The sequence below is a fragment of the Schistocerca nitens genome, chromosome 6, assembly GCF_023898315.1.
Source record: "Schistocerca nitens isolate TAMUIC-IGC-003100 chromosome 6, iqSchNite1.1, whole genome shotgun sequence".
Lineage (NCBI taxonomy): Eukaryota > Metazoa > Arthropoda > Insecta > Orthoptera > Acrididae > Schistocerca > Schistocerca nitens.
In genome coordinates this window covers 127,806,209-128,094,566 of record NC_064619.1, presented here as the reverse complement: position 1 = coordinate 128,094,566, position 288,358 = coordinate 127,806,209, and positions in this window count along the sequence as shown.

The window sequence follows — 288,358 nt, the reverse complement described above, 5'->3', positions numbered from 1 at the left end:
TCAATTGTTCCCTTATGCTCTCCCTGAAACTCTGTAAAACCTCTGGTTCTTTCAGTTTATCGAGGTCCCATCTCCTTAAATTCCCACCTTTTTGCAGTTTCTTCAGTTTCAATCTGCAGATCATAACCAATAGATTGTGGTTAGAATACACATCTGCCCCTGGAAATATCTTACAATTTAAAACCTGGTTCCTAAATCTCTGTCTTACCATTATATAATCTATCTGATACCTTTTAGTATCTCCAGGATTCTTCCAGGTATACAACCTTCTTTTTTGATTCTTGAACCAAGTGTTAGCTACGATTAAGTTATGCTCTGTGCAAAATTCTACAAGGCGGCATCCTCTTTCATTTCTTCCTCCGAATCCATATTCACCTACTATGTTTCCTTCTCTCCCTTTTCCTACTGACGAATTCCAGTCACCCATGACTATTAAATTTTCGTCTCCCTTCATAGATTATTTTATTGTTTAGGTGATCCCCAATCGTGATCCACAGTTCTGACGTTAAGTTTCTCGCTGTTCCCATTTGAGCTACTTCTGATAACTTTCGTGTTTCTTCGATTTACTCATAAGACTGTTTCTTTAATTCAGCAGATACTATAATTCTTCTTCCCTTTCATCCGGGATAGCAAAGTCATCAGCGAATCTTATCATTGGTATCCTTTCATCTTGAATTTTAATTCCACTCTTAAATCCTTCTTTTATTTCCGTCATTCCTCCTTCGATGTATAGATTGAACAGTAGCGGCGGAAGACTACATCCCTGTCTTACACCCTTTTTAATCCGAGTACTTCGTCCTTGGTCTTCCAGTGTTATTACTTCCTCTTGGTTCTTGTACAAACTCTATCTTAGCCATCTTTCCCTATAGGTTACCCCCATTTTTCTCAGGGTTTCGAACATGTTGCACCATTTTGCGTTTGCCGAAATTTTTTACGCGTCTAGAAATCCCATTAACATGTCTTGATTTTTCTTCAGTCTTGTTTCCATTATCAACCGCAACGCCAGCACTGCCTCTCTGATACCTTTACCTTTCCTAAAGCCAAACTGATCGTCATCTAACTAATTCTCAATTTCCTTTTCCCTTCTTCCGTATATTACTCTTGTCAGTAGCTTGGATGCTTGAGCTGTTACCAGATTGTGCTATAATTCTCGTACTTGTCGACTCTTGCTATCCTCGGAATTGTGTGGATGATGTTTTCCCGAAAGTGGCTTCCTAGTGTACCAGAATGAAAATGTACAGGAAAACAAAAAAAAAATTGAAGTTGTGACATGCAGAAAATTAGCGATCAATTGCACTTTTAAATTACACTTAAGCGTGAATTTTTCCATTATCACTTCCTTGTGACATATTCACTGCCTGACAAGAAAGTGACGCTCACAGAAAGGGAGGAGAAAACGAAATGAAACTTCATAGGTTGAAAGGGTGTGTGATGTTATTTCAGTAATCACTAAATCGGGTCAAATTTATAAAGAACTAGGCAGTATGAGTCCACTTACCGTTTATGGCGTTGCATCCCTTCTGAAATGAATGCATACATTCTTCCGGTTGTGCAGGGTGTCATAAGGCCGCTGTATTATCTTCTGAGGCCAGTAGCCCCATAACTGTTATAACCAGTTCTTGTTCTCCTTGACACTGTCTCTGGAACGTAGTTGAGAACAGAGCTGGTCCCACCAAGTTGCGTTGGTGACAGATATGGGGATCATGCTGACCACGTGAGTACCTTAATATCATGAAGACACTCCACAGAGACACATTCCATGTGTAGACGGGCACTATCGTGTTGAAAAATGCCACCACGATACTATTGCAAGAGAGGTAACACATGACAATGCTGGTGACCATGATGTACCGCTCTGCCGTCAAATTCTCTCAATAACTATCGGTCGTGACCTGAAGTCAGATCCGATAGTTCCCCACACCATAAGCCCAGGAATAACACCGCTGTGCCTCAATAAAACATTTGATGAATGTGACCTCCCTGTAACCCGCCACCATACGCGTCGAAGATGATCATTGTGGGTAGTCCAGAAGCGTTGTCCATCACTGAGCACAATGCGATGCCAATCATCAGCAATCCATGTTCCCCCTCGCGGCGCCGCACCAAATGCAGCCGTTTCTGTTGCGATGTTAACGGAAGCCCAGGCATGGGACGATAACTCCCAGTCCGACTGCTGATAGTCTGCAATCAACGGTGCGGGATGACACAGAATGTGGCAGGGAGTCGATTGCTTGTTTCAAATGGCAGTCGGAGATGCGAAGGGGCTACGACGTGCTTCGTGCACAACACTCCGCTCCTGCCTTGTGTTGGTCAGAGGTGGTCGATCTGGACCTCGATGACGTTTATACCACCGTCACCTTTCCACGAAGTTCAGCGTCGAGCATCCGTCACATCCAAATGCTGAACAACTCTGGATATTCCACTGTTCGACCAATCGGCCAAATGTATACTAACAATGAGAATGCTTTCAAACTCTGCCGTGTGCTGATAACGCTGTCTCGCACGAGAACATGGCATCTCCGTGTCCTTTATAGTGATCACTCATCCTACGACGCTCTTCACTCCCCTTGTATACTAGACCAGGCCAGGTCGCAACATCAAAGCACTCTGGTGACAGTCGTACCTGTCACACAGGAGTCAAAATCATATCAGTTACATACCTACATATAGTTTGTACGTGTACGAAGTTACATTAACACCCCACTTTGTTTTCCTGGTGCTCCACTTTCTTTTTCAGGCTTGGTGTTTTCTGCTATAAGAAACGACGTTCGATTTGATCCAACACTTCCGGTTTCCACACAAAATATGCGTTTATATTCTGTGGAGCTTACTAACTCCATTACATGGCTTACTAACTTCAGTACAGATTCTGAAATAATATAAAGATATGAAACAATATATTATAAAACGCAGATTATTAAAAAAACTACTGTGTGAGCACAGATAACATTACGTCGTCTCTTATCATCGTCATTCATAGAGTTTTAAGTGTGATGACCAACCGATGTTTTAACTCGTATAATAGATGTACATTTCTGTGCTAATATTTAAAATTTCTCATCAGGTAGTCACACCTAGTGATTACATGGCTGGCGACCACGGGGCCCTGAGCTGAGTCCTGGCGTTGCTTCCACTTACTTATGCCTGGCTCCCCACTTTTATCTTTCCTATCTGGCCACCCTCGGCCAGCTCTTGTTCTTTTCCGACCCTGACACTATTAGGTTTCGAGGGCTAGGGATCTTTCATTTTCCAACCTCTACTTCTCGTGCAGCGTCTGACCCAGAGCGGGTGACTGCGAAAGGCGCCTGTATCCCATGTTAGGGGCGGACTCCAAAACTTCGGAAGGCAACGGAATACCACCGCAGATTATCTTCCCTGCATAATACAGTCTCCATTTTATGCACAAAAATGGCTTCCTCTCACGTTAAATCAGTGACCGGAGGTAAAATAGTCCCCCATTCAATCTCTGGGGGGAGGGGGGGGGGACAACTTGAAAGGAGGCAAAAAATCAAAACGAGAATTGGTACCTGGAATGTTAAAACTCTGCTACAAGCAGGAAAACTAGAAAACCTTAAAAGAGAGATGGAAAAGAATCATATGGACCTCGTAGGAGTTGCTGAGGTAAGATGGAATGAACTTGGAGAGTTGCAGACAGACGAATATGTGTTGTACTACTCAGGAGGAGAAGTGAAAGGAATGAATGGAGTAGGAACGATTATGACAAAGGAATTGGCTAAATGTGTGAAATATGTAGACTATGCAAATGACCGCGTTATTGGTGTAAGGCTGAAAGGAGCACAAAAAGATTTACTGATTGTCCAGGTGTATATGCCTACTTCAGAATCTGATGACCAAATTGTAGAGGAAACGTACAATGTAATAGAGAGAATAATGGACGAAAATAAAAAAATGCTGCAAAATAATAATGGAACACTGGAACGCCATTGTGAGAAAAGGGAAAGAGGGAAACATTGTAGGCAGTCATGGTCTTGGAAAGAGAAATGACAGAGGTGAATTGTTAATTGACTTCTGCAGGGAAAGGCAGCTGATAGCGGCAAACACATGGTTCAAGAACCATAAGAGGAGGCTCTACACTTGGAAATCACCAGGGGATAAATATAGAAACCAAATCGATTTTATACTGGTAGAAGAAAGATACATAAATGGAATGAAGAAGGTGCACACATTACCAGGTGCAGATACTAATAGTGACCACAACTTACTTACGGCAGAAATAGAAATAAGAATGAAAAAACTGAAGAAGGTGACCATGGTGAAGAAGTGGGATATAGAGAAGATAAGATCCAACAAAGAACAAATTACAGAAATGCTGTCTCTGGAGTTTCTAAACACATTAAGAGACAAAGAACCACCTGATAATGCCAACGAGTACTGGAATATGCTGAAAGAAGGAATCATTAAAGCAGGTCAGCAAAATATAGGATATCTAAAAGGGAAAATGTCAAAAAAACCACGTGTCACACAAGAAATGATTTACAAGATGGAGGGGAGAAGAAAATTGAAAAACAAGAGCACTGAAGCTGTAAGAAAGATATACCGAAGGTTAAATAATGAACTGCGAAGAGAAACAGAGCAGGCTAGGAAAAAATGGCTAAAAGAGGAATGTGATGAAATGGAAGAACTGGATAGGAAGGGAAGATACGACTTACTGTACAACAGAGTAAAGACTATGACATGGGAACAAAACAGAGCAGGAAGTGCTACTATAGAAATTTTGAATAAAGACGGAGACGTAGTGTACAAAGAACGTGACGATATCCTCCAGAGATGGGAAGAATATCTAAAAGAGCTATATGACACAAATAGCAAACCAGAAGCTCTGGAACTTGAATCACACAACAGTGTGAGTGATGACGAGAAAGGACCAACCATCGTAATGGAAGAATTAAAGTCTGCCATAGCTGCAATGAAAAATGGCAACGCGGTAGGTACAGATACGATACCGGGAGAAATATTAAAATGCTTGAACCAAGACGGAATAAGAGAAATATTGAGATTATGTAATAAAATATATGATAGTGGTGAATGGCCTGACACAGTAATGATTCCATTGCCGAAAAAACAAGGAACCAAGAAATGCAGCGAGCACAGGATAATCAGCCGCATTTCACATGCAGCCAAAGTGATGTTAAGAATAATTAATAAAAGACTTGAAAAAGTAATGGAGGAGAATCTTGGCGAGGAGCAGTTTGGCTTTAGACGGAATACGGGCACCAGAGATGCAATAGGGCTCCTACGAATCTTGGGAGATATGTTTATTGAAAAAGCACTCCGTCATCAGGTCACAAGCGGCCCAGTGGTGGTGGGTAGTGTTTAACGTCCCGTCGACAACGAGGTCATTAGAGACGGAGCGCAAGCTCGGGTTAGGGAAGGATTGGGAAGGAAATCGGCCGTGCCCTTTCAAAGGAAACATCCCGGCATTTGCCTGAAACGATTTAGGGAAATCACGGAAAACCTAAATCAGGATGGCTGGAGACGGGATTGAACCGTCGTCCTCCCGAATGCGAGTCCAGTGTGCTAACCAGTGCGCCACCTCGCTCGGTACAAGCGGCCCATCGGGACCATCTGACCTCCGTGTCATCCTCAGATTAGGATGCAGATAGGAGAGGCATGTGGTCAGCACACCGCTCTCTCGGTCGTTACGATGGTTTTCTGGGACAGGAGCCGCTACTGTTCGGTCGAGTAGCTCCTCAGTTGCCATCACGAGGCTGAGTGCACCCCGAAAAACGGCAACAGCGCATGGCGGCCCGGATGGACATCCACCCGATTGCCGGCCACGCCCAACAGCTCTTAACTTCGGTGATCTGACCGGAACCTGTGTATCCTTTATTGAAAAAGGAAGAGACCTATATAAGTGATTCATCGATCTAGAAAAGGCATTTGACAATGTGGTTTGGGACAGCCTGGCGACTATAATGAGGGAAAAGAGAGTGGACTGGAAAACCAGAAGATTTGTAAACTAATTATATCTTGATCAAAAAGTTTTAATTAAAGTGAGAGGGGAAAGTACAAACTGGATCGGACTAGGAAAAGGAGTAAGACAAAGATGCTGTCTATCACCTACTTTTTTCAACCTCTACTTGGAAAATATGATTGACCAATGCTCATTAGATGACAAAGGCGTAGAAATTGGAGGAAGAAGAGTAGGGTGTTTGAGGTTTGCTGATGACATGGTCCTTCTAGCCACAGGGGAAAAAGAATTACAGGATTTGGTGAACACCACTGAAACTAACGGAAAAAAATATGGCACTAGGAGGAAATAAGGAAATACAAATTATGCTGAATGGAGAAGTACTAGAACAGGTGGCCGGCCGAAGTGGCCGTGCGGTTAAAGGCGCTGCAGTCTGGAACCGCAAGACCGCTACGGTCGCAGGTTCGAATCCTGCCTCGGGCATGGATGTTTGTGATGTCCTTAGGTTAGTTAGGTTTAATTAGTTCTAAGTTCTAGGGGACTAATAACCTCAGCAGTTGAGTCCCATAGTGCTCAGAGCCATTTGAACCATTTTGAACTAGAACAGGTGCAAAATTTTAAGTATCTTGGAAGCAGGGTAGACACCGACTGGCAGTGCACCACAGAAATTAAAACAAGGATAGCAATGGCAAAAGAGGCGTTTTTTTAAGAAAAGGAGAATTTTCTGCAGCGGTCTGGACAGAGAACTCAGGAAGAGACTCATAAAATGTCTTGTATGGAGTGTTCTTCTATATGGCGCTGAAACATGGACTATGAGGAAGAAAGACAGAGAAAGGCTGGAGGCTTTTGAGATCTGGACATGGCGGAGGATGGAAAGAATAAGTTGGATGGACAGAGTAAAAAATGAAGAGGTACTGAGAAGAGTGGGAGAGAAAAGACAGTTACTAGATGTAATAAACAGAAGAAAAAGAAATTGGATTGGGCATATGTTAAGAAAGAATGATGGACTGATAAAAACAGTTTTAGAAGGTTATGTAGAAGGAAAAAGGAAGCGAGGAAGGAAGAGATTCCAGATACTGGATGACATGAAGGACGGTACAACATACAGCAGCCTTAAGAAGGGAGCAATGGATCGCAGAAAATGGAGAGGCAAAGGACCTGCTAATATAGCAGATAACTGATGATGATGATTTAAAAAAAATGTTCAAATGTGTGTGAAATCTTATGGGACTTAACTGCTAAGGTCATCAGTCCCTAAGCTTACACACTACTTAACGTCAATTATCCTAAGGACAAACACACACACCCATGCCCGAGGGAGGACTCGAACCTCCGCCGGGACCAGCCGCACAGATGATTTGAAATTAGAGACCCTTCCACGATAGGGACTTTTGTCAGTTTGCCTAAGTATAAGGGTGGCAACAACACTTTCTGAGAACACAATCTGATGAGTAATCTGAGCTGTGACAAATCTGTCACTCACCAATGCTTCATTCTCCCACACTGCCCCACTCACAACGGGAGAAAAACTCTTCTCCTTAGCGTGAACTCTGTCCCAGTAATGTCTGAATAATCTCGATATCTGTGCAATAACAGTTTGTCATCGTATTATAGTATGTTTCTTCCGGGTCAAACGAAGGGGACACAGAAATACACTCAAATTATTTTGCAAGAATTAGTAATGCAGTCTCTGTTGATTAGCATCACGTTCAGTAGCGTATCAGTGCATTAACTTGTCTTGGATCTGCAATAAGTTATGCAATAAAAGTTAGAGAATAATGGTAATGGCTTAATCTGGCAAAGTGTCTCTGAAAAGTGAGTTTTTGCTGCCTGAAACGTTCGACTTCTCGCATTCGGGAGGAACCCACGTCTGGCCATTCTGATTTAGGTTTTCCGTCATTTCCCTAAATCACTTCAGACAAATACCGGAACGGTTCCTTTGAAAGGCCACGACCGGTATCATTGTGCATCCTTCCCTAATACGAGCTTGTGCTCCATCTCTAATGACCTCGTTGTGGACGGGACGTTAAACACTGGCCTCATGGTCAGGTTTGACTTCTGGCCTGGAGCCAAGAACTTCAGCAGAATTTTTAGGTTAGCAGCAATGAACAAACACAAGTTAAACAAAGAATTGTGAAGCTAATAACCCGATCATCTCTTTTATATATGTCCATGACATAAGGAAATGGCAGTTATGTAACGTAGTGTTTATCAAATTTTCTGCTGATTCTGAAAATTTTACAAGTATGGCGACCAGGACATAAACACACTTTGAAACTGAAGTTTGGCTGTCAGTTTCACGACTCTTAATGCTCTAGTAATAGAAGCTCCTATCAGCAATACTACTCGTGGTTCTACTCATATATTTTTGCACAAACTAAACCAAATTTCAGCTCAACTTTGTTTCACGTGGAATAAAACCTTGTATTGAAGCAATTGATACTTGTGCATAACTGTTTTCCACAGACATATCTACAAAAACACAAATGCATGCATCTTATACCTTATTTTCCGATGCCGATGATGCTTTTTACAGATTTCTCTTTCTTTCCTTTGCGCCCCAAACAAGTAGCAAAATCAAAAATTGATGGCAAAGATTATGGCCTCAGTTTGTTTCCGACATTAAAGCACTCAGGCAAATGATGGTAATCACGCAGTTTTGTGTGGTCCTTTGCCTGAAAAGTTCTTCCTTTTCAAGGCAAGTAGCCAAACACTCGTACGTAATTAAACAGTGGGAAAACCGTTAGCAGCATTGATATTATATAAAAATAAATTACACAATTCATAACATAAACAAAAAAAAGACCGTGCAACAAATATTCCATATACCTCGATGCAACAAAATGCTGAATGAGATTTCACAATTAGGAAAAAAGTTCGATGAAAGTACTACAATAAAGAAAAATTAATGCTTATTTCACTTAGCAACGGGCAAGGAGTACTTAATCGGAAGCTCGGGGTATTTTAATCAATTTTGGGAGCTGGACGAACGAGAACATTTTATGTAAGATGGTTGGTTGGTTTGGGGAAGGAGGCCAGACAGCGAGGTCATCGGTCTCATCGGAATAGGGAAGGATGGAGAACGAAGTCGGCCGTGCCCTTTCAGAGGAACCATTCCGGCATTTGCCTGGAGTGATTTAGGGAAATCACGGAAAACCTAAATCAGGATGGCCGGACGCGGGATTGAACCGTCGTCCTTCCGAATGCGAGTCCAGTGTCTAACCACTGCGCCACCTCGCTCGGTTTTTATTTAAGAGTTCCTAATTTCCGTAGGTATTTTTCCGAGACAGCAATATGATGACCGTTTTCATTACATTCATAACAATCATTCACAAATACTCTGGAATATAAGACCATTCGAAAATGGGCAGTAACAAAGCTTCTCATTACGTTTAGTCTATATTTAGATGATTTGATCACAAAAAATATGTTGTCAATTTCATTTGCTTTAATTTCTGGAACCACCTTATCTGAGTACCGAAATATTAGTTCCTTTCACTTTTTTTTTTCTGCGCAACCAAACGATGCACAAGATTTCAGTCATAATCACTGATTACTATAGTATAGAAAAGATAATTTTTATTCCATAAGCCGTCTGCTCGTCAGCTAATCAAGATATTGCCTTCAGTATAATCTACGAGTATCATCAAACGCTGAGGTGTGGTGGATGTAACGGATTGAAAGGATGTTACCACGGAAGCAGGAGAAGAAGCCGATGTTCGCCATCTTAACTAGCCCAAAATATTAGGTTCACCGTGTTCATACGTCCATGGTTCAACGCTTGATACTTCTCCGTGACGTTACTCTGACGTGCCCGTGCTCAGTTTCGACAGTTTGGGTGCTTTCATTGTGTGGAGACATAGTTGTTTCATCAGAAATGCCAGCTTGCGTTGTTTACGGATGTACTAATCGATCCGATCGTAATCTGAAGTTTAAAGCTGATTCTTAAGTCGAGCAATTGAACCAATATTTTCTTTTGTATACATGAATTATAGTTTCACTGTTTACTCTTATTGCAATGGTTTTATTTCCGCCATTTGACTTTAGATTTGCGATGCTTCACTCAGTGTCCGTTCTTTCTCTACTTTCCTGTGTTTTTCATTGCCTTCCAAGTCGCAAACGCTCCGGCATCCGAGCCACATTGTATCAATGGTCTCGTTCCCGCACAACACACGGCTGCGTAACCGTGATGATTGTCGGGCAGCATCTGATGCCCTAAATTCCGCCCGCCGATGATTATTATTCGTCGTTTATATTTCCTGTCCCTTTAAAAAAGATTCTGGCTAGAACAGACGGAGACAGTGGACATGTGTGCGTGAGTTTTGTGTGTATGGTTTTATGAATGTGTATGTGTGCTGTGCTTCCTTTCTGAAGAATACTTTGGCTGAAAATTTATGTGAGCACTCTTTTCGTCGTGTCTGTCTCGTGCTCGGCGCGTGACTATCAGTCTATTAGTTTCACAGTGTACTTATTCTCTCATGAAGTTTATTGTAAATAATCCACTACACTTCAACAGGAACCATGATGTACACAATTGCAATACCAGAAGAGAAAAATGACATTCATCACGCTACATTAAGGTTGTCTGTAGCACAAACAGGCGTTCACAGTGCTCCAACCACAACTGAAGACGAGAAATTTGTTAACATCGAGTATTGATTTAAGTGTCAGGAAATCGTTTCTGAAAGTATTTGTATGGAGTGTAGCCATGTAGGGAAGTGGACCATGGACGATAAATAGTCTGGACAATAAGAGAATAGAAGCTTTCGAAATGTGGTGCTACAGAAGAATGCTGAAGATTAGATGGGTAGATCACATAACTAATGAGGAGGTACTGAATAGAATTGGGGAGAAGAGGAGTTTGTGGCATAACTTGACTAGAAGAAGGGATCGGTTGGTAGGACATGTTCTGAGGCATCAAGGGATCACCAATTTAGTTCTGGAGGGCAGCGTGGAGGGTAAAAATCGTAGAGGGAGACCAAGAGATGAATACACTAAAGAGATTCAGAAGGATGTAGACTGCAGCAGGTACTGGGAGATGAAGAAGCTTGCACAGGATAGAGTAGCATGGAGAGCTGCATCAAACCAGTCTCAGGACTGAAGACCACAACAACAACAACAACAACCCTTAATATAAAATGCCTGGCACACAGCGAAGTAAAATTTGAAACTAAACTGAAAACGTTTCTGTTTGATGACTCCTCCTATTCGTCAGAAGACTATCTATTACCGTAATGTGCAGAAATTACTGACACCTATCTGTCTTTAATTAAAACCATCAAAACTATTAAATTAACAAACATGGAGCTATATTTACAAAAAAAATGAAGTCGATAGATAATGACTCGTTCCATATCATTACGATTTATCGTGTAAATTATTCATGGGATATTAAACTAAGTAACTAACTACTGGTATATCAAAAAGCATGGTAAAGTCTTATATACTTTGAAAACCTCAAAATGATATTCAAAAGTAAAATCAAGCAGACGTACATTACAATTGTGCTACGTTTGGTTATTTCTGAAAAACAGAGTTACCGGCGAGAAATATTCCGGGTGAAGAAGCAAATAGGCTGCTGTTGGAAAGGTAGGCCTACATCTCACACAGGTTAGACCATCATTACTAAAAAGTTACTGACATATATGTTAAAGCAAAATATCGATTTTTGAGGGGGCCTAAGCGTTTGAGACCATTTCCTTAATCACATTTATGGCATTCCACTGTGCTGGAATATGTTTAAAAACTTATGTCGTTTTTCTTACCTGTAAGTTCCTATTATTGGTCACACTCTGAAAGCCACATCATAGGTAAGACGTCAAAGTGAGAGGTTGGGTATTTCTATGCTGTTCCGTTTCTTTGACATTTCAGTAACCACTCACTTTGTTGACATGCATCAGATATATAGTATGCCTTGCTTCTTTCCTCATTGCACACGTTTACAGGCTACTAAAGAACACGTAGGTAATTTTTTTTGCAAATGTGAACATTAAAAATATTGTACACACTAGTTGAAAGCTGAAAATGTAACGAACGAGAACCAGCAAACAAGCATTCGTATCTGAGTACCAGTTATATTTGTTATCGATGCAAATACAGCAAAAATGGAATTAAATGGATTACGAAAGCATGCTTTTTGGATCACTTTCTTCTGTTTCTGATTATCCGAAATATAGCAGCAGACAAGAAGTTACGTTAACGAGGCCAATTGTTTCGTATTACTAGAGCAAGTACGCATTCAAGAACAGAAGAACGTTCGAAATTGCCCCTTCCTGGCTCTATGTTATTCATGTAACAGTTGTGCGCTCACATGACCGAAATAATGAACAAGAAGCAATCGTAAACAGCAGTCTGTTAACGTTTTGGGCTACTTAAAATGGCAGCAGGCCCCGCCCACTCTGGCTTCAAAACAACGCACACCGTAAGTCCGTAGTGCCACCTCCCTTCTTTTTTTACCTCCGTGGATGTTATATTTTACGTGAATATTATCTTTGATTTCCTACCCCCATGAACCATGGACCTTGCCGTTGGTGGGGAGGCTTTCGTGCCTCAGCGATACAGATGGCCGTACCGTAGGTGCAACCACAACGGAGGGGTATCTGTTGAGAGGCCAGACAAACGTGTGGTTCCTGAAGAGGGGCAGCAGCCTTTCAGTAGTTGCAGGGGCAACAGTCTGGATGATTGACTGATCTGGCCTTGCAACACTAACCAAAACGACCTTGCTGTGCTGGTACTGCGAACGGCTGAAAGCAAGGGGAAACTACAGCCGTAATTTTTCCCGAGGGTATGCAGCTTAAATGTATGATTAAATGATGATGGCGTCCTCTTGGGTAAAATATTCCGGAGGTAAAATAGTCCCCCATTCGGATCTCCGGGCGGGGACTACTCAAGAGGACGTCGTTATCAGGAGAAAGAAAACTGGCGTTTTACGAAACGGAGCGTGGAATGTCAGATCCCTTAATCGGGCAGGTAGGTTAGAAAATTTAAAAAGGGAAATGGATAGGTTGAAGTTAGATATAGTGGGAATTAGTGAAGTTCGGTGGCAGGAGGAACAAGACTTTTGGTCAGGTGAATGCAGGGTTATAAGTACAAAATCAAATAGTGGTAATGCAGGAGAAGGTTTAATAATGAATAAAAAAATAGGAGTGCGGCCAAGCTACTACCAACAGCATAGTGAACGCATTATTGTGGCCAAGATAGACACGAAGCCCATACCTACTACAGTAGTACAAGTTTATATGCCAACTAGTTCTGCAGATGATGAAGAAATTGATGAAATGTATGATGAGATAAAAGAAATTATTCAGGCAGTGAAGGGAGACGAAAATTTAATAGTCATGGGTGACTGGAATTCGGTAGTAGGAAAAGGGAGAGAAGGAAACATAGTGGGTGAATGTGGATTGGGGGAGAGAAATGAAAGAGGAAGCCGTCTGGTAGAATTTTGCACAGAGCATAACTTAATCATAGCTAACACTTGGTTCAATAATCATGAAAGAAGGTTGTATACGTGGAAGAATCCTGGAGATACTAGAAGGTATCAGATAGATTATATAATGGTAAGACAGAGATTTAGGAATCAGGTTTTAAATTGTAAGACATTTCCAGGGGCAGATGTGGACTCTGACCACAATCTATTGGTCATGAACTGTAATTTAAAACTGAAGAAACTGCAAAAAGGTGGGAATTTAAGGAGATGGGACCTGGATAAACTGACTAAACCAGAGGTTTTACAGAGTTTCAGGGAGAGCATAAGGGAACAGTTGACAGGAATGACGGAAAGAAATACAGTAGAAGAAGAATGGGTAGCTCTGAGGGATGAAATAGTGAAGGCAGCAGAGGATCAAGTGGGTAAAAAGACGTAACAGAAGAAATATTGAATTTAATTGATGAAAGGAGAAAATATAAAAACGCAGTAAATGAAGCAGGCAAAAGGGAATACAAACGTCTCAAAAATGAGATCGACAGGAAGTGCAAAATGGCTAAGCAGGGATGGCTAGAGGACAAATGTAAGGATGTAGAGGCTTATCTCAGTAGGGGTAAGATAGATACTGCCTACAGGAAAATTAAAGAGACCTTTGGAGAAAAGAGAGCCACTTGTATGAATATCAAGAGCTCAGATGGAAACCCAGTTCTAAGGAAAGAAGGGAAAGCAGAGAGGTGGAGGGAGTATATAGAGGGTCTATACAACGGCGATGTACTTGAGGACAATATTATAGAAATGGAAGAGGATGTAGATGAAGATGAAATGGGAGACATGATACTGCGTGAAGAGTTTGACAGAGCACTGAAAGACATGTGACCAAACAAGGCCCCGGGAGTAAACAACATTCCATTGGAACTACTGGCAGCCTTGGGAGAGCCAGTCCTGACAAAACTCTATCATCTGGTGAGCAAGATGTGTGAGACAGGCGAAATACCCTCAGACTTCAAAAAGACTATAATAATTCCAATCCCAAAGAAAGCTGGTGTTGACAGATGTAAAAATAACCGACCTATCAGTTTAATAAGTCACGGCTGCAAAATACTGACGCGAATTCTTTACAGACGAATGGAAAAACTGGTAGAAGCCGACCTCGGGGAAGATCAGTTTGGATTCCGTAGAAATGTTGGAACACATGAGGCAATACTGACCTTACGACTCATCTTAGAAGAAAGATTAAGGAAAGGCAAACCTACGTTTCTAGCATTTGTAGACTTAGAGAAAGCTTTTGACAATGTTGACTGGAATACTCTCTTTCAAATTCTAAAGGTGGCAGGGGTAAAATACTTGGAATGAAAGGCCATTTACAATGTGTACAGACCAAAGGGCAGTTATAAGAGTCGAGGGACATGAAAGGGAAGCAGCGGTTGGGAAGGGAGTGAGACATGGTTGTAGCCTGTCCCCGATGTTATTTAATCTGTATATTGAGCAAGCAGTAAAGGAAACAAAAGAAAAATTCGGAGTAGGTATTAAAGTCCATGGAAAAGAAATAAAAACGTTGAGGTTCGCCGATGACATTGTAATTCTGTCAGAGACAGCAAAGGACTTGGAAGAGCAGTTGAACGGAATGGAGAGTGTCTTGAAAGGAGGATATAAGATGAACATCAACAAAAGCAAAACGGGGATAATGGAATGTAGTCGAATTAAGTCGGGTGATTCTGAGGGAATTAGATTAGGAAATGAGGCACTTAAAGTAGTAAAGGAGTTTTGCTATTTGGGGAGCAAATTAACTGACGATGGTCGAAGTAGAGAAGATATAAAATGTAGACTGGCAATGGCAAGGAAAGCGTTTATGAAGAAGAGAAATTTGTTAACATCGAGTATAGATTTAAGTGTCAGGAAGTCGTTTCTGAAAGTATTTGTATGGAGTGTAGCCATGTATTGAAGTGAAACATGGACGATAAATAGTTTGGACATGAAGAGAATAGAAGCTTTCGAAATGTGGTGCTACAGAAGAATACTGAAAATTAGATGGGTAGATCACACAACTAAGGACGAGGTATTGAACAGAATTGGGGAGAAGAGGAGTTTGTGGCACAACTTGAGTAGAAGAAGGGACCGGTAGGTAGGACATGTTCTGAGGCATCAAGGGATCACAAATTTAGCATTGGAGGGCAGCGTGGAGGGTAAAAATTGTAGAGGGAGACCAAGAGATGAGTACACTAAGCAGATTCAGAAGGTTGTAGGTTGCAGTAGGTATTGGGAGACGAAGAAGCTTGCACAGGATAGAGTAGCATGAAGAGCTGCATCAAACCAGTCTCAGGACTGAAGACAACAACAACATCTTTGATTCATGTTTTTATTTATGTACAATTCGTTATGTTATCCTTGATTCATGTTTGTATCTATGTACAGTTCGCCACGTTTACCTGTGTCAGTGAAGTTGACAGTTCACAATGAGGTTGTTACCATGAATAAAGCGGCGTGTGTTCCGTATTACTCGGTGGTATTTCTAACATGCTTGTCATGAAACAATTTTCGTATAATTAATAAGGGAGTTTTCTCCTAGCCTGGTAGCAGTCAAACGTACCATTAGTATGTTACATATTTATATTTCTGGAATCTTTATTGTGAACCCTCCCAAACATTTCTGTTGGAGCTGTTTTATGACACCTTCTTGCAAAATATGCACGCTCCCACAATGATTCGTTACAGCCAAGGAGGAAAAACATGATGTTTATCTAGTGAACCAGACACCAAAGTACACACAGTATTGCTATTATGAGCCATCTGAGAGCAAAAGCAGGCTGGCGAAGAGAAGGTTGTAAAGATATCATCGGACCCCACGGCTACTGAAGCACATACAGCGAGGGAAAATGGCTAATGGACTTTTGTATGCAGAATAAGCCGAGCGTACGTAACGTGCCTTGAGAGGAAGGACAGTCACAAAATAACAGGCTACAGTTGGAATGGTAAGTAGAGAGCAATGATAGACTTCGTGAGAAGCAGCCTAGAAAATTGTTTGCATACGTTCAAGGCTCTGGAGTTACTGTTAGCGAACCAATATCAACGGTGTTCGCTATCTTCGAAATTACAGCTCTGTGTTACACGCAGCAAATGTAAACGGAAGAGATGTAGTTACTGCCGGCCGCGGTGGCCGAGCGGTTCTGTGCGCTTAAGTCCGGAACCGCGCGACTGCTACGGTCGCAGGTTCGAATCCTGCCATGGGCTTGCATGTGTGTGATGTCCTCAAGTTAGGTAGGTTTAAGTGGTTCTAAGTTCTAGGGGACTGATGATCTCAGATGTTAAGTCCCATAGTGCTCAGCGCCATTTGAACCATTAGATGAAGTTACTACAGTAAAATTATCAAGAGAAATAAACTACAATGTCGAAGGAGGTTCATCAAAATGTTAACTGAAATACATTATCTGACAAAAAAAAAAAAAAAAGAAAGTGAAACATACGGAAGACATGGTCATATGTCTATGTAACTTCGTACGTACGCACACCATCGGCAGGTGTGTAAACGATTCGAACTGCAATTCTGTATGACATTTACCCCCCCCCTCCCCCTCCCCCTCCCCCTCCCCCTCCCCCAATGAGCCATAGACCTTGCCATTGGTGGGGAGGCTTCCGTGCCTCAGCGATACAGATGGCCGTATCGTAGGTGCAACCACAACGGAGGGGTATCTGTTGACAGGCCAGACAAACGTGTGGTTCCTGAAGAGGAGCAGGTGAATACAGGGTTATAAATACAAAATCAAATAGGGGTAATGCAGGAGTAGGTTTAATAATGAATAAAAAATAGGAGTGCGGGTGAGCTACTACAAACAGCATAGTAAGCGCATTATTGTGGCCAAGATAGACACGAAGCCCATCCCTACTAAAGTAGTACAAGTTCATATGCCAACTAGCTCTGCAGATAATGAAGAAATTGATGAAATAAATGATGAGATAAAAGAAATTATTCAGGTAGTGATGGGAGACGAAAATATAATAGTCATGGGGGACTGGAATTCGACAGTAGGAAAAGGGAGAGAAGGAAACATAAGAGGTGAATATGGATTGAGGGTAAGAAATGAAAGAGGAAGCCGTCTGGTAGAATTTTGCGCAGAGCATAACTTAATCATAGCTAACACTTGGTTCAAGAATCATGAAAGAAGGTTGTATACATGGAAGAATCTTGGAGATGCTAGAAGGTATCGGTTATATTATATAATGGTAAAACAGAGATTTAGGAACCACGTTTTAAATTGTAAGGCATTTCCAGGGACAGATGTGGACTCTGACCACAATCCATTGGTTATGAACTGTAATATAAAACTGAAGAAACTGCAAAAATGTGGGAATTTAAGGAGATGGGACCTGGATAAACTGACTAAACCAGAGGTTGTACAGAGTTTCAGGGAGACCATAAGGGAACAATTGACAGGAATGGGGGAAAGAAATACAGTAGAAGAAAAATGGGTAGCTTTGAGGGATGAAATAGTGAAGGCAGCAGAGGATCAAGTAGGTAAAAACACCAGGGTTAGTAGAAATCCTTGGGCAACAGAAGATATATTGAATTTAACTGATGAAAGAAGAAAATATAAAAATGCAGTAAATGAAGCAGGCAAAAAGGAATATCAAACGTCTCAAAAATAAGATCGACAGGAAGTGCAAAATGGCTAAGCAGGGATGGCTAGAGGATAAATGTAAGGATGTAGAGGCTTATCTCACCAGGGGCCAGATAGATACCTCCTACAGAAAAATTAAAGAGACCTTTGGAGAAAAGAAAACACTTGTATGAATATCAAGAGCTCAGATGGAAAGCCAGTTCTAAGCAAAGAAGGGAAAGCAGAAAGGTGGAAGAAGTATATAGAGGGTGTATACAAGGGCGATGATCTTGAGGACAATATTAATGGGAGAGGATGTAGATGAAGATGAAATGGGAGATACGATTTGTAGACTTAGAGAAAGCTTTTGACATTGTTGACTGGAATACTCTCTTTCACATTCTAAAGGTGGCAGGGGTAAAATACCGGAAGCGAAAGGCTATTTACAATTTGTACAGAAACCAGATGGCAGTTATAAGAGTCGAGGGGGCACGAATGGGAAGCAGTGGTTGGGAAGGGAGTGAGACAGGGTTTTAGCCTCTCCCCGATGTTATTCAATCTGTATATTGAGCAAGCAGTAAAAGAAACAAAAGAAAAATTCGGAGTAGGTATTAAAATCCATGAAGAATAAATAAAAACTTTGAGGTTCGCTGATGACATTGTAATTCTGTCAGAGACAGCAAAAGACTTGGAAGAGCAGTTGAGCGAAATGGACAGTGTCTTGAAAGGAGGATATAAGATGAACATCAACAAAAGCAAAACGAGGATAATGGAATGTAGTCGAATTAAGTCGGGTGATGCTGAGGGAATTAGATTAGGAAATGAGACACTTAAAGTAGTAAAGGAGTTTTGCTATTTGGGGAGCAAAATAACTGATGATGGTCGAAGTAGAGAGGATATAAAATGTAGACTGGCAATGGCAAGGAAAGCGTTCCTGAAGAAGACAAATTGGTTAACATCGAGTATAGATTTAAGTGTCAGGAAGTCGTTTCTGAAAGTATTTGTATGGAGTGTAGCCATGTATGGAAGTGTAAGATGGACGATAATTAGTTTGGACAAGAAGAGAATAGAAGCTTTCGAAATGTGATGCTACAGAAGAATGCTGAAGATTAGATGGGTAGAACTAATGAGGAGGTATTGAATAGAATTGGGGAGAAGTGGAGTTTGTGGCACAACTTGACTAGAAGAAGGGACCGGTTGGTAGGACATGTTCTGAGGCATTAGGGGATCACAAATTTAGCATTGGAGGGCTGCGTGGAGGGTAAAAATCGTAGAGGAAGACCAAGAGATGAATACACTATGCAGATTCAGAAGGATGTAGGTTGCAGTAAGTACTGGGAGATGAAGAAGCTTGCACAGGATAGAGTAGCATGGAGAGCTGCTTCAAAGCAGTTTCAGGACTGAAGACCACAACAACAACAACATGACATTTACAACGACAACCAGACTGCATCAGTGTTGGTCGTGTTACTGTTGTTCCAGAGGGTATACGAAGGCACGAGGAGCGTCAGATGTGGAGTGAGAGTCATGCAGGCCCCCGTTTTGGAACCACTGGTGGCAGGCGGTACAACCAGCGCAGAACAGTATGGCTTCCACCGAAACTACCCGCGGAGTTGCAACTCATTCATCTGGCGGAAAATGTTACCAGAAATTTCAATGTATCTAGTGCTACCGCAGCGGTCTTCTTAGATATTGAAGGGGCCTATGTCAAAGTATGGAGGGAACAACTAATTCGGAAACTGGCTGGACTGACGTCGATACCCAATTGTTATGTGAAACTTGTAACTAGTTTTCTGACAGACAGAAAGATGATTGTTACAGACCGGCGCAGGCGGGGCTGCATCAAGGATCCGTTTTATACCCACTGCTATTTAATCTCTATGTCAATTACATGTCAACTGTCGCAGAGGTACAAACTGCGCAATTTGCCGAAGATACGCCTTTTCTCATCAACGGCAGACATATTCACGCCAACATTCGACGCCTTCAGTGTTAACTAGATGCCACAACCGCTTGGTGTAAGACCAACAACGTGCAAATAAATCCATCCAAGACGACAAACAGCCATCTTGGAAGGAGAGACGCATTGGTCGTATTTTTTTGTTTTATTAACCGCAAAATCGATTTTCGGTCACTAAAATCGATTTTGCGGTTAATAAAACAAAAAAATACGACCAATTCTGTCTCTCCTTCCAAGTATATTCATTATCTGGTCGTGGTGCACAGGACACTCCACGGAGTCGCCAATCAATAAACAGCCATCAGTTTCAGCAAGAAACGCCCCTCGATGCCTACCGCCTTGAGACTGCATGGACGGGACATCTCCTGGGGGCAACGGTGACTTATCTAGGGGTCACTTTGGACAAACACTTCTTTTTCCACAAACATGTTGACCTTCTCAGGAATAAAGTGTCTGGTACGGCCAAGAAACTCCTCCCTTTTTTCAAGAGTACTGGCCTCAGTACCACAGGAAAGCTTCGATTATACGCTATACTCGCGTAGTTGACTTGCACGCTGCCCTCCATATGGATACAGTATTAGAAGCAGCTCGCAAACGAACGACGACCTTGCACAACAAAGTAGACATTTTCATAACTCGGTATACTACAGAGAACTCTGCGAAGGGCAATACCCCTCCCATGGCATCGGTATAAAGTAGCACGTTCCTTGGTACTGTGACATGCTAACCCATTCGACCAACTGGAGGTATCTTACGGACCGATATTCAGGCCATAACAAGTTGACCCCAAACGTTTACTCATAATAAAGTGAACCCAAGCACCTAATTAACTTCCACCATGAAGTCTGGATCGTCGTCGACGATGGCACTTCGATTTATAGCGTTCCAGAAAAATAAAAATTAAAAAAAAAGATGTTGAGTGATTACTGTGAATGACACGGAGACAATGCATGTGGGACAGTTCTATGAGCACTTGGCTCAGTTTGAAGGGGGCCTCGCTGTGGGTCTCCATTTGGCCAGCTGATCGAATCGAAGTTTCAGGTAAGGCTGGCAGTGATAAGGGAAGGGAACACTTGTCGCGGTGATCTGTGACGTCAACTCACTCCCGTTGTCAGTACCCAGGATACCAGGGAGCAGTCACAACAGATGCGGGCCACCTTGCCTCAGGAGAGCATACAACTGGTTCATGGCACCCTTCCCAAACGAATGAGTGGGAGACGGTCCGTAGTCGATGGTAGACGGTATTCCCACCAGCCCGCGATGTATCGCTCGCCGCGAGATGGCGATCGTGTTGCACCGAAGCTTGTGGCCAGGTCCTCTTCAAATGAGTGGTAGTGATGTTTAGTCCCAATGGGGCACTGTTAAATGGGGCGTTCCCCAAGGATCGGTGCTGGGGCCACTGCTGTTTCTTATTTATATAAATGATATGCCTTCTAGTATTACAGGTGATTCAAAAATATTTCTGTTTGCTGATGACACCAGCTTGGTAGTGAAGGATCTTGTGTGTAATATTGAAACATTATCAAATAATGTAGTTCATGAAATAAGTTCGTGGATTGTGGAAAATAATTTGATGCTAAAGCACAGTAAGACTCAGTTTTTACAGTTTCTAACTCACAATTCAAGAAGAACTGATATTTTGATCAGACAGAATGGGCATATTATAATCGAGACGGAACATTTCAATTTCCTAGGCGTTCGGATAGATAGTAAGCTGTTGTGGAAAGCCCATTTTCAGGATCTTGTTCAGAAACTAAATGCTGCTTTATTTACCATTAGAACAGTATCTGAAATAAGTGACAGTTCAACACGAAAAGTAGTCTACTTCGCATATTTTCATACGCTTATGGTATTATTTTTTGGGGTAATTCTTCTGATTCAAAAAGGGTATTTTTGGCTCAAAAACGGCCTGTTCGAGCTATATGTGGTGTAAGTTCGAGAACCTCTTGTCGACCCCTATTCTATAGTGTGGGAATTCTGACATTGCCCTCACAGTATATATTTTCCTTAATGTCGTTTGTTGTTAGCAATATTAGCTTATTACCAAGAGTTAGCAGCTTTCACTCAGTTAATACTAGGCAGAAATCAAATCTCCATGTGGAATGCACTTCCTTGACTCTTGTGCAGAAAGGAGTGCACTATTCTGCTGCATCCATTTTCAATAAGCTACCACAAGAACTCAAAAATCTTAGCAGTAGCTTTTAAGTCTAAACTGAAGAGTTTCCTCATGGCTCACTCCTTCTATTCTGTCGAGAAGCTGCTGGAAGAGCTGAAAAATTAAGCAAATTCCAGTGTTACATTGTTAATTTTCTTTATTCAAACTTACAAATTATCGCCTGAATACGTTTCTTGTATTTCATTTTATCTGTTTCTACTATCGTGTTATAATTTTATGTATTGTCTCGTTCCATGACCATGGAGACTTCTCCTTAATTTGGTCCCATAGAACAATAAATAAATAAATAAATAAATAAATTAAATAAATGAGCAAAAAATAAGCAAAGTTTGCAAACTTTTTTGAGACAACGAAAAGACATACAAAGGATCTGTTTGGGGATTATGATCGCTCATGATGTGAACTTTGTTTGAGATTTTCAATACAAAAAAGTGGCGCCCATAACTATGGTCTGATCAAGGACCTGCGAGTCTGAGTACGCAGACTGCGTGAGGCGTAGCCCCCTCAGAAGTTACCTAAAATCAAAAATTAATATCAGCTAATACTACAAAACACTTATGGGAGCTTACACATAACCACAATGAAGTAATCTTAAATTTAACGATATGGTGCTACATCAAATTTTGAGTTAGATATTTGGGTGTTTGTTTTACTCTTTACGACTTCACAAAAAATAGTTAATATTAACAAATTTCATACACCATAGGTATAACCAACCAAGAAAAGTGTATACTTTTCGGGGACCAGAGCTAGAAGTTAATAGGTTGAACCGTTTCTATTTTATGCTGCACGCTGTTTTGAAAAATCGTTTTTCGAGGAAAACCTGTTTTAAAATAATGTTCAAATGTGTGTGAAATCTTATGGGACTTAACTGCTAAGGTCATCAGTCCCTAAGCTTACACACTACTTAACCTAAATTATCCTAAGGACAAACGCACGCACCCATGCCCGAGGGAGGACTCGAACCTCCGCCGGGACCAGCCTCACAGTCCATGACTGACATGTTTAAGGGGCTCCGGAACGCCCTATACTTGCAATGTTAAAATAACGCTTATAAATTACATCTTTCCTCACAAAGTATTTGAGGTAGGAAGTTGAACATTTTACAGTTTATTTATTGGAATATGGGCTACAACTTAACACAGGGAGTTTACAAAATTTTAGTTCAGTTATTAAACACGATTTTTTTTTCAATTGTAATGAAAATTCACAACATTTTTTTGCAATTTTTTATTTACATATTGAAAAATATACAGTTCTTTGGAAAAAGGCTGTGTTAAATTATGCAGAAGGTACTGTGTAACATTTACTGAAAGTTTGAAACAAATATGTTTGGAAGATCCTTAGAAAACATGTAATTAGTATGAGAAAATAAAAGTTTTGGGAATCGAGCGACAAAGATTGGATTAACTTTTTAGTGCATTCCAGGTCCATAGGATGGATTATCTTCATCCTCTGCAAACGTCTCCTCCTGCTTCCTCTTGTTCCTCCTCCTGTTTACTCTTGCTTGTATTTCTAGACTCTTTACAGCCCTGTCTGCAGCCCGAAGGCGTTCCTTGTCTAAAGCAAGCATCGCTCGTACCATGTTAGAACCTATCTTCATTCCCCTATTTCTAAATACCTTGCACCTTACAATGTTGCCATCATTGAAAGTCGCAACAGCATCATACACACCAAAGTGAAGTGTTTCTATTCCAACAAATGCAGTCTTGGGGATTCTCGACCATATAACACTATTTACACTTTCATTGGGGTTTTGAGTTTTTCCGTGAATACACTTTTTCAACAGTTCAGGTGCTGCTAGGTCTCTGAAAATAGGTTTTATCACCTCCATTATTGCATGAGGCAGACTATGCTTATGAGTGTACACTTCACCAGTTAGCAATCCTTTGTTATATTTACACCAACTGTCTACTTCTTTGGGACACAAGCTATGTTGGGGATTTCCATCGTCTTTATTGTTTACAGTAATAACAGATACCTTTGGCTTTCCAACATTTCTCCTTTTCTTAAAAGCCTTCAGAGGATTTCTAATAACTTTACTTTTACTCATTATTATACTTCAACAAAACAGAGACTCAAGAAACAGAATTAATTACGAATATTTTTGAGATAACGACAGAGTAAATAAACATGGAACAATCGACAATCACACCAGCGATATATATTGAACCATCACAGGTTAGCCACAACACATACTTTATGTCACATCACTAAAATGTACCTGATGAACACGGACGTTAATAATAACACCATTTGACAGCAGTTTAACAGTGCCACAGTGGGTCACGCCCATGTAGAACACATTTCAAAAAAAATTTAAAAATAGTTGTAGTCTTCGGAATTGAATAAATTATATATCTATTAAAAGGTAATAGTCTGCAGATTCAGAAAACGCAAAAAAGTAAAAATTGAACTTTTCATGATTTTGAGCCTTTCCGGAGCCCCTTAAAGCTTAGGGAAAACATTTATATGTATTATTAGTTCAATTTGCACAAAGATTACATGTTATTATATTTTTTTGATGTCGCTGAACACAAATCTGAAGTTAGATTTTCAAAATTCAAATTGTCTAATCCAATATGGCGGACCAAAAATTATGTTTTGACCAATTTTGACCAAAATTTGACTGAAAAAGTTGTTTTCGTTACTTACGTTTCGTCTGCAACTCCAGGACCGTATACGGCTATCAACCTTTCCTCTAACTCTAATTGTTCCTGGAGAAACGGTTCAAATGGCTCTAAGCACTATGGTACTTAACATCTGAGGTCATCAGTCCCCTACACTTAGAACTAATTAGACCTAACTAACCTAAGGACATGACACACACCCATGCCCGAGGCAGGACTCGAACCTGCGACCGCAGCAGCAGCGCGGTTCCGGACTGAAGCGCCTAGAACCGCTCGGCCACAGCGGCCGGCTGTTCCTGGAGCGCAATTTCCTCGTTCTTCTTGGTGAGAACAGCCGATCTGGCTGAGCTGCATACGCTGTGTCCGGCAGCCTGTATATGTTGCCCGTCAGCTTTTCGGGCGAATATGCTTGCATGCATACTGCAATATAAATTATTTTGTGAACTTGCGTCACGTCACGACAAGTTTTCTACCTGAGCCGTGTGTCTCGTCCCAAGTTTCTGGACACATATACATTTCAAGAAATTCAATAAAAATCGAATTTTTGACGATTTTGAATGGGAACCTGGCCGTAGGGGAGGGAAGCGCGGACCGCTAGAGACAGCTGTGAGCGGGCAAGGGGACGTTATGGTTTACCACCGAACGGATGGCAGTGCTTCGCCGAAGCCGAGTTCACGGCGGGAGCGAGGTACTTTGGGTACGCAGCAGTGGAAGCCGAGCAATGCTGTGACGTATTATTAAGCCGGCGTGTAGGAGCTTAGATGGAGGTACGGTGGTCGGCGTGAAGGAAGTTCCCCATTGCAGCGGGTCAAGTAGGTCGTTGTAACAGTACTGGATGGCGGCATTTGGTGGCACGTTAAAAGAATAGAATTCCTTTGCTTAGGCATGACAGGGGGAGCAACTGCAAGTCAGTAAAACTTCGTGCATTGTTCGTGCTTTATTTGTTAGTGTGTTTGCCCTGCTCCTCACAGCACTGAGCTTTATTAGCCTTAATCTAGTATGTCAACGACCTGGTTGCTTTTCAAGAAGGTAGTTTTATTTTCATATGTGTGGAAAAGTTCCTTTTAAAGCTTTTGCGTGATTTCCATTTTATTGAGTTATCTTGAGCAGGCTGAGTTTAACGAATATACACTCTTTTTTAATTTGCAATTATTACCCCACTAGCTTATCACAGCGACCGTTCACTAACCGTTAGCTATTGGACGGTTGATGCTAGAGTCTGTGTTGCCTTCTCATCTGTGGCGCCATTAACTGACGGCGTGTATATTTTATTTAAAGCTGGGTTTTAAAATTCTCTTATTTATGGAAATATTTTATTAATTATAGTTACTGCCATGGTGTTGTACAATTCCGAGTCGGCGAGGGTTGTGTGCTTGTGAAATTATTATGTGTCTGTTACATGTGTGTCCGTTTCTTGTTTTAGAAGTTTTCTGTACCAACCTGTAATCAGTGTGTTCGTGATACTGCAGGCGGCCGCTGTTGGCATAGTGTGGGACCTGGAAGCGTGTTATGCCCGTTTGCACCAGCCTTTGTAATTAACAACGTTTTTTGGTCAGAGATATTTATTTGATTCAAAATATTGCAACAAAATGTTGTGAATTTAAAATTGTTGTCTTCGGGTTATGTTCCTATGCACTTCCGAGTTTGAACGAACGTAATTTTGTCCTTTCTATTTTTAATTACGAAAGAAAGAGTCAGTTCAAGTGCATGCATCTTTGTATTCGACATCTGGAATGAACTTGGCTTAAAACAGTCAAGGGTTAAGGAAACGGCATTTCGCTTGTTTCCGACAAGTGCAAGAGCTTGAACATCGATATTTTTTGTTACACTGAAAGAAGATAAAGCGACCTCAAATTTTAGATTTTATACTTCATTTGACGGCACTGTCGAGTCTGTGTTTTAACAGACGACTCCATGATGGCATCGCGAAATGGGTTTCTAATACGCCAAAATGAATGATTTCCGAAAAACAAAGAATTTATAGTACGAAACGTAGCAGATCAGAGATTTATTGCAATATGAATAATTTTTGGGGGCGAAATACTTCCGTTTTTACTCTCTGCTACCGTATTTTTAATTTCTTTATTCATCCTTAGGGAAACTAATATACTGAGCTCACATACTCATTCATAGGCACTAGCACTACAGGTTCATATTGTGAATGCTTTAAAATAAGCACAGTTATTTTTTAGGGAAACTAGTACACTAAGGGCACATACTCATTCATAGGTACCAGTACTATAGGTTCACAATGTGACTGCTTTAAAATAAGCACAGTTGTTGGGAAGTCAGCGCGAGTTTTCCTGCATCACCTCTCCTGGGCTCGTGACCATATTGGTTGCACCCTAGACGAAATTCAGACCGCAATCTGGTGGGTGAGTCCCGATTCCAGTTGGTAGGAAGTGATGGTAGAGTCCGACTGTGGCGCAGAGCCCACGAAGTCATTGATCCAAGTTGTCAACAAGATATTGTGCAAGCTGGAGGTGGTGTCATAATGGTGGGCTGTTATTTCATGTAATCGACTAGGTTCTCTGGTCTAACTGAACCGATTGACTTAGAGACCATCTGAAGCCGTTCATGGACTTCACGTTCCCAAACAAAGATGCAGTTTTTATGGATGACAATGAGCCATGTCACCAGGCCTTAGTTGTTCGTGATTTGTTTGAAGAACATTCTGGACAATTCGACAGAATGATTTGGCCATCCAGATCGCCCATGAATCCCATCTAACGTTTATGAGACATACTGTAGAGATCAGTTCGTGCGCAAAATCCTCCACCGCTAACACTTTCGCGATTATGGACGGCTGTAGAGACAGCATGGCTCAATATTGTTGCAGGGGATTTCAGATGACTTGTTCAGTTCATGCCACATAGAGCTGCTGAACTATCCGGACAAAAGGATATTCGAAGCGATATTAGGAAGAATCCCATGACTTTTCTCTCCTCAGTGTACGTACAGATACTCAGTCCATTGAGATTTGTTAATGGAAATTCTTAATGTAAGCACTTTCTGGTTAACAAATGCCGGTATGGCTCCTCTGAAAAGGCACGGTCGAATTCCTTCCCCATTCTTCCTTAATCCAACGGGACCGATGACCTCGCTGCTCGGTCCCCACTTCCAAATTAACCAATCTGGCGCTTGCAAGAAAGGTCAAATTTCAATCCTGATTTCATTAGGGGGTCTTAGGTAAGTGTATATGGTTGGAGGATGTTGGCAATTTAATTATAGTGGTGTGATGGATACCTAATCATACAGTTTGATCTGCTAATAATATACATTTATTAATTCACTATTAACACATAGAAAAATCATATTTTTTAGACACTGACTTTATAACATTAAACGAATAGCAGATTATTCAGAAAGACAAACTAGGGCCGCCAGGAACGTGTTGTTGGCCAATACTGGTTGAATTAGTATTCATTCACTGTCACAATTACCGATTTAATTAAACCGTTGTTTCTTCAATAGATATTGAAGAAAAAGCAAGAACGTGAACTGATACACAACATCACCATGTAAATAAGAAGAAGGAAATAATCATATCAGCATGATCTGTAAGAAATTATTCACGATTTGAAAGGCGATACATGAATAGTGCTTGAAGTATTACCCCGAATTTAACACGACAGGAAAAGACAGAAGTAGCCAAACGGTTACATGAAGCAGATGCTAAAGTGACAGATTAGCGGGAGCTCAAGGATAGAAATGGAACCCTCTCTCTTCAAACACATGAAATCCCTGTCCTCCGTCGACCACACCGGCCTCTGCAATGAGTCTGCGTGACGTCGCCGTACGCTGTGCTGCTACGACCACTAGTGCTGGGTGGGTATTTTGGCTGTGGCCGCGGGATGCAGTCACCTTCCGAGACGCGATCGCGGAAAATTTGTCTAAGTCTCGAGAGCTGCTAAATCAGACTCCAGCGACTTGGCATGAGGCCGAAGTCCATATCTGCTTATCACAGTCGCGGCGATTCTGAGAGTAGCACCTAGAGTCTCTCCTCAGAAAAACCCTTCACCTCCCTTCAAATCTCGTTGGCTCCACTCGGAGCACTTTATCCGACCAATCACCCAAAAGGCCTAACTGCCCCTCCAACAGGGGAACTGGACTCTAGCCCGCTTTCTCCCACTAACGATTTAGATACCAGAAAGTCAATAAGAAACGTGCTTCCGCACCCGGTAAAGGCCCGAAACTATGTTTTCACGACAAGACGAGTATTCTGAGATTTTTAGAATTTTTTGTACTTTCCAGCTCTTCTTCCCATGGACAACTGAAATGAAAATCTTTTCATGCGCAACTGTAGCAGTATATCAGAAAAGGACGAAACGGTGGTTTCAGTAGGAGGTCGCCCAGCCCCTTTGTGGCGAGTTAGGAACTTAAAAGAGGCCATTATGCCACTGAGGCAGAACCAGCTTTCATCAGAAAACATAACAGACCTCCACCCTCCCCTCCAATAAGCTGTCGCCTTAGACCACTGGAGTAACAAATAGTGATGGTTTCGGAACAACGAAATGCACTCTACAGGGCTGCTGGATCGGAAGTGTCCTTGAAGTAACCGATTTGTTACAGTTCGTTTTGTCACTGTGGTGCCAACTGCTGCTGCAGCTGCAGTACGATACACCACAGCCACACGCCGAACACAATAGTCTTCCCTCTCGGTAGTGCCACGTGGCCGTCCAGAGCCCTGTCTTCTTGCGACCGTACACCTCCGTGACCACCGCTGCCAGCAATCATGTTCAGTGGCTGCAATCCTGGCAAGTCTCTCTACAATGTCGCAGAAGGAACATCCAGCTTCTGGTAACCCTATTACACGACCTCGTCCAAACTCAGTGAGGTGTTAATAATCGCGTCTTTCTAGCCGTAAAGGCATTTCTGATTAACAACAGCTCTTCACGTCCAATTTCAAAGATAACTAGCGCTCACAACCATTACAGCGCGTATTTGCAGCAAACATGATTTGCATCCTCATAGTGGCGCTGCTAGCGCCATTCTTACCGGACTGGCACGAAAACTGAATAGACGTCATCTTTCAGACGTAGAAACACGTATACCCACTTTCGTTTGTCGCACAACTCCTTCTTGGTATCGCGATTTTTGTCCTTCAGTGTATGTCGTCGCGAACTGTGTGTGCTGCTATTAACTTAAGACCTTTTCTTTGATAACGTAACAAGCAAACAGACTTCGGTCTGTAGCAGTTTGACTTCGTCGAAAATCAGAGACAGTTTCTCAGGCACCTCATAAAATGGTTCTCTCTATACAGAACAGATGTATTAACATTTCTGTTGATGGCAAATTATTTGGGCCCAGTGATATTGGAAACCACACCCTCATTCAAGTTCAAAACTCTTGAACCACCCACAGATTGGTGCCTGATAAACTATAAGTATGATTACATGTGGTACGCATTAATATCTTTATTTCCAGATACTGTCTCAGTTAACTAACATTTATTTGATACAGATTCAAGAACGAATATTTCATTGAAACCTATAACACTTATTAAATATTTCGTTAAAACACGTTTTTAGACGGCCGGAGTGGCCTAGAGGTTCTAGGCGCTACAGTCTGGAACCGCGCGACCGCTACGGTCGCAGGTTCGAATCCTGCCTCGGGCATGGATGTGTGTGATGTCCTTAGGTTAGTTATGTTTAAGTAGTTCTAAGTTCTACGGGACTGATGACCTCAGAAGTTAAGTCCCATAGTGCTCAGAGCCATTTGAACCATGTTTTTAATGTATTAATTTGAGTTTACTGTAATGCTATTTTGTTTCAGTAACTTGAGAAGAACACAGAATGTAGCTGATTTTACTTCTTTCTCTTGCACTTTCGAATCACAGTTAATATTTACGATTTTAAATTAAATGAATTTTCTTTCTTCAGAATTTTGATGTACCTAGGGGTGTGATTGATCGTACCTTTGTTAAATACATTTAAGAACATTTTTGTAAGCTGGTAAATGATATTACTTATTGAGTTGATACATGTAGTTATATCGGCTGACAAACACATTATTCCAATTCTTGAAAATTTTAAAAATCAGTTTAGTGTTTAATTTTGTAAATCATTTCGAATAACTTAAATACGAGCGCTCAGGGGGCAGTCTGTCAGCAGCAAGAAAGCGCGACGTAGTCGTCAGGCAGAATCCTAGATTGTTGGTATGTTGGCAGTACTGTAATTCATTGGTCAGCCATCTTCAGCTGTGATGTCTATTTCTTTCTCGCTGTCTGCAGTGTCCAGTATAAGTATGAGGGTTGCCCAGAAAGCAATGCACCGCATTTTTTTTTTTTTCAACAATCATTTGCCTGCCGAAGTGGCCGTGCGGTTAAAGGCGCTGCAGTCTGGAACCGCAAGACCACTACGGTCGCAGGTTCGAATCCTGCCTCGGGCATGGATGTTTGTGATGTCCTTAGGTTAGTTAGGTTTAACTAGTTCTAAGTTCTAGGGGACTAATGACCTCAGCAGTTGAGTCCCATAGTGCTCAGAGCCATTTGAACCATTTGAGCCACAATCATTTGTTGAGCATAATGAGAACTACACACACGAAAGAATGGTGTTTTATTTGCACACCCTATTTTTCCACGTAATCTCCATCCCGTTCTACGACCTTGCTCCAGCGAGAAACAGGGTTGTGTATCCCCTGTCGGTACTAATCCTTGCCCTTGTGACGGAGCCAGTGCTTTATTGTGTGAATCACCGCCTCATCATCCTCAGAATGTCTTCCACGAATGGCATCGTAATGCATCTGTCCTCGCGAATGACAACATCAACTCGCTGCAACATGTCAGCCGTGGGTGGTCTCCCCGACCGCTGCAAATCGTGGAGCTCCGCCGAACCGCCTTCTTGTGACCTCACCCTCCGTGCCCAGTGACTGACTGTACCCTATTGACAGCAGATGCTCCATAGACTTTGCACAAGCGTTTGTGAATATTCCCCACAGTTTCTTTCTCTGCAGTGAGAAATCCAAACACGGCACGTTGCTAGTATCGTACATGACCTACGGACGCCATTTTGAAACTGTCCTGCAGCTACGCTATATGTCGGAAGTGACAGAGACTTGGCGCGCTCATCACCAGACTTCAAATAATAGGTACGTAACGTTTCGCATTCGTAGCATTGTTTTCGGCTGAGAAAAAAAAGTGATGCATTACTTTCTGGACAACCCTCGTAAATAAGAACGTTGACAATGAATGTTCGAGGTGCCAGTTGTCAGTTACAGCTGTGTGGATTATAAACAGGAGCACTGAAAGGTCACCTAATCCTTTCTCGTCTAAGTCTGGTGGGACGAGAGCATAAGTGTTACACCATGTACGATGCTGTATACTGGCACCCTTGACTTCAGTCAGCGGCAGACGGACGATCAGCATCGCGATGCCACAGAGATGTTTCATCTGGGTTCAAAATGGTTCAAATGGCTCTAAGCACAATGGGACTTAACATCCGAGGTCATCAGTCCCCTACTATTAGAACTACTTAAACCTGACTAACCTAAGGACATCACACACATCCATACCCGAGGCAGGATTCGAACCTGCGACCGCAGCAGTAGCGCGGTTCCGGACAGAAGCGCCTAGAAATGCTCAGCCACAGTGGCCACCTTCATCTGGGGATAAACAGATTTCCACTTTTCCGATGACCATATGGTTACCAATATAGGTGTGAGAATAGTGTCACATGGAAATTCACGTTTCATGCTACGGTATTCCCTGCATAATTCTGCTATGAATGGTGCGCGCATTCGTTTCATATTTATTTATTTATGTAGTTTACGCCCACGTTGGAGCACTAAAACATTATGCATCAAAGTCTACAATGAATAAGTTTAGAGATTAGCAGTCAACAGTTTCTTCCTGTCCCAAAACTTCTTCACTCGGAGTGATCTGGTTGGTCGATCTTCTGCAGGTACGACACAATTCTTCAGTTGTGATGTTCTGAATGTTGGTGTACTTATTTATTCTTCAGAAGCAGCTCCTCTTCATTATGTTCAGTTTGCTCTTTGGTAATGTTCAGTTCATTCATACTTCTTTAACCCAGTTGTTTCTTGTCTTACTGCTCCAAAAGAGGCCAAAAAGTTGTTTCAGGAGTCTATTTTCGGTAATTGAGAAATATGGCCAAAAATGCAATACTTCTTTTTCGTATCATAGCAACAGTGTATTCACTTCCTTGGAAAATCCCCGAACTGGGTGAAAGTCTCCACTGACCATTAACTTTGTGTTTTTATTGATAATCGTTCGGAGTGTCCTTCCATCAATTTTCTGCAATTTATCAGTTGTTCCTTGAGTGTTTAGTTTAAATAGTGTTTGACTTGAACATGTTGCCTTCGATTTAACGGTGGAGGAATAATGCCGAAGTTTAGGGTTTATTGAAAGAGACTGTTTTTTTGTAAATTGGCGACGTAGTTCTCCGTGCTCGTTGTAGTATTAATGTTCTACTATCTCTTGATGCTCTTTCATTGGCTTTCCATATTGGCTCACAAAGATATGTAAACTTTTTTACCACCTAAATTTTTTAGGCATTATGGAGTGTAATTTGGAATATGTCAATTGGCATGGTGGATATCATTTCTGTTTTCTCAAAAGGAGTTTGCAACCCAATCTTTGACACTAATCGTTCTAGTTCTTCTACGTGTGCTCTGTCTCATCAATATTCTCGTTAGCAACGGCAAATCATATGGAAATGCAAAACAGTTAAGTTGAATCATTCGTTTCATATGCATTTAAAAAGAAATTACGGGGAAGAAACCGATCCTTGCAATGACTTCTTGGGAAATGAGATGTACTGCATCATTATCAACATTCTTCACTCCAGCTTCCTTCCCAGCATCAGGCCCTTTCATTTGTTGTGGTCTCTTCGAGAAGTCCTCTTGCCATCTTTCATTGGTCGACTTAGACATCTTACACCTTTAAGTGGTAGTGTAGTATGGATTTTGGGATCCCCTTTGAACTCATTCGTTGTAGATGTTTCCTCTAGTCGTTTTGAATACAATGTGTGATGGGTTCCATTTTAAGTTCGTGCAACACATCTTCATTCCTTTTTTGTTCCCATTTGTTTTAACCAGCCGTTCGTCTCAAGAATTTAATTTCACAGGCTGTTAGTCTTTTCGCATCTTTTGCGTTTATTGTCAAGGTTTCGCTGCCATATCACAGCACAGGTCTTGCTAAGGTCTCATAAAGGCGTATTCTGGTGTTCTTTTGGACTGTGTATGGTTTCATTACATTCATTTACATCTACATCTACGTGATTACTCTGCTACTCACAATAAAGCGCCTTTCAGAGGGTTCAGTGAACCACCTTCAAGCTGTCTCTCTACTGCTCCACTCTCGAACGGAGCGTAGGAAAAACCAGCACTTAAATTTTTCTGTGCGAGCCCGGATTTGTCTTATTTTATCGTGACGATCATTTCTCCCTCTGTAGGTGGGGGCCAACAGAATGGTTTCGAAATCGAAGAGAAAACTGGTGATTGAAATTTCATGAGAGGATCCCGTCGCAACGAAAAACGCATTTGTTTTAATGATTGCCACTCCAGTTCACGTGTCATGTCTGTGACACTATCTCCCCTATTTCGCGATAATACAAAACGAGCCACCCTTCTTTCTACTTTTTCGATGTAATCCGTCAGTCCCACCTTATGCGGATCCCACACCACACAATAATATTCCTGAATAGGGCGGACAAGCGTGGTGTAAGCAGACCCTTTAGTAGAACTGTTGCACCTTCTAAGTGTTCTGCCAATGAATCTTAGTCTTTGGTTTGCTCTACCCACAATATTATCTATGTGATCGTTCCAATTTAGGGTATTTGTAATTGTAATCCCAAAGTATTTAGTTGAATTTACAGCCTTCAGATTTGTGTGACTTGTCGCGTAATCGAAATTTCGCTGATTTCTTTTAGTACTCATGTGAATAACTTCGCACTTTTCCTTATTCAGGGTCAATTGCCACTTTTCGCACCATACAGATATCTTATCTAAATAATTTTGATCATCTGGTGACTTTACAAAACGGTAAATGACAGCATCATCTGCAAACAATCTAAGACGGCTACTCAGATTGTGTCCTATGTCGTTAATATAGATCAGGAACAATAGAGGGCCTATAACACTTCCTTGGGGAACGCCGGATATTACTTCTGTTTTACTCGATGACCTTCCGTCTATTACTACGAACTGTGGCCTTTCTGACAGGAAATCACGAATCCAGTCGCACAACTGAGGCGATACTCCGTAGGCACGCAGTTTGGTTAGAAGACGCTTGTGAGGAACGGTGTCGAAAGCCTTCTGAAAATCTAAAAATATGGAATCAATTTGACATCCCCTGTCGATAGCACGTATTACTTCATAAGTATAAAGAGCTAGTTGTGTTTCACAAGAACGATATTTTCTGAAACCGTGCTGACTCTGTGTCAATAAGTCGTTTTCTTCGAGGTACTTAATAATGTTCGAATACAGTGTATGTTCCAAAACCCTACTGCAAATCGACGTTAGTGATATAAGCCTGTAATTCAGCGGATTACTGCTACTTCCATTTTTGGGTATTGGTGCGACTTGAGCAATTTTCCAGTGTTTAGGTACGGATCTTTCTGTGAGCGAGTGGCTGTATATAATTGATAAACATGGAGCTATTTTATCAGCATACTCTGAGAGGAACCTGACTGGTATACAATCTGCACCGGAGGCCTTGCCTTTATTAAGTGATTTAAGCTGCTTCGTTACGCAGACGATATCTACTTCTATGTTTCTCATCTTGGCAGTTGTTCTTTATTGGAATTCAGGAATATTTACTTTTTCTTATTAAAGGCTGACAGTGGATTTGTGTACCTGATGAATTTTCAGCTAAGCTTTATTATTTTGTAAGTTTGTTTAATACTTTTTAATTATACATTTAAGACCAATCGTTTCTCTTAAATAGTTCCCTGTAAGATGGACTGTAAGAGGCTCTGATATTTGAGACCATTGATTCTGGAATTACTTCAACCATTTAGGTAAAGGAATGGCATATACTTTCACATTCTCTTTTATATTACTAATTAGCTTTTTCGTAATTTCGAATTCCTGTGGCTGGGGTCTTTAAATATCGTGTTATTAGTGGGCCACAAACTCGTCTTTACTCTGTCCGTGTTTTCTACGTGTTTCTCTTTTAGCGATTGCTCTCTTGCTATACAGCTCTAAAAGACAGTAATCCTTTTTTCAGTTCAAAATACGTAAGCAGAAAAAGCAAACAGAGGTTTGCGCACACAGAGTATCACTGAAAGACCACTTTCGTTAGCAAAAACCAACGGTTCCATTTAAATGTATGTGTGTGTGTGACACGTGAAAGGGAAAGCCCACGGAACGAAAGTTTCTAAAAATACCTTACACGCGTTGTGTCCAATCAGCTGCAGCGGAACGCAGCTACACTCGCGTTCGGACCTTAGCTCGCATCTAGATATCCTGAAATTCTATGCTCTGTTAGTTCCCTGCGGGCCGTGACTGGACCACTTTCACTCACACGATCCTTCCCAGCGCGGATCTCTGAGTAAATGTGGGCGAATCTGGCTGAGGGTACGCAACGGCGGGCTCTGCCTTCCTCATTTTTGCGAGAGTTCCCAAAAGCTGACAATACTATTACATTTTTTTATCGCTAAAGTCACATCAAAGTTGGTCCGTTCTTGACAGACGTTGACATTCCGAGGTAGCAAACGACGGAAGTGTTTCCACTCGGACATCTAATGGCCACATCCTAGATAGAACATCGGTATTAATCACGTGTTCACTATCTACCAGTCAAAAGTTTCGAACAACATTCACATTGCCAGATTTCTCCAATAACACTCCAGTGCAGAGAAAACTACGTGAAATAACTACATCTACCGCAAGTCTCATGGTTGTATGGCTAAACGAAATTCTTGAGCCACAGAAAATGCATAAGGCAAAGTAATTAATAAATAAAGGCAGGGAAAATTCGAACTACGTCAGACAAGAATTATCATAAAACAAGAAGGTGTCCGTATACACTGTCAACTCAAATTATCAAACTTGCATAGATCGCTGATTGTTAAATTATAGACGGTGTTACATCAGTAAGTAGAAAATGGTTACGGTTGCCTTGAAACTGCCTGTGCGGAGAATAAGAGAGAAAGGGGTGAAGAGAGGGATATATGTTGGTATAGGCGTGGCTTCAGAGAGGAGTGGATGCGTGACGGGAATTTGCTGGTCAGGTTTATTAAGCGTATAGAATTCCGGAGACGCTCTAGAACTTTTGCTAGTGGTGAGAATTTCTTCATCTGGACAACAGACGTTGGAGGATACTTACTGTCATCAAAACCACATCGTAATAGTGTGACAGACTCAATGGTGGTGTGCAGTCTTGCATTGTCCTTTATAAAATGACAGTAGGTCTTTTCGTTCGTTATTACTTCTTTGAAAGAAAAGGTTGCAATATACAGGGTCATTCACGAAGATATGCAAATATTTTAATATGTTATTCTACAAGTAAAACTAAAGAAAAAAGTTCGTATAAAGATAGGTCCAAAAATGTATAATTACGGCTAATAAAAGATTTTGCCTGAAATTTAGCAACTTCACTAATATGAAGTCATCGCAAAACTGTACGATGTTAAAGCAAAGCACGATTTATTTTGTTGTTATTAATCTGGTGAATCAAATAAAACATGTCCCAGACGTGTATCTGCAGTAGTTTTCCAGAACATCCTGAGAAGCAAAGATTATTATACAAGTAAGTTTGTTTATTTTCCATTAAGAATGCAGAAACGTTTATGTCATTATTGGCAACCTTTAGTGAGTTGTTTCAGTCGTCGTGGAGGCATTTTTGAACATCTACTGCGAATGTCTTGTGGGATTGTATGTACACTGTACAACTTCCTTAACACTGAATTTTGTTTCTTTCGGTTTAACATGAATTCACGTCTGCTATGGTATTAATAAAAGCAGATTATCTGACACATTCATACAGTTTCATTCAACGTTATTACCAACAAATTTAAATTGAATTTATAAAACAAATTGAGCTAAGTAGTTAATAAATTAAAAATTTTACGAAATTACATCTTTGCTTTTCTGGACGTTCTACAAAACTATTGCAGATACACGTTTGGGACATGTTTTATTAGAGTCACCAGATCAGTAATAACAAAATTAATGAAAATCGTACTTTAGTTTAACCTCGTTCAGTTTTGCGATGGCTTCGTATTAGCGAAGTTGTTGAAGTTCAGGTAAAATCTTTTATTAGCTGTAACTCTGTAATCAAACATTTGCGGACCTATGTTTATATGAATTTTTTCTTTAGTTTTACTTGTAGAATATCGTATTAAAATATTTGCATATCTTCGTGAATCAACCCTCTATTGTTCTCATATCTATCAGAAATTAAGGGCTGGTAGAAAAGGTCGATCTAATAATTCGTGTTGCACTAAGTCCACACCACACTCCTGTTTTTACATCATGCAGAGGCTCTTGACAGAACTGATGTTAGTGTTCAGGACTCCATCACCGATTTATGTCCACGTTCACATACCCTAATGAATGCAACCACGCTTCGCTGACCTCATTTAATTTGATGTAGCCACGTAGACAAAACAGCAGTGATCCTAACCCCTTATTTTCCACACCAAAAATAAGTTCATTGTGCAGTATCTCTCCCTGTCAGTCTAGCAAAGCGCACCAGTACCCTTGAACAGCAGTAGGGGTCCCATTACTAGATCTCTCTTAACCACAGTTTGCTTCCCGAATTAATGACCCAAGTATTTTGTGTCTTTTGGTCTCCAGTGCATCACGTTGGTAGATTAAGTGTGGTGCGGTTTCATCCACCATACCACGTACTCTGCACTGAGGGGTTCCTTTCTCTATGCCCTTCGTCTGCAGGCGTTTCCTGAAGTCCCCATGGCCAGCCATTAGACTTGCCACGAGTTTAATCTGCTTCCTGTTCATCGCCAGGATTTCAGAACTTCTCTGAAAACGTGGTTTCAGAATCATTTGTTTGCCACATTTTTTTTTTCGATTTTAGTATAATATTCTACGTGTTCCCTCCTGACTGTGCCACGTAATTTAGATTTTACAATCGCCTTAGAGATAGTTAAGACGTTCCGGCCCAACAAATGCAGTCGTCCCCCCTCCCTTGGTCATTACCACTGATTCATGAGTGACCAGGGGCCCAGAGCAGGTTTACCTTGTTGCTTTCCCGTAGCCTCAAGCATCCTGCAACGATCTTTGATTTCGTTGCAGAGTCTGATAGAAATTTCAGAACTGCTTGCCTCTGTGAATAAATATAGTACTACGATGCTTCTACCCCCAATGTAAAGTCTCCTCTGCCTGTTCTCTGACAGCGAATATCTGCGCCTGGAATACAGTAATCAGCTTTCCTAGAGAGAGTTTACTCTCTAATCGAGGCTGGACCCTAGATATCCCAGCTTCAGCACCTTCGTCTATTTCTGACCCGTCAGTAAACCAGACTATATCACCTGAACGGTATTGTTGTTCTTTCTTCCACTGCTCCCAACCTCCTATGGTTACATAAGTTCATTGAAGCAACCGAAAGCTACTGTACGGTCAGTCGGCATTTCTCCGACCAAACCACGCTTCATCAGAATAACGAAAACTTATCAGGATCAGCCTCTCCATCATGCACAGACTGCAGTGGCCGGTTACAGTATCTCACCACTCTGCCGATGGACCACTTCTATTTTGTAATATTTCAGTCTGAGTTTAAGCAGGGCTGTGTGAAAAGATTCTGGTGACATACGAGTATGAAGTACTAAATGGAGCAACAATTGTTTGTTTCTTTTTTTGTGGTGGATGCACTTCTTTCCATGGCCGTACCTAACTCCACTTGTTACGCTAAACCCTACACGCTACTTGTCAAAGTCCGAGACACGGGACGATGTGTACACGGCGTTACCCTGCTTCCTCGGGATTGGTTCCCGCGCAACGCCGCTTACAGCGCTTGCGGTGTAATTGAGACACCCTGGACATATTACCTACTGAAATAATGGCCATAGTCTCATATACATAACCGAGTCCGCAACGTTGCTTTTGCTTCCGGTAATTTCTCCCCCAATGACAACAACATATTGAGTTCTGTTTGCGAAGAGTTGCCAGCCCAGGCACGTGCGTGGAGTGGTATTCCATACGCTTTTATTTTTTCTACCAGGTGGCACAGCAAAAACAGTCTCAAAAGATTTGGGGGCGTATCTTTAGATTCGGATATGTACAGACTTGTCTAGAATTCCCAATCGAACAGACGAGTACTCAATTGGGCTTAACAAGATTGGAGTTAGCATAAGGAAATTTTGTTTTTACAAGATTTGCGCGAACTCCAAGAACGACGTCATGAACAAGGGTTTGACAACAGTATGTCCTGCAAGAGTCGTTTCGTCTTCCACATCTTACATGAGCTCTTAAGACTTTTGTATTACAAAAGTGCAAGACAGCATCGTGAAAACAAAATGTCCTTCAACAGGATTACCAATGGGAGAACGGACTACTGTGTAGTACAGCTTTTGCCGCCTTTTTTCTGTCCTTTATGTTTCGGAAAGCGCTAACTGAAAAAAGCGTTGATATAAATACCACTCAACTCGAAAACGTAAAGCAAATCGCAACAATTTGAAGTCCAGTCCATTCACCTCACTCACTAGCATTCTACATCTACATCTCCAGTTTATGGCGCGGGGCGAAGAGTACCTTGTGTACCACTGTACTTCCACCTTTTCGTGTTCCAGCCTCGAACAATCCGCGGGAAGATCGATTGTTGGTAAGTCTCCGAAAGATCTCTAATCTCTGTAATTTGATCTTCATGGTCTTTTTCCAACGTGTAGGTGGGAGGAAGCAATATATTGGCTGGCTGTCCTAGGCTTCCTCGCCCAGGGAACTTTAAGGGGCTCCGGAACGCCCTATACTTGCAATGTTAAAATAACGCTTATAAATTACATCTTTCCTCACAAAGTATTTGAGGTAGGAAGTTGAACATTTTACAGATTATTTATTGGAATATGGGCTACAACTTAACACAGGGATTTTACAAAATTTTAGTTCAGTTATTAAAGATGATTTTTTTTCAATTGTAATGAAAATTCACAACATTTTTTGCAATTTTTTATTTATATATTCAAAAATATACAGTATTTTGGAAAAGGCTGTGTTAAATTATGCAGAAGGTGCTGTGTAACATTTACTGAAAGTTTGAAACAAATATGTTTGGAAGATCCTTAGAAAACATGTAATTAGTATGAGAAAATAAAAGTTTTGGGAATCGAGCGACAAAGATTGGATTAACTTTTTAGTGCATTCCAGGTCCATAGGATGGATTATCTTCATCCTCTGCAAACTCCTCCTCCAGCTTCCTCTTGTTCCTCCTCCTGTTTACTCTTGCTTGTATTTCTAGACTCTTTACAGCCCTGTCTGCAGCCCGAAGGCGTTCCTTGTCTAAAGCAAGCATCGCTCGTACCATGTTAGAACCTATCTTCATTCTCATATTTCTAAATACCTTGCACCTTACAATGTTGCCATCATTGAAAGTCGCAACAGCATCATACACACCAAAGTGAAGTGTTTCTATTCCAACAAATACAGTCTTGGGGATTCTCGACCATATAACACTATTTACACTTTCATTGGGGTTTTGAGTTTTTCCGTGAATACACTTTTTCAACAGTTCAGGTGCTGCTAAGTCTCTGAAAATAGGTTTTATCACCTCCATTATTGCATGAGGCAGACTATGCTTATGAGTGTACACTTCACCAGTTAGCAATCCTTTGTTATATTTACACCAACTGTCTTCTTCTTTGGGACACAAGCTATGTTGGGGATTTTCATCGTCTTTATTGTTTACAGTAATAACACATACCTTTGGCTTTCCAACATTTCTCCTTTTCTTAAAAGCCTTCAGAGGATTTCTAATAACTTTACTTTTACTCATTATTATACTTCAACAAAACAGAGACTCAAGAAACAGAATTAATTACGAATAGTTTCGAGATAACGACAGAGCAAATAAACATGAAACAATCGACAATCACACCAGCGATATATATTGAACCATCACAGGTTAGCCACAACACATACTTTATCTCACATCACTAAAATGTACCTGATGAACAAGGACGTTAATAATAACACCATTTGACAGTAGTTTAACAGCGCCACAGTGGGTCACGCCCATGTAGAACACATTTCAAAAAAAATTTAAAAATAGTTGTAGTCTTCGGAATTGAATAAATTATGTATCTATTAAAAGGTAATAGTCTGCAGATTCAGAAAACGCAAAAAAGTAAAAATTGAACTTTTCATGATTTTGAGCCTTTCCGGAGCCCCTTAAACAGTAAACCACTCAGTAGAGCGGAATGTCTCTGTTGTAGCATCTACCATTGTAGTTGGCTGAGCATCTCCGTAACTTTCGCACTTGCTAAACGAATCTGCAAAGAAAATTGCTGTTCTTCTTTGGACCTTCTCCATTTCCTATATCAACACTGTCTTGTATAGCTCCCAGACTCACGAGCAATATTTAAGTATTGATCAAACAATGGTTTTGTAAGCTACCTCCCTCGTGGGCTGTATTTCTTGATGCTTCTTCCTGTGAATCTCCGTCTGCTATCTGCCTTACATGCGTTTATTTTTATGTGTTCGTTCCACTTTCAATCGCACTCTATTCGTGATGATGATGATGATGATGATGATGATGATGATGATGGAGAAGTCCCATGAGGACCGTAGGGCACGATGCGGGAGACCCGTACCGCTGTGGTAGGCAATCCCGAATGGGGATGAATTACGATGATGAAGACGACACAACAACACCCAGTCATGTCGAGGCAGGAAGAATCCCTGACCCCACCGGGAATCGAACCGGGGACCCCATGCGCGGGAAGCGAGAACGCTACTGCAAGACTACGAGCTGCGGACACTCTACACGTACCCTTAGATATTTAACGAAAGTGAATGCTTCCAGCGATTGTTCACCAAACGTGTAGTCATACAATATTAGATCTTTCTGTCTTTTTGTGCACAATACATTACATTTGTTACTGCTAGTCACTGCACGAGCGTTGATAACCTGCACGTCTACCTGCGTTTCGCTGCAGTTTCCTAGTGTTGCCATTCTCTGTATACAACAGCAACATCCACGAAAAGTCTTATGGAACCTCCAATGTTATCCACTAGGTCACTTACCAGCCAGACATTATTACCACCTACCTAATAGCCGGTATGTATAACAGCGGCGATGCGTTGTGGGTTGGAAGCAATGAGGTGTTGGTAAGTTGCTGGAGGGGTTGAGCCCAAGATCTGCACACACAAGTCAAAGAAGGGTATTTTAAGCTATCTGCTATCTGCCTTACCTGCATTTATTTTTATCCCCGCAAATACCGGGCAGGTGTGTGTGTGTGTGTGTGTGTGTGTGTGTGGAGGAGGGGGGGGGGGACGATGAGCTCTGACGCCCGCCACGACCAACCACATCCCAGATGTGTTCGATCGTGTTCAAATCTGGAGAGTTGAGGGGGGGGGGGGGGGGGGCGAGGCAGCACATCAACTGCAACTCGATCAACTGCAACTCGCCACTGTGTTCCTCTAACCATTCCATAACACACCTGGCCTTGTCACACGGCGCATTATCTTGATGAAAAATGCCACTGCTCTCGGGAAACATGATCGTCATGAAGGGTTGTACGTGGGCTGCAAGCAGTGTACGATACTTCTTGGCCGCCACGGTGCCTTGCAAGAGCTCCACTGGGCCCACGGATGCGCACGTGAATGCTCCCCAGAGGACAATGGAGCCGCCGCCAGCTTGCCTCTGTCCCGCAGTACAGGTGTCAAGGAGCTGTTCCCCTGGAAGACGACGTAATGAAGAAGGTAACGGAAATCATCAGATCATGCAACGATCTGCTATTGTGCCAACGTCCAGCGCCGATGGTCACGTGCCCATTTCAATTACAGTTGCCGATGTCGTGGGGTTAATATTGGCACATGCATGAGTCGTCGGCTACGGGGGGCCCATCGTTAGGAGTGTTCGGTGCACTGTGTGTTCACACACACTTGAACTCGGCCCAGCATTAAGGTCTGATGTTAGGTTCAAAAATGGTTCAAATGGCTCTGAGCACTATGTGACTTAACATCTATGGTCATCAGTCCCCTAGAACTTAGAACTACTTAAACCTAACTAACCTAAGGACATCACGAGTCAGAGAAAATCCCTGACCCCGCCGGGAATCGAACCCGGGAACCCGGGCGCGGGAAGCGAAAACGCTACCGAACGACCACGGTCTGCGGACTGATGTTAGGTACACCGCAGTCCGCCACCTGCCCTATTTTACCAGTATGCCCAGCCTACGACGTCTGACATCTGTAATGAGGTTTAGCCACCTGTTGAAGACATTCACCACAGCACTCCTCAACATCCGACAAGTCGTGCAGTGCCCGAAATGCTCGTGCCGAACCTCCGGGCCATCACAATCTGCCCTCGGTCAAACTCGGCTAGATCGCGCGCCTTCCCCATTCTACACAAGGACAGCACGCTCACTGATACTTTATGCACCGTGCTTGTGTCTGACTAGCAATCATTCCTCGCCAGGTGGCCCTGCTATCGGCTGGAAGTGGCCAAGTCGATAGCAGGTTATAATGTTCTGGCTGATCACCGTATATAAACTATGAAAAGTAATGGTACTATGACTGCCTATGGGTACGTCCGAAGTTATTTTTACGTGTGAAAATTTGTCACCATTAAGAATGACTTGCGTGTTTTGTTTGCTAAGAACTCATCAATCCAATCGTACAGTTAGCTGATATTCCGTACGCTCGCTTTCGAAGAATGCTCCGCTGTTAGCTTGACACGTCACAAGAAATTCACAGCTTTACAAAACAAATATAAACACAAAGTCACGCGAAGAGCGATGATGTAACGTGGAGAGGAACGGTCATAACACGGCGCTATCTTTGGACTCGCAGCGCTAGCGTGCGTAATGCATATTTATCATATGTGATGCGTGCCGGAGGGGAGGGTGATTCCGAGTAAAGCTGTGAGAGCGGTAGGAGGGGAGACAGGAGGAGAAGAGGAGAGTACAAACGGCTCAGGAGGGGCAGGGGGCGTGGCTGCCTTGTTTTCTTGTCACAGTTGGAACGCGAAACCGCGATACCAAAACAAGTATGACTGTTGCCCTAGTGACAAACGGAGAAGCACGTCTGTGTGTCCTTTCCGGGTACGACAGCGACTGTTTGGCGAGTGCAGTAGTAGGAGGGGGGGGGGGGGGAGGGGGCGACAGAGTTTCAACGGGGAGCTGCTGTGGTGGAGGGGGTGGTCAGTTCCAGAAGGAGCGGACTGTGTCGCGGCTAGGGCGCCGTGCTGTCAGGAATAGCGGCTGACGTGAGCGCGACGGACGGACACGTCAGCGGCGCCTCTTCAGAGGCAGAAGCCGTGGCAGGGGCCGCGGCCTCGCTCCGCCGGTCATCCATTCATCGGGCAGCGGCGCCGTGGCGATCGCGACGGCTCTAGGTCACGGACCCTCTGGCGGCATCTCCGCGAAAACTCTGGCTCCCTCCAGTGCTACCAACTCTACGCTCCAAACTCTGGCCGGAACCGAAATGAAAAGTTTCCAGTGTAAAAGAATCCGTGTAGGCGATAAATGGTCAAACAGAACGAGGGTTGGAAAGATGAGGACGATCTTCAGTATTCTGGGTTAAATCTGACTTTGGCACAGAAACGGGCGAATAATGCTGCCACAAAAATCTTTGGTCATTTGCTAAAGAGCATTAAAAGTCTGATAGCTAGGCGAACAAGGTTGAAAAACAAATTAAAAGAATTTCTGAGCGACAACTCTTTCTAATCAATAGATGAATTTTTATATATGAAGGTTGTTGTTGTTGTGGTCTCCAGTCCAGAGACTGGTTTGATGCAGCTTTCCGTGATACTCTATCCTGTGCAAGCTTCTTCATCTCCCAGTACCTACTGCGACCTACATCCTCCTGAATCTGAATAGTGTATTCATCTCTTGGTCTCCCTCTACGATTTTTACCCTCCACACTGCCCTCCAATGCTAAATTTGTGATCCCTTGATGCCTCAGAACATGTCCTACCAACCGGTCCCTTCTTCTTGTCAAGTTGTGCCACAAACTCCTCTTCTCCCCAATTCTATTCAATACCTCGTCATTAGTTATGTGATCTACCCATCTAATCTTCAGCATTCTTCTCTACCACCACATTTCGAGAGCTTCTATTATCTTCTTGTCCAAACTATTTATCGTCCATGTTTCACCTCCATACATGGCTACACTCCATACAAATACTTTCAGAAACGACTTCCTGACACTTAAATCTAAACTCGATGTTAACAAATTTCTCTTCTTCAGAAACGCTTTCCTTGCCATTGCCAGTCTACATTTTATATTCTCTCTACTTCGACCATCAACAGATATGTTGCTCCCCAAATAGCAAAACTCCTTTACTACTTTAAGTGTCTCATTTCCTAACGTAATTCCCTCAACATCACCCGACTTAATTCGACTACATTCCATTATCCTCGTTTTGGTTTTGTTGATGTTCATCTTATATCCTTCTTTCAAGACACTGTCCATTCCGTTCAACTGCTCTTCCAAGGCCTTTGCTGTCTCTGACAGAATTACAATGTCATCGGCGAACCTCAAAGTTTTTATTTCTTCTCCGTGGCCGGCCGGGGTGGCCGAGCGGTTCTAGGCGCTACAGCCTAGACATACTTAAACCTAACTAACCTAAGGACATCACACACATCTATGCCCGAGGCAGGAAACGAACCTGCGACCGTAGCAGCAGCGCGGCTCCGGACTAAAGCGCCTAGAACCACTCGGCCACATAGGCCGGTGAACGCCTTATTGCGTTTAAGAAAATGGTAAATGAGTGAGGATATGTAGACATTTTACAGGGCTGAGTACTACATACAGTAGAGGAACAGTTATGGGATGATGATTGTATGAGCATAACAAAGCATTCTGTCATAAAGCAGCAACTATGGGGTAATTGTTTTAGGATACCAACATTCCTGAAATCGACTGGCCTGCGTAGTGTCCTGATCTGAATGCGATGAAACAACTTTGGGATGTGTTAGAACGTCGACGTGGCTCCAGATCCCAGCGCCCGACAACATTAACTTCTAAAAGTACAAACACGATGAATAAAACTATAACCACTGCAAATAGCCAATTGCGGCTTCTCATGAAAATAATCAGAGTATACCAAAAATCTATGTTACCATCAATCGTAGCATATGGTGCGACCGTTCGGGCTCATGCGTCGCAGCTTGTGAAGCCAGTTTCATTAGTAAGAAGAGTTCATCGAGGAGTTCTACTAAGATTAGCGGGTGCCTACTGTACTACCCCGAATGAAAGTTCGTTAGTAGTTCTAGGAAGATGGCCACTGGACTCGGAAATTAGAAAAAGGGAAGCCTTTTATTGATCAAAGACGGGTAATCAAATGTAGTTACGAAGGGTCTTGGAACTGAGGCCAGTCCGAAAAAGATAATAAAAGATTCCATATTACAACTGTGGTAAAATGAATGGGACAATTCAAGCACAGGTAGGAGAACATACGAATTTCTCCCTAACATCAAGGAGAGATTAAAAACGAAATTTCTCAACCCTCCGAGTGGACTGATACATTACCTGACTAACCATGCTCCGTAAGCTACGCATCTATACAAAATCAAAAGACAGATTAATGATAGTTGCGCCTGCGGCAGAGTGGGCACACACTACACACCTGGTGGGAATGCGCGCTCTGCGAAGATACTGCGGGTAATGGCCATCAGGTATTAAGAACGTTCGATGCCAAAGCAGCACTATTGAGCGTCTTGGGCGAAACTGCAGCCGCAGCATCCAGGAAGGCAATGAAGACTTCATGAGGCAGTCAACCGTAAGTCAGCACGCTGCCATCCAGGCTAGACGACACATTCTGCAGAAGGAGAGAAGATAACTGAGGCCAGCGACCGCCGAATGAAACAGCTTTCCTAGAATCTACATCGCGTTGGTGTAAGTGATCATGGAAGTGTGGACTTTAAGACGTAACAGTGCTGGGTGGATTTGCTTTTTGTAGTGGAAGCCCAAGAAATCCAGCAGATAATGACTGTTGACCAGAGTAGTATGAGGGCGGATCCAGTAACGGAAACAACCTTCCACAAGTTAAATGCACCAAAATAAACTTACAAACAGAGAACAGTTTCTGTATCGCCTATAGTAAAAGTAGCTGGGCGACTGGTGAAGGGTTACATTTTAGTTTCGTAGTAGTAAAACTAGTTGCAGTATTAAAAAAAATAAGTATCATAAATAAATAGTTAATGTGTAAATTTATTAGCATACAACGAAATGTCGTATTTTTATTGTTGTTCGGGTAATAGGCTGTAATTATGAAGCAAAAATAAATAAATAAATAAAATAAAACGCTACCTTCTCTAGCTTCGGCTCTTGAGGAAGAATGAGGAGCCACTTTGCCACGGAAATTCAGACACATCACTGAAAGTGTTTCCAGCAAAATTCAAGTCGTCATAAAGGCAAAGGATGGACACAGCCCTTTCTAATGTGCGCTAATAGGTGTCCGGACAGTTTTTATCAGATAGTGCACAATAAATCATGGTTAAAACGGGGCAAATATAACTGTAACTTCAGAACTTACAAGGTGAAGCGAAATTCACGCACTCCCGCTTCGCAGCGCGACTCCTCACATGCCAGCGATAAAAAAATGTTTCTCACAAAATTTCTTCTGGCGAATATATCCGGCAGAAAAGGACGCTACAGAGTGGCAGTCTGGCAACACTGTAACCATATGTTTGGTAACTACGTCTGTGAGCACATTTTGGTTGTATCTACAGTTAGTGAAGTGGACAGGGTTTTGGGTTAGCATGCAGCGGGTGGAGGGTTCGATCGTAGGACAGGTCGCATTTTTTTATTTGCTAATTTCATTCCGTCACTTCATACTTAATATACATCGTTTCTTAGGCCACATGTATTCTAAATTTACAACATTTTGTAACGCCGAATGTAACAAATACGTGGTTAGACAAATAAGAAATAGACAGTTGAAACAAATGACCTATCATAGGACAGAATAGCTACAAAAACAATCTCAGTTTCGAGATACTAAAGATGATAGTACAGTACAATAACACAATATCTACTTGTAATTTATGCTACATGTAATATGAGCGCTCAGATGTCGCACGCTAGCAACCAGTGACAGTAATAATGTCCATATTAATGACCGCATGACCTTCACAACAGAATACGTTGTCCTCAGAACAACAGATGTTCAAAGCGACCTATCTGCACGCCCAAATATTGCGCAACCCGCCAGATCACACTGCTCTGGACCCTTATGAACACGCGCTACCAATTCTTCCACATTCGTCGGCGGAGTAGAGTACACGTGTTCCTTCAGGTGTCCCCACAGGAAGAAACCCAAGGGATTTAGGTCAGGCGAAGGTGGTGGCCATACAACTGGACCTGTGGAAATGTTTTTTTCCAAATACTGTCGCACATTATTTGCAGAATATGGAGGTGCACCATCACATCCTCTGCAGAACATGTAGTAGAAAACCTTCCAGCGCATCAGGCAGATAGTTTGAGAGGAATGCACGATACCTTCGTGCAGTCAGCCGGTCGGGCAACATGTAGAGGCCCAAACACCTGTCGCCCAATATTACGGCCCAGACGTTGATACCAAAGCGAACATGATATCCACGGTCGCAGGCGGCGTGCGTTTTAACCTTACACCAATGGTGGGCAATGTGTATATTCAAGACACCCTCATGAGTGAATGCTGCTTCATCCGACAATATTACGGTGTTCACGAAGTCATCGTTGGCTTCCTGTTGTCGTTAGAACCATTCACAGAATTGCATACACTGATACCGATCTGCAGGATTCAGGTGTTGCGTGAAAGCATAGTGATAGGGGTGCAGTACGTTAACGGCCGTGCGTTGCGAGACACGCAGCTACCTTGCTACGCTACGTGTACTTCGCTGAGGTTTTTGGTGTATGACCTCCAGAATAGCTTCCTCAGTAGCTGGAGCACGGCAAGTCCGTGGACGACCTCTGTCACGCGATGGTGGAAGGAGAGAACCTGACTACCGAAGGCGCCAGACAACGAAACAGATTTTTATCTGGATGATGTCGACGAGGATATCTAGCAGCATATTCAGAGCGGCAACACCAGCCTGGTTATCAGATGCACCAAGGACCAGAAGCATATCCACATATTCATCATTTGTGTATGCCATATGTCTGCAAAACTGGTTTAGAGGTTTACAATGAGAAAATTCGATACGTGTACGCATGTACATTGGAGTCTGTCACGGGCGCGTTACTCCATTCGCAACTAGTCCCTGTCTGATGGACAGCGAGCTGTTCCGCCTACTGCGCATTACCCCTCTGACAGATATTGTCCTGCATGATTCATCCCGACACCGCTACTTGTGAAATGTTCAGTTTCGAATTGCACTGTTTCCGTAACTGTAATAGGCATGATGTTTCCAAAATCGCCTCGATAGAATAATAATAATAATAATAATAATAATAATAATAATAATGCCCTGAGATACGTACTAAACAGCATGTTGTTACCAGGCTCAATGCTGAAAGGCATAGTTAGTGGAACCATGGTGATAACACATACAAATAATAACCAGTTTGGACATGATTCGCAAAGCACGTTGCTAGTCCTACTGGTAACGTAAGGCCCTAACGAAATGTAATGGAAGTGAACGAGACAAAAATAGTAGTTGGTACTAATCTATGGAACCACTGGAGGAGGGTGCAAAGAAAACAGGTTTCGCATCTAGTAGATGAAGTGGTGCGAATAAATTCACGTCCACGACGTGGAAAGAGCGTCTTTCAAAACTAACCAATCTTCCATTTCTACAATTGTAGTATGTAAATGCAAATGTTTTCTAGATGACCCGCTGCAATCACCGTTGACGATTAGGATGCCAGATACCGTACCACCTGCACTACACTTACCAAATAAGAAACATATGCCTCAACCCAGGATCGAACCCCTGCATGCTAACCCAAAACTCTGCACCAACTATACAGCACGGCTAACATGTGCTAACTGAGGTAGTTACCATACAAGTGGTTGCAGTGTTGCCAGACTGACACTCTAAAACCTCCTTTTTCTGCCGGATGTACTCACCGGACGAAATTTTGTGAGAGACATTTCTTTCATCGCTGACATATGAGGAGTATCGCTGCAAAGCCCGAGTGCGCGAATTTCGTTTCACCCTGTGTATTACTAAATGGCTAACCTGATACACTGCCACTCCATTCCACTGGCAGGTTGCCTATCTGATGCCTTCCACGAGCCATTAAAATTTGATCCTCAATATTTCATACAATTATAGACCGAATTTAAAAATTTACAATGCTTTCGTAATCTGCTCATTTAAAGGTATTATCTTCTGTTAAAGGTTTGACACAGTAAGTCCAGTAGCCAAGTTGGTAACTATATTGTATCCGCAATCAAAGTTGACAATCGGCGCGGTGGCTGCTGGGAGCGACCGTAAAGGCATTTGCCATATACAATCGCACCCATCAGCCACCGCGCCGAGTGTCAACTCTGTTTGCGCGTATAACATGTATGCCTTGAGGCAGCATAACTCACGACGCACAGACTACCCAGACTGTATTCATCCAGTGTTCGAGAATTAGAGCATTTAGTCACTTCCAACTATCTTCACATATAACTTCAAGCCTTTTCTAAAATTTATCTTGCTCACATGGTTAACGTCAAATATTTAAGACATTAATTCATTTGTAATCAGAAGTTTGAAGCCGTTTTATACATGGGAGGTCAATTCTTTAAAGAATCGGGGCTGAACTACTGTAAACTAGCAAGTATCCCATCGGGCTCTGGAATCTTGTTCAGTTTTAACATTTGCGGCTACTTCTCAACATTACTCCCGCTTGTTTCTATATCACTCACGGTGCATGGGGGCTTTATTAAAATATAATGAAAATAATTTTAATTTTTGCTTTAGTAGCTGTCTGTCCGATTACGAAGTCTCGTAAACGGTTGGCCCTGACTAGTATTATTACGCTATCTGACTGCATAGAACAATAACAAGAATGAAATGGAAATTTTCATTAACACAATTTGTTAATTAAGTCCCCAGCAACTATAAAACCTACGAAACCAAAGCACAAGTATAACTGTTCTGTGTGTGGAAGTATGACTCAACGTACGCATCTGGCACGGTTCTTCTACAATAACACAAGAAATTTTAAATATCATTTATACTGAATTAATTAAAGAAAATAGAAATACCATAATTACTCAAGAAAACCAGAATTACACTCTAATACAAGAACACAAGCCAGATGCTTTGTTGACTGTACCTGTAATGACGCATTATTCAGGACATTGAAATAATGAGAAAGAAAAGAAAAGTAGTTTGTTACCTTGATTTATATTGATGAAAGGCACTCTAGACATTACAATCTCTCCACACCGACTCGCTACTATCACATCTCAACAAGAACTTTTCAGTATCACATCTCAGCAAGCACTGCCTACTAGCTCATCTCAACAAACACTACTCACTACGACATCTCAGCACTGACTACCACGAGTTCTCCCAAAGCACTGCCCACTACGAGTTCTCAATAATCACTGCCAGTGGAGGCGGCGGAACAATACTCTCTAGCGCGATCTCTGGCGCTGTGGCTCCAGTGTAGCCACCTTTCAACGGTCACAGCAGTTTTGGAATTAAATAGAAGTCCGAGTACTACTCCTGCACCTTTCTTTCTAAAGCAATATTTGAAATCTATGTTCAGCATTCAAGCTTTTGCGTTGATAACCTCAGTTTCTCTTCCTGAGTCACCCAGCAGTGTCTGCATCAGCCTTTACACGAAACCATAATAGGGTTTTGTGACCCTTCCCATAATTAACTTTTGTAATTGGTGTGTATCTATCTAGTTATTGGCCAACTGTTCTAAATTTCAGCCACAGTTCATCTTCATGCTTCTGGCCAGGAGTACATGTTTGGAGTTCTTTCTTGAACTGTGACACGATTGCCTGTTTATTTAGTTTACTAAAAACAGAACTCTTTCTACTTGACTTAGACTCCCTTTATACTTTGGTAATCAGTATTACTACAAATGCCTCAGCGTCAGTAACATCAGTTTCAAAGCGAATATCCCCAATGTTCTGTCTTGCCTATCAATTACAAAAGTGAATTCGAAGAATACTTTGTTTATTCCCACATTGAAATAACAGTCATAGTATAACCAGTGAATTAGTTTACAACCTGTCCGGGCCGACTCAAAGTCTAATTTAGTCCCAAAGAGAACACGATAGTTAAACCAACGTGCTGTCTCCATACCGACATTGAGATCTGAATCGGAGCTTGTCTTGGGTCTGGCCGAGATAATAGAGCGATTGTCGGTTCAGTGTGGTGTCCTCCATTGATGGCAGTATGATTGGTGAACTCATGTCTTGGGGAGCAGAGATTTTACGTAATATTTAGAGGTAAATCTGGGAGTTTGTCTATTGGTCGACAGAAGAAAGAATCAGTTGTAAGTTTGTGCCCACATTTCACAATGAGTCCTGACCAAACTATCCAGTATCCAGCTTCAGTTTCTGTCTCAGTGGATCTGAGATTCATGTGTACTGTGATGAATGCACAACCTACCTTTTACAATAACCTATCCTTGCGTATATACTCAGATCTCACTGCTAGGAAATTGTGGCTTCTCAAATAAAATAGCAGTTGGAAATTTAGACAGCTGAGAGGTGTTTTCATTAGACGTTTCAGAGTGGTGTATGTTACAGCTTGTGAAACGATTATATGAACAACCTGTTCCTCACTTAGACCACCCACTAATCACATATTTTTTTACTTTGTACCCTGCATCTATGACAGAAGAATTGAAACATATGCGATACATATACGTCACGTATGCTTGAATGTATCATGAAAATGTCTTCTCCGAGTAAATGTCTTCTCCGAGTTGTAGATAGTTCCTGCAATGGGCTAGATATCGCTTCATTTGTCCTTCGCAAGCTAAACCAATTAATTGACAGCACATCGCAACAGTAGCTATGTTATGGCTACTTCAGTGCCGTAGTGCCTACATAGTTATTATTATTATTATTACTATTATTATTATATTGGTAATGGTCAGACACGAAGCAGTGGCAGCCTGAAGTCTTCCAATTTCTGTTAGTTCAGAAGTAAGGAGTCCACCAAAAACAACTGATTTTCAAAAAATAAGTACAATCCACACATTTTAACTTGATTGATTTTAAATGCGGATGCAGGCTGTTCGTAAAGCTATAGAGAGGAAGCAAGTTTTGTAACAAAATGTCTGTTTTCAATGTGGATAGATATCTTACTTTACTGAGAAGGTGTGTAGGCAGCACTCGCAATGCACTGAGAATTGCTTCATCGTTCTGTAAAAAAAAGTTTGTTAGAAATAAGCACTGGCAATTGTCGAATTCAATCATTACTTCGTAGTTTAATAAACCACCTAAAGAAAGTTAAATATCATTTATCTTTCGCCATTTTAAAAATAAAAGTGATAAATCAAAATTCTTTTTCATTCTGAAATTTGGCGAGATGATAAGGGCAGAAAGTAGTAGCTGATATCTCACTGCACGCCGGGCGGAGTGGCCGCGAGGTCAAAGGTGCCATGTGACGGATTGCGGGGCCCCTTACGCTGGAGGTTCGAGTCCTCTCTCGGGCAGGGATGTGTGTGTTGTTCTTAGCGTAAATTAGTTTAAGTAGTGTGAAAGTCTAGGGACCGATGACCTCGGCAGTTTGGTCCCTTGGGAATTCACACACATTTGAACATTTGAATATCTCACTGCAGTCCGGGATAATGGTCTGAGAAAATTTGTAAACCACTGCTCTAGACTTACGACTGGCGAAGACACCCACAGTCAACTCGATGACTTGTAACATCTCGTGTATTTCCTAGAAAGCATCTTCGTAGGAGATGAGAAAACCTGTGCCCCAGCAGCCTTTATATATAGTCAAACTATAAATTTACCCAAATAATATATTATTGAGTGTGTGGCGACGTTGCGAACGAAATAATGCAGAGGAAGATCTTGGAATCTAGTCACACTATTACTACGATCGTCTACTGTCAAGATGTGGACATCAGTGGTGCAGAAACGGTCAGCCCTTGTCAGTAGAAACAAACTCCACGCCATACACTGCCATAAGTCAGTGTGGCTTTCCATTTTTGTACGATCGTGTCCACTTTACACCAGGAGAACAGACGTAACACAGTTAAAGAGACTGCAACAAAAACTCGATTGACACAAAAATATCATTTGCGATCAGAGGTGTACAGGTACAAGTTTACATTCAGATATTTTCTACGCCGCTTCAGTTTTAAATGCGAACGTTATAAATGGCTGCCATAATGTTAGTATTTTAGTTGGCTGCAGCAGCGTACAGAGCAGTTACGAAGTTTACAAATAAAAATGAGACGACTTGAGGATACAAGATTTGCTAACTCTAATTAGCTGAAAGGTACACGCGCCAAGGGCGCTGGTGCTGAAAAGTGACATATAAAACTAGCAGCGTTTGAAGCATCGGGTATGTGGTCCATTATAGATTACTTGATCAACAAATATCGTTAATTACTCTGCGCACAGTACAAGCGCAGTTATTAAAAAGATGGAGAAGACGAAGGGAAAGAGAAAAAAAATACGCAGCTGATTAAGTCAAAAGCAGAGATAAATAGCTGCTTGAACTACATACCGTTAAGTTACGAGGAAGCTGGCAAGCGATCCATTAAATGCGACATGCAGAGGCGTACTTCTGCTGTAAAATGCAGACCACTCGAATGACTGTGTGCGAGCAGACTGAGCCGTCGACACACTCTGCAGTTTATTTGTTATCAGCGGACCCTTATTCCCTCGCGATGGACCTATCAAAGAGTCATACACGTAAATTATAATTACATATTTCAAATTACGTATTTCAATCGTTCGCTAACAACTAGCTACCAGACAAATATTCGTTTACTATGTAACACCAATATTTGATTGAACTAATGAATAAAGACGAAGGATTTTCTGTCGATATTTTCATAATTATCGTAATGGACCAGTATTTTTTGGCATCTTTACATTAATCTCACTCAAGCGTCGTTCTGCTAAAACAGTTCTCATACATTCTGTTCTTTCGTTGTTCCGTCGAAATATCTGGAAATTATTCCTACTGTATATTGTAAATAGTAAGAAATAGTGAGAGATTTTTCGTCTTTTCGTAGGGTTTGACGTCCCCTCGACTTCTGAGACGCACCGTCAGATCAGATGGAGGGAGACGCTGTCCTGCTGAAGAAATCACAGGTCAGCGAGACCACATACATTTACTATTTGAAACACAGTTCTCTTAGACAGGTACTGTAATCGACTCCTGTCTTCCACCCACTCCTTCGTGTCTGTGAGTAATAACTTCAGACTAGATCTATTGCTACCTACAGAGAGAGAAAACGACATACCTAATTACAATGAAATAAGTAACAGTCACGAAATTCTTGCTAAACAACTACAGTTACTACATTACTTTAGTGACAAAACATTTCTTCGTGTTCTCTGCCCTTCAGAATCAGACATACAAAAGGATTTAACCGAAAAAAAACTAAGTTTATATTGTCACAGAGAAAATTAGAAAATAACACCTCACACAAATATCAGCATGGTCGTGTTTATTTTAGCTCTATTGTTTATACATTTACCATGGATCAAGTTCACAATGTTCTAGAAGTGGAAATACGTCGACTTTAACGATTACCATTTGCCGACAATTGCTTTCGTATCATCACCGGTACGGAAGTATAGGTACTGTCCTTGTGTAACGTCTCTTTCCTCGTTAAACACCGCTGTAACAGTCTACATAAATTTCACAGTTAGTACTGCCTACCACAGGCCTCGATTTTCAACGCAAACTTTCTCAAGTCCTGAATTAGTCCCATCAACCTGATAACTAACCGACTCACTCATTTCTGTGTTCGTGTAAGCGTAAAAGTTTTGTAGTAAATATCTGCAAAGATCCGCATATTAAAACGGCTATTCAAACGTCACATAACAGCAGCCGTTTCAGTCCTATTCATGATTACATGATCGCACCTACTTCATGGAGGTCCATTCTTACTGTGAATGAACAATGAAAAATATGACGTCAAAATTATTGAGAGATCCATTAGCTCGTAAAAAAAAATCATGCTGAGATTTATTATGCGAGACCTCTATTATATTCAGTGTGATAGCAAGACATCTTCAGTGAATAATGATTAATTACTCATGTCGTGACCGTGTTGGAGTTTTTTCGTCACGCAGTATCAGATCTAAGGTCACACATGCATTTTATTCTCAAGCTTTTTCGGTATAATTGCGTCGAAATATTTGTTCTCTTTTCTTTCAGATCTCGTTTGGGTTCGCGGCGTGATTCGAACCAATGACGACATCAATTAACACGCTTAAAGCGAAAACTTCGTTTCGAATACAAACACTTATAATTTCAGAACATAAGCAATTCTCGTTTTTAACGAGTTTGTTAGTACTCAGATCATGAACGAAGAGCTTACATATCACAGTGAACACTGAAAAAGGGATGCGGGATATCGTTACTCCAGTAATTTGTTAAACAGACAGCTGCTGCCTGAAGAGAGTGATCAATAAATTTAGGCAAGATTCTTTCAGTGAAACTTTTAAATTCATCTAAGGAGTTATGTGAAGCCTGTACACATTGATCTGATGCAGTTCGACACAAAATAATTTATTACACTCAGGCGACCGAGCAGGCAATACACAGGCGCTGCCCCATCACCTTCAGTAGTAAACACGATCCAGAAATTCTCATCGTCACGCTGGCTACACCGACATTTGGTTGATCACAGCTGTGTAAGGAGGAGCGGCAGGCGCTAGCTACATCGTACAGCTGGAATAAATCTGTTCTGGCATCGATTGAGGATAAAGGCTGAAAATCTGCCGGCACGGTAGCTCAGCGTGTTGCCGGAACCGTAGCTCAGCGCGTTCGGTCAGAGGGTTTAGCTACCCTCTGTAAAAAAAAAAAAAAAAAAAAAAAAAAAAAAAAACTGAGTGAACTAATCAACGATCAACCTGAACAGGCGTCATCGGACGTCCGCCACGAACAAATTCAACGAACAATGTAGAACAAAATGAGATAAAAGGAAAAGCGTGTTCGGTCAGAGGGTTTAGCTACTCTCTGTAACAAAAAAACTGAGTGAACGGATCAACGATCAACCTGAAAGGATGTCATCGGACGTCCGCCACGAACAAATTCAACGAACAATCTAGAACAAAATGAGATTTAAAAAAATCTCAGCTCCGACCAGGTATCGGTGAACCTTCGTTTATCCATTCATTTTACAGTGGCTTTGCGTTGGAATTCCTTTCTTTATCCTACTGTAGCGCAAGTGTTAAAAATTTTTCAATTGTTTCACTATTCACAGTCTGAAACGGTGAAATAAACATTACGGCAAGAAAGGAAGAATGAATTGAATGTTGGTGTTAATAACGATTATCCTGCATTACTGCAGATGACGAGTCACTGAGCACATTTGTTCTGTGCCTGCAGTACACGTGAGGCGCTTGGTTGTTTCTACTGCACTGTGTGGAATACGAAGGTTCTGTTATAGTTCACTAACCTGCTGTCTTCAAGTTGACGTCCCCAGCGCAGAAAACAGCACGCAGGTCGTAGGTTCTGTATCTTGAGGCTGAAACTGACTTTTAGCGAGGTTCTGTTCAATGTATCACTTCTTTGGGATGCCACTCGCGTATTTTAATACAGCCACACGAAAAGACTACATGATCTTAATACAACACCTTCTGATACAGCAAAGTACATGATCAAACACAACGTTTACGAACATGTATCTTTACACTATTTGAGGCACGTGTCTGTGCCTCATGACTACCGGAGTGAATCTTCTAATACTGAATACTGACAAACACGTCCTGCTACAGACGACATGACTGTACATCTCGACTGCCTAATCCAGAGTGACGAACAGGAACTTAAATAAAAATTGGATATACATCCTACGACAGACAACGTGTCTGTTCTTCTCGACTGCCTAATCCAGAGTGAAGAACAGGAAATTAAATAAAAATTGGAAACACATCTTACGACAGACAACATGTCTGTTCTTCTCGACTGCATAATCCAGAGTGACGAACAGCCCGAAAAACTTCACGCGCCATAACAGAAAAGGCGTGACCTGAACGCTTCCCAAGTGCTTCGTCTGCAATTTTGATTTAAATTGTTTTTAATAATTCTAAAATGACTGATTGATAGTCAGCTGTTGAGAGATATTTGTATTAAAAAGTGAAGTCATTCCAATGAGGAGTTTAACTAATAATAATAACTATACTTTAACGTTTTGGCACCCTTGCTCCAAACACAGCAGCCAATCACAGACCAGTAGCATTATGCAGGCGGTCTTTCTCACGGGAATGGTACCGAATCTAACATCTGCCACAGGTACCTCACACCACATTTCGTCATCTATATACTTCTTGCATCTCCACTGCTCTGGGAACAGCTTCCTGGAGCCTTATATGATGGCTGACTAAGCCAGAAATATTACAACATGAAACATTTAACTGCAACTGAGGACATCACCTACACCACATGTCATCTGGGAATATAAAATGTTTTCACTGAGTATTCAAAAGAACGAGAATGGTAAATTTCACTGCTTCTGGTTTTCGTGTATTTTTAAGTCCACCATTAATTTATTCAGCCGCGAAGTAACCATAACCGTTAGTACTGGAACTATATTGTTCTGGAAGACAAGAACGAAGCTATACTCGAGAGCAAATAATAATTGTTTATTAGACTTGGACGAGTTAGGTGGAAATGTAATGAGATGCGCAAGTAATATGAGTTATATACCAACTTTTGCGAATGTTGTAAGATTCTTAATTAGACCATACGCGTTTCGATTTATTTCAAAGCACCTTCAGTGATCACTGTAACAATGTGGTTATCAATCAAATCTGTTTTTCAAGGTCTCAAACGGTTCACGCTTTTAAATTACTGCTCCTACTACTACTGGTTCAAATGGCTCTGAGCACTATGGGACTTAACATCTGTGCTCATCAGTCCCCTAGAACTTAGAACTACTTAAACCTAACTAACCTAAGGACATCACACACATCCATGCCCGAGACAGGATTCGAACCTGCGACCGTAGCAGTTGCGCGGCTCCGGACTGAGCGCCTAGAACCGCGAGACCACCGCGGCCGGCTCCTACTACTACTAAACAGTATTAAATTACAATTATTACGACACGATTTTTTGTTACATACTTCAATCCTAACGTCCTTCTATACATAGGTGTGCGATTTCAGTACACTGCTCTTTCACTTACACTAAATATATTTTCGCTTTCTTGTTGTGCAGATGCAATTACATCTTATGAAGTTCGGTTTGATGTTGCGGGATACGATCGTCCTTTGTTTTGTTTTCGTGGTAGAGTGAATGTTATTTCTCCGAGTGTGTATTCACATTTTTCGACTGGTGTGTGAGTGTGTGTGCGTGTGTGCGTGTGTGTGTGTGTGTGTGTGTGTGTGTAAGTAAGGGCATTGAGTTTTCATCCTAAGAGTCGTCGGGAGCATCTTCTCTGATTTTTCGGCAGATGCTTGCAATTTCGCTTTTGCAATGTTGTAGCTGGACTCAGACCAAACAAATACTGCGCATCATGTCTTCCATGCGATGCCCAGGAAGCGTCGGTTTGTTTCCAGCTACAAACAAAATGATTTTTAAAGGGGAATTTTTACGTCCCTGTTTGATACAGCTGTCCAAAATTAGTCTACAGCGATATCTGTCTTGTCGATAATTAATAACAGGGACAGTAAAACATGAAAAACAGTCGGCATTACAGTAGCGACTGAGTGCAGCGGTGTTGCACGGCAGCAGCATTCATCGCGAGCTAGGCGGTCGCTGCTGGAATACTAGCTATTCTTCGTGTCGCGGTGTTGTGAGTGGAACAAGTTAGCATCAATATGGAATTGTGGGTCAGCCTTGAAACAAAACACTTCCGTTTTATTTTGTTTCCCATACTAGTTTCAGTGACAATACTGCGAGCATGAGAGTTTTTTTATTCCAAAATATGCAAAATAAACATCGTTATGAATAGTACGAAACGTTATTACATTCGTACTGTTTGGTTCGTGATACAGTATTCTGTGAATAGTTCCGTAATAACTTAGTTGCTTTAAGTCACAGCATGGTTTTACGTTTGTTGCCGCTTTTTTTGGATTATTATCTGTGTTTTGTTGTCGTTTCTCTGGCATATGGCATGTCATCTGGAACTGTGTGAGCGGCTGCTATTAACAAATATGGGAATGTGAACTTACTCGTATATACGGCAGCACTGTGCCACTGAGAAGTACCACGTTTATGTAGATACAATTCTGGTGTGCACGAGGTTGTTACGTAATCTGTCGAGTAGTCACTTGCGTTGGTCGGCTCTGCAGTTGTTTTTAAACACGAGAGTACGTGACAGATTACGTAACAATTTAGTGTAAACTAAAAAACTGTATGCACAACAGTATCGCAATTCCGAGCAGTATAACACTGACGTACGTGCCATATGCCGAAGAAACGGCAATAAAACACGGAAAATATGCCTGAAATAACGGCAGCAAAAGTACAAATCACGCTGTGACTTTAAGTAACTAAGGTATTACGGAACTATTCACACAGTACTGTATCTTGAACCAACCAGTGCACATGTTATAACGTTTTGTAATGTTTATAACGATGCTGATTTAACATGTTTTGGAATTAAAAGAAAAAAAGAAAAAAAAAACACTGATGATGGCGGTATTGTCGCTTTGTCGCTGAAACTAGTTAGGGACGGAAAATAAACAGAAGCGTTTGGCATGAAGGAGGAGCTAAAATTCCATATTGTTCTTTTTATGCATGCAGGGACCAACGGAAGAGTTTCAAGATCGAGGTAACATCTTTTGTGTATTTTGACTCTAATAAGTTCTCTGATTCTTTCTGTTACTGGCGCACAACAATATACTGGATCTTCCTCTTACTTGACGTCGTTTGCAGTATGACTTCGAGAGAATGGTGTCTACTTCCAGTTAATATGCGAGGACGTGGACTTCGTGCAGAAGCATACATTTCTGTACCTATAGTCCGATCCACGAACGATCGCGGTTCGGGCATGTCGAGGGACGGACGAGGGTTGCACTGTTGACGATTCCAAGCGACAGTTAAGTTTATCACTTACCACCACAATCATCGATGAATACTCGCAACAAATGCAATCGAAATTGACTAAACAGCTCGCTACGATCACGTTTAATGCTCGCATTAGCTACGGCATTCACAGCAGAGCGCTCAGAATATGCCGAACGCTCATTGGCTGTCGGAGAATGCGTGACATACGTGCGCAGAACAAGCCTAAATTTGACCGCCATCGTTGGTGACTCCAACTGTAGTAAGATGTCTACTAATTTGTAGAGACGGCATTTCATTGTTTAGGTTGGTCATTTTTCTGTCCATTTTATTTTATTTACTGCTTTTCGTGTAGGCAGCACCTTATTTCAACCGCTGATAAAAAAAATTGTATGAAGAGTTACAGGGGACACTGTAACTGGTAACAGACCATAGCAATGCGCCATGCTAACTGACAACAAACATAATTATTTGAGATAATGTCGAAAAAAATGGTACAGAACAATATAAATACACTAACCTTTCTGCAGTCACAGTGAGCTATAGTTTTCTATTTACACGATGGCTTCTGCAAGGTAAGGATTTAGAAATACGTAGATGTAACATTATAGCGAGAGTGAAAGTCCATTCGGTGGAGCAGCAACTCTATACGGGAACAGATGTTCAGTTATATGTGCACCTAACTATCTGTAAAAGCCCGCATCTCGTGGTCGTGCGGTAGCGTTCTCGCTTCCCACGCCCGGGTTCCCGGGTTCGATTCCCGGCGGGGTCAGGGATTTTCTCTGCCTCGTGATGGCTGGGCGTTGTGTGCTGTCCTTAGGTTATTTAGGTTTAAGTAGTTCTAAGTTCTAGGGGACTGATGACCATAGATGTTAAGTCCCATAGTGCTCAGAGCCATTTGAACCATTTTATCTGTAAAACATTCAAGGATGATTCTGAAAGTTGTATGTTCTGATGCAAGAATAGTGATGATCTGCAACACTGTATGTGTGTGTGTAGAAGGGGGGGAGTGAAGATAAACCAGTCAAATCAGAGCCTTGAATTGCCGACGTTTCTGCATTTCTTGAGTTATCTACAACACTCAGTACATAGATCTGCAAACTTCGGACAGAGCACTAGCTGAAAGACATCATCGTTGCCCCACAGTGCAGCAAAGTGGGATAGCCTCAGCAAAGACAAGGTCAACGCTAACTAGAAGACTGACGTGTGCAGCTGAGCAGTTAGGTGAAAAAGGTATTGTCCGTAGTCGCAGTCGGACAACCGAACGCGTCGACCGTCGATTATCAGGGGAAGCCGTCCAGCTGTGCAGGTGTGTGTAGCGTGCCGTGCCGCTGTTTACGGCGAGCTGGCGTTATCAGCCGATGACGAACGCCGGACGACGACGTCACCAGCGCAGCGTCACCGGTGACGACACACGCCAGGCACGCCCTGGGGCTCGGAGCCGCAGGTGCCGTCCTTCCTGCTGCCAGCTCGCCTCGTGTTCGCTCTGTTTGTATTTTAATTCGCACGGCCGCGCGCTAGCGGGTGGTTTTTCCCAGTGTTACAACTTAGTGAACAAGAGGAGGCTGCAAAATTTAAGCACGCAGTCTTCACGGAACATGAGTACTTCTCCTGACAAAGTGCTTGCCGAGGCACTCATAAAAACATTACTCATGATGACCGAACGGGAAGTTAACCGTAACAAATCCAGCGATGTAATTACTATGCCCGCTCCGTTGAATATGAAACAGACGGCGACAGAACTCCTTATTAGTCTAAAATGGTTCAAATGGCTCTGAGCACTATGGGACTTAACATCTTAGGTCATCAGTCCCCTAGAACTTAGAACTAGTTAAACCTAACTAACCTAAGGACATCACACACATCCATGCCCGAGGCAGGATTCGAACCTGCGACCGTAGCAGACGCGCGGTTCCGGACTGCGCGCCTAGAACCGCGAGACCACCGCAGCCGGCCCTTATTAGTCTACTAATGAAAAAAAAGTGCAAAAGAGATCAGAAATGCTTTAAAATTAATATTAAACCATGTTTCCTTGATAATTCTTTCTAATTTTTGTTATTTTGTTTACATATGGGCGTGGCTGGTAGTCTGGTTGCGTGACTGTCATTTTAAAATTTAAATAAGAAGCACAATGTAACCAGTAACCTTAAGTTACTTTTTTCACCTACGGCACGTTTCAGAGCGACTCTGACATTTGACCCAGGTGCTCCTGACAAACTAATCCTGTCGAAACCTCAGTATTCCTGTGCACCTTCATCGTATTCTTTCCTGGAGGGTACTGCAGTTGACCTATAAACACTAACAATAGGAAACTGTTCTACTAATACCTATGAAGTCGGGAGTAATTACGTGCGATCAATATCTGAATTCCCAAAGAATGAACGGAGATTAACATCATGATATTGTAAAGCAAAAACTGAAGAATTTGGCCTCCAGAAATACTTCAGAGTGTGATAAATCGCCAATTTCCTACATGCCGCAGCTCCTAATCCGATGTTTTCGTGACTTTTCCACTATGACATAGTAGAAAGGCGTTTCACAACGTCACGGTAGCGTTATTATTAAAACAGACTCGACAATACGATCACGTGCAGTACAAGACCAAAATAAAAATGGATTCTTAATATACCACGTTATTAAATCGGAGTAGAAAGTATAAAACCCCATACAGATTATCCCAGTAAGTTGTTACTGTGAATTTTTAGTAGCTATGAGAATACTTGTGAGATTTAAAACGAAAAACTTGGGATACGTACAACAGATAATAGTAAGGAGGTAAACTATAACAATTATCTATTGCATGAGTCCAGTGTTTTTCGCTTTAAATCCTACAAGTAATTTCATAGCTATTAGAAATACACTGCCACTAATTGTAAGGGCCGTGTGAATCGGGTTAGCAATCCGTATGGAGCTCGAAGAAATTATTTTATACTTTTTACTCAGATTTAAAAATGTGGTGTATTAAAAATTTATTTGTGCTTAAATAATTATTTTATGCTTTGTGTGTGTGAAATTTTTTAATCGATTTAAAGCAATTTGACAAGATTACAGCAAACATATGCGGTAAATTTCACGTTTATTTCAGTTTCTCTTCATCCGTCTTAAAAAATATATTACTTCGTCCTACTGATAACTTGCGGAAAGACCGTGAACGTAAAAATTAGAGTGGTCATTTTTTCCGCGAACCATTCGTGACTGCAACAGGAAAAGGAGGAAATAGCAGTGCTACTCAAAGCACCCTCCGCTCCACACCAGTGAAGAGAGCGAGTTAATACTGCATTGTCATCAGGTTCTGCGCTACGTTTAAAATTTCAGGTCTCAATCAGGAAGTTGGTTTAAAATCAATTGCAAAATTTGTTCCGACCATAAGGACAGACAAGTGACCAAAAGAAAAGTAATAAACCCAATGATGATCGTCCTTTCTTTTTCTATAACAAAACCAGCGACATCTGAACTGTGACACTTATCGCAAATATGAGAATACCCCCGCATTTGTCTCTTCAAAGCTTTAATCCAGGCACAGTCCCGGTATCGAATGCAGTTTTTTAAAATGCCTACGAATCGAGTGTACGAGATCCATGATACTTTTTGTGGTATCTGTCTATACTAACGGTGTAATGAGGTTCAAAATCTGCCGGACAGATACGGCCCAGTCTGACAGCAAAATCAAATTATTTTTAGTGGCTTTAAAATACATTCCGCACGTCTGAATGCTCATTCAATAGAATTCTTACTCTGCGGAGGTGGACACAGATGACGCTTGCAGTAACTGTGGTGAGGAGCGCGACCGAAGGCAAGAAAGTAAACACTCCCCCCCGTTCCCGTCATCTGCACTGCACCGCGACCCGCAGGGGCTAACGCGAGGTCTCGGCAGGGTCAGCCGCTCTGCCAGACAGACCCGGGCAGTGAGTCACGCAGGGGGCCACTGCGATTCCCGGATGAGTGCCGTCACCCCGCCACCGCCAGCAGTCGTGCACTGATACGAGCGTTCGTCACGGCTCTAAGCCCCGCCGGACGGCCGATCTGGTTACGGCCGCCTGCTGTGTACAGTACGGGCGCTCCCGCTGTCGGGCGGAAGTGCTGGTGCGCAGCGTAAACCAGCTGCCCGGACTTACATCAGGGCGCGATCCAGTGATAAGCGGAACGCTTCACACAGGAACCAATTACTGGTTCCGCTTCCGGCATTCCGCAAAGCGGTGTTCTTCGGAGGTCCTGATCCTGGATCAGTTATTCGTGACGGATGTTGGAGACTGAAGCAAAGAGGCAAGGGCTGCTACCTCAGCATCTAGGGAAAAGTAACGTGATACTGGATGTCTCGACTCGACTGCCCGTTGTAACATCGTATGCGATGACATAATAGTTTAAATTGCTAACTTCAGTAATACGCGGAACTGTGAACTTCACTCCCGCCAGATTTCACCATGGTACCTCACAATAACTCTTTTATAACGGCAAATTGTAGGCTACGTCAATAACTTTGAATAACAGAGAAGTTAGAAACTTCGTGACTTAATCGTTACACGTTTCACAATATTTCCTATAGCGAATGATGATGTTGGCTCCACATTCCACATAATTTGTTATACTGCTCGCCAAAAATCAGAGACAGCTGCAACACATGATGAACAACTTGGTGGGAACGGGAAGAAAATACGGCATGGAAATCAACATCGAAAAATCAAAAGTGATGCGCATATCAAAACGTGAGGAACACTTGAAGATAACTGTTGACAATCGGGAACTGGAAAATGTGAATCAGTTCAAGTACCTGGGAAGTTTTATCACAAAGGATGCCCACTGCACCAACGAAATCCGAGCAAGAATCGCCATGGCCAAAGCTGCTTTCAACAAGAAGAGGGCTCTGCTGAACAGCAAGTTGAGTATGGCGTTGAGGAAAAAATTGATAAAGTGCCACATTTATGAGAAAGAAGGAGAATAAATACTTAGAGAGCTTTGAAATGTGGTGCTGGAGGAGAATGGAAAATATCAAGTGGACAGATCGCATAAAAAATGACGATGTATTGCGAAGAGTAGGAGAGAAAGAAGTATTCTGCGTACAATTCTTCAGAGACAGGCCAACTGGATTGGACATGTACTTAGACACGAGGGACCCATTCATGATTTCGTCGAAGGGAAACTCAGAGAAAACGCAGGGCGAGGAAGAAGAAGAATTCAACATCTGGACGACATGAAAGATGGAAGGAGATACAACAGACTGAAGGAAGAAGCTGAAGACAGGGAACAGTGCAATCAGAAATTCTCCGTACTAAGACATGGACATGCCACTAGGCAGAATACTACATAATACTGCTCTCTGGAAAAATCAAACCATTAGCGAACAGGGCCCGTAACAATCCCAGTTGAGATGAAATACACTATGTAAGTGGTAGATAAGTCATCCCATTCTGAAAATGAAGATGCGTTAGATCAACCGGAAAATAACATCAGTTCCTCTACTGTCTTACAAACAGAGGTACAGCAAGCAAGTTCTAATGGGAAAAATAGCGAGGACGCGTACAATCCTGCCCTGTCTCCCCGTCGATATCAAGCTAACTACAAACGATGAAACTTTTTGCTATTGATGCCGGCAGGTATCTGCTATGACCTTGCTTTCAGTTAAACTATCTACGTAAACTACGGAAAATGGCAGTCAAGATGGAAAGAGAGGAAATCTGTATCCTCGATGGCAACGCGACGCGTTCCGAGTTAGCGACGACCGACCATTCATGCCCTAGGTAGCCATCGTCTGCAACTTAGCATCACTATTTATTATTTTGACCTTAATGTTCCCGTCAGTTAGCAGCCGAACTGGATAATAAAATAATGCATTTCCTCACTGTGTCCACGTCGAAATCTTTCATTTACTTACGCATTTATTTCACTTGATAAGATAAACTCAGTAAATTTCTCCCTTAAAAGTAATAAATCATTCTTTAAAATTATCAATAATTCCATTACAATAAAAACAAAATGTCATTTATATTATCAGTATCTTTGGGACGGGCTAATAATCTTTTAATCTAGTGTTTTACAATCGTTATTCTTCGAAATGATAGTTCGGAATGAAACGTTAGTCACAAATTTACTCCTGAATGACAGATAAGGACATGGCATGTTCAAATTTAAAATACTAGTGGCTAGCTAGACTCCTTCGTCACTGGGATAACAGTAATGTTGTCCTCAACCGGAAAGCTGGTTGGAGCACTGCTGTGCTTCACTCGGTATGCCCTTGTTGGGGGTGGTATTCACGCCCTTTCCTCCGACCTTCGAACGGACTACCCAATATGGGAGACTTGCAGTTTATCGTAGACTCCGAACCAGTCAGTCAGTATCAGAAGTGAAAGCAGCCGAAGCGACAGAAAACATCGCAGGACCAACTGAGACTAAGTCCCGAATCTTTGCGCTTGCATCCTGACGTTTACTTACGTATTCGCCAAGCCAAGCATCATTAAGGTGTAGGTCTTTAACCGTAGAATTTCTTATTTACTGAGGTGCGACTTTGAAATTTTCGATTAGAAATTACATTTGCACGTCAGGGACCTCGAGCAAACAACGAATTGATGTCACTATGTTGATATGAAGGGACGCAATCCTGTGAAACCTGACCAATACATTCAACTGCTCAAGCTGAAATAAAAGATAGAATAAGTGCCCCGAGGCCTTACATTGCGTTTGGTTCTTTAAGTACAAAAGAAGTACCAATGTAAGAAAGATTAACTGTGACAGAGTTTCTATATGCTGCCACTCAAGGCCCTGCTATGGCCCAACCTAATTTGTAGTCGGTAGTGAAGGAACATCACGTTTAATGTGAATTTGGAGCCATAGCTGGATCGTATGTTCTTCATTTGTCGTAATCAGGGATAAATATGATCTACTAGTGCCTATTAAAAACATTCCCGTGAAGTGGGAATACCTATCTAGTATCAATGCCACACGCCACTGCACTCTAAGTAACGCTGATTTGTCGTAGCATTGGTGCGCCAGACTGGATGAGAATTCTGACTTCCAGTCTCCGTGGAGTCGTTTACAGTCGGTTCAATAATTCGTTTCTTGCTCAATCGAATGGCCATTAACCAGTTGCCTCAGCTACACAGTGCGTATATTCAACTTGATTTTGTAATCACTGAAATAAAATCATATAACGGGTATCTACATAAAGTGTCAACATTCCAGCATGCGTAAGTAGCGACAGGAAGCGTTGCTTTCACTTAGGCAACGTCAGCGTCCATTGTCAACGACTCGCACTGCAAAAGAAGAGCTGAGTTAGTGAACCCGATTCTTCTGTAATTTAGTAAAAAACTACAAATCGTCTGTCTGCAAATAGTATCAATCTACGAACTTCCAGCACGGGTCAGCAACTTCTGTTATCAGCAGGACGAAAAACCAGTCTAAAGCTGCAAATTTTACTTTTTTTATTCACCCGATGACTACTTTCGGGCCTAGACCCATTTTCAAATCATCATAACACAGTCGAAAATGGCGTTTCCGAGCCCGCGAATGTTGCACGTTTTTGACATAGTTTTCGCAAGCTCGGAAATGCAATTTTCGACTGTGTTGCGATGATTTGAAAATGAGTCTTGGTCCGAAACTAGTCATCGGGTGGATAAAAAAAGTAAAGTTTGCAACTGTGGACTGGTTTTTCGTTGTACTATCAGTCTGTTGGAAACTCAGATATAACTTAGCTCATTTTTTGAACCCGCCAGTAACAGCAAAATCTTGGAAAAGGTTTCCTTGAAGAGCTCGTGGCTGCCTGTCCTGATCAGAACCATTTCTGTTCCACCGGCCTACGGCCATCTGACTCTAGCCGGTGTCAGACCAGGTGATCGTGACAGATAGCGCGCTAAGTCTACGATCTACAGCGGACGTGTGTACACAGTCACATTGGCATACATAACATTATTTAGTATTGCAGTTTGGTCTTCAGAGTGAAATGTTTTCTGTTAACAGTGTGCACACCCTGCACTAACAACAACGTTGTAACCAGTATCCTCATAGCAAACGACGTGAAGAATACTGAGTGTGTAATCTACCACTACGGACAAAATTTATTAGGAAGAAGGAGGTTGGTGCATAGTTCAGCAGCGATTTTGGATTTAGAAGAAGGGGGAAGGTAGGAAGCTCCAGCATCTATGGCCGTGCAGTATGAGTGCTATCAAAGAAATGAAGTCGAATAATAGCTTCCTCGTGTTGTTGTTGTTGTTGTTGTGGTCTTCAGTCCAGAGACTGGTTTGATGCAGCTGTCTATGCTGCTCTATCCTGTGCAAGCTTTTTCATCTCCCAGTACTGCATCCACATCCGTCAGAATCTGTTTAGTGTATTCATCTCTTGGTCTCCTTTCTTCTACTCAAGTTGTGCCACAAATTTCTCTTCTCTCCAATTCTATTCAGTACCTCCTCATTAGTTATGTGATCTATCCATCTAATCTTCAGCATTCTTCTGTTGCACCACATTTCGAAAGCTTCTATTCTCTTCTTGTCCAAACTATTTATCGTCCACGTTTCACTTCCATACATGGCTACACTCCATACAAATACTTTCAGAAACGACTACCTGATACTGAAATCGATACTCGATGTTAACAAATTTCTCTTCTTCAGAAATGCTTTCCTTGCCATTGCCGGTGTACATTTTATATCCTCTCTACTTCAACCATGAAAGTTATTTTGCTCCCCAAATAGCAAAACTCATTTACTACTTTAAGCGTCTCGTTTCCTAATCTAATTCCCTCAGCATCACCCGATTTAATTCCACTACATACCATTATCCTCGTTTTGCTTTTGCTGATGTTCATTTTATATCCTCCTTTCAAGACACTGTCCATTCCGTTCAGCTGCTCTTCCAGGTCCTTTGCTGTCTCTGACAGAATTACAATGTCATCGGCGAACCTCGAAGTTTTCATTTCTTCTCCATGTATTATAATTCCTACTCCGAATTAACATCCACGGAGAAGAAATAAAAAATTTGAGGTTCGCCGATGACATTGTAATTCTGTCAGAGACAGATGTTATGTGGGACAATTTTAACGTGAATTATTTACCACATTCAGCAAGCCAAGCCACTGTAGCTCTGTCACATACGGGTAAAAAATGTTAGAACTAGAGCCAACGCAACTTCGGCTTCATACTGCGACCTCGTTTCCACGGTCCTAGCGACCTAATGCAGCATTCTATGCTCGTTCATGGTGCTAGTGGTGGCTAAGAGCGATAATTCGCAATGAACACGAAATTAGTTGTAGTTTCTGGGTGGCACGACGTTACTGGACTAAAAACATACATTTGATAGTTAGACGACACCCCATTAGTGAAAATCGTTCAGAATATTTCATTGAAAGTGAATGTAGCAGGGTAAATCTGGGTTAGTCCAGGATGTTGCCACATTTAATCTACAATGTTACCAAGTCCCAATCATCCTCGCAGCAGGAAGGAACACATTTCCACAGTCGATGAGTTTCTTGGGCAGGCTAGCAATCCAGGAGTAAAGCTCGCGCTTCAGAGGTGCAGCAGTAGCGTCTCGCAGATTGGCAGAGACCTGAAAGGCGCCAGGTGAAACAGTACAAATTAAGAGCAGGGGAAATGAAATGGATGGCCTTCCTCTTCATAGCCATCAGTATCTTATTTCTATTTAACTTTGTAGGTTATCAGAATGTTCACATTAGAATTATCGTTGAGTAATTTTTAGACTCGACTGCTGAGTCAAGTTTAAATAGGAAAATAATCAGGGCTCCTTCTAATGAAGGCCTCAATGATAGCAAGTCCTCGAATAAAAAGATGTTAAATGAATAGTCCGGAGTGATGTTTACATACAGCGACCCACAGCATCATCTGAGAATACGATGCGACGGTGAAGACGGCCGGGCGGTGCTGGAATATGTACACACTTGTAAGGTGTCAGGCAAATCCAACACCTTCCATGAAAACCCTGACATGATAAGCAAATCCAGTAGTATGTCACATAGCTCCGAATAAATCGTGACATTAAATTAACCAAAGTAATACGAGTAACGAGTGAGTAAATGGAATACCACAGACTAACACAAGAATGCCTAAATGCATGTCATACCTTCCCACTGTGGGACAGACGCAGTTCCGAGGGGAGAAACGAGAACAGAAGCCGAGAGCAGAACCGTGTTAAGCTGGAAGGCCCTACGATAAGGGATGGACGGACACCCACGTCGCCAGCTAACTGATAGGACCACACAACCCGCAAGTTTTAGCGTGAGACTTTTTCGCGTCTCTGTCACGTCAAGACCACCCCCCCAGCCAATGTTAAAAGCTAGAGCCCTCCAGAAGAACAGTATAGATCTTACGATAACACAAAAAGGGCTACACTACCCGCAAGTTTTAGCGTGAGACTTTTTCGCGTCTCTGTTTCGTTAGGACCACCCCCCAGCCCATGTTAAAAGATAGAGCCCTCCAGAAGAACAGTATAGATCTTACGATAACGCTAAAAGGACCACACCAGCTGCAAGTTTTAGCGTGAGACTTTTTCGCGTCTCTGTTACGTTGCAAACTTTAAAAACATTGCCCCACCACGAAAAGTATAACGTTTCTCATTGGATAGACAGAATTTTTGTAGGCGGAGCTTAAGGTTAACATTGAGACCCTGATTGGTCAGATGAAAACACAGCCAGATAGTTTTTTTTAAACCAACTTCGGTAAATTGTAGTTAGGAGAAGTTAGAAAAGAGTTCCTTCCGAGACGGCGAGGTGAACGGAGCTGTGCTACCCCTCGCCCCCTGACGAACACCGACAAGGTAATGAACGCACGCGATGCCGCATTTTTGAGCGCATAAGGCTTCACTCAGAACTGTAGAAGTCTCATCTGATACATCCCCTTTTTGCGTAATACTAGCGTCGATCGTCAATTAAAGCTCATGGTGTTCACATTTGCCACTTGAAGTAAAAATCTGAAACGCGATGATTTTTTTATTATATAGTTATTGAGAAGCCACATCAGCCACTGTAATTTACGACAAGTCAGATAAGTAATTAAAGATAATTGAGGGTCACTGTAGACCATTTTGATAATTTGCTTTTTTGTGAAACTTAATTTAAACCTAGATTATAGATGTGATATGGCATATGTCATCCTTCGATCCATTGTAGAACTTGGAAACCCATTCAGGGAATATTCGTTCACATTTTTGTTGAACACAGCTGGTTTTTACCATCCTGTATTAAAACATTTCCTTTTACCAATTACATATCAGCTACGAATAATAATTGCGTGCATTTATTCCAGCTTTGGGTCTGTAGGATGTGTTGTATCATGCTTAGTCCTTATACAGTTAAATCAGCCACCCACACGTGGGGTTTTGCAAGTTCAACTCGATACCCACCAAGGTTAAGACCACTGTTCCTGCCGGAGGTGACATTTACGTATACCTCCGAAATACCACTAAGTTTGATCACACGTTTTTCCTACTACTATGTATAAGCACAATAAGTAAAATTTCGTTACTTGCTATACGTCCTGTTGCAATTTTATTGGGTAGTTGTGTAGTTCCAAACGTTATGGGTTCCTCCCTGACATATCCTTCGTTAAGTATGGCTGTACAATGCAGCTGATCAAGTTGTCGAAATGAAGAAACTTATTTGCGTTGCCGTGGCTTGTGTTGGCGCACGAACACACCAGGCCTGCAGTACCGTGAAAGCTTACCTAGGAAGCAGCCTGTGGTTATGAGGCACACGCCTGCAACACACTTCCGCGAAAAGTGCGGCCAACACGCGCAGCCTGAAGTTACTCTGTAGTGGCAGCGCGCGCGTAAAGCAGACGAAGCGGTAAAATGTGGCGAGCCGCTGTCACGTGACGCCGGGTCGAGTGGTACAGCGCGTCTGAACGGCGGGCGCTCTTACTGGGTGGGTATCGCCCAGCTTGAGACGGCGCCCCGTCGCTACCCTCTGACGTCTTAAACCAACTCTGGCGTCAGTTGCGGAGGAGACACTTCACTTGCTTCACTCCGAAACTGGATAGCACAATGACGCATGGTAGGATGAAGAGCTACAAACAAACAAAAACGGTGAAAAATACTAGGATTTTTTCGTGTAGGACAGGGCATTTCTCATTGTTGTTGTGATTCTGCTTCAAAGGAGACGCAAATCAACGTTCTGAGAGCCAAATCTGCCTCCCTTCCTTGTTAGGGCTTATACTGTCTATTGCTTTCAGACCTAATATTAGTGTGATCTGTTCGAGTCCAGGCAGCGATTACACACAACAGCAAAACGCATAGCACTGAAGAACCGACTGGGTCTGGCATCGAAATATTGTGCATGAAATGGGAACAAAACTCCGATGAACACCTGGAAGGACACCACTAATCCTCAGTTTTATTGCCGATGCAAGTGACACATGTCACTATTATTGTCACGCGTTGTTCCTTCACACCTACAGTTGCTCTCTCTTGCGTTTATCATTTGGTTTCATTGTCGTCTTCTGTCATATATCGTTGTGCCGTCCTTTAGCACAGCAGCAACCACCTCGTGGTCGAATGGAGGCACACCCCCTGTCCATCAGTTTCATGCGAACTCCGCAATTTGGACCATTCTCAGGGTCAGGGCTCTGGAGGCAGATTGAATGAGAGATTCGGTTGCGCACTGTCTGCAGGCTATCTCTCAGTGATAACACACCATTCCCCTCCCCTCCAGATAATCCACCCAAAGCTGCGACCATATTCAAGCACTAATGTGATCAGTACCAACTGGAATATGAAGGTTCAAAATATGTACAACACCAGACCCTCATTTCGGGCGTACTGGTTATACGTGGCTCGTCGGCCGGACGTTGTGCCAACGAACTTCAGAGTCACTGTCCACGAGATGAGGTCTCTCATGATGCAGACTGACTGCCATGCATATATTCTAGCCATGCTGTCAATGAGTCATGGCGCTATGAGAATGATGGCTATGACATATCTGAAATGCAGGACATGTCGAAATCTTGTCACCCGTTCACTCATTCACACATCGTGTTCCGCCTATCTTATAACGAAGGAGAGCCTTCGGGGATGTCAAACGAATCCATTTATACATGAAAAGGCAGGAGCAGCAAATATATGCTACTTCAGTAAAGTGTACTAACAACCCAAATTATGACTAATACTAACAAACTCACATTGATATCTACAGGTTAAACTATTACATTGCTTTATACAGGGTGTACAAACTAAGTGTACCACAATATTACAGGAAACAGTACGGTAAAAACCAGGAAACAAGTCCTATAAACATACTGTGTGCTGAAAACAAATACTTGTTGAGATATGCACCATTCTGCTTGCGTCCAGAACGAGCCGACTGTCTTTCTGTTGGTGTTCGCTATTCATTCTTTCAGAGCCTTGGTCATTACGAGCTTATGGATCGGTTATCCAAACATACGGCTCCAGACCTCTCAATTTTAACTAACAAAACTTCTCTTGCTAATGGCACTGAAATTCCATCGTATGTTTCCAATAATCACATATTAGGTACGATGCAACTTAATGAGAGTTTCTGCTGACGTCATTGGATAATGACATCATGCCCTGAGTACGTCCGAAGAGGAGTATACGGTAGTTGCGCTAGTCAGTTTGAACCCTGAAGGAGAGCTGAGGAAATTCCTGATATGTTGCGCGTTAATTCTCACACGATACAACTTGACTCACTGCAAAGATTTCTTTGAAATATCTCACTTCTAACTCAATAGCGGCGGCCGAATACATTAGCTAAATCCACTAAACCTACTGCAGACCTCACCCATGCAGGCTTCAACTGTCGCCAGTAAACAGTCATCTGATAAATACACCATGTGATCAAAAGTATCCGGACACCCACAAAAACGTTTTTTATATTAGGTGCATTGTGCTGCCATCTACTGCCACGTACTCCATATCAGCGATCTCAGTAGTCATTAGACATCGTGAGAGAGCAGAATGGGGCGCTCCGCGGAACTCACGGACTTCGAACGTGGTCAGGTGACTGGATGTGACTTGTGTCACACGTCTCTATGCGAGGTTCCCACACTCCTAAATATCCCTAGGTCCCCTGTTTCCGATGTGATACTGAAGTGGAAACGTGAAGGACACGTACAGCACAAAAGTGTACAGGCCGACCTCGTCTGTTGACTGACAGAGACCGCCGACAGTTGAAGAGGGTCGTAATGTGTAATAGGCAGAAGACATCTATCCAGACCATCACACAGGAATTCCAAACTGCATCAGAATCCACTGCAAGTACTATGACAGTTAGGCGGGAGGTGAGAAAACTTGCATTTCATGGTCGAGGGGCTGCTCATAAGCCACACATCACACCAGTAAATGCCAAACGACGCCCCGCGTGGTGTAAGGAGCGTAAACATTGGACGATTGAACGGTGGAAAAACGTTCTATGGAGTGACGAATCACGGTGCACAATGTGCTAATCCGATGGCAGGGTGTAGGTATGGCGAATGCCCGGTGAACGTCATCTGCCAGCGTGTGGAGTGTCAACAGTAAAATTCGGAGGCAGTGGTGTTATGGTGTGCTCGTGTTTTTCATGGAGGGGACTTGCACCCCTTGTTGTTTTTGGTGGCACTATCACAGCACAGGGCCCGCATCTCGTGGTCGTGCGGTAGCGTTCTCGCTTCCCACGCCCGGGTTCCCGGGTTCGATTCCCGGCGGGGTCAGGGATTTTCTCTGCCTCGTGATGGCTGGGTGTTGTGTGCTGTCCTTAGTTTAGTTAGGTTTAAGTAGTTCTAAGTTCTAGGGGACTTATGACCACAGCAGTTGAGTCCCATAGTGCTCAGAGCCATTTGAACAGCAGAGGCGTACATTAATGTTTTAAACATCTTGTTGCTTCCCACTGTTTAAGATTAATTCGGGGATGGCGATTGCATCTTTCAACACGATCGAGCACCTGTTCACAATGCACGGCCTGTGGCGGAGTGGTTACACGACGTCTGCACAGAGTCCTGACCTTTGGGATGTTTTGGAACGCCGACTTCGTGCCAGGCCTCACCGACCGACATCGACACCTCTCCTCAGTGCAGCACTCCGTGAATAATGGGCTGCCATTCCCTAAGAAAAATTGCAGCACCTGATGGAACGTATGCCTGAGAGAGTGGACGCAGTAATCGACGCTAACGGTGGGCGAACACCATACTGAATTCCAGCATTACCGATGGAGGGCGCCACTTACCTGTAAGTCATTTTCAGCCACGTGTCCGGATACCTGTGATCACATAGTGTATATGTGTTTCCTTATCGTTGTTGGTTACTGAAGCCTCGGTTACAGCTCGTTACTACCCTGCCAGTGGACGCGGAAGCAAACGGCTGGCTAGAAAACGCAGAACTAGTCGCAAACAGTCATACGTAACATCAGTAATCGATTCGACATGATCTTTTCAGTCACTCAGTGATCGTATTGGCACCGAAACGGAAGATAACAGAGAGAAGACGGAAATACTGAAATCGGTCTTCCGGAGTTATTCCACCACGGATGACCGTAATACTGTCCCCCGTTTCAGTCATTGTACGAACGCTGAAATGGGAGATATTGAGATAACCGATCGCAGAATAGAAAAGCAACCACAATTGGTTGGTAACGTAAAGGCATCAGGACCAGCTAGCGGTTCTAGGCGCGCAGTCCAGAACCGCGCGACTGCTACGGTCGCAGGTTCGAATCCTGACTCGGACATGGATGTGTGTGATGTCCTTAGGTTAGTTAGGTTTAAGTAGTTCTAAGTTCTAGGGGGCTGATGACCACAGATGTTAAGTCCCATAGTGCTCAGAACCATTTGAACCATTTTTGAACCATCAGGACCAGATGAGAACCTTTAAGATTCTACAAACATTATACGAAAGAACTTGTTCCCTCCTAGCAGCAGTTTGTCGTTGTTTACTGGAATAACGAAGGGTCCCTAGCAACTCGAAGAAAGCGCAGGTCATTCGACACCGTCCTGTACTGCCGTTAAGCGAAAATAGCACGTGCTGACCGAGTATCTGACCAGATTAACGACTGGATTCAAGACTCCGTTGCAGACCTAACTCAACACATCGCTCTTAAAGCAACAAAATCGAGGGATATGAAGGTGAATTCCGGAGTGCCCCAAGGGTGTGTCATAGGAGTGTTACTGTTTACAATGTATATCAATGATCTAGTAGAAAGCATTGAAAGCTGTTTACGACTGTTCTTAGATGATAGGGCTGTCTATAAGAAAGTAGCAACGGCAGAAGGCAGTATCAATTTTCAGAATGACGTGGAGGCACTTGATGAATGGTCCAGGCTCTGACAGTTGACCATTAACGCCAGTAAATGAACATATTACGCATAAATAGGACGAGAAATCCACTACTCTACAGCTACACTATTGAGACAAATTGCTGGAACAGCATACACAGTGAAATACCAAGGAGTATCTATCCGGAGAGACCTTAAATGGAATGTTCATAAAAACTGAATAGTAGGAAAAGCAGATGTTAGATTGAGTGAGATTCATAGGAAGGGTGTTAAGGAAATGTATCTGTTCTGCGAAAGAAGTGGTTTACGAGGCGCTTATTCGACCGATTCCTGAGTATTGTTCATCAATCTGGGATCTTGACCAGGTATGACTGATAGAAGAGATAGAGAAGATCCAACGAAGAGCGACGCTTTTCGTCACCGGTTCGTTTGTCTGGTGCGAGAGCGTTTCAGAGTTTCTCAACAAGCTCCAGTGGCAGAAACTACAAGAGAGGCGCTGTGAATCAATGGAGAGGGTGTTTTGAAGTTGCCAGTGAGTACTTTCCGGGAAGAGCCGGACAACATAAAACTTTATCCCACATACATCACACAGAACGACCACAATAAGAAAATTCGTAAAATTGGAGTTACTATCGAGGCTTACCGACAATCATTCCTACCACGCGCCATTTGAGAGGAAAAAGGAAGGGGCGGATCAGATAGTGCTATCATAAGTACTCTCTGCCACACACTGTCAGGTAGCTTGGGGAGTTCTGATGTAGATGTAGACATGGTAACAACTTATTATCCAGTGCCATCCCAGGACTCTTGGCAACTCAGTGGAGAGATGTTATAAAGTAGTCTGGTCCGTCCAGATTCTTAACGCTCCGCGGCGTCGTTTACCTATTACAGGATCTGGAAGCAGCGTTCCAGTCAGAGCGCACGACAGATTTCGTAATAACAAGCGAGCGCAATATATACGTAGGGAGTTCTAGAAACCGTGCACTTACTGTATCGGAAGGCCCCAGCTGTCACTCGCACCGGATCCTATACTCGCCATCAGCGGCTGAGCACCTGCGTCACAATGCAAGTTACCTGCTGGAGAGGCGCGGCGGAGTGCCTGCCAGGGAAACACGGGGCCCGCGCCTATTACTCACCTGAGATCGCTCGCCCACGCCGCATCCAGCCAGCGGCTGCGGTCACCGCTGCCGCCCAGTTCCGGAGTTCCTGCTCGCGAAGACCCGTCGACGCATTTCCTGTCACGTAAGCGCCCAGGATTTCATCCCACCGCTACCCGCACACCGAGAGATGCGTCTGGCAAGAGGTGCGTGGGGAGAACTCGCGATTGTCGCGTTTTAATTTTTGTCTTGAGAAACGGCCACAAGAAAACATTACCATTGCAGAATGAGATTTTCACTCTGCAGCGGAGTGTGCGCTGACATGAAACTTCCTGGCAGATTCAAACTGTGTGCCGGACCGAGACTCGAACTCGGGACCTTTGCCTTTCGCGGGCAAGTGCTCTACCGACTGAGCTACCCAAGCACGACTCACACCCCGTCCTCACAGCTTTACTTCCGTCACTACCTCGTCTCCTACCTTCTTTTACAGAAGCTCTCCTGCGAACCTGATAGAGCACTTGCCCGCGAAAGTCAAAGGTCCCGCGTTCGAGTCTCGGTCCGGCACACAGTTTTAATCTGCCAGGACGTATCAACATTACCATTGTTTTAAGATTTGTCAGTTGATATTTTTAAAACTGACCGCATAGTTTTTTTAATAAAGTATTTTCACATGACGCTTTGCATGGGTACTAAAATATCGCCAGTTGGTATTCTCTGGGATATTTCCAAGGCTTTTGATTGTGTAGGTTATGTTACTCCGTAAGAAAAACATAAGTTTTTATGGAACTGATGGCTCTCAAAACAACTGGTCTCAATCATACGAACAATCAGTACGCAAAAAGTTGAGATAAAATGTCAATGTTCGAAGGATATAAAATTTTAGTGTGTGGGGTGTGTAAAGAGCGCCACACACGGTTCAATTTTTGGTTCGTACTATTCCTTATACACGTGTATGACATTCCACTTGATAATCATCAAGGCAAAATGGGTACTTTTTGCAAACAATATTGTTATTACCATAAACCCCATTAGGATGAAAGCAACAGAAGAACGTTGATGATAGTTTTGAAAGAATTATTGAGTGATTCTCTGAAAAACTGACTCACCCTTAATGTTGAGAAAAGATACCGTATTCATTTCTGTGCAACAAATAGAGTCATGCCAACAGCTCATGTAGCGCATGAACAGGAGTCAGTAAGCAAGCTGCAATACTGTAAATTACTGGATGTACGTACTCATGAAAACTTGAACTGGGAGAAACATATTACTGAGCTATTCAGAAAATTAAATTCGGCTATGTTTTCCCTTCGTCTAATTGCTAGTCTTGGTAATAAACAAATTAACCCATTCGCATATGTTGGTGATGACCAATCGATTACGACTGAGCGCATAATTTTCTGCACTAACTTATCGCCTAGAAAGGAAGTACTGTTTGCACAAAAGTAAGAATAATGTACGGTGCTCACCTGCAATCATTTAGTAGGTACCTCTTCAATGAGTTAGGTAATTTAACTGCATCCTTGTATTACTCATACGGTCTAAGGCGGTGCAGTCATGGACTGTGCGGCTGGTCCCGACGGAGGTTCAATTCCTCCCTCGGGCATGGGTGTGTGTGTTTGTCCTTGGGATAATTTAGGTTAAATAGTGTGTAAGCTTAGGGACTGATGACCTTAGCAGTTAAGTCCCATAAGATTTCACACACATTTGAACATTTGTATTACTCATAGAAGATAAGGAAATTGTTTATAATTAATGCGTCACAATTTGACAGGAATAGTGCTGTGGTTACCTGCAACAGTGGACGAAAATATGAACTTTACTACTCATCGTTAAAAGTGTCAGTACCTCAGACAGAAGTTCGATATGCATCAACAAAAAATTTTCATAATTTTCCCAATAACATCAAATGTCTGACAGGTAGCAAAGTAAGTTTTAAATCTAAACTAAAATGTATTTTCAGGAGGCGGTGTCCGATAGCTCCTATATACATCGACGGAAAAAATGCAATATTAAGAAGGAGTGGTGTGCAACATAAACGGAAGTTGGTAGGCGTGTTTCTACATCTGAAAGACGTCTACTAAAATTTCCTGCTATTCGCATGAGGGTAGCGCTAGTAGAGCAAATCAGAATGCAAATCAAGTTTGCTTTAAATACACGCTATGATGAAGGTGAACGTTAGGAAGCTTTGAGATTGAAAGTGATGAGTTGATGTTAGTGAAGCATGCCTTCAAGGCGACAAAGACGCCATTATCAACTCCTCACTGAGTTTGAACGAGGTCGTGTAATAGGGCTACGAGAAACATCTACGTCATCTACGTGATTACTCTGCTATTCACAATACAGTGTCTGCCAGAGGGTTCAATGAACCACCTTCAAGCTGTCTCTCTACCGTTCCACTTTCGAAAGGCACGCAGGAAAAACGAGCACTTAAATTTTTCTGTGCGAGCCCTGATTTCTGTTATTTTATCGTGATGATCATTTCTCCCTATGTAGGTGGGTGCCAACAGAATGTTTTCGCACTCGGAGGAGAAAATTGGCGAGTGAAATTTCATGAGAAGATCCCGTCGCAACGAAAAACGCCACTCCAATTCACGTATCATGTCTCTGACACTATCTCCCCTATTTCGCAATAATACAAAACGAGCTGCCCTTCTTTGTACTTTTTCGATGCCATCCGTCAATCCCACCTGATGCGGATCGCACACGACACAGTAATACTCCAGAACAGGGCGGACAAGCGTGGCGTAAGCAGTCTCTTTAGTAGACCTGTTGCACCTTCTAAGTGTTCTGCCAGTGAATCGCAGTCTTTGGTTTGCTCTACCCACAATATTATCTATGTGAGCGTTCCAATTTAGGTTATTTGTAATTGTAATCCGTAAGTATTTAGTTGAATTTACAGCCTTCAGATTTGTTTGACTTATCGTGTAATCGAAATTCTGTTAGTACTCATGTGAATAACTTCACACTTTTCTTTATTCAGGGTCAACTGCCACTTTTCGCACCATACAAATATCTTATCTAAGTCATTTTGCAAGTCGTTTTGGTCATCAGATGACTTTACAAGACGTAAATGACAGTATCATCTGCAAACAATCGAAGACGGCTACTCAGATTGTCTCCTATGTCGTTAATATAGATCAGTAACAATTTTTTATCAGCATACTCTGAGAGGAACCTGACTGGTATACCATCTGGACCGGAGGCCTTGCCTTTATTAAGTGATTTAAGTTGTTTCGTTACTCCGAGGATATCTACTTCTATGTTTCTCATCTTGGCAGTTGTTCATGATTGGAATTCAGGAATATTTACTTCGTCTTCTTTGGTGAAGGAGTTTCGGAAAACCGTGTTTAATAACTGTGCTTTACTGGCACTGTCATCAGTGACTTCACCGTTGTTATTGCGCAGTGAAGGTATTGATTGCGTCTTGCACTGGTGTGCTTTATGTATGACCAGAATCTCTTTCGGTTTTCTGCCAGATTCCGAGCCAGAATTTCATTGTGGAAATTATTAAAAGCATCTCGCATTGAAGTACGCGCCATATTTCGAACTTCTGTAAAACTTTGCCAATCTTGGGGATTTTACGTTCTTTTAAATTTGGCATGGTTTTTTCGTTGCTTCTGCAACAACGATCTGACCCATTTTGTGTACCATGGGGGATCAGTACCATCACTTATGAATTTATGTGGTATATATCTCTCAATTGCTGTCGATAGTATCTCTTTGAAAACATTCCACAACTTTTCTACACTTACATGATCAGATCGGAAGGAGTGAAGACTGTCTCTTAAAAAGGTGTTAAGAGCATTTTTATCAGCTTTTTTTTAAATAGATGTACTTCGCGTTTCTTTTTTATGGTTGTAGGTGTTACGGTATTCATCCTAGCAGCAGTTGCCTTGTGGTCGCTAATCCCTGTATTCGTCAGAATACTCACTATTTGTCCAGGATTATATGTTGCTAAAAGGTCAAGTATGCTCTCGCAACCATTTACGCTTCGAGTGGGCTCATGAACTAAGTGTTCAAAATAATTTTCTGAGAAAGCATTCAGTACAATTTCGGATGACGTTTTATGCCAGCCGCCAGCTTTAAACGTATAATTTTTCCAGCATATCGAGGGTAGATTAAAGTCACCACCGACTATAATTGAATGAGCAGGGTACTTATTTGAAATGAGACTCAAGTTTTCTTTGAACCGTTCAGCAACTATATCTTCTGAGTCGGAGGGGAGGGGGGGGGGGTCCGTACGACGATCCAATTAATAGTTTAGTCCGATTGTCAGGTATAACCTCTACCCACACTATTTCACACGAACTATCTACTTCAGTTTCGCTACAAGGCAAACTACCACTGACAGCAATAAATACTCCACCACCAACTGTATTTAATCTATCCTTTCTCAACACTGTTAGATCGTTTGAAAAAATTTCGGCTGAACTTATTTCCGGCTTTAGCCAGCTCTCTGTACTTACAACTATTTGAGCTTCAGTGCTTTCTATCAGGGCTTGGAGCTCTGGTTCTTTCCCAAAACATCTACGACAATTTTCAACTACAATACCAATCGTTTCTACAACTACCTTACTGTGTTTTACCTGCCCACCTTTAGACGGGAGTCCCTTCTGTGGTTCCCTGAGGCCCTCTAACCTGGATGTTCCTTCTGCGATATTGCGGAAACACTTGGCAGGAATGTAGCCACTGTACACGATTGGTGGTAGCCTTAGTCACAGGACTGTACGGTCGCAAGAGGACCGAACACCGGACGGCCACGTGGCACAGCCGAGAGGGAAGACCATCGTGTTCGTCGTATGGCTCTGGAGCATCGTACTCCATCTGCAACAGCAACTGGAGCATCAGTTGGCACCACGAACTGTTACAAGTCGGTTACTTCAAGGACAGCTCCGAGCCAGACACCCTGTGGCGTGCTTCGCACTGACTCCAAACCACCGCCATTTGCGACTTCAGTGGTGTCAAGGCGAGAGCTCATTGGAGAGCAGGGTGGAGGTCTGTTGTGTTTTCTGATGGACGTTGGTTCTGCCTCGGTGACAGTGATGGCCGTTTGTTGGTTAGTAGTAGGCCAGTTTGAGGGCCTCTAACCAACCTGTCTGAGTGCTAGACACACTGGAACTACACCTGGGGTTACGGTCTGTGGTGCGATTTCGTATGACAGCAGAAGCAGTCTCGTAGGTATCTCAAGCACCCTGAATGCAGAACTGTACGTCAGTCTGGTGATTCGACCTGTTGTGCTGCCATTCATGAACAGCAGCCCAGAGGGTGTTTCCAACAGGATAACGCTCGCCCACATACCGCTGTTGTAACCCACGATGCTCTACAGAATGTGGACATGCCGCCTTAGACTGCTCGATCACCAGATCTGTCTGCATTCGAACACATATGGGACATCATCGAACGACAATTCAAGCGTCATCCACAAACAGCATTAATTATCCCCGTATTGATCGACCAAATGCAGCAGGCAAGGAACTCAATCTCACAACCTGGCATCCGGCACCTGTACAACACAATGCATGCATGTTTGCATACTTGAATTCAACATTCTAGTGGTTACATAGATTATTAACGTACCAGCAATTCACATATACAATGGCTTACCTTATGCTTACATTAACTCGTGATCTTGCAATGTTAATTAATCACTTGAATGTGTTACCTAGACAAATGTATTCCCGAAATGTTTATTACTGTACATTAATTTTTTTGGTGTTGCGAATTTCTTTCCATCAGTGTATTTGAAAAATGTTATATTACCTCCACGAGCTGCTTGGAAAAATTTTTGATTTATAAAGGCAGTTTCAATCGTCCGACAATCGTCAGGCTCCTAGCTACCAAGTAAAATAAAACATAACTAACATTGCAGGCTTTAACTCTCACTAATCTGTTAACTGATGTAAATTTAAGCCGGCCGAGCGGTTCTAGGCGCTACAGTCTGGAACCGCGCGACCGCTACGGTCGCAAGTTCGAATCCTGCCTCGGGCATGTATGTGTGTGATGTCCTTAGGTTAGTTAGATTTAAGTAGTTCTAAGCTCTAGGGGACTGATGACCTCAGCAGTTGAGTCCCATAGTGCTCAGAGCTATTTTAACCATTTGTAAATCTTAATAACAACACACATATAATATTCACAGCATCACGTTAGGCGAAATATAAGCTCATTATCGTCATTTGGTAAAACCATGAATTATACAATGATACTAAAAGTATGCCATAACACAGTGATATGACTCATTACAAAAACTACATATCATTTGTACATAGTTATCTGTTATCGTATCGTAATATAAATTACATCGTCAGCTTATAAAAACAATGCTGGGTAGCGCCCTCAATCATCTTACAACTGCAGTCGGCGTTAACGCTGTGAACAGACTCATACCATATACAGCTGACTGCAAAGTTTATCGCTGTTTAGTGGTAGAACTAAAGATGGTCATAGCTGTCTACATAAATCGATAGTGAGTCGTCTTTACTGTTAATAAACTGTGTGCCGTCTACTACGATAAGTACACGTGACAGCCATAACAAATGTTCTATACGTTGTATCTAATAGCAACATAAACGTGCTAGAATCACAGTTGCGGTGACGGAAAACAAAATGCATCGAATTAACGGGCTCATATGTTCTCATAAACACTAGTGCGAAACGAGCTATTGCCACATTCACATGTGCACTACTTCTATCGTACCGTAACTTTTAAGAGACTGGCGGCTGAGATACATATAATGATTCCCTAACGGAATTGTCCTAATATGTTATAGTATAACAGATATAACACGCTCAGTTTCTTAGACAAAAAGTTATATCGGCATCTCACATAACACACGGAACCGGCGTTGAGTGCATGACCAATTAAGGATTACTCGCAGACATAGACGCGTATGTTGATTTAAGCTCATGTTGTATGAAGTGTACAGCTAATGTAAGTTTACTCATTGTTCTCATTATAACGTCTATAAGACTCTTACGTAGGCGGAGTTGGCTCTAGGATGACCACGTTAACAGAACATCAGACCAATAAACGTCTAAGCCTAAATATGATTTGTAACAGTGAGGTAACAGCGTTATATAGCAGCTACGTTTACAGACACTTATAAAAAGAAACAATACTGCAGGTATTTAACAGACATTAGCAGGCATGTACGGACGCTATAACATAAATAAAAAGAAAGATATATTATGTTTAAAACATGTCACAGATTTGGAAATAATTAGGTAATGTGAACTAATGTACAATTAAGGCGGGACGTTTTATCCCTGTTGGAGCAAACAAACGGTCTGTAGCACGTCTAAAAAATTTTTGGAAAAATTCCATGAAATTTCTGTCATTTAAAACAGCACAGTCGCCTTTTTTTCAAATGTCTGTAAATTTCCAGTTGTCGTAGAATATCCATATGACGGCCTTTGCTGATTCTGTGCAGTAATTGTAAACTGTCCTCTATTTTAGAAACGGAATAGTTTCTATTTTTCAGATGTAGAGAGAATGTGGACTGATTGCATCATTTTTGCAAATACGTTCTTTGTATATGATGTGTCGGCAGCTGGGCCAACACCTTGTAGATAGAGGTGGCTTAAAGGGCAAGCGAGACTAACGCAGACGGGCGTGAAGTACTGGAACAGGATACGTAATTAATGCTATGAAGAAAAGAACCGAGTTTCTCATATACTTATCTTTAATGTCTTCTTGTACATCTCTATGGTGAACACAAGTGAGACTCTAATTACAATCACTGTAAGGCTAATGGCGCCTTGCTAGTTCGTAGCCATTAACTTAGCTGAAGGCTATTCTGTCTCTCGGCTAATGAGAGAGAAAGGCTTCGTACGTCTAGTCGCTAGCTCTGTCGTCCGTACAACTGGGCTGAGTTCGAGTCAGTCTCTCGAGACCTGCCTTGTGGTGGCGCTAGGTTTGCGATCACACAGTGGCGACACGCGGGTCCGACATGTACTACAGGACCGCGGCCGATTTAAGCTACCACCTAGCACGTGTGGTGTCTGGCTGTGACACCACAGTATATATGACTCGTGTTTCATGTACAGTTTGTCCTATACAAACTGTATGACAATCACTGCACTGCATTCTACACGCGAGTACCACAGACTGGTCTAACTGCCTCGTCTTATTGATGGTGTCCACAGTACTATTTCTGATGGTGTTGTTAGTATGAAAAGCTAATGCGACATTAGTTCAAAAATGGTTCAAATGGCTCTGAGCACTATGGGACTTAACATCTGACGTCATCAGTCCCCTAGAACTTAGAACTACTTAAACCTAACTAACCTAAGCACATCACACATATCCATGCCCGAGGCAGGATTCGAACCTGCGACCGTAGCAGTCGCGCGGTTCCGGACTGAAGCCCATAGAACCGCTCGGCCACCGCTGCCGGCGCGCGACATTACGAAAAATGTATTCAATTTTATCGGATACCTTCCCTATACCTGGAAGCGTGAGAAACATGTTGTTCTTTTTTTCTGTACATTTAATAGCGTTATTTCCTTGCGATTTTGGTTTTCGGTAGCCTTCAATTTCCTGCGAAATAACCTGTCTACTATGACAGAAGTGTAGCCATTAGGTGTTGCTGTATATCATAATGTGTCCACCTCTATCCCCTGTTTTCCTCTGAATGAACCAGCTTAATTAACCGTCCAGTCATCGCACTTTTAAAGCGTATTTATGACTTTCATGGTGGCAAGCAGACTGGTATATGATAACATCTGTGGTTGTTCCTTTGTGGAATACATTGAATCCATGTTTACCATTAGCATTCGTTATTGTTATAGCCAAAAAAATTGCTGGAGCATGAGTGTGGTCGTAGTGTGCTCCATACTTTTAAGGCCTCCGACACACTGCACTTCAGTGAGCTCCTTCTCCTGTTACTCTCCATTGTCTCTAGGTGTTCGTCGCATTTTCTCCTATACTCTTCAATTTTATCGTTTAGGCTAAAATTGTTTAGTTCTTCTCTAATATCTCGATTCTTAGTCTGTCTTCTATTTTGCAACCTTTAACTCGTCTCAGGAATTTTACTTCTTGTGCCTGAACACAGCTTTTTTGCTTTTTGCTCACCACTAAGGTCTCGCTTCCATAGAGCAGTGTGGGGACCGCTACTGTTATGTAGAATTTGAGTAACTTTGCTACTTTTGTTTTTAAGGTTTCTGTTAATTGTTCCACATTCTCTATCACTCACTCTCTCTCTCTCTCTCTCTCTCTCTCTCTCTCTCTCTCTCTCCCTCAGAACAGGCCTCGGAAGGCCTAATGATACCGACCGACCGCCGTGTCTTCCTCAGACGAAGGTGTCACTGGATGCGGATACGGAGAAGCATGTGGTCAGCGCACCGCTCTCCCGGTTGTTGTCAGCTTTCGTGACCGGAGCCGCTACTTTTCAGTCAAGTAGCTCCTCAACTGGCCTCACAAGGGCTGAGTGCACTCCTCTTACCAACAGCACTCAGCAGACTAGAACGGTCACCCATCCAAGTGCGAGCCAAGCCCGACAGCATTTAACTTCGGTGATGTGACGGGAGCCGGTGTTAACACTGGGGCAAGGCCGTTGGCAATTGTTCCACATACCTAGCTAAATTTACTAAGATTAATTTCTATATATTTACTGTGGCAATACGTCACTTCACATCCTAAGTAACTGAGATGTATTTGACCTGCCACTATTTTGATTCTAATGTGTTCTTTCCCCCATGAAGGCCACTGTCTTAGTTTTTTCTGTTGACATCCTTCATGTAAAATTTCGCACTTATTTATTTCAGTAAGTAAATTCCTTTCTCAAGGTCCTCTTTTTTATCTGCTAGAATCATTGCCTCGTCAGCATTGGCCTATAGTAAGTTATTTAAAAGAGTCGTTCTGTATACGTACATATCTTTTTGAGATTCTGTTTTCCATACATGCATTTATAAACAAAGTTAGGCAGATATAGCAACCTCGTCGTACTCCTTTGTTAGTTGGTATCTCATTTGTTATTTTTCCATTTAGATATAGAGTGGTAGTCGCGTTCTGATACACATTTTTATAGCATTTAGTAGATGCTTTGGATATCTGTCATTCGTCAATGTATTTCAAAGTTTCTGTCTATTGACACTGTCAAAAGCTTTTATAAAATCGATAAAAGCAATGTGTATTTCTTTATTTTATTCTGTGAGTTTTTATATTATCTGTTGTAAAATAAAAACTGCGTCTATCGTAGAGCGTCCTTTCCTAAACGCCGTTTGTTCCTCGTGCAGTACTGCTTCCGTTATGCTTTTAAGTCTTGCGTTTAAAATCTTAGCATGTATCTTGTAGGCTGAGTCTAGTAAACTTATTCTTCTACTGTTGTTGCATAGGCTTTTGTCCCTTTTCTTAAAAACTGGTATCACTCTGGCAGTCCTTCAGTGTTTGGGGATACTTTCGCTCTTCGAGCATTCGTTTAAGAAAGGTAACAGTCTTAGATGTAGCATCATTCCTCCATATTTTAGCATTAACACCATCTCTTCCTCTCTCTTTGCTGTTCTTAAGTGATATTAAGGCACATTTTCGTCAGGCTATATTTCATCTAAATCCTTTTCATCTATTGTTTCAATTTCAGTTTCTTGTGCTGTATCGTCATACCATAAAGCTTTGTAATAATTTACCCTTGTTCTTCTTCAATATTGTGTATTTGTATCTTTTATTTCTCTCCTGTTTTTAAGCTTTTTAAAACCTAAGAGGCCATTTGCTGCCTCCCGTGAACATCGTTCTGATATTAGAAATAAATCTGTCCCAATGGTCTTGGTGTACCTTTCTTACTACACATTTGGAAATATTTCTTCTCTCTTTTCAGCTTTGGGGTTGCTTATGTGTTTTATATATGCATCCTGTTTTTCTTTAATACCTTTTCTTATATACTCAATCCATATTTGTAGGCCCTTTCTTTTCTTTAAGGGGATTTTTTAAAATTGCATTTTTGGATCCATAAAAGTGTTTAGAATCCACTCCTGAAACGGTTTTTGCGAATACGGAACGGAAATGTTTGTCATTCGCGGTTGAACAAAAAAATGCCTTTTTCACGCACCAGTTTTTTTCTTTCGGAGGACGAGTTATTGTACCGGTGCTTGGGAGGAAACACACAAAATTCAACTGAAAGTTTGAACCCGTGTGTTTGGAAGTTAGCCCCCAAGCATTTACATTCTAGTGTGAAGACTGTGGAGATTGCGACTTTCCTGGCAGTGAGCAGCTTCAACGAAGGGTATTCAACAAGTCTGAAAACCATGACAACGATGGACGTCACCATAGGACTCTATTAGACTCGGTTTGCCAAGCATTCGGACGACCACCGTACTCAAGCGGCCGAAAACCACTTGTCACCGGCCGGCTCTGGAGCAGCGCAGGATGGCCCAGATGGAGCAGAACTCCCTCTATGAGGAAGAGGAAGGACTAGTTTATGGATCCTGAATAGCAGATTGAACGTACTTTGCATAATATTGCATTTATATGTAGTCAAAACTTCAAGCGCGTTGGTCTCGAAATGACGTTTTTTTATCGCGCGGTATGGTAACTTCAAATCTACCGAATCGATTGGCATGATTCTTTGTTTCCGACGAAGCTAACTAAATTGTCTACGAGTTTTACCACTTTTATTCCAATCCATCAACTATAAATATTTTTACTTGACAGACGAAGTAGAAAAATCGATGAAAAAAAACCCTATTTATTTTCAAATGGCCGCCATTTTGTTTCCTATGGTCCAAATAACTTAAGCGAGGTATACCTCCTAAATAATCTTATATACTTCACTAAAGTCAACTCAATTTTGATTTCAGACGAGCCAGCTGACCTGTAACATACCGCGCGTGCAGGTCTACATCGAAATTTTGTTTCGTTCCGACGGCACTTCTGCCTTTGCTCTTCGACATTTCCGGTCGAAAAAATTCCAGTTTGTAGAAGAAATGTCAATAAACATTTTGACCAAATTTGACATTGATATCTGTAACATATCCCGAGAAAAAAATTCACAAAGAACATCCTTTTTTCGGGCCAAAGATACTAACCCCCTCTCCCCCCCCCCCCCCCCATAATTTTTTTCGTTTTACCGAGAGCTTTTCCTCCTCCTGTATATATAACGTTCTTTAGATTTTGACATTCTCCTCTTATATGATCTTTAGTTTGCAAGTTTGCTAGCTCTTCATTCAATGTACTTTGGAAAATATGTTTGATGCAGTCCTCTTCCAGCAAGCATACTTTATAAGCGCTTTGATCTTGTTGGCTACTTATTCGTTTATCCATTTTCTTCCATTTCCCAAGAAGATCTATTCTGGAGATTAGTAGAAAATCATGTGATCCTATGCCTTGACCTGCCAGCGTATCATTTAGTAGAAAGTAGTCAGTTATTGATCTAACACCTCTACTGGCCCAAGTGTACTTAGGATGTATCGTGTTTCTTAAAAAATGATTTTTCTACTTTTAGATTAGTGTAAGTGTCAAAATCTCTCAGAATTTTTTTCCATTTTCATTACATACCGGTTCTCCAAAAGGCCCTGTAATATTCGTTACTAGGATATTTCCTAGTTTGGCATTGAAATAACCTGGATCAAAATAATCTGGACATTAGCACTTTATTTAACCAGAGCCTTCCGTAGTTCTTCATGGAAGGTTCTAAACTCATCTCTTTTTCCTTCTTCTGGTGAATATACGCTTGTAACAATGGCATTGCCTTTTCTCAGTTTCAGGCTGACTATGAGTAATCTTCAGCTTATATATGTGCAGGAGTAATACCACACCTTTGCCTCCTCTTTCATTTTGTTTGACTCCACTGTAGAACATAGTGTAATCGTCTATATAATTATTACCTGTCATTTTCATTTTCGTTTCTTTGATTGATGCAGCATCGATATTCACTTCTTTTCGTATATTTGCTAGTTCTGTCTCTTTTCGGAAAATTCCTCTGACATTGCAGTTGATACTTGAATATATCTGTTGATCCATTTTCGTTTGTCCCTTTTCATAGATCTGTCATTGACCTTTGAGACCAACCTGTTTCCGAGACCCCTTGGGGTACTTAGCAGTAGCGAGTGTTTTCCGAGAGTTAGCTCAGTCTCCAATCTAGAAGAAGCAGGATTTTCTTTCAGGGTTCAATGAGCCTACGACGCCAACAAATAGGCCCATTGCCAACCACAGGAACAAAGAGAAGCGAAAGACTATCTGTGATAGCAAAGAGAACTGTCCATGTCGTTTGGTTTCTCATTCCTCCTCATTTCCAACCCTCGGAAAGCAATCGTCAGTGTCTCTTTACACCTCCACGAGGAAGAACAAGAAAATGTTTGAAATTTTATGTACTTACTAACGGTTGCTGTCATTTTGTGTGCGTTATTAACTTTTCTCTGAATGACTGCAATTGAATTCCGATTTTGGAATTCCGTTGCTCAGTAACTTAGGAATCTGTATAGTCTGGCCACCTTTCTCTTGGAATTTGTATTAAGGGGTTAATCTGCAGCTGAAATGTTAGGAATCTCCAAATATCATTAACAGCTCCAGAAAGAGTTTACCCGTCTGTTGATCTGAAGGAAATAGTCCGGAAGGATCCCGAATTCCTAATTAGATGGATGGATTGTTGTTGTTGTGGTCTTCAGTCCTGAGACTGGTTTGATGCAGCTCTCCATGCTACTCTCTCCTGTGCAAGCTTCTTCATCTCCCAGTACCTACTGCAACCTACATCCTTCTGAATCTGTTTAGTGTATTCATCTTTTGGTCCCCCTCTACGATTTTTACCCTCCACGCTGCCCTCCAATACTAAATTGGTGATCCCTTGATGCCTCAGAACATGTCCTACCAACCGATCCCTTCTTCTAGTGAAGTTGTGCCACAAACTTCTCTTCTCCCCATTCCTATTCAATAACTCCTCATTAGTTATATGATCTACCCAATGGATGGATTATTAATTGTTAATTGTGTTCCTCTTTATCAGAAGCCTGGCGCGGTTGCCCATACACGCGTCCCGACATGTTGCAGGTCTGGGAAAGGTTACTGTGTTACAAAAATAAGAGCATAGGACAGTCGCGCAAATGTCAAGAGACAGTTGAAACAGTAAAATAGTAATGGAAGGATATGTGGCGTTAAATACCGTACAGGAATACAAGGCTTGAATAAAGTAAGGCTGTTCATGTGGATGTAGTTTGCAATGATTACGCGGAGATGAGTAGTCTTGCACAGGTTACACTAGTGCTAAGAACTGTATAACATTTACATTATATTACATTAATTCTTGTTCCATATATCATTTCGTAATGCTGTGGTACATGTCAGTTTAAAATAAGTGTTGTCTACTCAAAATAATTATTTTTTTTTTTTTTACAGTTGCTAATTCATATCTAAAAACTCATCTATTGAGTAGAAGTAATAGTCATACATAAATTATTTTAATTTATTTTTAAATGTTGGTTGCCTATCTGTCAGACTTTTAATGCTATTTTGAAAATGACCAAAGATTTTTGTGGCAGCATAATCACCCTTTTCTGCGCCAAAGTCAGATTTAATCTAAAATAGTGAAGCTCATCCTTTTTTCTAGTGTTGTAGCTATGCACTACGCTATTATTTTTGAACTGCGATGGGTTTTTAATAACAAATTTCATAAGCGAATATATGCATTGCAAACGTACTGTGAATATCCCGAGTTCCTTGAACAAATGTCTGCAAGGTGATCTTGGATGGACTCCAGCTATTACTCTGTTTACACGCTTTTGTGCAATGAGTACTTTTTCTCTTAATGAAGAATTAGCCCGAAATATGATGTCATGGGGAAAACAGGCATAGTAGGCTAATATACTGATATTTTTATCATCATAATTTGCAATAACCCTGATAACGTAAGTAGCTGAACCTAACTGTTTCAGCATATCATCAATGTGTTTCTTCCAGTTCGATTTCTGATTAATGCACACACCCAGCAATTTTGAACATTCTGCTTTAGTAACAAGTCTGTATTTATCAATGGTGTTCTGCCATTTACTGTACAGAATTCTATATACTGTATTTTCTCAAAATTTAGCGAAAGTCCATTTACAGAGAACCATTTAAAAATTTTCTGAAAGACATTATTTACAATTTCCTCAGCTGTTTCTTGTTTGTTGGATGTGATTACTATATTTGTATCATCAGCAAAAGTAACTAGCTTTAAATCTTCATGAATATACTGTGGCAAGTCATTAATGTATATTAAGAACAATAAGAGACCCAAGACTGAATCCTGTGGGACACCATTCCTGACACCTCCCCAGTTAGAGAACAGTGCTGACTTTTGCAGACTATCTGTACTGTTAATTTCAACCTTCTGCATTCTTCCAGTTAAATATGAATGAAACCATTTGTGCACTGCCCCACTCATACCACAATACTTAAACTTAGAAGAATTTCATGATTCACACAGTCAAAAGCGTTTAAGAGATCACAAAATATCCCAATGGGTGATGTTCGGTTATTCAAAGCACTTAATATTTGATCAGTGAAAGCATATATAGAATTTTATGATGTAAAGCCTTTCTGAAAACCAAACTGACATTTTGTTAATATTTTATTTTTACAAATATGATGCTACTCTTAAATACATTAGTTTTTCAAGAATTTTGGATAAAGCTGTCAGAAGTGAGATTGGGTGGTAGTTGTTAGCATCAGACCTTTCCCTTGCTTATGCAATAGTTTAACAACAGCGTATTTCAGTCTGTGTGGTAAAATGTTGTTTCAGTGAGCTACTATGGCTCAGAATCCAACTTATCTGTTGGGGGCAAGCTTTTAGTACTCTGTTGGAAATGCTGTCAATTCAATGTTAACTATTACTTTTGAGTGAATTTATTATTTCCATAATTTCAGTAGGAAAAGTGGGTTGAATTTCAATTTTATCAAACTGCATAGGTATTGCCTCTTCCATGTACTGCCTTGCATTTTCTAATGAATAGCTGTATCCTGTTTTCTCTAGGACACTTGAAAATGATTATAAAAATGTTTTCTACTTCTCAGTTTTCGTTAACAAACTTTTCATTGAGTTTGATATAAATACAGTCTTACTGTGCTGTATTAAACGAGCCTTCAGACTGAAGACACCAACTCTGTCGAACCATTTTGGAAGTGAGACAACGGCTGGTCAAATATTTAAAAAAGAAATTCGCCAAACAGTCGTGCAAATTGAGAAGCTATTTTATTTGCCCTACCGGTTTTGGCAATTCGATATGCCATCTTCAGCCCGATACGTACCTCTAAAAAATTATCGATATTGGCATAGTGGCACCATGTATTTCTGGATGTCGTGAAATTGTCTTAACTTTTGGAATAGGAATTCGGTTAAGAATTCAAGCATTCGTAATTGATAACATCCGCTACAGTTGCAATATTTCTTTTTCCAGTAAAAGGAAAGCACAACCACGTTTCAGGACAACAGCCTCTTCTCAAGATGCGTGGAATGTCCATATGAGTCAACTAACATCTGTTAATTTAGTAATCCTCTGTTACACGGCATTTAAGTAGAAAATCGATCTCATATATTCCTAGTCTGAGCGGAAAACCTCTCGAGGAGCAGAGCTGCGGTCCGCTCTTAAGAGAGTCGCAAACAGACTTCCACATAAACCAACATAACCGACATTTCGCTCACAGTACAGCATATTCGCCTATATAGTACCGTACCAACCTCACATCGAAGTTAACAGACCACCGACCTGCTCTTCGGGAGGGTTCCCGTCCGGCCTTGGAATATATAAGTATGGATTTTCTGCTTACATGCCATTTACCAGAGACTCATTGTATTAACCTCTGCTAGTTGTCTCGTATGGACATCCTACAAATGTGAAGATGGGACTGTTGTCCTTAAATCTGACTGTACTTTCCTTTTATTGGAAAATATAATTTTGTTACAACTATAGTGGATCTTATCAAACATGAATAATACACAGGACAGTCAGTAAAGAATGTTACTGGTGCAACTATCATCCATTCGGCTGGCTTCATGTCTGTACACCCCATTTCATTTTCACTAGCATCATAATTATATTTTCCTCTACAGCGTGTTCTCTAATCTATTTGGCACTCTCAGTAATTCCCAACCGGCATCTCCCCATTGATCGCTGACCAAACCTCAGTTTCTCAGTACTTTTTGCATTAAATGTGCATGTCTCTCCGTCATAAGTAAAACTAGTAACTCATACTGATTGTAAGTTTTCTTTTCTAGATACACCTAAGGCTTAGTTTTGAAATCACTATCTGGTTTACCAACATCACTCCTCATCATTTTCACTCTTCTGCTTATTTCTTTTCTTGTCCATCTTTGCCTTTAACTGCACGAAACTCCAAGACACGACAACTAGTACTATGGTTTCATTTTTGATTCATATTACCCTATTTTCTTATCAATACAGGGTGTTACAAAAAGGTACGGCCAAACTTTCAGGAAAGATTCCTCACACACAAAGAAAGAAAATATGTTATGTGGACATGCGTCCGGAATCGCTTGCTTTCCATGTTAGAGCTCATTTTATTACTTCTCTTCAAATCACATTAATCATGGAATGGAAACACACAGCAACAGAACGTACCAGCGTGACTTCAAACACTTTGTTACAGGAAATGTTCAAAATGTCCTCCGTTAGCGAGGATACATGCATCCACCCTCCGCCGCATGGAATCCCTGATGCGCTGATGCAGCCCTGGAGAACGGCGTATTGTATCACAGCCGTCCACAATAAGAGCACGAAGTCTCCACATTTGGTACCGGCGTTGCGTAGATAAGAGCTTTCAAATGCCGCCATAAATGAAAGTCAAGAGGGTTGAGGTCAGGAGAGCGTGGAGGCCATGGAATTGGTCCGCCTCTACCAATCCATCGGTCACCGAATCTGTTGTTGAGAAGCGTACGAACACGTCGACTGAAATGTGCAGGAGCTCCATCGCGCATGAACCACATGTTGTGTCGTACTTGTAAAGGCACATGTTCTAGCAGCACAGGTAGAGTATCCCGTATGAAATCATGATAACGTGCTCCATTGAGCGTAGGTGGACGAAACTAAAATGAGCTCTAACTTGGAAATTAAGCGTTTCCGGACACATGTCCACATAACATCTTTTCTTTATTTGGGTGTGAGGAATGTTTCCTGAAAGTTTGGCCGTACCTTTTAGTAACACCCTGTATATGGGTTATTATTATTTTTTCTTTGTTATAATTTCACATATAATAGCATACTTCACAGTATGAAAAAATGTATGTGTTACTGCAAAATTAGGAAAATTCGAAGGCCATCCATTTATTAAGGTCCAATCGTCGCGAAATGGAAACCACAGTGAAAATCAAGAAGGTTTTATTTGCAACAAGTATCTACACCTTCCAGACACTTCTCCGCATACGTCACCGCTCCGAGCGAAGTGGCGCAATGGTTAGCACACAGGACTCGCATTCGGGAGGACGACGGTTCATTCCCGCGTCCGGCAATCCTGGTTTAGGTTTCCCGTGATTTCTCTAAATCGCTTCAGGCAAATGCCGGAATGTTTCCTTTGAAAGGGAACGGCCGATTTACTTCCCCATTCTTCCCTAATCCGAGCGGGCGACTTACTACTCCATCTTTCCCTAATCCAATGAGACCAATGACCTCGCTGTTTGGTCTCTTCCACCAAATCAACCCAACCCAACCCGACTTAAACATTTGTCGTAGCTTCGTGCAAATTTTCCAATGCCCTCGCCACAGAAGGCAGCCGTCTGTGCTTTCCGCCAGTTCTCTACGCTGGCCTGCAGCTCGTTGTCAGTGCCAAAATGCCGTCTTCATAGCCAGCGGTTCATCTGAGCAGAGATGAAAATCAGAGAGAGCAAGTCCAGTCTGTATGGTAGATGACCGAACATTTCCCATCGAAGATGCTCCAGGGACGTCTTCATTTCCCCTGCAGTGTGCGGCCGAGAATTGTCACGAAAAGGGAAATGCGCGACAGTTACGTTATGTGCCCTAAGTGAATTCAAGAGAAATCTCTCAGCAAGCTCTCATACTTGTCGGGAGACACTACTTTCTAGGCATCATCACGTGCTCACTGTCACCTCACGACTGAATAAAGCGACGGGAAGCTATCGACGATCGTACTAGAGACACTGCCCGATGCGTTTGTGCAAAGCTTCATCGGATTTTCACTATGGTCTCCATTTCGCGACCGATCTGATTTCAATAAACGAATAGCCATCGTATTTTCCCCTCACGTTTTTTCCTGACAAGTACTATGCAGCAACTTTCAGAATTCTGGCTAGTCCCCATCTCCAGTTTCTTTAAACAGACAGAAAAGAGCAATTGTACTCCCAAGTTTTCGTATAATGTACTAGGTTCTTGGTGCTTCAGTATCCGTTACTACAAATATAGCAGTTTTCCTCAGGAGAAGAACGCCTTACCAGTAATGGAGAACCGTTGTAGATTTGTAGATGTGTGAGTTTATGCTGCACTGTTTTTGTTTAAATGGTAGCCACAAGTATGGCGTGAGTCTTTATAGTACACCACACAGGCTCCCAGCGTGTTTTTCGGTAGCTCTCATTGTAACGTTTCGCAGACAGGAAGCGTCGGTTTGAGAGAGGCTGGTAGCGATCGTAACCAAGAGACGTCCTAGTCACACGTAATGAAACCCTGTCCCGGTGTTTGAGCCCTTAGAGAAGCAGCTCACGATCCTAAAGTGTGCGGGATCGGAGCTGGCCTATTTCCAGCCATTGGTTCACTGCGTGTGACCGGTGTCGCTTAACTAACCGCTTCCTTGTACTACAATTGTTAGTCTCCTCGACGTGCTGCACTTACGAGGTATTCCCACCTATTTCACTTCCGTTCAGCTGCATGAACGCTACATGACTGCATCGCTGCCAGTTCCAAAGGCACAAGTGACGTCATTGTTCTGTGCTCCCAGTTGGAGTTATTTTGTCATTTTAACTCCATCTTCTTACTACTATTTATTTAACGATTTAGGAATTCGCCTGTTTCGACTTCACAGCGCTCTCTCTATTGAAGGTACTCCTAATTGTATTTGTGGATCACAGCAAAAACGAGTTCTAATTCCAATTTTTTTTCATATTGGCATCCATTTTACTATAATCTGTTCAGTGCCTAACCACAGCTATTAAAATATTAATTTCTGCATTCTCAAGTACTGCACTCGTCTACTTTGCTGTTGCTCAGCTTTCGCGACTACCTAAGAACATTCTAAGTTTGAATAATATGAACAAATATTGCTAAGTCTCTCTCTATATCACCGAAATATTACCAGCAGTTTATGATACCTAGGTGAAGCACATTTCAGTCTTCCGTGAGAACTCACCCCTCTCGCGTAATTCATAGCAAATAATATGAGAGAATGCCACCAAGAAACTAATAAATGGTTGACGATGTCAAGAATGAAGAGAACTAATTTGAAACACAGTTTTACTTTACCGGCGTTCTTGCTGTACATTGAGAGCTATGATCCGTCACAACACAAAACCAGACCCACAAATCCTTTGGGCTTCTACAAGAACCGGGAGATGACTTTCATTTCTGCCGTTTCACGCAGTTAAAATTATCATCCAGAAGACGGCGTCAAAGAGTATCGTATCGACAAAAATCACTTGGAGCACGACGAGGCCGTACGAAGTATGCTCGCTGTTATCCCACTTGTAATTCCTCTGTCCCGTCAACAATGGGAAGCCGCAAGGTGACATGGGAGAGCGACGCTCTTCTGGTAAGCAGTTCTGGTCACTTCACTGAATGGTCATCAGGGTGCAGCCATATTAATAACAAGGCAAAAACGTCATTTCGGCACACTTTATCCTAGTCCAGTTCCGATGATAAGTGCAGTTTTGTAATGAAAACCTGTCGTTATCGTGTTTAGCTGCTCTCCCGTTACCGTGCAGCACAAAGCCATAGGTCCGCAGCTCCTGGTCGTGCGGTAGCATTCTCGTTTCCCGCCCGCGGGTTCCCGGGTTCGATTACCGGCGGGGTCAGGGATTTTCTCTGTCTCGTGGGTGTTGTGTGACGGCCTTAGGTTAGTTAGGTTTAAGTAGTTCTAAGTTCTAGGGGACTGATGACCATAGATGTTAAGTCCCATAGTGCTCAGAGCCATTTGAACCATTTTTTGAACCACAAAGCCATACACGTGCGTCCACCACTCCATCTCTTTTACCGTCTGCCGCGAGGGTCGTTATTCTATTTTTATCTGATGTTAGATTCAGTCACTACCATTCTTTCCCTGCGGAGTGGGATTGATTCTTGGACTAGCGACACAGGCCATCGCTTCACTTGGGGCGGTCACCTCATTAACTGGAAATGGGTGCAGCAGAGGCTGGGCCTGATTACCCGCAGCAGCCCAGCCAGCCACTGCACCGACATCCTGCTCTGGCCGGACACGAAACATTTTCCCGCTACGAAGAACAACACCGTGATGTGGCTGTTAGGACAGTTTGTGACATACAGGGTGCTACAAAATGGTACGGCCAAACTTTCAGGAAACATTCCTCACACACAAAGAAAGAAAATACGTTATGTGTACGTGTGTCCGGCAACGCTTACTTTCCATGTTAGAGCTCATTTTATTACTTCTCTGCAAATCGCATTAATCATGGAATGGAAACACACAGCAACAGAACGTACCAGCGTGACTTCAAACACTTTGTTACAGGAAATGTTCAAAATGTCCTCCGTTGGCGAGGATACATGCATCCACCCTCCGTCGCATGGAATCCCTGATGCGCTGATGCAGCCCTGGAGAATGGCGTACTGTATCACAGCCGTCCACAATACGAGCACGAAGAGTCTCTACATTTGGTACCGGGGTAGCGTAGACTAGAGCTTTCAAATGCCCCCATAAATGAAAGTCAAGAGGGTTGAGGTCAAGAGAGCGTGGAGGCCATGGAATTGGTCCGTCTCTACCAATCCATCGGTCACCGAATCTGTTGTTGAGAAGCGTACGAACACTTCGACTAAAATATACAGGAGCTCCATCGTGCATGAACCATATGTTGTGTCGTACTTGTAAACACAGATTTTCTAGCAGCACAGGTAGAGTATCCCGTATGAAATCATGATAACGTGCTCCATTGAGCGCAGGTGGAAGAACATGGGGCCCAATCAAGACATCACCAACAATGCCTGCCCAATCGTTCACAGAAAATCTGTGTTGATGACGTGATTGCACAATTGAGTGCGGATTCTCGTCAGCCCACACATGTTGATTGTGAAAATTTACAATTTCATCACGTTGGAATGAAACCTCATCCTTAAAGAGAACATTTGCACTGAAATGATGATTGACACATTGTTGGATGAACCATTCGCAGAGGTGTACCAGTGGAGGCCAATCAGCTGCTGATAGTGCCTGCACGCGCTGTACATGGGACGGAAACAACTGGTTCCCCCGTGGCACTCACCATACAATGACGTGGTCAACGTTACCTTGAACAGCAGCAACTTCTCTGACACTGACATTAGGGTTATCGTCAACTGCACGAAGAATTGCCTCGTCCATTGCAAGTGTCCTCGTCGTTCTAGGTCTTCCCCAGTCGCGAGTCATAGGCTGGAATGTTCCGTGCTCCCTAAGACGCCGATCAGTTGTTTCAAACGTCTTCCTTTCGGGACACCTTCGTTCTGGAAACCTGTCTCGATACAAACTTACCGCGCCACGGCTCTTGCTCCGTGCTAATTCATACATCAAATGGACATCTGCCAACACCGCATTTGTAAACATTGCACTGACTGCAAAACCACGTTCGTGATGAACACTAACCTGTTGATGCTACGTACTGATGTGCTTGATGCTAGTACTGTAGAGCAATGAGTCGCATGTCAACACAAGCACCGAAGTCAACATTACCTTCCTTCAATTGGGCCAACTGGCGGTGAATCGAGGAAGTACAATACATACTGACGAAACTAAAATGAGTTCTAACATGGAAATTAAGCGTTCCCGGACACATGTCCACATAACATCTTTTATTTATTTATATGTGAGGAATGTTTCCTGAAAGTTTGGCCGTACCTTTTTGTAACACCCTGTATATCATCATCCACAATAGTGAAGATAATCTCATTAGTTTCGAGGCTTACATGAGAACGGCACGTTGGAAGATGAAACGTTACCCAAATTTCAGGAAGATGTTTGCTAACATGTTAGACATAATTTTTGAAAAACAAGGCGTAGGGTAATTCTCGACGCCGGTAAGGACACAAATCCCATGCAAGACTATGTAGCGAACAAAATACAGAACGAATAAGGGGTTACACCTGTTCCTAGGACTGCTCCCGACTTCTCAATGGTGTTATTAACTTCATTATGACGTTTTCAAATTTATGTTTCCTGTGCATGTCCTTGTTATCCGTTTGTATGCTCCAAATGACTTTGAGTTTGGACGGTTGTGAATCAATTGACAGAACTGCCATTCTAGTTAGGACAGTCAAATATATTGTAATTATCTTTAATATGTTTGCGTTTTGGTTCTATGTCTCTGTCTGGACTGAAGATGCTACTGTCAGTTTAATATTTTGTTCTATTTTGTAAGCTTACAAACGGCACTATATTGAAATGCGTTCTTCAGTCTATTGTAGGATACAATTCGTGTTGAAACAGTTACAGCACTTCATTATTTGGTTTTTGTGCTTATGTACTTACATGGTTGTTTTAATAAAGAAAAAAAAGTGAAAAGAAACACTCCACACACCCGTCGTCTGTGTAAGTTAGAACCTGGTGTAAGTAGGTACAATCCATCGACCACCTCTAATTAAATTCTTGACAGAAAAGTACAGTACAATTATTTTACTACACTTCGAAGGGAAAAATTTCAGCATGTACGGTCCAGCTAATTATCCAACGCTGGTAGACACAGTATCCAATAGAAATGGCGTTCATTAATTGCAATACGACAAGGAAAAATCAGCCAGCGATCTACTACGCCTATGGAATAAGAAAATGAAGTACACAATCTTTAATAACTGTTTTCAACTGTTGGTTCGCAGAGGAAGCTGCTGAATTCTGCCCTCATACCATCCTTCATCATTTCATAACTTTTGTATCACAAAAATACGAATTCTATCCATATCCGTATCTATCAGTAGTATCAAGGGATAGCGGATATAAATCGAAGCAAAAGTTCTGATCTCTACGATAAATCTTGAACGAAACTGCCACCTGTAAGTTCACCAACCCGAGTGAAATCAATCCCTCAATCCCTTATTAACATCAACTTTAAAAAAATCTTTTACATAGGCCGTCTCTGCGTTTGTAATTGAACTCAGCTTTCTCAGGGTTTTTTTCTGGGATATCGCATGTTTCTCTGGAAATAGTATGAATGAGAGACAACCACGTTACTCAACTTGTGCCTTGAAATACTGGGGTAAGGTCAGCTGTCAGTTATACTTGGCAGATAAAGTCAGGATTTGTTGCACCTTTAACGATCGTGAATTTTAATAACCTGTCGTCCACCTTGGAATATAACTGGTAGACCCTCGTACTACAGTAGCGTTCTATGCTTATTCGTTTCTCTCCGCTACTAAATATTTGGAAATGAATTTAAAGTCGCTGCTTCCAACTTTGTGCGACGTCTATCCAAAGTTAAGCGCCTTCACCACTACTGATGTCGCCATTTAAGCAAAACACTGTCGTAACATTGTCATCCACCTGAAGGCCGAGTTTGATAAATTTAGTTTGGCAGTCGAACATTGTATATTGTTGCTGGAGAGAATCCTATAATAATTCATGTATAACAGCAACGACAGCGATAAAATTGGTTACTTACTCTAGTGAGCTTTTATGTTAGTTGGCACTTCAATTTCTTTCAGCTGAATACGGTTTCGCAACCAAGAGCGAAGTGCTCGGATTACAAACTGTGTTAGACAGGAATGCATTCTTTCACCCTACTGTTCAGTCTTTACATTGAGCGAGCAATGACGGCAACAAATGAAAGGTTGTTCTCGTCGCTGAAAGTGAATAATTACAGGACTTGTTGAGTGGAATGAACAGTGTAATGAGTTCAGAACGTGGACTAAGGAGAAGCCGAAGATAGACGAAAGTAATGATCAGCAGCAGAATGAGATAAGCGATGAACTTAACATCATAATGATGTCAAAGTAGATGAAGTGAATGAATTCTGCTATGATGCAAGCGGAATCACATGTGACAGACGAAGCAAGCAGGACATTAAGAGCACAGTAGTACAGATAAAGAGGGTATTCCTGGCTAAAGCAGTCTACCTGTATCAAACCTCAGCCTTAATTTGACGATAGAATTTCTAAGGATGTACATTTGGAGAACAGCATTGCATGGAAATTAATCACAGGCTGTGGCAAAACCAAAAATGAAGAGAATCGAAGCGTTTGAAACGTGCTGCTGCAGAAGGATGTTGAAAATTAGATGGGCCGATAAGAAATGAGGAAGTTCACCTGAGAACCGGCGAGGAGAGGAAGTATGGAGCACACCGACAAGAAGGGACAAGATGATTCGACATACCGTACGTTAAGACATCAGCGAATAACTTCCATGGCACTAGAGACAGCTGCAGATGGTAACATCTAACAAATAACTGAAGACGTTGGAAGACATGTGTTGATGAAGATGTAGGCATAGGAGAGGAAGTTGTGGTGGGCTGCATGAAATCAGTCTGAATACTGTTGAAAAAATATAATACTACGACATCGGTGCTGCAAGCATTGAAAGAATAGATAATCTGGGTTGAAGATCATATTCAGTAAACAATTTCGCCTCTGACCTGATTACAGTTTTCTGCCCGTATCGAATGCTATGTCCATTTCTAATGAAGCGGGGACTGTCTTTTTGCATCTGTATTTCGCACGTTATAATTTGTGACTCTGTATTTCTTGTTACTTTTTCTTGCTTTTCTTCTAACTATCCACGTATACGTATTTTCACATCCCAAGGTAGAGGCTAATTGTCTTCGCTGCGGTTTCTTGTTATGATCAGTTATGTAACGGGCAGTCAAATGAAAATGCACGTATGGAAAAAGTAAGTAAACTGTTTATTATTTCAAAAGTAATCGTCATAATTGTTAATACATTTGTCATACTGTGAGACAAGACGGTAAATCCCTACATCGAGAAATGTTTGCGGTTGCCTATGGATCCATGATTGTACCGAGGCGTGCAACTCTTCATCCGAAGCATATCGACGGCTACGATTGTCTCCCTGAAGGTCTGCAAAAATATGGAAATTGCGTGGGGAGATTTTGGGACTGTATGGAGGATGGTAAGAGCTTCCCAGCGAAACGACTGCTACATAGTCGAAACAAACTTGGCGATAGCGGGCGGGCATTATCCTGCAACAGGACGATGCCTTCCGTCAATCCTACTGCTAGTCGACTTTCTGGAACATGGCGCCGTAAGTAATGGACAGCGGTACGTGGACACTTTGCAAAAATTGAAACGCGCCATCAAGTCCAAATGCCAGGAATGTTGACGGTAGTTCTGGTAGCTTTACCTAACAAATGCTTAAACTCAGTTTTGCTTCCTTTATCGTCTGTATACACTGGTGTACCAAACTTAAAGATAGTAGTAACTTTCGCATGATGTGTCAGCGCCACGTAACACAACTCAATGAAACTTGGGCCGTACAGAGAAAGGACGGCTGCAGTACAGTACAGAAGGTAACTGGAAGAAACAGGTAATGAAATAAACAGAAGCAACACTTTTATTCAAAGACGCTAATCACGCTGAAGTCACCGCGATTTATGATGGTCCCCTGGACATTATTCATTTTTTTTCCTGAACATTTCTGTATTTTCTTCTATTATCTCTTCACTCGTCCATCACATACCTATTTTTGTCTGCCTCGCTTATAGTCATTACTCTTTGTAATGCCCGTCCTAACTCAACTGAATTACGTAATGCGATATTTACTATTGTAGTATTTACAGTATCATACAATACTGAACGGACATTATGATCCCTGAACAGAGACCTACTAATTCAAATTTAGGTGCTAGAAAGTCTTTTCTGAAAGTGCTTTGTTGGAATACAGCTTTACGTGGTAGCGAAATGTGCACGATAAACAGTACAGACGAAATTATAATTCAAGCATTTAAAATGTGGTTCTGTTAAGAATGCTTAAGATAAGATAGTTAAATCGGATAACTAATGAAAAAGTAGCGCATGTAATTGAGGAGAAAAGTAATTTATGATACGACTTGACTAACGGAACGTGTAGGTTAACAGACACACACTTCGACATCAAGGAATAGTTAATTTGGTAGTGGATGAAAGTGTGAAGCGTAAAAACTGAAGAGGGAGACCGAAGTTTAAATACAGTAAGCCTGTTTAAAATAGACGTATTTTGCAAGAGTTATGCAGAGATGGTCGTCACACGATAGCCTAGTGTGGAGAGGTGCATCAAACCAGTCTTCGGACTCAAGGCCAGATACAGCAAAAAATTTGTACGAGAAAATCTTAAGACGATGCAATAAATTTACATGGCGTCTGTCAGTGTTTCATTTCACACTGACTGTACCAAATCATTTAATGTGACCAGCTTCTCACTATCGAATGAGTTACTAGCTCTGAAGTGACGTTAACAACCAGTACCCAGCGTTCCTGAACTACAATTACCAAGAACGCCCACATGTGTAGTTTATACAAACTGTATTTGCACACAGAGCTTTATGGTCGGCAAAACATTTAACGATTGGTACATAAATGCTAAACATACGGAAACTATTTTACAACGGTAATTTAGAATCTGTGGTTTTACATGCAATATTTCTTATTGCGAAAACAGGTTGCAGGAAAATCACAAGAGTCAGTGCCACGCTACACCAAATATTTCAGTAGACACTGTCGTTATTGCCACTTCGAACATCAACAAAAAGAGTGTAAAGTTGTTTCCTACACTAGCCATGACAATGCAGCGGGTTTTGATAAGTCTGTGTTTTCGCCTGTGAATGACGCTGTGTACCATTAAGACAGCTAAGGTCTGCTCAGGTGGTAGGTTTTAAAGTTCGTTGAAAGTCCACCGGAAAATTACACAAGCAGCGGGTATGTAAATGATTAGAGTTGTAATCCTATGTGACAGGTAGAACGCTCAGAACAATGCATTAGCGTCGTTCGCGTTTAGTGTTGTTGCCAGACTAGGTGGGAAATATAAAGGGCAAGAATAGCCTCAGATGTTAAATGATTGTTGTGAAATGGAGATGCTGCGTATTCATATCGGACTGCGCTGTCAACAACCGGCAGGGTTTGGAAGGAGCCTCATTGTGTGCCTCCATCTGGCCGGCTGATCTAACCCTGCGTATCCAGATTTATAGGGTTTTAGGAAGCGAACGTGAGGGCAGGCCTACTTGTCGACAGGTTCTGGTTGACTCCATCTGATCACCACAATTGAGGATCACCGTGTTGTGCACCAAGCACATCGGCATTGCTTCATATTTGAGTCTGCCATCCGAAAACTTTTAATCTAGAACACTCATTTGCGATCGCTCGCCAGCGATAAAGCCAGAAGCAAATATCCACAACATTGCTCATATGTCATAAACGACTTGAGGTATCGAAATGAGATTTTGGCAAATGATGGCACGCAAAGAGAAGAATATTTTGCCATACGATTATTGTGCAAAATTTTGATTATCTTCCCTGTTACTCCACTAACTACAGAGTTCTTCGATGAAAGAATGTAATTTTAAGGACCATCGATAGTTGGTGCAACGAGAAATGCTGTGGGCTTTGGAACAACATAAGTGATGACACTAGACATTTACTTTTGTACCGAGGATGTGTTTTCTTGTAAGTTACTGACCTTTCTTTTACTCAGTTCCTCACTTAAAAAACCAGCGCTTCAGAATTCTCTCGCAGTTGCGTCTGTAGGAAATGTTAGTGAGGCGACATTGTGTAATCTCCACTGTTTTTGGCAAAAGAAGCAAATTTTAACATTTCAACAAGAGAAATGTAGATTTTACTCAAAATTCGTCACTCATGACGCTTCGCTGGTAGTTAGAAACCAGGCCAAACTAAATCGTTGCTTTTGTGGAATTCTGTTTAGATACTAACAGAAGGAGACGTAGCAGTAGATCGTTTTGAATAATCACCTTGGAAGTATAGGCATGGAGGGACTCCACTTAATATTTACGAAAAATGTGAGTGTAGGCTAGAACGGCACTTCCTCTCCAGCGCTTCGCATTTACCCTATTCGCAACCCCCACCACTACATTTACATCTACATCTACATTTATACTCCGCAAGCCACCCAACGGTGTGTGGTGCAGGGCACTTTACGTGCCACTGTCATTACCTCCCTTTCCTGTTCCAGTCGCGTATGGTTCGCGGGAAGAACGACTGTCTGAAAGCCTCCGTGCGCGCTCTAATCTCTCTAATTTTACATTCGTGATCTCCTCGGGAGGTATAAGTAGGGGGAAGCAATATACTCGATACCTCATCCAGAAACGCACCCTCTCGAAACCTGGCGAGCAAGCTACACCGCGATGCAGAGCGCCTCTCTTGCAGAGTCTGCCACTTGAGTGTATTAAACATCTCAGTAACGCTATCACGGTTACCAAATAACCCTGTGACGAAACGCGCCGCTCTTCTTTGGATCTTCTCTATCTCCTCCGTCAACCCGATCTGGTACGGATCCCACACTGATGAGCAATACTCAAGTATAGGTCGAACGAGTGTTTTGTAAGCCACCTCCTTTGTTGATGGACTACATTTTCTAAGCACTCTCCCAATGAATCTCAACCTGGTACCCGCCTTACCAACAATTAATTTTATATGATCATTCCACTTCAAATCGTTCCGCACGCATACTCCCAGATATTTTACAGAAGTAACTGCTACCAGTGTTTGTTCCGCTATCATATAATCATACAATAAAGGATCCTTCTTTCTATGTATTCGCAACACATTACATTTGTCTATGTTAAGGGACAGTTGCCACTCCCTGCCCCAAGTGCCTATCCGCTGCAGATCTTCCTGCATTTCGCTACAATTTTCTAACGCTGCAACTTCTCTGTATACTACAGCATCATCCGCGAAAAGCCGCATGGAACTTCCGACACTATCTACTAGGTCATTTACATATATTGTGAAAAGCAATGGTCCCATAACACTCCCCTGTGGCACGCCAGAGGTTACTTTAACGTTTGTAGACGTCTCTCCATTGATAACAACATGCTGTGTTCTGTTTGCTGAAAACTCTTCAATCCAGCCACACAGCTGGTCTGATATTCCGTAGGCTCTTACTTTGTTTATCAGGCGACAATGCGGAACTGTATCGAACGCCTTCCGGAAGTCAAGAAAAATAGCATCTACCTGGGAGCCGGTATCTAATATTTTCTGGGTCTCGTGAACAAATAAAGCGAGTTGGGTCTCACACGATCGCTGTTTACGGAATCCATGTTGATTCCTACAGAGTAGATTCTGGGTTTCCAAAAACGACATGATACTCGAGCAAAAAAACATGTTCTAACATTCTACAACAGATCGACGTCAGAGACTGATGTCTCTATGCCTGCCTGGCCGACAGAGCATCTACTGACCACGTTATTCTGTGCACACTCTTAAAAAGGGTTTTAATTTTTTCAATGGTTTACATATTTTGTAGTTAATAACCTGTTACTCAACTGAGACACTAAATACATTGTAAGTTCATTCTATGGCTGATAGGGTATAAGAATGTGTGACAGTTATAAAGCTACCAGCACAAAACAGCTGGTTAGCGTCATGTAAAGAATGTGTAAAGCTGTATAAATATTTCTTTCCAAACCATTGTTCTTGGTCTAATTTTTGCCACAGCATAAACAAACAATATTTTATGCCTCTGCTCTTAACTACAAATATATACTAACGCAAACAATTTGACACCAAATTGTAATAATTTCAAGCTCAACAATAAAAAAAAAATTAAAAACAGCACAAAAAGTGCTGAAATATGTTTGGGTAAAGAAAATCTAAACAAACAGTGTCTTGCATAAGGCAGACTATCTCACAAGTTATCATAATACCCCTGCATCAGCAAAAGATGATAACAGACCGAAACCGGTAATGTTTGTATGCTACTGTATAGTTGTGACAATAAACATTATGAATTAAAATAATCGTAGTGTTACTTTCTCTATCAGAGAATATGACAGCATTTACTGAATTTACGAAACTCTTAAATCTCAGCAGCCCCCTTAGATGACGCTGTAATTTACTGTCTAGTAAAATCAGAAAACGATCAATTCCAATTACAAAATGATCTAGAGAGAATTTCTGTATGGTGCGAAAAGTGGCAGTTAGCACTAAACAAAAGTCCGAGGTCATCCACATTGGTACTAAAAGAAATCCGATAAATTTTGGGTATACGATAAATCGCACAAATCTAAGCGCTGTCAATTCGACTAAATACCTAGGAATTACAATTACGAGCAACTTAAATTGGAACGACCACATAGATAATATCGTGGGGAAGGCTAAACAAAGACTGCGCTTTGTTGGCAGAACACTTAGAAGATGCGACAAACCCATTAAAGAGACAGACTACATTACACTTGTCCGTACTCTGCCGGAATATTGCTGCGCGCTATGGGATCCTTACCAAGTAGGATTGACGGAGGACACCGAAAAAGTGCAAAGAAGGGCAGCTCGTTTCGTGTTATCGCGCAATAGGGGTGAGAGTATCACTGATATGATACGCGAGTTGGGGTGGCAGTCACTGAAACAAAGGCGGTTTTCTTTACGGCGAGCACTATCTACGAAATTTCAATCACCAACTTTCTCTTCTGAATGCGTATATATTTTGTTGACACGCACCTACGTATGGAAAGATGATCATCATAATAAAATAAGAGAAATAGAGCTCGAACGGAAAGATTTAGGTGTTCCTTTTTCCCACGCGTGATTCGAGAGTGGAATGGTAGAGAAGTAGTATGAAAATGGTTCGATGGCCAGGCACTTAAGTGTGAATTGCAGAGTAGCCATGTAGATGTAGATGTACAGGGCCATTATTCGTCGCAGTACAAAATGTTGTTTATCACAGAACATAGAAGTTTAAATATCCAATTAATTTTCGCCTGTGGATTGCCTTGAGAATAATGCGAATTCCAAGATACTCACCCACGTGCAGGCGTCAGAAAAAGGGTTCTTAGAGATTCTGCAACGTATCACCCGTGCCTCACATACTCCAATTGCGGCCTGTAGTCTCAACGTTCGTTGATAACCCACAATGTGCTTATTGACGAGAAGCTGCCAAGATAAGAAGGGAAACAAGGGAAGTAACCCTGACTGCCGTACGTAAGGGTTGGATATTTTTAGGGTTCTGCACTTCAGTAGGTAAAACGGAACCCTTACAGGGTCATTTTCTTTTCCGCTTGTCTGCCCGTCCTTCTGTTAAGACTCTTTTTTCTCAGTAACACGTTGAGGTATCAGGTTGAAATTTGTCAGTTACTGAGGTCTACGATCCCTTGGCGGTATAAAAAACTTAAGCCTGCAACTCAATTCAGTCAAAAGTTACTGCCATTTATATAACATATTTTGATACTCGTAAATTGACTGATGAGAACCCTTAAATGAACTATTTACATATGTAATGAAGTTTGTCCGGAACCCTTACAGCGCGACTCCTACTCGCACTTGTCCGGTTTTTTATGTTTCATACAAGTTTTTCACTCTGGCACTTGTCGATATAACGCATGACAAGTAATTGCACATATTTATAACTGTAATTCTCGGCCGGGGAACTCGCGGAAGATCTTGTCCTCTGTTATGTGATTCCTTAAAAGGCAACCATAGAAAAAAAAGGGCGCTGCAGTTATAGCAACATCGATCTCCACAAATGAAACAAAACACCCGGGGCGCCTGCGCCACTCGTAGCCGATTAGACGTCTGGTCGAAAGAAAGGAACGTTAATTAACTCACGAAACAAGTTTCGAATGGTACCCGGTAGACGTGCAGTAGGAGACGAGATACCATCGATTGTCTTTGCGTAAGCAAACAATACCTAATAGCGAACACTGCCTGCTGCAGCCTAACATTACGAGTACTTAACTGCAATAACATATCCACTGCGTCCTTCTCAGGTACTACGCGGTACTGGAGTTTGTTTTGCTAACGACTCCCATTATACACGAAGTCCGTCACGGCGCTTCAGGTCCCAAGGCATACGTCGACTTCGAGGAAAATGGAAAAGGAAAACGAAGTAAATTGTACGTGACAGGAAGATAAAGCTACGTTAGGAGAGGACTCTCGCTCACACAGAGGATTATCCGCGACGAGTGACGTTCTTTACGTAACAACAAATATGCGTGCCTTGTTGTCGAGTGAAATCACTGGATGCGACAGACGAATCCCACGAATTGCTCACCTTCCATTCCTTGGTCACTCCAACCACTAACTGCACACTGCTTTTGATGCAATTTTTTTGGTTCTCTCTACAAAAATAATACTACAACCGATTATCTGGTCTATTCCAAATCACACTTTAAACCTGGAATTTTCTGAATAATAACATCTCCCGTGCTGGCTGTCACTGATTAGATTAAGATATCATTTAATTTTCCAGTCACCACCACTGCCCATTTCGGCTATGTAACTACACACCCCAACAAAAGTTTGGAATATCATAGAGTTTACTATAATAACTTCTTATAGCACACCAATTTACTGTTGTACAAAACCTTATTAACAAAATTACTTCTGGAAACAAGAACGATTATGGCTCTGAGCACTATGGGACTTAACTTCTGAGGTCATCAGTCCCTTAGAACTTCGAACTACTTAAACCTAACTAACCTAAGGACATCACACACACCCATGCCCGAGGCAGGATTCGAACCTGCGACAGTAGCGGTCACGTGGTTCCAGACTGTAGCGCCCAGAACCGCACGGTCATTCCGGCCGGCCAAGAATGATTTTGGTTAGTTACAATACAAAATTACAAAACAGAGCAGGCTCTCTCTCTTACTTGTACATCTTGAAAATAAAAAGAGTGAAAAATCTTTATCTCATGATGATGATTATCAGTCTTTAGCAGGGAGTACGTTCTCCTCAAACACGGGTAAGTTCTTCCACCCTGCGAGACATGCTCTGCATGAGACCATCAAGTTTATCTTGCGGTAATAGGTCCCACTCCTCAAAAAGGGTTCAAATGGCTCTGAGTACTATGGGACTTAACATCTGACGTCATAAGTCCCCTAGAATTTAGAACTACTCAAACCTAACTAACCTAAGGACATCACACACACCCATGCCCGAGGCAGGATTCGAACCTGCGACCGCAGCGGTCGCGCGGTTCCAGACTGTAGCGCCTAGAACCGCTCGGACACCCCGGCCGGCTAGGGATCCACTGTCTCATCATTATTGCCACCCAGAACGTTACACTTCCACCTGCAAACGGATCGATTTCCTGAACGTATCTGCGTTCCTCCTGTCGAATAGCCCTTCTCCTAACCCTAACACGTCTAGTGTCCAGTCGCAAACCAAACATGGTCTCGTCAGCAAACATGGCATTACTCGGTTCTACAATGGTCTAGTGTTGATGTGCAAGATCCCAGGTCCTTCGATCGAGTCGGTTCCGTTGCATCAGTGCAAAACTTTTCATTGGTCTGCTGGAATGAAGACCACCCCGCTACCATCTACTACGCACTGTTTGGTCTGTAATACGAAACCCTGTTGCCCGGGAGATGTCATTTCCAATATTTCTGGAAGTTGAGTTTAGGGCCAGCCGAAAGTTGGAGGAAACGATCCTGCACTGTTTTTGTCATACGAGGATGTCCACTGCGAGGACTGTCGTTCATATTTCCCGTCTCTGGGTACTCTTTCCACACCTTAGACACACCACTTTCAGTGACGTGTAACCGATCAGCAATATTGATGCTACGTATGACTTTCTAAAAGTAAAGCCACTCCATCAAAGTGTGTGTGCTTCTACGTGACATGTTACTGCAGTGCTGAACACAATCTGAACGAAGCTGCTGTTGATACTTGACTACTCGCGGTGTGTCGCTGCGACAACGGTATGTTTACATGACTCGGAAACGGCCACAAAGCATACTAGTAGTAAACACCGTACATTATACAGGCTCTAACTGAATGTTTTGCGAAGTGCCTAGCTGAATGAGACCTCTAATATCGTAGATAACGTTTTACGATAGTATTCCAAACTTTCATTGGTGTATTTACAAGTTTTTTCATTGAACAACTCATCAAATGGACATACATCTATGCAACTACATCTACCTCTATGCTCCGCAAGCTGCCTTACGGTGCGCCCTTCCCCTCTTTCCCCTTGGTGTGCTCAAATGTCCGTTGTTGATAACCCCGCATGTGCTCTAATCTCTTTAATTTTACCTTCACTGTCATTCCGCGAGACGTACAAAGGAGGAAGCAACATGTTAACTGACTCTTCTAGGAATTTTGGTAGCAAATCACACCGTACTGCACAAAGCCGCTGCTGCACCACCTGCAGTTTCCCTCCGCAAGTTCTGCAAAACGTTCAGGTCTGTTGAACATGTTTCAAGGATATGAGAATCACAAAATTTTTGTAGTTTACGACCTGTTAGGTATTGTACTGTAAAGTTGTTTGAAAACTGCCGGCCGGAGTGGCCGACTGGTTCTTGGCGCTTCAGTCTGGAACCGCGCGACCGCTACGGTCGCACGTTCGAATCCTGCCTCGGGCATGGATGTGTGTGATGCCCTTAGGCTAGTTAGGCTTAAGTAGTTCTAAGTCTAGGGGACTGATGACCTCAGATGTTAAGTCCCATAGTGCTTAGAGCCACTTGAACATTTGTGCGGTATGAACGGTATAACCATTAACTCCTGAATGACACCAGTAGCGTCAAGCGTTGCATCATGCAACGCTTATCAGACAATCAGGGTACAAGATGATGCACGTCAAATGGTTCAAACGGCTCTGAGCACTATGGGACTCAACTGCTGTGGTCATCAGTCCCCTAGAACTTAGAACTACTTAAACCTAACTAACCTAAGGACAACACACACATCCATGCCCGAGGCAGGATTCGAACCTGCGACCGTAGCAGTCGCACGGTTCCGGACTGCGCGCCTAGAACCGCGAGGATGCACGTCCGAAGAAGTGTGGCATCGCCGTTCACACGTCGTATAATTAGTTTTAAAAACATTTACAATTTTACTCACCACCCAGCAATTGACAATATCTTACAAATCGCCTTAATATATTATACAACAGTTAAATCTGTAAACTATAAATATTTACAAGTTCTGCACAAAAACTGTTTCATGTCTCACAACAACAAAAGCAGTACAAAATGCAGGAAACTGCTTGTGGCAGTCCCTACTGCGCATTCCTTCATGTCTTTCTAAAATCCACAAATTACTACATACATATCTGGTAATCCAATGTACACTGCCTGGCACAGGGTAATTCGTATTAGTACTGGCTAGTGCATCTCCAACTCCACTTGTGCGTGGGGCGAGAGAAAAAAACGTGACTATGCACACTGAGTTCTCTTATCTCATTCACAAGGCTACTGCGCGAGACACACGGAGGGGGCAGCAGAATTTTTGTATAGTCAGTCTCAAACACCGGTTCTCAGACGAACCCATAAGGGTTTCGACAGAATAACGATGTCTTATTTCCAATGGTTCCCGTATAAGCTCATTAAAACACTTCCGTATGACTGATACCGTCCTATGACTCTCAGATTCTCTCGACATTACTGATTAAGTGTTTGCTCTCGGGTGTTCAGCCGAGTATTTGATTCCATCGTTACGCGTAATATTTCGACCATCGATCCAGTGGAGCTGGAGTCCAGGCAACGAGTTGCATAACATTCAGGCTCGCCAGCTATGGTGATTTTTCACGTTCATAGTTATCTTTTCATTAGAATAGTAATGAGTATGGCTTTCTGACGACTGGCAATTTAATTTGGATAGTAAAAGTATTAGTTGGCGACTTAATAACTAGTTTGTTACTTGAACGCACGTAAAATGAATGTACAACATTTCCACTTGGGATATCATTGTTAACCATGCCGATTAAGCACACGACGATTCCCTGTCGTTCTCATGGCTGATGCATTTTTCCACGACGCAACAAAACCTGACACTCTGCTTACAAAACAGCGGTACTCCCTTCTTACCTGGGCTGGTTTTGCCTTCTTTCATGGTACAGTGACAGTCCACCCCAGTTCTCGCTGTCTATTGTTGTTGAGCTCACCCAACAATTAACAGTTCTACGTGCCCATGTATCGAAGACATTGCGGAGTGTGGGTTACGATTAGAGCACTTTCCAATATACGCGATAATGGGGCTTAGAAAATAGCATCGACAGTGGGAAGCAGAGGATTGGAAGAAAATTATGTAGAATCTACATATTTTATCAATTTTACAGTTGCGGTGCGTGTTTACATAATTACACTAAACCTTTATATTAATGTACATTAATTTAGTTTATTATATTTGTTCTATTGTATCGTAGGCTGACTCACTGACAGTTCAAAAGATGACACTAGCTTCGAAGAAGTCTACTGCAGAGTTTGTAGGAAATACCTACCCACCCATAAAACGAAACTGCATAAACTTTCAACCGGGAGCTCTCGTGTCTCAAAATGAAAAGTCTGTGCCCTCAAAAGGAGCAGCAGAGACCAAATAATTTTTTTACAAGTCCTTCGTGATAGCCGTAAGCAGAAAGAGCTTTTAGTAGCTGCTCATGCAGCAGTTGTGAGGCAAATTGAGGAGCTACGTGACTGAGAAGTAGCGACGTCGCTCACGAAAACTGACAACTGCCGGGAGAGCTGTGTGCTGACCACATGCCCCTCCGTATCCGCATCCGGTGACGCGGCTGATGATGACACGTCGGCCGATCGATACCGCTGGGCTTCAAGGCCTGTTCGGACGTTTTTTTTTTTTTTTTTTATTTGTGTAGCACTGTAATCATCATCAGAAAGTGAAGTGTGGCTTCAGTTGCCAGAGACTGCAGTCATGTGTGTGTGACTTGCATTTGTGTGTGTGTGTGTGTGTGTGTGTGTGTGTGATATTTTTGACGAAGGCCTTGCTGGCTGAAAGCTTATTTGTGACAGTCTCTTTGTCGTGCCTATCTGCGAGTGAGCATCTCCGCTATATAGTGAGTACCAACATTACTTTTCATAGTATTTTATGTAGCGTAGTGTAACATGAATGTTGTCTGGAATTATAGTTTGGTCGCAATTTGAGTGAAGTTTATCTATTTGCTGAATTACATAAGATTTTTAAATGTTTTATTCCTGATGCTTCTTTAATTGAAATTTGATACAGATGTACTACAATAAACATTGTATTACGTGCTTTTCTGAACTTTCAATGCATGTTTCGCCATTTCACGACTCACTCTCTAAATACAACTGTTTGTACGCTATCTTAAGTACGCTACAACAGGAAGTACAGCATATCCCACGATAACAGTGTTATATCAGGCTTCTACACTGCCAGAGAAAACATGAAATACCCTCAATGGCACCAGGGTATAAAATGTGCATACAAAAGAGTTGTAGAGATAGTGATTCATTTTGTCTCTGTCATCAGCGATCAGATGGGGCTCAGGCGGCTTATCTGTGTGTTATAACCAGGAATAACACAATAACCTCTTCAGTCTGGTTTATTAAATCACAAATCACTTTTTAACAATTATGTTAGCCAAGCGTCTACCCAGGCTCACACTCAGAAGTAATGCAGAATTAAAGTTTGGTTATACCAATGTCCGAATGTGCATGGTGGGGTGCACGTCCCGTAATTATTTCCAAGTCCAGTGAAGTTCAGTCTCTCCAAGTGAAGTCGCAAGATTTGCCGCCGAGCAGCCAAGTAACCTCGAGTGGTGCGGCGAGTCATCCACAAGCAGCTGGAACACGGCGTGCTGCACTTCCCGATGAGAACTGTCGTTTGCGGCGGCGGCGGCCGGGTTTATATAAGGCTTGCTAGTTAATGGAGCCGTCGGCTGGGGTAGCTGTTTTCCAGGGAAAACCAATCACAATGTTTCCTGGCGTATCCAATTGCTGGGTGCTGACAAACGCGCGCGCGAAGGCGGCCAGCGATGGTAGCCGCGAGCCGCCCGGAGAAGTGCGGCCAGCGATGTACAGGGTGATTCAAAAAGAATACCACAACTTTAGGAATTTAAAACTCTGCAACGACAAAAGGCAGAGCTAAGCACTATCTGTCGGCGAATTAAGGGAGCTATAAAGTTTCATTTAGTTGTACATTTGTTCGCTTGAGGCGCTGTTGACTAGGCGTCAGCGTCAGTTGATGCTAAGATGGCGACCGCTCAACAGAAAGCTTTTTGTGTTATTGAGTACGGCAGAAGTGAATCGACGACAGTTGTTCAGCGTGCATTTTGAACGAAGTATGGTGTTAAACCTCCTGATAGGTGGTGTATAAAACGTTGGTATAAACAGTTTACAGAGAATGGGTGTTTGTGCAAAGGGAAAAGTTCTGGACGGCCGAGAACGAGTGATGAAAATGTAGCACGCATCCAGCAAGCATTTGTTCGCAGCCCAGGAAAATCGACTCGCAGAGCTAGCAGAGAGCTGCAAATTCCACAATCAACTGTATGGAGAGTCCTACGAAAAAGGTTAGTTATGAAACCTTATCGTCTGAAATTGGTTCAAGCACTGTCTGCAGCTGATAAGATTAAAAGAATCGATTTCTGTGATTTTATCCTTGCTCAAATGGAAACAGATGAATCTTTCGTTTCAAAGATTGTGTTTAGTGATGAAGCAACTTTCCACACTAACGGGAAAGTCAACCGTCACAATGTCTGTATATGGGCCACTGAGAATCCGCGGGAAACAACTCAGTATGAACGTGACTCGCCTAAGGTGAACGTTTTCTGTGCCATTTCAGCAAATAAAGTTTTTGGTCCCTTTTGCTTCGAAGGTGCTACTGTAACTGGACTACAGTATCTGGAGATGTTAGAGAATTGGCTGTTCCCTCAGCTCGAACAAGAAGCACAACAATTCATATTTCAGCAGGATGGAGCGCCACCACATTGGCACTTATCTGTCCGTAACTACCTGAACGTCAACTACCCGAGGCGATGGATCGGCCGCCAGGCAGCCCGTGACAGAGCACTTCATCACTGGCCTCCAAGAAGCCCTGATCTTACCCCCTGCGATTTTTTCTTATGGGGGTATGTTAAGGATATGGTGTTTCGGCCACCTCTCCCAGCCACCATTGATGATTTGAAACGAGAAATAACAGCAGCTATCCAAACTGTTACGCCTGATATGCTACAGAGAGTGTGGAACGAGTTGGAGTATCGGGTTGATATTGCTCGTGTGTCTGGAGGGGGCCATATTGAACATCTCTGAACTTGTTTTTGAGTGAAAAAAAAACCTTTTTAAATACTCTTTGTAATGATGTATAACAGAAGGTTATATTATGTTTCTTTCATTAAATACACATTTTTAAAGTTGTGGTATTCTTTTTGAATCACCCTGTATTTCTCGGCCACGTAAGGGAGCGTGCGTGTAAAGACGGCCAGCGATGGAAGCAGCGGGGCGCCCAGAGAAGTGCGGCCAGCGATGTATTTGGCGGCCGCGTACTGGAGCGCGTTGTTCGGTGTTTGTTAGAAGTGGTGTATACCACACTGTGGACCCACTTTTTTGGTTCTGCAAGCAGCAGCTGAGCTCAGTTCAGATGTGAACGGCGTCTGCAACATTCATTCTAGGGTACAACCTGTCGAACAGCTTCAGCCATTTGGACAGGGTCGCATTGTGGGCCTGCGGGAAGCCCGGTGGAGGTATCGGCGGAATGTTGCACGTGTTGGGCACACCGTACCAGTGGTCTGTCACTGCTTTCAACTGTGATTTATGGAACATTCCCTCACCTGTAGACCAGCTTCTGGACGTCCGTGTATTAGAGACGCATGTCAGTATTGGCAGCGATAGCGGACAGAACTCATCCATGGACAAAATCCGCTCCCTTGTTACACGTGCTGTGTCGTCAGCGTCAATTTGGAATCGCCTGCATGCAACAGGATTAAGATCACGTGGCCTCTGGCCAGGCTGCCACTGACACCACGACTTCGCCAAGCTGACTATTTTGGTGTCGTGAAAGTGTCGACTGGAGAGTGAAACGGCACTCTGTTGGCTTGAGTGACGTGCGTGAACGATGGACGTACACGTGCATGGGGTACATCTTGTGAGCTGCCTTTCCCAGAGCGCCCACGACAAACAGCTCCCATCTCAGGCTTCATGTTGTGGGGGGCCCATCAGTTACAACTGGCGGTCACATTTAGTGTTTCTGCTGGACAAAGTAACCAGTTCCCGCTAGATCGCGCAGGCTGTTTCCAACGTGCTACTGCCATTTCTTCGGCTTTAAGGTAATTTTCTTTCACAGCATCACAGTGCAAGTCCACATACGGCTGCTGCGTCGCAAATTGCTCTTCGTGGTGTAAAACTGCCCTGGCCAGAAAGATTATTAGATCCCTCGCCAATTGAACACGTATGGGGCATGATGAAGCGAGAACTTACCCGTTGTCCAAGACATGCAAAATCCATTGCCGAATGCAATAAAATGCGCAAGATGCTTGGGACAATACATCGCAAGACGCAATTCGGCACCTGTATGATCGTTTGCATGCGATGATACACTTCTGTGTTGCCGTCAGAGAACTGTGGGCAGGGGGGAGTGGAGGAACGTGCGCTGAGTACTGACGCGACTGTTTCGGCCTCCTTTACTGTGATGTGCTTTTCATTTACTCAGAATTGTTATCATCTACTTCTGCTGTAGTGATGAACTGCCAGTCACTTGTCAATAAACTTGCCATGCTCTTGAGGGTGCTGCATTTTTCCAGCAATATGTATATACGAGGGCTGCCTAACAAGAATGCACCGCATTTGTTTTATTCAACAATTCCTTATTGAACATAATGAGACTTACACACACGAAGGAATGGTGTCGTATCTACACCACTTAATTTGGCCTTCCTCCATAGCGAAACGAGAGCGTGTGTGCCCTGTCGGTACCTATCCTTGTCCTGATGGTGCAGACAGTGCTTCACTGTATGAACTTCCTTTGCTGATTGACAGATGCAGCGCCACCTGTCGAGTCGTAATGCGTCTGTCCTCGCGAATGACAACATCAGATCGCTGCAACATGTCAGCTGACAGCCGTGGACGGTCCCCCCGACCGCTGCAAATCGTGGAGCTCCGCCGAACCACCTTCTGACGACCTCACCCTCCGAGCCCAGCGACTAACTGTACTTGTGTCGACAGCAGATGCTCCATAGACTTTTTAAAAGCGTTTCTGAATATTCCTCGCGGTTTCTTTATCTGCTGTGCGAAATACAATGACGGCACGTTACTTGTAACGTATATCGTCTACAGACATCATTTTGAAACTGTCCAGCAGTCACGCTATCTGTCGGAAGTGACGGAAACTTGGCGTGCTGACTCAGGAGACTTCAAATAATACATAAGTAACGTTTCGCATTCATAGCATTCTTTCCGGCTGAGAAAAAGAATGCGTTGCATTACTTTCTGGGCAACTCTCGTATATATATGGTGCAAATGGTATAAGCTGCAAAAAAAAACCTGTTGGTAGAACACAAGTAACTGATTTAAAATGTCAAGTAAAAGAGTTCATCTCGAGACAATATTTTTGGAAAAGTAGACATTACCGCTATGCGTGTTGACATCGCGAGCGTGAGTCGCAAAAAGGTAGACCTCAACGACTTGCGTGGTTCAGTCGCTATAATACGCCAATGGTCGGCAGTAGTCGAGTTAACTGTCCAGATGTTATTGCAACTCCGATAAACGTCGGGTGGAAGGGAGATTTACTACTACTGAACTACGCGATATTCATTTAATTTACGGCGAGGCAAGAGGTAGGGCAGCTCTAAGAATTTATAGAGAACGCTTCCCACAACGAAGACTTCCCGCACAACCGACATTTGTCGCTGTTCACTAAAGGCTCGTATCATCATAACTCTCTACTTTTACTCGATTAATTTGCGATTCATTCGTAACAAAATACAGTAGTTATCTTTACCTTTGAGTCTGTAAATGAAACGTATTGCCTGTTCTGATATGCTTTCGTTTCATTATTAAGTAAAACACGACAGAATACGGCTTACGAGTAGCATTTAATTTGCAAGCTCTTTACTACCCCGCGCAGAAGCCAGAGGCCCACAATGCGAAGAACGTACGTTGGAAGCTGAGGAATCAATTCTGGGGCCGGCCGCGGTGGTCTTGCGGTTCTAGGCGCTGTAGTCCGGAACAGTGGGACTGCTACGGTTGCAGGTTCGAATCCTCCCTCGGGCATGGATGTGTGTGACGTCCTTAGATTAGTTAGGTTTAAGTAGTTCTAAGTTCTAGGGGACTGATGACCTAAGATGTTAAGTCCCATAGTGCTCAGAGCCATTTGAACCAATTTTTTGAACCAATTCTGGACCACATCAGCGAAGGTCCTACTCAGAGGCTTTTTGCAGATGATGCTGTGGTGTATCGAGAGGTTGTAACAATGGAAAATTGTACTGAAATGCAGGAGGATCTGCAGCGAATTGACGCATGGTGCAGGGAATGGCAATTGAATCTCTATGTAGACAAGTGTAATGTGCTGCGAATACATAGAAAGAAAGATCCCTTATCATTTAGCTGCAAAATAGCAGGTCAGCAACTGGAAGCAGTTAATTCCATAAATTATCTGGGAGTACGCATTAGGAGTGATTTAAAATGGAATGATCATATAAAGTTGATCGTCGGTAAAGCAGATGCCAGACTGAGATTCATTGGAAGAATCCTAAGGAAATGCAATCCGAAAACAAAGGAAGTAGGTCACAGTACGCTTGGTCGCCCACTGCTTGAATACTGCTCACCGGTGTGGAATCCGTACCAGATAGGGTTGATAGAAGAGATAGAGAAGATCCAACGGAGAGCAGCGCGCTTCGTTACAGGATCATTTAGTAATCGCGAAAGCGTTACGGAGATGATAGATAAACTCCAGTGGAAGACTCTGCAGGAGAGACGCTCTGTTGCTCGGTACGGGCTTTTGTTGAAGTTTCGAGAACATACCTTCACCGAAGAGTCCAGCAGTATATTGCTCCCTCCTACGTATGTCTCGCGAAGAGACCATGAGGATAAAATCAGAGAGATTAGAGCCCACACAGAAGCATACAGACAATCCTTCTTTCCACGAAAAATACGAGACTGGAATAGAAGGGAGAACCGATAGAGGTACTCAGGGTATCCTCCGCCACACACCGTCAGGTGGCTTGCGGAGTATGGATGTAGATGTAGATGTAGATGTAGATGTAGAGTACTAGAAGCATCGCCCGCCACCTGGGTGTATCGCACACTGTCGTTCATCGCTCTTTGAAAGAGGAGCGTCTGCAGCCTTACCACATTCAACGCGCGCAAGCTTTGGAAGAGCAATATTTACCTCCGTGACGAGAATTCTCAGTGTGTGATTTTTGTTGGAAAGTGCGCAGCATGATTTTGTAAACAAAATACTCGTCACACATGAAGTATGTTTACCTCGCGACGGAGAAACCAATTTCCATTACATGCATACGTGGAGTGTTCAAAAGTAGTAGCAACACATTAACAGCACCGATTTTCCGTACATGTATGGGCGGATATAATTGATAATTACGATGTTGTGCCTTAACTTTTACCTGTACGATTGAGTGGTAACAATTAAAGGACCTTTCTAGAGGAAACATTGCTACCCACTTTATCACAAAATAATCCGTTAGTCGTACGTCATAAGATGTGGTTCCTCCACGATGGCATTCCACCCCACATTGGTCACAGAGTACGAAGATTTTTGAACAGACGATTTCCAGGACGATGGATAGGACGTTTTGGTCCACGTCGACGATCAGTACGCACTCCTGGTTTAAATCCACTGGATTTTTATTTTTGGGTCCATGTGAGAGATCTTACTTATGCTCAGCAAATAAATAATGTGGACGAACTTACACAGAGGATTTTGGATGCTGCCAATACCATGAGGCAAATGTGCGTGTGTGTGAACGAATGCGACGAAACTGGGTTCGCCGTAATGAAGCATCGAATGGTGGGCATTTGGAAAACTTATTGTAGTATTGGTGTAACACGAATCAAAGTAATGTTTCATTTTCGTTACGGTATTCTTGTAGAAAAGGAAAATAATCTGAATTTAATTTTTGTTATGGTATTTCTGTAAAAGTGGAAGCAGCTCATTGTAATAAACGCACAACTAATTACATGGTAAGTGGTTGACTTTGTACTAATGGAAACACATTTTACATGATGTTAGCTTTTCTTTACTACCACTACCTTCTTTATCGTAATATTGTAAAAGAGATGTAGTAATATTGTAAAAGAGAAAATGTCTGATTGCACGTAATTCATTGTTTACGTAAAACGAATTACATTTTCTTGGCAGGTGACTACTCGGCTTGTTTCGGTAGTGGTAGACGCTACGCCGCGTAGTTGTACACGTCCAGTATTTACATTGCTCTGGTTCGTCCGTTACCTTTCTCTGACTGCCCGCCGAGTCGATGTCGGTAATATACAAGCTAGGTCGTGTGCCGTCCGCTGACAGTGTAAACAGAAATGCGTCAACTATCAAATCCATAAATATCTGTCTTTTAGAAATAAAAAGTAAAGAACGTGATACAGCGACATTTCATTATACTTTTTTGTAAGGCACGCCGAGATGTACCGCCTGTGTAATTTTGGCAGCTTATACCGTTCACACCCCTGTATATATGGTGTGACAGGAAGTGCAAATATTTTTATATGTGATTTCTTAATGTGTACACATATCAGAGACTTGGTTGAACATGTACTTTAAGAGGGAAGAGAATTCTTTAGCGCAGTAGAGATGCTATCTCTTTTCACTCATTGGTACTGTATTTGTAGATTAATTTAAGCTGTTTCCAGATAAGCCAGATGGTGTTAGAGAAACTCATCTTGGTGAGCACTTTCCAGTATTAAATATGTCGCTAAGTAAGTGCTCTACGGCGTACTACCACTCGCAGAATTTCTGGTTCGCTGTCTATAAATTACGACACGGTTCTGACCGTGAATTTCTGTTTCATAAGATGCGTAACTAATGACATCTGTACTTTCCGCCAATTTCAACGCAGACAACACATGTCAGACATTTCTACTTGTTGGCAACCACTGTTTCGCTAAGCCATCAGGCCTGTGGTGTGTACAATAATAAGTGAATAAGATGAGGCATTAATACAGCAGACAATTACATACTGAGGACAGTTACGCCCTTTAAACACTTATATTGTCGGCTGTGAATGAAATGCGGTACGTTACTTCAGCTGGCCTTCAACAAACCGCAGCCTTTCATTTTCGACATTTGCAACTATCCGACGAGAAATGTACTAAACTTCCTGGGGGAGGGATGACGATATCACTAAAAGCATATTTTGGAAGCCGCTGTAAGCAGTACATATTCCTCGGACACGTAGGTACAGAGTGAATTGAGACAGAACTGCCACACACAAGACAGTCGTATTACTTTTGGTGTAGCAGCCCTTTTATTCGAAACAGACACACTTCTAAAATACGAGAGTGGCTTGACAATGCTGAGATCCAATGAAGTGAAGAATTTAAACAACACTTAAAAATTCCTAGTATCCCAAAATAGTCTCCTTACACTCTGAACACTTTTAATTTCTTCAGCCCATCTGACAAGCAGGTTGAGTTAGACATTGCATATTATTCCCTTACGGAATCTGTCATTTTCTCGTTTGATGAAACTTTGTTATCCTTGTTAGTAGAGCTGACAACTGATGTTCGATAATGGCTCCATGTTCATTGTTTCTGCGAACTGTCAACCATTTGCGCAAAAAAGTGTGTTTAAATCGTATTTTCCGAGTACAAAGGTCAGCAGTCTGAACGTACATCGGACTCACTGTTTTTCAGTGGTACGTTTTTCGTGCAGAATGCAATACTCTCGTTCAATACTGAAAATAATGGACTTGCATTCAGGACGACGTCTATCAGATAACGTAGAAAACTAAAGCAAAATAAAGCGGTTCAGAAAGTTTCCCGGACGACAATGAGGGAATCCACACTTCCTCGGAAAACAAACAAATACGGAACTTTGAGACATATTCGACAGTTCTTTATGATCAACTCATCATTTATCATCATATCAACAGATACTGCGTTTCGAATCACTCTGGAATCCACGCGATACGACTGTTCGTCTATCTTACCTTTGCACGATTTTCGCTGAAATGTTCATCCGTGTGTTAAAAGTTGACGGTTTATTTGTTTCGACGCAATTTAAAAAAAAAATGTTGAAAAAGAAACTACAGCGTTGAGTGATTTGCGTGAGTGGTTAGGTTTTTTGCAGCTTGTTCCTACTTGAACTTATGAACATCCCCTTGAGAGATTTAACAATGTGCTTTATCGGGAATCGAACTCAGATTGCCGGCCGCGGTGGTCTAGCGGTTCTAGGCGCTCAGTCCGGAACCGCGCGACTGCTACGGTCGCAGGTTCGAATCCTGCCTCGGACTTGGGTGTGTGTGATGTCCTTAGGTTAGTTAGGTTTAAGTAGTTCTAAGTACTAGGGGACTGATGACCACAGATGTTAAATTCCATAGTGCTCAGAGCCATTTGAACCATTTTTGAACTCAGATTATTACCTTCCGCATCTGATTTCTAGAAAAGGAAGATTCAGTGGGTTCTTGACATCTATGTCATCACAGGCTGATCGACAACTCAGGAGAGTAGAACGGAAGAAGAATTAGTGAATGGACCGTCTCAGCATTCATCTTAAGCAACTTAGGGAGAAACCTAAGAAAGGAAGTTTCGCCAGTCACCTAAATGTGCGACCCATATCGGCCAGCGTCAGCCAAATGAACACCATTCGGTCAGGCAAAAATCTCATTCATGGAGAAAGTCTCTGTCATAATTTTCCAATCTTAGCAGAGCCTCTCCAGTGTACATTCCGAGAGAGGGAGAGAGAGAGGTTTTGTCATCATCGAGTAACTGCATCCACAACGCTACGCCCGCTCTCTAACTGTGTGTTCGCATACTTCACAAGTAGTAAGTTACACACTGAAAGGAAGGGTCCTCCGTATTAGTAATGTTCACTTCAGTACAGGTGTTTCTGTGTAATAAAATCTTCAAATTTCAACATTTCACAAGATAGTAGAGTAAGTGTGTCGAAAGAAAATTTTCCTTGAAAGCCCCATGTGGCGTATGGCAAAATGTCCGATTTAAAAGTACTTGGAAACATTCTAGCAACGATGTAGACCCTCCAGTTGCGTGTGCGATTACAATCAAGGTCTTTCTCAGGGATACACCACTGCCGTTGCAACCTGCATTCTTTGCATACCACAGTAAATCAAAACAGCAAATTACGTCATCTGGGTAGGAGTATTTAGTATTTTTAAGTCCGACAGTACGAAGAAGCATGTTGCCGTGTTTTATGACCAGCATTACAAAAAATAAAACATTAATAGTTTGCGTCTCAGTAATCTTCTCTCTGCGCCAACTGGCAGTATATTTTTTTCCCCTCTCCATCTCTCTTTCTGTCTCTCTGTTTCTCTCTCGCTCTCTGACGTGTTTTGCGCGGTCCAATAGTGACCTCGACCAACAAGGTTGCCAAGTAACGCGCCATATATCGAACGAGTGTGGTACCAACGTATCAAAACAACACGTAACGAATGTGTTTCTAACTCAGTTCGTTCGATCGCTGAACACATTTCAGGAAGACCTTTCTTCGCACCTTATAAAAGCTATATGCACAATCGAAACTCTGCCATTCTCACAGCAGAGCTGATATTTTGGTAGTTTACTTGTACTTTCACTCTATTCACGAGCAGTGGTAAGAAATGTAAAATGGCACTTCTTTTTTCGTTAATCTTCATCTCAAATGCAGCAATTTAGCACACACACACACACACACACACACACACACACACATGCCAGCCTGGTTCGACCCCAGACATCGCAGGTTACTTTGCTTCAGCTCTCGCAGAGCAACAGTACGAAGAGCTTTCCGTGATCATAAATACTTATAATAACAAAGAACCATCTTTTAAATTTAAGTATTTGGCTTTCATCTATTTATAAATTACTCTATCTTGTGTGATAACTCTATTCATCGCCCATTCTGGAATTAGTATTTACTTCATTTCTGTGAACAGATGACATTCCTGTCACCACTACTCTGAGAAGTGTACACCATGTGTTTGAGTCCTCTCTTCTTACAACTGCGTATCGCGCATCCGAGGGAAAATATCTTCATAGTTACATAGACGAGTAAAGTGTTTAAAACGAACGCTTGAGCTAGCCAATGTACGAAAGCAACAATCGTTTGAATCTTCCAGAATAACATGTTAAGAGTTAAGCTATTAAGCTGTGCTTGCAGCCCTACGTGAGCAATATAACCAATAAAAACAGTAAAATTAAGAAAAATAATGTCGTACTGAATTATTAATTCGGAAGTTCTCGAAGAGCTCAGCTGTGTAATACAATAAGTACAAGATAAACGCGACCTCATTTCAATAACACGCACCTCCAGTCATAAAAAACCATCATGGTATTTCAAATCAGAAAATACTTTAAAAACTATCACAATTTAAAAATTATAGCGTTTGATGAAAATTGTCTCCCTCTACCTCAATCCACGTTCGCGTTCGTGAAATTATATTCAAACTCACTTTACGCAGAACCGTAAAGTACTCCAACGCATGTTTTCCTTTAATTAAATAGTATACTGTTTAAGTGTTGTTTTAATACGTTTTTTGCTTTAAACAACTGCTTCGATAAAACTCACAAGCAGACAAGTCCGGCGAACGATTTAACAACAAACCTTTGTTTATTGTATGTTCTTCTGTGAAGGGTCCTTGAATACGAGGCAGCGATTGAATAGAAGTGTGGCACATAGTTCCATCTTGCGGCAATGCAGTACTACCTTTTATATTCCTTTAATTAATTGAGACTGGAAGCTCTAGAAAATATGAAGATATTCGATTGTATTTACAGTGCTTTCAAAGAACAATGGGCCGATAATTGGGCAGCAAAATACAAATCGCGTAGAAGAGTGTAGTGCACAATGAGATGGTTTTCCTTGCACCAGAATCTGTTCACTTTGCCTGAAACGCGAAAGTACGCTCCAACATTCATAACGCACACTGTCGAATGAGGTTTGTCATCCGAAAACTTTTTTAAGCAATCAATCGAAGTATTTAACCCTCTTTCTTTTATAAGCTGGAAGTAACGCTTGAACACATGAAATGCGGTAAGGTTACTGGTGTAAATGAGTGAATAAAGAAAGACCAAATGTACGTTTAACACCTGTCTGAAACGAAAGAGTCCTGACAAATTCTGCCTGGCAGCAACTTTCTGCAGAGTGTTTGTAACTTCTTCCGAAAATCGAACCAAAGGATTACGGTTACGTTTAGAATTAGAGACTATCGACTTCTGAACACTACTTTTCGTAGGAATACTAGAATCTGCGAATTATTCAGGGGTCATTTCACGGGTCTCCTTAAAGGAATCAGTACCTATGTAAGCTTCAACTGTACGTACCCTTTCATACAAAGAATACGGAATACTTTAACTGAACATTTCAGAGAAGGACGTAACAAGCCAAAAATTTAAGACGTAGTAATTAAGTACGCCTGTCATATTATCGGAAGAGGCAAATGGTAGAACCACAACATGTTGTTTATTGAAAGAATCTACTTTTCTATTGGAGATATTGTAGTACAGGTTTATTTTGCTCGCGTGTCTTTGGGTCATCATTCCAAGGTGATATACAGTCATTGTGTCCTGAGAGGGTCATGCTGCAGCACTTGTATGTTACGGTTGAGTACGACTTCTGGTTTTGTGAATGTTATATAAAAGAATGCGATGAGTACGGTATTAATACACGACATAGCAAATGTGCTTGATAATGCCTCAATGCGGAAATTAGCTAACAGTACGATTTTAATAAAGTACAATACAGCCTACAACTGACAATGTATTCTTTTATTAAATACTTAGAGGCTGTGGATTACCATGGAAGCTAAATCTTAATACATATTGAAATATTGCGTTTGTGTTGTTGATTACGGTAGTAGGAGGGAGTACGTAAAACCGACATTCTCAAATAACAACTAGGAGGCCGCAGAGTTTAAGGGCATGCCCATAAACAGTGACACATACTGTCACTCCACGATACGCTGCAAAGAGGTTTGAAATTTAGCCGAGGACGCTGCCGCATAACCTGATAGTCGCATACAATCCGCTAACAATGCCTAACAATGCCTAAACATTTATTCTGAAAATTTCTTACATCATCAGGATTGGTGGGAAATATGTGCTCCGATTTTAGGATGGAGGGGAGGGATGTAGCCTTTCTGCTCTACCATTCAATCTGTACATCGAAGAAGACATAAGACAACAAAAGGAATGGTCAGAAGTGGGATTAAAACTCTGTATTCGATATCAGTGATTAAGATTTGCTGAGGGCATTGCTGTCCTCAGTAAAAATGAACAAGAATTATAGGATCTGTTGAATGGAATGACCTGTCTACTTGCGAAATCCCGCTTGCGCGAGTTGGTACTGTTAACTGAACCAAACCTTGCCACAGTCCAGACACAACCTTAAGATCCAATGGTGATAAAAATGTGCACAGCGGATTTAAAAATGCAACAAAGGACGCTGCCTTAGGATTACTATTAAATACATTGCAATTGATGAGAGGGTGAGTCATTACTTGAATAAGAATCAAATGCAATTAATTTGAAATTATTATAAATAAAAAATCTCCAGTATAGTAATCTATCTAATCCATCCAATTAACATAATGTAATAACATAAAAATCCTTCCAGAAGGTACTGAATGTCAAAGTTACAGGAAAAGGTTGGTATACAGCTGCTCGTTTGTGTCCGAACTTTACTAAATGTTTGTCTCACCTACACACTGACTACAGTGGCTGAGCATCTGTTAGAAGAAGTTACAAAAGAGGGCCATGGATCCTAGCGTCCACTGATAGACTGAAAACGTGCACCCTAACCGCTGACGTAATTCGAAAAACCGAACTTCCCTAACATCCGATGCTGCGTTCGTGCTCCTCATAATATTCGCATCATAATATTCGCTGCCATGTGAACTGAGTGGTGTCGAGGTGACCGGGTGTGAACTAATATACACTATGTGATCAAAAATATCCGTACATCCCCAAAAACATACCGTTTTCGTATAATGTGCAATGTGCTGCCACCTATTGCCAGGTACTCCATATCAGCGACCTCAGTAGTCATTACACATCGTGAGAGAGCAGAATGGGGCGTTTCGCGGAGCTCACGGACTTCCAACGTGGTCAGGTGATTGGGTGTCACTTGTGTCATACGTCTGTAAGCGAGATTTCCACACTCCTAAACATCCCTAGATCCACAGTTTCCGATGTGAAAGTAAAGCGGAAACGTGAAGGGATACGTACAGCACAAAAGCGTACAGGCCGACCTCGTCTGTTGACTGACAGAGACCGCCGACAGTTGAAGAAAAAAATGGTTCAAATGGCTCTAAGCACTATGGGACTCAACTTCTGAGGTCATTAGTCCCCTAGAACTTAGAACTAATTAAACCTAGCTAACCTAAGGACATCACAAACATCCATGCCCGAGGCAGGATTCGAACCTGCGACCGTAGCGGTCTTGCGGTTCCAGACTGCAGCGCCTTTAACCGCACGGCCACTTCGGCGGGCCGACAGTTGAAGAGGGTCTGATGTGTAATAATCAGACATCTATCGAGACCACAACACAGGAATTCCAGACTGCATCAAGATCCACTGTAAGTACTATGACAGTTAGGCGGGAGGTGAGAAAACTTGGATTTCATGGTCGAGCGGCTGCTCATAAGCCACACATCACGCCGGTAAATGAAAAACGACACATCGCTTTGTGTAAGGAAGGTAAACATTGGACGATTAAACGGTGGAAAAACGTTGTGTGGAGTGACGAATCACGGAAAACAATGTGGCGATCCGATGGCAGCGTGTGAGTATGGCGAATGCCCGGTGAACGTCATCTGCCAGCGCGTGTAGAGCCAACAGTAAAATTCGGAGGCGGTGGTGTTACGGTGTGGTCGTGTTTTTCATGGAGGGCACTTGCACCCTTTGTTGTTTTGGGTGGCACTATCACAGCACAGGCCTACATTGATGTTTTAAGCACCTTCTTGACACCGACTGTTGAAGAGCAATTCGGTGATGGCGATTGCATCTTTCAACACGACCGAGCACTTCGTCATAATGCACGGCCTGTGTCGCAGTGGTTACACGACAGTAACATCCCTATTATGGACTGGTGGCCTGAATGCTATAGAACAGCTTTGGGATGTTTTGGAACGCCGACTTAGTGCCAGGCCTCACCGACCGACATTGATGCCTCTCCTCAGTGCAGGACTCCGTGAAGAATGGGCTGCCATTTCCCAACAAACCTTCCAGCACCAGATTGAACGTATGCCTGCCAGAGTGAAAGCTTCATCAAGGCTAATGGTGGGCCAACACCATTTTGAATTGCAGCGTTACCGACGGAGGGCGCCATGAACTTGTAAGTAGTTTTGAGCCAGGTGTCCGGATACTTTTGATCACATAGCGTAGCACTTGCGAGGATCGACTGGTGTAGTCTGCTTTAGGTAGTGGATCTAGCGCAGCACGTGACAAAGTCAGGTACAAACGGTCTCTCTTAACTCCTCTCACAGTCATATGTAGCGCCCTGCACTCTATTGTTCTTTCTAGCTTGTTCTAAAACTGCCTTCCCGTTACTTCTCGCCAAGAGTTAGAAGTACCAGTGCTATATTAAACAAATATCCTACGGACTCTGACGGCACAGAGCAATTGACAATCAGTGTCTTCTGTTAAACTAGCTAGCCTCGCTATACATTCTGCGAGCTAGCTGAAGGACTGGATGAGAGGTTACTTTCTCACACTCTTCCCAAACTCATTCTCTGTGTTGGCCGTTTGCTGAAGAATTCCGACAGACGGCGGATTTTATCACGGGGGCTGCACTGACACACCCCGAAGCGTAAGCTGTTTCGTCGCCCACGTTACAATACACAGCACCAGGCCAAAAACAGTCACTTCCCTGCTCTGCGGGTTTCAGTTACCAGAGGAAGTCCCTTAGGGGTTGCTTCCTCCCAACCCTCCAGACCTGTATTATTAGCTCGTCCCCAGCATTGCCTCGAAGCTGATGGCTCGCTTCCAGATTCAGAAGAAGTTACCAGCACCAGGTTATTTGGGGTGTTAATTAGAAAATGAAAAATCAATCTGACTAACCACAGTAATGCAATATATCTTTTCCTTAATTCATCTCATCTCATGGCCTACGTACTCTTCTACTTTCTGATCTCATAATGAAACTGAGTAATTATGAAAAGAAACAGGCTGGATGGCTTGCTGCTTTTCATACTCAGCAAAGAGAATGAACTACGACTAAATCAAACGAAGACAAAAGTATTGAGATGTTGCAGGTGCAGATTGCCTATTACCTTAAAATAGAAAATAGTTCAAATGGCTCTGAGCACTATGGGACTTAACATCTGAGGTCATTGGTCCTCTAGAACTTAGAACTACTTAAACCTAACTAAAGACATCACACACATCCATGCCCGAGGCAGGATTCGAAATTGGGGACTACATAGTAGAGCAACTGAAGGAATTCTGTCAACGTGAAGGCAAAATGACATATGACGAAGCAATAAGGATATAAGAAGCAGATATCATAGACAAAAAGGGAGGATCCCTGCCACACGATACAGTCACATTAATTGGACCACCACCTGTGTTCAACATCAACGCGCAGTAATCACTCACACATGGTAGACAGCTGCACTGGCAATGGAGGGAATACAAAGCGTGTCGGGGGATGCGGAAAAAAGTGCAGTCGTTGTCGTAATGCGGAAATGGAGCGATTTATCTGATGTCCAAAAGAGCATGAACTTTGGCTTTCGAGCCAAGGGTGGAAGCATTCCAAAAACGGCTAATTTTGTAGAGTGCCGCCTTTGTTAAAGTATACCATGAATGCCAAAATGGTGCTATCCAAAACTGGCACTGAGGGTACTGTTGCACCCGACGGGCCATAGAAGACACGTGTGAACGATGGCTGCGAACATGTGTACGGGAGAACAGAGTCTCTACGACGACTCTGCAGCGAACATGGGTGTTTACGGGAGTCTGCACTAAGTGCCTGTTTCACTCGCTCACTCTGACTGCTGTCCATCGGCGACGAAGGCAAGATTTCCACGCTGGTATTGTAACTGGACGTCCACTGAGTGACGACAGGTGGCTTTTCCGGATGAATCACGTGTTAAGCTCCATCAAACAGATGGCCGTTGGTGTCTAGTCCGAGAAACGTCTGAAAGAAAACACACTGCAAAAGTTGTCAGAAGGGTCCAGGTCGGACCCTTACGACTAGTTTTGCAGATGAGAGGGCGTTCCCTGGGTGATCTCTTCATTCTGGAAGGCACATTGGTTCAACACAAGTATGTCTCTATCCTTGGGGACCATATCCACCACTACGTGCAGTTTGTTCTTTCTCGGCACGATGGCATCTACAATAGGACAGTACAACGTGTCGCACAGCTCGCACTGTACGTTCGTCGTTCAAAGAGCACCGGGATGAGTTCACCGATCTCCCCTGGCCACCAAACTCTCCGATTTAAGCGCAATCGAGAATCTGCGGGAACACCTCGAATGGGCTGTTTGAGAAACCTAGCGCAGCTGGCCACTGCACGGGAGTCGGCATGGCTGCACATCCCTGTCCGTACCTCCAGAACCTCGCTGAGTCTTTTTCTGCAAGTCCAGTAGCGATCCGCGTTGCGAAAAGTGGTTAATCAGGCTTTTGACAGGTGGAGGAGGATGAGGAGGTTAGTTTTTAACATCCCGTCGACAGTGAGGACATTTGAGACAGGGCACAGGCTCGGATTAGGGAAGGATGGGGAAGGAAATCGGCCGTTCCCTTTTAAAGGAACCATCCTGGAATGTCCTTCAAGAGATTTAGGAAAATCACGGGAAACCTAAATCAGGATGACCCGAAGCGGGTATGAACCGTTTCCCTCCCGAATGCGAGTCCAGTGTGGTAACCACATCGCCACCTCGCTCGGTTTTTGACAGGTGGTCACATTAATGTGACTGGACTGTGTACATCCTTCATTTGATATATTCGTTACATTTCTTAACGTCGCCAATTCGCAACTACACTATCACTTTATAAATATAATTTTTTAAATATTTTTTGTCTTTTTTTTCGTATCTGAACTTTACACAGACAGAAGAGAGATAGCAGTACGCAATATTAATTATGTTTAATATTTTACAATCTTTGCTTTTTTATTTTTTAAGTGTTTGGACAAGGCATCTTTGTCCTTTATGTTAATTATGACCGCGCTCTTGCATATATATATATATATATATATATATATATATATATATATATATATATATATAGGGTGAGTCACCTAACGTTAACGCTGGATATATTTCGTAAACCACATCAAATACTGACGAACCGATTCCACAGACCGAACGTGAGGAGAGGGGCTAGTGTAATTGTTTAATACAAACCATACAAAAATGCACGGAAGTATGTTTTTTAACATAAACCTACGTTTTTTTAAATTTAACCACGTTATTTTGTTAGCACATCTGAACATATAAACAAATACGTAATCAGTGCCGTTTGTTGCATTGTAAAATGTTAATTACATCCGGAGATATTGTAACCTAAAGTTGACGCTTGAAACCTCCGACGTTCAGTTGCGTGTTGTAACAAATACGGGCCACGGTCGGCGAGCAGCATCTGCAGGGACGTGTTTACGATGACGACCGTGTTTACGAGTGTGGCTGTAGTGCACTGTTGTGGTTTGGTCTAGCTGTCGCAGTGTCCGCATGTAGCGCTTGCTGCTATTGTTATTCTGCATTCGTCTCCGCACCCAGACCAACTGTAGTACACCGTGTTACCAGACGTCTGTGATAGTGTAGTGTTGTAGGAACTGTGACCATGGTGTATTCGAACTCTGAAAAGGCGAACATGATACTCATCTATGGCGAGTGTCGACGAAATGCAGCTGAAGCCTGCAGGGTGTACGCAGAACGGTACCCGGACAGAGAGCATCCAACGTGCCGCACACCGCAAAACATCTACCGCCAACTGTATGCAACAGGTATGGTCGTAGCACGCAAACGGGTCCGTAACAGGCCCGTCACAGGAGAAGTGGGTGCAGTTGGTGTGTTAGCTGCTGTTGCCATGAACCCACACATGAGTACACGGGACATTGCGAGAGCCGGTGGACTGAGTCAAAGTAGTGTCATGCGCATACTGCATCGTCACCGCTTCCACCCGTTTCGTGTGTCGCTACATCAGCAATTACATGGTGATGACTTTAATCATCGAGTGCAATTCTGTTAATGGGCATTAACAGAGAATGCGTTGCAGTTCTACCTGTTTACCGATGAAGCGGGTTTCACAAACCACGGGGCAGTGAATCTACGGAACATGCATTACTGGTCTGTGGACAATCCTCGCTGGCTCAGACAGGTAGAGCGACAGCGACCGTGGACTGTAAATGTATGGTGCGGAATCATTGGCGACCACCTCATTGGTCCTCACTTCATTGCATGGGCCCAAACAGCTGCAACATACATCGCGTTTCTACAGAATGATCTGCCAACGTTGCTCGAAAATGTCCCACTGGAAACGCGTCGACGTATGTGGTATCAGCATGATGGTGCACCTGCACATTACGCAATTAACACTTGGCTGACCCTTGACAGGATGTTCGACGGGCGTTTCATAGGACGTGGAGGACGCATAAATTGGCCATCCCGTTCTCCTGATCTTACACCTCTGGACTTCTTTCTGTGGGGTACGTTGAAGGAGAATGTGTACCGTGATGTGCCTACAACCCCAACGTATTGTGGCAGCCTGCTGCGACATTACACCAGATGTACTGCGGCGTGTACGACATTCATTACGCCAGAGATTGCAATTGTGTGCAGCAAATGATGGCCACCACATTGAACATCTATTGGCCTGACATGTCGGGACACACTCTATTCCACTCCGTAATTGAAAACGGAAACCACGTGTGTACCTGTACCTCACCCCTCATGGTAATGTACATGTGCGTCAGTTAAAATGACCAATAAAAAGATGTTAGCATGTAGATGTAATGTGCTGTTCCAGTCTCTTCTGTACCTAAGGTCCATCACCGTTCCCTTTGGATCCCTACGTAATTCGGTGCTCTCCGATACACACCATCGAACAGCAGAGGAGTGGTACTCAAGCGTCAACTTTAGGTTACAATATCTCCGGATGTAATTAACATTTTACAATAAACAAACGGCACTGATTACGTATTTGTTTATATGTTCAGATGTGCTAACAAAACTAACGGGGTTCCATTTAAAAAAACCAAAACTAACGGGGTTCCATTTAAAAAAACGTAGGTTTGTGTTAAAAAACATACTTCCGTGCATTTTTTTTATGGTTTGTATTAACCAATCACACTCACGTTCGGTCTGTGGAATCGATTCGTCAGTATTTGATGTGATTTACGAAATATATCCAGCGGTAATGTTAGGTGACTCACCCTATATATATATATATATATATATATATATATATATATATATATCGGACTTCGTATTTGAGATCAGCACCCGAAGACGTCTATGGTTCGTGCTGGACGACCATCTTTTCAATTTACGGATCCTTTCTTTGCCAAGCCAAGACACCCAACACACTTAAAAATAACTAGTGACACAAAATAAAACATATATGGATTAGTAATAATTATATTTTGAGATAGAAACATAGTTCAAAAATACACTTACATCATGTGATTACGAGTGCCGGCGATTGCAACTCGTGAGTAAAATACTGAAATAATATAATGTTAATGGCGGTGTGCCACACACGTCCGATCTGTACAGAATCTATCAAACAAAAAGTAACCTACACTTTTCTCATATAACGATCGTGCCGGCCGGAGTGGCCGAGCGGTTCTAGGCGCTGCAGTCTGGAACCGCGCGACTGCTACGGTCGCTGGTTCGAATCCTGCCTCGGGCACGGATGTGTGTGATGTCCTTAGGTTAGTTAGGCTTAAGTAGTTCTAAGTTCTAGGGGGCTGATCACCTTACAAGTTAAGTCCCATAGTGCTCAGAGCCATTTGAAACATTTTCTGACGATCGTAATCCTTCTTCTGTTTTCCAGCGGCTGCAGGCAATGCTTGCACAGCCGTGGATTTCATCTGTGGTCTTTTAATGTATCTTCACTTTTCAACTTATAACTACGACTTTTTCGTATATAACCGCTCATAGTGCAAATGTGCCTTTAAAACTTCCCTGTATAATATAGTTGTCATCACAGTCTTGAAAAAAAAAAAGGTTTTTATAGTGATAGTTCGTTAGCTTCTCGAGCTCATAACCATCACCTTCAACTTAACGTGGAGCTCTAGTTGCGCTATCACCATGACTTACGTTTCATAGAACAGATGGTGCCTTCACAACCTCTTTCCCGATTAGGCTAATTGATAAAGAGAGCGGCAGTATCGCAAACTTCCCCACATCACTGGAGTCAGGGTGCTACCTGAGGACTGCCGCCCAGGCTATCACGGCCTCTTAAACCGCTGCCACCCACCGCCGGAGGACGCCTAAAGCGGGCATCCGGGCGCAGGTGGAGTCGATAAACGGGACGGCCCCGGTGCCAGGGGCAGATGAGGCGGAAGGCGGCGTGGGCGGAAGTCGATCGGCCGCCCCCTCTGGAATAATCAGGCGTGACGTCAGAGCCGGCGCACGCCGCGGCCGCCGCCCCCGCGCCTCCGCTGCCTCCGCCTCCTGCAGGAGCGGGCTGGATCGTCGAGATTAACAACCCCATAAATAACTCCATTGCGGCTGTTACTTAACCCGCCAGCCGTCAATTGTGTGACGTAGCGCCGCGTACGCCCTTATAGCGGTGACGTCGACCGCTCCGCGACGCTCAATTGGCGCAAACTGGTCGCCTCTTCACGCAGTCGCCTCCCCCCCCCCCTTCTCCCTCTAGTACTTGTCTCAGTTCCTCCGCAGAATTGGAAATTATACGTCTCGAGCGACATGCGATCCGTGCGCCATCTGGGAACGGGCATCTGGCGAAGGCAGCTTGTATCCGAGTAATGTGACACCCGGCTGTCAATTGCAGACGTCGTTTAGAATAAGTGAAGATCCCGCTGCTGAGAAGGCTTAGCTGCGGGCCCACAGTTGTTTGTTTAATGGTGGATCTTCCCCAGAATCCGTAGCAAAATAGAAGAGCAGCAACTGGGGCAGGCTTCCGCGCCATATCTGAAATTATATTCCAATTATACAGAACCCGATAATATCTATGGGATGTTGTCTAGTCGACACTAAAGTCATATAAATTTGTCACAGAACGTAGAAAGCAACTTTCCAAGGTTAAAAAAGCAAACAAAGGAAAATATGTCTCAATATAGTCTTCATTGAGATCAATGATTCTGGTCCAGTAAATTTCCATTTTCATTCCCTTTATAAAATTTATTTGCTTCTAATTCCAGTACATCGAATATACCATCTTTAATCGATAAAAGTTTTTGTCTGTGAAGTGGATTTGTTGAATTGTATAACGGGAAAATGTCATACGTGGGCAAATTTGGGGACTGTAAAACATAAATCGTTGGTTCCTACCTTAAAAACATAGCATATGGGGAAAATATTAATCTGTAAAAAGCATTAATTCGTTATAAGAGAAGTTCATGGGTGATTTTCTCATTCAACTAACTCTTTGACAGAATTTTACGGTTCGATAGCCTCTCTTATATATTTTGTCTTATGTCTTGGATTTGTCAATAATTCGATATTTTTTGAAATAATAAAACTTGAGCAATGATTCGCATCGATCAACGAATTTCACACACTGTAACATAGAATTATAGCTTACATAACGAACTGACATCACTAGTGAGGACCTAGCTCAACAATAGATTTCTCAATGATCCGAGTACCAACTTTCCTTAGCGTTTCGGAACCGACATGGCGCTCGTGAAAAGGTGATCCCTTTACGAAAGGAGTTTTCCTTACTCGAACACAATGGAACACGGTACTGATAGATTTTTAAAAAATCAAGGAATATTGAAGCTATGTTGGTACGTCGCATAAACGAGGAATAGAGCGGACTGTTAAATACGTTACATTAAGGGCTTATTTCAATAGTAGTACAAGTCCATTTTTGTTCATCTTGACATGCAGGGTCCTAAACTTAAATGAGCGCTGAAAAATTTGCAGTTGAGATACCAGAAATATTCAAGATATGGGTTCTTTCGAGAGATGAACCTTTCTTTCTGTTTGTTTGGATCATTAATTTCAGATGCATTATAGGGAGAAAAGTGGAGGTAATGGACTTGTACCACTATTGAAATAAGCCCTTCACATGTCCTATGTCTTTCTGATAACCAGGCAGAATTGTACTTTTGCAGAAAAGTGTGTTTCCTGTTTCTACAACGCACAATAACTACCAAATCAGAAATGTCACAAGGCCGCTTCAATACCAATCGGCGTTGAGGTCCCGATGATCGACATCCCTAATAAAGTAGTTGAGCATGAACAGATTTAGTTTCCTCTATAGTCACAAAATGTTGGGAATGCAAGAGGACGGTGTAGGTTATCTTCAATCAGAAAGATTCCCAACAATTAGTAACAAAATATTATTAAATATGAAATATTATTAAATATGAAGAAAACTCAGCTTAAATGATACTTCTTGTGAAGTGCCCAGCACAATTAGACGTTCGAAATTATTACACGTCTTCTAAAGTATTAAATACCTGTTACTGTGCCTCTGAGTGATACCTACGTAGAGTCCACAGCTGGCCAACGATGTATGTGGAGCCTAAGTCTCGTAGACGACGCACGAGCACTGCTGCTTGTAAACTCGGCGGTAGCTGTAGACTGTACACGGCTCGTCCCGGTGAAGAGATCTGTCCGCTGTAGATCAGTTCTCCGGTATTTAACGAGGCGTCGACCAGTCGCTATCCACACACGTGATACCGATGGGTTGGCAGCTGCGGCCCCTGGCGGACCCCGGTATAATTAGTACTGCCAACCCATACAGCTGCTGCGCTACGAGTGTTTCGAGTGCGGCTTATCGACTGTGGTGCGGTACTCTCTGGGGTCGTGAGTACCGTCACCACACAAAACACGAATTATTCCAGAACTCGGCATAGCTCTACAATTATCTCTGTTGGGTAGTCAAGTTGAATCCAGGGGTCTACGCAATACTTCGGAAACTAGTTCATCCTTATCTTCAGGTACTAATTAGTACCGTCCATTACCTGGTGAAAGGAAGGTCACATCGGTTAGGAGCCGCATCGAAATCATGGTTTTGAACAAACGAGTGAGTAATACGGTTGTGAAAATCCTTTCAGCTTCTCTCGGTTTCTTTGATTAGTGGTGTTGCATAGTCCATTTTTGTGCATAATATTTCGACGACCGACGCAGTGGGTCATATCTTGTAAAGCGAGCCGTGCCGTTACACACACTTGGTGCCTGGACTCCAGACTCCAGATTGAAGGGGACGAATGGGTAGGTAGTCGAAATAAGGTGAATAAAGACAGAGTTTACAACTCGACTGTACACTCGCAAGAATACTAAAACTGTGAAAAATCAGTGAAGTATCAGTCCAGTATACTCATATTACACGTGCAATTCCATTTTGCTTATTTGATACATTGAGGTAAAGTTTTGATGGAGAGAGTGATGGGGTTTTGCAGTTAACTCTACTGTTTTCTTAGAACATAACTGATTGGTATTACCTGGTGGGGTATTACTCCTACTAGGTGGGAAAGCAATGCTAAATCGCCTACTGCTTAGACCAGAGAAGAAGCGGCATCCGTTCTGCTGTACAGAAGAATCGTTCAATCTGAACAACAAGTGGTCCAGCGTTTTCTTGAAAGGATGTAGCACAGCGAATACATCCAAACGAAAGAGTACGGTTTTGACCTCTGCTGCTGAGCTGTTGAGAGTGTGAGGGTAGCGTTATCAACAGCCGGGGCTGCGAATATCGATGCCTTTCGAGAATGTCCTGGACGATTGCCCTTCATGCCAACTGCAGCAGTTGTCGGGGTTCGAAGACAGTGCATTAGGGTCTTCGGCCAACATGGAAGGGGAGTCAATGATGAGAATTTGCTGAGGGTTGCGCGGGCTGCGGTAATAAATAGCGGACAGAAATTATTTATGTGGATTATTTTGAGTGTTGAGGACTGCAAAGTTTGTTGCTTTGTGAACATGAGTTCATTAATGGAACTGAAAGTTAGTTCGTAGATGTCCAGGCTCACCTTTTAACTGAGTCGGTTCACAAATTTTGTGCGCCCTGTCCACCAAGGTTTTAATCACATCCCTTTTTCGTCTACGGTTGACTTTCAAGAAGAATGGTTCTTCGAACAAGGAGATAGATCGAGTACTTCGCCATAGGGAGAGAAACAGGATCGACAACAAACGATGGCCGCCCAAAGGGAAAGTTTTCCTCCCGTTCATCAGTACGACTGTAGATCGCACTGGGAAAGTGTTGAGCAAGTATGGTGTGGAAACTTACTTCAGACCCACCAGGAAGATAAGATTGGCAAAAGGTATACGACATCCTTTGGCTACTCCGGGTGTATATAAAATTTCTTGTAGTTGTGGTCGGGTTTATATTGGTACCATAAAAAGGAGTCTTAACACTCGTCTAGTTGAAGACAAGACTAGTTACCGCCTGGGGCATACGGCTTAATTGGCTGTAACGGAACATCATTACCAAGAGGGTGATCCTGAAATAAAATCAGTGAGATGAGTGTAATATCAATAACATCGCATTGGCATGCCCGTATGTATATATAGGCTATTAAAATTTATAAGCACCGTCACAGTTTTAAAACAAAAGAGAAAGGAGTTCAATTGGTGAAATTTAGATGTCAACACTAGAACGTAAGAATGACGATCAGTCGAGAATGTTGGCAGTTGGCACTTCCAGAGATAATCTCGCAGCCGACGTCACGTGTTGAAATGCGGTGGCGTCTACAAAGCCCACATATTCGGCGCTCCCTCGAGTTCTGGGTGCAATTCCCCATTTTACCTCTGAAAACATCTCCCGCAGTCGGAGAGGAAATATTAGGAGAAAGTTTTAAACACCGACCACGACCGACTGGCCCGAAAGTTTTAAATGATGTCAGTACCAAACGTGAAAGCTTACATTGTATGAACTAGTGTTAAATTTAAGAGGAAGCGTTTAACTTCAGGAATGCAAAATATTGAATTTACAAATGCACAAACCCATAGTGCAAAGCGAGAATAACAGCCAACTGAGCTCTAGGCTTGATGACTTTCAGGATGCTAATCCACCATTAATGCATCGGCCAAACTACAGCCAGTAGAATATAAAACGAAAATAAGTAGTGACAGAGAAGAAAATTGTCACGCGAATAACACATCAACTTCTGCCAAATATGGAGATCACCGTGTTTCCTGCATTAGACCGAAGTGAATCAAGGACAATGCAGGCTGCCACCAACCAAGGCAGCAGGTAACCCGCCAAACGAACTGTAGCGTGTGGCCTAGTCACCCCGCAGACAAAATAACGCCTCAACTCTCCAGCAGGCGAAGACGCGGACCAGGGAGTAAACACCAGCGATCCACACCCAGGGAGCAGCCCAGCGCCACAACCGGGCTCAAGTCGCGACTCCAGGCACGGCTCCGTCCAGCAGCCAACTGCCTGCAGAGTCCGCCGTGGCACCTGGGCGATCAGCGCGGCAGACGGCTATCCGAAGGGACCTGGGTTCGATTCCCAGCCAGCTCGGGGATTGCGTGTTATTTTGTCCTTACATTCGTGTCGTCGCAAAATGATATCCCACTGCTGGGATGGCTGTAGGGGCTCGTACCGAAAGCCGGTAAATTAAAAAATGAAGATAAAAAACTCCCGGCCGACCTTCAGCCAACGGCCCCCTGAGTTAGAAAAGTTCAGCTGCGAGCAGTGTGCGCACTTAAATCGTCCTCGCGTTTAGGCAAAAACGCCACCACATCAGACGCCCGAGGAGGCGTAACTCAGTGACGCAACCAAGGACGTTCAACGAGTACCAGAGTCGACAGGAGGGCGTGCGCACGGATCAGCTATCTCAGAACGGTTATGTCATTGGAAGGATATTTTTGTCAGAGACGGAACTGAGGACATCATTCCCGATGGGGAGGAGTCTTCAGCAGAGGAAGTGGCGTAGTGAATATCTCAATGGTGGGTGGTAACACCATTACTATCCACGATATACCCAAATTACGTTTGAGGCAATGTCGTTAGCACTTGCAGGCTGTTCGTGGACGGCGCAGAGGAAAAACAAAGGTCCGTTCGTCAGAAAATTCTTGTGATATGTATCAAGATCTGGAAAGGATCAATCAATACTTGGTGGAAGCACCTACAGCTAAGCCTAAACGTTCACGGTTGTAATGTAACTGACATATTGCAAGACTGCTCATCTTGCTACGTTTCGTCGTTTTCTGTCGTATATCCCACGGCCCCTTTACCTTCACTTCGTTTTTTTGTGTTAAAAAGAAACTTGTATCAATATTTGTGATCAAAATCTGGAATGTTGTGGCTTTCTTACACACGCGGCCCACGTTATGCCGATTACAGAAACATATAAATTCGGAACAAGCCGATAGATTAGTGACAGTCCTTTTCCTGCGCATAGTAAACGCCTGGAATTGGCCGTAGGTGTATTGTTATGGATATTTACATACAGCCGACCACACAGCTTCATCTAGGAATACTCTGTTCTTCATATGTTAGTTTAGTTCCATTTATTTGATTCACTGCAGCCCACTGAGATCTGCCGAGTGCACTGTATTCAATACGGCAAGAGAGCTTGCACAGTGGATCACAACTCTTTTGAAAAGGGTTTATGAGCAACTTACTTCAGTTAGTTTCCCACTAAGTTTTCCCCACATAGTACCTGAAACAGGTTAGAGGGTAACAGCACTGCAAAACACTCTACATACAGTTTCTGATACAGAATTCTGAAAAAAACATTTTGTCTTCACGGGACGGTCAACTTCTCACGAAAATGTGAAAATCGCAGGTTTCTAGAACTAAAAGTATTTATAAAATTTTCGTTTAAGCATCGCGTTCAGAATTTAGTGGAGGGATCGAGCGACGCCCTCTTCGCTAACAGAGTATCGTATAGTCTCATCGTCAGTGAAAGGCATGGTCTTCTTTACTTTACTTATTTTCACTCAGATATTGTGACTGTCCTGTTTCCTGAACTCATATGATTCCATTGTTGCCACTATCTGGCATGAATGTTCCAGAGGTCAGCGGATGGCTGGTAAATGATGTGTCAGGCACTGTTCTTCGCTGGACATTGAGAGCATGGACTCGAACTACACAAAAGGGGCGAGTCTAAGAGTATCCCAAGCAGTGGGACTCTATGGGTTTTATCAAGGGAGAAAATGAGTAAGTTTTGGTTCCCTGTGTAAAGAACAGTCGGTTAGAAGGAGCTACGTTTCGCCATCTAGTAGTAAACTAAGTAAATCTATCTTGTCCCAATGCTGACTGATGGGGTCCAAATAACAGAATGTTGCTGGTCCGCTCGGGGAAGGGGGTATTTCTGGCCTGTAGCTGATGCAAGAGCTGTCCTTGTGAGGAGTGGCAGTTGAGGAGTAGAGCAAGCCAGGGAGTGAAACTGAAGTTGAAAATGAATGCAGGTCGTGGACATCATGTAGGCAGTTACAAATTTCTTGCAGGCTATGGGTTAACTCGAATGACGATGTTAAACCACGTACTCGCCGGATTTGTGACTCATTTTCTTCATTTCAGAGAAGACTGTTCTCTTGTACGCCTAGGATTAAGTAGAGTATGGCTTGGCGAAGTACAGAGGTGCGAACCATGGAACCTCTAAACGTCTGTTATCGATGATTTTCATAGGAACTTGTCTGTCACAGTGGCAATCCACTGCTCATTGCTGAAATGAAGTTAGCCATCAGTGTAGAGGTCTGTAGCGACGATTGTGGCTCTTCAGAGCCGTTTCACAGAAGAATTATTTGTAACTGCGACGAATAAACTTCCATCACCAATCATGTCATTTGCAGGAGCCTCGATGGAAATTTGTGACCTCATAGGCAGGGAAATTCTGCATTGTGTTTTTTGCATCACAGAATGGACTTTTAGTGTGCATTTCGAAAGGGTATTTCCAGCCCTGAAATAAAATATGGGAATAGCCTATTGTGTCAGTTGGTAAACTACGTTCCAACTGTTCCTCAAGCGTTTGAGAGTGTACAAATCACAGGGTTTGTCTCTTTGAATATAACGGATTCGAAATAGCCCATAGCAATACCTCAATGATGACTCGACGGAAAAACGCTTCTCATTTGGATAAATTACCTTACCGTCTGTACAACCAGATGTCCGTTCCATTTTCAGTAGTCTTACTTAAGATATAAATTTTTGATACATGCTGTTAGCTATTCTAATATGAATTTCATCGTTTCCTTGTAGTATAATACTTTTATTGTCCACCATGGCAAAGCTTGCTTTTTGTGACTTTTTGTAGTAGCGGAGACAGGATCATGAGACTTAGCGGCTCACTTTATAGCGTTGGAGGAATTATTTAGTTAAGTGTTCAGACTCAAGAAGTTTGAAATATTCTGCAATCAGACAGTGGCTCACCCACGCGCCGCATGGGTTGCTTTAGAAGTTGCTAGTTACTGAGCTTACATTTCTTTGTAAATTTTGCGGAGAGCTCTACCTTTTGGCTACCAGAAGAACGTGTTCAAATAGTTCCCATTATAATATGGTCAAATGCACGATATATAAAGTCACCCGGCCCATGACGGAGTAATTTTAGCTCTGACTGCCCGTCGAAACTTCATAATTTACAATAACAGAAAGGGAGAGCAGTGGTATGAAATTATACCATAGCACAATGTTCTCTGTACACGATGCTTCTTCTCGTGAGTAAATCTACTGTGTACAGTCCGAAAAGAAATCAGATCGAGCACGAATGCAGTTTCTTAATGAGAGAGCAGTGCATGTTGAAATGTTCGAAGAAGACGAAGTGCAACTTATGCAATTCCGTTACATAGCGCAATTATCGCACGCTCTGGGAAAAGAAATAATTGCTTACCTGGATCGACCTTCTCCTCTACCGTGTTCTTAAATTCTTGCAGTAAGAATTTCCAGTAGCGTTGTGACCCATCAGACATGGTAAACAAATCACACCATTGGGTTCCGTTGCTATCACAATGCATTGAGAAAGCACTAATCCAACCACTGGAACGGTAATTTTAGGCTACTTGACTTCTCCATGTAACAGCACCTAGTTTCTATTTCTGGAGTGTTGTCTCGGGTACAAGTTTAAGAAAATCCATAATTACACTGAGTTAACCACGTTATTACCTACAGTGGTAGCTAATCAAGCCTTGACAAGTTCATTCATTCAACGAAAGCTTGTTAGGTACCATTACTATGATCTTTACATGCAGCTACCATCAAAAAGTACAGAATACCTCGCTTAAACTGTGCGCACAACAGCCTGATTGGCTAACTTCAAAGGTAATTAACTCAGAAACGGCGTAATGTATGAAATATTTTTCTTAATAACTATTTATCAGCACACGCTACCCTGAAACACCCTTCAAGCTATTCATTCTGATCGCCCTGTATAAGGTAATTTTTCTAAATGGGGACAGACTACAGCAAAGGATCCCTGACAGGATAAGGAGCAAAAACGCTCATATGGACATGTGGTCAGAAATGCGTTCCAAGGGACTGTCGTGCTTGGTTAGCACTTGGGTGGGTGACGGTCCAGGTCTGCGAGTGCTGGTGGCAAGTGGGCTGCACTTAGCCCTTGTGAGACCAGTTCAGGAGCTACTTGATTGAGAACTGAGCTCTGGTCACGAAAGCTGACAACGGCTGACCACATGCCCCTCCATATCCTATCGGTTGAGGATGACACGGCGGTCGGTCAATACATTTTGGCCTTCCGAGGCCTTTCGGACGGAGTTTAGCCCACCAGCCTGGGGCAAGCTGGACGACTTTTTGCAACATTCTCCAGGACAACTGCCAATAATCGTACCACTTACAACACGTGTATGCTTTATTACTGACCTACTTGCATCCACGGCGACGGTTTTGTCGCTGGTTTGTCGCACAGGCCACCACGGTGCTGTGATTTCTGTCATCCATCCTATTGACGGATGAGGCTACATTTGCGAGGGGCAGTATCGTCACCCTAACACCCGCCTATGGGATACGGAGAATTCCCATGGTATTGTGGGAGCGAACCATAAGCACCAGTTCAGTCACCATGTGTAGGGGGGCGGGGATTATTGGCGACCGCCTGTTGACTGTGAAATTCAGATTCGATTCATACTTCGCATAATAAAAGCTCATGGCCAGAGGTGTAATGTGGCAAAGCACCAAGATGCACTTCTCAGCCGTTGTCGAGAAAATCGACAGTTAAAAGAAACCGTTGCAGTGAAATACTCTCTACGATTTATAATTTCCTACAGCCCCGTGGCGTAGCGGTAAGCGCTCGGGTTCGTATTCCGAAGGTCGCTGGATCGCATCTGACGCCATGCAACTTTTTTTTTAATATTTGTTTTTTGTAATTCAAATATATATATATATATATATATATATATATATATATATATATATATATATATAATATATATATAATTCCCGGCAGTCAGTTGCAACAATTATGCATATAATAAGTTGTTGACAGTCGTTTGTCGTGAAAAAACTGGCGACTTCAAACATGATTATGTTTTCCGCAAACAAAGTTGTATTTCACAAATGTTATTAATTGTCTTCATAATATTTACACGTGTAGTTAACGGAAGTCGTAGTAACGATTTTCCGAAACGAATACGTATAGTGTAAGTCAAACGTTCGAATTAGAGTAGAGACCCCATATTTGAATTACAAAAAACAAATACTAAAAAAAAAAAAGTTGCATGGTGCGAGATTCGATCCGGTGACCTTTGGGTTACGAAACCGAGCGCTTACCGCTGCGCCACGACGCTGTGAGAAATTATAAATCGTAGAGAGTATTTAACCAGAACGGTTTCTTTTAACTGTCGATTTTCTCGACAACGGCTGAGAAGTGCATCTTGGTGGTTTGCCACATTACACCTCTGGCCATGAGCTTTTATTATGCGCAGTATGAATCGAATCTGAATTTCACAATTTGCGGCCTCCCCTTGTAAGACACTAGTACAGACATGACATTCCCACTTGCCTGGCGTGTTCTCATGTGTGCTTTCAATCACTAAAATCTACTCTCTCAAAGATATTTTGTCTGCATCTATAACTGTATGTATACAGAAACTCTTGCCTCCATTACCAAGTGTCAGAATTGCCACTGTAGTGCCTTTTCCTTTTCTGCAGTCAAAGCAGTCATCATCTAACAGATCTTCTCTTTTCTTTTCTCTTCATCTGAATATCTTCGCGATTGTATGGATGATACTCATCCGAAAGTTCTGTGATATGCTTTCATAGCTATGGTACGCGCAGACACTGGATGATGCGTTACAGACGCAATGTGCTGTGCTATGGTTCGGGATGTCACTGAGCGATCCGTCACTGCCATGCGCACAATTTGCCTATCAGCACGTGCAGTGGTGCACCGAGGTGAATGCGATCGACCACGTCGGTCCGTCGTACCCTCCTGCATCCTACGGTCACATATCCGCATTACAGTTGTTTGGTTTCGTCCAACACGACTAGCGATTTCTCTGTATGATAATCCACAATCTCGGTAAGCCACTATCCTTCCTCTGTCGAACTCGGATACTTGATCAAAAGATGTTCGCTGTTGTCTACGAGGCATAACTGATCGTCTTGTGAAACAACCACAAGGTAAACACACGTGCCGAACGTACACTCGTCGAAATCGCCAAGCCTTAAATGGCGCTATGAGGTGGCGCCACAGGCGCGCGTGATGTGCGTCTGCGCTGAAATTCTAATCAGTTGCATATCTCATCGCTGCAAACTCATGGTGTAAATTTCACTTGATTCGGATGCTTCCTTCAGGGTGTTACATTTACGGTGGCCAGCAGTGTAGTTTGTATATGTGGTGTCTGTCCTTTCGGTCATTTCCGAAAGAACAGACACCGTTCTGGAAACAGACACCAGTTTGATTCAGCAGCCATTATGAATTAAGACACAAAGGAATTACAACCATTGGCTGAAAGCAGGCATTGATTAAAATCAATAGGAAATGTTGAAAATTTTTCCCGGACTGGGACTCAAATCCGGGTCTACTGTTCACCAGGCAGGCTCGGACTCTTTCGGGACTCGGAGGAACGCCACGAGTAATGAGGGCAATGGTAGGGTCACTACGTCAGTAGTGTGTGAATAAGCTGAGAATTGTGCCTGACGAGACGCGTGCTAGGGTAGTCCGTGCAGATGCAATGACCACTGTGTACGGATGGCTTAGTGGCCAGAGCATGTGCCCAGTAAACAGGAGTCCTGGGTTCGAATCCTGGTGCGGCATAAATTTTCAACTTTTCAATCATTGCCTGCTTGCAGCCAACGTCGGTAATTCCTTTGTGTCTCCGTACAGGATGCGTGAAATTGGGCTTCTCGGAGGTAAACGTGATCTCCACGGAAGCCCTGTTGCGAGATGCTTACGGACGTGTCAGTAGGTACCCGACTGCGCGGCGGCCCACGTCAGAGTGTCGGCCAGAGGCTGCTGAGCACCTGCGCCGCACGTCAGCCGGCGGCGGCGGCGGCTGGCGAGACGTTCCCGCAAGTTGGCCGCAGCGGCAGCCACGGAGCGTCATGCAACGCAGGCGGCAGGCGGCGCTGCAGTTTTTACGGCCCATCTACACGCTGACGCAACCGCCCGCCGCTGCGGCTGCCGCTGCCGCTGTGGCTCCTGAGAACACCGCACGAGACTCGGAGCGAGAGCTGCCGATTAAAACGTACTTGCTCGCGCAACTCTTACTGACGCAAGGCATCTTTACATCGCAGCCACCCTTGTTGCACGAGGGCGCGCTGGAATGCAACGCCTCCGAATCTTTTTATCCTGGTCTCAGTATCGGTCGCGGCATTACTTGTCATGCATGTTACTCGGTCGACTTCGCCGCCGCAAGTTGCAACACTCTGCCGCTAGAGGGCTCAGAACTGTAGCTTGTAAGACACAGGGGTGACAGGAGTCATGGGGCTTCGATAAGCACATATCAGATGGCGGTAGTACCGCGTACTCAAAGTATAAAAGGGTGTGCTCAAGTAACTCATGTGAAAAGATCTGCGACGTGATTAAGGCCGAATTAGCGGAATTTGAACGCGGAATGGTAGTTAGGGCTACATGCATGTGACATTCCAATTCGCAAATCGTTAGGAGAATTCACTAATCCGAGATTCACAATGCTAAATGTGTGCCGAGAATACGAAATATCAGGCATTGCCTCTCACCACGGACAACGCAGTGGCCGTCGGGCTTCACGTAACGACCGAGAGCAGTGGCGCCTATGTAGAGTTGTCAGTGCTGACAGATCAGCAACACTGCGTAAGATAACCGCAGAAATCAATGTGGGACGTACGACGAATGTATCTGTTAGGACAGTGGAGTTAAAGCGTTATGGCAACAGATGCGCGCCGCAAGTGCCTTTGCTTACAGCACGACATCGCCTGCAGCGGCTCTCTTGGGCTCTTGACCGCATCGGTTGGACCCCAGACGACTGGAAAACCGTGGCCTGGTCGAATCAGTCCCGGTTTCAGTTGGTAAGAGCTGACGGTAAGGTTCAAATGTGGTGCAACACGAAGCTGTGGACCCAAGTTGTCAACAAAGCACTGTGCAATCTGTTGGTGACTCCATAATGGTGTGGGCTGTGTTTACATCGAATGAACTGGGTCCTCTGGTCGAGCTGACCCGATGATCATTGACTGGAAATTAATCTGTTTTCTTTTTTAAATTCTTTATTACAAACCATACAATTATACAATGTTAACCCACTTCCTTATCTGATTAGTGGGTCATAATAATTATACAACTGATATAATAATGTTGCAGCTAATTACAATTTTCAAGTGAGCTACAGTTGGAATTATGAACAATGGGCATTTAATATCAAATACCTACAACTTATATCTATTTCTTATAACTAGTTCCTATCGCCTGCAGCGTCACACGTGTGCCAGTAAGATATAAACCTACTTTGAAAGCCTTGCTCATCGAGCTAAACCCAAAGAGCATGCCCCTGGCACTAGGCAGGCCAAGATGTTTATTCGCTGCAGTTCCCTAACTTAATTTTCCTAAACTAAGTCCTACAAACTAACTTATCCTACGTCATATCCGGTGCATGTCCTTATCGGTAACATTGACCCCACTCCCCCCAGTCCTGCACTTGGCGGATTCCAACTATGGTGGGAAGTCGACCAGTCCACGGACAGGCGGTATGGGAATAGGGGTCTGGACGCAATCGGTGTTGGTTGTCTCAGTTGTTATTTACTTCATGTCCCTCGAGTATTCTGTTAAAACTTTCCGTGAGACCTCGTTAGCCAATGTGTTTAGCAGTTTGAAAGTGTCTTTACGTCTAAGCAATTGATATATGTCATGGTTCGGAAGTCTGTCTCGAAGTGTAGTCGCAACATCATTGAAGAGGGGGCACTGGTAAACTACATGGTCGAGAGTACCCTCTGACACGCCACAGTCACACGCGGGTGTAGCCCTCTTCCCAAACCGGCATACGTATGTCGGGTAGGGTCCACGGCCAGTGAGAAAATGGATCAGTCCTCGTGTTGGCTCAAAGTATTTCATGTCCAAGCGCTCCCTCACATCTGGTATGAACTGGAAAGTTCTACGTCTAGTTTCTTCTACCTCCCAAGACCCCTGCCAAAGTTCCTCCCCTCTTCTCCTTATTTCCCTTTTGTCCTCCACCCTCACGCCCATAATGTCTTCAATTTTCTCAAAGTTCCCCTTTTTGGCCCAGTACCAAGCCGCTTTTTCCCTTATCTTGATGTCCAGTGGGCAAAGCCCCATTATGACTAATAGGGCCCCCCCCCTGGAGATGTTCTGTAGGCCCCCACAGATCTCAGTATCATACTTCTCTGGACCCTTCTCACTGTCACGGAGGGCACAACCCTCGCCTGTGCGCCGAGACTCCCGAGCCAAACCCACTACTGAGGTTAAGATGCTATTACGGTAAAGTTTGATAAGGTGTGGGAGATGGAATCTTTTGTGTCCTATCGAGGTAAGATTGTTTAATAATTGCAGAGCTCTGTGGGTTACGGTATCAATGTGTTTCCCGAAGTTCCACTTCTCATCAATGATGACTCCTAGGTAGCGTGTCTCGTGTGGCCAGAGAACTGGTGAGCCGTCAATTCTGACAGTAGGATTTCTAATTAGATGTCCTTTTAACAGCAGGTATGTGGATTTGCTGGGTAAGATTGTCATTTTAGTATTGTGGCACCATTGTTGGAGTTTCTCTATGGCTCTCTCAATTTTCATTTCTATGTCTTCCCGGCTGCGGCCGCCGACCAACAGGAGGAGGTCATCCGCGTAGGCTATCACCTCTAACACTTCTTCGCTTTGTTGTAAGCTGTCTAGTAGCGGCTCCATGTGGATGTCCCAAAAGAGGGGTCCTAAAACGGATCCTTGGGGGAATCCTTTAGTGATTGCTTTTCCAAATCTCTCGCCAGACCTCCCGATCCTTACAATAGCTCCTCAGGCAACCACATAGCGGGCCTAGACACTCTTTCTCCCGCAGGCAGGAGAAGAGCGAAGGCCACCACAGGTTGTCGAAGGCGCCACTGATATCCACCATGATGCCAACCACGTACTTGTGCGGCGTCGAGCCACAGACCTCGGCCGCCAGGGCGACTGCATCAGATGCCGACCGCCCCGGCCTGAAGCAGAACTGCCTGCTGCTCATCCCGCACAACGCTCGGTATGCTGCCAGTGTGTCAGCCAGCAATTTCTCCAGTATCTTTCAAACCAGATCTAACAAGCAAATCGGCCTGTATGACTTTATTTCTGCAGGGCCTTATCAGGTCCGTTCTTTATTATAGCTACATTTGCTGTTTTCCACTTCCTCGGAAACTTCCTTTGCCTTAGGCACTCATTGTAGAGATGAGTAAGTGACGCAATCAGCTGGGGGCCAGGAATTGCGCCACCTCCGCCACAATTAATCTGTTTGCCTACCTGGAAACCATTTGCAGCCATTCGCGGACTTCATGTTCCTAAACAACGATGTCATCATATCACCTGCTCAGAAATGTTCGCGAGTGATTTGAAGAACATTCTGGACAATCCGAACGAATGATATGGCCACGCGTATCCCCCAACATAAATCCCATCGAACATTTATGGGACCAAATCGAAAGTTCAGTTCGTGCACAAAATACTACACCGGCAAATCTTTCACAATTATAGACGGCTGCCGAGACAGGCTCCAAACGACTTAGCCCATGTCACGTCAAGCTGCTGCACTATGCTGGGCAAAAGGAAATCCGACACTATATTAGGCTGCACCCCACGACTTTTGTCACCTCGGCGTATAGCGGTGTGCAGTGTAACTATTCCGGCGCGTGAGAAACAGCGGGCTTTGACCGAGTTTCTAACAGCAGAAAACGTGCCTGCAATTGAAATACATAGAACTGTGAAAGCCGTGGACGGTGAAGTTTGTACCGACATCAGTAAGGTGTGACGCTGGGTTCTTCGTGCTCGTAGTGAAGGAAACGATGGAACTAACCTCAACGCGTACGGCAACCGACGAGACTCATCCAAATCGGACCGATGAATTCTCCTAAGAGAAAATCGTCGGATGACACAGACACAGCTCTCAGGTAACTGCGGCACGATAGCGTGCGCAGGACAAGTTTGCAGAGCTGCACTACAGAAACCTACGTGCACGGTGGGAGCCTCCAATGCTCACTCCTGGAATGAAACAGAGGCGATCACACGCCTGTCAACAGTTTCTTTTGCATTTTGAGTTTGATGGTGATGGCATCCTTCACAACACTGTGACAGGTAGTGAAAGCTAAGTTCACCATTTTTAAACCGAAAACAAGAGTGTATCAGTGGAGCTCCACCACGAAGGATCATCGATGCCAAAAAAAGTTAGAGACCATTCCATCAACAAGCAAAGTCATGTTCACAGTGTTCTGCGATGCCCAAAATGCGATGCATTTGGAATTCATGACCGAAATCGTTACGATAAACTCTGCAGTGTACTGCGAGACCCTCAGAAAACTTGAAGCACAAACTGAAAACAGTTCGTCCACAGATGGAGCACCCCTTCCTTCAGCATGACAGTTTCACAACTTAACCGACTGCTGCGAAATCTACGTCACTGTCATCGATTATCCTTCACACAGTCCCGAATTGGCCCCATCCAATTTTCATCTTTTTCTACAACTTAAAGAACACTCTCGAGGACTTCGGTTTGATACTGACTACGCGCTGCAAGCAGAGGTGAGGTTGTGGCTCCGACAACAGAGTCAAACATTGTACAGTGGCGGTGTCAACAAACTGGTCTCTCGTTGGGAGAAACGTGTTCATCGCCATTACGTTGAAAAATAAGTATGTAGGCATGAAGAATAAAAATGTAGAATGTTAATAGAGCTTGTTATATTTAAAAAGCTTTAAGAGATTTCACACACAAAATTCTGAAACATTACTTTTCAGCACGCCTTCATCGTTGCTACACCACCTAACGTGGACTCACTCACTTTGCTGGTGTATTACACGGACTGTGCCAGATGAAATGGTCAGTATTCACGGATATTACAGGAACGATCATTCGAACTGAACAAGTCTGTTGAACATGGGCAAGCAGAGGCTGGAAATTACAGGTACACATTAGGGCCACCAAATCTCTTACGTGAACTCCACATGACAGATAAAAGGGTATTTGAGAGTAGGGTGGTGGTTGGTGGTGTAAATTAGTGTACACAAATGGAACACTTTGTCCGGAAACCATCCAACTGATACTTTCGTACATGGGTGCGGTAATGCTGATTAAACTTGCACCTCTACACGAGCTTATTTTTAATAACGAAAAATGCCGTTCCTATAGTTAGCAAATGGTGTGACTACATAGCGGATATTACATCTACATTTATACTCCGCAAGCCACCCAACTGTGTGTGGCGGAGGGCACTTTACGTGCCACTGTCATTACCTCCCTTTCCTGTTCCAGTCGCGTATGGTTCGCGGGAAGAACGACTGCCGGAAACCCTCCGTGCGCGTTCGAATCTCTCTAATTTTACATTCGTGATCTCCTCGGGAGGTATAAGTAGGGGTAAGCAATACATTCGACACCTCATCCAGAAACGCACCCTCTCGAAACCTGGACAGCAAGCTACACCGCGATGCAGAGCGCCTCTCTTGCAGAGACTGATACTTGAGTTTGCTACACATCTCCGTAACGCTATCACGCTTACCAAATAACCCCGTGACGAAACGCGCCGCTCTTCTTTGGATCTTCTCTATCTCCTCTGTCAACCCGACCTGGTACGGATCCCACACTGATGAGCAATATTCAAGTATAGGTCGAACGAGTGTTTTGTAAGCCACCTCCTTTGTTGATGGACTACATTTTCTAAGGACTCTCCCAATGAATCTCAACCTGGCACCCGCCTTACCAACAATTAATTTTATATGATCATTCCACTTCAAATCGTTCCGTACGCATACTCCCAGATATTTTACAGAAGTAACTGCTACCAGTGTTTGTTCCACATAATAGGTATGTCTAACGCCACCGCGACTTTTCAGATGGAAATCGCGACTTCACATGACCAGAGGACGCACTCGTGCCGCTTATCGTCCTCTTTCAGACTAAAAGCGTGCTTCCGGGTTTCCTATCGAGTTGTTACCACGTACTGTGCAATGTTTCGACGACTGATGCACCCTTCTTCTTCAGGTGCTGCCAGTTTTGCTGCAGTGCAGCCAGACTGTGAACTATCCTTGGTCTCATGCTGCTGTTTATAGCCGCTTTCGATTCGCGACGCCCCACTGCACCCTATAATGTATTTTTTTTTTTTTTTCAGAGCTCTCACTTATATTCTATGAAACCCAAATTCTCTTGGCGTACTCCAGTTCTGTTGGCTGTGGTGGCTGACGACATTTTAATAAGTTGAGTTCCGGATCCCAAGCGTTGTTTACATTGAAACCGCCGTCCCTGTTTATTAGGTCTTATGACATCTTTATTCAGATAGACTCCTTAACTGAAGGTTTATCACGCTATAGGGAATATGTAACAAAATGTACTTTCTAAGTTATTCAGAATAAACTTTATTCAGATAACAAGAACACAAATATGCACTAACTTCACTTTGACACTTGCTTGTTGACTTTAGGAAAGGAAGTTATCACTTGGCATGATCCCTAAATAACAAGTGAACACAGATTTTCTAAACAGATTTGCGTTGGAATGCTAAGCGGTCTAAGTCCGCCAAAGAAGTTTTGTAATATTTCTCCCTCTTATCAATCATTTTGCTGTTTGGTCTTGGCGAAGTTCAGTGTAAAATTGTTTGCCCGTCTCGGGAAGGTATTCCATCACACTTCTGAATCCTCTGTTCTTCTCCGGATACAATTCTTTTGCACTAGAGACCTCACTGAGTGTGATCGTTTTGAAATCTTCACTTAGACACCTTTTTTTCAACACTCTTATCATATCCCATCCCTCTATTTCACCAAACGTCCTTTATCTGAACTACCCTAGGCGTGGTGATTTTCATCCATGAGGTAGAACTAATATTAATCTCATTTGTGTTAATGATAATATGAGATGCTTGCTGAAAGTCCATCAAAAAAATGCCTTTCATCTGAAGAACTTTAAATGTTTGCTTATTGCGATCAGTTACTGTAGTATTCATCAAATCATCAGAGACAAAATGTTTCCTCGCCTTTACTTCCACTGTATTTTAGAGTTACCAGTTTTTCTGTCACTTTCCTTTGCTGAATTATTCATATTGTTGTACCCTCCAATAAAGCACACAAGAGACACGCTACAAAACGGCGGGAGCAAGCGGAAGTGTATAATCTCCACGCCCACTACAGCCAATTCGTTTAAAAACATTTTACACTTACCCCATTTAGCATGAACAATTCATAAGAGTTACGTTTCATGCTATCTACTGCCCTTCGTAGTACCTACATCAGCCACCATCGTGAAAGCATGGAAAACTCGCTCTTAGCCCCTATATCATGATAACCCTACAATTATGCTGGCCCAAATATTTGGCGTCTGCCCCACGACGCTGATCTCATCGTATTTTATTTCACGATTATATTCGAGGCAGTGCTCGGCGACAGATGATTTGCTGCGTTGTTTTAGTCGGTTATTTTGCTCATGCCAGAAAGCCTAATAAGAAGGGACGGCTGTTTCAATTTAAGAAACGCTTGGGGTCAGGCACTCAGTTTATTAAAATATCGCTGACTGTCACATTCTTCACAGCTGGAAAACGCGGAGGCAATTTTCGTTTCACGGAGTATCAGTACGAGCTCTGAAAACCAAAACAACATCAAAGGCCGCAGTGGACGCCGCGATACCAACAATAAAAGTTCCCAGTCTGGCTGGAACGCAGGCTGCGAGTACGCATGACATCAAAACTTGTAGCACCTGAAGAAGAAGGCTGGGCCGGCCGCGGTGGCCGTGCGGTTCTAGGCGCTCCAGTCCGGAGCCGCGCTGCTGCTACGGTCGCGGGTTCGAATCCTGCCTCGGGCATGGGTGTGTGTGATGTCCTTAGGTTAGTTAGGTTTAAGTAGTTCTAAGTTCTAGGGGACTGATGACCACAGCAGTTGAGTCCCATAGTGCTCAGAGCCATTTGAACCATTTTTTTTTTAAGAAGGCTGGGTTGGTCGTCGAAATATCTAGGTATGTAAAGAAGTGTCTGTTTGTTTGTTTGTAGTTCATACAAATCTACAGTTTTATTGCGATTTTGATGAAATTTTGCACGCTTTACCTTCAAGACAAGAGGGAAATCACTGTCCACATAAGATTTCGTTATCAGTCTCAAAACATTTACATCTATATCTACATCATACTCCGCAAGCCACCTAATAGTGTGTAGTGGAGGGTACTTTCGGTACCACTATCTGATCCCTCCAACCCTGTTCCACTCACCAATAGTGCGTGGGAAGAAAGATTGCCGGTAAGCCTCTGTATTGGCTCTAATTTCTCGAATTTTCTCCTCATGGTCAATACGCGAGATGTATGAAGGGGGAAGTAATAAGTTGTCTGACTACCACCGGAAAAACGCTGTCCCGAAATCTGAATAGTAAATCTCTCCGTGACGCACAATGTCTCTCTTGTAACGTCTACCAGTGGAGTTTCTTTAGCATCTCCGTAACGCTCTCTCGCCCGCTAAACGATCCCGTAAAGAAACGTACCGCTCCTCGTTGGATCTTCTCTAGCTCCTCTATCACTCATACTCGATAGGGACCCCAGATAGATGAACAATAAGAATCGGGCGAACAAGCGCCTTAGAAGCCACTTCGTTAGTGGGTGAGTTACATTTCCTTAAGATTCTTCCTTGAATCTGAGTCTGATGTCTACTTTTCCCACTATCTGTTTTATGTCGGCATTCCACTTAAGGTCGCTCTGGATAGTTACGCCTAGATATTTTACGGCAGACGTTGTCTCCAGCTGTTTGTCATCAATAGTAGAGCTGTACAGTAGCGGATTTCTTTTCCTATGTATGCGCAATATGTTACATTTCTTTACGTTCAGGGTCAGCTGCCAGAGTCTGCACCATTCATCAGTTTTCTGCAGGTCGTTATGGAAATTCTTACTATCTTCTGGCGTTGCTACTTTAGTACAACAACTCATCATCTGCGAATAACCTTAAAGATCATTTATATACATTGCGAAAAGCAACGGTCCTATCACACTTCCCTGAGGTACTCCAGATATTACATTTACATCTGTCGATTTAGTTCCGTTAAGAGCGAAGTGTTGAGTTCTATCTGCAAGAAAGTCTTGAATCCAGTCGCAGGTCTGCTCCAATACTCCGTAAGCTCGTATTTTTTTCATTAAACGGCAATGCGGGACGGAGTCAAATGCCTTACTGAAATCAAGGAACACGGCATCGACTTGAGCGCCATTGTCCACTGCGCTGTGGACCTCATGGAGGAACAGAGCGAGCTGAGTTTCGCAGGATCTCTGTTTGCGGAATCCATGTTGGTTTTTATGGAGGAGATGTTCATTTCCCAAGAACGTCATAATTATTGAGCATAAAACATGTTCCATAATTCTATAACAGATTGACGTCAACGATATAGGTCTATAATTGTGTGGCTCTGTCTTACGGCCTTTCTTAAAAACGGGAAGGACCTGCGCTGTTTTCCAGTGGTTAGGTACCTTTCGTTGCTCAAGCGATCTACGATAAATTACTGCTAGAAGGGGAGCAAGTTCTTTTGCATAATCTTTGTAGAATCTTATAGGTATCTCATCTGGTCCTGAACCTTTCCCCTACTAATCGGTTGTAGCTGCTTTCCAATTCCGCGATCGGTTATCTCATTATCTGCCATTTCGACGTTTGCACGACGATTGAAAGGAGGGACAGTGTTACGATCTTCCGCGGTGAAACAACTTCAGAAGACCGAATTCAGTGTTTCGGCCTTCTCTTTGTTATCTTCCGTTTCGGTGCTGGTGTGGTCGCTGAGAGAATGAATAGATGAATTTGACCCACTTACTGATTTTTACATACGACCAAAATCTCTTAGGGTTTTTACTCAGATCGGTTGACAACGTCTTAATTTCAAAATCATTGAACGCTTCTCTCATTGCTCTCCTTACGCTCATTATCGCTTCGTTCGCTTTTTTCTTTTTTTTCAGCTATGTTTGTACTTCTCCTGAATCTGAGATGAAGTGCTCTTTGTTTACGTAGCGCTTTTCTAACACGGCTATTAAACCGTGGCGGATCTTTGCCATCCCTTAAAACTTTACTCGGAACATACTTGTCTAGGGCATATTGAACGATGTCTTTGAATTTTTTCCATTTGTTCTCCACATCTTCGTCCTCATCACCGAATATTTGATGCTGACTGCTGAGATATTCTGAAATTTGTATCCTGTCACCCTTGCTGTGCAAATATATCTTCCAACCTTTCTTAACATTCCTTGTACGACCCGTCATCATAGATAGTGTCACAGCCTTATGATCACTGATACCTTCCTCTACGTTAACTGATTCGATAAGTTCAGATATTTTTGTTGCCACGAGGTCTAAGACGTTACCCTCACGAGTTGGTTCTCTATCTGCTCAAGGTAATTTTCGGACAAGAAAACTAGAACAACGCCACACGAATCCCACTCTGTGGCACCAGTTTTGATGGTGCCACACTCCGAATCTATACATGGTAAGTTGAAGTCACCCCCTATTACAACGGCATGATCAGGAAAATTACTAATGATATTCTGCAAGTTCTGTCTGAAGCGCTCTACAACTACAGACCCTGATCCAGGTGGTCTATAAAAGCATCCGATCACCATTTTTTACCATTCTTTGATACTCAATTTCACCCAGATTAATTCACATTCAGAATCCATGATAACCTCGCTAGATTCTATCGAATTTCTTACTGTAATAAACACGCTGCCACCATTTGCGACTTACTTATCCGTACGATAAACATTCCAGTCTGAACTTTGGATTTCGTTGTCATTGATGTCTGGCTTCAACCAGCTTTCTGTCCCCAATACTATCTGTGCACTATAACCTTCAGTAAGCGATACTAATTCTGGAACATTTACTTGGAAGCTCCTGCATTTTACTAAAATCATATTAATCTTTTCTGTCTCTGATCTGCGAGGACCAAGATTCTCTGAGGTCTCTGTGGCTGATTTAACAGGCAAATCGTATTTGCTCCCAAGGGAGGGGTCCTCTAGCCTAAAAAAGCCCCATGTGCACGCCACACGTACTCCACTACCCTAGTAGCCGCTTCCTGCGTGTAGTACAAGCCTGACCTATTAAGGGGAACCCTACAATTCTGCACCCAATAGCGGAGAATTTCGCATCCGATACCGTCGCAGAGTCGTCTGAGCCTCTGGTTTAGACCTTCCACTCTTCTCCAAATCAGAGGACCACGATCAACCCTGGGTACGATGCTACAAATAGACAGCTTAGCCTGCACCCCGCGTGCGTTGCTAGTTGCCTTCACCAAATCACCCAAACTCCACAAGGAGCCGAGGATGGCCTCAGAACCCAAGTGACAGGCGTCATTCGTACCGACATGTGGCACTATATGCAGCCGGTTTCACCCAGTGCTCTCGATAGCCGCCGGCAGGGCCTCCTCCACATCACGGATGAGACCTCCGGCAAATATGCCGAATGCACACTGGAATTCCTTCCTTGCCTGCTATCACCGTCAGCGGCTCCATCGCCCGCCTAACATTGGAGCTCCCAAAGACTAGCATACCCACCCACTGTATCTGTCCTGATTGGGCAGGAAAATCGACAGCCGGCCCAACAGGAGAGGTTCAAATGGCCTTGAGCACTATAGAACTTCTGAGGTCATCAGTCCCCTAGAACTTAGAACTACTTAAACCTAACTAACCTAAGGACATCACACACAGCCATGCCCGAGGCAGGATTCGAACTTGCGACCGTAGCAGTCGCGCGGCTCCAGACTGTAGCGCCTTGAACCGCTCGGCCACTCCGGCGGGCCAACAGGAGAGGCATCCCGTGCTGGCTCAGAGCTATCATCAACACTGGGAAGCACCTCGCACCTGTTGTTAAGATGCAGGGAGCCAGCCGCACGGCCTGCTCCCTCTTTCGCCATCCGCCCAGTGCCGCGCGAACTCACCACTGTCTGCCACCCACTCTGGAGTGAGGACGGACTGGTCAGATGCTGCGTATCGGAAGCTGGAGCAACGTTCGGGTCACCAGGGGATTCCAGTGGCACCAAAGGTGTCGTAGGTCTCGTCACTGGTGCCCCGACGTCACCGCAAATTCGAGCATTAGCTAGAAGCTTGTCGACTGTAGCCAACGCACCTTCCAGGTGTTTACGGACAGCAGCCAATTCTCCTTGTGTCAGCTCACAACAAGCACAGTCCCTGGCCATATAGCACTGTGTATAAAATAGATATAAAGTCTCAAATGGCGCTGCTGAGTTTGAAAACATGCCAAAAGAGAATAAAGTAACACTAAAAGTTGCTGTGAAGACTTCTCACTGTACTCTGAGACCGCAAGACATTAAACAGAAATAAATATCTCTACACGGAACATTTACACTAGGAAACCGCCCTACAAAAGGATATTCACAAGACTTAAGCAACAACAAAAACTACGATTAATTTACTAACCACTGGTCTACAGAAGAAAATACATCCGTACAGTTCACTTCTTTGCAGAAGCACGTGAACAAAAAACAAAGACCAAATTAATTTACAGTTTATCCCGCAAGTGCTGCTGCTGCTGCTGCTCTGCTGCATGTCCTCTCGGCTCGGCGGTTGCATGCATTTATGTATGTAATAGATAAAAGGGGAAGGCTGTTACCAAAAATCTCTAAAGATCTTGGCCGATTTACTTCAAATTTCTATCTTTAGACGAAACACTGAAGAAAATTAACGAAAAATTAAAAGGAATTTAACGTAAACATGATTGCAAACTCTCATTTATAGATTCGTTGCCGTTGTTGCATATGACATACAACCTAGAGGATATTTTAGTTCGTGTTTCATAGTTATTTTTATAATTGAAATCGACAGTGCCATAAAAACACTGTCCGCAGCTCGTGGTCGTGCGGTAGCGTTCTCGCTTCCCGCGCCCGGGTTCCCGGGTTCGATTCCCGGCGGGGTCAGGGATTTTCTCTGCCTCGTGATGACTGGGTGTTGTGTGATGTCCCTAGGTTAGTTAGGTTTAAGTAGTTCTAAGTTCTAGGGGACTGATGACCATAGATGTTAAGTCCCATAGTGCTCAGAGCCATTTGAACCATAAAAACACTAAGGCAGGTCGCGGATATAGTACCAGCAAAAGATGCTAGATCGCAGGTAGTTCAAAAGATCGAACAGAAACCCGAGGTTGCTTACAGAAAATTAAGTGTATTGAAATGATAAAAGTATTATTTTACAGTCAGATTTTAGGTGCATAATGCGTTACAGCTATACTACTTTCAATTGTAATTTAAAAAGGAATCAAAGCATAATGTATAACATAATTTTATTACCAAACTTTGGGTTTGAATTGATACATATTTGCGAAATTCGGAGCCGGAAAGCACAGAACTGATTTTTATGAATACCGCAAGTGATGACACATTAATTCGTCGCATTCCGTTGACACCCACTGATTCAAAATGCCCTTCGATTTAAAGAGATTGTAGTTTCCCAAACGACGTGCACCCGCTATCAGTATCATCAAGTCACAGCGCCAGTCACTTTGTGTGGCTGATATGAAGCATCGCAAGCAACGCCGGGCACTGCAGCTATTTGTGCATAAAATGGAAACAGCAACTCGGCAAGACACCCGGAAGTTCAATGTCAATCAATAGCGGAGAAAATCTGAGAGATCACATCACTCTTTCAGACATTTACAGTGGCCGAATCGTTAGTATGGGGAACATGGGAGCATCAAAGTGGAGTTCGCAAAGACAGTTGGCTGTAGCACTATGACTGCAGAACGAGTCGTGACGAGACGCACTCAGAACAACGGTGCGGCGGGAGTTACAGGTACGGAGTATTCCCAGAAGGACTACACCACGAGAAGATGGTAGCACGGCCTGACTGGCTCTGAGAGATAAACGGATTACAGCAGCAGAAATCCAAGGGGAGTTAACAGACAGACTACCGGAAACCGGGTGGAAATGTAGAGCTGCCATGCGTCGTTTACCATTTACACTGTACCACAGACAACAGAAACTTGCTTGTTGTAGAGCCAAAGTGAACTGGGAGATTGACTGGCATTCTGTGGTGTTGAGCGATGAGTCTCGCTTCTGTCTGCGGCGGTCAGCTTGACTCCAATGAGTCGATAGGCGACCCAGTGAAGCACCGGAAGCAGCGATTCCCCAACTCTGGGAATCACTATGTGAGGAGCTACTGGATGTGACAACAGGACAGGTTTGGTAATGGTTGAAAAGAGACTGAATGTTCGTCCCACACTGCAGTTCACTCCAAAAAAGCCTTGACAGAGGTACGGATTCCTGATTGACATGCCCTATCCCATGATTTTTCACCTTAGAGAATGGCTGGGATTCGATGTGGATATGTACAATTTCATACCAGCCTGTAGCCAGCGATCCTAATGAACAAACACAGTATGTTTTTTAGCCATGACAACAAATTCTTCAAGATGAGATTAGAAGGCTGTTTATCTCCAAGCCATAACGAATACAAGAATGTATTCATTCCCATTGGGGCCACACCTCATACAGATGATTAGGATACTGGGCATCAATGCCGAATGAAGTCATACCTTGATTATTTAATACCCTTTATATGATGAATATCTTCGCTTTGTTTGATGAATATCAGACGGTGCTCCATGGTGAGTCACTGTCTCTTTCCTTCAGTATATGTTGTCGTCCTAGTCTTCAGTCAGAAGACCAGTTTGGTGTAGCTCACCATGCTAGTCTACACTGTGCAAGCCTCTTCAATTCAACTTCAACTCTGAATAACTACCGCAGTTTACAACCATTTGAATATGATTATTGTATGCAAGGCTTGATCTCCCTCTACAATTTTTATCCACCACACTTCCATCCACTACCAAACTGCCAGTTCCTTTAAGCCTCAGGATGGGTCCTATCATCAACCGATCTGTTCTTTCAGTCAAGTCGCACCACACATTTCATTTTTCCCATCTCGATTCAGTAATTCCTCATTGGTTATTCGACCTCACCGATCTGATCTTCAATATTCTTCTACACCACCACATTTCAAAAGCTTTTATCTTGCTGTCTGGGTTGTCCATCGTCCACGTTTCGCTTGCATACAGGGCTACACAGCAGACAAATACTTTCATAAAAGACTTCCTGACATATATTTATATAATATATTAACCAAGTCTTATTTTTCAGAAAAGCTTTCCTTGCTTTTGTCAGTCTGCACCTTATATCCTCACTCCTTCGATCATCATCAGTTTTTTTCCCCAATTAACAAAACTGATATACTAGTTTTAGCGTTTCAGTTCCCAATCTGAATCCGTCAGCATCGCCTGATTTACTTCCACTACAGTCCATTATCCTTGTTTTAATCTTATTCATATTTTTCTTGTAATATCTTTTCAAGACAGTCCAACTGCTCTTCCAAGTCCTTTGCTGTCTTTGAGAGAATTACAATATCAACTACAAACCTCAAAGGTTTTCTTTCGTATCTCTGAATTCAAATTCCATCAAAAATTCTATCTTTAGTTTTCTTTACTGCTTGCTCAGTACACAGACTGAATAACGTCGATGATAAGCTGCAAACTTGTCTCACTGCAACTACGGCTTCCCTTTCATGTCTTTCGATTGAGCACTGTACTTGATATCTGAACTGCAGCTGTTTGCACTCCACGAATTCCTCCTCAACTATTTCTTGAATGAATTTCAATTTTTGTCTCCCCCAATATATTTTACCCCCTAAAGCTCTCTCAGGTATCCAGAACGTAATTCCCTGATGTCTTAACACATGTCCTGTTGTCCTGTCCCTTCTTCTTGAGCCGGCCGGAGTGGCCGAGCGGTTCTAGGCGCTACAGTCTGGAACCGCGCGACCGATACCGTCGCAGGTTCGAATCCTGCCTCGGGCATTGATGTGTGTGATGTCCTTAGGTTAGTTAGGTTTAAGTAGTTCTAAGTTCTATGGGACTGATGACCTCAGAAGTTAAGTCCCATAATGCTCAGAGCCATTTTGAGCCTTCTTTTCCAAATTTTCCTTTTTCGCGAAGCACTTCCTCTTTCCTTATCTCATCAGTCCGCTTATTTTTTTTTTTGCATTCTTCTGTAGCACCACATTTCAAACGGTTCGATTCTCCTCTGTTCCGGTTTTCCCACTGTCCATGATTCACTACCATACAGTGGCTGTGCTCCATAGTACATTCTATGAAATTTCTTCCTCGAATAAAGGCCCATGTTTGTTACCAGTACACTTCTCTTGGCCAGCAACGCCCTCTTAGGCCTGTACTAGCCTTCTTTTTATATCCTCGTTATATCGTCAGTCATGCATTATTTTACTTCCAACCTAGGAGTATTTCTTAACTTCGTCTACTTCGTGATCACCAATTTTGATGCTAAGTTTCTCGCTGTTCTCATTTGTGTTGCTCCTCACTGCTTTTATCTTTTTCCGGTTTACTCACAATCCATATTCTGTTCTCATTAGCCTGTTTATTCCACTCAACAAACCCTTATATTTTTCTTCACTTTCACAGAGGATAGCAATGTTATCAGACAATCTTACAATTGATACCCTTTCACCCTGAATTTTAATCCCTCTCTTGAATATTTCTCTTATTTTAGTCACTGCTCATTCCATACACAGATTGAACAGTAGAGATGAAGGACTGCATCCCTGTCGTACAACCTTTTTAACACGAGCATTTCGTTCTTTGTCTTCCAGTCTTGTTGTTTCCTCTCGATTGTTGCACTTACTGTATATTACCCGTCTTTCCCTATAGATCGCTCCTTTTCTTCTCAGAATTTCGAACATTGCATTATTTTACACCATCTAATGCTTGTTCTAGATTGACGAATTCTTTGAGCGAAATATGATTTTTCTTCAGTCGTGCTTCCATTATCAAGCGTAACTTCAGAACTGTCTCCCTGGTTCCTGTACCTTTCATAAAGCCAAACTAATCGTCATGTAACATATCCTCAATTTTCTTTTTGATTCTTCTGTAAGTTATTCTTGTCAGCAACTTGGACGCATGAGCTATTAAACTGATTTGCGATAGTTCTCTCTTGCTATTTTCGGAATTGTGTGGATGCTGTTTTTCAGAAATTCTGATGGTATACGCCAACTTGAAAACTCGCTTGGTTTCCACTTCCCCAAATGGTTTAGAAATTCCGATGGAATGTTATTTATCCCTTCTGTCTCATTTTATCTCAGATCGTCCAGAGCTCTTTTAAACTCTGTCTCTTAACACTGGACCTCCTATGTCTTCCATAACGACTCCAGTCTTCTTCTAACACGTCATCATCAGACAATTCGACCCCCTGATAGAGACTTTCAATATACTCTTTCCACCTATCCGCTCTCTCCTCTGTGTTTAAATGTATCATTCGCAAGGCGCTCTTAATATTACCATCCTTGCTTTTAATTTCACCGAAGGTTGTTTTGACTTTTCTATATGCTGAGTCAGTCCTCGTAAGTCCACAAATGGTATAAATATTTGTTCGCCTATCTCCAAATTATCTTATAAGACAAGTCGATGGGTCAGTACTGCTTCGTGTGATCCTGCATTTCTCCTTAACCCAAACTGATCTTCCACAAGGTCGCTTCTATCAAATTTTCCATTCTTCTGTAAATAGCTGGTGTTGATATTTTACAATCATGAGTGATTAAATTGATAGTTAGATAATATCCACGGCTGTCACCATGTGCCTCCTTTGGAATTGGAATTGTTACAGTCTTCCTGAAGTTTAACAAGGTACACTTCGAGTGCGAGGTCGCAAAAGGCCAATGTCGTTTACGGCTTTCGATGCCCCACATATTGTCTACCACGCAACCACAAAATTGGATGCTAACAATGCTGAGCACAGCATTAGGCTACGGAGCGTAGCTGAACTGCTTACCGATAGTCGACGAGTAGATTATAACGGTGCTACAGTACTAGTGGCGTTGATATAAAGCAGAGCAACGGCAACGATAAACAAAGCCAACATTGCATTAAACAGCTGCTGAAGTTGGCATTTCTTCACAAAGGAACCCAAGGAACTTTGCAGAGTGAGAAAGAAGTGGCAAATGAAATATTAATGTTTCTGCAAGATGAGTCAGTGGAATGTGTGGTGTCGTATACACTCGACTATGCGGACGATGTACATGCGGAGTACACTGATGACGATACGTGGTTAAGTAGTAAAAGTGATACTGAAACAGGTGTTGAACCGTGTAGTTCATCATCCTTGTCGCAGAGGGAGACATAAAACCCAACTCCAGTGAAACGTAGTAAAGGACAGTCGTTGTCCAAGGAGAGGGCGCTAAACATAACTACGTACATGGAAGATCATGGGCAGCATAGTAAAAAAAAAAAACAATGATGAACAGATTTTGAATACGTCCGCAGCAATATTACCGTGTAGTGCATTAGAAAAACAACGGATATTCAAGGGAGGACAAGGCGCACTTGTTACAAAAACTGGTGTTTTGGCGTTTCGAAAATGTTCGACATAATTTATAGGACGTGCATGATAGTGACCAACTACGTTATGCAATTCAAACTGCGCGCTTCATACAGTACAGTGACTTCAAGGGAAGTAGTGGACGATAAATTTAAACAGTGCTAAAGAATTGGAAAACGTAAGATACCGAAATTTCATACAATGCGTCAGCTTGAGGATGCACAGCATACTGCGGAATCGGTCTGAAAATTTGTAGATTAGGTAAACAAATTTATCCTGTCGTTCAGCAAGGAATTTGTTTTCATCCCCGACCAATCGGGATTTGGAGAGCAAATGCATATGAATGGAACCCCGGAAACTAGAGGTAATGTAGTTCACTCTAATGTCCTTTCTTTCCAGCTAGGTCTTTCAGTGCTTCTCATCTTCACCTACTTCTTATTCTCTTTTCATAATATTATAATACTGTCCTCGCGTTTCTTCCCCTTACATAGCACTCCGTCTTCAGGCCACAAGTGGCCCATCGGGACCATCAGACCGCCGTATAATCCTCAGATGAGGATGCGGATAGGAGGGGCGTGTCGTCAGCACACCGCTCTCCCGGTCGTTACGATGGTTTACTTTGACCGGAGCCGCTACTATTCGGTCGAGTAGCTCCTCAATTGGCATCACGAGGCTGAGTGCAGCCCGAAAAATGGCAACAGCACATGGCGGCCTGGATGGTGACCCATCCAAGTGCCGGCCACGCCCGACAGCGCTTAACTCTAGTGATCTCACGGGAACCAGTCTATCAACTGCGGCAAGGCCGTTGCCTTCCCCTTACATAGAACCTCTATATATTCCTTTCAGCTTTCATGTTTCCCTTCTTTGCTGAGTGGTTCTTTACCATCGCCTAGCTCCACATGCTACTATAGCCTTGCATTTGTCCTCTAGCCATTCCTTCTTAGCCATTTTGCACTTTTTGTCTATATAATTTTTAGACGTCTGTATTCCCCTTTCGCATGCTTCATAAAATAAACTCTTAACAACCTTTGGTTCCTTCAGTTTATCCCGATTTCGTCTCCATTATTTTGAACGTTTTCACGATTTCTTCAGTTTTAATCTCCAGTTCATAAACAGTAAATTATTGCCAGATTCCTTATCTGCCCCTGGGAATGTCTTAGGTTTCGAAATCTCTCTCTTGCCATTTTAAAATCAATTAGAAACCTTCCAGTGGCCTCAGGTCTCCTCCATGTATACAACCTTCTTTCGTGATTCTTAAACCGTTAGCGATGATTAAATTATTCTCTGTGCAAGCTTCTACCAGATGACTTCCTCCTTTATTCTTTTCACCCAGTCCATATTCTCCCGCTATTTTTCCTTCCTTTCTTTCTCCTAGGTCAGAATCCCAGTCACACATTAGAACTGAATTTTTATCTCCATTAACTACCAGAATAATTTCTTTTATGTCATGATACAGTCTTTCACCCCCCATCAACCATGGACCATGCCGTTGGTGGGGAGGCTTGCGTGCCTCAGCGATACAGATGGCCGTACCGTAGGTGCAACCACAACGGAGGGGTATCTGTTGAGAGGCCAGACAAACATGTGGTTCCTGAAGAGGGGCAGCAGCCTTTTCAGTAGTTGCAGGGGCAACAGTCTGGATGATTGACTGATCTGGCCTTGTAACATTAACCAAAACGGCCTTGCTGTGCTGGTACTGCGAACGGCTGAAAGCAAGGGGAAACTAAAGCCGTAATTTTTCCCGAGGGCATGCAGCTTTACTGTATGATTAAATGATGATGGCGTCCTCTTGGGTAAAATATTCCGGAGGTAAAATAGTCCCCCATTCGGATCTCCGGGCGGAGACTACTCAAGAGGACGTCATTATCAGGAGAAAGAAAACTGGCGTTCTACGGATCGGAGCGTGGAATGTCAGATACCTTAATCGGGCAGGTAGGTTAGAAAATTTAAAAAGGGAAATGGATAGGTTAAAGTAAGATACAGTGGGAATTAGTGAAGTTCGGTGGCAGGAGGAACAAGACTTTTGGTCAGGTGATTACAGGGTTATAAATACAAAATCAAATAGGGGTAATGCAGGAGTAGGTTTAATAATGAATAAAAAAATAGGAGTGCGGGTTAGCTACTACAAACAGCATAGTGAACGCATTATTGTAGCCAAGATAGACATGAAGCCCAAGCCTACTACAGTAGTACAAGTTTATATGCCAACTAGCTCTGCAGATGATGAAGAAATTGATGAAATGTATGACGAGATAAAAGAAAATATTCAGGTAGTGAAGGGAGACGAAAATTTAATAGTCATGGGTGACTGGAACTCGTCAGTAGGAAAAGGGAGAGAAGGAAACGTAGTAGGTGAATATGGATTGGGGGGAAGAAATGAAAGAGGAAGCCGCCTTGTAGAATTTTGCACAGAGCATAACTTAATCATAGCTAACACTTGGTTCTAGAATCATAAAAGAAGGTTGTATACCTGGAAGAATCCTGAAGATACTAAAAGGTATCAGATAGATTATATAATGGTAAGACAGAGATTTAGGAACCAGGTTTTAAATTGTAAGACATTTCAGGGGCAGATGTGGATTCTGACCACAATCTATTGGTTATGAACTGCAGATTGAAACTGAAGAAACTGCAAAAAGGTGGGAATTTAAGGAGATGGGACCTGGATAAACTGAAAGAACCAGAGGTTGTAGAGAGTTTCAGGGAGAGCATAAGGGAACAATTGACAGGAATGGGGGAAAGAAATACAGTAGAAGAAGAATGGGTAGCTCTCAGGGATGAAATAGTGAAGGCAGCAGACGATCAAGTAGGTAAAAAGACGAGGGCTAATAGAAATCCTTCGGTAACAGAAGAAATATTGAATTTAATTGATGAAAGGAGAAAATATAAAAATGCAGTAAATGAAGCAGGCAAAAAGAAATACAAACGTCTCAAACATGAGATCGACAGGAAGTGCAAAATGGCTAAGCAGGGATGGCTAGAGGACAAATGTAAGGATGTAGAGGCTTATCTCACTAGGGCTAAGATAGATACTGCCTACAGGAAAATTAAAGAGACCTTTGGAGAGAAGAGAACCACTTGTATGAATATCAAGAGCTCAGATGGCAACCCAGTTCTAAGCAAAGAAGGGAAGGCAGAAAGGTGGAAGGAGTATATAGAGGGTTTATACAAGGGCGATGTACTTGAGGACAATATTATGGAAATGGAAGAGGATGTAGATGAAGACGAAATGGGAGATAAGATACTGCGTGAAGAGTTTGACAGAGCACTGAAAGACCTGAGTCGAAACAAGGCCCCGGGAGTAGACAACATTCCATTAGAACTTCTGATGGCCTTGGGAGAGCCAGTCCTGACAAAACTCTGCCATGTGGTGAGCAAGATGTATGAGACAGGCGAAATACCCACAGACTTCAAGAAGAATATAATAATTCCAATCCCAAAGAAAGCAGGTGTTGACAGATGTGAAAATTACCGAACTATCAGTTTAATAAGTCACAGTTGCAAAATACTAACGAGAATTCTTTACAGACTAATGGAAAAACTGGTAGAAGCCGACCTCGGGGAAGGTCAGTTTGGATTCCGTAGAAATGTTGGAACACGTGAGGCAATACTAACCTTACGACTTATCTTAGAAGACAGATTAAGAAAAGGCAAACCTACGTTTCTAGCATTTGTAGACTTAGAGAAAGCTTTTGACAGTGTTAACTGGAATACTCTCTTTCAAATTATGAAGGTGGCAAGGGTAAAATACAGGGACCGAAAGCCTATTTACAATTTGTACAGAAACCAGATGGCAGTTATAAGAGTCGAGGGGCATGAAAGGGTAGCAGTGGTTGGGAAAGGTGTCAAACAGGGTTGTAGCCTCTCCCCGATGTTATTCAATCTGTATATTGAGCAAGCAGTAAAGGAAACAAAAGAAAAATTCGGAGTAGGTATTAAAATTCATGGAGAAGAAGTAAAAACTTTGAGGTTCGCCGATGACATTGTAATTCTGTCAGAGACAGCAAAGGACTTGGAAGAGCAGTTGAACGGAATGGACAGTGTCTTGAAAGGAGGATATAAGATGAACATCAACAAAAGCAAAACGAGGATAATGGAATGTAGTCGAATTAAGTCTGGTCTGAAGAAGAGGAAGTTGTTAACATCGAGTATAGATTTAAGTGTCAGGAAGTCGTTTCTGAAAGTATTTGTATGGAGTGTAGCCATGTATGGAAGTGAAACATGGACGATAACTAGTTTGGACAAGAAGAGAATAGAAGCTATCGAAATGTGGTGCTACAGAAGAATGCTGAAGATAAGGTTGGTAGATCACGTAACTAATGAGGAGGTATTGAATAGAATAGGGGAGAAGAGGAGTTTGTGGCACAACTTGACAAGAAGAAGGGACCGGTTGGTAGGGCATGTTCTGAGGAATCAAGGGATCACGAATTTAGCATTGGAGGGCAGCGTGGAGGGTAAAAATCGTAAAGGGAGACCAAGAGATGAATACACTAAGCAGATTCAGAAGGATGTAGGTTGCAGTACGTACTGGGAGATGAAGAAGCTTGCACAGGATAGAGTAGCATGGAGAGCTGCATCAAACCAGTCTCAGGACTGAAGACCACAACAACAACACAGTCTTTCAATATCTTCACAGTTTGTGGAGCGAGATGGTATATTAAACTGTACTACTATTATGGGTCTTGGCTTCGTGTACATGTTGACAATATTTATGAGTTCACTATGGTGTTCATAATAGCTTAGATGCATTCCTATTTTTTTTTATCCATTATCAGGCATTCCCCGCTCCGACCCGTAGAAGACCAGTTTTGTTTTCCCGATGACGATGTCCTGCTGTGTATTCCCCCCCCCCCCCCTTGCGGAGATCCGAATGGGGGATTATTTTACCTCAGAAATATTTCATCCAAGAGCATGACATCATCATTAATCCACGCAGTAGAGCTGCATGCTCTCGATAAAAAAAATTGTGACTGTAATTCCCCCTTGCATTCAGTGGTTGGCAGAGCCAGCACAACAAGGCCAAGTTTGCTGTAGTTGCAACGTCAAATCAGTCAATCATCCGAGGTGTTGCCCCTGCAATTAGTAAAAAGTCTGCTGCCGCTCTTCAGAAACCAGGGGTTGGTCTGGCCTCTCCACATCTGCTGTGGTTGCACCTGCAGCAGGACTAACTGTACCGTTGAGGCACGCAGGCCACCCTAACTCAGCAAGTTCCATAGTTCATGGGCCGGGAGTCTATTTGAAATGAATGACTGTATAGACGGCGAGGAAAGCAGTGAAGCTGTAACGATGTGAAATGTTCAGTGAAAAACCGTTTGGGGAAATCGCTTGTGTCAGGATAAGCCATTATTCGGCATCGAATCTGTTGTCCTATCAGTGACAAATATCGCTTGAGCGGGCCCTGGAGCGGTGCTCAGGTAGCTTGATGGTTAAGGCGACAGCTCGCAGTTAGCAGGAAATCCGGGTTCGATTAGCTTTAGATTAGATTAGTACTTGTTCCATAGATCATGAATACGACACTCCGTAATGATGTGGAACGCGTCAGGTTAATAAAAGGTGTCTATACATGATATTACATTACACAAAATATTACATGACACTAAATATTTTTAATTTTTTTGTGGGGGTTGGGAAAATTACCCACTAACTATATATCCAAAAATTCATCTAATAAGTAGAAGGAGTTGCCATTAAGAAATTCTTTTAATTTCCTTTTAAATGCTATATGGCTATCTGTCAGACTTTTGATGCTATTAGGTAAGTGACCAAAGACATTTGTGGCAGCATAATTTACCCCCTTTTGAGCCAAAGTTAGATTTAACCTAGAGTAGTGAAGATCATCCTTTCTCCTAGTGTTGTAGCCATGTACACTGCAATTACTTTTGAATTCATTCGGATTGTTAATAACAAATTTCAGAAGTGAATACATGTACTGCGAGGCTCCAGTGAAGATTTCTAGCTCTTTAAATAAGTGTCTGCAGGATGATCTGGGATGAGCTCCAGCAATTATTCTGATTACACGCTTTTGTGCAATGAACACTCTTTTACTCAATGATGAGTTACCCCAGAATATGATGCCATACGAAAGCGGAGAATGAAAATAGGCGTGGTAAGCTAATTTACTCAGATGTATATCGCCAAAATTTGCAATGACCCTAATAGCATAAGTAGCTGAACTCAAACGTTTCAGCAGATCCTCAGTGTGTTTTTTCCAGTTCAACCCCTCATCAATGCATACACCTAGAAATTTTGAATATTGTACCTTAGCACAGATTTCTGATCGAAGTCTATACTTATTAATGGTGTCATTCCACTTACTGTATGGAACTGTATATACTGTGTTTTGTCAAAGTTTAATGAGAGTGGTTCTAAGCGCTTCAGTTTGGAATCGCGCGACCGCAACGGTCGCATATTCGATTCCTGCCTCGGGCTTGGGTGTGTGTGATGTCCTTAGGTTAGTTAGGTTTAAGTATTTCTCAGTTCTAGGGGACTCATGACCTCAGATGTTAAGTCCCATAGTGCTCAGAGCCATTTTTAGTGAGAGCCCATTTGCAGAGAACCACTTAATGTTTTTCTGAAAAACATCGTTTACAATTTCACCAGTTAATTCTTGTCTGTTCGGTGTGATAGCTATACTTGTATCATCGGCAAAATGTACCAGCTTTGCATCTTCGTGAATATAGAATGGCAAGTCATTAATATATATTAAGAACAGCAGAGGACTCAAGACCGAACCTTGCGGCACCCCATTCTTGATTGTTCCCCAGTTTGAGAAATCACCAGTTTTTTTGCATATTATGTGAACTGCTTATTTCAACTTTCTGCACTCTTCCAGTTAGGTAATATTTAAACCATTTGAGCACTTTCCCGTTCATACCACAGTACTTGAGCTTATCTAGAAGTATTGCATGATTTACACAATCAAAAGCCTTTGATAGATTACAAAAAATCCCAACGGGTGACTTCCGGTTACTCAGAGCATTTAATATTTCATTAGTGAACGTATATATAGCATATTCCGTTGAAAAACCCTTCTGGAAACCAAACTGACATTTTGTTAAAATATATGTACTAAGATGGTATCTGTTCTTTCGGACCTGTCCGAAAAAACAGAGACCATCGGTGACCATGCAGCTCGTTAGAATGAAATTACAATTAAAGGAACACCCTTAGCTGCTTACAGGCGTTGACATACGTCAACGGGGACAGATGAAAATGTGTGCCCCGACCGGGACTCGAACCCGGGATCTCCTGTTTATATGGCAGACGCTCTATCCATATGAGCCACCGAGGACACAGAAAACAGCGCGACTGCAGGGATGTATCTCTGGCACGCCTCCCGCGAAACCCACATTCTCAACGTATTGTCCCGCACTACATTCGTAGTGCCCCCGCCCATTATACTTATTACTCGCGGCGCGTTGCTGATTCCCTTAAGAGTTCGGGCACTATATATAGTTAAGGCTCTCCGGCCACTTGACTATCTTCTTCTTCTGTGCGAATGCACAAACAGTGCCCGAACTCTTAAGGGAATCCCCGTTGACGTATGTCGACGCCTGTAAACAGCTAAGGGTGTTCCTTTCATTGTAATTTCATTTTGTTAAAACTTTATTTTTACAAAAGTGTGAAGCTACTCTACAATACATCACTTTTTCAAGAATTTTGGATAAGGCAGTCAGAAGAGAGATTGGGCGGTAGTTGTTGACATCAGACGTATCCCCTTTTTTATACAGTGGTTTAACAATGGCATACTTCAGTCTATCTGGGTAAATACCCTGCTTCAGAGAGCTATTTCATATGTGGCTAAGAATCCCACTTATTTCTTGGGAACAATCTTTTATTATCCTGCTGGAAATGCCATCAATTCCATGTGAGCTTTTATTCTTGAGAGAGTTTATTATCTTCCCAATTTCAGAAGGAGAGGTGGGTGGAATTGCAATTGTATCAAATGGTGTGGGTAAGGCCTCTTCCATTAACTGCCTTGCTTCTTCTAATGAACATTTAGATGCTATTTTCTCTACAACATTTAAAAAATGATTATTCAAAATGTTTTCGACTTCCGGCTTGTTGTATATGAAGTTTCCATCCTCTTTGATGGTGATGCCGTCATCCTGTACTCTTGGTTGCCCTGTCTGCCTTGTAATAATATTCCAAATTGTTTTGATTTTGTTATCAGAGGTATTAATCTCAGACATGATGCACATGCTGCTGGATTTTTTAATAACCTTTCTTAAGTAGCACAGTACTTTTTATAATATTTGGCAGTTTCTGGGTCATTACTCTTTCTTGTTGTTAGATACAGTTCCCTTTTTTGGTTACAAGATATTTTTATTCCTTTAGTAAGCCAAGGTTTTTTGCATGGTTTCTTATAATTAGATTTAGCTACTTTCTTGAGGAAACAGTTTTCAAATTCTCTTACAAGTGCATCATGAAATAAGTTATATTTTAAATTAGCATCAGGTTCCTTGTACACCTCATCCCAGTCCAATTGCTGAAGATTTTCTCTGAAATTTCTAATTGTTGAGTCATTAATTGAACACACAACTTTGGAGGGTAGTTTTGAATTACTGAATCGAGCTATGTCATATACTGTAATTAGTTGAGCATCATGATCAGAAAGGCCAGTCTCAACAGGACAAGAATTTATGTTTTTAAACCTATCTTGGTCTATAAAAGTGTTATCTATCAATGTGCTGCTGTCCATTACTACCTGAGTAGGAAAATTAATGACAGATGTCAAATTGAAAGAACCGAGCAAGACTTCCAGGTCATTCTTCCTATTACACTCTTTCAGTGAATCAACATTGAAGTCCCCACAAATAATAATTTGCTTTCCCCTCTCTGACAGATAGCACAACAAGTGATCCAAGTTTTCCAGGAATAAATGAAAGTTTCCTGAAGGGGACCTATATACTGTTACAGTTATAAAAGAGCCCTCCTTCAGTTTAAGTTGACAGGGACATGCTTCTATATGTTGCTCTAGACAAAACATTTTTGTGTCTAAGCTCGCTACACAGTGATAAATTTGACATATATGGCAATTCCTCCTCTCACCTTATTCACTCTACTCATATGGGCAGCTAGTTTATAACCACTGATATTTACCTTTTCCATATCAGACACAATGTGATGCTCAGACAGGCATAGTATATCTATTACATTATAAGATTCAATGTCATCTAAACAAACCAGGAGCTCATCTACTTTATTCTTCAGTACCGGGATATTTTGGTGAAAAATGGTAACATTATTTTTTACGTTACTTTTGTGAGAATCTACTTTTTTCTTTAATCCACCAATATTTTGGTTAAATATGGTAACATTATTATTTACTTTCCTGTTGTGAGAATTTTGTGAGTTTTGGACCTCTTTAGCACCTGCCTGCCTGAACTTCTCATAGGACACTGATATTAGTCTAAAAAAGAGGTACATCCATGAGTACTAGTGTCCCCACTTATGGATTTCGCTAACAACTCTGCCAGATTACCCTTCCCCTTCCTATTGAGGTGTAGGCCATGCCTTGTGAAATCCCCCCTATCAATAGCCTCGACAGGAACCAATCCAAAGTCTGACAGAGTGGCCACCCTACGCAACTGATCCAACTCCATATTTACCCTCCTGACAGAGCGGTTCAACTGGGGCTGATCATGCCGCACGAAAGCAGGCACCAGCCCAACATTTGTATGGGTCGTTGCCGAGGCTATTTTCACCAGGTCACACTCAATACTGTAGCCATGATCCCTATCAATACTGTTTCCCACTCCACCCGCTATCATCACATGATCCTGCTTTGTGAAACCCTTGCACAAGGAACCTATATCCTCTACCACCTGACTAAGATATGCACTTGGCTTGAAAAAGTTTGTGACCTGGTACCTGTCACCTAATTTTTTCTGCAAAATCTGGCCTACACCTCTTCCATGGCTGCTACCTAGCAACAGAACTTTCCTCTTACTTTCTACTTTTTTTGAAACAGTTGGTTTCCTAGTGAGATTCTGTTGCATCTTAACTACATCTGCTTCTACTGGAGCCTCTTCCTTACTTAACTGTGGTAGCAAGGCAAATCTATTGGTTGTGCCAATCGGGAAACTGTCAGACACTGTCCTCTTTCTGTGGCCCCTGTTCCCAGCTACCACATCCCACTGCTGTTTACCCTCATCCCCCCTTAACCTCTTCAGTTCCTCCCTCGCTCTGTCCAAATCAGCTTGAAGGGATCTAATTTTCTCCTCCTGTTCAGCTGTAATCCTATCTCTTGAGCAAACCCTGCAAGATGGAAGAGTCTCATTTGCTTACCCAATCCCCACGCCGCTACAATTTCCCCAATGCAGCCACCTGTCGCAACAGCTGCACAAAACCTCTGAACTAACTTTCCTACTGCAGCTCACACACTTAGTATCCATGGTAGTTTGGAAATTAGTTACAAGGTTTACTAAGTGCTAACGATAATATATTAAATACAGATGCAAAAGGATACTAAATATGTTTTGGAATCTAATATGTAAGTAAACTATTACCAAATGCACTTAAATTTGTGGTATAACGCTAAATATGCACGATCAAAAATTAGGCCTAAACAGCCGAATGTAACCAAATGGAACTTTTTGCGATAAGTGTAAGAATACCTAAATAAAAAAAAACCTTTAACGGCAAGCTTGAAGAGCACACTAATGAACGTATTTAATTAGTTAATCTATACCAAATGCACTTAAGATTGCGGTATAACGCTATGTATGCACACTCGATCGAAAAATAAGGCAAAGCCGCGAAATATAAACAAAACGAACTTTTAGCGATTACTGAAACAATACGCAAATAAAAAAAACCTTCAATGGTGAGCTTTAAAAGCACCCTAATGAACGTATTTAATCAGTTAAACTACTGCAAATGCACTTACAATTCCGGTATAACGCTAAATATGCACACTCGAAAAATTAGGCCTAAGCAGCAGTAAGTAAACAAACGAACTTTTCGCAATTACTAGAACACTAAGCAAATAAAAGAAAAACTTTTAATGGTGAGCTTGAAGAGTACACTAAAGAAAGTATTTAATTAGTCAAAAGTTTTCAACTACAATTAATTACAACCTAAATTAATTATCTTTCACGAGAGCTCTGTCTCCGTACGTGCGGCCTTGTGCAGGGCTATCAACCCTGTCTGGCACAGACGTTATCTTGTCTGTTCGTATTGATTACATTTCAGGTTCAGCACATCTGAATAGTTACAGTTTGAGCTGACACCATTTCAGGTGATTACATCTAGATTTCGAGAGAGCGATGTCAGTCAGGCAACAACCCACGCGTGTGCCAATCGCCACTGGGCACATGATTTCGCAGTGGATACTCCAACAAGAAAACTGGGCTGATAATTATTTGAAGACAGTTTTTATTACGAATAAATCACAAAATGGCAGAAGGAGTGTTTTGAAGTAACAAGACATCGAAACGCTGTTATCTAAAAAACACCGATAATTATGAAATCTGTTTACGGCAAGGTAATGTCCCAGTGCCATTAAATAAGAGGGTCATTCTAAAAGTGAAGAGCCGTACAATTCTGCCTTTTTGGTCCTCCATATATTTTTTCATTCTGATAACCGACATGAATTTTGTAATAAAATCTTAGAATATGAAACACAGTCGTGGCCAGAAATCAAAACAGTTATTAGCAATAAAACCAGAGTCAAGCCAGTGTATAAAGAGCGAATCAAGACACTGAATACACGCTCACTACTTGGATGGAAGTGGAGTGAGGGTGTGTGATTTATACAGCTCGTGAAAATCCTGCCTATCATCCTGCTGTTAAAAGAAGATCAAATAAAGCAACGTTCGGTTTCCCCGCAAAAGTGGTTCTTCTATTATACCATAAAGTGTACTACATTCGATAAATACTGAAGAAGACTTTAAAAAATTTGAAGATTCACAGCAGACTGTGACTGTAGGATCACAGTCAAATCTTACTCAAGAGGAAATTCCATTATGCTCTCCTTCTACAAAATCAACGATAGATAGACAATAATTTATCGATAGTAAGCTTAAACTGCCCTCTACACCGTTGATTGAGGATGTAGCCATGAAGAATATTCAGTTATGCTGCACCTCCAAGAAATCACCTTTGCCTGTTGAAGAAGTCATCACTGAGTTACCCCCAACTTAAACAGGATCGCCATCACAGTTTTGTACAGTCTGAAAAAGAGGACTTTACAAGAAATGATCTGTATTGTTTTCTCAACGCAGCATAAGGTAAGTCGTGAGATGTGTTTGTTCACGTAATTTGTGGTGAAATAGATCCTAAAGTGAAAGGGTATGGTAAGAATGCTTCGTGCAACATCCGTAAACAGAATATGAATCAGAAAATACAGCGTTATGAAGTCAAGAAAGGCTTAGAAAAGCAAGCAAAGAAAATGTTAGCAGATACTAGTGCAAACCGTCAAATTGTCGATGAAAGAATGCATGTGAGAATTAAAGTCCTCCGAAGCAGACAGAGCAAAAGCTGACTCCCGATCGACTTTAGCTTTTATAAACTTGGTACTGAAAAGGGTATTTTAAAACAATTGTACAGAAAATCTGAATTCAGTGTTTGCAAAGAGAGGTTTTTAACGAAAGAAGATGTCCCTACTGTAGAAATATCATTACACCGAACATCAGTAATATAATCCCTTGGTACTGGGCAGGGTTTTAGAAAAAGTGACCCAAAATGTAAATGTACCACAAATAGGCGTGCTTGTTGCAACAACCATTTGCTATATAATTCACAGTGTCACCAGTCTTTAGATTGCACTAACAAGAAAAATTTTATCGTATGTTTTAAAATTCCTTTCCTTAGTTGTAGTAATACGAGTATTTCAAACCGTTTGATTCTTTGTGTTACGGTTTTTTAATTGATTGATGACTGATGCTGGCAACTAATTTGTCTACTGATTGTATCATCTTGATTCTTTAGATAACGAAAAATAAATAACATTACGCTAATTTAAGTGCACGTTGCTGTTGTGCTAGCGAAGATCTCATTTCCAGTTTCACGAGTGCCTAGTAGGTAACGTGCAGATTATTTAGGTAATTTGCAAATTACCTAGATAATCTAAGACATAAGTTTCGGGACTTCAACGATTCACCCTATTTTATCTGCACATTACCGAGATAATCTCCAGAATTACTGATTTCTGCACTTTAGCTGTAACATTTATACCAATGACCAGTCTTTGGCCGGCCGAAGTGGCCGTGCGGTTAAAGGCGTTGCAGTCTGGAACCGCAAGACCGCTACGGTCGCAGGTTCGAATCCTGCCTCGGGCATGGATGTTTGTGATGTCCTTAGGTTATTTAGGTTTAACTAGTTCTAAGTTCTAGGGGACTAATGACCTCAGCAGTTGAGTCCCATAGTGCTCAGAGCCATTTTTGAACCAGTCTTTGCCAATTAGTTGAGAGAGCTTCATTTATGCACCTTCATGTTTTGCAGCGCAACAACTGATCCACTAAATTTCGTGTGTGCAAATGCATAGGCGCTATTTTTTCTCATAATATTTCGGCTGTATACCCTTCGGCCTTCTTCAGAGGCAACCGACAGACTGAAGCTACAGCGCTCGGTCCGTCCTTTTAAACCGGCGGAGCGGGCCATTGTGCATGCGGCGACAGATAGGTACACGAGCGCCGTAAACGTTGATCGGCGGGAGAGAAGTGCGCACCCGACAGCGATACAAACGTTTGAAACGTCGTTAAAGCTTAAGATAATACATCAGGGTTCTCTAATGGGAGGAGATGTATCAGAGACTTTATAAACTGGATACGTTTCTATGCGGGACAGACCGTCTCGCCTCCTTGATGAGGCGCCGTGACCATGCCATAATACCAGCATTCGTGAGCGTCACACATCGTATGTATATCGCGGCCGCCCATCGGGTCACAAGGAGAGCAAGTTCAGCCGCTCTCAGAAAAAGGATCCGGGGTCAACGCTGTCTCTCGAGCTCAGGTGGTCCGATCTCGACACCACGCTACGACCATACACTTCTCTAAGTTCGAACATCTGGCGGCAAGAGAATAACAGCCGCAAGAAGAGCAATGAGGAACCGTAATCAGTCTCATGGGAAAAGAGGTCGATGACGCACTGAGATTAGTTGTGGGAAAGAGAGTCAATTTCGTACCAACACTGGCTGCTACGAGGGCAGTTCAATAAGTAATGCAACACATTTTTTTTCTCGGCCAATTTTGGTTGAAAAAACCGGAAATTTCTTGTGGAATATTTTCAAACATTCCCGCTTCGTCTCGTATAGTTTCATTGGCTTCCGACAGGTGGCAGCGCTGTACGGAGCTGTTAAAATGGCGTCTGTAACGTATGTGCGTTGCAAACAACGGGCAGTGATCGAGTTTCTTTTGGCGGAAAACCAGGGCATCTCAGATATTCATAGGCGCTTGCAGAATGTCTACGGTGATCTGGCAGTGGACAAAAGCGCGGTGAGTCGTTGGGCATAGCGTGTGTCATCATCGCCGCAAGGTCAAGCAAGACTGTCTGATCTCCCGCGTGCGGGCCGGCCGTGCACAGCTGTGACTCCTGCAAGGGCGGAGCGTGCGAACACACTCGTTCGAGATGATCGACGGATCACCATCAAACAACTCAGTGCTCAACTTGACATCTCTGTTGGTAGTGCTGTCACAATTGTTCACCAGTTGGGATATTCAAAGGTTTGTTCCCGCTGGGTCCCTCGTTGTCTAACCGAACACCATAAAGAGCAAAGGAGAACCATCTGTGCGGAATTGCTTGCTCGTCATGTGGCTGAGGGTGACAATTTCTTGTCAAAGATTGTTACAGGTGATGAAACGTGGGTTCATCACTTCGAACCTGAAACAAAACGGCAATCAATGGAGTGGCGCCACACCCACTCCCCTACCAAGAAAAAGTTTAAAGCCATACCCTCAGCCGGTAAAGTCATGGTTACAGTCTTCTGGGACGCTGAAGGGGTTATTCTGTTCGATGTCCTTCCCCATGGTCAAACGATCAACTCTGAAGTGTATTGTGCTACTCTTCAGAAATTGAAGAAACGACTTCAGCGTGTTCGTAGGCACAAAAATCAGAACGAACTTCTCCTTCTTCATGACAACGCAAGACCTCACACAAGTCTTCGCACCCGAGAGGAGCTCACAAAACTTCAGTGGACTGTTCTTCCTCATGCACCCTACAGCCCCGATCTCGCACCGTCGGATTTCCATATGTTTGGCCCAATGAAGGACGCAATCCGTGGGAGGCACTACGCGGATGATGAAGAAGTTATTGATGCAGTACGACGTTGGCTCCGACATCGACCAGTGGAATGGTACCGTGCAGGCATACAGGCCCTCATTTCAAGGTGGCGTAAGGCCGTAGCATTGAATGGAGATTACGTTGAAAAATAGTGTTGTGTAGCTAAAAGATTGGGGAATAACCTGGTGTATTTCAATGCTGAATAAACCAACCCCTGTTTCAGAAAAAAAATGTGTTGCATTACTTATTGAACTGCCCTCGTATATCTGTTTCAGGCTTCATCAGTAGTACATAACAAGTAACTTCCTTCCTCACCAGCGACGATGCGGAAGAGATACATCGGGAAACGTACCACGCGATCACGGGAGCTGTTCTACCGAAGATAAACATCTCGAAAGGGGAAAGAGCTTTCATGCGAGAAATACGGAATTATCCGGAAATAGTCGGTTCACCTGCGGGAAAAGTAAATGCCGCTGTACTACTTCCGCTGTCAGAGTACAATCGCAAAAACCAACATACTGGAAATTGAAAGGAGACCCGACCAGCTAAGTAAAAAGCAAGACCACTGAGCTTCTGCGCCAGACCCCGCCAAAAGGAATTATCAGTAAGTTTCGAACAACGGCTGCTGCACTTTCAACGCTTTACGGTTTACCAAAAATTCACTGTGGCAGCTATCATGAACAAACGTATGGTATCGCCACGGGATACTCTCTGTCACCGGTTGTGACAAATTCATTCGTGGAGGATTTCGAAGAGAAAGCTCTGGAAATACCTGCACTGAACCCCACATGGTTTTTTAGATAGATTGATGACACATTTGTGGTGTGGCCATATAGGAGCGAAAGGCTCTGGGAACTCTGTGCACCCTGGCATCAAATCCACCGTGGTGGACGTGGAAGGGAATGGCCAAGTCCTCTTCCTGGACGTTCTAGTCAAGCGCAAAGCGGTCGGCGCTATGGGATACGTCACGTACAGGATATTCGGCCACACAGATCTGTATCTCCACGCCTCCAGCTGCTATCATCCTTCCTTGCGTGAGGGTCTGCTACATAAACTGGTCCACAAGCCCCGTGCAATACCGTAGGAAGAAAGGGTAGCAAAGGAGTTCAACACCGTAAGGAAATTTACAAGACGGTCGGAACACATTGGGGGGCAAATCCAAGTGCTTTCAGACAGAAGGTACAGGTCCAGCTAATAGAATAAGACGAGAAGGATAAGACAATGGCGTATCTGCCAACACCGGCAAAGTACCGAACAAAATCGGCAGAATCTTGGTTCGACGTAACATTAAATGCGTTTTCCGTATATCACGGGAAACTCGTATTCTGTTAGGTACGATGAAAGATGCCTTGAGGCTCCGTAAATTAGGTATCTACCGCATTACATGCAAATGCAGTAAGGAATACATAGGGTAGACTGTTTGGGCGCTGCCGGCCGCGGTGGTCTCTTGGTTCTAGGCGCGCAGTCCGGAACCGTGCGACTGCTACGGTCGCAGGTTCGAATCCTGCCTCGGGCATGGGTGTGTGTGATGTCCTTAGGTTAGTTAAGTTTAAGTAGTTCTAAGTTCTAGGGGACTAATGACCACAGCAGTTGAGTCCCATAGTGCTCCGAGCCATTTGAACCACTTTTTTGTTTGGGCGCTCGAAGAAAAGTACCAGAAAAACAGGAGACACACCGAATTCAAGCAACCAACAAAATCTGCAGTTGCAGAACGCAGCTTAGCTACAGAAAACGCGACGAAATATGAACAAACGGAAATGCTCCAAAGGAGGTTGTTGGACTGCGAGTGGCTGACGGCCTGATTAGTAGGGACAGTGGCTTCATTCTCACTGAAGCGTCGAGCCCATAGGTCAGCCAGCTGGAGTCACAATGTCGCCAAAAAGCAACTACCCGATTTCCCCGCCCAACGAGGGCGTCTGTGTCACTGAGGGACCATATTCGGATCCAGCATTCGGCGATCGCGTTTCCCCAACACTCCATCAGGTGTGTCTTGCGTCCGGGTAATGAAGAAACGGGTCGGGAGCGATAAGAACATAAAGGACGCACGATGTATCGAAGAAGCTCATCAGAATCCAGAACCGAGCTCTGAAGACGTCTTCCGAGAGAATACTCCACCCGTCTGCTACACGAAGACACAGGCATCCCGCTCCCGCAGGACAGATTCACGATCATCGCGAGTCCTTCTACGAGAAAGCGGGCAATGCCGCAACCTGCTTGTTCCCAAACTGGACCACTAACCACATCACAAGTCAACCACACGTTGGCCTACTGCGAGAATAATTTTCTCGCAGAAGACACAGGAAATCGTCATCACAACACCCAGGCCAATTCGTATAGGTAAGGTTTTTCCTCTCTTCACCGCACTCAACACGTCGAGCAAGGAAAGCTCCCTAAAGAAGTGTCAGAGAAGACAATCACACAGTTTTAGCCTGAAGATGACAGCAGGGCACCCTGTCGAAGTATCGTGTTTCGTTATCGACTGCACCCAGCTGGAGACAATCCAAACAAGTATGCATAAACCGAATTTATGGATACGCAGTCGATCCATGCTGGAATATCGATGTATCACTGTGAGCTGAACTGTAGCGACGTCTTTTCATGTTTATTGAAGAAAGCGCCGGATTCCATAATTTGTCCGTGCAAAAATCGCTATCACTGTTAATTAAATTCTTCGACAAACTAATTTCAACTACTTCTTCCACCAACAAATCCCAAAAATATGAGGTCGACACAAGAATTTCGAAATTATTGCACCACCTAGAGTGACCCGTTTCGATGCAACGCTCCGCTACAGCCAACAAATTGGCCTGTGAGAGCCACGTACACCTGTTGTTTTCCGTGCATATTTCATGGACAGTGCGAGTCGTCTGCCGGATGCGCGAAAGGGCACGCTCACAGCGGATCTTGTACACCTCTGGCTTATGAAGCGTCATCTTTGATGGAATCCAACCTGTTTGCCGGCCGATGTGGCCGTGCGGTTCTAGGCGCTTCAGTCTGGAACCGCGTGACCGCTACGGTCGCAGGTTCGAATCCTGCCTCGGACATGGATGTGTGTGATGTCCTTAGGTTAGTTAGGTTTAAGTAGTTCTAAGTTCTAGGGGACTGATGACCTCAGATGTTAAGTCCCATAGTGCTCAGAGCCATTTTTGAACCAACCTGTTTTTCACGCAACCACATACGGCATGATGTGTTTTTCCTCGTTCCTTATGTCCACTTAGGTTTTACTCGTAGCACTTTACGTGTCTGTTGTAGAGAATATCCATTTGCTTCAAAAAGACTTAAAGTGTATAAGCTGATCGTGCAGACTACACTCGTCAGCTAAACATATGCTCTGTAAACCAAGTGGCCGGCCGGTGTGGCCGAGCGGTTCTAGGCGCTTCAGTCTGAAACCGAGCGACCGCTACGGTCGCAGGTTCGAATCCTACCTCCGGCATGGATGTGTGTGATGTCCTTAGGTTAGTTAGGTTTAAGTAGTTCTAAGTCCAGGGGACTTACGAAGTGGGTGGATGAATGATGATGAAATTAGTGAAGATGTAATCACCTGAAATGGTGTCAGCTCAAACTGTAACTATTCAGATGTGTGTGATGTCCTTAGGTTAGTTAGGTTTAAGTAGTTCTAAGTCCAGGGGACTGATGACCTCAGATGTTAAGTCCCATAGTGCTCAGAGCTATTTGAACCATTTTTGTAAACCAAGGTCTAGAGAATACATCTCTGGGAAGGATGCTGGCAGCTATTTGCATGTAATGTAATTGCAAATGAGTAGACTTCCGATAAACTGCATGTCTCAACATCTTTGCGACGAACCAAAACACCCCAAATACACCATTTCGATTTTCATTGTAGACTGAATTTTTCCTTGGATAGAATTTAGATTTGTTTAAAAATTCTTGTATTTTGTCTGCGCTATGGAGCCATACTACAAATTTTTCGTCAATATGTCTCCACAATGCAAAGAGTTCCAAACTAGTAGCGCCGTTTCCTTGAAGTCCTCGATAAGCAAACACCAACGGCGAAAATAAACGTGCAAGGACGTCGCCACAACCTAACTCATATGATTTATCGATATTCCAGTATGGATCGAACGCGTAGTCACAGATTCGACTTACGCACATTCCATTCCCGCCGATCAACGGCTATGGAGCTCGTGCACGTGTGACCGATTGCGCAGTGGCACGCTCAGCAGGTTTAAAGGGAGGACGAAGAGAGCGCTGTAGCTTCAGTCTGACAACTCATTCTGAAGATGGCCCAAGAGAATACGGCCGAAATATTAGGTACAGAAACAGGGTTTATGTGGCTGCACGTTAGAAGTTTAATGGATCACAGCATAGTTTAATGGATCAGAGCATCATTTATTTATAATATGGTGCTGTTACAGCTCGAACATAAAATTCCCAAATTCCGAGTAAAAGCTGTCAGAAGCGTTACCAGAACCTACTTGAGCCATTTATGGCTCGTGAACTTGCATCTGAACCTGCATCTGAAGAGGGCTCGGCTGAACACGCTATTATCTGAAGGGCAGACCGGAGGCAGCCACACGCAAAACGCTTCCTGTTGTCTACTTCGTTCTTGTATGATAACGGGAGTACTGAAGAAAATTTAATCCGGTGATAAATAATTTAATACAGAACGCTTTCAGCTTTCTTGTGTGCCACAAGTGACTTGTGTGTTTCCGTAGATGATTTCTTGCAATACTGACCTTAGCTGACCTTTTTCTCAGTGTCGTTGCAGTGCTGTTTGACTCTGGTTACGTTTCTGTTATAATACTCACAGCTCCCTGCCAGAATGTTAAAAGAATTATGAGTGGTTTTGCGGGGATTAACTGCACAAGTTATTACTGTCATTGGATATAATAAATGTTTCTATAAAGGACGTAACTACATTCCCTTTACAGGCGTTAAGAACTTGTAGCGTGGACCAAGAGGATTAAGTTTAGCTTTGGAAATCATGTCCGGAAAGGTACCGTTTTCCCTCTACACACAACACCCGTTCAATTCTCCCGCATTGTCGGTGCCACTGACAAGACATACTTATTCACCGATCACCTGATTCCCGTGTCCACTACACTGTGTTTTACATGCCATTCAGTTCAGTTGTGGTCTGCCGAGAGTGTTTTTTACCTGCTGTTGTGTTTGTGGTCTTCGTTCATACTGTACTACCATACAGTGGTTATGATTAACTACTACAATACAGAGTGCAAGCTGTGCGTACATTTAAGTTTTAGCGTCTTGCTGTTGACCATTGTGAACTACACATTTGCGGAACACGCCGACATGTTATTGAACGCCGAAGCTCGGTGCAGTGGGAGGGCTGCTCGTCAATTGTAGCGGAGCGTTTGCCTCATCGCCAGACACCTTCGCACTCCCTACTGTGTGCCAGAAGGCCTCGGAGACGTACATTCGCCACCACCAGGACCGATTGTGAGTGAACGAGGAGGCGACGACGAGTACCAGAGACGCAGCAGGTGGATTGAGTGTGGATTACCAAATCGTCTGGCGCGTTCTGCATGAGCAGCAGCTACACCCTTACCAGCCGCAGAAGGTACAGGCAATGCAGCCACAGAATTTTGCCCTACGATCCCATTTCTGCAGATGGTTCTTGCACCGTTGAGTGGAAGAGCCCGGCTTCCCACGACGGATCCTTTTCACAGATGCAGTCAAGTTCACCAGGGAAGGTGTTCTCAGTTCTCACAAAGTCACGTGTGGGCTGACGAAAACCCGCATGCTGCACGCCCCCTTGGGTTTCAGGAAAGACAGAGTGTGAACATTTGGACAGGATTCCTGGAAGGACGTGTGGACGGGGCATACCTTCTTCCACCACATTTCACGGGGCCTGCGTACTTGCGATTTACTGACGGCGTACTGCATGGACTCTTGGAAGCTGTGGTGTTGGCAGAAGAGCCAACACCGTGTTACTAGAGGAGGCCGAAATGCACGCGTTTTAGCTCACGCAGGCTGGCGTGGGGAGGGAAGGACTATACTGACGTGAGGTCTGGAACATGACAAGGAATTAGAATTCAGAAATCGGATGTAATTACTTTGATACTTAACTTTAATCCATTAATTATGAACGTCGCTCTTGACGGTACATGATTCACAATATTATTTGTTCAGATCGTAGTAACTGAGGAGTCTCTAGACTAGACCTGCCGTGTGGCGGCGCTCAGTCTGCAGTCACTGATAGTGGCGACACGCGGGTCCGACGTATACTAACTGACCGCGGCCGATTTAAAGGCTACCACCTATCAAGTGTGGTGTCTGGCGGTGACACCACAGAAGCTGTGCCACTGCATGTGAGTCAGAACATGTGGTTCGATCATGATGACGCGACACTTCATTTCTCGCGTGCAGTCCGAGATCATCTGGACCAACAATCTCAAGGGTAACAGTGTATAGGTCGTGGTGGTCCGATTGCTTGGCCTGTACGTTCTCCCGACTTGAACCCGCTAAACCATTACCTGTGGGGTCACATGAGATCCTTGATTTTCGAGACCCCTGTGGCATCCGAGGAAGATCTACTGACGCCAGTCACGGCTACGGCGACTGCTGGAGGACGCGGGATCGGCGACCGCGTGTAGTAGGAACATGGTACAGAGGTGCCGCATCTGTGCTGACGTGCCACTCACACCCAACCCCCACTCCCTACACATCATACACAAAAAAAGAATATACACCAAAACAAATACCATTTCACTCACTCACACACACACACACACACACACAAGGAAAAAAAGCGTACTGAAACAAATACCATTTCATACACGCAAACACACACACACACACAATCAGATCACAGATACCTAAAAAAATTGCACTCGAAAGGTGGCAGTAATTTTCGATCTTTGACAATAACATCCGACAGCAGACAACACAAACTAAAACATAGCATCAAAACAATGGTTCAGTTCCCAGTGCTGTGAAGTGTGGAAAACGAAAAACCAAATGGCAATTATAAGAAGAAGAAAGGCGCTAAAACGGAACTAATACACATGATGTAGAAGAACATCCAGGAAACCTGTAAGTAGAATTTAACATATTACTACAACATATAAAAACCAACCACCAGAATTGTTTATACCCTGTATATTCATTGTCCCAAAATGTTAACCAAATAGTAAAAATGCGTACATATTCCAGGCCACTGAAGGAGCCTTGCAGAGAATAAAGGCGAAACGCGTATGGCAGGAAAATTGTGTTTCATTCAGTTGTAATTAGATGTTCAACAAATAAACATTAAGAGTATACCGTAATATTATGCGCAACTGAGGAAGACAGGACTACAAAAGTTGAAGAGGATTAACATATCAGAAGGAAGCGCTTCATGCATGCGGACCACGTCCATATCATCCAGTCGGATTCCCTGCTGTATCGATAACAGCCAAAGAAGATGTGATTAATTTTCTGGAGCTCACCGAAGTCACGTTATGGTGATGGTACGAGATGTTGACTGTGCCAACAGTGGTCGAATTTCAACCTGGCAATGATACTCACAAACTGACTGTCGCTGTTTGTGCCAGCTGAGGTGCATTTAGGAGCCCACGTTTCAGCAGACCACTGGACCTTCGGCAGGTGCGGAAGGATTTGTCTGTACCAGCTCAACTTGTGCAGCATTTCGGTCCTCCACGCCTTGTTCGATTCGTTTTCGGCCATGATTCCAACTACTACAATGAGATTATATGCTGGGATGCATCGCTCTTGTGTGCCATTTGTCGTTGCGTCCTCTGCTAGCTGGTCAGCTTTTTCTATCTTCAACTTTTGTTACACTCATAAAACACAGTCATCCATTCTTAAACAGTGCCTGTCAGTTATACGGCATACACATTGTGGTGTCACCGCAAGGCACCACACTTGCTAGGTTGTAGGCTTCAAATCGGCCGCGGTCCGTCAGTACACATCGGACCAGCGAGTCGCCACTGTCGACGCTAGCAGACCGAGCGCCGCCACTCGGCTGGTCTTACGAGACAAGCTAGCGCACTGCCCAGTTCTACACCCGACTTTAACAGGAAAGGTTCATTTGTTATAGCTTCAGAGATCTCATTTGCAGAGACGCTAGTTAGCTTAGCCTTCAGCTAAGTCAGTAGCTACGACCTAGCCAGGCACTACATCCAGTTTATGCTTTGACAATTGAGATACAGGGTGTTTCAAAAATGACCGGTATATTTGAAACGGCAATAAAAACTAAACGAGCAGCGATAGAAATACACCGTTTGTTGCAATATGCTTGGGACAACAGTACATTTTCAGGCAGACAAACTTTCGAAATTACAGTAGTTACAATTTTCAAGAACAGATGGCGCTGCGGTCTGGGAAACTCTATAGTACGATATTTTCCACATATCCACCATGCGTAGCAATAATATGGCGTAGTCTCTGAATGAAATTACCCGAAACCTTTGACAACGTGTCTGGCGGAATGGCTTCACATGCAGATGAGATGTACTGCTTCAGCTGTTCGATTGTTTCTGGATTCTGGCGGTACACCTGGTCTTTCAAGTGTCCCCACAGAAAGAAGTCACAGGGGTTCATGTCTGGCGAATAGGGAGGCCAATCCACGCCGCCTCCTGTATGTTTCGGGTAGCCCAAAGCAATCACACGATCATCGAAATATTCATTCAGGAAATTAAAGACGTCGGCCGTGCGATGTGGCCGGGCACCATCTTGCATAAACCACGAAGTGTTCGCAGTGTCGTCTAAGGCAGTTTGTACCGCCACAAATTCACGAAGAATGTCCAGATAGCGTAATGCAGTAATCGTTTCGGATCTGAAAAATGGGCCAATGATTCCTTTGGAAGAAATGGCGGCCCAGACCAGTACTTTTTGAGGATGCAGGGACGATGGGACTGCAACATGGGGCTTTTCGGTTCCCCATATGCGCCAGTTCTGTTTATTGACGAAGCCGTCCAGGTAAAAATAAGCTTCGTCAGTAAACCAAATGCTGCCCACATGCATATCGCCGTCATCAATCCTGTGCACTATATCGTTAGCGAATGTCTCTCGTGCAGCAATGGTAGCGGCGTTGAGGGGTTGCCGCGTTTGAATTTTGTATGGATAGAGGTGTAAACTCTGGCGCATGAGACGATACGTGGACGTTGGCGTCATTTGGACCGCAGCTGCAACACGGCGAACAGAAACCCGAGGCCGCTGTTGGATCACCTGCTGCACTAGCTGCGCGTTGCCCTCTGTGGTTGCCGTACGCGGTTGCCCTACCTTTCCAGCACGTTCATCCGTCACGTTCCCAGTCCGTTGAAATTTTGCAAACAGATCCTTTATTGTATCGCTTTTCGGTCCTTTGGTTACATTAAATCTCCGTTGAAAACTTCGTCTTGTTGCAACAACACTGTGTTCTAGGCGGTGGAATTCCAACACCAGAAAAATCCTCTGTTCTAAGGAATAAACCATGTTGTCTACAGCACACTTGCACGTTGTGAACAGCACACGCTTACAGCAGAAAGTCGACGTACAGAATGGCGCACCCACAGACTGCGTTGTCTTCTATATCTTTCACATCACTTGCAGCGCCATCTGTTGTTGAAAATTGTAACTACTGTAATTTCGAAAGTTTGTCCGCCTGAAAATGTACTGTTGTCCCAAGCATATTGCAACAAACGGTGTATTTCTATCGCTGCTCGTATAGTTTTTATTGCCGTTTCAAATATACCTGTCATTTTTGAAACACCCTGTATATGTGTGAAGCAATCAGAATTGTAAAGAAGTATTCGCAGTTCAGTGCATAACTGCACTTGTAAATATTATTGTACAAAGTCATGATCGGCGTTTACCGCTGATGCTGAATTAAAACTTAGTATTTAATTGTATTTCCGTCTACTAACTTTCTAATCACCTAAGATGTTCCAGATACATCCCGTGAAGTATAGTTCACTGATCCTCACATGAGCTTACCTTTTCAACGCGTGCGATGGCCACACCTCGTTATCACACTAACAAGGGAACCTCCCCATCGCACCCCCCTCAGATTTAGTTATAAGTTGGCACAGTGGATAGGCCTTGAAAAACTGAACACAGACCAATCGAGAAAACAGGAAGAAGTTGTGTGGAATTATGAAAAAAATAAGCAAAATTTACAAACTGAGTAGTCCCTGCGCAAGATAGGCAAGATCACGGATAGTCTGATCTCAGGAGCGCCGTGGTCCCGTGGTTAGCTCGAGTAGATGCGGAGCGAGAGGTCCTTGGTTCAAGTCTTCCCTCGAGTGAAAAGTTTAATTTTTTTATTATCAGTCCGTCCGTCCGTCCCATGCGAGGTAACTGCGCTGTAGTATGGGGACGCTACACCTAAACAACATATTCCTGTCATGTGACGCACATGCCGTCACCAGTGTCGTATAGAATATATCAGACGTGTTTTCCTGTGGAGGAATCGGTTGACCTATGACCTTGCGATCAAATGTTTTCGGTCCCCATTCGAGAGGCACGTCCTTTCGTCTACTAATCGCACGGTTTTGCGGTGCGGTCGCAAAACACAGACACTAAACTTATTACAGTGAACAGAGACGTCAATGAACGAACGGACGATCATAACTTTGCCAAAATAAAGAAAGTAAACTTTCCACTCGAGGAAAGATTTGAACCAAGGACCTCTCGTTCCGCAGTTGCTCACGCTAACCACGGGACCACGGCGCACCTGAGCTCATACTATCCTTGATGTTGCCGATCTTGCGCATGGACTACTCAGTTTGTAAATTTTGCTTTTTTTTTTTTTTCATAGTTCCACACAACTTCTTCCTGTTTTCTCGATTGATCTGTGTTCAGTTTTTCAAGGCCTATCCACTGTGCCTATTTATAACTAAATCTGAGGGTGGTGCGATGGGGATGTTCCCTTGTAAGAGTCAAATTGCGTGACTCAGCCGGGTCACCCTTTTTCCCCGAAGCCGGCCAGTGTGGCCTAGCGGTTCTAGGCGCTTCAGTCTGGAACCGCGCGACCGCTAGGGTCGCAGGTTCGAATCCTGCCTCGGGCATGGATGTGTGTGATGTCCTTAGGTTAGTTAGGTTTAACTAGTTCTAAGTTCTAGGGGACTAATGACCTCAGCAGTTGAGTCCCATAGTGCTCAGAGCCATTTGAACCATTTGAACCTCAGATGTTAAGTCCCATAGTGCTCAGAGCCATTTGAACCATTTTTTTTCCCCCACGAAGCCCGTAGTTCCGCCTCATACACAACACACATCATGACACTGCCGAAGCTCGTGTTTAATACTGGCGGTTGCCCTCCGCAGGTGACCACATTGCCTCAGTGAGTCGCACATGCGGTGCCCCCTTTCAGAACGCGACAGCAGAACGGGCCGCAGCGTTTGGTGAGGAGACGGTCGCTGCAGCCGGCGGGACGGGGTCGGCGACCCCGCCCGGAATAGCCGGCCTGTGGCTGTCTGACCAGCAACCTGACCTGTCTGCCGTCTGCTTCTTGCCCTCCGCCCGCCACGTATTTCTGTGCCGCTGACTGACCAACGGGTCCGTCCTTGTCCACTCAGACAGCCACCTCTACGTAGCAGAGCAGACACCGTGGGTTGGGCTCCAAATCTACCATTACTCTGTTCTGTCATAATTACTGGCTACTCAAATTGTAACACTATGAAGGCGGCATGCAAAAAACATAATATCAACATGAAGTGTACTACACAGTTTGAGATGCAGACGATTAACATATCGACGCAGCTGCCCAAAGTAATTGGCGACACCATACACTTCACTGTATACGAGAGCTGCAAATAAAATAGTGGTAAAGTAATATAGACACGGGTAGGAGATCGGGCATGCGCAAATAGGATATGGGAGTGGGGAGGGGGGGCTGTTGTCCATGTGTACAGTGCATCTGAGAGGCATTCAGTTGGCAGTGTTGTTGCTGTGTGGCGATTTCACCGCTCTAAAGCATATTTTCAGAAAGTGATCAAAGTTCGCGGATTAAAATCGAGGTTGCCTGTGGCACAGATTGAGGCGTAGCGCCTTCGCATCGCTCCTGTCACTTGTTAGGACGATATCGTTATAGGCATGCGTCATCGACAGATGTCATCAGCTGACATGGACCTGAGTTACAGAGCTGCACGTAGTTGTACTAGTAGGCGGCAGAGGTCAGCAGTTGACGGACAGTGCTAGCAGTCGTAGTCAAAACAATGTTGTAAAGTTATGTTTCATTAATATTTAATGTATTTGCATAATTATAATTGTTTTATATGTGTAGTAATTAGCAGTGTGAGTGTAGTATGAGCGAAGAAAAACAGAAGTAAATGAAAATTGGTTTGTTTATTCACGAAGTACCAGTTAAACTATACAGGGGATGTACTGTAATTAAATGTGCAGTCAGTTTATGGTACTAATAAATCGTGAGTAGAACACAAATTAATCGGTAATTTTAGAAAGAGCTATTTTATATTTGATACTTTTCTAAATTTATTTATTTAGCAATTGCCATAGAAAGAAATGTTTTACTATGATTGGTCACTGAAGTAAAGCGCGGGTTAGCGCGGGATAATGCTGCAACCTGATTTGCTGTATGTGATATCAGCCAATCAGAAAAATGCAGGCTCGCGCCAATCTATGCTGCGAACAAAGCCTTTGGTGTGATATAGGGAAGTCGGGGCTGAGGGTTCGAACTAGTAAGATCTCATTGAAAGCAGCTCCGACGAAACTACTGTAAAACCGCGGAAAAATGCTAATTACGAGTTCGCGATGTAGTACAAAGTGTATTTAAGTGGCCGGCCGGAGTGGCCGCGCGGTTAAAGGCGCTTCAGTCTGGAACCGCACGACCGCTACGGTCGCAGGTTCGAATCCTGCCTCGGGCATGGATGTGTGTGATGTCCTTAGGTTAGTTCGGTTTAAGTAGTTCTAAGTTCTAGGGGACTTATGACCACAGCAGCTGAGTCCCATAGTGCTCAGAGCCAATTGAACCATTTTTTGTATTTAAGTGAACGGTATAGTGGAAGTCGTGTGGAATTTCGGACGGAATATCAAAATTATTGCTTTTGACTGTTAGTTAAAACCGCGTGGCGTGTTGTGCGGTCTAAGACTGGAACAGGTATTACGTGTGGAGCAGAGTGCACAACATTTGAGCGAGCATTTTCATACCTAAACGATCCAGTGAACTCTATTAACTTCGGTAACGGGTGTGATTATCATAAACTGGCTACGTGCGTGATTGGGCAGCTGGATGTGAACAGCGCGTAGCGTTGCGCAGTTGGAGGTGAGCCGCCAGCAGTGGTGGATGTGGGGAGAGAGATGGCGGAGTTTTGAAATTTATAAGACTGGATGTCATGAACTGCTATATATATGATGACTATTAAGGTACATACATTGTTTGTTCTCTATTAAAATCTTTCATTTGTTAACTATGCCTATCAGTAGTTAGTGCCTTCCGTAGTTTGAATCTTTTATTTAGCTGACAGCAGTAGCGCTCGCTGTATTGCAGTAGTTCGAGTAACGAAGATTTTTGTGAGGTAAGTGATTTGTGAAATGTATAGGTTAATGTTAGTCAGCGCCATTTTTTGTAGGGATTTTTGAAAGTCAGCCCGCATCTCGTGGTCGTGCGGTAGCGTTCTCGCTTCCCACGCCCGGGTTCCCGGGTTCGATTCCCGGCGGGGTCAGGGATTTTCTCTGCCTCGTGATGGCTGGGTGTTGTGTGCTGTCCTTAGGTTAGTTAGGTTTAAGTAGTTCTAAGTTCTAGGGGACTTATGACCACAGCAGTTGAGTCCCATAGTGCTCAGAGCCATTTGAGCCATTTTTGAAAGTCAGATTGCGTTGCGCTAAAAAATATTGTGTGTCAGTTTAAGCACAGTCCTGTATAATTTTTCTAAGGGGACGTTTCATATGGCAACCCTGCCAGGATTCGAACCTGGAATCTTCTGATTTTTTTTTCTTGTAGTTTGTGTAATTAGTGTAGGTTTTGTTTATTGCTAGCGCGTAATTGTAGAGAGAATTTCCTTTGCAGTGTAGTTTTTCATTCTTGTACAGTAAAACAGTTGTGGCATGCATGTAGATTTGCAGCAAGTATTTCGCAGCTGCGCTTGCAATTAACTAGATATTACTTTCAGTGCTATGTTAATGTGTTCTCTTATTTTTGCTCTTCAAATTGTGTTTTTCTGAGTTATCGTGTGAAATATTGTGACAATAATGATGTGTGAAAAACGTAATACTAGGCTCCAAAGTAAACTGAGAAATGACAGTGAAGACGAAAGCAGTGTGTTAGCGCCACCATGTAATGAATTAACTAATATTCAAAGTAGTAATTTGGTAACTGTGCATAGGGAAATGGAGCGGGCGTCAAATAATGGTGTAGACAGTGAAACAGGTAGTGAACAGGGAAGCATTATCGATCGATCGGTCGGCAACAGGTCGCCTCAGGAATCGGGAATGACAGAACAAAATATTGCAAATACTGTAGACTCAGGTTTTGGGTTCTCACCGTTTTCTCAAATGAGTCAAGACACATTTTCCGCTTGTCAAAATGTGATTGTTACCGGTGCAAATTCACTGCCGAAAAGCACTGAGGAACATGTTTCAGACACCAGTGCATTGTTATTACAATTAATGCAACAAATGCGACAAAAGGTTCAAAAGTTAGACACAATGGAACAAAATCTTCAAAAGTTAGACACAATGGAACAAAATCAGAGACAAACACAGCAACAGTTAGACACAATGGAACAAAATCAGAGACAAACACAGCAAAAGTTTCAAAAGTTAGACACCACGCTTGAAGAAACACGTGAAGATTTAACTACTGAGCTACATAAAATAGAATCGAAATGTCAAAAAGTCTGTAATGACGTAAAAACACAAATTTGTGAGCATTTCCAACCTATTTTTTCGCGGCATGAAAATGCATTACAGAATCACCAAGAAGCCATAAAAGAACTGCAAATTATTGTTCATGAAAATCATGAGACCTTGCAAGCTAAAATGGACTCAGTTGCATCTACCGATTCAGTTACGCAACTTGCAAAAACTCAGGAAAACTTAAAGGACATAGTAGATACTCTGAAAATTGGTTCAGAAAGACACATGGAGGAAATTAGCTCATTATCAGAGAAAGTAGTTGAACTTTCGGATCAGCTAAATAATTTATCCACGAAGGTAGATGATAATCTGAATTACACAAAACCAGTAGTCTTTAATGACACAGAAGAGTGCGAACAAATTAGGAAATTCAAACAAAATCAGAATCAAATTAATACGCAACACCAAAGAGAAATCCGGGAAGTACAAGATCAGCTGACACAGGTAATACAAGAATTACGTATTTCAGAGGCCACTCGCGCTCCAATACGGGAAGAGGGACATAGAAATACGGAACAGCCACAAAATAATAACTCAGGGCACTTCGAAAATTATGAAAGAAATTGGCAAGGTACACCGAATTTTGAGATGGAACCGCCGAAACGACGTAACAATGACCGACATGCGACTCGCCGACATGATGATTTTGACTATAAGCTGTTCATTACTACACGTAAATTCAAAACATTTAAGAATTCTGGCAACGACATTCATCCACAAGCATGGCTCCATCAATACTCTCATTGTTTTCCTCCCAACTGGTCATTAGAGCACAGATTAGAATTTATGTGTGGCTACTTAGAGAATGAACCAGCTGTAAGAATGCGATCGGTCATTCACGATTGTCACAGTGAAGGAGAATTTTACCATGCCTTCCTCTCAGCATATTGGTCTCAAGCTACACAAGACCGAGTAAAACATAGCATCATAATGATGAAACATTTCGAACAATCTGAATTTTCCAGTCTTGTGAAATATTTTGAAGACATGTTGCACAAGAATCAGTACCTGTCAAACCCATACAGCCCCTCAGAACTCATCCACATTTGCTTAATCAAATTACCTGAACATTTACGACATATTATTTTGGCAGGACGTTGCAAAGACGACATTGAAGCTTTTCAGGGACTCTTACAAGAACTGGAAATTGACACTGACAATCGCGGAACGCGAAAACAGGAACACAACAATTACAGGTCACATCCGTCACAATTCCGCGATGAAAGAAATAATAACTGGACACGACAAGGCTATTCTCACAACACAAATCGTGACCAAAACAGACACCATCCGTATGACAACCGTTGGCAGAATAATAGTTACAGAGAAAGATCGCTTTTCCATAGTAATGAATGTGACAGGACAACCATAGAAACACAATATGGGAACCAAAATAATTATTATCAAGGGAGACAGAATAACTTCAGACGCAACGGTCGACCACGCAGTTACTATTCCGGGAGAAATTCTCCACCACATGACCGACAAACAAGAAACTATGTAAACTACCGACAAAACGACAGACCTGAATTCCATCAGAACTGGCGAGCTTCAAACAGGGCAGGGCCTTCTCGTCAAGGTGAATTTGTAGAAGTTAGGTCTTGTAATCGCAATAACGACGCGCGCCAACAAAGGAACAGACAATGACTCGCACCGCAGGCAGCCGCGTGCGCCGGCTGGCTCAGAGAAAAATAATATAGACGCTAACCTTGAGAAAACTTTTAGCATTCCTCACCGACGTAGACCGCATGATAATTCCGTTCAAGTTGAACCTCTGCTTACTAGGAAGAGTAAAGGTTTACACCACATTTCACATGTAAAACCGTTTATTGAAAGATAATCTGCTTTTTAACTTTGTCTTTGCCATATAACTTTTCACTTTACATTGCTAGTATGCTTTGTCAGACTTAGACTCTGTTAACAAGCAACAATGTTTGAAGTTAAATATCCAGTCATGAACCAAGAGAACTTATTTAAACAGAAATTACGAATGCATTGTTATTGTGAACAGACGACACAGTGTTATTGTGTGTGTACATTCTTGCTTGTTAGTTGCACGATTATGTAACGTCTATAAGGCTCACATACTTAGAACATTTACCAGTACTGCTAATGAGATTTTAATGCAACATTTTGGTTTACTTGAAAATACATTCTGAATTTAAAGTACTTTCTGTGAGATACCAGATGACACAGTGGTTAGTTTATGTGACAGGTACACGATTTTATCACGACGCTACTAATGAGTGACAATTTACAATGTTGCTTTTGCGGTGTTTCTGTTTCATATCTGCACAGTTTTTCTGAATTATTCTGGAAAGTAAAACATGTTTTAGTAGTAACTTTTTTCGTATAGCTACAATGTGACAGCCTTTTTCGTAGCACAACAATACATTACAGTATAGTACTTTCTTGATCATGGTAATTTACGTAATAACTACGATATCTATACGCAAAGCATTTCACTTTTGTTTATCATGAGGTAAGTACATTGACTTTAGCAGAACTTTGCTTACAGAGGACCATAACTACGACACTTCCACAGAATTATCTTACAACAAGACGCACATTTAGCGCTACAGGACACGCATTTCAGTGATTAATTTTGTACTTAAAACATTTATTTTTAAAGAGTTTTGAATTACAAAGAAAGTTTTCCGTGATACATGTCATTCCATTGTTGTAATCTGTAACACCTGAGGGTATAATTACATTAATCCTCAGGGGGGGTACACGCCTACTTTGTGTATCATGTGTTTGGCAATCACAAGGAGCCCTAGCTAATACGGTATTTGCTTATACAACTTTACACATCGGTACCATATTCCTCTAACACATAAATTACACAGCTATCTGATCATTTAACTGAGAGATAAGCTTTTTTTACTACATCAGTGACACATGTTTACACAATTACACAGTTGGATAACTACACACTTATGAAACTGAATTTTGTCTGTACTGTGTGAACTGTTCATATTTTTTCGGAACCATTGTGATACTGTGAGAGCTTTGAATGATGTATTTTGTATGAGATCATGATTTTTAAAGTACGTTTGAGGTAGATGACACTATTGAAATGAGCAGAGAATTTTCTTTAGGTTTTGAAATTATTGCAGAAAGCTACAACGTTTTTGAGATTTGACTGAGGTGTTATGATGTTATTATTACAACGACAATGTGTATTATGCTGCTGAGGTATGTTTATGATTAATAAGCTGATGCTATATGAATTATTTGATTATGCTACATATCTGTTATGAGGTAACATTGAAGAAGTGTCGACGAATATGTATATGTGTAAAAAGGTAAGGAATAATGAGTAGTGGTTAGGGACTCTGGTTTGTGAAAAAGGTTGTTGGAAACCAAGAATCGTACTTTAAGAGTTATGAAATGTATGTACTGCGTGAATGTATTACAATGCCGACAAAAATTTTTTGGATACTGTTATATCAATAGGATTTTGTTTCTACACATTTGTAACGCAAATTCTCAACCTGTGGAATTTTTTTATATATGAGACTCCCACTGTAGCGGATACTGCTGTCGTAAATATTTCTGTAAGAAAGTTAATTGACCACCTGCACGTAATGCGTCATGGGCACCCAGCTGTGCCAGATGCCTGGAGAAAAAGCCATTAGTGTGTGCCTTTTCAGAGGTGCAGGTAGAAAAAAAAGAGAGGCCATTATCCTCGCTATTGACATTCCTTTGTAGAAAGCATCGCAAATACGACACACTTTAACTTGAAAACATATGAATATACTGTGGAGCTCTTAATTTATGATATTTACTAAAATGCCTAATGAAACGATGAGAAACATTTCACGGCTATTGTCTTGCTAGTTGAGAGAAATGCCATATGGCTTGCTTTATGTATTTATTTACTCATTTTGTTTAATATCTAGTTTCTAGCTGCACTGCAGCATTGGTTAAAATAAAATTTTATAGATGTACTAATATAAATATTTTCTGTCTACAGATCGAGTAAATAATAATTTTTTTCAAAAAAATGAGGGAGCACAAAAAGACATTTACCTTCACAGGAACTGTATTCATAATTTTCTTTTCAACTACTTGGTAATTTTTTTGGTAGAATAACCTTGTGGTGCACCACTTTAATTACATAGACATTAAGTGTGAATCTACATTTCCCTTGTCTGCATTGTTGTCTTTAATGTAATATTTATTCTGCTTGAGCTATGTCATGTTCAGATATAAGTTATTGCATTTGCTGCTGCTGTTTGCCAGGCATAGTGCTACTAAATTTCGCTTTGTATTACTCTGTTAAGCTAGTTTTACTACTGATTTATTTTTCTTGTTGCTGCACATTGGCTCATATTAGTTGTAAATGTTGCATTGCTTGGAAATTTAGATTTACTGTAGCTTGCTTTGCAATTTTCCATTGTTTTTGTCATTGCTGTTTTTGTTAATTGTTTTGTGCTGCTGCATTGCCTCGTCCCTTAGTTTAGCATCTGAGCTCAGTAGATTTAAGTTAGCTTAAGAGGGGGTAGCCTATAAGAGAATGAGTTGCGATGAATTTGAAGAAATGCACTGAGAGGCTATACGAGAAAAGTACAGAAAGTCGGTATAGATAGGACATTTTGGAAATAATGAAGAATGAAGGGAGATCTCCGAGAAGTAAAGAAAGTTTTGTTTGCAAAATACTGCAGTAAAACAAACCCTGTCCTTTCCTTGTGTTATCCCACTATGTGTTTGTGTACCCTTGTGTATTTATGTTCTTCCTGTTTTTATATGTTTATTTGATAAGACTTATGTTGTAGAATTTTTCTAATACTCAGCTACATGAACTATGATGAGGAATACTGTTATCCTCAAATATAATTTGCATTAATAATATGTTATTTACTTTGTAAAGATGTTAGACATTATTAATTCTGTTCTGTTTTAATGCTCATGTGTGAAGTTGATGTTTCAATAATTATTCTGATCTTTTATGTATTTACTTATGTCATAATTGCTGTAACACTGATGTATATGTTTATTTCTATTCTTTTGTAAAGCCCCTATTACTACAAATGTTATCTGTATTATTATGTTTTTAATGATGTATTTTGTACCGTTGTTATAAAATTGTAATTGATACCAGTTCATCATATTATTAACTTGTAAGTTACATTTCACTGCACACGTTTCTGTTGGTCATAGTATATGGACAATATGTGAGAAGTAGGGACTGTTAGTGTTTGGACGTTTGTTAATAATTCAGAAAGGGACTGGTTAACAGCATTGCTGGTTCTAAGGACAACTCCAAAAACTTTGTGAGTGCAGAAGTGGTGGTTTATGGACTTGCTATATTCTCCGCAAGACTCTTCGATGGTGACTGTGCACCTGCATAGTGGCAAAAGATGACTGCTGGCCGTCTCTACAAGGACTACAGTGGGTCTACACCTTTGATGACTCACCAATACCATTATTTCTACAAGGACTACAGTGGGTCTGCACCTCTGGTGGCCCACCAATACCATACTCTCTACCAGGACTACAGTGGGTCTACTCTGTGATGACCTACCTACCAATATTCTTCAAAACTTCGACTGACTCTGCAGTGGGTTTGCTCTGTTGTGGCCCATTTCCTGTCAGCATGTCAAGAGTCAGCACTGTCTTTCCGTTGGAAGGACAACACTATTTCTTCAAGACTGCATGGAAATCCACTACTTCCGTGTGCATTTTCTTTTACTGCTCAGACATTGAGAAAAACACTGCTATTTTACTGTGATGAACGATCAGGACTGTCTTTATGGACTGTGAGAAAATTTTAGCTTTTGACCAACATTGTATTTTATTATCTTTGTTATTGTAATTATGAAAAATTTTATCAAATCATTATTGGCGACTGCCCAAAACAATTTGTAAAATTTTTTTGTGGGGAGCATGGGGGCTATGTAAGTAGGCTGTTTATGTTTTCTTATTGGCAACGTTACGTAGCTCTCTGTATGAAAATCACTGGCTGTGCTGTGTGCAGTCTGTGGCTAGTTTGCATTGTTGTCTGCCATTGTAGTGTTGGGCAGCTGGATGTGAACAGCGCGTAGCGTTGCGCAGTTGGAGGTGAGCCGCCAGCAGTGGTGGATGTGGGGAGAGAGATGGCGGAGTTTTGAAATTTATAAGACTGGATGTCATGAACTGCTATATATATGATGACTATTAAGGTAAATACATTGTTTGTTCTCTATTAAAATCTTTCATTTGTTAACTAGGCCTATCAGTAGTTAGTGCCTTCCGTAGTTTGAATCTTTTATTTAGCTGACAGCAGTAGTGCTCGCTGTATTGCAGTAGTTCGAGTAACGAAGATTTTTGTGAGGTAAGTGATTTGTGAAATGTATAGGTTAATGTTAGTCAGGGCCATTTTTGTAGGGATTTTTGAAAGTCTGATTGCGTTGCGCTAAAAATAGTTACAGATCAAGCTGCCAGAAAGGCTTCCAAACCCTTAAGAATGGGTTGAGACAGGGCCATCCTCTGTCGCCAGTGCCGTTCAACATAGTGATGGAAAAGTAGAGACGTGCAGCTGGCCGTAATAAAGTGGTGGAGATGCTTGGAAGAGAGACAATCTTTGCATTTGCAGATGGTGTGGCGATGTGGGCGATACTGTGTATGAGGTGACAGCACAAACATCTCGATTTACGCTAGAAGCAAAGTATAAGGCACTTTCTCGACTTGTCCACGAACGTGGTGAAAAGGCCCTGGAGAAAGCGGATGCAACAGCCAGCACTGAAAGTAACCTACAGAGAAGTGAATGGGAAAACATATACAATCAGTTTTTGTGATCTTACAATCTTGACTCATAGGCTGGATGTGTTGATCATTACGATATGTTTACTTTTATGTATTTGTATATTTTTGTTTCCTGTCTTTGGCCGAAATGGCCTGTGTATGTGCAGTAAATGATTATGATGATGATCGTTGTTATTGATGACAGCAGGCACGAGCATGAATTAAAGCGTCACTCGAATGAATGGCCTCGACCACCCAAATTTCGACAGGAACCCAGCCGGGTGAAGGTAATGGTGATTGTGTCATACAACAACGACGGTCTCATTCTTACACTTGCTGTGCCTGAGGACAAACATCACGTTCACGTTTATTGAGAGACGATCATCCTATCGCCTACTGTCATGTTGCAAACAAAGTCAAGCTCTTATTGCACTGGTGGCATTGACATATCCCGTGCTCGCCAGACATGAGTCTTGTGACTTCGACCTCGTTCCGAAGTTGAAGGAACCCCTCCGAGGCGCCGATTTGCTGACGTGGCATCTGTTCGTGCAGTGGGCCGCTTCGTCGCTGTCAAGAGAGAACGCCTTGCCATTGGTCCCCAACAGCTTACCGACATTTGGAAAAAAGGTAACAGACTTTACGGGTGACGACATTGAAGGAATGTAATGCAACTATACGTGTTAGTCCATTAAATATTGAGTTCTATCAATGTCACCACTACGTTATTTACAGCTCTCGTATAAGAAAAGAATTTCTCAGCTGGTTTGTCATTTAGAAATCGCATCTGTTTGAGAGAAGACCGTGTTACGCCCCGTGTAAGAATGAGAAAAGTCTACCAGGACTTGCTGGGATTTGACAGAGCAGGTTCGTGGCCTATTGAGACTGCTGTTCATCATGCTGCGAAACTGTTGCTCGTGTCACGAGAATAATCGATAGATTCAGGAGCGCCCCATATTCAATGCCTTGGAAGATCTCAGCAGAACTGCGTGACTAACGCCAGAGAGGTCTGCCATATTGTTCAGGGTAATACATCCACGTCATGTACCTAGGTCAGATATCTGGCTTGTCTGCAGGAATAAAAGTATCCACATGCTCAGTGCGGCGACATCCGAAGCACAGTAGAGACAATTATTGGTACTTTTCTTGACGCGTCTGCAGAAAGAAGAGACCCGAAACACTCAGCACAGCATGGACACTACACAGGCTTTTCAGACGAGTCCCGTTTCTGCGTACAAGATCAGACATATCCCTGTTTGATGTCTCCGAGAGTAACAAATGTTGCCGGATTGCATTTAGATTGACGGTGTGGGTTTCACCTGGGTACCGAACACGATCACCTCTGGTTTACACAGGGAGTAATTTCGACACCTGAAGTTAGATTCCAACGAGTAAGGCTGGTAGCTGTGTCCTGTCTTTGAAGTCTTCACGATGTTAACTTTAAACGTAAGGCCTCATGGTGTCCGCATATCTTGACGTACCTCTATACACAGAGTGCACGACTGTTGCCTTCAGCAACACATTTTACTGACCTATTGCCCACTGAATACATCTGGTTGCCCACAGACCGGCAAGTCACAACTCGCCATACTTCCTTCTGATGAACTGTAGCCCAGAGTTGAAAGAACGTGGAATAACGTACGCATATTTTTCATTCAAGGTCGGCTTGAATCTGTTTATTGCCATGTTAGAACCATTGTTGTTGCAAGAAGTGGTAGCTCTGTATACTAAATTTTGCAATGAATACTGCCTGTCAAAAATGTCTAAAGACTGATTTTATTTCTGACGTGTAAGCCACGTCAGCACAGTAACTGTGGTGGTCGCTTGAACTAACAACTGTAAACAACAGGTGTACAGTCGTGGACAAAACGAGCGAGACCCCTCGCCTTTTCGTTATGCTGATCCGCACAGCTTTAAAGTCTGCTACACAGCATAACGGGCAAGGAGACGAAGTGTTACCAACATACTATGCACAGGCGTGAAATTGAAAAACCATCCGAACTATGTCAGACTGTTTTCACTCATGTGTAAGACTATATTAAAGCGGATTAGTGTGTGAAACACAACACGTAAACAAAAGATATAAATGAAGGAAGAAACCCTAATTAGTATGAACTGTACTAATAAAAATGAATTTCAGCTTATCGAAATAACATAACTGTTTTAGTAATACAAAGTACCCCAGATCGTTACGAATTAGCAAAATAACATGCGCATTCGGCCGCGAAACGGTGTGCGTCAACGTTCAGACCAGTCATACTGGAGTACCATTGCTGACCTACCATGAAAGTGTGCAAATTTAGCAATGCGTGAAGATTCATAACGAAATTCAGTTAAAAATCATTCAGTGCCACATATAAGTCAATTCAGTTATTGACAGAAGAGGGAAAAGTAGGCGGTAACAAGTATGAAATTCTACGAGAGTTTCATATTGACATCCACAGGGCGCACGTACAGAACAGGTAGCAATGAAACGTATTGAATTTTTTAAAATTGCTTTACTGATAGTCTAAGAGTGGGACGGTAGAGAAATAGTCCGAAGTTGGTTCGATGAACCCTTTGCCAGTCTGTATGGCAAAGAAATCCTGTAGATGTAGTCATGTAGATGTAACAACGAAATTATGTTGTAATTGCGACTTATGAGTTAAATTTGATTTGAACATCGAAGTTGTTTGCTGTTTATTTATTTTTTGTTCATTATTTTCAGCCATAGACAAACACCTGCGAAATTGCCGACTTATTCATGTCTGGGGTAATAATAGAGGGCTATTTGCCTGGGTTGTCTGCTAGCGCAGTGAAAGGTGTTTGTTACTGCAAGGGAGGTCTGGTTTGTTTTCGGTTCTAATCTCGATGGAGGCACATAGACTGTCAGTAAAGCAATTTTAAGAAGTTGTCGCACCCCCAATACGTTTTATTGTTACCTTTATTCTGTACCAGCGCCCTGTGGATGTCAATATGAGTTGACTTAAGTGTGGCACTGAATGATTTTTAACTGAATTTCGTTATGAATCTTCACGCATTGCTAAATTTGCACACTTTCATGGTAGGTCAGCAATGGTACTCCAGTATGACTGGTCTGAACGTTGACGCACACCGTTTCGCGGCCGAATGCGCATGTTATTTTGCTGATTCGTAACGATCTGGGGTACTTTGTATTACTAAAACAGTTATGTTATTTCGTTAAGCTGAAATTCATTTTTATTAGTACAGTTCATACTACTTAGCGTTTCTTCTTTCATTTATATCTTTTGTTTACGTGTTGTGTTTCACACACTAATCCGCTTTAATATAGTCTTACACATGAATGGAAACGGTCTGACATAGTTCGGATGGTTTTTCAATTTCACGCCTGTGCATAGTATGTTGGTAACACTTCGTCTCCTTGCCCGTTATGCTGTGTAGCAGACTTTAAAGCTGTGCGGATCAGCATAACGAAAAGGCGGGGGGTCTCACTCGTTTTGTCCACGACTGTACATTCGGTCAGTCAGTTGTCAGCAGTCAGTACTAAGTGGTGGCGCTGCTGTAGTGTGTCAACTTTGTCGTGTCAATATCGCAGTGGAGCAACATCTCTGAATCAAATCATTCTCTAGAGAAGTGTTTTCAAACGTTGTCCCTCACACAATGACTTCCGAATAAGAACAACGACGCTTGGACGCCTGCCGCGACCTGATGGTAATGATAAACGGGGCAATTCTTTTCTGGAAAAAAATCATCATGGGTGACAAGACTTGGTGTCCTCAATACAAACCTACCATACAACGTCAAAGTGCATAAAGTCACATAAAGATCAACGCTTTAAGGAAATAACCAACATTTGAGGCATGTGACCCGCGATTTGAGCAACATCCCAAAAAGTACCATTGTGGCATAACGACACGGCCGTATCGATTTTCTGTGCGTTGTAGTCAAGTTTGGGGGTGGGGGGGAGGGTGGTAGATACATTATGTAGAAGTTCTGAGGCATTAAAACAGTCATCTTAACTTTCCTCTTTTTCTATTAATCCAGTGCTGAATTATTTTAGACTGACGAGGTACACCCTCAACTGACCTGGAAATGTAATTACAGGTTCTTCGTGCTGTACTCTACAAATTAGGTTTGATGAAGTGTAAATCCCCTCCCCGTTGCCCTATTCTGTTCGCGGATATGATGTGGAAAGAAATACTGTCAACACCTCTCCGTATGATTTTATCATCCTGTTGGTTATGTAAGGTCTACATTGGAATAACTTAAGTGGCTTGCATTGGAATATGGGCTCTGGAAATTTTGTGAATAAGGCTCTTAGCAGCAGTCATCGTCTTTCTTGTTGCGTCTTCACTGCAGTATGTTCAGTACCTCTGAAACACTCCCATACTAACCAAACAAACCCGTGATGAAAGTCAGCCCACATCGATACTTCAAGACACTTGGATGTTGTGACTAATCCCTTCAACCGATGGCTGATAGCTCAGTTAAACAATATCAAGAAAATCTCGTCTCTTTACGAGAATTACACTACATTTATTTAACGCCCCGTTTCAGCTGCACATATTCGAATCAGTTGCATATCATCGGCAAGTCTCTCTGTATTTGTTAGCAACTTCCAGACGATGTCATAGCCCAGCACACTACGACGCCTACTGCGAGTAGCCTCACAAAGTTTCAGACGCTGTCAGCCGTGTCGTTTGAATGCTGTTAACAGGAGCAGAACTGATGAAATCTTCTCATGATAATAGCCTAGAGGCACGTTGTAGCAATGTTTTGCACCCAGTTTCCTACTCGCCTGAAGATGACTGGTAGGAAATTCGTAGAAACGTAGCTAGAAGACGACACTGCCACTCGGCTGATATCTAGAGAAGATACAACAACAACATGCGACGAGAAAGCCTGCATTTCCATAAACGAGCAGAACTGCCTCAGCCACATATCGAGGTGGCGGAGTGGACACCGGATGCGCTGCAGCCACTCTTGTTCAGGTTTGGCATGATTTACCTAAATCACTTCCATTGAAACATACAGGGATTGGACAAAAATATGGAAACACCGCGAGGAATGCATGCTTGAACATAAATGCAGATGCTGGCCAAGCCTGCAGGTTGCGCTGTTGTATTTGACCATGAACACCTGTGCGCTGCCCTCAAATGTTGCAGTTGTCAGTCGTGTTCAGAATAAATGAATTGGAGCGTGGGCAGATTTTGCTGCTCAGCTGGTGGATGCTTTCGTAACCAACCTAGCCGCAGTGTTAGGTGTTTCAAGAGGCACCGATCAGAATTTTATACCGCATACAGAGAAAGCTGAACAGACATCTTCTGCTGAGTCACAGCACTGACGACAGTGTGTGTTGTGTGTCTGCGTGAGAGGATCATTGAAGAAGATTGTGACGAAAACTGGAGGAAAACAGCCGCAAAAGTCACTGCAGAACTGAATGTCGCACTCGCGAACCCTGTCAGGACTAAAACAACGCGAAGGGAGATCCATAATCATGAATTTGTAGGGCCAGCTGGAATTCCAAAACCACTCTTCAGTAAAGCAAAAGTCCGTAACAGGAATAATGTGGTGCAGAAGCCATAAAACGTAGAGAATGGAACAACGGAATAAAGTCATTTTGTCGGATGAGTCTTGTGTCACATTGTTTCCAACATCTGGTCGAATTTAGGTCCCAAGAGTGGAACATGGCGGGGACACGGTGATGATGCGGGCAGCCAGATAGTGGGATTCCATGGGCCCGTTGGACACTCTTGTCAAGGATTATGTGACCATTCTGGCTGACCAGGTCAATCCCATGGTAGAATATTTGTTCCCCAATGCTGATACTGCGTTCTACATCTACATCTACATCCATACTCCGCAAGCCACCTGACGGTGTGTGGCGGAGTCTACTTTGAGTACCTCTATCGGTTGTCCCTTCTATTCCAGTCTCGTATTGTTCGTGGAAAGAAACATTGTCGGTATGCCTCTGTGTGGGCTCTAATCTCTCTGATTTTATCCTCACGGTCTCTTCGCGGGTTATACGTAGGAGGGAGCAATATACTGCTTCACTCCTTGGTGTAAGTATGATCTCTAAACTGCCAAGCTACTGAGCGTCTCTCCTGCAGAGTCTTCCACTGGAGTTTATCTATCATCTCCGTAACGCTTTCGCGACTACTAAATGATCCTGTAACGAAGCGCGCTGCTCTCCATTGGATCTTCTCTATCTCTTCTATCAACCCTATCTGGTACGGATCCCACTCTGGTGAGCAGTATTCAAGCAGTGGGCGAACAAGTGTACTGTAACCTACTTCCTTTGTTTTCGGATTGCGTTTCCTTAGGATTCTTCCAATGAATCTCAGTCTGATATCTGCTTTATTGACGGTCAACTTTATATGATCATTCCATTTTAAATCACTCCTAATGCCTACTCCCAGATAATTTATGGAATTAACTGCTTCCAGTTGCTGACCTGCTATATTGTAGCTAAATGATAAAGGATCTTTCTTTCTATGTATTCGCAGCACATTACACTTGTCTACATTGAGATTCAATTGCCATTCCCTGCACCATGCGTCAATTCGTTGCAGATCCTCCTGCATTTCAGTACAATTTTCCATTGTTAAAACCTCTCGATATACTACAGCATCATCCGCAAAAAGCCTCAGTGAACTTCCGATGTTATCCATAAGGTCATTTATGCATATTGTGAATAGCAACGGCCCTACGACACTCCCCTGCGGCACACCTTCGGAAGACTTCTCTCCATTGAGAACGACATGCTGCGTTCTGTTATCTAGGAACTCTTCAATCCAATCACACAATTGGTCTGATAGTCTATATACTCATACTTTGTTCATTAAACGACTGTGGGGAACTGTATCAAACGCCTTGCGGAAGTCAAGAAACACGGCATCTACCTGGGAACCCGTGTCTATGGCCCTCTGAGTCTCGTGGACGAATAGCGCGAGCTGGGTTTCACACGATCGTCTTTTTCGAAACCCATGCTGATTCCTGCAGAGTAGATTTCTAGTCTCCAGAAAAGTCATTATACTCGAACATAACACGTGTTCCAAAATTCTACAACTGATCTATGTTAGAGATATGGATCTATAATTCTGCATATCTGTTCGACGTCCCTACTTGAAAACAGGGATGACCTGTGCCCTTTTCCAATCCTTTGGAACGCTACGCTCTTCTAGAGACCTACGGCACACCGCTGCAAGAAGGGGGGGGGGGGGGGGGGGCAAGTCCCTTCGCGTTCCTTCCAAGATCATAGGGCCACTGTTCACACAGCTCGTATTTTCCGGGACAGGTTTTCTGAGGACGAGGATGAATTGTACCTCCGCTGGCCACAACAGTCACCAGATCTCAACATTACTGAGCCTTTGTGGTCTGCTTTCGAGAGAAGTGTGCATGGTCGTGATCCACCTTTGTCGCCGTTACGTGAACTTGCCACTGTTTTCCCTTGAAAGCCATACAGAACCTGAAAATCCATGCAGAGACGACTGGAAGCTGTTTTGTTTACCAACTGGTTTCCTATACCGTATTAGGCATGGTTATGTGTTGTGTTCCCGGTGTTTCCACATTTTTATGCACCCCCTGTACTTGTCCGACAATGTTCCCCAGCAATCTCACAATGCTCGCGAATGGTCTCATCGCCGATAGGAAGTCGACAGGAAACTGAATCCTAATTGTTCTCAGTTCCTATCACACTACCTAGAAGCACGCCAGACTCTTATTTTGTGAAGTTCAAACTATCAGCGTCGCCCGAACTTAGGCTATTCTGGGTTCAGTTGGGTCACTCTTAGGCAGTCACTAGCGATTTCCACTTCAGCGCTGGAATTCTAGGTACTGAGACTACCGTCTTTTCAAGAAAAATGCTGTGTAGTTTTACCATTCTTAGTTATGTATCCTGGAAAACAATGTTATCTTATAGGTTAATCGTTACAAAATTCGCAACTGGACCATTTGAGTGCAATTTGCATACGACCTGCAGGCTGTACGAGAACCACTGCAGTCGTTTATATATCATCTTCCTCCTTACTGATGTCGCTATCGTTGACTGGTTACCCACACTGATACGTGTAGGCCCGTCACTGATCTTCCATCATTTTAGTTAGCTTAGCCTGCACTTATATTTTGCCACCCAATTTCTTCGTGTTTGAAACTGCTTTTATTATCTTCAGAATGAAGTTACAGGAGAAGCGTGACATCCAAATGTACTCCACATTGCAACAACATTTTCTGCTAGCCAGCGGATAAGAGTATATCAAGTCCTCATTCGCAGTCGTAAAATGAAAAACAAATACCTCGTCACGGAATAAGCACCAAGATATGTGGACGTTGTTGAGATTTCCAGAATGAGATTTTCACTCTGTAGCGGAGTGTGCGCTGACATGAAACTTCCTGGCAGATTAAAACTGTGTGCCCGACCGAGACTCGAACTCGGGACCTTTACCTTTCGCGGGCAAGCGCTCTACCAACTGAGCTACCGAAGCTACAGAAGCTCTCCTGCGAAACTTGCAGAACTAGCACTCCTGAAAGAAAGGATATTGCGGAGACATGGCTTAGCCACAGCCTGGGGGATGTTTCCAGAATGAGATTTTCTGTAAAGTTTGGAAGGTAGGAGACGAGGTACTGGCAGAAGTAAAGCTGTGAGTACCGGGCGTGAGTCGTGCTTCGGTAGCTCAGTTGGTAGAGCACTTGCCCGCGAAAGGCAAAGGTCCCGAGTTCGAGTCTCGGTCGGGCACACAGTTTTAATCTGCCAGGAAGTTTCGTTGTTGAGATTGCTTGGTAAACTAGATGTCAGATGTATTTCGAAGTTTTCTCAGGAAAATCGCGAATGTTTAGAAATTGTGCTATCGATTTTGTTCGAATGGTTAAGATCTCGACGGTAATGAGGTCGATGTGAGGCGTTCCACAGATGGCTATGGACTGACGACGTGATCGTAGGTCCGAAACCACCCTATCTTTCACATGCGCTGATTCAGCTCGCCGTGCGAAACCTGAATGAGGATAGGCGAGTCGCTACTCGACCCGACTTCTGAAAGGAAGAGTCCAGTTCTTGCTACTGCGCCGCGCCACCTCGTTCAGAAAACAGCCCACGTACATTAGCGTGCCGCACGCATCAGCTACCACCTGCCACGAGCCCGAGTTATGTCAGCAACCAGCGTTACACAAGTCACTACCGTATTTATGAGCCTGCGGACATCTGTACAGTTATGAATAATTAACTGTATGAAACTCAAAAGTTATGGGCACAACGACAGCGGCTAGGTAAACAGCTTTGATTTCACAGCCGGTTTCGATGTTTCAGACCATCTTCAGATACAAAGACATCACTACAGTACACACATAAATTATAATTTAATGACATGTTTATCAAGTGGATCTGTGTCAAGAGTTCCATGAAGCCTTATTTGAATCAAAACCGCGAACTATATTATTAATGAGGGAGGTAAACTGCTCATATACATTTTCAAATCCCGTTGCAATTATCCCACATAACATATAACGTGGAAAAGTCGTATCTTACAGCCTGTTACTAGGGTCTAATTGCACTACTGTTTGGAAAAACTGAAATATAAAGATCGAGAGATCACAATGAAATTTATTCCACTAATTAGTGACATGACACCACACAGATGATTATCATTACAGTAGAGTAGCTGCAATTGGAGCTGCTAGGTGTCGTGTCATGGAATCAAAGATCATCTGAATGTGCTGCCGAGGAATACCGTGCGAGGCGGTTTGTAAGCATGCCCTCAAACCGTCGACCGTGGCTGCAGGAGGACCTGAACGAACAACTTGCCGACATGATCCGTGGGCACTACGTCACGTGAACGGGCAGGCCAGGGAAGTAGTGGCAGCCGGCCGTGGTGGCCGAGCGGTTCTAGGCGCTTCAGTCCGGAACCGCGCGACTGCTACGGTCGCAGGTTCGAATCCTGCCTCCGGCATGGATGTGTGTGATGTCCTCAGGTTACTTAGGTTTAAGTAGTTCTAAGTTCTGGGGACTAATGACCTCAGATGTTAAGTCCCATAGTGCTCAGGCCATTTGAACCATTTGAACCAAGCAGTGGCACCCGCCGTTCTTCGAAGAAGGCTTGAACACTCCTCGCCACACGCGAGGTTGTCCTGCTGAAATGTGGATTTGGAACGGCCTGCAGGAGGAGCAGTGCATCGGGTTGTTAAGCCTCCCTGATGTAGCGGTAGCTGCTCAGATTGATGTCAAGATGTAGGAGGTGAGATAGCGTGTTATACACAATGGCGCCCCAAAAATCTTATTTGGTGTCTGTCCGCTACGCCGCTCACTAATAAAGTTTGCCCGATAGTAACAAACGTCTATTGACATCGCCGGTGTAGATCAAAGTAAGGCATAATAATTTGGAAAAAGTGCAAAAATGCATCAGACATATACAAAGGATGACATTATGTTCAGAAATCAAAGTTTTTGCCACGTTTCTTACGGTCTTCCGAAAGCGCACCAAACAAATTTTTACTTAATTTTCTATTTCTATAATAATGAATATACCGGACATGCGAGCAATACACATGAAACGAACATTGTGCCACACGTTATGCTTATTTTATTCTAGAACGCAATGAACTTCAAGTGCAACGTAATTTCGTTGTTGAAAGAAAATTAGTTTAAATTTAAAGCAAAGAAAGGACTAGGGGACGCTCAGATCTTTTGAAATGAAATGTGTGTATGGCATCGTTGGCCGGGAGGCCCCATCCTGGGAAGTTCGGCCGCCAAATGCAAGTCTTACTTCAGTCGATGCCACACTGGGCGACTTGCATGCTGATGATGAGGATGAAATGATGATGAGGACAATACAACACCCAGTCCCCGACAGGAGAAAAATCGTACCCGGGTCCGCTTGCATGGGAGGCGAGCATGGTACCACTTTTTTTTGTTTTTTTTTCCTCGAACTCGGGACCTTTGCCTTTCGCGGGCAAGTGCTCTACCATCTTTTTTTTTTTTTTTTGGTCGAACCCGGGCCATGGTACCACTTTTTTTGTTTTTTTTTCCTCGAACTCAGGACCTTTGCCTTTCGCGGGCAAGTGCTCTACCATCTTTTTTTTTTTTTTTTGTCGAACCCGGGCCCTTAAAATTGACATTCTGTCGCGCTGACCACTTTTTTTTTTTGCGGGCAAGTGCTCTACCAACTTTTTTTTCTTTTCTTTTTTTTATTAGAGAATTACATCCGTTGCAACAACATAACAAGAGTTCCTTCTAAACTATGAAAAAGAATTTGAAACTAATAGTGTGATGATAGATAATAAAGAAAGAAAAATGTAACCAAATCCCGCACGCCATTCCATGTGCATGGCCCATCTGCGTACAGATTCCATGTTCCAAATTGGTACAACATTTCGCAGCGTGTGGAGCTCCATGTCGGCGGTCATCCTCTGCCCGGTACTCCCCAACTGTGAGGGGGGTTATCGAAGACACTGCGCAAATAGTTCGCAAATAGTTGTCGGTATCGGGGTGTACACTCAAGTGTGCTATGACTGTCCTGGAGAAATTGCCAGTAATCAAGTACCATCTTCTCGAAAGAGGTAGTATATGGATATGCCTTTAAACCGTGTGAGAGCGTGAGTCTTCGCAGGTGGGAAATAAGTATCCTCTGGACAAGGAGGAGCCGTGGCTCAATTGTGCGAGGCGCGATACGTAGGTAGCAGGCGAGGATCTTCTGCACTAGCAGCCATACCTCTAACGCCGATCCACATGTTAAGCGGTGTTCGTCAGTATCCACGAGGTGGCAACGTGGGCAAAGGGGGGAATCCGTCATCCCAATAGCGTGCAGCCTTTGTCGTGTTACAACCTTCCCGTTCACCACCTGGTACCACGCGGCTCGTACCCGCGTGGGGAGGAACGGCTTCTGGACCGCTCTCCACACTGCAGGCCATAGGGTCGTCGGGCTCTTCCTCTCAATCACATTCCGAGGGATGGACCTTAGCAGCAGTCTGTAAACGTCTCTCGCCTTGGGAGTGCGAGTGTTGGGAAGGTCTGGGTGCACGTAACTATACTCAAAGAATAAATGCCGAGAGGTGCGAGAGTGAAGGTGTAATGTGCGCAACCGTGACAGGTGGCAGAAGAGACGCCGGCAGAAATTCCTCTAACAGACGTCCCGTAAGGGAAGCATCTTTGTGGGTCCACAGTTTCATCATTGTGCACAAGTATAATGCTGTAGCCCTCGCTCGTACATTTATAAGTCCCAGTCCGCCATCACGCGGAGGGAGGGTGAGTGTTTCGTAGCGGACTTTGAATAGGTGTCCGGCGGTAAGGTAATATCCAAACGCTGCTTGCAGTCTGTGTGCCATCGCTGTCGATATCGATAGGACCTGGGCCATGTGGATCATCTTAGTCGCCACGTGAAGGTTGAGGTATTCCACACGCTGTAGGAGGTCCATCCGTCGAAGTAGGTTCCGGCGAACTTATGTGCGTATGGCCTGTAGTAATCGTCCATAGTTCATTGCAGCCGTGCGGCGCACATCCTGTGTAAATGTTATGCCCAAGAACTGGATCTTGTTAACTAGTGGGAGTGGGGCTAAAGCGTCCTCCTGTAGACCTCTCCCAATGGGCGTCGCTGCCGACTTGGCCACATTCATGAGGCTGCCCGCTGCCAATCCACAGCGATTGATCCATTGCATCACCGAGCGTACCTCTTCACCAGATCGGACAAGTAATAGAAGGTCATCAGCATATATCCTGCAGTGAAAGGTGTGACCCCTCAATGACATTCCCGAGAGCCTGTTTTTCAACCCTCCGACAAGTGGTTCGAGTGCGATCGCGTAAAGGATCATGGAGAGTGGGCATCCTTGGCGAACTGACCGTCTGATCGGAAAGGGACCCGCAATCCGTCCATTCACCAGTACACGGGATGCAGCTCCACGGAAAAGGCGCTGAAAGATGTCGAGAAAGTCAGACGGGAAGCCCATGCGGGCCATAACGGACAGAAGGAACTTGTGGCGAACTCTGTCGAAGGCGTGGTCGAAATCAATGGAGATCAGAGCAGCTCGAAGGCTACAGGATGTGGCGATGGCTATTAAATCCCTGCATTCGCTGGTTGCCGTTTGCATGTTGGTTACTCCGCCCTGTGTCGTTTGCTCCATTGAGAGGAGTAGGGGCAGAACCTTCTTTGTGCGGCTGGCGAGTAGTCGGGCGAAGATTTTATAGTCCGAGTTGAGCATTGTAATGGGCCCGTAGTCCTCGACCGTCCGACCTCTGGAAGGCTTGTGTATCGGTATAAGGAGACCTTCCACGAATGCAGGTGCACGTGGGAACCGGGGGTCATCAGTACTTGGTACATGATGATCCATCGGGGCATCATTAGATCGCGGAAAGTCCGATAAAACTCGAGCGGCAGTCCGTCTGGCCCGGGAGATTTGTTGAGTTCTCCCTTGTTAAGAGCGCCCTCGATGTCGTCCCGTGTAATTCCACCTAACAGCGTCGCCGCTGCTGCATTGTCGAGGATGTGCGACACGTGCTGCAGTATGTCGTGATCGTCCGCTTCCTCTTCCTCTGTATTCACCTCGTCGTAAAACCGGCGATAGTGATCTGCAAAGGCTTCTGTAACCGCCGCCTGAGCCATTACGACCCTACCACCTGGCAGTACGAGGTCCGTGATCAGCTGCTGTCGGCGTCGGCGGCTGTCGAGCACGATGTGATGCATAGACGGGTTTTCTCCTTCCGCTCGGTCTTGACGTCGCGATCGCACGACGACCCCCTCCAAAAGTTTACTCGTAAGAGACAATATTTGACCTTTAATTCGGCGGCTTTCCATTTGTCGGTTTGGAGATGGCGGTTGGCTGTCGAGTTCGCGAAGCATCGTGTAATAAAAGTCGAATGTGTGACGATGCCAAGCTGCGATATCTTTACCGAATTGGGTTAGCACACGCCGAAACGCTGGTTTTGCACAGTCCACCCACCATGCTAGAGTCGAAGGGTATCGGGGAAGACGACGTTCGCAATCCAGCCATGTGTTGGCGATAATCCGACGGCATTCCGGGGCTTGAAGATGTGCCACATTCAGCTTCCAGGGTCCTCGACTGCGCCATATCCGCTGCTGTTGTAGAGTGAGTGTGCATATGAAAGCGCTATGATCGGAGAAGGCAAGCGGCCAACGTTCGGCGTCCGATACTCCCGGTGCTAGAGCTCGTGAGACATAAATGCGGTCTAGGCGGCTGGCTGAGTGACTAGTAAGGTATGTCGGCCCGGGACGGTCACCGTGCACTGTCTCCCACGTGTCGGTGAGAAGCAGATCTCGAACCAGGAGCCGAAGTTCTTGACAAGTCGAGAAGTGTGGGACTTGGTCTTTGGGGTGGAGCACACAGTTAAAGTCGCCACCGAAGATATATTGATCGAAGCGGCTGATAAAGAGGGGGGCTATATCCTCCGAGTAGAACAGCGATCGTTCACGGCGTTGGTCAGTTCCTGATGGAGCGTAAATGTTAATGATTCGTGTGCCCAGTGCTGTGATCGCCAGACCCCTTCCTGACGGAAGGTAAGTCACTTCTTCGATGGCAATTCCGTCGCGCACTAGTATTGCCGTACCGCTGCCACTCCGGTCCGCTGGTGACATATATGTCACATAACCGTAGAAAACGGGGAGGGCCGCTATATACACTTCTTGCAACAGGGCAATGTCAACATCCGAAGAACGAAGCATCTCACGCAGCAACTGGATCTTCACTGCCGTTCGTATCGTGTTGAGGTTAAGCGTGGCGATACGATACGCTTGTTGCCGAACAGCAGGTGTTAAGTTATCCGTTAAGACTGGAATTACCTATGACGCTTCTGAATGTATTGACATCTCCGCATCCCGCCAAACCTCACCTGCCGTCCTTTCTAGAGAGCCGGCGCCAATGGCGTGGGCCCTGTTGGCGTAACTTGCATGGTTCCGTCGTCGTCGTGGTCATCCGCCCACGTCGGGGAACTCAAAGCAAGATTGGCTTCCCTAGCTTCCTCAGGACACGGCATGGGTGCTTGCACTACAGAAGGTGGTGGGCAGCATCTGTCCTGCATATCGGCATCCGATTTTGCCACTGTAGGTATATGTGGTTCGTCCTCAGTTCAGTTCGGTGGTGCTACACTGCAGCAAATGGCGGCTGCCTCTGTGGGAGCGTCGTCATTGAAGGTGGAGTCGTCGTCCTCTGGAGGCTGTGTCGCATCCCGTTCGGAAGTTGCTCTACGCCTCCGCTTCCGTCGCTTCGGAGAGCGTTGCTTCCTGGTGTGTCCTTCTGTGTCAGACGACAGCAAAGATTCCCGACGTTCCGGCACAAAGGCAGCTGTAAAAAAAATGGCTCTGAGCACTATGGGACTCAACTGCTGAGGTCATTAGTCCCCTAGAACTTAGAACTAGTTAAACCTAACTAACCTAAGGACATCACACACATCCATGCCCGAGGCAGGATTCGAACCTGCGACCGTAGAGGTCTCGCGGTTCCAGACTGCAGCGCCAGAACCGCGCGGCCACTTCGGCCGGCCAAAGGCAGCTGTAGGCACAATAAGCGAGTCTACAGCCATGCTATCGTCATGTATGTTGTTATCCGTCGACGGGGGCGGCTGCATCGGAATTGAATCCGTAGCTTGTGAAACGGGTGTGTCGTCATCGCCCTGTATTGGAGGATGGAGCCGCGACCCAACAGTGGATGTCGGCTGTCGTGGTGAAGTGGTAGCTGTCGTGAGGGCTGCTGCATAAGTCACGGGAAGCAGCGTCGGCTGCGATGGCGGGTCTGCGTCAGCCGGCGGCAGTTGAGTGATTCGACGTTGGAGACATTCTGATCTGAGGTGTCCCTCCTTCCCACAACCAGAGCAGATCTTTGGTTGCCCATCGTAGATGACGATGGCACGGCAGCCACCGATATTCAGATATGAAGGTACATGTCTTTTAAGTTCTATTCGGACCTGGCGGACTCCGTTCAGCACAGGATATGTCTGGAATTGCGTCCATGTTTCCGTAATATGATCATGGACCGTGCCGTAGAGGCGCAGCGCTTTCACGACGTCCTCCGCCGGTAGTTCGAAAGGAAGTTCGAAAATTCTGATGGTGCGAAGTCCCATACCAGAATAATCGACGTGTACAGTCCCCACATTGCCATCAGCATGGCAGAAACGGAGGCCCTGTTTCGTGTCCCGAAGGATCCGTTCACATGTTGCGTCGTTGATGATCTTGACATATACGATACTACTCACAATGGACAAGTGAACGCCGAGAATGTCGGTCGCAGGGATTTTAACTTCTTCTCGTAGAAATCGTTAGACTTCGAGTGCTTCGGGCCGTGCAAATTCGTTGCGGAACGTAAATTTGAGCGTCGATTTTCTGTATTGGTGCGCCATAGTGATCTATATGCTGAGTACGGCACGCGCGAAACGGCCTAGTACGATGTAAACAACACAAGCGCTCGCTCCGCGGCAGGAACACAAACAGCGCGTCCTCACCGCAGTACAGCCAAAGGCCAACTGGCCACTCAGCTAAGCAGGCGGACCTCAAATCTCATATATTCAAGTTCTTGTAAACACGACAATCGGAGAGTTACAAAGGGATCCGGGAGAAGTGGTAACACGCTGTACTATGTGTTAACGATCTGTGATGCCTGAAATACACAGTGTTGTTGGTGTCCAATGCTAGCAGCAGCTGACGATGACGCCTACGTCTGTTGTCGAAATGTTAAGAACAGAAACGGTGTCATCAATCCAACAGGATACCTGAAAACATATCGCTTTGCTTTATTACTAGTGGTGATATTATACTAACATATTAAAATACTATAATTTCACAAACTACATATGGAGGCGGTCCCACAAGTCTCAAAATGTGTCATGTGATATAATGAGACGTTCACAATTCATAGCTGTAGACTACTTGTCGGTACATTTTCCTGTACATTTAAATGTTATTTCTATCTTTCACTACACACACACACACACACACACACACACACACACACACACACACTTTCGACAGCCATCAAGGAGCAAGACTTTGCATTATTTTCTGAACGGAGTAACACGGACTGCCACAAAGCGTGCGGTAATTTCGCACATGGTTTTTAAACTGCTCCCAACCAATGGGACAAGGGCGATTCTGCAGCCTTTCAGGTGGGCTTTTATCTTTAAACGTGTTAGAAGAAGTGAGTCGGATACAATACGTAGCAAAGCAGCTGCTGGCACTAAATTGGGCACTCCACAGCTCCACTTTTTCATGGTCGCTTGATAAGCGAATCATACGCCGTTGATACCAAAGTTTTTAAGCGCTGGCGGGTTTCCCACTAGTTCTTAAGCCACGGCTCGGAAAACTGCAGACGGCATTTCTCCCGTCGACAGAGCTGAAATCAGAGACTGTGCGTAACTCCGGAATGGACCAGGACGGTGGATGAACTCGACTGTATTCTTCTCAAATGAACCATCCCAGGATTCGGCTTTAACAGTTTAGAGGGATTATGGAAGATTTAAATCCGAACAGCCAGACAGGGTTCAGAACACCGTTACTCAAGAATACGGATCCAGGCCATTTACATTTTGTGGTAGCGCAGCAAAGTCAGTTTGAGAGAAACTGTGTCAAACAACATTCCACAATGCGAAAATCAAGCTGTGACAGTGTCAAGACGTTGACAGAAAACCAAGTTTGCACTTCCGAACAATGTAGAGAGCTGACGCCACAAAATACTCGTATTCCTTTGAATTTCAAATAAAATATAAAATTTACTTGCCTTTTCGGTGGACTCTTATTATTATTATATCTTCTGTAAGTGGTTGATTTCTTCTTTCCTGCAGAAACTCTACACATACACATACTTGCAAAACGTAAGTGGGAACACAGCGAACACCTGGTGCTCGGGAGACAACTACAATTTGCTGGTGGTTGACCCCTACCACTCGGATAGCTGAAACGTCAATCACGAAGTTATTTTAGACAAAGTATAACGACTTATTTATTTTGGCAGCGCGAATATACAAAATAAGGTACGCATCTCGTGTCATTCCTTACAGGACAGAGGCCTTCAGGCAACTAAGATTTGGCCTACCTACACCTATTTCAGTCATTTTACTTAATGTAGAAAAATTCATACTTTACAAATAATAATATTTTAATGCCGTTGTATTTTTTGTGGCAATATTTAAAAGTGAACAACGTAGTTATTCTTCACAATGATTGATTATTGAAGTTACTTAATCTCTTCATTTGATTATATAAGTATTTTCTATGTTTCTCACCATCCTAGTTTGTCTATCTGACTCAATGTTGTCAGCCTTTGAAGTTTTCGCCTGTCTAAATGCATTTTTTTCATCTTTGTAATTAAAGCATGTTGGTAGGCCTACAGAAAGTGATGAAATTTGAAATATGTTTATACACTGTTGCAAATCGAAACTTGATCGAATAGCTGCGAATTGTACACCTCAAATTTTAACGTGTAAATGACCACGTGCCTTCTTACCGTAATTCTGGAGTTTCCCAGTTACTCTAATTAAAATATCTTTGATGAACATCTCATGCTATCGTGAATATGATATTGAATCAACTCTCTATATCTATCAAGTTTTGTAATCTTGTCTCAATTAAGCTAATCAGGACCTCAACATGAATTTTTAATATCGTAATTATTTAAATGAAACCTTCCCACAAGTCTTTCATACGAATACAGTCAGGAAAATCAACTAAATTTCAGATCACCTGCTCGATATTTAATAATTTGTTCCTTGTAAAAAAAATTTTAACAATTAAAATAAGCAATGCAAAAAAGTGCCTCAATTCACAGATATTCCACTTCCTTATAACACATACGATCTCTAGATTTCTGACCTCAGTAACACGTTGCCCAGACTTAGAAAACAACATATAATCTGGTTTTAGATATTCCGATTATATTACGGTGGTGGACGGTGCTGAGGCGGATTTTTTTTAAATTATGTTTATGACTCTTTGATTTTGTATAAAGACACAGCGTGCATTCGAAATCCACCAACGAACTTCTAAACTTCTTTACGGACGCCTAGTGAATTACTTCATGTAAAGAACAGGCCACTAAAATTAGCTTCAAAAAGGGGTTTGCCTTCCGAAAATTAGGTGAATTCTGGAAACCATTTTTATTACTCCCGTATGCGTCTGATGTCAATAAACTGAATTTTCCCCTATTTTTGTATGGATCTTCAGCCATGGTGAAAAGAAAACCACCAAAATTTCGGATTTTTTTTTCAAATTCCTCATAAGCCAAAGCTTTTGTCGTAAAAGAGCAAGGTACCAAAAATCTATAGCATTAAATTCTTTATCTTCTGCGTACCAAAAGTGTGCTGCTTAATTAAAAATGGTTCAAATGGCTCTGAGCACTATGGGACTTACTCACACTTTTCGAGAAACACTCGTTTCGTCGATATAAAACGCGCAGCTTCTGTGAACTGGCCAATTTTATAGGAGAATAGATATAGAGCATCAAATTGTGTTTTCAAATAGTCCCAGAACGTTACAAAAAAGCATATCTGGTTAGTAAATACCGCCGTTATTCAATTATATGTAAATCACTGATTAAAGACTAACTTCAACTTTCTGCTTCACATTGAATGATTTTTTCCTCTTTTCACATTTTTAATTTTGTTACTGGTACGCAATCCATAACTTCCATGTTGTCGAGATAATAGTATGAAAACTATGAAATTAGTAGAATAACGTAATGTAAAGAACAAAAACGTTGTTTAAAAGGAGAACAAAAAAATTGTTTAAAAGGATATTACTGAGAACAAATACGTTAGTTTTGTTATTGTTCTATTAGGAACAAAGAAACTTAACTCAGTAAACAATCAGTTAAGGCAGATATGATTACATAAAATTGCGTTAATGTAATGTTGTAAAAAGTCTCTTCATTTAGAGTAAAAGGTTAGTGTTTTGCTATGTATAATCTGGTTTTCTTAATTTTACAGTATTATTTCTCTACACGCTTGGAGGATGAGAGACAAAATATCATTAACCTTAATTCTTCCATTTCTTCCTTATTCATATTTCATATCCACGGCGGGATATCTTCTTCCTTCTTCCAGAATGTAATTATCCATGTCACAGTCATCAGTGCGCTTTTTCTTTAATAGTGGGAACTGGCAAGAGGTCGAATTCTGAAGACTTCCGGGCTCATTGCAGAGGATCTAGTTTGTTTTTCCTAGCTTTCACCTGCAAATGTGTCCTCCTGGAATGCTGTCGACAGCTGCTTCAGTAGACAAAGAGACGAGGTTGAATGATGTCTTCGAAATACATTTTTCAAAGATTTTATACCGAAGCACATGCTTTGTTTTATCTTCGAAGTACACTGTTACTATGAAATTGTGTCCAGCCGCATCAGACTCATCAGCAATAGCATTGGAATTACTGAACATCTCTGCTGCTTTCTGTAGGCTGTTCTTCACCTTGCGGAGTTTCAGATTTCCGTTGCCGGAAAGCTACGTTGTCGTGTCGCAGACACTGAAGGCATGCACGAAAAGAATGCCGTCTTTCAATACTTGGGACAACCTGAAATTTAGGGAGGTGTAGAATAAGTTGCCTTGTCTATCTTTACCCGGTTTCAGTAGAAAAATGTTGAGGCACAATCGGGCTGAAGTGGTCAGGATCACAAGAAGGCCGACATTTTCCTCAACGACAACAGAAGAGTGGGTGGTAATGTCAACAGCAGTACCTGCACTTACAGTTCGGTCATCAGCGGCTTGCTTGGTAACGATTTACTTACCCTCAAGCTGTGCAATCAGTAAAAAAATGAGGCCCTGTTTATTTTGTTCGTTAGCCAGAAACAAATCTTTTGCCATGGTTCCTTACGTTGCTTCATTAATAGTGATAGTTGGTGGCTCTGCGTGACCGCTCAGTTAATTGCAGACTCCTGTCACTTGTCACATCAGCCAGTTCATCAAACACAATCGTGACTTCTCTGCCATGCCAACCTTGATGTAATCTACATATTAGGATGGTGCTTTCGTTGGTAGCCGCGTTTTCTTGCATTCTGATATTCCGGTTGCTGTAGGTTAATTTATCTATTGTCTTTGTTTTTGTAGTTCACTTTTGATATTTTAGTTTGAGTTTAAGAGAGGGGTGACAGCAGTAGAGGCAACCAGAAACATCACGTAGCGGGATACTGCCACTGGACAGTGCGCGGCAAGAAAATGGTTTTCTCGTTTTAAGAGGGACTACTTTGACGTTAGTCAATCTCCACGTTCAGGAAGACCTTCAGAGTTTGATGAACATCGTTTAAACGCATTAATCCACAATGATCTACGTCAATGTACTGGAGAACCTACAAATGTGATGAACTGTCATCATTCCATTACCGTGCGATATTTCCATGCAGTGGGGAAGGTTCAAAAATCGGGTGAATGGATACCGCATGCTCTAAGCCAAAATCAAAAAATTCTGCAGGTGGTCATATGTGCATGTGATTTCTATAGTGGTGGAATCGAAAAATTACCCCAGAATGTTATAAATACTAAAGGAGAAAGTGTTACTGACGACTAACGTCTCTGTTACGTGTATCTGTTGTGTTTATTAAATGTATGGAAACACGCTACGAACTTATGGACCACTTTGTATAAGTGGCATTCAAATGAAAACGAAACAGACTACATAACGAGCATGGCGCAAAGGTTGGTCATGCAGGTAGGCAAGGACATGTCTAAAGACGACCTAATTGCCCTATAGTGAAACTGGAAGATATTTTGCGTTTCAGTCATACGCCGAAAAAGGGATACACACTCTCGACAATCAAAAAGCCCATCGATAGATTTAAATTATCCCTATATCTAACAGCACTATCAACAGTCGCCAGTCCATACTTTAGCAACTAGTGCACGTTGGTAGCCTTATTTAAACTCGGTTGCTTTGTTAACTAATTGTTCTTACTTGCAGCTGAATTTAATGTAATTGCTGCCGTTTATTGATTTTGTGCTGTGTGCTGTTGTGATGTTTTCTAATTACAGGTAGTTTGTGACAAGAAAGAAGTGCAAAAACACTAGCATTATGGCAATTTAAAAATATTACACGCTCCTGTAACAGCCTGAATAACGATCTATAGCAGTTTAATGTTAGCACTGAAGTCGTTATTTGGAGACTGGCAGAACTTGGCTGTTGCAATACTTCAGTATTACACAAGGCAGCGGAGTGGGAAACATAACTACAAATACCATTAAATTAAAATCAGTGCATAAAAATACAATTGGATTTGCCTGCGTTGCCCAAAAATCGTAGTGATCAACAAAAATTTCTCCCAAAAGGCGATGACTGCGTTTCTTTAGAAAAAAATTGCTCAAAATTCTATTATTAGTAAGCCAAATGGTATAATATCGCCCAATGTGGTCACCCGAGTAGTACTAAATTACGAAAACCAGTTTCTGTACGGAACGATGGGGAGAGGTTTGTAGAGAGCGGAAGGCGTATGTGATGACAGCGAATTCTATAGTATGTTCGTTTCTAAAAGATTTTTTCAACGTGTTGCTTGAATTCGTCCAAGCCTGTTGCACCCTACATCCCCGTCCACGCACACCCTCCACAGCATAATCTATTTACGGTCTTGTAACACCATAATAACTGAAGCGTTTTCAGATCTGTTATTATCTTCAGACTGTGATGTTTTTAAGTTGTACAAACAATTACATAAAAACTAATTTTTCATTACTTTTGTAGCAATACTTATCTTGATCTGGGGAACATTTATTTATTTTGCAGTCACACAGTATTGAATTTAATTTCGTTTTGCGTACGATGTCGACAATATGCGTATTTCAGCTATCTTTACATTGGAAGGGAGCTAGCGATCGTCATTTTGCACTATGTATCTGTGCATAAAGTTGTATCACTTGTGGAACTGTGATATATCGTGTCTTCAAGTTCTACTCCAAGGAAGATGTTCTACTGTGAACTGTCGTATTCGTAATGTCCTTGGAACAGTGATTCCAACCGTCGCCCTTCTAACTTATTCGTAAATAAGCGTCATAGAAGCGACAACATATGTTATACGTCACAAAGGAGTTTCTTGGCATCAAAGACTGTATAACCATATTATCCTGGATAAATGCAAACCCATTTGTAAGGTCGCATACATTAGAAGTCTAGCTGAAATCAATGCGTGAATCAGTGTTAAGATCCCAAAAGTATAGCTCATATTATTTGTGTATTCCATTTTGTTTTATATATAAATTTTGCCGCTAGAGCTTGAAGATGACTGCTGAAGCAATAATTTAAAAGAAGATCTTGATCACTTAATAAAATTGAAGGACATCAGTGAAATGAAAGATACTTTAATAAAATTTGAGACTGAGTTGAGGAACGTGGGATGCTTTTTATGTGTTGAAGGAATTCTGACTAGGTTTCAGGTCAGTCGGAAAAATAAATGCAAGATTGTAGTAGGAGAAAGGACGCTATTATCAAAGGAGGTTGGCTCAAATGGCTCTGAGCACTATGCGACTTAACTTCTGCGGTCATGAGTCGCCTAGAACTTAGAACTAATTAAACCTAACTAACCTAAGGACATCACACACATCCATGCCCGAGGCAGGATTCGAACCTGCGACCGTAGCGGCCGCGCGGTTCCAGACTGTAGCGCCTTTAACCGCTTGGCCACCACGGCCGGCGTCAAAGGAGGTTTGAGTCCTTTAACGTTATACATTGCCAAACCCAACGTTAAGATTCTTCTGTTCTGCGATAGTGAAGCTTATATTAGAAGAATAAGCTGTGTTTAGTTGGCAAAGAGGCAGTACATTAGGGTATATTACAGTTTTAATTCGTTTTGCAATAAAGTGAAGTTATCATAATATCAAACACAGATATATATTCTGTTGAGAATGTATGTTATACTCACTTCAAAACGCTTTTCCTGCTTAATTTTATAGACCAAATTCTATTTGTATGAAGGCCTCACGAAAGTAAGTTACGCACATAAAACTAAAAAATAAATAAATTTGTTCTGAGAATAAATAAAAACAGCAGCATTTTTAAGTACCTCTTTAACAAATCGGACCCTCCTTTGACAAAAGCCTGGCTAAGTCCTTGATGTAGGAGTGCGTATAGAAGTGCTCGCACTTGGGAATCAAGAAGGAACAGCGCGAACGTTCATTGCTGTTCGATTTATCTGTTAGACGTGCTCGACGTGAGATGAGCGATTCGTGTGTGTGTCCGCCATCGTTTCGGAAGCCGAGAAAAAGAAACAGCGAGGTTTAGTGCTGTTTTTTTACTGTGGAAGGAGTGTCAGGAAGTGAATTTCATGCCCGAATATCTGCTGTGTGTAGCGAACACAATATATCACCTGCGAATGTGTCTTCTTAGAGTAAACGATTTCGAGGAGGTTGGGGGCCACTGAAAGAGAGAAATCGACCAGGGCAGGGTCATCGTGTCATTATTCCTTGTGTCATTGCTGCGGTGGATGTTGCCTACAGTAATGACAGACCGCGGACTGTGGAAGACATACGTTCCATGTTGGGCATCAGTCACGGTACCGCTTACGCCATCATGACAAAGCATGTGATTACAATTAATAAAACATTCCGCGCTATTATGCCGTGATAGAATGGATTTCACATTAAAGCCCAACGATTCGACCCCATCTACGGAAGGCGTTTTCAAGGGGGACCGTAACTACAGGGCTATTACAAATGATTGAAGCGATTTCATAAATTCACTGTACCTCCATTCATTGACATATGGTCACGACACAATACAGATACGTAGAAAAACTCATAAAGTTTTGTTCGGCTGAAGCCGCACTTCGGGTTTCTGCCGTCAGAGCGCTCGAGAGCGCAGTGAAACAAAATGGCGACAGGAGCCTAGAAAGCGTATGTCGTGCTTGAAATGCACTCACATCAGTCAGTCATAACAGTGCAACGACACTTCAGGACGAAGTTGAACAAAGATCCACCAACTGCTAACTCCATTCGGCGATGGTATGCGCAGTTTAAAGCTTCTGGATGCCTCTGTAAGGGGAAATCAACGGGGCGGCCTGCAGTGAGCGAAGAAACGGTTGAACGCGTGCGGGCAAGTTTCACGCGCAGCCGCGGAAGTCGACGAATAAAGCAAGCAGGGAGCTAAACGTGCCACAGCCGACGGTTTGGATAATCTTACGGAAAAGGCTAAAGCAGAAGAATTTCTTAAACAGGAGATTGGAAAACCGATGGATCGGTCGTGGTGGAGATCATGATCAACAATTCATGTCATGGCCTCCACGCTCTCCCGACTTAACCCCATGCGATTTCTTTCTGTGGGGTTATGTGAAAGATTCAATGTTTAAACCTCCTCTACCAAGAAACGTGCCGGAACTGCGAGCTCGCATCAACGATGCTTTCGAACTCATTGATGGGGACATGCTGCGCCGAGTGTGGGAGGAACTTGATTATCGGCTTGATGTCTGCCGAATCACTAAAGGGGCACATATCGAACATTTGTGAATGCCTAAAAAAACTTTTTGAGTTTTTGTATGTGTGTGCAAAGCATTGTGAAAATATCTCAAATAATATAGTTATTGTAGAGCTGTGAAATCGCTTCAATCATTTGTAATAACCCTGTACTTTGTGTCCGATTCGCGCCCTGGATCGCTACTGAGCTACTATGTCAGCAGTGATTCAGAGAGTGAATAGGACACTCAAAGAAGCTACGATCCTTCTTGAAAATATCATGCACAGATGGAGACAAAACGTAGGCTTTTAATATGAAATCCGTTGGACATGGTGTAATAGCCCGCAATATGTTATTAATGGTGACATTTCCGACGATGAAAGTTTACATTTTACAATTAGAGTATCTGATGTTCCAGAAAATTTGTGCGCAGTGGGTTCCCCACAGCCTGACAGAAGAGTGGAAGCTAAACGGAATGTCGACCTCGCTGCAGCACCTGGAATGGTATCACGGCTTAGACTATCGTTTGTCTGCCATTTGTTGTCGTCGGGATATGAAACATGGTGTCATTATTTTTAGCCAGAGTGCAGGCGTCAGAGGCAACAATAGAAGCACATGGATTCATGTCCATCAGAAAAACCCAAAGCTGTGCGCCCCAGCACCGAGAAATACATGAAGACCTTTTGAAGCCACAGTTAAAGCACAGTATTACATGGACATTGTACAAAAGTTTTAACGCGCCATCGTGTTCAAACACCCAAGAATGTTAACGTACGGCATCATTTATTGCAGGTTAATCCCCGCCCACATGTTGCCAAGATTTTTGTACTACGCTTCTGAAGTTTCGTTGGGAAGCCCTTTCACATCCTCCATAAGTCCCCATCCCTCCCCATGCGATTTCCATACTTTTGGAGGTCTGAAGAAGGACATTCGTGGCCGCCTGTTTGCTTCGGACGAATAGGTGCACGCCTAGGTACGATCATGCTTCCGCAGACAACTTCAAACATTTTCCGTGAAGGCATTAACCGGCTTGTCTGACAGTAGAAGAAATGTATTAACAGTTATGGCGATAAATTTTGAAATAATAAACAGTTCACTTAGTTAAGTAGTGCCTCGTTTTCATAGGATTGCCCTTCATAATTGTGGAAGAAAATATTAATAGTTCTTTTGCCTTCCATGCCACTCTATGTAACAGAAATTGTAGTCTACAACGAACTTTGCTTTTCGAAGTAAAATGGGTCTTAAAAGGTTTCAAACAACATGTAAAACGCGGCTTTTTGTGTTTTCCACACACCTACATCATTAAACATAGCTATAGGATATGGAACCAGCTCGTACTCAAAATAATGCTGAAGCTCTTCATTGGACTTTTTCTGGAACGCGATTCTGCAAAATATCTTTTCGCGTTGGCGGAGATGACGTTGTCGTGCATTGTGATTTTATGTTTTATTTGAAGAGTAGCCCTCGATTTCTCTTTTGAAATTTCACAATTTGATGCTCTACAATTTTTCTCCTAAAAACTTTGCGACAAACTGGCCACTCTCATATGCTGCACGTTTTATAGCGACGAAACGAGTGTTTTTCGAAAAGTGTGAAAAATTACCTTTTTCTGATGTAGCTTTTCTATAGAAAAATTTAAGTTAACAGCAAATGTTTGGTACTCAACCGATAAAGTATTTAATTCCTACATTTTTGTTAAGCTCGACGATTTCCATAAAGCCCTTAGTCTTGGAGGAACTGGGGGATAATAAACAGGAAAACACGTAAATTTTTGTGGTTTTCTTTTTATCACGACTGAAGCTGCACTCAGAGTCGGTGCAAACTGAGATTATTCATATCAGAGGCCTTAGTTTCCAGACTTCCGCCAATATTTGGCCTGTAAATCATACTTTCAGAAAAGCAACGGACATGTTTACTAAAACTACTGCAAATCCAAGTGTATGTAATAAGAGAGAATGATGAAGAGTGACACGGGGACCGTTACAGTGCGTAACGTAGGGCTGCAGTTAAGACCTTTGTTGATTAACTTGTACATAGGAGAGGCAATGAAGCAAAAGACAATTTACGTAGAGGAATAAAAGCGCAAGGAGAATATGGATGAGAGACAAACCAAGCAAAGACAAATGTGTTTTGAATAGTAAACAAAGAATAACGGCTTGCTGAACATCAGAGTTAATTACACAGTTGAGGAATAAGTTAAGAAATTCTATCTGGAAAGTAAGATCAAAGAAATGAAACGACGCCAGGAAGATATCGCAATTTGACGAACGCAGGCGAACAGAGATTCCTTCAGCAAAAGGGACCTACTGGCATCAAATATTGACGTGGATTTAAGAAAGAAGTTCCTGAAAAATTATAAAATGGCTCTGAGCACTATGGGACTAAACATCTATGGTCATCAGTCCCCTAGAACTTAGAACTACTTAAACCTAACTAACCTAAGGACAGCACACAACACCCAGCCATCACGAGGCAGAGAAAATCCCTGACCCCGCCGGGAATCGAACCCGGGAACCCGAGCGTGGGAAGCGAGAACGCTACCGCACGACCACGAGATGCGGGCTGAAAAATTATAGTTTCACTAAATTCTTCCTCATTAAATATTAATGTGTGAAGTACGGCAATTGATGGAAATGAGTCGTGGACGATGAGAAGTTTAGAGAGGGCAGGAATTGGAACCGTCTGACTGTGCTGCTGCTGAAGGATGTTAAAAATCAACTGGACAGATTGAGTACGAGGCGAAGAGATATTAAAAAGTGTAGACGCGTTAAGAAGTCTATTGAAAACCTTTACCATAACAAGAGTCAGATTGGTAGTTAGGGTATGTTACGACACCAAGGAGTTGTTAACTTCTCCTTGATAGGAGCAGTAGAGAGGAAAATTTAAAGAAACATGCAAAAAAGTGGAATATGTCAAATATATTAGAGGGGACGGTAGTTCTCGAATCGCCCATTACTACTAACTGATGTTAATGTGTTAGTCACATGTTGCTCCTGGGATCGTTACAGGTGTCGTTTAATATATTTTTAATCAGTCAGTTGCTCATCTTGTTCTGATGGCTGTGATGTGTGCAATATCAACTGACCAGTGCATACAATAGAAATGAAGCGAACAGTTCTGCAAGCCTCATACTAAGCACGAGCATTTCTGGATCAGTTCCGTTTGATGCCATTTGCGTTGCAGCAAGATTTGCTAGTTTCAAGCAGTTGTAGAAAAATGGATCGTCACGGTTAACACAGGCTGTACAGAATCGCATTGTAGGCTGCAATGCAAGCTTTACCGTTGTCGGAAATTATTGAAAAACTTGAGGGCTTTGTCAGTCTTCTGCGTAGGACAGTCTCGTTAGCTGGGATCTTCACACGTCCCAACAAGATGCACAACGTTACCACACTAGTGAGAGTTCAGAGCTGCCTGGAACGTACATCGAGGTGGTCTGTTGATTTTGCTGACGCCACGTCATGTTCATAGAGCATAAACATACAGTTTATCATCAGTGTATGTGTTTAGAAAATTAGGAAGGGTTAACACGACTGTACTACGGAAATTTAGTGTGCATCAAGGTGTGTTCCTTGAAAGTAATATGATGATGTAACATCAGTTCATAAAAGTGAAGATAAACAAGTGACATCAAATTATAGACCAGTCTCCCTCCACCACCATGAGGTATCTACTTAAGGAATAATGAATCACCTTATAGCATTTTAACAACTGCTTAGTTTGGCTTTTGTAGAAGGTTTTCTACAGAAAAATCAATACATAATCTCACAAATATAGTTGTTGTAGTACTAACAAGAAAAATTATCTTTTTGTCATTTTATGTGATGTTGTCAAAGCCTTCCATTGTGCTCTACTAAGGAACCTAAAAAAATTTGGCATTAAAGACTAGTCCTTCCGCCCTATTTTACTTGCACAGGGTCGTACCTTAATAACAGAAAACAGAGGGTCACATTAACAAAATGGTACCGCAGGAATAAAACTAATTTTGGAGTGGGGAAACATTAAATATGGTATCCAGTAATATTTAATACTAGTATCACTCCAAATTCTTGACCTACATAAAAGACTCACGACAGGCACTGGCGGAATCTTCAAAAACTGTGATGTTTGCTGGTGATACAAAAACATCCACTCCAGACACATCCAGCAGTAAGATTTACGAATGGTTCACAGTAAATGCTCGTAGTTTAAGTGAATAAATTAGCACTAGTTGGTTCTGAGAATACTTTACAGAAGTCGCCTGTAGTGACTGCTTGTGACTGTTAACGTAGATCACAGTTCGCACCTTGTACTTGAATTTACAACACCATGCGTGTACGAATAAAGCAATCTGCTTCAGTTACCAGCTAACTACCCAACGGAAAGTCTGAGTCTTTACACAAAATTAATCAGCTGCCACTGTGAAAGTCCATATTGTAACAAAGGATGGTTCTTAAAAGACGCAAAGACTTTAATATCGCGTATGCATTTTAAAATATTCAGCCTCAAATGAACTATTCTGTTACACTATCGGGTCCACTATTTAAAACAATGTTGTAGTTTGCCACACTCATCCCCTGAATGTATTGTCTAACGGGCTACTCCACACGAGATTAATTACAGCGGGATAGGACAATGGCATTGCTGCGGTTGTGTGAGAAAAGCCAAAACGAATCACCATTGTATTCAGATACCGGTATGGTGTGGTTTTAACTGTCCCGCCAGTCATGCACTAATTACTCCAGGTCCCAGACAAAAACAGCACAACAAGGTCGACACTATGACAGCGCAGTTTAATCACACTGTAGGTAGAACGACAGCACAACAAAGCTGAAATGAAAAATGATACACTCAGTCTCGCATTGGTGTGTTAGCACACAGAACTGCTGTAGTATACGGTACATGTAATCACAGCTATTGCAACAAAAATGAATATCAACGTGCAACCACTCCTACAGAAAGTGACATTTTCTGTAAACGAACCGTTCTAAAAGCAGCTCTGTGGAATTACCCCTCATTAAAGTTACGTTGGCATGGGCTAAAACTAATATAATTAGCATTAGTGCTTTTATACTAGTTATTGAAAAATACTAGCTTACACAAAAGTTCAGCTACAAAGAAAGAAGGACAATGGCTGGGTACGAATGAAACACTGTATATGAACAATTAAAGTCTATACAACTCCATTTTCAATCTTTTAAAAATTACTCTATGTGATCTAAAGTTTTGACGAGACCTAATAATTCGCTTCTTATTATGTATAAGGATGACTGATTAACATCAATACTTTTTGAATGCAATCCACACGATATTATGATACCATTCCAGCTGTTTAGCAGATGTTTGCTGCCATCCTATCTCGCTCGCGAAATCATGTACTTGAATGTAATTCGGCCTGGCCACTTTATAACTCAGACCAATAAGCGCAAAGACTGCACATATCACAGCTACATCTTCCAGTTCGACAACTCAGAAACGTGCGTTCATCATGGCAACTCCCACCGATCGCTTCCACGTATGGCGCGCAACAGGTGTGATATATCAGGGGCCACCATTTACAATAACAATGCACTGCCTAAATCTTCACAACAAACAAACAAAGTTAGCTAAGCTGTTCATCCCACACATTTTCGGAACAGTTAAAGATATCGTAATTCCGTTTTCGTCCAGATCAGTTGTGAGAAAGTCTTCACTGAACGACGTACAGCCTCTTTTAGATAGCTATATTAATTACAGAGATACTGGTATAAACTTCGGTTTTGCAAATGGAAGTATAGTGATTTCTGCTGCTAGTAGCGTGTTTCTAAAACTGACGAATTCCAAGTCGTTTCACTCATCAAAATCAGATTAATAGTTTCGCAGAAATTACAGTTACTAGAACTTATTATTTATCTGCTTTGAACATGAAACAGATTGCTATCTTATGCGGAAATTCTTTATTTTAAGCCCAAACAAGAAAATACGTCACGTCGGATAAGCAGAGAGAGAGCTACACCGCCGCGATACCGGCACAAAAGGGGCACAGAGGAAATACAGCTTTCATTCTGTCTGAGTTGTTTACATGTGTCTAGTGTTGGTCAGTATGGAAAAACATATCTTTCACGGACCCAAAGAAGCTAGTTCTACTACTTGTTTACGGAGAATACAGAAGGAACGCGAGAGAATAGCTGCGTTGTACGTACAGAGTCATCCCGACAGATGGTGTCCAATAAGAATGACAATGCAACGAATGTGCAACAGATTGTTATTGGAAGGGCTTTAGAATACTACACAAATGTAAGGAGGGAGTCTGCAACAAAGTAGACGTTCTGGCAGCTGCTACTCGTTTCCTCACATAAGTTTCAGAGAAGCTACGAGCGCCTCTGCAGTAAGTCGTACCAGCGCCGTTCGCGATTTGCGCGCAAACAACTTCCACCCGTACAAGAATCGCTTCACCAGCAGATTAGCCTCCGCAAGACGCGTGGAATTCTGTCGCTTTGTTCTGATGCGGCACCAAGGCTATATAGCTCCTTTCTTCGAACTATTCTCCTTATGGATGAAGCGAACCTCACAAATTATGGAAAGCTGAATGTAAGTACCCCCCCCCCTCCATGAACCATGGACCTTGCCGTTGGTGGGGAGGCTTGCGTGCCTCAGCGATAGAGATAGCCGTACCGAAGGTGCAACCACAACGGAGGGGTATCTGTTGAGAGGCCAGACAAACGTGTGGTTCCTGAAGAGGGGCAGCAGCCTTTTCAGTAGTTGCAAGGGCAACAGTCTGGATGATTGACTGACCTGGCCTTGTAACAATAACCAAAACGGCCTTGCTGTGCTTGTACTGCGAACGGCTGAAAGCAAGGGGAAACTACAGCCGTAATTTTTCCCGAGGACATGCAGCTTTACTGTATGATTAAATGATGATGACGTCCTCTTGGGTAAAATATTCCGGAGGTAAAATAGTCCCCCATTCGGATCTCCGGGCGGGGACTACTCAAGAGGATGTCGTTATCAGGAGAAAGAAAACTGGCGTTCTACGGATCGGAGCGTGGAATGTCAGATCACTTAACCGGGCAGGTAGGTTAGAAAATGTTAAAAGGGAAATGGATAGGTTAAAGTTAGATATAGTGGGAATTAGTGAAGTTCGGTGGCAGGAGGAACAAGACTTCTGGTCAGGTGACTACAGGGTTATAAACACAAAATCAAATAGGGGTAATGCAGGAGTAGGTTTAATAATGAATAGGAAAATAGGAATGCGGGTAAGCTACTACAAACAGCATAGTGAACGCATTATTGTGGCCAAGATAGATACGAAGCCCACACCTACTACAGTAGTACAAGTTTATACGCCAACTAGCTCTGCAGATGACGGAGAAATTGAAGAAATGTATGATGAGATAAATGAAATTATTCAGATAGTGAAGGGTGACGAAAATTTAATAGTCATGGGTGACTGGAATTCGAGAGTAGGAAAAGGGAGAGAAGGAAACGTAGTGGGTGAATATGGATTGGGGGAGAGAAATGAAAGAGGAAGCCGTCTGGTAGAATTTTGCACAGAGCATAACTTAATCATAGCTAACACTTGGTTTAAGAATCATGAAAGAAGGTTGCATACATGGAAGAACCCTGGAGATACTAAAAGGTATCAGATAGATTATATAATGGTAAGACAGAGATTTAGGAACCAGGTTTTAAATTGTAAGACATTTCCAGGGGCAGATGTGGACTCTGACCACAATCTATTGGTTATGACCTGTAGATTAAAACTGAAGAAACTGCAAAAAGGTGGGAAGCTAAGGAGATGGGACATGGATAAACTGAAAGAACCAGAGGTTGTACACAGTTTCAGGGAGAGCATAAGGGAACAATTGACAGGAATTGGGGAAAGAAATACAGTAGAAGAAGAATGGGTAGCTTTGAGGGATGAAGTAGTGAAGACAGCAGAGGATCAAGTAGGTAAAAAGACGACGGCTAGTGGAAATCCTTGGGTAACAGAAGAAATATTGAATTTAATTGATGAAAGGAGAAAATATAAAAATGCAGTAAATGAAGCAGGCAAAAAGGAATACAAACGTCTCAAAAATGAGATCGACAGGAAGTGCAAAATGGCTAAGCAGGGATGGCTAGAGGACAAATGTAAGGATGTAGAGAGGCAATACTGACCTTACGACTTATCTTAGAAGAAAGATTAAGGAAAGGCAAACCTACGTTTCTAGCATTTGTAGACTTAGAGAACGCTTTTGACAATGTTGACTGGAATACTCTCTTTCAGATTCTGAAGGTGGCAGGGGTAAAATACAGGGAGCGAAAGGCTATTTACAATTTGTACAGAAACCAGATGGCAGTTATAAGAGTCGAGGGACATGAAAGGGAAGCAGTTGTTGGGAATCTGTACATTGAGCAAGCAGTAAAGGAAACAAAAGAAAATTCGGAGTAGGTATTTAAATCCATGGAGAAGAAATAAAAACTTTGAGGTTCGCCGATGACATTGTAATTCTGTCAGAGACAGCAAAGGACTTGGAAGAGCAGTTGAACGGAATGAATAGCGTCTTGAAATGAGGATATAAGATGAACATCAACAAAAACAAAACGAGGATAATGGAATGTAGTCGAATTAAGTCGGGTGATGCTGAGGGAATTAGATTAGGAAATGAGACACTTAAAGTAGTAAAGGAGTTTTGCTATTTGGGGAGAAAAATAACTGATGATGGTCGAAGTAGAGAGGATATAAAATGTAGACTGGCAATGGCAAGGAAAGCGTTTCTGAAGAAGAGAAATTTGTTAACATCGAGCATAGATTTAAGTGTCAGGAAGTCTTTTCTGAAAGTATTTGTATGGAGTGTAGCCATGTATGGAAGTGAAACATGGACGATAAATAGTTTGGACAAGAAGAGAATAGAAGCTTTCGAAATGTGGTGCTACAGAAGAATGCTGAAGATTAGATGGGTAGATCACATAACTAATGAGGAGGTACTGAATAGGATTGGGGAGAAGAGGAGTTTGTGGCACAACTTGAACAGAAGAAGGGATCGGTTGGTAGGACATGTTCTGAGGCATCAAGGGATCACCAATTTAGTATTGGAGGGCAGCGTGGAGGGTAAAAATCGTAGGGGGAGACCAAGAGATGCATACACTAAGCAGATTCAGAAGGATGTAGGTTGCAGTAGGTACTGGGAGACGAAGAAGCTTGCACAGGATAGAGTAGCATGGAGAGCTGCATCAAACCAGTCTCAGGATTGAAGACCACAACAACAACAACGAATGTAAGTAGCACGTGTTGTTCAGCTGTAAAGAGTTCTCATTGACCGAAGAAGGTTGAACATTAGAGGGAGTGGAATGTGAACGTTTGTTGCAGGATAATCCTAGACCACGTGACTGGTCCTTACTTCATCGAAGAAATCTTAACGGGTAAAAAAGAGGCACAATTTCTTATTGAAGTAATAATGTTTTGGAACATTATCTGTAAAAAACAGCAATCTATAAAATATGATAAAGTTATTTCAATAAAAACATGCTCGATCGCATATAAGTTATTTAATTGGTGTCCGGTTTCTGTTACAAGATCATCAGACCACTTTACTCTATGAAAAAGAGTACTACATATTCTTAGATGTCAAAGGACCTTGTAATGCCGGAAATGCATGTCCTCCTATTTCCATCTATTGTACTATAAATTTTTTCCTTATTTTGTTACCTGAAGTTGTGACGTTTCTGTGGCTTTGTATATTTTAATACTATATATATATATATATATATATATATATGCATTTATGTCGATGTATAATTGGTTTGTTTGTAAATATTATTTGTAATTTTACACTGGGTCTTGCCTAGGGAAAACTATGCCATCGAACGAATACATCGATAGGTCGTGTGGAGAACCAAAGTGTTTAGGATCTTTGGTAGTGTGAACTCGGCCGCGTGGAGCGCGGGCAGAGCAGAGTCTGGCTAGAGGAGGGCAGTGGAGCAGGTGTGTTGTGTGACGCTCCCGCGAGATGCCGCGCTTTCGGGGTTTGGCAGCATGTAATTGCGCTCGACTTGCTATGTTAGTTTCTGACATGGTGTCGCGGACGGGAAGCGTTAGCTGGCACACATCAAGAGCCCGTTTCGGCTGAAGACCGTGTCGAGAAGAAGGCGCGCCAACATCCAATTTCTGCAACAGCGACGGCCGACAATGAGTGACTGTCGCCACCTCCTCGATCGACGGCTTCAAACCTTCAGTCAACCAACAAGGAAGACTGGAAGCACGTAGTTTTAGAACTGTATGGCAGACCTCAGCTTTTAAAATTGTTGCATCACAAAATTACAGCAACTTAGCATGAACCTTTGTTGCTCATTGTCCCAATTGCATTACCAATCAGGGTCCCTTCCTTTTCCGAAATGAACCCGAGTGTCGTTGAAATTCAGACGCCAGCATTAAAGTAATATCATTCCATTTCACTGCATTAATTTCAAAGTTCAGTTAAGGTATTCATAGCTGGCTACAATATTTAGATTACACAAGCACAAATGCCATGTATGGAAGTGAAACATGGACGATAACCAGTTTGGACAAGAAGAGAATAGAAGCTTTTGAAATGTGGTGCTACAGAAGAATGCTGAAGATAAGGTGGGTAGATCACGTAACTAATGAGGAGGTATTGAATAGGATTGGGGAGAAGAGAAGTTTGTGGCACAACTTGACTAGAAGAAGGGATCGGTTGGTAGGACATGTTTTGAGGCATCAAGGGATCACAAATTTAGCATTGGAGGGCAGCGTGGAGGGTAAAAATCGTAGAGGGAGACCAAGAGATCAATACACTAAGCAGATTCAGAAGGATGTAGGTTGCAGTAGGTACTGGGAGATGAAGAAGCTTGCACAGGATAGAGTAGCATGGAGAGCTGCATCAAACCAGTCTCAGGACTGAAGACTACAACAACAACAACAAGCACAAATTAAGAGTGCGAGTTTTGTTAGCATATTTTAGCTTACCTGTGACTGCAGCTCAGCTTGGTACGTACTAAATGTTACTATTGTTAATTGTCCAGAATGATTTAATTCAAGTTCAAAGTTAAATCTCTTATTTCTAAATTGCGTAGATTCAAGTAGCTTTTGAAATGATTGTTGAGGTAGCCCAAGACTAACCTTATTTTACTGAATTTCGTAGTGCTTCAGAAACAAAGTTCACTATTAATTTCGGTCACTATATTAACTTTCAATTTTCCAGTTTTATTAATTCTTTTGCTAAATTAAGTCAGAGTGTAGCGAAATTTATTACTTCTGACAAACATTCAATTTTCACACAACACGCGTCAACCTTCAGTTGCCACGCTTTAATGCTAATTATATGTGCAATAACCTTTCTTTTTCAGTTGCTATAGTGATTGTCCATAGGACTGGCGACCGTAATTTTCCCCAAATCTCAAATATCTAATTACCGCTAGTTAATTGTTAACGTAACGACCGCACATTTACTTTCTTTATTAACTGTACCCCTTTTCAAAATTAATTTCCACCAGTTTCATTTGCATTTTTCCTTTCATTTAGATGTAACCCTTTCCTCCCTCTTTACCGACAGATTAACTTCGGTGACGATTGCTTTTTCCCAAATTTCCATTAGGTACACGCGGTTTAATTTTTCACTGTCATTAAGGTCGATAAGTGAGGGGGAGGTTACAACCTGACTACAATCGAAAGAATAAAATAATTTTAAAGTATGGCTGATTTACGCTTGGTAACAACAGGAGACGTTAGCGTGGAGCAGGCAGCTCTAGAGGCGGGAAAAACGCTGGTAAATAGGGCTCAGTTGCTGCGTATTAATGGTTAACCATAACCAGACGTACGCAAATTTCGCAGTACCCACATCCTGCGAGACGTCACTTTAGTGAAAACTAACCCTTATGCATAGATGGCTGTAGGCCTTTTGTGTAGGCCATCATGCCGGTGTGGGCGTGGAGGAGCTCCACCCTATAAAAAAAGAGAAGGTAGTTTAATAGTTAACGCTCCGTCCACCACGTCCGATATAACGTCACTTGTAGCCAATGGTAGTCAGACATGACTACACACCGCGGAATCCATTTACAAAGTATATAATATTACTGAAAGTATGAATAAAAAATGAACACCTACAGAAGTAATTTCTTTAAGTTTTACGTAAAAGCTGAAAACAGAGAAAATCTAATTATCCAATGACTTTGGCTCATTTAAACCTAAGCTGCTCTCTATGGAGACTTACGTTAAGCGTAAGCGTAGCAAAGCCGCTTGGTCTGACGACAGCTGCTAACCACAGACACGAAATATGTCCCGCCATTTAGCTAAGATGCTACGGATACCAGATTGCAGAAACCACGCAACATACGTGATCTATGGCGGTAGTTATCGATTCACATATCGTTTGCTTGATTACCAATTGGTACCCTTTCTACCAGCTTATTCCCGCAACATTTTTGACTTCAGGCGGGACGCGTTTCGTTTCGGTGGTTACCAGTTGACGTCATACCAACCCCCCCCCCCCCCTTTGCTATCCTTACACTTATCCTAAGTCGCACTAGTGCGTAGCCTACGTTAAAATGGCCAACGTCATTGGATAATGAGGTTTCCTCTGTTTTCAACTTTTTATAATTTACGTCTTTCAGTAATACTTAAATACTTCTTTAGCTGTTCATTCTTTGACCAAACTGACAGTAATTACATATTTTACCAACGGATTCCGCGGAATGTAGTCGTATTTCACTACCATTGGCTACCATTGACGTTATGCCGAAGGCGGTTGGCGGACCTTCCGCTGTTAAACCTCCAGCAGCTGAGCCTCACTGGGCAGTGTTCTTCACACCTCCAGAGCCATCTTCCCGACGCCGTCGACTCCTGTTCTCACCAAAGGTTTATCAGCCACTCATGATTGTATTCACGTCATTTGACCTCTAACAATGTATACTACTCTTTTTCACACACTGCTGATGATGATATTTATAACAGACCAAAGCTGGTCACCAAATAAACAACTGATGAGATCAAGATTGTTTTTATTGAAATTACTTCTTATTGAAGCGCTACCTGCTCTCGGAGAGGAATTACCACTTGAAAATCAAACTGTATGTGGTACCAGTGCGATGCGTGCCCGTTTTATTACTTTCTTGTGGCTAGGGAAGGGCTAACAGCTCTTTCCTGTTCGCCGGATAGTGCATCATGGGCTTGTCATTGGACTGCCTGATTTGATGCCACAGGACTTCTTTTCTCAGGAGTAAATAAGAAATGAAGTCTATGCGCAAGTTCCGAAAACTCAAGAGTATGTAAAATATAGCACTGTTGCAACATGTTCTCCAGCGACTGCAAAGCGCATGACTTGATGAAGTAAATGAAATTTTAAGACAGTGTTTATAACAACATTGTTTTTCGATTTCATTTGGCTGTAGTTCCTCGCGTAATTTTGCAATTTAAGAGTGTTTATTGACATTAAAGGCATTACGCGAAGTAATTAACACTCTTTATACCTCAATTACCTGTTCTAAAAACCCATTCAATTTTAGACGTATGTTTTCTTTCGAGTCTCTGGAAGAAACAAGACCAGAAGTGACTGATGACTCACCCTTAGATGCCACGTTCTTTGACTTCCAGTTCGAGTGACACTACTTCCACGTGTGGAAAAGTGTGATTAGCATCGGTTTCACTTTCGTAAGTAAATCCTCTTAGCTCCGTCAAGCCGTCAGCCTGATGTGTCAGTTCCGTATAGCGACACGAACTTCCGTATAAGACAGAAATAGATTTCACGTTCGAAACAGATACATTTCAAGTTCTAAAAATGTTAATTTCTTCGAAACTATTAACCAGATTTTGGAGAGTGAACTGTGGTTGAATTGGTTGTTTTAGTACTATGGTACTCGTAGCATAAATTACTCAAATCGTGTTTGAAAAATCGAAATTGATGGTTGTAACATCGGAGATGCAGATAAAATACCTTCTGCACCATCCAAAATTTTTCACCGTTTAAAATCTGTTGATAACTTGTAATATAGTGCTCTTTCTGAAACTGTAAGATTTATTACAGAAATATAATTGATGTAATAGTATATTTATTTGTGAAAGTACGTAATTAATTGTAATTATAGTGTAAATATTGTAAATTGCTATGTAATCGCCAAGGAAACTTTGTTTAAATAATCAATAGCAAGAAGGCAGTAGCAGCGCCGTTGTTTATCTTTGCGTGCGGAAAGTCTCTGTCGCGCTGCGAGCAGAGAGAATGCGAAGCAGCTTAAGTCTCGGAAGAATGTGGAAGTTGTTGGGCGCACCCGCAGACGCGGTGTGAAGTTACGGTCGCGCCAATGTAGGCGCATCTACTTTATTAACCAGCGAACATTGGGAGCACTGTCGGAGAGGATAGGCGGAGGAAGCTGCAATTCTTACTATTTCCTTTTCCATAATTACCCGTAGCTCCGAAAAAGACTCGTGGTTCTCAACCAGTAGCATTGTCGTCGGCTACATTCTTCGTCGTCCGCATCGCTATAAAATCGTAAGACTGTTAACTGATAGAGTATGACTAATATTGCACAAGCATCACCCAGTGGCATCTCTTTAACAAACTTTAAAGACTAACTTTCTCGAATAATAATCTGCAATAGTTACATCCTGTAGGGCACCTGTACTGACAAAGTCCTTCGCCGCGCCGGCCGGGGTGGCCGAGCGGTTCTAGGCGCTACAGTCCGGAACCGCGCGACCGCTACGGTCGCAGGTTCGAATCCTGCCTCGGGCATGGATGTGTGTGATGTCCTTAGGTTAGTTAGGTTTAGGTAGTTCTAAGTTCTAGGGGACTGATGACCTCAGCAGTTAAGTCCAATAGTGCTCAGAGCCATTTGAACCATCCTTCGCCGCGCGGGGCAGCCACGTGGTCTGGGGCGCCTTGAACGGTCCGTGCGGCTCCCCCCGCCGGTGGTTCGAGTCGTCCCTAGTGTAAAAAAATGGTTCAAATGGCTCTGAGCACTATGGGACTTCACTTCTGAGGTCATCATTCCCATAGAACTTAGAACTACTGAAACCTAACTAGCCTAAGGACATCACACACATCCACGCCCGAGGCAGGAATCGAACCTGCAACCGTAGTGGTCGCGCGGTTCCAGACTGTAGCGCCTAGAACCGCTCGGCCACACCGGCCGGCTCCATTGCGTAAGTTAGTTTAACTTAGATTAAGTAGTGTGCAGGCTTAGCGGCCGATGACCTCAGCAGTTTGGTCCCATAAGACCTTCCCACAAATTTCCAAATTTCTATAGTCGTCAGACATTATTACCGAGCAGGGTCCATTTCCTTTCCGTGCAGTCAACGAGTGTTGTAAAAACATGAAAACTGCCAGTTTTTTTGTTTGCTAATGGACAGTTTCAGTCTAAATTTTGCTGCCTCAGTAACTGTTCACTCTTGTATAATACAGATTTAATTAATTTTCAATTTTGAGTATTAACTTCACTCATTTAAAGTAACGTAAAATTTCACTAGCAAAACTAATAACAAAAGATACAGCACAAATTAAGAGTGCACAATTTCATTTATTCTGTATCTAGCTCTGCGAGTGACATCTGCTGGCTTGGTACGTATATTATTGTTCTTATGTTAAAAGTAAATCAGTTGTTCTTAAAGTAAATTCAGTTAAATATTTCAATAATTAAAAGTAAATTGCTTGCATTCCTCTGAATTTTGCATTACATTACACTGAGGTTACTGAAAGTCGTTTTTTACGTAACGAAGTTTCTGCTGCAATAAGTCATTTGTTTAACCAGCAACTTCATTTAACATTAACTTCAAAATTTAGTATTTTAGAATAAGTAACAGAAAACCCAGTGCTTTCTAATGCATTTATTTTCTAGTGAACTGCTATGACGTGGAAAATGGTGACAACCTTCTGTTGCCACGCCAGTGATTATTTGCTTAGTTTTCTCCGCCATTACCTTTCTTGGGATCTTGGATATTGAATGCCCTAGTTGGCTGGCAACTGTTTAATTATGGATTTTTTGCTAATTAGTGTTTTTTTTATTATATATTACGTGGTAGCTTTTTCCTCCTTGCGTGTTTCGTGAGCGACTGCACTAAATTCTACCTATTTCAAAATTATTATCAGTTTTTAGATAAGGTTTAGATTAGATTTTTCCTTCAGAAGAGTCTGTTGTACTCTTTCCTCCTGCTAGACGGTATTATTTTCCTTTGGTAGCGATAGCCTTACCCATTGTAAAATTTCATTAGGCATAAGCGATCACGGTCATTGAAATCGCAGTCCATAGGTCGATTAGGTAGGGGCAGGTTACGTCCTGATATCTCTGTACACAATATGTCCGCCCCCGGTAGGTGAGTGGTCAGCGCGACAGCATATCATGCCTAAGGGCCCGGGTTCGATTCCCGACTGGGCAAGGAGATTTTGTGCGCTCAGGGGCTGGGAGTTGTGTGGTCCTCATCATCATCGTTTCATCCCCATCGACACGCAAGTCGCGGCAGTGGCGTCAAATCGAAAGAATTGCACCCAGCGAACGATCTACCTGACGGGAGGCCCTCGTCATACGACATTTACATATTTGTAAACAATATAGTTATGAATAGAGTTTGCAAATTTGGTGTGGACTTTTTCACAATCCATTTGTATGGAAACCGAATTACATCTTAAACTGTTCATGAAATGGCTGTGGTGAGCATTTTAGCTGAACCACCTGGTACATGAAACTTCCTGGCAGATTAAAACTGTGTGCCCGACCGAGACTCGAACTCGGGACCTTTGCCTTTCGCGGGTAAGTGCTCTACCAACTGAGCTACCGAAGCACGACTCACGCCCGGTCCTCACAGCTTTACTTCTGCCAGTACCTCGTCTCCTACCTTCCAAACTTTACAGAAGCTCTCCTGCGAACCTTGCAGAACTAGCACTCCTGAAAGAAAGGATATTGCGGAGACATGGCTTAGCCACAGCCTGGGGGATATTTCCAGAATGAGATTTTCACTCTGCAGTGGAGTGTGCGCTGATATGAAACTTCCTGACAGATTAAAACTGTGTGCCCGACCGAGACTCGGTAGCTCAGTTGGTAGAGCACTTGCCCGCGAAAGGCAAAGGTCCCGAGTTCGAGTCTCGGTCGGACACACAGTTTTAATCTGCCAGGAAGTTTCATATCAGCGCACACTCCGCTGCAGAGTGAAAATCTCATTCACCTGGTACATGTTGACAGTGGTTACTTACGTACTGTGCCTATCTAATCTTGAGGATTCTTCCATAGCACCACAGTTGAGAAGCGTCTGCTCTCTTCTAGCCTGAACTGTTTATTGTCCTCGTTCTACTTCCGTACAAGGCTACAAGCGACACAAATTGCTACAGGAAAGACTACCTAACGGGTTTCTCTTTTCCAGAAACGCTTTCTTTCCTATTGCCAGACTGCATCTTATATCCTTTCTACTTCGGGCGTCGCTTTCTCCTGTAGCAGCTGATATTCTTACGAAAGCATTCGAACAAACAGCACTAATTTCGGCGCCGCTGCGCCCACATTGCTCTTTGACGTAAGCGGACGGCACGTTCGTCACAGGGCCGTGTGTGGAAGCAAAACACCGCAAGTTTCACCAGCATCTCAAAAACCTACATAAAACACACAGTTCATACTCAGTTCACGCTGGAAACCGTGAATAACGGAGCCGTTCGTTTCCTGGATATAGAAGTAAACAGAACATCTAGCAGCGAACTAGGGCATAAGATGAGCAGAAAACCGACGCACACGGGAATATATCTGCATGCAGAGCTGTACCACCACCAGCACAGAAGGACGCCTTGTTACGCACGCTGACAGCCCAGGTTTATCAGATGAGCGATGCTGATAACGTCCAAAATGAACTAAACCAGCTGCAAACAACATTACAAGAGAATAGAAGAATGCCGGAGAAAAGCGGACACGCAATTATGTGGGTAGCAGCGTTTGCCGGAAATCAGCGGACATCATCTTTGTCAGGTAGTGACCGTATTCAACAATAGCTCACTCTCTGTAAAAAGAAATATAACAAATAGGGATAGCTGTTGAATATATACAGCTATTGGTTTTGATCAGGACTTAACTAAGTATTGTTACAGCTGGATGTCCAGATTCCTTAATCATTTGTGATAATTTTGTGAGACTGGAGTGCATTTTACAGACTACAGATTATTCTATAAACAGAGTGCACTGTTCGAAGTAAAAGCAGTTTTTCGCACCAGCGATGTGGAATACTGCTGCGATTTAATCGACAAGCTAAAACTGTGTTTTAATATATAAAACGAAAGCGTGTCCCAGAGAATCATTTATTAACTACTCATCGAAGTGTTAAATACAATAATTTAATGCTTAGACTTATACTAACCAAGAATTTTGTATTAAAATAATGTTCAAAAAATTCAGTCTAATAACCTAGGTTTTTGTTTTGTTTTAAATATGTAGTACGTAGAAATACAAGGAAGCATATACTGTTATTTCAGGTGTATATTCTGAGGCCAAATGACGCTTTCTGTTTGTATAGAGACTAAAAAACATGGACTATTATTTGAACAATTTTGCCTTTTTCTTCTTAAACTCCACCACGTCATTTTTGTAGCAGTTTAGTCGTGGCAATGATTGCCTCGACTTACTTTACGTGGTAGATAGGAGTGCACTTTCAGAAAACTGCTCTTAAGGAACAACTATAATTCAACAGAAACAGAGAGCAACAACCACATACACACTTAGTATGGATATCGAAAAATACGAAAAGTAAACCTATAAAAAATGGTCAAGGAATAGGCCCCTTCAAAGGATATACATGGATGAGCGAAAACATTATGACCACTGGCTTATAAGCGTGTTGGTCCACCTTTGGAACGTAATACGGCAGTGATTCTGCGTGCCATGGATTCGACAGGTACTTTGTAGGTTTCCAGAGACTTTTGGCCCCAGATCCGCACGCACACGTCACAGAGTTCCCGTAATTTACGTCCTGGTTGTCTGTGGGCGTGGAGCTGGCGTTCGATAGCGTCCCACTTGTGTTTCATAGGACTCAAGTAAGCTTAATTTGATGCCCAAGACATCACTCATGTTCACTATCAAGCTCCTCAAACCACTGCAGCACGATTATGACCTTGTGACATGGGCAGTTATCCAGTTGGAAGATGCCATCGATGTTGAGGAAGACATCGAGCATAAACGGTTAAGGTGGTTCCTAATAATGTTCACGTAGACCACAGCTGTCATGGTGTCTTCGGTTACTACCGCAGGTCCCGTAGAACTCCAGGTGAATGTCCGCCATAACGTAACGCTGCTCCCACCGACCTGTATCCGTTCGCCTGGATGATGGCGTATCCGGACACAACCATCGATCTGGTTTAACAAGGAACGTGGTTCATCCGACCAGGCGACACGATTCAATTGACCCGCTGTCCGATCTCGATGACCCCGCACCCACTTACGGTCCTGTTGGATCAACATGGGAACACCCAGAGGACTTCCGCTGTGGAACACCATGTTAAACAACGTGCGCTGAACAGTGGTCTCCGAGACACTTTTGTCTGCGCCGGCATTGTACTCTGCCGTCATATCTGCCACAGATGGCCGCCTATCGTGCTTTAGAGAACTGGAAAGGTATGGACGTCCAACTTCTTGCCGCATACTCGTGGTTTCTTCATCCTTCATCCACTTTCCATAGATGCTCAAGACAACAGCCCGCGAACAGCCGACCAGCCTCGCCGTATCCGAGATGCTCGTCCCTGCCACCGTGCCACAGCAATTAGGCCTTTGTAAATGTCGTTTATGCCACTGCAATCTGCGCCACTTATCGTCGCGAGAATGGTTTCCCATTCGTCTCTGCTCCGCTCAGATACTTGACTTAACCGCGCCACGAGCCCGCAGCGTCACGAGTAAGCATTCATCTCGCGGTGGGCAGTGGTCATAATATTTTATATCATCAGTTAATTTAAGGAAAGCAGGAAACGCAATTTCTGTAAATAATACAACATTTATTTTTTGAACTGTTCACTCTCTCTCTGGTAAATTACGGGTATCAGCGACAGAATATTACATTCTTTTTTCATAGTCTTCACCATTTTTATGCTAGAACTGCAGTACACTTTATTTATTAACATAACGAAATTAACGCTGATAATGCTTCTACAATACAGTTTACAGTTAATAATTGTGACCAAACAATCTACACGGACTCAGTGGTTTTCATGTTGTTGTTGTTGTGGTCTTCAGTCCTGAGACTGGTTTGATGCAGCTCTCCATGCTACTCTATCCTGTGCAAGCTTCTTCATCTCCTAGTACTTACTGCAACCTACATCCTTCTGAATCTGCTTAGTGTATTCATCTCTTGATCTCCCTCTGCGATTTTTACCCTCCACGCTGCCCTCCAATGCTAAATTCGTGATCCCTTGATGCCTCAGAATATGTCGTACCAACCGGTCCCTTCTTCTTGTCAAGTTGTGCCACAGACTCCTCTCCAATTCTATTCAATACTTCCTCATTAGTTATGTGATCTACCCATCTAATCTTCAGCATTCTTCTGTAACACCACATTTCGAAAGCTTCTATTCTCTTCTTGTCCAAACTATTTATCGTCCATGTTTCACTTCCATACATGGCTACACTCCATACAAATACTTTCAGAAACGACTTCCTGACACTTAAATCTATACTCGATGTAAACAAATTTCTCTTCTTCAGAAACGCTTTCCTTGCCATTGCCAGACTACATTTTATATCCTCTCTACTTCGACCATCATCAGTTATGTTGCTCCCCAAATAGCAAAACTCCTTTACTACTTTAAGCGTCTCATTTCCTAATCTAATTCCCTCGGCATCACCCGGCTTAATTCGACTACATTCCATTTTCCTCGTTTTCTTTTGTTGATGTTCATCTTATATCCTCCTTTCACGACACTGTCCATTCCGTTCAACTGCTCTTCCAAGTCCTTTGCTGTCTCTGACAGAATTACAATGTCATCGGCGAACCTCAAAGTTTTTATTTCTTCTCCATAATATATTCATCATCGTTTTCCAACTCAAGTTCCCCGGCTGCGGTGTACAAGCGCTCGCCATCTCCTTCTCCATACTTCTTCTCATTGGTGTATTTTCTCCTCCACATCTGATCTTACAGTCTCTATCAAGCGTTTTTTGGTGTCCCCCGTGGTCTCCTTCCTACGAGGTTCTGTTGAAATACTTTTTGGTAGGTCTTTCGCTGTTCATTCCCATTACGTGCCCATACCACTGAAGCCTGCGTTTCTTTACGACACTGGTTAACAGGAACCACAGCACCATCTATTTCTCTACTCACTCATTCCTAATTTTGTCGTTTCTAGTTGCGCGATTCATAGGTCTAATGAATCTCATTTCTGTTGCCTGAATTCTGCTGAGGTCTTTGTTTATTAGCATCCATGTTTATAGACCTTATGTCAGGATTCTTACGAAATAGTTGTGTTAGATGATCGCTTTTGCTTTTCGTGGCATTTCGTCGTCCCAGAGACGACTGGATGCTTTCTGTGTCCTGCCGAGTACTTCCTGCGTAAGGGTGTTGTCTTTCGAGATCGTGCTTCCTAGGTACTTGAAATGGGTACCAGATCCTACTTTGACTCCTTCTAGAAATATATTCAAAGTTGTTCCTTGCCTGTTGAACGTCATTTCTACTCTCTTTGTTTTATTTATTTTTAGCCCTAAATTTTTGAATGTGCTGTTCCAGTCACTAAGTTTCTCCTGTGCTTCAGCTTCTGCCTCTCCCCATAATATCAAACCACCAGCAAAAACCAGGTCATTTAAAATATATTACTTATGATAAATTTTAGTCCAGTTTTTGGATTTAGGCAATGGCTTTCAAACCTAATATTGCAAGTCCCCTCATAATTGTTTACAGTTCTCTCTGTCCTGTCGTCAAGCTTCTTCCTCTTCTTCTCTTAAAGATTCACCTCCAACGTCGTATGCACGCAATTTGTGAAATCCGCTTCCTTCTGCAAGCATTCCATCAGATAGTTGATATTAGGATGAAAGTTTCCAATAATATTTTTACTGCGTTGTGCCACTCTTCAACAGCGTTCGTCATTCGATGCCTTTTTCCGTAGCAGTTCCACATTGCAATGGGGATCTATTCATTCTGTAGCGAGGTATACACGTAGAAGCCAAGAAATTTAGTGAGTCTGTCATTATCACTAGCTTGCTCATGCATCTCAACCCATCCACTACTTACGTCATCTGATTTTACAAATAGCAGCTGTACACAAGCTGACGCGAAGTCTTGAACCCTGACGGTACTCGTCAGTTAGAGCAAGACCTTAAATTTTTCTCCATAAACTCCTCTCCATGTACAAATAACCCTAATTTATTTCGCATAGGGGGAAAACTTGACGAAGAGCCTGTTTCGCCACTGCCTCAAAATCAAAATTCACCTTTTCTTGCACGCCATTGAGGAACTACACCAGTGGCCATTAATATTGCTACACCACGAAGATGACATGCTACAGACGCGAAATTTAACCGACAATAAGAAGATGCTGTGCTATGCAAATGATTAGCTCTTCAGAGCATTCACACGAGGTTGGCGCCGGTGGCGACACCTACAACGTGCTGACATAAGGAAAGTTGAAACTTCCTGGCAGATTAAAACTGTGTGCCGGACCGAGACTCGAACTCGGGACCTTTGCCTTTCGCGGGCAAGTGCTCTACCAACTGAGCTACCCAAGCACGACTCACGCCCCGTCCTCACAGCTTTACTTCTGCCAGTACCTCGTCTCCTGAGGAAAGTTTACAACCGATTTGTCATACACAAACGGCAGTTGACCGGCGTTGCTTGGTGAAACGTTCTTGTGATGCCTCGTGTAAGGAGGAGAAATGCGTACCATCACCTTTCCGACTTTGATTGTAGCCTATCGCGATTGCGGTTTATCGAATTGCGACATTGCTGCTCGCATTGGTCGACATCCAACGACTGTTAGCAGAATATGGAATCGGTGGGTTCAGGAGGGTACTACGGAACGCCGTGCTGGATCCCAACGGCCTCGTATCACTAGCAGTCGAGATGACAGGCATCTTATCCGCATGGCTGTAACGGATCGTGCAGTCACGTCTCGATCCCTGCTTCAACAGATGGAGACGTTTGCAAGACAACAACCATCTGCACGAACAGTTCGACGACGGTTGCAGCAGCATGGACTATCAGCTCGGAGACCATGGCTGCGGCTTCCCTTGACGCTGCATCACAGACAGGAGCGCCTGCGATGGTGTACGCAGCGACGAACCTGGGTGCACGAATGGCAAAAAGTCATTTTTTCGGATGCATCCAGGTTCTGTTTACAGCATCATAATGGTCACATCCGTGTTTGGCGACATCGTGATGAACGCACATTGGAAGCGTATATTCGTCATCGCCATACTAGCGTATCACCCGGCGTGATGGTATGGGGTGACATTGGTTACACGTCTCGGTCACCTCTTGTTCACACTGACGACACTTTGAACAGACGACGTTACATTTCAGATGTGTAACGACCCGTGGCTCTACCCTCCATTCGATCCCTGCGAAACCCTACATTTCAGCAGGATAATGCACGACCCGACCGCATGTTGCAGGTCCTGTACGGGCCTATCTGGATACAGAAAATGTTCAACTGCTGCCCTGGCCAGCACATTCTCCAGATCTCTCACCAACTGAAAACGTCTGGTCAATTGTGGCCGAGCAACTGGCTCGTCACAATACGCCTGTCACTACTCTTGATGAACTGTGGTATCGTGTTGAAGCTGCATGCGCAGCTGGACCTGTACACGCCATTCAAGCTCTGTTTGACTCAATGCCCCGGCGTATCAAGGCCGTTATTACGGCCAGAGGTGGTTGTTCTGGGCTCAGATTTCTCAGGATCTATGCACCCAAATTGCGTGAAAATGTAATCAGATGTCAGTTCTAGTATAATATATTTGTGCAATGAATACCCGTTTATCATCTGCATTTCTTCTTGGTGTAGCAATTTTAATGGCCAGTAGTGTACTTTTTAGTGGGTCTTTCGCTGTTCATTCCCATTACGTGCCCATACCACTGAAGCCTGCGTTTCTTGACGACACTGGTTCACAGGAACCGCAACACCAGCTACTTTTCTATTCACCTCATTCTTAATTTTGTCCTTTCTAGTTGTTCGATTCATAAGTCTAATGAATCTCATTTCTGTTGCCTGAATTCTGCTGAGGTCTTTGTTTAGTAGTATCCATGTTTATAGACCATATGTAAGGATTCGTACGAATAGTTGTGTTAGATGATCTCTTTTGCTTTTCGTGGCATTTCATCGTCCCAGAGATGAGTGGATGCTTTCTGTGTCCTGCTGAGTACTTCCTGCGTGATGGTGTTGTCTTTCGAGATCGTGCTTCCTAGGTACTTGAAATGGGTACAAATTATACTTTGACTCCTTCTAGAAATATATTCAAAGTTGTTTCTTGCTTGTTGATGGTCATTTCTACTCTCTTCGTTTTATTTATTTTTAGCCCTAAATTTTAGAATGTGCTGTTCCAGTCGTTAAGTTTCTCCTGTGCTTTAGCTTCTGTCTCTCCCCATAATATCAAAGCATCAGCAAAAACCAGGGCATTTATAATATATTACTTATGATAAATTGTAGTCCAGTTTTTGGATGTAGGCAATGGCTTTCATGCAGAACCTAATACTGCAAGTTCCCTCATAATTTTTTACAGTTCTCTCTATCTGTCGTCAAGCTTCTTCCTTTCCTTCTCTTCAAGATTCACCTCCAACGTCGTGTACATGCAATTTGTGAACTCCGCTTCCTTCTGCAAGCATTCCATCAGATAGTTGTAAATGTAAGTTTCGTGTGACTAGGGCCTCCCGTTGGGTAGACAGTTCGCTGGGTGCAATTCTTTCTATTTGACGCCACTTCGGCGACTTGCGCGTCGATGGGGATGAAATGGTGATGATTAGGACAACATAACACCCAGTCCCCAGCCGGGAATCAAACCCGGGCCCTTAGGATCGACATTCCGTCCCGCTGACCACTCAGCTACCGGGGTCGAACCATCAGACAGTTGATTCTAGGATGAAGGTTTCCGATAATATTATTTATTGTGTTGTGCCACTCTTCAACAGCGTTTGTCATTCGATGCCTTTTTCCGTAGCAGTTCCACATTGAAATGGGGATCTATTCATTCTGTAGCCAGGTGTACAGGTAGAAGCCAAGAAATTCAGAGAGTCTGTCATTATCACTAGCTTGCGCATGCATCTCAACCCATCCACTACTTACGTCATCCGATTTTCCAAATACCAGCTGTACACAAGCTGACGCGAAGTCTCAAACCCTGGCGGTACTCGTCAGAGCAAGACCTTAAATTTTTCTCTATAAACTCCTCTGCATGTGGAAATAACCCTCATTTATTTCGCATAAGGGGAAAACTTGACGAAGAGCCTGTTTCGCCACTGCCTCAAAATCAAAATTCACCTTTTCTTGCACGTCGTTGAGGAACTACTTGTTTAGTAAAACGAAACAGGCGAAGTTAGGTGTCTATTCTTCTTATTAGGGAGCGGGGCATACACAACAGGAAAAATGTTTGTTTCGTCACCTGGGCCTCCTAATGCTCCTGATGGGGATGATAAAAGGTGCTAATCGTGACTCGAGTGCTGTTACTCTTTGTTACTGTCTAGAGCTACGAGGAAGTGTGAACTGACCGAGTCTTGGTCTTTTACAGGTTTGACCATGGGAACAATTAGAAAAGTGCGCTAATGGTCCGTAAACTTGCCTACTTTCCACAAATTATTGTAAATAACGATCAGGGTGTGTAATGCTTCACCTGGCAAACTGCCCAGCATTCTCTCGTGTTCGTCGTCATACGCAGGAGCAGCATTGCTGGTACCTTTTAAGACTTTTATGTTCCGAGGACTGAAATCGTCTCAATATTCAGAATTTTGCACTACATTAGGAAGCGTTTTCTGTTTGATTCTATTGTCATGTTCTGCCAAGCAGCGACGGAAAAATTCTGTTAATGAAATGGTCTCAGTAATAGCTGTGTCGAGCTCACGGACGAAGGAGGAACGGCGTCCGACGTTTGCATTGATTCCGGAATGACCGAAGAAGGTGCGACGATTTTTGCGAGGTTATCCAGCCAGTCATTTAAACCTTTCCCCAATGGGAGCCCGTTTTAGAATTGAACATGGTGCACCATACCGATGACTATGGTGTTTTGAAAAGTCCCCTTTGAACCATTATACATGACTGTGCTTAAACTGACACAATATTTTTAGCGCAACGCAATCTGACTTTCAATAATCCCTACAAAAGAATGGCCCTGACTAACATTAACCTATACCTTTCACAAATCACTTACCTCACAAAAATCTTCGTTACTCGAACTACTGCAATACAGCAAGCGCCACTACTGCCAGCTAAATAAAAGATTCAAACTACGGAAGGCGCTAACTACTGATAGGCATAGTTAGCAAATGAAAGATTTTAATAGAGAACAAACAATGTATTTACCTTAATAGTCATAATATATATATAGCAGTTCATGACATCCAGTCTTACAAATTTCAAAACTCCACCATCTCTCTCCCCACATCCACCACTGCTGGCGGCTCACCTCCAACTGCGTAACGCTACGCGCTGTTAACATCCAGCTGCCCAACGCTACAATGGCAGACAACAATGCAAACTAGCCACAGACTGCACACAGCACAGCCAGTGATTTTCATACAGAGAGCTACGTAACGTTGCCAATAAGAAAACATAAACACCCTACTTACAGTTTCTATAATGAGAGACACATGATACGTTCCCAGGAAAGTTTTTTCGAATCTTCAAAAACAGTTTGGCCTCGAGGCCACTTGGTCGTGTTTCAGAAAATTCGTCCATGTACGTTGTCGTTTATGGATACTGTAAATTAGCTTATGTTTATCGACTTCGCTTCAGCAGTTCTGGTTTCACCGTCGAATTGAAAGACCTTTCCGCCTCAGGATTGGTTTGACTTGACATTTTGAAGAGCTGGCAGCCTCATTTATTAGATAAATGAACTAATAGTAGCGCTCATCTGCGGACCTTTACGAAGAATCTCTAAGTGGAGGTGTTCCCTGACATGTTCTATATGCCTGCCAGTCCGCTTTTCGCATGATCCATCGCGATGATGGTATGTATTGTCCCAAGGCGCTCTCATTCAGCATAGTTATATATACCGGAAAAATGGTGAGAAACCTGTGAGTAGTGGCAAACCTCCCACTTAAACTCCTGTTATATGTTGGGAGAGCACATGGTGATGTTCAAAATGGTTCAAATGGCTCTAAGCACTATGGGACTTAATATCTGAGGTCATCAGTCCCCCAGACTTAGGACTACTTAAACCTAAGGACATCACACACATCCATGCCCAAAGCAGGATTCCAACCTGCGACCGTAGCAGCAGCGCGGTTCCGGACTGAAGCGCCTAGAACCGCTCGGTCACAACGACCGGCCATGGTGATGTCTCTCACAGCCGAAAGTCATCCAGGCGCTAGGGTGACATTTGGGCAAAGTTCTTCAGTATAAATAACGTTAATTTTATTCCTCTATAATGTGCAAAACAGCTTATTTACATCTCTCATTCATCTCCCACTCATTGAAATTTCCACAGAAGGAGAATAGGGACCGAGATGATTAACCAACGCAAAGCACTCATCAATTTCAATTATGATTCTTGGACGGCAGTATAGCGTCACTGTGGAAAGTTCTAAAGTTTTTAAGCGTGCACGCTCCGTTACTATCTGAAAACTTCTTATACGAGGGTGAGTCAAATGAAAACCTTAAATTTGTAATAACAAATCGAAATTTCTCGCCGTTATCGTGTAAGTTGGTAAGCGTGCTATAAACAGCGTGCAGAATCGCCTGAGGGTGGCAGCACAGTGCAGATGCACACATACCGCCGCAGTATCAGTATAAAGATGGCAGCCCCAATTGCGACTTGTACCAGGGAAGAACAGCGTTCTGCTATTTGGTTTTTGCGTAGCGAAGGTGTGAAACCTATTGAAATTCATCGACGAATGAAGGTTCAGTACGGTGATGCATGTTTGTCACAGCAGCAAGTCTACGAATGGAATAGGAAGTTCGCAAATGGTGTGACTTCAGTGGAAGATGCTCCTCATCCATGTCAGGCACAACGAGTTGTGACTCCACAGAACACTGCAGCAGTTGAAGCCATAGTGAAGGAAAACAGCCGAGTGACACTGAATGACATTGCAGCATGTTTGCAGATTAGTCATGGGTCAGCACACCACATTGTGCATGATGTACTCCAGTTTCACAAAGTGTCTACAAGATGGGTGCCACGGCAGCTGACTCCTGAAATGAGAGAACGACATGTTGATGCTTGTGAAGAACTTCTTCGGCGATTTGAACGAGAAGGTGATGGCTTCCTTGCAAGAATCGTTAATGGGGACGAAACCTGGGTTCACTTCCACCAACTGGAAACGAAGAGAGCGAACAAGGAATGGCGCCATTCCTCATCACCAAAACCAAAGAAGTTTCGAACAGAACCATCGGCAGGGAAGGTTATACTGACTCTCTTTTGGGACGAAAAAGGCGTCATTTTGGAGCATTACATGCGTAGACGGACCACTGTCACCAGTGCATCATACACAGATCTCCTAAAAAATCATCTGCGGCCTGCAATCAAATCAAAGCGACGTGGATTGCTGTCAGCAGGTGTCCTTTTGCAACATGGCAATGCAAGGCCCTACACTGTCTGTACAACAGTTGCAACAATCACAGACCTGCATTTTGAGTGTCTTCCTCACCCACCATACTCACCAGACCTTGCCCCAAGTGATTTCCATATGTTTGGACCACTCAAGGACGCAATGGGAGAAAAGATGTTCCGTTCTGATGAAGAGGTACGCCGTGCGGTGCATGAGTGGTTGTGCGGACTACCAAAGGAATTATTTTTTTCTGAAGGAATTTATGCACTTTGTAAGCGCTGGAGGACTTGCATTGAGCGTGGCGGAGATTATGTTGAATACTGATACAGCTTTGTACCACTTCTGCACAGTGAATAATATTTTAAAAAATATTAGTACTGAGGCTGGAACCAATGACCTAACGATCAGAGCTACATCGCCTTTCCGTCGTATGTGTCTTGCGGAAAACCGTGGATGCCTAGTAGCGAGAACAATGAATTTGGTTTAACCAAGCTTCCGAGATGGCTGCAGTGTTTATTTCTTGCGAAGCAATTCTTTTTGCAGGGATTCTCTGTTTGAAATAGCAGATTTGGCGTTCCATTAAAGAATTTTAATCGTTATTTCGACGTGTCAAAAATTTTGGCAACGTCTGGCGTATTGCTGTGGAATTAACTGGTCATTGAGGTACCGTTTGGATTTCGTAAATGACCTTCACGATCAGATTGGAAAGACTGTCCTACAGTGTCAATGACCTGAGAGGATGCAGTCTTCCTGTTTCCAGCTATGAAACTGCCGTTTCAGTAGTTGTTCTACGGAATGGAGGCATGGTATTACGACGGGTATGGATTGCTGCGAATTGGCCCAAGTGGTAGGACGTTGCGGTGCAGAGGTGACGGTGGTTTTCGTCAGGGTGAGGGCGCAGGACAGGCGATCTGACAGCGTTTGTGTGACTAATTCTGAGCGGCAGGGCCGGTAAAGCTGGTGGAGAGCGCACTGCGTCGGTATACGGCCTAAGAGAGGTATCCGTCTTGGCTCCCTTGAGAGTGATGCCTTGCCTACTAGCGACTCCCCTGAAGTACATCTGGCGCGATAACTCTGGGCACGCCCTATTTAAGGCGCCACGTGCCTGGTTACTGAGCATACATCGCAGCTAAGATGTGGGGCAGTCGGCGTAAGCGTGATTTTCACCACAGTTAGCTCAGATGGAAACCCAGTTCTAAGCAAAGAAGGGAAAGCAGAAAGGTGGAAGGAGTATATAGAGGGTCTATACAAGGGCGATGTACTTGAAGACAATATTATGGAAATGGAAGAGGATGTACATGAAGATGAAATGGGAGATATGATTCTGCGTGAAGAGTTTGACACAGCACTGAAAGACCTGAGTCGAAACAAGGCCCCAGGAGTAGACAACATTCCATTAGAACTACTGATGGCCTTGGGAGAGCCAGTCATGACAAAACTCTACCATCTCGTGAGAAAGATGTATGAGACAGGCGAAATACCCTCAGACTTCAAGAAGAATATAATAATTCCAATCGCAAAGAAAGCAGGTGTTGCCAGATGTGAAAATTACCGAACTATCAGTTTAATAAGCAACAGCTGCAAAATACTAACGCGAGTTCTTTACAGACGAATGGAAGAACTGGTAGAAGCCGACCTCGGGGAAGATCAGTTTGGATTCCATACAAATGTTGGGACACTTGAGGTAATACTGACCGTACACCTTATCTTAGAAGAAAGATTAAGGAAAGGCAAACCTACGTTTCTAGCATTTGTAGACTTAGAGAGAGCTTTTGACAATGTTGACTGAAATACTCTGTTCCAAATTTTAAAGGTGGCAGGGGTAAAATACTCTCTTTCAAATTTTAAAGGTGGCAGGGATAAAATACAGGGAGCGAAAGGCTATTTACAATTTGTACAGAAACCAGATGGCAGGTGTAAGAGTCGAGGGGCATGAAAGGGAAGCAGTGGTTGGGAAGGGAGTGAGACAGGGTTGTAGCCTCTCCCCGATGTTATTCAATCTGTATATTGAGCAATCAGTAAAGGAAACGAAAGAAAAATTCGGGGTAGGTATTCAAATTCATAGAGAAGAAATAAAAACTTTGAGGTTCACCGATGACATTGTAATTCTGTCAGAGACAGCAAAGGACTTGGAAGAGCAGGTGAACGGAGGATATAAGATGAACATCAACAAAAGAAAAACGAGGATAATGGAATGTGGTCGAATTAAGTCGGGTGATGCCGAGGGAATTAGGTTAGGAAATGAGACGCTTAAAATAGTAAAGGAGTTTTGCTATTTGGGGAGCAAAATAACTGATGATGGTCGAAGTAGAGAGGATATAAAATGTAGACTGGCAATGACAAGGAAAGCGTTTCTGAAGAAGAGAAATTTGTTTACATCGAGTATAGATTTAAGTGTCAGGAAGTCGTTTCTGAAAGTATTTGTATGGAGTGTAGCCATGTATGGAAGTGAAACATGGACGATAAATAGTTTGGACAAGAAGAGAATAGAAACTTTCGAAATGTGGTGTTACAGAAGAATGCTGAAGATTAGATGGGTAGATCACGTAACTAATGAGGAGGTATTGAATAGAATAGGGGAGAAGAGGAGTTTGTGGCACAACTTGACAAGAAGAAGGGACCGGTTGGTAGGGCATGTTCTGAGGAATCAAGGGATCACGAATTTTATCATTGGAGGGCAGCGTGGAGGGTAAAAATCGTAGAGGGAGACCAAGAGATGAATACACTAAGCAGATTCAGAAGGATGTAGGTTACAGTAAGTACTGGGAGATGAAGAAGCTTACACAGGATAGAGTAGCATGGAGAGCTGCATCAAACCAGTCTCAGGACTGAAGACCACAACAACAACAACAAACAATAGCTCGTCTTACTGGAGAGCGACACTGGCTGCTTATATGATTTGAGGCAGTTAAAACAAGGTCGCAGAGAAGGAACCTTTCCCTTCACCGACAACGCAACCCATAAACTATAAGAAAGTTTGACAGTAGCTGCAAGTCAAAATAAACCACGGACGTTACAAATGGTGGTATGATATTACTCGTAATTCCACCCTTCGTCACCTCTGTGATGGTACAGGGTGAAATAATCGCGTGTAAGAGTTTTTCTTCACTAAAGCTGGTATCAGCTTTTCGATTTACTCCCTGGCGCATAATTACGTGACTTGGTATATATTGTAGGTCTCTAGTCAGTAACCTGAAAATACGAGGGACTATGGCAGAAAGTCAGCTGCAGGGCGTGAGTTAAATTCATTTGTTATCATATTTCTTTTTGTTGATAGTATATTGTATTGTTTTTCCTGAACTGTGAATTTGTCGTAAATTCAAGCTTTCCGATTGCCATTGGGTGCAACCTACCAAAGTTCCCTGCACGTACTTCCACATACACTCCTGGAAATTGAAATAAGAACACCGTGAATTCATTGTCCCAGGAAGGGGAAACTTTATTGACACATTCCTGGGGTCAGATACATCACATGATCACACTGACAGAACCACAGGCACATAGACACAGGCAACAGAGCTTGCACAATGTCGGCACTAGTACAGTGTGTATCCACCTTTCGCAGAAATGCAGGCTGCTATTCTCCCATGGAGACGATCGTAGAGATGCTGGATGTAGTCCTGTGGAACGGCTTGCCATGCCATTTCCACCTGGCGCCTCAGTTGGACCAGCGTTCGTGGTGGACGTGCAGACCGCGTGAGACGACGCTTCATCCAGTCCCAAACATGCTCAATGGGGGACAGATCCGGAGATCTTGCTGGCCAGGGTAGTTGACTTACACCTTCTAGAGCACGTTGGGTGGCACGGGATACATGCGGACGTGCATTGTCCTGTTGGAACAGCAAGTTCCCTTGCCGGTCTAGGAATGGTAGAACGATGGGTTCGATGACGGTTTGGATGTACCGTGCACTATTCAGTGTCCCCTCGACGATCACCAGTGGTGTACGGCCAGTGTAGGAGATCGCTCCCCACACCATGATTCCGGGTGTTGGCCCTGTGTGCCTCGGTCGTATGCAGTCCTGATTGTGGCGCTCACCTGCACGGCGCCAAACACGCATACGACCATCATTGGCACCAAGGCAGAAGCGACTCTCATCGCTGAAGACGACACGTCTCCATTCGTCCCTCCATTCACGCCTGTCGCGACACCACTGGAGGCGGGCTGCACGATGTTGGGGCGTGAGCGGAAGACGGCCTAACGGTGTGCGGGACCGTAGCCCAGCTTCATGGAGACGGTTGCGAATGGTCCTCGCCGATACCCCAGGAGCAACAGTGTCCCTAATTTGCTGGGAAGTGGCGGTGCGGTCCCCTACGCCACTGCGTAGGATCCTACGGTCTTGGCGTGCATCCGTGCGTCGCTGCGGTCCGGTCCCAGGTCGACGGGCACGTGCACCTTCCGCCGACCACTGGCGACAACATCGATGTACTGTGGAGACCTCACGCCCCACGTGTTGAGCAATTCGGCGGTACGTCCACCCGGCCTCCCGCATGCCCACTATACGCCCTCGCTCAAAGTCCGTCAACTGCACATACGGTTCACGTCCACGCTGTCGCGGCATGCTACCGGTGTTAAAGACTGCGATGGAGCTCCGTATGCCACGGCAAACTGGCTGACACTGACGGCGGCGGTGCACAAATGCTGCGCAGCTAGCGCCATTCGACGGCCAACACCGCGGGTCCTGGTGTGTCCGCTGTGCCGTGCGTGTGATCATTGCTTGTACAGCCCTCTCGCAGTGTCCGGAGCAAGTATGGTGGGTCTGACACACCGGTGTCAATGTGTTCTTTTTTCCATTTCCAGGAGTGTATGTACGGAAAGGGCGTGTGTCACTGACTCGCTCATTTTTTATTCACTGCGTAAGCTGACGGACCAGATGGACAAGTATTGGTTGTATCGCGAGACGGGGCAACGCTAGAAGTACCCGGCACATGCTGACAGGGATGGTTGTAGAGCTGCAGGCCGCTCCAATTGCAAAGCCTCGTCTACTTACCTTGGTTGGTTGCCGTACCACTCCACTGGGAGTGCTGCCTGTCTGTCCCCATTTACACCCCTTGGTCCGCTTCTGTACGACACCACTGCCAGATGAGATGATGTTGGCGTAGTCGGTAAATCACTCAGAACATCCGCAGCCTCCACGACTGCTGAGTGCATTGGCTGCTGGTCTGTCATCGGCTGATGCCCAGTTGCCGACCAAGGTGCAGGTAGCCGTCTTCTCCGTAGGGCACACTTTCCATTTTTAGGAATATTTTATTTGGTTCTTGTGGGTAATTATGGTGCTCTACTGTTGTATAGCAGCAAGCAGTACGTAGCACGAACATAAGTGACTTAATGACACTAGACATGGAAGTCCAAGAAGACAGCACGCAGCGACTACAAAGAAGTTAGCACCTCGGAGTCTCGGCGCAGAATGGAATGGACTTAAGGCTTTTATTTCTTTTTCTTGAACTTTAATTCCGTTTCCAAATTTCTTCTTTACTTCCTTCGGTCTTGCTCAATGTACAAACTCGATAACATTGGGGATAGCCTACGACCCTGTCTCACTCTCTTTCCTGTAACTGGTTACTTTTAATGTCCTTCGACTCTTAACTGCGGGCCAGTTTCTGAACAAGTTGCTGATAACGTTTTTCTTCTATCACTTCTATCTTAGGAATTTAAAGAGTCTATTCTAGTTAACTTTGTAAAAAGCTTTCTCTAAATTATAAATGTAGATTTGCCTTCCTTCAGCCTATCTTCTAAGGTAAGTCGTAGGGCCAGTACTGCTTCACGTAGTCCTACATTTCTCTGGAACAAAAACTGATTTTCTCCGATGCCGACTTCTACCAGTCTTTGTTTTTTTTCTGTAAATAATTCTTGTCAGTATTTTGCAACCATGACATGAAACCCATGATTCGGAAATATTCACATTTGTCGGTACCTGTCTTCTTTAGAACTGGAATTATTACGTTTTCCTTGAAGTCCGAAGGTCTTTCAGCTACGATTTATTACGTTTTACTTGAAGCCTATGGTCTTTCAGCTACCTCTTACAGGGCGTTTCAGAACGAAGATTTAAAACCTTGAGGATAGGTTCCTTGCACCAAAACATGAAAAAAAAATGTCCAGGAAACATGGACTCTAAAATGCGTGCCTTTACAGCCATGAGCACTTGTTCAGTAGAAAATATTTGTTTCAGAGTATTTAAGATGAACAAGTGTTCATAGCTCTTAAGGTATGCACTTTAAAGTCCATGTGTCCTCGACATTTCTTTCTTTTTTTTTTTTACGTCTTTTGGTCCATACTACCTCCTCACAAAGTATGGAAAGCAAAGAGCTTCCATTAGAAGACATGTGTTTCACTGAATCGAGTATGATCAAATGTCATAGCTCTTAAAATATGCAGTTTAGAGCCCATGTTTACTGGATATTTATTTCTATATATCTGGTACGCTAGGTGGAGTACTTTACTTATGGATGTTTTCCCATGGGTCTCAATGATTCTGAGGGAATGTCACGTACTCCAGGTGCCTCGTTTCGACTCATGTCTTTCAGTACTGTGTCAAATTCTTCTCAGATCAACCTAGCTCCCATCTCACCTTCGTTTACTTTTCCTTTCCATTCCTTTCCTTTCCTTTCCATAATATCGTCATCACATTCGTTTCCTTTGTAAACCCCTTCTGTACATTCTCCTGTATTTTGGCCTTCGTTTCTATACTTCGCACTGACTTACCATCTGAGCTCTGATTTACTCATATTTTTGACAAATAATACGTAGATAAAAGTTTGAAGCTGGCACCCAGCAGAAGTACCTAATGCACGAAGATGATCATGAGAATGATAAAAAGGTACAAGCAAAGGCTCCCATAACTATGCGAAATGCTTCTACTGAGCGATTCTCAAATACGTTTTAAAAATTGAGAGATAGGTTACTCTACTGAAGTAAGAAATCTTATATATCCAGGTGTATTTGGTTTACGAGCTAACTGCACGAACATGCTGTAGCAACAATTCTGCAGATTTTAGATTGTATGTGCAACAACGTGCTCAATAGTTCATATATTAAATATGTTCTGTGGTGTTAGTAAATCACAACAAATAATTAAAATGTTTCCATTTCATTCAAAGCCAGCCATAGACGAATCTAATCAAAGACTATTGTCCCCCTTAGCAAAGCCCATGCGGAGATGTTCTCTACATGCTTACTAAACACAACAGTGTAAACATGATCGTAATTCCCTAAACTGAGTTGGTCCGGCAGCCAACATGCAATTAAATTGTAACTCGAATAAAAATACAAAAATGAATCATTTACCCTACGAATTAAGCAAATACACTCATTTTTACAAATAACATATACTTAAAGAACATTTTTTACTTGTCTTGACGTGAGAGGCCTATCCTCAAAATTTGTTCACGTGATTCGGACCATGTTGTGTATACACGGAGCAGTGTAAAAATGAAGAGACTTAATAAGTTTCGAAAAATGTAATATTTAAAAATAAATTTGCTGAAGTTAATCGCATTAGTTCTATTGCCATTATTACAAAAAAAATCGTAAAAACTTGGGAGGTGACAGTGTCAGTGAAAATCGTAAATTTTGTGACAAAAGTATATGTGATAACATAGTTTTATGGTGAAAGTCATATTTCGGGCTACTCCTCTCGAATTACTGATCTACTGATTTCTCTGTAGCCTTGAGTCATTTGGATTTTATTTCCTTTTGGCCCATGAGAATGAACAATGAACATGGACGCCACTCTTAAAAAAAAATGTTGTTAGTGACTCACAAATGTAAGAAGTGATGCTGATAAAAATACCGTTATACCTAGTAGAAAGTCGGCAAAGTGTATTCTTTATCAAAGAGACATGGTCCGAATGAGGCCATTTAGCTAACATCGATATTTACGCTACAATAGGTACATCTACAAACTATAGCGAAACGTTGTCCTGTATACTAGACACGAAGTGAATGCCATAGACCAGTTACTAAGCTACGAGTTCGCTATGCTTTGTAGCAGAATGTGAACTCTGATAACTTTTACGCGGCCAGACACTACTGATAGTATCAGCTTCCTCGTTAAAACTCGGCGGTATTGATTTCTCTTCATTCCTTGCTGAGTTCCTTTCATACTTACCAACTTTTTCCTTCGACCTTCTGTCTGGATGTTTTAATAAATATGGCACGCGTACTTCACGTCGATCCTGAATGTGTAAATGTACGTCTTTTACGGAATTCCTCTGGCACCTTATCTGTTCCGCCGGTGAGGCCGCGCCACGTTCCACCCGCCGCCAGACCACCTGGCCCCGACGCGCGGCCGCAATTAAATCGTCAGGCCTGCAGCCTGAGCCGATCTCTCGTACGTCGCCCTTCCAGATAGCGTCGCCTCTCCACCGTAGCGTCAGCATACCACATAAGTTGTCGGATCAGAGAGCGCCGTTCAGAGGGGGACCGGTTCGGCTTTTCTTTCGGATTATCGCCTCGGCCGTCACTGGCAGGAGTGTACCGTTGCTCTTCACACTGGTAACAGAGCGATACGGCATTCGACACGCGAAGCGCTTTATAGTCAGGCGCTGCTCATTTGTCTCCGTTACATTTTATTTGCGTTCGTAACTTTAAGTAGAGGGAGAAGTCCACAGCCATCCACTGCTGAGCTTGCCGAAAGGTTTTCAGTCTTTCAGAGAAGGCTCTCTGATGATGTGGAGACGTAAGTATCTAAGTTTCCCTTTAGGTCAGATAATTAAGGGAGGCGCAGATGTAGTCGCAATGATGAATTCAATAATAGGAAAAGGAAGGGAAGGAAAGATATTAAGACGGGAGTACAATAAGTAATGCAACACATTCCAGAATGAGATTTTCACTCTGCAGTGCAGTGTGCGCTGATATGAAACTTCCTGGCGGATTAAAACTGTGTGCCGGACCGAGCTTCTGTAAAGTTTGGAAGGTAGGAGACGAGGTACTGGCGGAAGTAAAGCTGTGAAAACGGGGCGTGAGTCGTGCTTGGGTAACTCAGTTGGTAGAGCACTTGCCTGCGAAAGGCAAAGGTCCCGAGTTCGAGTCTCGGTCCGGCACACAGTTTTAATCCGCCAGGAAGTTTCAATGCAACACATTATTTTTCAGAAAGCAGGTCGGTTTTATTCTGGTTTCCAATACACCGCATTATTCTCCACTCTTTTGGCTACAAAATGCTATTTTTCAGTGTAATCTCTGTTCAGTGCGGCGGCCTTACGCTACCTTACTTGGAGGGCTCGTATGCCAGCACGTTACCGCTATACTGGTCAATGTCTGGGCCAAAGTCCTGCTTCATCAATTACCTCCTCATGATCCCCGTGCTGCTTGCCGCGGAGTGCATCCTTGATTGGGCCACACAGATGGAAGTTGGAAGGTGTGAGCTCTGGGCTGTTAGGTGGATGAGGATAAACAGACCATTGAAATTCTGTGAGCACCTCTCGAGTGCGCAGCCATGTGTGAGACCTTGCGTTGCCAAGGAGAAGAAGTTCGTTTGCATTTATGTGGCGGCGACTAAAGTTATTTCAATATCCAGAGGGTAGTGCAGTACAGTTGAGAATTGGTCGTTGTGGGGTGGGAGGATTTTTATTTATTTGTAATTTCTGCTACCGGTCACTTTTTTTTTTATTTTTTGTGTTATGTTTGATCTAACATAATACAATGCGTTTCGAACATGCTCTGTTCATCTTCAGCCGTTTATACATTCATACACACATAGAAATATTACTTAAAACTAAACCGTCTTAAACTAGATTAATCTAGAACTCTTTGTCCGTTGTTTGTTACTGTAGCGGCTGGTGAAGCATTTGGTGGGGGGGGGGGGGGGGGGAGGAGGAGGGGGGAGGCAGTGGAAGGCCAAAAATCGAAGTCAGTGATGTCTTCTGCTGGTTTTCTTCCTTGTGGTTGACTATGTATGATATCACAGCCTGTATAGGATGCGCATAGTTTTGCATCAGTTGTGTGTTGCGAAAATAGCGTGAAAGACTTTTACATGACAGTTGATCACTTACGATTTCATCACATTGCAGCTTCACTTGCATCACTGTTGTAATGGGAGGGCATCTCGTCCAGTTGTGCAGCGAGGTGTTCGTTTGCAATGTGTCGACCACCTCGAATGGGAGTGGCCGCACGTTCCAACATTGCGGGAGTCACAGTTGTGTGCCCCCTGTCGGCACGCGTGAGATTGGACAGGTTTGCACGATCATGTTAAGATGATGACAGACGCCTCACCCAGCGACTCACCGTGCTTTATTCACTGTCACCGTAGACATTCCACAAGCGCTTATGAATATCTGTGATGCTCTGGTTTCCGTCCAGTAGAGATCTTTGGACAACACACGAAATACTGAATTTAATTCATTTAAGGAGAAAACGTAAACATACAACAACTTTATCAGGCAAGAGGGAATACACACAACTGAAATATATGCGACTGACAGGGACTGCGAAATGGTAAACTGGAACGTCCGGAAGCATGCGTGACTGTGTCAAAAATAGGTGTCACGTTTAGGAAAATTAGGGAGACCTTTGGAGAAAGCGTAGAAGTGTAGGCTGAAAGACGGAAAGAAGCCGTAGAAGCGCTGTGCAAGGGAAACATATATGAGATTGGTGTTATAGGGAGGGAAGAGGAAGTAGATAAAGATGAGATGCGTGATCTGCTACTGCGAGAATATTTTGGTAGAACACTGAAAGGGTAGAAACAATGCCTATGGAGCAAGAGACATTACCCCAGAATTATTGAATTCCTTGGGAGAGATAACCATGACACAACTATTCCATCTGCCACGCAATACATATGTGACAGACTCAGTACCATCAGATTTAAAGAAGAATGAAATAATTCCAATTCCAGAGGAAGGAGGTAGGGACAGGTGCGAATATCACAGAACATCAGTTTAAAAATTCATAGTTGCAGTACTGGGACGAATTATTTACAGAAGAATGGAAAACCTGGTAGCAGCCGACCTTCGAGAAAATCAGTTAAGTTTCTGGAGAAATTCTGGAATACGTGATGAAATACTGAATCCTACGGCTTGTACAGAATCAATATATTTAACTATGTCATAGATAGAACCGTATGCTTGAAACAGAATTAATCTCTATGTAATTAATTAATATCCTTTCCGATTTATTCTGATTCTTGTTAAGAAACGCGATAAACGAAAAGTCTTATCCTTGTCAACTCTCTCTTGTTCCGACCACCAAGCTGTAAGGTCATTTATCAGTTACGTTCTGTGCTCTTCCCACAATAATAGCCGAAATACGTTTAACTATGTTCCCATTCATTAACCATGTACCTGATTCATTTTAATAATATTTTATGAGACATGTGTTAATGTACAGCCTGTCAAATTTGGTAGAAATGGTTGGCTTAGTGACGCAACGATAGTGCGCCATCAGCGTGCTATCGTTGTTTATGCATTTTCATTTCTACAAGTTGTTCCTGCAATCTAATGTTCTTTACCAAGTCCGATTACTGTTATTATCACGCAAATCATTTGGTTCATTTAAAATTAAACATTCACAGGTTATTGTGTCACCAGACTTATCGCCTCTCTAAGAAAGACTACTGGTTCTGAGCATTCATTTCAATGAAGATGACAAGCATTTAATGCTTTGAAAATATTAGGTGACAGAGGAGAACGAGATCTTAGCTCAGTAATTCTGAAACTTAATTTTTCATAACTCAAATATTTTCTTGCTGTCGTCAATGTGATGTGACCTTATTTCAAAAACAATTTACTTTCAATTCTAAATATTTATTAAATCCACACAGGTGCGAATATAGAGCTAACATTACAGACTTATCTTACAAGATAGGCTGAAAAGTGAAGCTATGTTTATAGGAGTTGTAGATCTAGATAAAGCTTTGAAAATGTTGACTGGAACACCTCTTTGAAATTCTAAAGGCGCATGTGCAAAATATAGATAGCGAAAGGTTAACTTGAACGAAAACCAAACTGCTGTTATAAGAGTAAAGGAAATGAAAGGCAAGCAGTAGTTGAGAAGACAGTGTAACGGGATTGTACCCTATCCCCGATGATACTTAGTTTTTACATTAACCAACGAAAAATTTGGTATGGGAATTAAATTTCAAGATGAATAAATAAAAACACTGAGGTTTTCCGATGGCTGTGTAAATCTGTCGGAAATGGCAAGGCACTTGGAAAAGTAGTTGAGCGGAATTAATAGTGTCTTTAAAAGAGGTTACGTGATTAACACGAGAAAAACGTAAAACGAGGATAAAGGAAAATAGTCGAATTAAATCAGTTTATTTCGAAGGAATTAGATTAGAAAATGAGACAGTAAAAGTAGGATATGAGTTTTGTCATTTGGGCAGCAAAACAAGCGACGATGACATATTTAGAAACGATATGAAATGCAGACTGGCGTTAGCAAGAAGGAAGTTCTGAAAAAGAAAAATCTGTTAATATCGAACGTAAATGTAAGCGCTAGGAAGTCTGTTCTATAAGTATTTATCTTGAGTGTTGTCTGCAACGATAGTGATATGTGGACGGTAAGCACTTCAGACAAGAACAGAACAAAAGCTTTTGATAAATGGTGCTACAGAAGAATGCTGAAGATTTGATAGGTAGATAGGATAATTCCTGAGAAGGTACTGAATATAACAGGGGAAAAAAGAGATTTATGGCACGTTTTGACTAAAAGAAGGGATCGGTTGATATGACACTCCCTGACACATCGAGCCATTGTGAATTTGGTAATGGAGGGAAATGTGATGGGGACGAAGGCTTGAGTACAGTAAGTACTGCAAGCAGTTTAAAATGGATGTCTTCTGCGGTACTTGTGTAGAGATAAAGAGACGTGCACAGCGTAGGCTAGCTTGGAGAGCTGCATGAAACCACTCTTCGGAATCAAGTCCACAACAACAACATTAACGTGACTGATTAACTACCGAAAATTATTGTCAGGGCCTTCATCATTCTCTAAAATCTTTTTACATGCTTAATATTAGCAATGACAGATTGTCAGATGTACTTTAGAGGTAGAAGAGATGATTCCGTCGGCGAGAAGTTCATGGTAGGAGATTAGACATGGATGGGGAAGGGATACCACCTCGTCCTCTTCGAAGAAATCATCCCAGTATTCGCAGGGTAACCACGGAACACCTGGTTATAAATGGCTGGATGCAGATTTGATTCCTGTTCGTGCCGAATTACAGTCCAGTGACAAAGCCGCTATGCCGCCTCTCGGTTGAAAAGCACGAGCTAGCCCAAGGCTAACTAACAAATAGAAAACGTAGCTATTCAACGAAGGGGGCTGCTCGCACGACATTCAGTGACTGATACATTGTTCCTATTTTTGGGATTATTACCGATAGCGGAAGTTAAAACAAATAGAGCTACCTGTTCGCTTCGGAACTGTGTAGTTGCAGCAGGAGTGTCAAATTATCCTCACGAGGCTTCACTGGGAGAACCTATGAAAGGGTACAGTACCACCCGACATTGAAAATAGGTACAACATTCTTCGTTATTCTTGTCAGAACAACATATTTTTTTGTAATAATAACTAAATTTCACTTAATACACCGAAGCTGGATACCAGTGTAGGAAAGAATGACAATTTATTTATTTAATTGATCACATGTGCACTCCCACAAAACAAATCCCTACATCCAATTTGGTGAGATCTGTGAAATGAATGAATGTATGGTCGTCTGCTAACCGCAGATAGTGAATGTGCAATATATGATCATCTTTGAGACGGTCCTTTGATCGCCTTTGGTGGAGCCAAAGAGATGAAATTTGCCTGAGCTTTGAGCGCCTGAAATGTGGCTGACCAATATGGTAGCACGGTCTTCCCCCACCTCGACGGAGGTGCGAGGTGACCTGAAGAACGGCCATGTTTCAGCACTCTGGCGCTGGATCTTGTGTTGGTAAGACCTGTCTTAGGTGTGCTCCGTAAAGACAAAAGAGTGGAGAAAATGGTATGCATGTGAAATACTTAAGAGTAGTTTGGAATAATTATTTCTCTATTTCAGGAACTTTTGGGGGGAGAATTAAATGACAGGCAGGTAATATTAAGGGGATCGTAGTAATCTTCGGAAGTGACCAACGGTCACAGTGAAACCACGTGTAGCAATAATTTGAAATACTTGCGAGTGCTAATACTAAGTTAGAATACTTGCGAGTGCTAGTACTAACTTGAAATGCTTCCGAGTGCTAAAATTAAGTTGAATTCCTGGCGTGTGTACTATAAGTTGGAAATATTTAAGAAATGGCGTGTGCAGGACTTGAAATTAGATACGAGTACTTCCACGTGGTGAGTACTGTGTGTCTCAATCTGTGTATAAGACAAAGGATAAAGAGAAGTACTCGTGCATGGTATCAGTTGAGGACTCGCGTGTGTGACGAATTTGTTCTTAATATTACTTTGCGTGTTATGTTTCCGTGTGACGCTGGATTCAAACTCTAATAATCTGAGAGTGGAGCAAGGTGAGTCAGCCGTCTATCCAGCAACGCCACTTGGCTTGCATTGCACAGGAAGACGTGCATATATCCTCCAGAGTTCGTAGTAGGAGAGAAAAGTTACGAAGTGGGGCAGTGTAGTGTGAAACTGGGCCGGCCGCGGTGGTCTAGCGGTTCTGGCGCTGCAGTCCGGAACCGCGGAACTGCTACGGTCGCAGGTTCGAATCCTGCCTCGGGCATGGGTGTGTGTGATGTCCTTAGGTTGGTTAGGTTTAAGTAGTTCTAAGTTCTAGGGGACTTAGGACCTAAGATGTTGAGTCCCATAGTGCTCAGAGCTATTTGAACCATTTTTTTTGTGAAACTGGGATGAATACTGATTGAAGTGGGAAAGCTGAAAGTGATGTGATTCTAACGTTGTGACTATTCTTTGTTTAGTACTGTATGTTGCCAGTGTGATGTATTTCATGTAATTTAAGTGTGTGTGGTTTGCATGGGAGAGTAGCAACATAGGTTCAGAGGCAGTGGGTTATGCATGTTCCTTTTTGTACCGCTCGGTCTGGAGTAAATTTTCGTGATAATGGGTGTGAGGGTCGAAGTGTGAGATATAGCAAAAGATCCACCATCCTATCCAGAAAGAGCACTGTAGCGTTAGATAATTACGAGACCATAAGATAGAGAATCACCAATGTAAAGTCATGCCCACTGGGCGGAGTTTCTCATGTGTAATTATTGTAAAAAAACGTAATAATAGAATATTAGAATTTATCGGAATAAAAAAAAAGATAGTGAAAAGAAAAAGATTGGTGGCCTTGTTCTTCGAATAGTGTGTAGTCATGATATCCAGAATTTATAATGCGTTCGCCATTCACATTCAGTGCGATGGCTACGTGTTGATCAAAGCCGTTGAGTAAGAAAGAAAATGTGGTATTGCCAGAGCGTAGTGAACAATCAGAGTTGTGTAAATTACTAATAGTCAGATGTGCGTTATCCGTTTCCGTTGCGTAATGTTCAAACAGGAGAATAATTTGTAACTTAATTGTGAGTACTAGAGCTCATGTTACTTGATAAATAAGAATGAATCCACTCGCTTGGCAGACCACTCATCTTGCAGGCCTGACTGCTTGATGCCACAGTATGAGCAAGGCTTGCGGGTGCCTCTCACCTAAAAGAAATAGTTGCACCCAGCGGAAAGGATCCGTCTCGAAACACAATCTTTTAGCTTATATGAGAAAAGTCGTATGTCATGAATGGCTCGGAGACACCGAAGGGTTAAGTTCAACCGCCTAAATGGAAAGCTTTTGCCTATCCTCGGAGCTCACAGACACCCTTCCTTCACGAAGTATGGAAGCTGTGTTTGTAAGTGTATCTGTTAAGAGTAGATGACTGTGATGGTGTGTGCGTAGTGTAGTGTCATGCTCGAGCTAGAGAAGATGAGAGATGGGAGAAAATGAAACCTGGTGCAGGCCACCGAAGGGTGGATAATCATCAATAGCGCCGCATGCCTCACTTCACGAGACACTGCGGTGGGATTGAAATTTAATCCAAGACATCGGCGCGAAGACTGCTGATCGGGGACTTAACGACTCCCCCCTGTTCCTTCTGCAGTAAAGGCAAGGGGAAAATTGTCAGTAGCACCGGCGTAACCGAACGGTCACCCATTCGAGTACTGGCCATGCCCGGGGGCGCTTAACTGAGGTGATCTGACGGGAACCGGTGTATCCACTCTGCACTGTCGTCAACGTTCATATAAGTGAAATAGACGAGAAACAAATCGCACGCTGATAATAGTAGTATCCATAAACTGTGATCAAACTCTCTTAGCTAATTTCTTCCCACTTTTTCAATAACTTTGAAGGAAATACGCGACCTAAAGACGTTGGCGGATTCAAACAACATTTTAGCAGTATTTCCTGCGATTCTAATACATAACAATTTGAGGTATTAGCTTGGGATAATTTTTTTCTACATCTACATCTACATCTACATTTATACTCCGCAAGCCACCCAACGGTGTGTGGCGGAGGGCACTTTACGTGCCACTGTCATTACCTCCCTTTCCTGTTCCAGTCGCGTATGGTTCGCGGGAAGAACGACTGTCTGAAAGCCTCCGTGCGCGCTCTAATCTCTCTAATTTTACATTCGTGATTTCCCGGGAGGTATAAGTAGGGGGAAGCAATATATTCGATACCTCATCCAGAAACGCACCCTCTCGAAACCTGGCGAGCAAGCTACACCGCGATGCAGAGCGCCTCTCTTGCAGAGTCTGCCACTTGAGTGTATTAAACATCTCCGTAACGCTATCACGGTTACCAAATAACCCTGTGACGAAACGCGCCGCTCTTCTTTGGATCTTCTCTATCTCCTCCGTCAACCCGATCTGGTACGGATCCCACACTGATGAGCAATACTCAAGTATAGGTCGAACGAGTGTTTTGTAAGCCACCTCCTTTGTTGATGGACTACATTTTCTAAGCACTCTCCCAATGAATCTCAACCTGGTACCCGCCTTACCAACAATTAATTTTATATGATCATTCCACTTCAAATCGTTCCGCACGCATACTCCCAGATATTTTACAGAAGTAACTGCTACCAGTGTTTGTTCCGCTATCATATAATCATACAATAAAGGATCCTTCTTTCTATGTATTCGCAATACATTACATTTGTCTATGTTAAGGGACAGTTGCCACTCCCTGCACCAAGTGCCTATCCGCTGCAGATCTTCCTGCATTTCGCTAAAATTTTCTAATGCTGCAACTTCTCTGTATACTACAGCATCATCCGCGAAAAGCCGCATGGAACTACCGACACTATCTACTACGTCATTTATATATATTGTGAAAAGCAATGGTCCCATAACACTCCCCTGTGGCACGCCGGAGGTTACTTTAACGTCTGTAGACGTCTCTCCATTGATAACAACATGCTGTGTTCTGTTTGCTAAAAACTCTTCAATCCAGCCACACAGCTGGTCTGATATTCCGTAGGCTCTTACTTTGTTTATCAGGCGACAGTGCGGAACTGTATCGAACGCCTTCCGGAAGTCAAGAAAAATAGCATCTACCTGGGAGCCGGTATCTAATATTTTCTGGGTCTCGTGAACAAATAAAGCGAGTAGGGTCTCACACGATCGCTGTTTACGGAATCCATGTTGATTCCTACAGAGTAGATTCTGGGTTTCCAAAAACGACATGATACTCGAGCAAAAAACATGTTCTAAAATTCTACAACAGATCGACGTCAGTGATATAGGTCTACGCCATCAGTCTTCCAAATGGTTTGATGCGGCCCGCCAAGAAGTCCTCCCCTGCGTCAACCTCTTCACCTACCTACGTCCTCCACTATTTGCTTGACGTATTCCAATCTCTGTTTTCCTCTACAGTTTCTCTTTCCACAGCCCCCTCTGGTACCATGGAAGTCATCCTCTGACGTCTTAACAGATGACCTAATATCCCACTCCTTCTTCTTGTCAGTGTTTTCCCCATATACCTTTCCTGTCCGATTCTGCGCAGAACATCCTCATTCCTTACCTTATCAGTCCATCTAATTTACAACATTCGTCTGCAGCACTGTATCTCAAATGCTTCGATTCTCTTTAGTTCCGGTTTCTCACTGCCCATGTTTCACTACCATACAATGCTGTGCTCCAGATGCACATTCTCAGAAATTGGGATACAAACAAGCTGAAAAAAACGTTAAAAACTATTTCTTTTTTCTTCTTTTCTCATTTTCCTAGTTTCATATTTTCCGCACTGTTACGATTTCAAAGAAAGGATTTATATTTTTTCCTGATCACTATAATGAACATACAAGTACTTCCATAAAATACACAATACCTCTCTCGCAGCAGCAGTGATTGCTTAATAGCTATGAAGACATGATGAAATTTTCACTCTGTAGTTGCGTATACGCTTATATGAAACTCCCTGGCAGGTTAAAACTGTGTTCCGGACCGAGACTCGAACTCGGGACCTTTGCCTTTCGCCAGCAAGTGCTCTACCATCTGCGCTACCCATGTACGCCCCTGCACGCCTCCTGACACCCACACTTCCGCCAGTACCTCGTCTCCTACATTCCAAACTTTACAGAAGCTCTCCTGCAGAACTAGCACTCCTGGAAGAAAGAATATTGCGGGGACATGGCTTAGCTACAGACTGGGTGATGTTTGCGGAATGAAATTTTCAATCTGCATCGGAGTGTGCGCTGATATGAAACTTCCTGGCAGATTAAAACTGTTTTATCAGCGCGCACTCCGCTGCAGAGTGAGAATTTCGTGTAGTAGAAGGAATCCACCTATTTTCGTGATACAAGCGTTTTAACGTAACATCTTTGATGATTACGAATAGAGTTTACATAGGTCATTGTTTTTTAATTCGACTTGAAATACCACGGAGAAGCCCATTTTCCCAAACTTCAGAAAGCATGTAATAACCAAGCAACAAACAAATGTCGTTGACTGAAGGGGACAGGTCTGTGGATCAATTGTTGTGCCCTTTTTGCAGATGGGTACAAAATGTGTCCTCTTGTAATAATAACAAGGGAAAAATCTTCAGAGCAAACTCAAGTCCAGAAATTATGTTGAGCTGTAGAAGTTTCAGCTGTTCGGAAACAGAACTGTTACTGGTTCTTTCTAATGTATTTTGACAAAGGTACAAGAGGTATGTTTGTGCAGGTGCATCAGGAGAATATAGTATTAATAGTTTTTGTTATTCGGTTGTGGTTCATCCTTTTACGATTATCATGTTAGTTGCATATTCATGTGGCGGCTAAAAATTACGTCAGATGCAGCTTTATGCCTTGGCTATTTTTTTCGGTAAGAGTTCACCTGATATATGATGAAGTGTATCCACACGCTAGCCATTTGCAAAATCGGCTCCATCACGCATTTCATGGCTACAGCATCTTCATCTGCCATTCCAGCTTCCTTCTCCTCTTAAAATAATGCTTTCTACCGGCTTAGTAATCATTTCAAGAAAAACTCAGATAGGGTAGTCCTTTAGAAAGAAAGAGAGAAGCGCACATTTAAACGCGTTTAATGTCAGGAAACACCAGAGGCTCATCCGTCACAGACTTAACTGCAGTAGGACCATTACAATGCCTCATTCTTTGTACTCACCAGTATGAGCAGTGAACACAGCCAGCAGTAAAGTGCAGGAGGACCCGCGGCGCATTATCTTGCCGTGCCAGGTCCATACGGTAAAAAGCTAATGGTAGAAATACGCGCAGTGAAATAACATAGCCCTCCACGTCCACAATGGGCTTCTTGCTCACAAGCAACGGTTCAACGGCAAAGACTGCGCCGAACCACGCGGCGTCTTTGTCTCGCGGAGAGGAAAATGAGCTACTGCTGGATTTCCGTTGCATTTATTTATTTGATTTTTAACCTTTATGTGCTTATGATGTAGATATCATGTCTTCTTTACCCTAAGTGCAGTGTAATATCACTCTGTCTGCTTCCAGTTCCGAGATAATCTCACTGCTGTTCTGATTTTCTTAATCTGCTGTAGTAGATAACAGACTCATTCAAAGAGCACTACCAGCAAAAGGTATAGACTAGGATATGACTTTAATACCTTGTTAGTACAGTCCACTAACAGATAAAAGATTACACAAAAATCAGAGTTAGGCTTCGTTACACTTAGCTTATTGCTTTACCAATCAACTAGTGTCAGATTTGAGCGTTGCACTAAACTGGAACTGGGTGCCACGTGAAATGGAGAGACTGCGTTCTACTTTCGCGCGGTCACATTCAGATCATCTCTGGCTGATGCTCCCATCAGTCAAATTTTAATTAGTAGGCGTTATACTCTATTCAGAAGTCTCTTCGAAATGCAGTACCCAGAAAAAACCGTAAGATGTAGGAGAAGATGAAAAGCCTGCTTTTTTCGTGTTACCGTCTTCTGAAGAACTTTATGTCCTTGTTGTTTGTGGCTTACGCGTAGTTTACCTAGTCGATCACGGATAAATTAAAGTCATCAGCTACCATTCTCATATGCTCTGGATGTTTCAGCGTTGTTAGGTTCAGTTTATCTCTTTTCAAGGTTCTACGACCGATTTTTGAGTATGGTGGCCGAAAGAAACATCCGATTATTACCAGAATGAGATTTTCACTCTGCAGCGGAGTGTGGGCTGATATGAAACTTCCTGGCAGATTAAAACTGTGTGCCCGACCGAGACTCGAACTCGGGACCTTTGCCTTTCGCGGGCAAGTGCTCTACCATCTGACACACTGGACTCGCATTCGGGAGGACGACGGTTCAATCCCGTCTCCGGCCATCCTGATTTAGGTTTTCCGTGATTTCCCTAAATCGCTTCAGGCAAATGCCTGGATGGTTCCTTTGAAAGGGCACGGCCGATTTCCTTCCCCATCCTTCCCTCACCCGAGCTTGCGCTCCGTCTCTAATGGCCTCGTTGTCGACGGGACGTTAAACACTAATCTCCTCCTCCTCCTCTTCCTCCTACCATCTGAGCTACCGAAGCACGACTCACGCCCGGTACTCACAGCCTTACTTCTGCCAGTATCTCGTCTCCTACCTTCCAAACTTTACAGAAGCTCTTCTGCGAACCTTGCAGAACTAGCACTCCTGAAAGAAAGGATATAGCGGAGACATGGCTTAGCCACAGCCTGGGGGATGTTTCCAGGATGAGATTTTCACTCTGCAGCGGAGTGTGCGCTGATATGAAACTTCCTGGCAGATTAAAACTGTGTGCCCGACCGAGACTCGAACTCGGGATCTTTGCCTTTCGCGGGCAAGTGCTCTACCATCTGAGCTACCGAAGCATGACTCACGCCCGGTACTCACAGCAGAAGAGCTTTTGTAAAGTTTGGAAGGTAGGAGACGAGATACTGGCAGAAGTAAGGCTGTGAGTACCGGGCGTGAGTCGTGCTTCGGTAGCTCAGATGGTAGAGCACTTGCCCGCGATAGGCAAAGGTCCCGAGTTCGAGTCTCGATCGGGCACACAGTTTTAATCTGCCAGGAAGTTTCATCCTATTATTAACCTAAGTCCACTGCCCTTGTTTACTTTTGTCCTTATGAATTCGCTGTAGGGTTCGTTTTGGACTTCGTTAAATCTAATAACCTAAGACTGAAGCAGTCTCGTACTGATGCGATGCCTGTTACTGCAAGTGGGAGATGGGGATGGACAGAGCAGAGCCCGCGCCTGAGTAGGATGGGGGAAGGAAAGATTAGCTGAGCATCTTGCAGAAATAGCAAGGGGGTTACAAGCACAAAAGACGAAATCCCTGTGGTTGCTACGCTCAAAGAGGCACATTTACTAGCTTGTAGTCAGTATTCAGCCGAAAGAAATTAGAGCAGTATAGGACACACACTGAGGTGACAAATGCCATGGAATACCTCCCAACATCTTGTCGGACCTCCTTTTGCCCGGAGTACTGCAACAGCTCGACGTGCATGGACTCAAAAAGTAGATGGAAGTCCCCTGCACAAATACTGAGCTATGCTGGCTCTCTAGCAGCCCATAATTCCGAAAGGGTTGCCTTACCTCTGTGTTATGTCGCATATAGATGCGATGGGACTGATGTCGTGCGATCTGGATGGGCAAATCATCCGGTCGAATTGTCCAGAATGTTCTTCAAACCAATCGCGAACAAATGTGACCCGATGACATGGTGCATTGTCGTTCACAAAGTTTCCATCGTCGTCGGGGAACATGGTGAATCCATGAATGGCTACAAATGGTCTCCAAGTAGCCGAAGACAACCATTTCCTGTCAATGGTCGGTTCAGTTGGGCCAGAGGACCCAGTCCATTTCGTGTAAACGCAGGTCGCACCGTTAAAGAGCTACCACCAACTTGCACGGTGCCTTGTTGACAACTTGGGTCAATGGCTTCACGGGTTCGGTGCCACACTCGAAACCTACCATCAGCTCTTACCTGAAATCGGGACTCATTTGCTCAGGCCACGGTTGTCCTGTCGTCTAGGGTCAAACCGGTATGGTCACGGGCCCATGAGAGGCGCTGCAGGCAACGTGCTGTTAGCAAAGGGCCTAGCGTAGGTCGACTCCTGCCATAGCCCACTAACGCCAAATTTCGCCGCACTGTCCTAACGGATACGTTCGTCGTGCGTCCCTCATTGGTTTTTGGGGTTATTTCACCAAGTGTTGCTTGTCTGTTAGCACTGACAGCTCTACGCAAATGCCGCTCCTCTCGGTCGTTAAGCGAAGGCCGTCAGCCACTGCCTTGTCCTTCGTGAGAGGTAATGCCTGAAATTTGGAATTCTCGACACACTCTTGACACCGTGGATCTCGGAATATTGAATTTCCTACCGATTTTCGGAGAGGAATGTCCTATGAATTCTGAAATGTTGGTCCAGCTTAATAAGTAATATTCTTAGTTATATGTGTAATGCATCATTGGCACAGCGAATTTTTCTAGACAGTTAAAATATGCAATTCTTAAACATCTTCATAACAAACGTGACAAGAAAGATTTAAGCGATGATCATCTCATTTCCTTACTGACATCTTTTACCTAAATACTCGAAAAGTTATGTACTTAAGAGTAGTCTCCCACTTCAGTAGAAATATTTTAATTAACACATCATAGTTTGGATTCCAGAAAGGTTGCTAGACTAATAATGCTATTTATACACCCACTGATTAAATAGTATGAGCCTTTAGTAACAAAATACCACTGGGTTCTACTTTCTGTGATCTTTCCAAGGCGTTTGATTGTGTAGATCATGTTACTCACAGAAACTCAAGGTTTATAGAACTGGTGGTTTTATGCACTGTTAGTTTGATTCATACTTAACAAGCAGAATGCAAAACGTTGTGCTGAATAATTCAAAGAATGTTGGAAGGGTAGAAAATTTTAATCACTGGGGATAAATCAAAAAGGGAGTCCCACAGGGTTCAGTTTTAGGTCCTCTCTTATTACTTATACATGTGAACGACCTTCCACTTAACATTAAACAAACAGAATTTGTACTTTTTGCAGACGATACTAGTGTTATGATAACCCTCAACAGAGATACTGCAACAGAGGGGACTGTTACCCTCACTAAATTTTGAAGAAAAATACTATATTCAGTTTTGTACCAACAACTGATGTAGCGAATTAGCCTCCTTACATATTTTGTAGATTTATACTCAATAATATCTTACAGAATAATTTCCTGGGGCAACTTGTGACAGAAAAAAGTACAGATTGCACAAAAGCGAGCACTAAGAATAATATGTGGAGTTCACCCACATACGCCATGTAGGTACCTTTTCAAAGAGCTAGGCATTTTAACTGCATCTTCACAAGACATATATTAGGTAATAAAATTCCTCAAACATAATCCATCAAAAGTTAAGAAGAACAGTTAGGTCAATATCGACAACAGTAGAGGGAAAAATGACCTTTATTACCCATTGTTAACTCTGTCAGTGGCTCAGAAAGGAGTTCAGTATGCAGAAACCAAAAATCTTTGATCATTTGCCCAATAATATAAAATGTCTAGCAGGCAGCAAAGCAAATTTTAAATCCACCCTAAAATCATATCTCCTGGCCAACTCTTTCTATTCCGTTATGGACGAATTTCTCTTTAAAAACTGGTAACATATACAAATATATAAAAAAAATTTAAAAATTAAGTGTTGTATCATGAGTAGTACTTAAAAAATAATTTATTCATTAATGTTACCAGCAAACACGCGTACATATCCTGTTAACTGATTCGTTCCACATCATCTCGATGAAAGAACCTTTCAAATTATCTATGAAACATATATGTTGCTAAATAACTAACTAATTTCGTTTTACTGTAAACGTTCAGCCTCAGATATACGTTCCAAGAACTCTCAAAAATTTCTCTTTTTTTATTTTTCGGCTTTCAATCAACTCTCAGTTCTCATTATGATGTGGGGGGCTGCTGTCTTCTAAGATAGACAAAACTTCACTATAAAGCTCTGGCGGTCGACAAACAAATTCTTAAGATTTTTTATGATTTTCACTCTCCTCATTTAGTTTCCGATAGGTTTTAACAACTGATTAACTTGATGAAATCTATTCGCCTGGGATCTCGGAACTTCGCCTGTAATTCAGGACTACAGTCTGGGACCCTTACTAAAATGGATTAATCGAAGAGAGACACAGGACTTAAAGAAGAACTGTGTGATTCGTTATGGGTTTGCTTAGGCAGCGACCCATAAATATTAAACATAGTCTACTGGGAAATTTCACACAGTGCGGAGGAACTTACTCCAAAATGTCTGAGAGTCCACGCTCCCATACGAAATATAAGCAAGGTTCGTGGTAGATTTGTAGACACGGACTATTTACGAAAGTAAATCCAGATATGTCGCGAATTAAGAAAAATGCCCCATAAAGTACAGTGAATAGGTCCATATGTCAAATAAATAACACGATCTGACTGCAAAAGTTTGTAGAAAATTACTTAGACAATAACCATTTTTTTTTTTTTTGTTTTTTTTTTTTTTTTGGAGCGAGACTATGGTCACAGCAAAAGGAAACAACTTAAGTGAACATGAGCAATCGCATGAACTGTCTCACTCAGCATAGAGACGTGTAAAGCAACGTTGCCTATCGCCCCATGCCGTGCAGTGAGTATGTGAAATTTGTTAAAATCACTCAACATATAAAGCATCAAATAAGCATATTTTGCGTAGTCTAGAGCACTGCGTTTCTACCAGGTGCGATTATACAGACATCTACCTTTTGAGATGAAAAGCACAGAAACAAATGTGAAATATTATATTCATAGTGATTACTATTCTTGCCGAAGTCAACCGCAATGAGGGATCCTAAAAGATGTTACCAGCTACTGAAGGGAAATAGCACGATTCACGTAGTACGTTACCCTATTCCAACAGCTGAGTGCAAGCCAGCCAATTTGTAGAAGTAATAAAGTGAGAGGCAAGGTAAATTAATTTGAAAAAATACGTGAACGTAAATTCACAAACTGACTCCCACAATGTATCCCAATCACACTGATACGTGCAACACAAGTGCTGAAAAAACACGAGGCAAACGGAGTTCCAATGCTTAAGAAAATCAAACAAAATATAGTCTATATGCGATTGCAGTCTTTCTCGGCGTATTCCACTGATGAATTCTTCTCGGGTTAACAGCCGAGTGGTGGCGTCGTCTTATCGCAACGCTTCAGTGAGTTTTGTACACGTCGTCTTCGCCAGAAGATGATGGGTACGAAACTAATTGAAACGTTGCGACAAGACGACGCCACCACTCGGCTGATAACTCGAGAAGATTCATCAAAATATAGTCTTACAAATAGCAAAATATTGACAAAGATTTATTGATAGGGACTGTGACAAGACTGACAATACTACCACTCGGATGATTAATAACAATCAGATTCCGTACCGAGCCTCGAAACATACTCTTCTCACAAAGACATAAAGACCGAATTTCCACATGTGCGACACGCTTCCGGCCCATGAAAGTTACGATAACTTCACGACGCGAGTCAAGAAAATACACTCCTGGAAATGGAAAAAAGAACACATTGACACCGGTGTGTCAGACCCACCATACTTGCTCCGAACACTGCGAGAGGGCTGTACAAGCAATGATCACACGCACGGCACAGCGGACACACCAGGAACCGCGGTGTTGGCCGTCGAATGGCGCTAGCTGCGCAGCATTTGTGCACCGCCGCCGTCAGTGTCAGCCAGTTTGCCGTGGCATACGGAGCTCCATCGCAGTCTTTAACACTGGTAGCATGCCGCGACAGCGTGGACGTGAACCGTATGTGCAGTTGACGGACTTTGAGCGAGGGCGTATAGTGGGCATGCGGGAGGCCGGGTGGACGTACCGCCGAATTGCTCAACACGTGGGGCGTGAGGTCTCCACAGTACATCGATGTTGTCGCCAGTGGTCGGCGGAAGGTGCACGTGCCCGTCGACCTGGGACCGGACCGCAGCGACGCACGGATGCACGCCAAGACCGTAGGATCCTACGCAGTGCCGTAGGGGACCGCACCGCCACTTCCCAGCAAATTAGGGACACTGTTGCTCCTGGGGTATCGGCGAGGACCATTCGCAACCGTCTCCATGGAGCTGGGCTACGGTCCCGCACACCGTTAGGCCGTCTTCCGCTCACGCCCCAACATCGTGCAGCCCGCCTCCAGTGGTGTCGCGACAGGCGTGAATGGAGGGACGAATGGAGACGTGTCGTCTTCAGCGATGAGAGTCGCTTCTGCCTTGGTGCCAATGATGGTCGTATGCGTGTTTGGCGCCGTGCAGGTGAGCGCCACAATCAGGACTGCATACGACCGAGGCACACAGGGCCTACACCCGGCATCATGGTGTGGGGAGCGATCTACTACACTGGCCGTACACCACTGGTGATCGTCGACGGGACACTGAATAGTGCACGGTACATCCAAACCGTCATCGAACCCATCGTTCTACCATTCCTAGACCGGCAAGGGAACTTGCTGTTCCAACAGGACAATGCACGTCCGCATGTATCCCGTGCCACCCAACGTGCTCTAGAAGGTGTAAGTCAACTACCCTGGCCAGCAAGATCTCCGGATCTGTCCCCCATTGAGCATGTTTGGGACTGGATGAAGCGTCGTCTCACGCGGTCTGCACGTCCAGCACGAACGCTGGTCCAACTGAGGCGCCAGGTGGAAATGGCATGGCAAGCCGTTCCACAGGACTACATCCAGCATCTCTACGATCGTCTCCATGGGAGAATAGCAGCCTGCATTGCTGCGAAAGGTGGATATACACTGTACTAGTGCCGACATTGTGCATGCTCTGTTGCCTGTGTCTATGTGCCTGTGGTTCTGTCAGTGTGATCATGTGATGTATCTGACCCCAGGAATGTGTCAATAAAGTTTCCCCTTCCTGGGACAATGAATTCACGGTGTTCTTATTTCAATTTCCAGGAGTGTAGTTACGACGAACTACACGATCGCTATGATTGAGTAGTAAGATAGTTCAAGCGTGCTCAGCCAGCACACAGCGAAGCTGCGTATCGCCACCTGCCCATCACAGCAACACAGCACCAGTGGCATCAGAGCCGAAAACACGGCCGACCACCACTGCGGAAAACACAAGAGCGCTCGCTTCAAACTCATGGCCCAGCATTTGCAGAGAGGCGGGCGTCGAGTTGAGTGAGCAGCGCAGCTGGAGTTCAGAGAACGCTTCCTGGAACATCACCCGATGCCAGGTAGTAAGGCTGTAGTGACTCGTACGCCAAATGAGCAATTGCAATTAAATATTACAAGCTGCAATGTAACAGCCAACTTTCACATACTACTTTCTGTAATTGGCTTCTCGCGTGACGTCCGCCTCTGTAGATTCAGATAATTCCGTGTTTACACAGAGGGATATTAACTTATTTCCTTTCCGTGTACCGTCCGCGAATGGAGCAGAAAGAGTGGGAAATGATAGTGCTGTTCTATTTAACAGCGAGCCTATTATGCTGCCCCCACCCCCATCCCCCCAGCAGACCGCAATAGGAGCTGTACAATAGTAGCCCTGTCGGTCGCTGAGCAAAGCATTCTGCTTGCACTAGATTCAAGCCAAAACTTTTCCGGGCGCGGACATTTCACCAGAAAAAAAATTAATTCCCGATCGAATTAAAATCAACGAAAGATTTTTGAGTCAAATACTGTCTCAACTGCGAAAAAGAGAACGCCGTTTTCTAAATCACCTTGTTGTAGCCGCCAGTTCGAAACTTCTTTCATGGAGCCCCCATGGCTAATCTTCATACCCAAATAATTACACACGTCCCTTTGAACGAGCTTACTCTACTCGTTTCTTGGTCTCCCTCTGCAATTTTTAAGCCCTTCCCCCCTCACTCCTCCTCACAACACACACACACACACACACTTCCCTCCAATACAAAATCGATACCTCAGGATGTGTCCAATCAACCGACCACTTCTTTCAGTCAAGTTATGCCACAAATTTCTTTCCTCCCCAATTCTATTCAGTGCCTCCTCATCAGTTACGCGATATACCTATCTAATCTTCAGCATTCTTCTGCAGCACTCTGTTCCAAAATCTTCTGCTCTTTTCTTGACTGAACTGCTTACCATTCACATTTCACTTCCGTAAAAGGCTACACTCAAGACAAATACCTTCAGAAAAGACCCCCTAC